The sequence below is a fragment of the Acanthaster planci genome, linkage group LG19, assembly GCF_054643075.1.
Source record: "Acanthaster planci isolate LZ-2023a linkage group LG19, COTS_SCS, whole genome shotgun sequence".
Lineage (NCBI taxonomy): Eukaryota > Metazoa > Echinodermata > Asteroidea > Valvatida > Acanthasteridae > Acanthaster > Acanthaster planci.
In genome coordinates, this window is record NC_141795.1 from 11,523,037 (window position 1) to 11,811,394 (window position 288,358).

Here is a 288,358-nt window from a genome sequence, read left to right on the forward strand (position 1 = left end):
CATTGTTCAAAAATTCAAAATTTTCCTGTATATTTATTTTTCTAACCGCCAAACAAAATACATGTGATAAGCTGAACGAAATCTAAGACTTAAAGGTTTTCATGGTGAAAGAAACTAGATCTATAGTAAAGATTGCGGTAACACCATGTATTTATCTCTTCTTTGAGTATGTGTGGTTCTGAGAAGAACCGAGAAGAACCGGGGAATAACTCGACGTTTCGAACAGTGTACTCTGTCCGTCTTCAGACCTGAAGAGATAAATACATGGTGTTACCGCAATCTTTACTATAGATCTGAACGAAATCAATCAACAGAGGTCGCTCTTAATAGCGTGGTCTGGCTCCGGATTTTTGCCATCGTAAACCCAGACGTTTTTTACTGCATCACCCGTACTTGTAAGAGACGTGCGGTATAGTAGTGCATTGGAGGCGCACACGTACCTAGTCCTGGCTGTTGTGCCCTTCCTCTGAGCTCCTCGTACACGTACATGTAACGTTGAGTGCGGCTGCTGCGGCGTATGCAAGACGTCATTCACATACCAGTCACAAATAAGTTACAGCAAAATAGACACACCCTGGAAGCCATCCGCAAAGACACATTTTGAAATATTCCAAGATACAGCAAAACGATCTGCAGTGAAACTTGACTAGAATCTGCAGCGAGGGAATTTGAAGTGAGCAATGTCGTCCAAGATCGTCTTGAACGGAGAGCTGGCGCCCGGTTCGCCGACTGTGGCTCGGTCAGGTGACATTACCAATGAGAGTTCGTTGGATCGGGAGTGTGAAAACTTAACCAGAAAGGCTGCTGCTGGAGGTACGAAAGTAATGCCATGACCATCTTTCGAGAACTCTAAGTCACTAACTCCGTGATACTCCGTGTGACAGCATGGAGGTACATGTAGGAAAGACCTACATGTACCTCCATGCTCAGAGGGGACAAGGTTTACATGGCGTTGTAATGCTGTGGGGTTTGGGAATCAATATTTTGTGGTGAAATGGTTCACAGTCATAAGAAAGCTATTAAATCAAATTTTTCCTGTCAGCACACCTGCTTAATCTATACCTCCTAAAAAGGGGATAACAAAAGTTTCAGACTGTTGCTTCATTTATGCCGTTCGTGTTTATCAGACTGTGCATGTGTTGAGCCCACCAATGATTGCACTTACTCCGCATCTTGCCTTGACCATTTTCGGTGGCGGGGATAACATCACACATGGCGCAGCAAATGTCGTGCATCTCACCCAACATGCCCAATGTGTGTTTCCGGGTCACAGCAGCAGCTAGGATGGTCCCATGATGAAAACAACACGAGATGTCTGATAAAAATGAACGGCATGAATGTCCATTCATGCCGTTCATGTCAGCAGGTGGAAGCGAGAAAATACTTTGTCTAATGCTCTGAAACTTTTGTTATCCCCTTTTTAGGAGGTATAGATTAACCCTAACCCTCCTCAGTCCTCCAACGGGTGAAGGATTGAGGAGGGTTAGGGTTAAGGAGGTATGCTGACAGGGGAAAATTTTGATTTAATAGCTTCCTTATGACTGTGAACCACTTCACCACAAAAATTTGATTCCAAGACCCTATAGTGTTAAGACGCCATGTAAGAGTATCACAGCGTTAGTGACTTAGAGTTCTCGAAGTACCTTGCCCGTATCAGTCCATACCGGTGTGAATTCATGGACCAGAAAGAGCTCCATACATGTACATATGATACATGGGCGTTCATTACTGTTAGTACCCTGTTTCTATAATATACCCCCAGCACTGTGGGGTCCGACTTCCGCTCCTCTCCCATGAACGTTCATGGGAGAGGAGCGGAAGTCGGACCCCACAGTTCTGGGGGTACCTACATGTACATGTATAATAAAGAAAACAAAGTCCACTTTTTCAAATAACTGATCTTCAGACCCTTGAGGATCCATTCCTGAATCCTAGTACATGTACATGTATCTCTATGCTAGTTTTGGGCTGTTCCACGGTGTCGGACGTACATTTTGGACACTTCAACAGTTTGTATAATTATACTTATAATCCTGAAGCAGATTTTGATTTCGATAAAAGACATCAGCTAGTTGGCACGTTCTTTTAATAACAAAATTCCTCACTCAGAATTATTATCCTTGTAGAAACTGACTCATAACACCATGGTGTCGGACGTACTCAGAGAAAGTTAATTTTTTGCGTTTTCATTTTTGAATCACGAACTCAGTGAAACGCTAGGACCTGAAGAAGTAGTTTTCCTGTGTTTAGTGTTAGCAGACCTTTGTTAATAAACTTCAAGGCAAGACACATTTTTACATGTATCTTGTGACTTTCAGATAAAGCATTTATTATATTAGTATCGGACGTACGTTTTTTGGTGTCAGACGTACACGTCCAAACTGACTTTTCAGAATAGAAGGTCATCGGTTCAAATCCAAGCTTGTCTCATTTTCTACCTTCATGAAGGCTTTAGTAAACTTTCCAAACCAAAAGAAAATGTCAAGCCATACAAAAATCATCAAAAGCAACTAGAAAGGAATTGGATGATGGGGCATTCAATGAAACAGTATGAAGGAAATATTGTCTAGGTGTATTTATGCAAATTTTGCTCATATAAACAAGTCATGTACTGTCAAACATTCAAACTAAAAAAACAGTTTTCTACAGTTTTCAATCCTTTAGAGAAATAAATCAAATTAAAAGACAATTGCACACATGTACCCGTAAGATCTTTTGGTCTCAGAACATGAAATTAAACATTTTTGTATGACAAATGCTGTGTGTGTACTAAGCTGCAAGTTTTAAAGATTTCCAGTGCACACTTCACAGGTTATAGTGCACATGCAAAATCCAAAAAGAAGCTAAATGAGTAGATGTCCTTTTAGATGATGGCAAAAACAAAGGAATGGGCTAGCAATTAGGCTGAGAGATTACCCTTTTCACTGAAATTTAAGACTAATGGCATAATGCTTTTAAAACTACAGTCTTACATTGTATATATCATGATAGATACTGTACATGTACATGTATATACCATGGAAAGCATATACAAGTGGAACACCCCCTTTAATTCCTCAAGCAACACAAAGTGAAACCAATTGATTTTACATGTACCTTGAACAAAGGTATTAAAAAACACACCTTTGTGTAGTCTTTGACAATTCTTCTTTCTTGTGTGGGGCATATGCTCGATAGAGTCTGCTATTGAGTTCTGCATCTTTGGCCAAGACTAATGATTGCCAGGTCCTGGGTCCCCAAACCTCCTGACCAAGCTCTCACTTAGTGTTGGTGGATGAATCGTAGTAATGATATTATATGTGTGTTCAAGTATTGGTTTTGTGTCAGCATTAAAAAACATGAATTGAAACTGTTCAACATTTGAACAATTTAACGTATGATTCAATTTAAACTGAATAACGGACAATATTGAGGCTTTTTAGACATACTGTACATGTACATGTAGTAAGAACTTACTCAGGCCAACATGTACAAATTAATGTACACCCTCTTGTTGGGTCCAGCCGCCTTCTGGTACATATGTACAGTATACGCCACAAGGCTGCATGCTCCCTTGATTCTGAAAGGTGAAAAAGAGTTTATTGTACATGTACATGTATCTAGCCACTACCCCTAGAACAATGCCTAAGTGGTTAATCATTTGTAGAGAAAAAATGCTGAACCCTTTAGTTCTAGTGGTATCCAGCCACCACAATTCTTGAGTTTAAAAAGACCAACAAGTTTCTTAATACCAGTACATGTACATGTATGTATGTATGTAAAAATACAATGCTTTGATGGACTAAAAACTGGATACACCTCTGAGATACATTGTAACACCTAAAATTAATGTACTTTTAACATGAAGATGCTACAGAATCTCACCCTCACTCATACATTCATGGGGGAGGGCATGGCCCCACTTTGCACATTTTCCTTCTTGGGGGAAGCCCACACTGTTCAAATCCCACGTCATCGACATGTACACATTGTTCTGGCAGTGAAAAAGGTGTCATTGTCAACTGATACGGGTACAGATCCCAGCAAAGCAAGGTCATGTAATAACAAATACTAAATACATGTGAACTGAATCTGCTTATATTGAAGAAGGTACATTTCAGAGTACTGATTGTATATTATATTCTTGTCAATATTTTGATCACAGTGCTATACAGCCCTTTCATACATCTTTCACTAAATACATGTACGTAGTTGATCAGTGTCATTTAGTTACATGTATACAATAGACATGTACAGGTATTTGTGTTTGAATTGACAGCAGATCAAGGAAAGCCACAAGAACGATCTAATGGTGTGGTGACACCACCTCTACCTAAAGGATGTGTACCCCTTACACACCAGGTTGCTGGCCACATGTATGGCAAGGGAACGAGCAAAGCAGGTAATGGTAAATTTTCTCCAAATGTAGACAAATTGGCAAAATCAGACTGTTTACTCTAACAGCAAGAAACCACTCAATATGATGATGTATTTAGAAACCTACTGTTAGGGATTCTTCAAAGATGAGATACTGGTAGTGTGTTCAGCCAAGTAAGCAGTCTCATGGATCTTTATGTGTGCTCGTTGAATGCTCTTGTTGTGCCTTCAACTTTTCTTTGGGGCGCTATTGTGATTGTGGAAAGTCTGTAACATAATGCTCTACATACCGAACAGATTTCCACCTGTTGTGGAGATGTAAAATATCGTGTGGCATACACGTACCACTTTCCATAAGTGCTTTTTGTTACAACCTGTCTGTGTACATGTGTTCCTCTTGGGTACATGTTCTTGTACATGTACATGCCTATACATTTACATGTAGATCTCGGGAAGTTTGTGCATTTCTCAGTGACCAACTGATACATGTACATGTATTTTGTTATCAGTCATGTACATTCTGTACAGGTTACATAATTACATTTCCATACTGGTACATGTACTCACTACCTAAACAAAATGTTGACTTAACATTTGACTTGTTTACAGAATATGAAAGTACCTGTGCTTGCACTGAACATTTGCTGATAGGCAATTCCATGGTTACTCACGTTATGTTTTTCATGTACTTTTGAATTTCTTTGGGCTGTAATTATTTTCCAGTAAATGTTCAGTTATTGTTAACTCCATAGTATCCAGGGCATACCTAGGCCCACCTAATAACCAGAGATAACAATATTTATAAAAGCATTAAGCACAATATATAAGGCACACAAAATTGGTTACTCACGTTACATTTTTGGACAAGCATTAAAAAGCCAACAAGCTTTAATCAAAAAGTCCTAATACCAACAAGCTTAGGAAAGTTCTTTTGACTGAATCAAGAACCTTGCTATGGAGCACAAATACTGAAAGTAATACAACTCATTTGGAATCTTTAGCTTTCTAGAAATCCACCAGACATCTGGTTACTCATGTTACGGTTACTCACGTTACAAAGTGCAAAACACATAAAGGCATAAACTTACAAATTAACCTTACAAATTTTGACCTACATGTTTGAAAAACAAAATATCTATTTATTAAATTTTTGTAGAGGCAAAACGAATTTCAAGCATGTTCTTACCCCCAGAATTGTGGGATCCAATGTCTGCCCAGCTACGTTCGTGGGAGAGGGACAGACGTCGGACCCCACAGTTCTTGGGGTAGCATGTTCTGCTGATACACTTTCTTTATAAATCTTAACAATCTAAAATTAAGGGATTAGAGGTCAACAGTTTGCATCTATAGGGAATTTATCTGTACGGAAAGTAAATGTAGATCAGTAACCATGTAGCCAAAGGCTCTGCGCATGATGGAACTAAAACTTCACAGAAAACTTGAAGTGGCCTCAGTTGTTTGCAACTGCAGGTGCATCAAGTTTTGTTACCAGCTTTTCTTGAAGATAGAAGATCTTACCTCTTGGTGTTGGCCACTTGCAGTTGCAGTTTCCAGCTGGATGCATCACTGATGGTATTCATTCTTACTGCCACGGTCAATCACTTCTCCTGGATATACATGTAGCAGCCCTGGATATACATGTAGCACCCTCTAAAACAGTAATTAAAAGACAAAAAAATGTCTTTATCAATTATATTTCTGCCTGGCCATTAACCATGAAACAACCGATACTGATCATCTTCACAAAGCCCAAGTACCAGTATAACTTGCTGAACCCTGTGATATATTGCATACTGTAGAAATACATGTATAGGCCTGCATGCAAATAATCTGATATAAAATTACTTCAACCCTAACCCCCTAGGCTCCTGCACTAGAAAGCATTCTAAACCTCACAAAATCCAACAGGTTCATGTACTTGTCTATGTACTTGTACATGCAGGTTAGTGTACCAAACCTGATAAACTCCAACAGAATGAGCCCGTTGGATTTTGAGTGATATGGTATGGATGGGTCTATGCAGTATAGGATGACTTGCATTGAACAGTAGCAAACCTGACAAAATCAAGCATAGTCCAACAATTGGTACAGCAAGCCAGACACTGCACACAGTGACCCGTGTGTGTCCCAACTCACACAGAATCCAACACCATCTCCCTGGGCCTTTCATCCTAAGTCTCACAAAATTCAACAACAAGTTCCTCAGGTACAGTACCAAATCCTCAAAACCTCACAAAACCTGCTGTTGGAGTATGGCAGGTTTTGGGCAGTTAGGGTTAAAGAAACAATAGATATAAGACAGAAATCTTTCTACATGTACTTGGTCAGTAATAAATGGATTATGAAAGCAATTTCACGAAAACTTATACACTGTACATGTACGTACGATTTGTAAATATTATAAAGAAGGAAGGATAAGTATTCACAAGATCTGCCAAAATTGATAACACAAGCCTCCAAAGATGGTCAACAGTACATGTATGTGCTTTCCTTCCATGTACTCATTTCAGACAGTGCAGTGCATCATGGGTGATGCTATACTGCCTTTTTTGTTTGAAAATGAGAAATTTGCATGTTCTTTGCTTATAAAGCATTTCTGTGTGCTATTTGCATATAAAGCATATTCGTGTGCGAGAGTCTGCTCATATAATCTTCTCTTATACTTACTAAATCGGTTACTCACATTACACCCATGGTTACTCACATCACAACTTCCATCACCTCGCCGCATTGAACAGTGAATAGTCACATCATAAAGAACCCAGTTTTTACATTGGGGATCATCAAGAGAATGATAATTGAAAGTGGCAACTACTGAAACTAAGAAATATATTCACTACCTGGGGAGAAAAAATCATATTTTGGTTACTCATGTTACACTACGTTCATTTAAACATTTAGTCATGACATGCTCATGAAATACATGTAATTCAAGCCACTCCTTTTCTAAAATCTGACTTCTAGTGTCATATGTTTTACAGAAAATGCATAACTGACTAGATCATCCTTTAAATTTCCATAAAATAAAACAAAGAAGTTTCCACTTTGGGAAAACTTTCAGTTAAAAATTAACATTCCACTCAAATGACCATTTCTCCAAAAATTCTGTGACAATTCAGTTATTTTGAGTTGTTCCACAAATTTTGAACTGTATTAATCAATGTTTTATTGATAACACTGGATAATGGCTTTCAAATGTGGATTTGAAAGTTTAGGGCCTTGTCCACTGTATCATGGAATTGCTCTGATGCATAAAGGATACAATTTACATGTACATGTAGTAAAGTTTGTTTTAATTTTGCATCATCTACATACTGTACATGTATGTGCACTACATGCATGCTGGACTTGAAACAGTAAAATGTTTATTGTAAAATATTAAATTTTTTTCCAATATGGAAGAGTTTGCAATTTTCCATATTATATCATGACTGTTGGTCCAGTTGTGTTTTTGTGAGACCCAAATGATGGACAGTGGAATATGGGAATTGAATGTACCATTCCGCAAGGCAAAGTCAAGTGGATTGGAACCTTTAATCTGTCACTGAAGTTATCCTCACCATTATCCTCACCATTGCAGCAATGTGCATCATTCATTTTTCATTTTTTTTGTTTGCATGAAGAGAGCTTAAAAGTTGACTCCTGATGGCGTGCTTCTGGAACCCTTGAACAGAAAAATAATGTGCAAAGATTTGAGAATCTGTGATATTTTTTCATTTAGTTACATGTACTTCCTAAAAAATCCAACTTGGAAAAAGGGCTTTGGAAAATATTTGCTATTGTATCAATTTATCCCCGCATGCACAGGACCAGAGAACTGAACTCTGGGACAGGTGGACACTCGCATTCTAACTTTTGTGTCGATTGGCCTGAGCAGCCGTTTATTGAACTTGACACAGTTCAGGTTGTTCCCGCCCGAAGCTGGTGACGTGGAACTGCAAAAAATACATTGCGCACAATCAAAGTATAGCTACCTAGCAATATATTGAAATAGTTCCCACCCGAAGCTGGTGACGCGGAACTGTAAGTATATCTTTCATTTCGTTTCAAGCAAAGTGTAGCTATTCAGCAATAATTACAGAGCTTGTTCCCTGGTGACGCGGAACAGCAGCACATATCAGCAAAAATACCGGTACTATGGCAATCAGCAAATGTCAGCAATTGTTCCTGCCCGAGCCTGGTGACGCGGAACAGCAACTCATATCGGCAAATACATAGAGCCATCAGCAAAAATGTATGAAAAGCAATTATCATATCAGCATTTGTTTCCGCCCAAAGCACATGGAGCGGTAAATTAATTTTTGAATTTACCTGCGTGTACAAAGCCTTCGATATGCAAAATCAAACAGCAATTACATCTGGCAGAATGCAAAATTACCCAACTTTCATGAAAAAATTAGCAAGGATTTACTCCAGCATGCAATAACTTTGGGCCAACCATCAAACGCTGGGATCGGACAGCAATTTCCACGAGGTGCGGCCCGACTTGGGCTTACACTGGGTTGCTAGAATAATGGGCAACTAATGAGCATTTTCAACAACCGCTTACAGCTATTTATGTCAAACGGCAGAAATTACTGAGTACGAAATGGCTTTTCTTAATTTGGCCCTTCATAATCTAGTGACTCCCCCGACAAAGGAAGGGATCAGGCCTTTCCTTTCGGCACATTCCCATAAGTGTCGTAAATAAGAATACAGTGCCTTTAAACCGAGGTCAATTTGCGGTCCCTGAATGAAATTCACGCCAAATGGGCTTGTTGCTGAATGAAGTCGGCAACATGACTGCCGCCAAATAGACCTCAGGTGGTGGTATTAAGGGGAAATGCAACAGGCAAACAATATGGCACCAGGGCTTGGTAGAAGTTGTCGAGAATGAATGAACAACTATCATCAGTCAAATGAAATTCGTCTACATGAAATAATGCCGCGGACGACCACTGAATCTGGGGGTGCCAAATAACGCCCCCATGAGCGTTTCGAAATAATGTTCAGCGAACGTCGCGTACGCTCGAGGGAACTCTGCTGTAGGGCGTGAGGGTAAGTTTGGCGGGGCAGTAACTCGGAATAAAAAATGACAGTATGCGGCAGTGCTTCTCTTGTCAAATTGATGCACTGCCGTGCTAGAATACTCAGTAAATGTTTGTGTACAAGCCCCAGGTCGTTGGCACTAAACTGCAGGATGATGACGTCAGGTAAGATCGGAACAGGAAATCAGAGAACTGGAACATCTGGTGTTTTCGCCGTCCCATCCAGTTGATATAGGCCAGCCGATTAAGACGCTCTCCCCAGGGCGATGACCCCGCCACCCGAGCACACCAGCACACAGAGCCGTCCCCAATGACCCACACAGTTGGCTTGGCAGGGGCCAATTCTCGCAAGAAAAATGAAAAGAAAATCGGAACAAAATACGAGCAAAGCACTTGAGCTAATTCAATAAGTAGCGTTCAATGGAAAATAGCGAGGGGAATCCGAATGTAACGTCGGTAAGCCCCAGACTTCCAACGCTCCAAAATTTTAACATCATCCTCAGACACACCTGCCATAGCTGCAGACGTACATGTAGCTGCCCCTATGCGAAAAAAAGAGAGGTAAATCTGGCGTCGTAAAGCCCTATAAACTCAAGGGCACGACGGAGTGCCGCGACAAACTGGTAACACGTGACAGGACGCCCATCGAAATTTGACAGAAACGGGCCACGGGGGGATGTGGAACAGGCAAGATACATGTAGGACAAAGTCGCCCAGACAGGGCACTTAATGTTTTGCCGGCTATGCGCTGCTGGGATGGAAACTACATAACCATGGCCATATTGATCTGTTTTCGAGTGACGTAGGATAAGTTCGACCCTTAAAGGGAAGTCTTTGACGGTAACATCATACCAACACAACGGACTAGAAGATTGGTGGGATTGGGCAGTAAATTCCCCAATGCGAAGGAACCCCAAGAAACACTAGTAAGAAAGCCACTCGGAAAAGCCAAGCCTCGAAATTACTCGAGCAAACGGCCTGCAAGGCTGGGACCATACGACATAAAATATCATAAGTGATAGGGCGCCGTTTGTCGTGACGACTACTACGCCCACGACGTCCCTCCAGTAAACGTTTGACCAGAAAATGCTTAGTTAAATCAGGATAACTCATTAACTGCAAATTGGAGGAAACCCCCGAGACGTAAGAGGTAATCGTTGTGGGGGCATACCCAGATACCGACAAAAATGCAGTAAATCTATCTGAAGCAGGGAGGGGGAGTGCGCGGCGTCGAAACCATGGGTTTGACTAAACCATTGAAAAAGATGCCAAGCCCTCTGATAAGACAAGTTCGTGCGGGGGGTCACCGCGTCATGCAAAAGACTCTGGACCTCTAACTGAAGACACTCCACAGGTTGTCGGGCAAGGGGGTCATATCGCGGTCTGCAGCGGGTGCGAGATGACGAAATCTGGTCATCTGAAAACGTGAAAGAGCATCAGCAATGCCATTATCCAGGCGTGACATGTGCTGAGATCGAAACTGAATATTGTATGTGAGACATGTCATCACGAGGCGGCGCACCAAACGCATCATTAAGTGACATTTAGACGTTTGTCCGTTGATGACACTAACTACAGCCTAATTGTCACACCAAAATAGCATACGTTTATTATGCAATGGGACAGCCCACTGCTGGACCGCTAGCACAATGGGAAACAACTTCAAGCAGGCAATTGAAAGGGACTGACTTTTTACATGCTCGGGCCACCTCCCTTGACACCAATGGACAGCAAAGTAAGCCCCAAAACCAATTTCAGCAAAAGCATCAGTGTACATGTGCAATTGATCACTACTGTACCATACCGAATCCAGAAACATTATTGTTCCGCTGAAATGTGACAAAAACTGCTGCCACGCCCGCAAGTCTGCTCGGGCACCTGAAGTGAAGCGAATTTTGTGATGAGGTTTGGAGATACCCCTAGCTTTTTTCTTCCGCGATGGGAACCCCAAATCGCTGACAAACTACTCAGAAAGATTGGAGGGAACGTGCGCACTCGGCATGATTAGCCCCAACGAACAGGAAATCATCCAGATAATGCACAATGTTAGGAGATTCGGCCACGTAACGAGTACAGTACTCAAGGAAAGTACTGAACCGCTTGAACGTAACACAGGATATAGCACAGCCCATAGGCATGCATTCATCAAAATAAAATTGGCCGTTATGGGAAAACCAAGTAAATCGAAATCGCTTGGATGGACGGGAAGTAAATGAAAGGCTGACTTAATATCCGACTTAGCCATCAGGGCACTGTGTAGTAAACCTGCGATCATAGTTATCGCCTTATCAAAACTTGTGTATGAAACGGTGGTGTCTGCGGGATCAATGAAATCATTCACCGATTTGCCGATAGGGGACGACAAATTATGGATTAACCGAAATTCACCCGGAGTCTGTTTGGGCACCAGGCCCATAGGTGAACAACAGAAATGAGGAAGAGGCTTGGACAAAAATGGGCCAGCAACGCGACCCAAAGCAACTTCACGATCAATTTTTGACTGTAGAATGTTGGGATGTTTGCGAGCAAATGCAGAATTACGAGCAGAGGTACTAACCCTGGGACCTGAATAGCCTACCTGGAAACCGCGCAAAAAACCTTCTTGCAAAATGTGGGAGTCCTGAGTATTAGGGTAAGCCCGTAAAAAAGGGAGCATACTACTTAGTTTTACCGGGGCTGATGCCAGCTGCTGGCACCCGTGCTAAGACGCTAGACTGTGAGTTTCCTCGACAACGGGTTGCGGTGTGGCCAAATGCCCTGCAGGTGGAGCAGCGATGAGCGAAGCGACACAAGGGGCGATTGCACTGACTTCGGTTGAAGTCGATACATGTAGGTTGACCAACCCCGGTGACTGGGCGCCGACCAGGCTCGAAATCGGACCAGGGGTTGGTGGCAGTGGAGGGGGCACGCTCGCGTTGCTGGTATGGACGAAAAATATGCTGGTGCGAAACGGGCGCACCAAGCAGCACCAGCCAAAGTTCAGCATCAATAGTTGCCCAAGAGCGCGACGGCATACGCGCCTGGCGCAATCGAAACTGGATGTCGTACTCGCGCCAACCATACCCCACATGTCGAAATGCTGCAGATCGAATAGTGTCTGCGTACTTCAATAACGAACGAGTGTGGGTGGGATGTCGCAACAAATACACAGATGCAAAAACTAGAAACGCTGACGTCCACTCCTCGATAGACGTTATACGCAGAGCCTGCTTATGGGGATGAATCTGTCAAAGTGGGGACTCATTGGACCCGATTGTAAAAAGTGTCTCGTCAAAGGAATTATCCAAGCCCGTGCCGCACGACGACTTCAACAAGGTTCCGAATTCTACGTACTCCCCTCTCCAAATTTTGTCTTTTAGATGTTGAGGAATCGCGGCCCCGATATCGTCACAGGCACTAGTTAATGCCATATTCGAATCGGAAGAGGAGGTAATTGACAATGTGCTTGGAGCTGAAGTTCCTGACACCATGGGCGTGAAACGGGAAGGTTGCGGGGCTAATTCAAAAGGAATAGCAACAGGGGACCTACCCGGCTCCAAACATTGCTCGGAACTCCCTCCAGGCCGACTGATGCTAGTGGGTGCTGGCGTTGCATGGGTAGCCTCAACACTCGCACTATCTGGAATCATTCCAACCGTAGCCAACGGTATAATAGTGGTATCCGGACCGGGCGATGCAAGCTGCGGTGCACTAGACCCTGCAAGGGCCGCGCCCACCGACGCATCTTGATGGGAAGACTTGCGAGGCCGCCCCCCAGCATGCTTCGCTCCATCTGTCGGCATAGAAGGAGCCCGCTGCTTGGAATTGGCTTTTGCAAAACAGACAGATTTTCTCTTTTCCAACCAAACACCACGGCTGCTCAAGCAAAAGTGACCGGGAGTATCTCTCCAGTGCTACTAACATTTTTAAGGTCACGCCAGTAACTAATTCGAGGCATTAAATCACCGTGCCAGCAACCGCAAGTGAACACTACTGACCCACTTCGTGACAAGAGCCTCCAATGTCCCGCGATGATGAATTATTTGAAGCTGCAATTTATTTTGCCTCAAATTGATTATAGAAACTGAAAAATTACCTGACCTGAAAAAGAAATATCCAGCCAAAAATTGGACTCATCACTTTCCAAAATCTAAAATACATGAAGAATACTCCAGTGCGGTGATCTCGTATGCAGATGAACATTTACGGTTTCAAATTTTATGGTAGTCGGTTGGTAAAAGCCAAATTAAAAACAGATCAAAATATTTTACAAACTGTTTTGATTCATTAGGTAATAAACTGAATAATCGAATTTTACAAAAGATTCCAATATTTTATTTAACTTTTGCTGACAACAACTGCATTACTGTACCGTACATGTATATCAAACCAACTGAACATGGAACCCATCGATTATGGGTAGGTAAATCTTTGCAACATTTTACAAACTCGTTTTCTCGTAAGCATGCTGAGTGAAAACAAATATGCATGAACAAGAATGTAGGTATGATATTGCCGGACCCGAAAGGTCTTTTAATAAAATTGGTATTTTACCCATCATCAGGTGACCTTTCCTAAATATTAGTTGAGGAAGACAAAGGTAAAATTCCAACATGAGTGTTTCATGGGTTGGTTGCTGTTAGGAATTACAGTGTACATGTATTCTTCTAAAAATTCTCAAACATGATAGGAAGGCCCAATGTGAAATCCCCACACATTATGGGCAGACTACAACACAGGTTCCAGAAGCTTGCTGCGTGACCTTTCACCAGTGCTTTCTGGCTTTATTACCGTAAATAAAGGTATTTATAGAAAATGTAGGTCAGTGCCAAATATCCCAATATTCGATCGAATATCGAATATTCGAATATTATATTTTCTGAATTTGAATATGCGAAATTCATGATAATGAAGGGGGGGTTTTTTGTTGTAAAGGAGAAAAATTGCACTGTGGAGGTTTGTTTCAAGCTGATTCAAATGAAAAGTGGCAGAAATCTTACAACGATTCAAAAAGTAAATTATTCATTAAAAAATATCAAAGGACAAGAACTATTGTTCCCCTCTAATTTTTTTCAAATCGTGGCTGGAGATACTCCTAGGCATGAGAAGCTATTATAGTGATTATAAAGTACAATTGTGTGCATTATTGCAACTGATTTTGTAATGTTCATCAACAATCTGCTGGTTTGTACAAATGAACATTCAGATATTTGATCGAATTGAAGGTTGAACATTCAAATAGTGAATCATTCGTATTTATTCAGCTCTAGAAAAATGTGTCATGTACAAGTACATGTGTACTGGTTTACTTTTTAGTATTTTAACAAAAACTTAAAAGTATGAAAACTGTACGGTTGGTTTAAGTTTCTTGTCCCGTAACGTGGAACTGGTTCTAGACATGTACATGTACAGGTACATGTACAGGTATGGTGTAGTATTTGGGTACTATTTGGTACCCGTACTCTCAGCTCTATTTACAAGTTGTTACCATTTGTGCATATTTCATTTGAGTAGTTGTCATAGAACAGTGTGGCCTACTGGTATTTCAGACATGGCCCTGTGTATCACCATTTGGAAAAACCAAACTCTATACCAGTGTATACAGTATAATGAAGGTTTTCATCATCCATCGGTAACACAACGATAACCCATGAATTTTTGAGAAACCTTTTAAGGACTTTAATCCAAGCATACTCCAAATGGATTACATTTTTTCTCTGGGTAATTAATCCAAAGGCTGCTGTGTTGATTACTCAGCCAATTACTTGTAGTGACTCCCAGGATCATGAAGACATACAGATAAATAAAATTATGCCAAAACATTCTAGCCAGACAGTGTTTGTCTTTTGGCTGAGAATTTATCAGAGACATGAATTCAGTTCAGTGTTGCTTTAATAGGGTTAGACTGAAGGGTGTGTTTGTGTGTGTATTAAGGAGGGAGAGAGCTTTTGTGATAAGTCTCACCACAGTGCGCTTTGTCAATATTTTTGTGTAATTAAGCATGCTATTTCAAGTTGTCCCTGTAACTACAGGGCAAGTATGGTAAACTGGATTCTCACTCCGTGCTATAAGTTGTTTCCAGGAAAGTTTGTACACGTACAAGTAGTCCACATGCATGACATAATTCCCCATTCTTTTCAATCCCCTTGGAATCCATGGAAAAATGTTTGAAGTAACGGTACATGTACATGTACATGTAGAGTATGCACTGTACATGCACCGGTATGTACAGTACATGTATAATATGTACTTAAATGTATTAAATTAACGAACAAATAATGCAGTGCTTTTAAAAACATTTTTAAAAATGGATTTAAATAAGCCTGATATGAAATTTGAAATATCATGATTTCCATAAAAATCTATGTGTTTATGTGTAAAGGTTTTTATACATGTACTGTACATGCACCATAGACGTGCATGATACAGTAGGTTTTGAAGAAGTACATATATATACACGTACACGGCATGTTCTTCATAAAATGGACACAAATGCAACTCTAGATGTCATTTTCCAAAACTTCTTAAAGAGTGATTTTGATCATGTAAAATACAAATTAACACCTTCAGATTTATAAAAATGATTATTTGGAGTAATTAGGCATACTGTGTACATTTGGTGGACATTTGGTTGGTTACCAGTGCAAATCAAATGGAGTTGAATTCATTTAAAGTTTTACGTCATAAAGTTTTCACCAGAGGACTTGATTTCAAAACGTCTCTCAACAACAAGGAGAAATCAAATGGAGTTGAATTCCTTTAAAGTTTTACATCATAATGTTTTCACCAGAGGACTTGATTTCAAAACTTCTCTCAACAACAAGGAGAATTCAGTATATTTTTCAACTGATGGTATTTTAACCATTTCCTGCCAGGGATTCCGGATCTGGACACGTATGCCTTATATACTGGTACGTGGCCGGGGTCTCCGAAAACGGACAAAGGTAACAAAAGACCGTACTCGGAACAGTGTTGTAGGTCTCAAGACCTTTTTTTGCAGTCTCAGTCTCAGTCTTGCCCTTGCCTTGTCAAAGTCACCGTCTTGGGAGGGCCGGTCTCAGTCTCGAAAGTGCCGGTCTCGGTCTTGGAGGCCATCTTGGAGTCTCCCCCTCGAGTCCAGTTGAGACCATAACAAAATGCGCATCTAGCTACATGTACCACGCATGCACGCGGTTGCAAAAGGCAAAATTACCTCCACTCGAGTCAAATCTTCAACCACTGATATAAATACAACACAGTAATGTTCAGATTTTTTGCAATAAACAATGAAATCGATGCTGGAATGAAGACTAGTCAATGCAGCATGATGCAACCTTGTCCCAAGTTGTTACTTTATTTCCAATCCAGAGTAGCCATGCTGCTTGACACCATGGCGATGAGGTTGTGAGTAGCAGAATTCGCACACTGGACTGGTTCCTGTTTCCTACGTAGTCTCTTGAACGTAGGACCGGGACGGGAACCAGTCTGTGTGTGTACGCTGTGAATTGTGTGCATGTGTGAAAGTGCTTTCATTCTGTCTTGTTTGTGGTACATGTTGTTTTAGTAGTTCAATTAAGGTACATCTTTTTCGGACATTTGTTTTTCAGTATTTTACCTACAAAAAAACAGTCTAAAAATTTTTGTTTTTATTGTTCACATCATTTGGGACACTTCGGTTGAAAATGACCAGACGCGGGTAAAAGTTGAGCAGTATCACTGATAAAAGAACTGAGACATTCTTTAACAAATATTTGACTTATTTGTGTGTGTGATTTATGCTAGTGTTTTCATTTTATTTCTTTTGTACTTAATTGTACTGCCATATGTTTGTCCCTACATGTATTCACCTTTTGGTAAAACTTAAACCTTGGTTTATGGTTGATCTTGGTCTTGGATGTCGTGGTCTCGGTCTCCACCTGCAAAAGTCTCGGTCTCGAAGTCCTGGTCTTGGTCTTGAAGGAGTAGGTCTTGGTCTTGGTCTTGTATGCCTCAGTCTTGGTCTCGGACATCAAGGTCTCGGATACAACACTGACTCCAAACAAAAGACCAGGCTGCTGGGAATTACCAACATTTTTTCACTCTCAAAAGGAGAGATAATCCAGCCTTGTTTTGAAACAGTATACCATGGTTTAGGGCATTCAGAGCAAGTGGATTACCACAGGGGACAGAAGCGCTTCACTACCACAGCGATGAGCCGCACAGCACCGCTGCATGCTCGTCTGGCTCCTATTGAAAAGAGGTCAGCAGCACACTGAGCCAGGTTCGTGAACAAAAGAAAGTTATATAACACCGCACAATCTGGGCTCTTTTTACAAGGCTGCAGGCCTGGCTGAAATACTCTGGCATCAATAGATTTGTTTTTCAGGCTAGAGTGGACACCAGACAGTCCTTCACGTGTTTGTAAGTGTCCAGTAAATGAAGATAGGAATTTTTAAAGAATTTAATTTTGAAAACAGAAAAAAATGATGCATGTAAATATCCCGGCCCAGCATCATCAACATTGATAACTGCCCCCCGCAGGAAGTGGTTAAAGCACCTAAGAAATAACTTTAAAAAATATGAGCCATGGGAAAAAAGAGCACAAAATTGATGAAAAAGGATGAAAAAAGTTTGCCTCTCTTAATTCTCTTTAATACCATTTACAGTCTCTCTCACTATACCAGCATACATGTACCGGTATCTGTCAGGTCTTATACCTTTCAAGTTATCTTTAAGTTTGGCTGCATCAAAAATGTATGAGTACAATATGTTCTCCAAGGCCCAAAATTTTGGCAGGGCGGTCCGCCCTGCTAAACTGCCCATGGAGAACACTGGACAGAATTTTGATGACGTTTGAGAGTGCAGAAAATGCTGTTACATGTAGTGCTTGAAAATTCCATGCGGGATGTTCATTTTGCCACTTATTTTGGAGATATTCCCACTGAAAAATAACATTAAAATTATTAACTCTGGGAATTAGATTTTCATCATGAATCGTATTTTCAGTCTTGGACGTTATTTTTTTTTAACATCATTCAGTATGACCGATTTTCCTTTGAGAAACCTTGGTCCGAAGAGGAATATGCCGGAGCGTTGCCATTCTATGGAGGGGCTCATGAATATCAAAAGAAAAAGAGGGCGCACTATCTGGGTTGATTTTAAAGCTACATGTAAAACAGGCCACGATGCAGCGAAATGTTTCTCTAATGGCACCGCGAGGTAATGATGGAAGCCGCAAAATTGCCATGATCGGTATTTGGAACTGTGGTTTTCAGAAACGTACATGTACTTTAAGAAAATGTGATCGGTCCAGTCATAAAATGATGTTGGTTTCGGGGTGCTTTTTTGCACTATTTTAAAGCTTGTGTTGTACATTGATTTTGATTTTAATCGCTGGATTTTTGCAGTCAATTTTTTGACACTAATGACAGAATCGAATAACGTTTGCGACTGCCAACTTCGGGACCCAACTGATTGTGAAAGGTATTTTTTAATTTCATGAGTATGGTTTTAATATGTTTAAATACATGTATTATCACCTTTCACCACATATAAATCTGTGTAAAATAACCACAGGGATTATCACTCCTCAATAAATTTTATTGGCTAGGATTTCAACAGGTTGTTCACATCCGTCAAAAATGCTAATGTTCAAGACTTTAATTATCTCCAATTAAGTTGAAAGATGGACACAGTCATCATTGTTCCAGATATCAGCCATAACTTCCCTCATTACACCAGACATTGGGAATTAATTTACTGCTGTTCTCTTCAGGAAAAATGAACCCCCAAAGTTGAACGTTATCTAATGGTCCATATTTTGAGGAACCTGGCACATGTACGTGTACATACGGTATACGGTGTATGCACCAGTACCCTTCCATGTAAAGGCAGCTGTTCATACTACCGGTAGTACTGTACATGTACATGTACAATGTATACATAAGATTTACCATAGAACTTGTTATATTTGGCTTTTTCGCAGTTTCGTAGTGTTCTGTTTTCTGTTTTCTCTTTTTCTTCTTCTGCTCAAAAGCCCATTTTTTTTTTCACATTTTTTTGTCACAGCCACTTGAGTGCTTTTGCAACTTTGGATCTTCATCAAACTTATACCAATGAAGAACCCAGATGGTCCAAGAAACATGACATCATGATGACGTCATCAAGTGATTTACATGTATAATTGATTTTTCAATATTTATTTCAGCCCATTCACTTTGTACATGTTTTCTGGGCACTATTTTGGTACCTTAGTTATCATTGATTATCGTCAAAGTTACAGCAAGCACTAACTATAAAACGAAATACATGTATAATACTGAAATATTTACATCGTAATGACATCCAGGGATCTGCCGCTGCCGGTCGGCGCCGGTCGGGCCCGACCGGCACGCAGAATTGCCGACCGCCACAATCTGCCAAATCAACTTTTCCGACCGGCACATATTCCCGATAAGAACCCAAATAAAATAGCATCTTGGTCGAGGGATCGATCGTGAAGATATGAAGATCGTGAAGAAACCGTAAAATTTCTTCGTAAATTTCACTTTGCACTGCCATGCGTATCATCTGCGCACCCACGTACGTGCATATGCAACATATCTGGACCAAATATTAACATGAACCAATAGGAGGCTTTGTTACGCGCAATGCATGTGTACATAGTGCGTAACGAATCTTTCCATTGGTTGGAAGGCCACACATAGGCTTGCATATGCAACGCTCTCAGTGCGCGAAGATCGGAAAACTCCCTCTCCATGATGTACAGCGTTGTTTATCCAGTTCCGCATTTTACCCAGTTCCACAACTTGAAAAGAAAATTTGGCTTAACTTTCAGAAAGACAAAATTGCAAATGACCCCATTCACACTTCGTTTAAACACTTAAAAATCTGGCAGAAAAACAATTTTACATGTACTTGCAAAACTGACAATCGACCGTGACTGTTTTTCGCTGCACCGACCACGGTTAGCAACATTTGGTGCATGTATTTTCTGCTCGATGTTGCATAAAACAATCACTGCGATCGTTTTTTAAACCAGCGATCGCACCGCATTCGTTAATTGTTGTTTATCCCACGATGAAAATATTAACTCCGCAATTTTTTTATTCAAAAGTAACAGCATGATTTTGCCTTTTCCGTAAACGATTTCCATATGGCAAGATACACGCGCTCAGTATACACGTGACACATGGCCAGATGTGTCAGAAAAGCAAATGGCCAATCTACATTATGTTCATGTAGACTTTGAAATGACTGTTCAGAAAATCCCTGCACTCATTTATGAATGTCGTTATCCCATATGCATACTGTACGAACATTCGTACAAAGAAAATAAGGAAAATATTCCGCCAAGATTTTGCATGTTTCGCCTTATTTTCAACACACAAAAAAAAAATGAAAAATGATTTGAATAGCAATGAAAAATTATGGGCATCATAGAGATAGAAATTAATTCAATATTTAAGGGATTTACAGAATAAAATCAATATTTATTTCTACTCTTTTTTTTATTTCAATTGCCCGTCTAAAATTATCACCTCACCCTAGTTGACCAAAATTACAAATTTTCAAATTTTTTTATAAAATTTCAGAAATTTCAGACATGAGATCCCTAATTCTAGGCTGTGTATACACAGCTGAAAACACCCAGAAAGTGCTGTTTCTGGCCATCTGGGGGCTTTTAGATTCCAAAAATTTTCTGGTACGTTCCGCGCCAACCGATGGTGGCGCTCCGCTTAGATAGTCCTGCCGGCACTAAAACCATCCTGGGCAGAACCCTGGACATCATCAAATTATGTATTATTAAATTTTGAATACTTACATATTCCATTAAATTTATAAAAATCCATATATAACATCTATCGTGGCCTCCCGCAACATTCTGTTTGCAGCAAGTGGCAGGATAAAATGTGGTCTTGAATTCATCTCGTGTGGGTCAGATCACGTGATTCTTCCTTCCGGATGAAACCGGAAGTGGTCTTATTTGTTAAAATTGGTAATACATGTTGGTATCAAGTTGTTTTCAATGGTGTTAGTCTGTTGGGGTATAGTATTCTTCAAATCATCTACTGATGACGTCACCTTTCTGTAGATGTCGAGCGCCCTCAAGCGACAGGTTAAAAATTAAAAAAAAAGGAATTTTGAATAGACGTCTGTGGCGGAGTTTGTCCGAATTGCCTGAAAATTGATGTAGATAACCATCTTTTCCCAGTCAACACGTGTGTGAAGTTTGGGGCTGATGCCGTCATCAGACTGGAAGTTTTATTAGGTGTCACAGTGGTATTTTTCGAAGTGTACAGAACTGGATTTCTTTTAGTTTGAGGCTGTTGTACTCATAAAAAGAAAGATTCTGATACCTCACTTGTCTAAAAACTCCATATATTTTTGAAATTACGATTAATTTAATGCTGTGTAATATGCGCCATATTTCTGGGAAAATGCAAAAATGCTTAATTAGCCATATTTGAGAACTCATAAATCAAGAAGTAAAGCACCTACTACCACCAAACTTCAGATTCTACACCATGTCTGGCCATATATTACTGCTATTTAATTTCAGTGTCTCAAAATATTCACTTTTGAAAATATGACCGACCAAAAATTGCCTTGAAGTAAATATTGACTATTGATAATTGATGAATTTGTACAGGAAACGGCCAAAATTGAGTAATTTCAGCATAACTGGAGAACTAAACAGTGTATTGACATCAAACTTGGAGTAGCATCATTTGGAAACATTTGCAAATAATATAATTCTCAGTAGTTTAAAAAAGGTAATAAACAGCTTTTGGGGTCAAAATATAAATTTTCTTTATATATGCTTGGAAATACCAATTAAAAGCTCCATTTTCTTAAACAGTGGGTGAAAGACAGTTTTCAAACAATTCAAACACTTAGTTCAGAAGTATAATGTATTGAAAATAAACTACATGTGAAATTTCAATTGTATTTGCATTAATTTGGTACTAATTAAAGGGGCATTCTATGACAAATATAACACTTTGAACAAATGGTTGAAATATAATGCACAGAGTTTACATATTTATCAGTAGGGTTTTCTGCATTAAAAATCATCAACTTTCACCACTGTAGCATAACCCATTCAGAAATCACTTTATGCATGTATTCTATTTTCAAAGTGGAAGTAATACAAATTCTGAAGTTAAATGTTAATTGCAGACAAGAACTTCACCATGCCTTTAACCACTTCGGACCGGGGCATTTTTCAACGTTGAGGATGCTGGGCTGGCATGACTGTCATTTTTTCCGTTTTCAAAATCCTTCAACAATTCATCATTCCATTTAACAGTCGTTTATAGCCGCACGGAGTAATCTTCAGGCACTACTCTAAGTTGACAGGTGACCTTCACTGACGCCCGAATATTTCAGCCAGGCCTGCAGCCTTGTAAACAGAGCCCAGATTGTGCGGTGTTATACAGCTGTCTTTTGTTCACGAACCTGGCTCAGTGCACTGCTGACCTCTTTTCAATAGGGGCCAGATTAGCATGCAGTGGTGCTGTGTGGCTCATCGCTGCGGTGGTGGAGAGCTTTTGTCCCCGGTGGTAATCGGCTTGCTCTAAATACCCCAAACCCTGGTATACGGTTTCTAAATAATGCTGGATTATCACCACTTTTGAGAGCGAAAAATGCCGGTAATGCCCAGCAGCCTGGTCTTTTGTTCGGAGTACGGTCTTTTGTTACAGGGCCCTGTTTCCTTTGTCCGAGTTCGGAGACCCCGGCCACACATATAAACCATACGGCTCCGATCCCGGAGTCCCCGGCTGGTAGTGGTTAATACGTCATACATCTACATGTACATGTATGTGAACGTCACATGTTTTGAACTACATGTAGGTTCACATGTCAAACGAGCCTGCAAGGTACACAGAATGGTAAGTTTCATGTAACTCCAGAAGATAATCCATTTCAGCTACATGTACATACCAAGCTCTGCCATTGGCCGAAGTAACAATGAAGTCATGTGCAAATACAAACTTACTGTCTATTGTATCAATGTCATTTACCCGAGGCCAACGATGGGCATTTTGAAACCCCCGTACTTAAAAATTTAACAGCTCCCCTCTCTGCTGATATTACGCTTACAACACTCCCAACAAACCAATCATTTTTCGTATGCAACTGCCACCCACTCACCTTGAGCCTTAAACTTGTAAGGATCCTTCTTTCCAACTGACTTTTCTACTTTTTGCTTTTTGGCAGGTACTTCAGAAGAGTCCCTGTGCCCAGTCACATCGTTTGTGTGAGAGCTGCATGCACCTATGCTTACATCTGTGGCTAACCATAGAGCTACAGCTCTATGGGCTAACTCACTTGTCGTCTGAAGCACTGCCTTCAAATCTGACATGAGTGTATCTAGGTCTTTCCAAACACGAGACACTTGTCTACCACACCAAGAACAGTTTTAAGATATCTTATTTCGTCCTTTACAATATCAAGTTTCTCACTATGCTTTGTGGGTTGTGTCAAAACATTCTTAACATCATCTGCTGTAATGCAGGGGCCACCATGCTTTTTCACTTTTGCTACAAGTTTTTGTTTCACTTCGATCTTTGCTGCCTCTTTCTCTTTCATTTGTCTGTTGACATCTTTCATACGCTCCTCTGTTTTTCTCAGCACCTCCTTCTCCGCTTCTCTGTGCTTCTGCCTGTAGTGCATTACACTTTTCTTGTGCAATGCATGGCAACCTCCACTGGTCATCACATGATTTTGAAGACAGCTACTGAGAAACGGTCTTGTTAGTTTTCACCATCTGGATGCCAGAGTGATAATGCAATGAGGCATGTCTACGGCATGACCTTACAATGTTTCATTTTTTCTCTAAGCTCATCATCTGGCTCACTTCCATAAATACCCCCTTCAAGGAAATCCTGCAGTTGTCTCATCGTGACTTCAACAAATCCAGCCATTATCTTTTCCAAAACATTCTTGGTCAAATCGGAAAATGGTGTTTGAAACAAACTTGCATACACAACGTCTTGTTGAACTTGAAACTCCGGAAAAAGACAAACGCCTTCCTGAAGCAACTCTGTTCCATCCCGAGACCATCCCTGAAATTCGTCCAACATGACCTGTATATACTTATCTTGGTCCAAGTAAAGTACCCCACTTTTTAGCATGTTCAAAAACGGGCCCGTGATAATGTAATGAATGATGCCAAGAGCTCTTATGACAGAATGAGTATGTGGGCATTAGCAATCTAATAGGACACTTTCTAACTTCATGTTAAGCGAGCCTTTATACGCCTGTAAAAATGTAGCGATGTGGTCGTGATGAAAATATAAGTCACCAGCACCTTGGAAGAATTTGTTGTATCTGTTCATTCTGAAGCTAGTTATGTAGAATTCCTCGTTCAGCGTTTCTGAGCAGAAGGCATCCCACTGGGTTTTGCAACCATTTTTCTGGTCCCCTTGTGGGCCTAATACATCACATCCTGTTCTGATGGAGCCCCAGCCAACTCTCTTGAAGAGTTAAATCTACTAAACTTAGCACTAACATCCATGTCAAGCCCCTGGCCCATCTCCTGAACAAAATCTTTCTCATGCTTTTTCAAAACACTTTCACATGTGTTTAAAATCCCAAGCAGAAAGTGGGCATTACAAAACAAAAGATGCAACTCAACTGAGTCTTCACCCAGAAGACTGTCCTGGTATGACTGTAACTGGGTATTAACTACTTCCTGCCAGGGATTCCAGATCCGGACACATATGCTTTATATGCGTGGCCGGGGGGGAGGGTCTCTGAACTCGGACAAAGGGAACAGGGCCTTGTAACAAAGAATGTACTTGGAACAAAAGACCAGGCTGCTGGGCATTACCAGCATTTTTCACTCTGAAAAGTGGAGATAGTCCTCCCTTGTTTTGAAACAGTTTACCATGGTTTGGGGCATTTAGAGCGAGTGGATTTACCACTGGGACAAAAGCATTCCACCACCACAGGGACGAGCCACACAGCACCGCTGCATGCTAATCTGGCCCCTATTAAAAAGAGGTCAGCAGCTCACTGAGCCAAGTTTGTGAACAAAAGAATATTATGTAACACCACAAAATCTGGGCTCTCTTTTTACAAGGCTGCAGGCCTGGCTGAAATACTCAGGCGTCAATAGATTTTGTCGTTCAGGTTAGAGCAGACACCAGACATGCTTTCACGTGTTTGTAAGGGTCCAGTAAATGAAGATAGGAATTTTTAAAGAATTTTGAAAACAGAAAAAAAATGATAAATATCCCGCCCCAGCATCATCAACATTGATAAATGCCCCGGCAGGAAGTGGTTAAATGTCTTGTTTAAGCTGGATCTGTCTGAAATTACAGCAAACATATTTTTCATCATGCATTTTTAACACCTCTTCCTCGTCATCATCAGTGACCACTAGGTCACTTAGTTCCTCTATCATAGCAATGACATTGTCAAGAAGTGTAGACGCATCCTCTACAGCAACCGATGAAAACCCCCCTGATATTGTCTGCCCCGTGTTCAAGTTTACCTGTTGTCCTTTTTTTTTTTTGCCATCTCATGAAGTCCCATCCCCATGAAGATCCCACTCGTCAGAATTAACCATACCTTTGGCAACTTGCAGCTTACCTGTACTTAATACATGGGCTCTGTCAACCATATCATTTACAGTTGAAGCAGATGGCACGTTGTCGATGTTGACTTTGTTGAAGAGCCACTTACATGCTTTTTACAAAACACCCCCACACTTTTGTCGTTAGGATATCATACTCACAACAAAGTTCCATGACACATTTCTCTACATTGTCTTTAAATGGTCATCCCATCCCCTCCCCCTCAGTTTTATTTGATTAGACACCAACTTTGCATGTTCCAAGTCTAGCCTTGCACATTCCTCCTTAAGATCCTTCAAGTCTTTTAGCAGTTTATTCATTCCTCTTCTGAGTGACACAATCAGTTTTGTCTGACTGTTCATCTTCCTTTGCAAGCCTTTGATTTTATTTGTCAACCTTTGGACATCCTTTGATTTTGTTTCCATTTCTTTATTTTTTATTTTTTTCTATGTTTGTTTTAAGGTACATCTTTTAGCTGCAGAGGCTCTGATAAACAGCACTTGATCAGTTGATCTTGCATTCGTCAGCATGTCTGTTTTTTCCTTCAACTTTTTTTTTCAATCTTTGTACTTCTGCTTCAGCAGTTTTGATCTTAACGGTTTTGGTGCGCAGATTTTTCTCAAGGTTTTCCAAAAGTTTTTCAGTCAGGTTAATTGTTTCTGATTTTTCTTTGCAGAGATCTTTGAGAATCTTTACTTCCTCTTGAAGGTTGTTGTTTTCTTTTGTTTTAGATTTTAGTGCTGCCTCTTTCTTTTTTTCTTCTTTGACTTTCTGTTTTTTCTTCTGCTTTCTGTGTGCTTTCCACTCTACTTGTCGTGCTGCTTGAGGCACTGGTATTGCATACTCTACTTTTATATGTACTATCATTTATGCTACCATTACATGTACTAGCCTCCACGATAGGCACTTCATTTACTTCTAATACCTCGTTAAGAAATTCACTGACTGTGTTACTTCTTCCTTTGGATTTGTTGAGTTTTGTATACAGGCAGGTCAACTTAGTTTTCTTAAGTTCACTTCTTATTGTCCATTCCTGATACCTATTGGAATACAAATTGTTCACGGCAAAAAATACTTTACTGCCAAAAGTACTCGATAGCTCCAGACAGATTCCTCGAGACAGATACTCCTCACGTTGTACTGGAGGATTGTCGAAGGACAGGCGGGACATGCCAACTGCTTCACACCTTTGACCCGAAAAAACATTCAAGGAAGGGGAAAACTAAATTAAATGCACCCCATAAAAAACCAATATCAAAGTACAATTGATGTACACTGAAGAGAACAATGAAAAACAATTTTAAAGGAAAAAAAATGCACTGACGCATCTATGAAATTGAGATTGACTGCTTGGCTGTAGAAGTTGTGATGGTCAGATGCTTGGAGTTCAAGAACAGAATGGTACAGTTGATTCAAGAAGATGATTACATTTCGCTGAGGGGTAGTTTGGAAAAAGTTTTCCCATCCAAATGACTACATCTTTCCATGATTTCTGATAGCTGATCTTCATGGAATACATCTGAAGAAGTAGCTGATGTATCAATTCTAACTTTGCAAAGTTTGGACGCCACCCATGACCCACTTCTAGAAAAACTGTCTTGAGCACAGCACTAGTTTTATCATCTGTTCAAAACAAGAGTGAAGTTTGATTTAATATAATGACTAAGGTTATGGTAAATCCTCTCTTGATTTTGCTATATTTATAAGTGAAGACAATAAGAAAAACTTACGTGGGAAATAGGAATGAGTGACATTCTGATTTGGGCACAATTTTCTATACTTGATAACAAATATAGCAGAATTGTTCACATGGTATGTAAAAAGTTATTTTATCACAAAACTAGTTAAACATGATGGGTGAGTTCGTCACGGTGCCGCTTTCATGAAAATAACGAGGGAAAATTAGCTTAATGAAATCAAATGTAAGCTTGAGAGGCAATGTAGGAAAATGCGGACATAAGGACGCATCTTTGTTCCGTACAGAGATTTACAGAAGTTCTTCGCAGTCATAGCTCAAGTACATGTATGTACAGTGTACATGTAAACTGCCACAGGTTTAGCCAACTTTACACTGAATTAACTTAAATGCATTTACTCAAGTTTATGTTTATACAATTATTTATTTATTTACATGTAATTTGGATTTGTCCCATTTTTTTAATATGTAAGTCAGTTATGTTATTAGTTGTTTTTTTGTTTTGCTTTCCATGATACCTGTAAGTGGAGGATCTCCGCTCAGGCCTCGAAATAGTACTAGCCCAGTGTACAAATTCCAGCTTAAAATACTCTGGGCTACCTAAACTTTGTTCCCTGGTTGCCTGGTGGGCTAGTGAAAAATTTAGAATAAGCCTACCTGTTAAAACTTGGATCAAAATAAATACATGTATTCAATATAAATCTATATATAAATATCAGAAAGTAAGCAAAAAGTGGCAGTTTTTGCCTAACGTAAGCAACCCAAATGAGGGGAAAGATGGAGCAAAGAGGTGATTTTGTTCCCGACTCCGTTACCAGTGAATCAAGCAATATTTAACTAACATGCATGCCTCTTTATTTATACCATCAGCCTTTTATTTTCTGAAATGTCAAATTCTTTATTAGTGAGCTGATAACAAATTTTGGGTTTTAAAAATTTTTTATATATGGGCTAGTAAATCTCTAAACGGGCTAAAATATCCAGTTAACTACATGTACATGTAGCCTAGTGGGCTAGCCAGGAAAAAAAAGTTAGCGCAAGGCCTGCTGCTGTTGTATATCAGAATAAATAAATAAAAAACTTGGATAAATTTATAACCTGCAATATTCCAGTACATGTACTGTGTGTCAGGAGGTACTGGTACATGTAGTTTCTACTGCTACTGGCTTTCATGTAGGCTTACATGTATTTCTAATTGACTGTGTACTAATTAAAAAGTTGCAGTGTTTATAATGCATGTAACATGCACATGTTTGGAGTGTCATCTGTCTTATCTTCTTTTAGAAAAATTGTACTTTCTTTTCTGTGCCATTTTTCACATGCCTGGCTTTTCGGTGTAAACAAGAAGCATAGGGGATGGGTCTATAAGCAGACATGTGATAGTGTTGATCCAGCCCTTGACCTTCAGTTGACCTGCTTGTGCTATACACACCCTTGTATAATGAACCTTTTGCGAGTTAAATTTGAATAAAATCTGGTACACTGAGTACTTTAAATTCATGTGAACATAACAATTGGAATTCTCCATTCTAAAGCCTCTGTTGCTATGACTCGTGGCAAGCTTTTTCTTAGTTACATAAGAGACGCCTTGCAACAATAGACTGTTCTCAATGGAAAGAAGGGCACAAAGGAACCAGTCCATTCCAGAGATGGTGGTCGCTCAGCAAAAGCTTGCCCCGAATCACGAGGTATAGTAACAGTGTCTTTGGGAAATTCATATTATGTTTATGTGTAATCAGATAACTCAGTGTACCAGATTTTTTTCAAATTTAACTCACAAATGGCTTATTGCTGGCTGTCCAACTCAAAGGCTCCCTCATTCTGAAATTAACTTTAAAAAATAGGGGGTTGGCCTGTGTTTACAATAACCCTGCTACATGTACAGTGTACATGTACATGGAAAACTAATTGTGTGGACGGAATGGACTGTCTGAAGACATCTGCTCACTTCATGTTCAAAGTGTTAAAGTGTTTTGTACCTTTACTTTGTTGAAACACAAAAGCCAGACACGTCATACAAGCCATATACATGCACATGTACATTGTATACCAGCAATACTCTGTACATGTACATGGCTTTACTACATGTACATAATTGTACATGTACCGGTACGTAATTGAACATATACATATATGTACTGATACATTTACCTGATATATTTTTATATCCATGATTGGCATAAATGGCTGATTGCCAGTAAAAAAGGATATGAAAGATACTGTGTGTACAGGTACAGGTACATGTACATACACGTACAGTGCAGACATGTTCATGCGGTTGATGTGTGCACATGTCAGTACATGTACGTACCGGTCCATGCACATGTACATACATGTAATGTACACTAGCACCTCCCATACATGTATAATGCTTTGCCTGTGGCATGTTCTTCATAAAATGAACCAAAGTGCAACTCCACAAGTCATTTGTCAAAACTTCTACAAGAGTGACTTTGATCATGTACATGTACGGTAAATTACAAATTAGCACCTTCTAATTACATGTACGAGTACATGTACATACATGTACATGTAATTAGGCATAAAGTGTACATTTGGTGGACATCTGGTTGGTTACTAGTGCAAATCAAATGGAGTTGAATTTATTTAAATTTTTACGTCAAAGTGTTTGCACCAGAGGACTTGACTTTAAAACTTCTCTCAACACGGAAAATTCAGTACATGTATATTGTTAAACTGATGTATTTTAAAGCACCTAAGAAATAGCTGTAAAATATAACCCATGGGAAAAAAGAGCACAAAATTGACGGAAAATGCTGAGAAAGGATTGGCTCTCTTTACATGCATTCTTTTTCCATTTATAATCACTCTACGTATACCAGCAAATCTGCCAGGTCTTATACCTTTCAACCACCGAAAATAATCTTTATGTTTGGCTGCATCAAAGATGTACAATGAATACAATGTGTTCCTACCAAACGTCATCTTTGATGGAATTTTGATGACATTCGAGAATTTTGATGGAAAGTGCATGATGTTTGGCAATGGCAAAAAAGCTGTCAGATGTTGTGTTTAAAAATTCCATACATGATGCTCATTTTAGAAATATCCCAGCGGAAAATTAAATCAAAATTAACAACTCTGAGCATTAGATTTTCATCATGAATCGTATTTTATGTTTCGGACATCATTTTTTATGAACATCATTCAGTTTGAGGGATTTTCTTTTGAGAAACCCTGGTATAAAGAGAAAAACCCTGGAGTGTTGCCATTCCATGGAGGGGCTCATGAATATCGAATGAAAAAGAGGGTGCACTGTCAGGGTTGATGTCAAAGGCCAAACAGCCCATGATGCTGCAAAATGTGTCCTAACGTCACCGTGAGATATTGACGGAAGCCGCAAACTCACCATGATCTGTATTTTGGACTGCAGTTTTTGGAAACTTTAAGAAAATGTGATTGGTCCAGTCATAAAAGGATGATAGTTTGGGGTGCTTTTTTGCACCTTTTTTAAAGCTTGTGTTGTTCATATACATCGATTTGGATTTTACTCGCTGTTTTTTGCAGTCAATTTTTTGGACAGAATTGAATGATGTTTATGACTGTCGACTGTGGGACCCGATTATTTGTGTGAGATATTTTTTAATTTTGTGATTATGGCTTGAATATGTGTAAATATACATGTAATCGCCTTTCACCACATACTAATCTGTGCAAAATAACTGCGGGGATTACTACATGTACTTCTGATATTTTTTTGAGTTTGAGATTAATTTTGACATTTGAGATTAATCAACTCCGATTAAAGTTGAAAGATGGGCATGCATGGTCATCAGTGTTCCAAATATCAGCCATGACTTTCTTCATTTCATCAGACATTGGAAAATTGGTTAACTGCTGTTCACTTCTTGAAAAATGAACGCCCAAAGTTGAACATTATCTAATGGTCCATTTTTTGAGGAACCTGCCCCAAACGTACATGTACGTACTAGTACTGTACGTTCACGTTCCGTACATGTACCTGTACATGTACATGTGCTACTCACAGTTTCTACTGTGCATGTGGTGCGTGTGGTATTTTCATTTTGTACACAATATATATGCACATGCACACGTACATGTACACACATGTATGTACCAGTACCCACATGTACATGTGTCGTAAGTGTGGAAGCTTATTACAGGTACATAATAATATGAATTGTCGTACATGTACCTCTATCTTGGATACTGTCCATTTATTGGCCCAGAAGGATCACATGACAGGGCGACATTTCAGCATATCACACTCACGGTACCCATGATATGTTTTGTGCATAGGCTACCAGGGAATTTGATCGATGATTGCCCTCATATGACAGACTCGTTCCTGTCCCCGCTGCGTATAAGGTAATGCAGAGACCACTAACCAGACTATATAAATGTACTCACTTGTATCCGCATGAGTTTCACGTTAGAGTTTACACAATTAATGAAAGTGAATGGACAGTGCAATTTGCATAATTTATGTCTGTTATGTTAATTGTACAGTTTTAGTAGTAGGTCCATCGTCTTCTGAAATACAGAGCTTGTTTCTTTTAATAAATTCCTGAAGACAGAAGTATGACAAAACAATTGTTGACCGCTGTGGTGTAGAATATGACGTCTCGAACACCCAAGGGCATGCATAGCCCCCTCAGCTTTGCCTCAGGACGCTACATGTACCGGAGGTACATGTACACGTCAATGTATGTGTGTTCAAGACATCGTCAGGTGTTCAAGACATCACATCCCACACCACAGTGGTCAACAACTGTTAAATGATGGGTCACATGCACAGTGGATGAGAACACCAGTTTAACCCAAAGAGAATAGAGACTACTGGTCAGAGAATATACAGGTAGTATTGTACCTCCAACTTTAACCATCCTCCTTCCACAGAAAGGAAAAGGAGTTACTGTTAACCCCTTGACGGCAGGATATTTTTACCGTGTTCTGCCTGGCTGCTTTTTTTTTTCCAATTTTGCTATTGGCAACCACAGACATGGAGCAACGTCACCAGGCTAAGCCCGGCTCTGTGTAGCTGAGATTCATGCTGGGGTATTTGGATCCAATCTAACATAATAACCAGACACCCAGCACTTGCCTTACCCACGCGACAACACTAACTACCCAATGACGCTCAGCTACAGTGAAGCGTGAGCACCCGCTAAGTTCACAAGGTCTAGGCTTGCCACAGGCGGTCACCATGGCTCGCGTTCCCATTCCCCAGTAGTCCATGCATGCCCAGCATCAATGCCCAGCCCCCACTTGTACAAGATTTTATTTCATCAAATACCCAGTCAATATTACCCGTAAAATTTTCCCATTTTTCATCTTGCGCTAAGCACGCACATAATTTTTGTGCATATTTCTAAGTTATATTTAAACCCCCTTTCTGAATGTACTGATAAATCTAACACAGCCCCCTTCTAACTAAATGTTTCCCATAATTATAAAATAAAGAGACACAAGAAAAACACAAGATTCAAGTTTGATAAACCTTGAAACAGTTCTTGCACTTGAACACCTGCTGTGTCTTGAAAGCGGTGTCAGCGGGGGAAGTTGTCATCAGCCGTCCATTGAATGGATGAAGTCTTGACCTTCTTCTTGGCAGGCCTCACTCCCAAGTGTGGGTTCTGGAGTGCTGTGCACGTGTTCAGAGCCCAGCAGGGTCGTAAGCAATGGCGCGCACACCATATCAATGGCCTGTATTCATCACGCTCTTGGCCCACACAAAGTGTGTTACATAAGCTCTGACAGTGGAGTCAGCGACACTCCATGGAGATAACCCATGGTATTCAATCAAAGACAAAGGGGGTGTTCTGATGAATGAAATCTAATTCACTGGGTATCGTGGGGTTGACCAACTCTCCTAGTTGCCCCAGATTTCCATTCAATGCAAAGCTCCCAGTAACTACATGTGTACACTAAACAAAAGTTGCTGGTGTGGTATGCGGCTACCGCAGACAAACAAGTAAGTTACATGTATATTTGCATATTTCTCTAGTGTAAGGCTCCCAACTGCTTTTTTGTTATAGCAAAGTCAATTGCGCCCTCAACGCCAATTACCATCTGTGGATTTACATGTAGCTGTGAGTAATTCACCTGTGAGTAATTGATCGAGCTCCTCACATTACAGCTAATCTTCCAAGAAAACGGGTACATCTAAATCACTTGCTGGGGATGCGCATTTTGGGCATCTGGCCCCTGGTAAGAATACCCGAATCACCAGTGCTGCGCTTTCCAGGCCTCCAATTCCCTTGTGCCCTTCTGGTGACAATCGATCAAGCCATTCACCGGCTCACGTACTCATACTGGAGACATGCTTTCTGGGCCTATGGCACACTGGGCACAGGTAATAGGGCTGCGCCTTCCAGGGCTCTGGCTAGGGCCCTACACCTGGAGCTGGTAAACCAAGAAGTAAGAGTTCAGACCATGTTGGGTCCAGAACTGCACCTTCTGGACTATTCAGGGGACAACCAGACACACTCTGGCCCCCAGACCCCGGTGTTGGGGATTTTGGTCCTGACTGAGAAAACCTGGATAATTCCTGGTGTAGTGACCCCATTTGGGTGGAAACTGGGTTGTCCCACACTCACCGGGACTGGAAAGAAAACCTGGGTGATTCCTGGTAGACAGATCAGACCCAGTTGGGAACCGGGTCATCCAGTAATCACTGGAGCCAAAGAGAAAACCTGAATGATTCCCAGTGCGAACGCTGCCGAGCGACCCAAACTCGAACCCCAGTGTATGCACAGTGGATCCCGGTTTGGTTTGCTTTATGGGTGTGCTGAGTTCTTACATATTCATCATGATCACAGCGCGTACATAGGCAATTGTGGTTACGGTGCTTAACATACTGCCAACGCATAAACCAGCTGCAAAGAAAACCTTTCAAAAACGTACATTTGTACACTGCTGGCTGACTCCCAATACCAAGATTTTCCAACATTCCTGATTCATTGATGTTGTGTTGACCCAAAGAGCTGTATTATACATGTATATAGCTGTGTGTGTCGACAGGCAGTCATGAAACAGTGACACCATTCACTGCAACTAGTGCAAGAGCTATTTGGCCTTTTCGAGTGCTGTGGTCTGACTTTGATGCTTTTCTTGCAGTCCCAATTACATGTACATGTCAGATGCCATCAGAGACCAAATTATGGCTGACATTACCGACCACACATCAATAAGTCCCCGTCTGCCAGCAGTGAGAGAAATAAAATAGAAGATACTCTTGGGAAAGTGGACACAGCAGCTCGGGCTACGGGTGTCCTGTTTTCTACAGCTGTGGTCCAAGTTTTAGTCTGTTCATGTTAAGGCTAAGTCAATTTGAATCATTCACTATTAGAATATTCAACTCTCAATTCAATCAAATATTTGAATATTCAGTGATACTTACCAGCAGATTGTTGACAAACAAACCATGTACATGTACATGTATACACAAAATCAGTTGCAATAATGCAGACAATTGTACATTATATCACTACAATAGATGCTCACATCTGGGGGTATCTCCAGCCATACATGTAATTTAGCAAGATTTAAGAGATGAATGATACATCCTGCCCTGTTGAAAATTTCTATTCCTTCTAAATTCAGGCATGGGAATCTTTCAGGTTTACCGGAATTCCATTTTTTTCACCTTCAAATTTGTGGTCTTCGAGTTGAGTGTAAAAATGGAATAAAATTTGGGGGGCAAGGTGTATGGGGGTAGATGTTAGTTGACCATGCGGTGCTCAAAACTTCCCTAAAACTTAATGAAATTTGTATGTTGAAACAATTGTATTTACACGATGCTTCGGGACCGTTCAAAATGTACGAGGACCTGATTTGGCGGACTCCCACAAAACCTGAATTCTCTTTGCGTAACCAAAGGAGGGAACCAGTGAAGAGTGCTGTCACGAACTTGCGCTTTGCCATAGCCACTTCACGTGAATGCCCGGTGTCCACAAAAATCTGAGGGCAAACACTTCCATGAAAGAAGAATGAACTACATCACAGGTTTTACAAGGCCAATTAATTAGTAAAACAAAATCAGAGTAATTTTTAAAAAATAAGAAATGTCCTTAAAATTGAGAAGATTTTGCTTCTGTTTGCTCAGCCTTCGACAACCATTTAGTGGTATACTGCACTCGGAGTCTTGATCCCAATGCCTGGGCAACAGATGCACTTTCAGTAAACTGGACAAGCATGCTTGGATATGTATTCCCACTGATGTCTCTCGTTTCAAAGGTCTAGAGTTGAAACATTGCAAGATCATCCTCATTTCCCCATTCTGGCCCCACCAACCTTGGTTTCAGGGTAATCAATCTTTTGATTGACTCACCAATCCTGACGCCACAGAGAAAAAATTTTCTGACTCAACTTCGTTCCAAAACCCTACTGCCGAATTCAGAGATGGTCCACCTGACGTGCTGGGTACTGTCAAGCAAGCCCTCTGAGCAGCAGGTCTTTTGGCACACATTGCAATCCGTTGCTACCCGAAGCCGTAGAGCCTGAACATGTCAGTCATATGATAGCTGACTACATGTATGACATTATTATGAATGGTGCAGGAACAAGTCCATTGATCCATCAGCCACAGTAACTGTAGGGCAGATGAGGGGTTTCCAACTAGCCTATATGTGTAAGGTCACAATACTGGCTAACTTTCATGATGCATAAAATGAACTTTAATTTCTCAGATGATGTAACCATTTTCAAGCAGTGTTTGCTTGAGATTATACATGTACATGTAGTTGTACATGTATTTGAGAGATAAATGAAGATAAATAATTCAGTGTGAATGCGAGTTTATTATTTTTATTCATGTTGAAGCGTAAACTTAGTTCAAAAATGGCACCCAAAAAGGGAACATTGCTTGAACAGAATTTCATCGACTCAAATACTTTACCTAATAAATTTATTTTAACCTTACAAATTTATTTTGTCGTAATGGTCATATCATTTGAATAAAGTAATATTTCAGCCCTTTACCCCAAAAAATGGTAAATTCAGGCTCCTAAATGGCAGCTGAACCTGCATTAACGTTCATTTCACATCGTGTCCACTACATCATACGATGATAAAAGGGCCAGAATCATTATTTACAAGCCTCACCTTTACCTGTTTAAGCCACTTTTATTCAAAATATAAAAGCTCAATAAACATCTTGTAAAATGTCTGCAAGACCCCAATTACCATTGAGGATGAGAAAACATCAACAAATTGATCGCTATAATTTTTGTGTCCACTTTGCAACTAATGTAAAACATCACCATGTTTAACTAGTGATTGGCGCAGTCTGAACTGTTGTCATACACGTGAAATCGTACCCTGTATGGATGACCTAAAAATCACTTGTTTTTAGGCTCGGTCACTTCTTTTGTGATATAAATCATTTTAAGCATTGCATCCACCGTGGTTGATTTCGTGCCACTTTGTAACTAACAGAGAAATTCATTGTCGGTGACAGCTTTCCTTCGAACAATCAAAAGAAATATCCGGGAAAGAGCAGCCAAAAGGTTTGTATCTACTTAAATAGATTTTATTTTCTGTATTTTTTGTGAGAAGAGTTCAGATGGCATTTTAAAAGGGAAGATTTTAATAGATAATCAATGGGGGATTTGTGGTCTTTGCAGCGAACTGTTGTTGCCCATATTTAATGAACGGAAGAAAAATAATAAACATCTCAAGTCCCTCTTAAAAATGCAAAACGACATATAATTTACACTTTTTTTAGTTAAAGTCCAACAGAAAAATAAAAAACTTCAAGAATAGCCTTGCTAATTTTTCTTAATCATCAGTGTTTTATGTTAGTTACCCGTGATACTTTGCAAATGATTTTAGTGTCCACAGTTACGAACGTAAGAAACACTTGAAAATTTTGTAAAATATGCAAAAATCAGCAAAGAACATACATGTAGGTTTATGTCCGAGTTAAATATGTCAGAGTGTTGGACAGATTTCTCCATGGTTGAGTTTTTGTGCAATTTTGTGCAATTTTTGTTGCAATTGCAATTTGTAGGCTGAAGTTTCGGGGCTTTTTTCATGTTGGTTTCAGCAGACAGCCATTCTAAACGTTCTTTGTAACAAACGGAAGAATATTTTTTACAGTGATTGAAAATGTCAAATCCTGTTGTTTTTCACGTTGGCATTCCAAGAAGTGGCCATATGTGAGGATATTACTAGTTGACAGGGCTAAACTGCATTTTCGAAATTGGTTTTTTGTAAGTTTGTATAACGTTAGTGATAGTGGACAACTTCACCCCGACTGAATACTGGTGCTTTCGACTTCGCCCCGTTCGTATTAAATTTGTCCCATTTGTTATCTAATGGTATGGGAGTGAGTTCGCAGTGAATTAAAATTGAATGCAATGAAGTCGTAGTGGGTTTAAGTTAAATATTACATGATGTAGGCAAGTGATGCTTACACAGACAGGGGAACTTGGCTTTATGGAACCCCTGGGGACCCTGTTAGTGTTATTTTTTTTTTTTTTTTAGGTTTCTCAAAAAGAAAAAGCTACTGTTGTAGGCCATACATGCTGATGATGTTGGCACACATGTACTACATGTATTTTTAGGCAAGGAGACATTCTCGCCATGGCGCCCGCATAATACCGGTAAGTCAGCACACTCCGTGATAAGTCTTCTTGTGTTTACGTTTTGTTTTTTACATAGTAGTGTTTTACCTCTTTCTTTTTGTTTGGTTGTATTTTCTTAAAAAGTTTGCTTTTTTCATTTTAAACATTTTGTTTATAATTGACAGTGACACCTTGTATCTAAACTGTACAAACATAGAATGGACAATTTGCAACTTTTTAATTGGTGGATTTATGGGTTGAATACATTTTGAATGTCTTCTTTGGTCTTGGTAATTTATACAACAGGTACAGAGTACAGAATGACTGATGCACATCGCTATAATCTTCGAGTGAAGAGGAAGTTGGATGAACAGCTTGAGATAGCAGAGGAGGAACCTCCAAAAATAGCAAGTCTCATGCTGAATACCAAAGAGAGTACCGACAGCGTATCAAACAGAACCATAAACTCTATAAATTGCATCGAGCATCTGAAAACTTGAGGGTCAAAGGGTATCTTTCAAATTTAATAGAGGAGAAAAAAGCTCAATACTGCGAGAAAACCTGACTTTGTGTACAAAAGTTTCGAAGCAAATGGAGAAGACAGAAACAGAATCAAAGAGCAAAGCAAACAGCACAGGCAAAATGGAGGACCAGTGAAAAACGCAGGGCAAAGTATGCCAAAAGGAAGGAAAGGATGTCCTCCACCAAAGGAACATCACCATTAACACACTCATCAGAGGCACGGCAGACGTCAGTCTCTAGTGGTATTTTTTGCAAGGCTATGTACCATGCCAAGCAAGCAATGCCAAAAAACTGTAGACAGTATGCAGAAGTGTTGACAAGATTGACTCACAAAGCAACTCCAAGAAAAAACAGCAACTAAAAGGGAAAGGAATTAATGCTAGTCCAAAGTCAAGAAGGTTTCTGCAGTTTGCCAAAGAGTCACGTGGGAACAACAAAGACAACAGTGTTGGGTTTCAACAAATAAAGAAGCACGTCAGCCTTGCATGGGAAATGGGTGTTAGCAGCGGCCCTGTCCGTGAAGCGGAAATACAGCCATGGATACAGGCGGCATCTGAGAAAACATCTTGGACTTGGATACTCTCTAACCAAATGTGCTGCTAGGGTTGATGATGTCCGTCAATTGGACACAAGGAAAAGGAGGAGTGATGCCCTCCCAACAGGTGTAGTTGCTAGGGTCATTGAATTTTATGGAAGAGGAGACATCTCAAGAGATCTGCTTGATGCACGGAGTGCAAAGAAAGATGTAGGAAGTGTTAAGAGTAGGAAGGTTATGGGCATAAGTGCGTATGACAAATTCAACAGAGAAAACCCAGACATATGCATTGGGAAACCAAGTTTAAGCAACTAAGACCCAACCATATTCTGACAATGGTTGGGTCTTAGTTGCTGCATAAAAGTGTGCAGTGGCCATGTTAATACTGATAACCAATCTCAACCACTCCTTGTTTAAAAAGACCAATTCATTGCAGCAATCTTTTTGGAATAATCCTGGGGAACCACCACCCCCCCTCCATTAGCAAAGGGATAAAATCAATCGATTATTCCTAAACCTTGCTTGCACAGACCGGTTTCTCTTATTTTCTTGGCCATAAAAAAACACTTTCTGTAACCTTGGGAAACAGTCTGGAGAAAACAAAATTCATGGTGGCGGCCGTACTCCACTCCACCAGACTTAGACGTACATGTAGAGTTGTATGACTACACCTCTTCCCTATACACAAACATGCAGTTTGCACAGACACAGAAAAGAAAAACTGACATTGTTATCCCTGGTATGCACGTTAAGCCATTAAGGGAGTTGGAGACGAAACCGTTAATAAACACAGTTACAAGCGAGCTTTGGTGTCGCCAAGCACTACATATGAGTACTGTGCCTCTACATGTTGACAGGCGTTACCCACCCATTATTGGGGTCTTGCAGGAAACCAGTACATGTACATGTATATGTATTGACTTCCCAGTTAAATGTATGTATAACACTGAAGAAAAACTTCACACACAATACTATGCAGGAGCTCCACTATGCACATACATTTGTATCACCCACAGTGCATTAAAAATGACTTTGACCAAAATTTTCTCTTCCTGCTGATCACACTATACACATCGGCGAACAGAGCTATCGGCTACATAGCTGTACGTACAAATCAAACAGTAAGAAAAAAGTAGCCCTTGTCAGCTAATGACCAATCGTCTGTCCCCTCCCTATTATAAACTGTAATTTAATTTTCTTGGAATAATCCTGTATAGTCTGAAGATCAATATATTATTCATTGAACTTTGCATACACAAACCGGTTTTCCTTGCTATTTTCCTATCCACCGAAACGCACGAAACAAACAATCTGGAAACAAACAGAATTCATGGTGGCTGCAAAACTCTGCTCCAACCAACATGACCAACTGAACCCTCAGAGGTGGAACAGTGTGTATACAGATGCGCACATATATAAAATTGTGCACCGTTCGTATCGATGTAATTTCATTGACCTTCGTCATCACTCCTCCTCCACTGATGTTCCTTCATCGCTCTCTCTCCCTCTCTCTTTGGTCATCACTGTTTTATCATCGTTCTTTTTCATATTTTTAGGACTTCTAGTGTGGTGTTCAGGGGATCATTCTGAAATGCATTACAGGGTGGGTTCCCCCTCAAATCTTCTAGATTAACTGGACTAGTATGGAACATTCTAAGCAAGCACATTGTATCATTTTGCTTGGAAAGTTCTTAGCGAGCACAATCTTCAAAAGTGAGATGGGAATATTATGGTACAAGAGGGAAAATGGACAAATACCCCAGCTTGATATTACAGGTATTAACTTGATTTATTTCCCAATGCTATGTCACACCTTTGTAGTGTGGAAAGACATGTGTAACACAGTTCGGTTTCAATCTACATATCTAGACCTGCCAAAATGAATGGATCAGTGGATGTACATTGTACATCTTTGCATATGTACATGTACACGTACTTGTGTAGATGTACTGTACTTCCATACATCTTACATGTAAATGTTCGGGATTTAATCTTAATTTTGCTGTGGAGCTATAGATACATATATGTACATGTACCCGGGTATACTGGGTAGCGCCATAATCTCTCTAAACTAGTACGTTTTAATTGAAACTTAACCCTATGAAAATGACTGGGAAAATTATGAAAAAATTCACATTCACTGGCGAATTTGCCACTTGTGAAAAAGGTGTGAAAAATTTTTCTAACTGAAAAATATTTCCACTGGTGTAAAAAGGTGTGAATATTTTTCTTTAAAAATCAGGCAATTTTAGTAGGAGAACCCCTGTTCACCTTTTTTGCACAGAGGCTCTTCACTTTCTAGTTGTCATTCCCCCTGTTTTTTCAGGTCTTCTTCAGGATGGTATGGGAACTGTCCTCAAACCAGGCCAAAATGCTTGCAGAGGCAAGAGGGAATTAGCCTTTTACCAGAATGTCACCAGACCAGACCAGTCCAATCCGCTGTATACCAGCTTGAGGCCATTGGTACCTGGCTTCTATGGCACCTTTGTATCACCTGAAGATCCATCGTGTATCCTTTACCTTTGCTAAAATTTTATTAATCTACATGTGTAGGCTAGGTCAGTGCTGCTGTTTAGATAATATGCCTGTGTGCATGCTATTCTTTTGTATCATTTGATATTCTTTGCAAGTTTGACAGGGTTCTTTCAAGTTTATCAAGGAGAATAGTGGTTCAGCAAATGTGGACCCTTTAACCACTTGCTGCCGGGTGGATTTTTCTTGAGTAAGACAAGATGCCGGGTCCTTTTCAAGATTTTCTGTTTTCAAAATTCTTCAAAAATTCATCATTTCATTTCATGGCCGTTTTACCCACATGAAGTACTCTTTGGGACTACTCTTTAGCTGACAGGTAACCTTCATTGACTCCTGAATATTTCAGCCAGGCCTGCAGCTTTGGAAAAAGAGCCCAGATTGTGCGGTGTTACGTAAAATTCTTTTGTTCCCGAAACCGGCACAGTGCACTGCTAACCTCTTTTCAATAGGGGCCAGATTAGCGTGCAGCGGTGCTGTGTGGCTCATTGCTGCAGTGGTGGAGAGCTTTTGTCCCTGGTGGTAATCCGCTCGCTCTAAATTCCCCAAACCGTGGTATACTGTTGCAAAACAAGGCTGGATTATCTCCACTATTGAGAGCAAAAAATTGTCAGTAATGCCCAGCAGCTCAGTCTTTTGTGCTGAGCATAGTCTTTTGTTACAAGGCCCAACTCTTTTTGCCCCAGTTCCGGGTCGCCCGGCAGGAAGTGGTTAACTTAAAGTGTTCCTGCAGTATTTTTGAAGCAGTTCTTTTTAATGCATTTGCTCGTGTCCAGATCATTCAGAGCCTTTGGGTTTGTGCTAATTCAAGCTTGAATATTCATGAGCAAAGGTGTGATGTCATTTATTGGTACATGTATCCTTTAGACACATGTCCCCAAAAGAATCCAGGAAGTGGAGGAACATGCCAGCCATTTCTGGAAATATTGTACTTGTATCTTGAAAAAGAGCAATTTTCCCCCTTTTTTTTAACCCCTTCACATATATTTTGACCACGACTGCTGGGCTGAGGCATGCCATGAATGGAGGGCTTTGTCCATCAGCAGGCCCCATTGAACCAGCAGCTGCATGGTGAATAGACTGTATATGTGGTATGCACTAATCCTCACACAGTGGTGTGGTAGCAGCAGTCCTCTGTAGCGAAGGTTTTTTTAAAAAAAAACTGAATGAGATACTTTTAACTGGCCTACTGATGGAAGAAGTATTGTCAATACTCTACTATATTTCTGTGATTCTTCCTAAAAATACTCCAGTGTCAAGTGGGTAGTTGGGATTTCATAGGGGATCAGATTAATTCCATAATAAAATAGTAGGGGAAACGAGTACTGTTTACATTTCTTTCAGTGTAAATTTTTGTTGCATTCATGTACATGTATGCTAATGATTGTGTGTATCGCTGCAGTTGGTGTACTGTGCCTGCTCATTTTTTCTTTCAAACAGTATAAAGAGAGAGTGACAGAAAAATGGAAGTGTTGAACTTTGTTTTTCCTATCGTCTGATTTGGTTTTGCTTTTCGTATCATTCTTGCATGTAGACATTCATGTACATGTACTCATCGTAGTCCTTCAGTTCTAGTACCTTTTACAGGTACTATTTCACCGGAACCAGAGAGAATTTAAAGATTTATCTTTTTAAGCGGCTTAGAGGGAACTCCGCTGCTTAGAATTGTAAAAGTACTTTGTGAGTACTTTATTTACTAATACTGATAAAAGTTGTTCTTTACCCACATGCATGTACATGTATCTAGAGAAATACTAACAGTAGATAGCAAATGAAGTCAGTGTTAGAACTTACAAAAGAAAAACTCTTTAGACATTGGATACATATATGTGTACATGTAAACGTGATGCTTTATTAAGCTGTTGGATGGAATTACTTGAAAAATGCTCAAAGAGTGTTGTCCAAAATGTTTCCATGAAAAGCTTAGATCATTTAATATTGTGAATGTCCAGTACCTTCTTTTGGCAAGATTTTCTGCTGAATATCCGTACATGCAGCTTTATCTCCACCAATAAATTGAAATGGTGTGTGCAAAGTACTCAACTCTCACTCTGCCTTGATCTGCTTTCCTGTGGAGCTACAAAACATGATACAAGTATGAATTCTTTCAAAGTTTCTAAATGAATGATACAATGTACTGCCAGGGAAGGGGAGGAGATGATGGGAAGGTGATAGATTCTCAGTATACAACAAATTCCACTCAGTTCTATCCCTGAAAAGTGGACCTTGACTCATCAACACCAGTGGTATACCTGAAAATAAAGGATGTCACTGCACGGTTTCGCAAGCCTTGTGTCATGGATGTGAAGATTGGATGCAAGAGCTATGAAGATGGCGTCTCACTGAGGAAGGTAGAACTTGCCAAGGAGAAATACCCCAACCTGGAGAAGATTGGCTTCCAGATTCTTGGCATGAGGGTAAGAAATGGCCTCACTTTTTATACCTCAGGATTCTGTCTCTCGTTAAGTCTTCACTTAAATGCTGTTACATATAAACTTTTCATGATAAGCAGCTGTATATATCAGAGACTACATTGAGAGGTGATTCTGAAGTTCATTTGTGTGTGAAGACTGCTCTACGGCAAAGCAATCAAATTGAATTTTATTACATTCCTTATTTGTTTTCTGGTCTGAAAATGACACTGTTCATGAGAGCCTGCTCGGAGGTAACATTCATTTTAACACCTTACCCACAGATTCTGTTTCTTGATTCTATACCTTGATTGGCCAAGAGCTAGTCACATGACACTTGTTTTTGCTCTCTCTCTTTTCATAGCAACGTATACGTACGGTATGCATGACCTCAGGTATTGTGTGTTTATGCAGTCTGCGGCGTTCACATACCCCAGCCCAGTCTACATATGCAAATTTCCCATGTGCCTATTACAATTCGCTGAAAAGACTCGATTGTGCATACTGCAGTTTTTCTATTTTTGTAAGGCATGTTATGTTATGGCTGTGGTCCTCTAACTCAAGGATACAAATGGCCACTTCGAACAAAGTACAATGTAACAAGGCTCATGATTCATTTCCTAGGGAATATTTGCTTCTTTTTGCATGTGGGCCGGCCTTACTTTCGTCCCTCCAAGTCCACATTTGACCGTGACGACGGATGCGGCGCTGGACGGAGGGGGAGCCTCTCTCCACTCCGTGCCTCCGAGGTCTAGGGGACTGCCTCTCGAGGCAAACATATCAATGTGTTAAAACTCCAAGCGGTGTTAAACGTTCTTTGTCACTTCCGACAGCACTGAGTGGGTTGTTCTGCTCGAGTCCAGAGCGATGCCTCAACGACAGTGACGTACATCAATTGTCATGGTGGCACTCGCCCTCCTCAACTCCTGTGCCCTTGCGTCAGGGGATCAGCCTTCAAGCTGTCCACATAGCGGAAACCAGCAACAGCACAGCAGACGCACTCTCTCGGGTACTGTCCAACTGACAGAGAGGACTCTTTATCCACATGTTGTCAGCCAGATTTTCGCGGAGATTGAGCATCCTCAATTCGATCTGTTTGCTCTCACTGACAATGCCCAGCTTCCAATGATCTTCTTCAGGTTCCCTCACCCACGGGTGTGGGCAACAGATTCTCTTCAGATCGACTGGTCAGGCCCTCTGGCGTACATCTTCCCTCCAATCTCCCTCATCCCATGGGTCCTATCCAAGATAGTACGGAGCTATGTCGGATCCTCCTCATCGCCCCGTTCTGGACTCGTCAACTGTGGTTTCAAAGGCGGATGAGACTCCTGGTACGACTGCTGCTGGTCCTTCTGGTCAGAGAGGACATTGTCTGTCAGTCCAAGTCAGAGATCCTTTACCCACCACCGAAGCCTAATGGGCCTAATCCCTCATAAAAAGTGTACGCTTGCCTGTCAGTCAATCTTAAGTGCATGGCTAAGTTTAGATTTCAATGAGTTGAAAGTTTCTTACGAAGTGGATACTCATTAAACTCTGATGAGTTAGATCCAGGCAACCGTGTGGTGCAAAACCTGTTATGCAGCATTGTTAGAAATAATCCAAAACATCAAATTCTCGAATGACCAATAAATCTGTGAGTCCAAAAACGAAACTTGTGCCCGTTCTTGTGCATTTTGTAAGATAGATTTCGGGGTGCCCTGCTTGTGTTTGTGTAGGCACACAACCACAGCACACGTACATGTACGCGTTTGTCGGAACATGCACTTATACTTTTATAGTCCTGGCAGTTCAGGCTTGTGCATTCGTTTTGCTTTTCGTGTCTTTGATTACATTTTGACTGAAAGGCCCCTATCTTAGGTCTGCAGTGGCCTGAGGGGATGAAGGGAACAGGAAACTTTCCACGTACGTTGCGTTGTTTTCCCCCAAAGTTTTCTCAAACACTTTCTCCAGTGAATGCTGTTTTCAAGTTGATATTATTACCATTTTTCGACAGGCTTTTTTCACTCTCATAATCATTTTTACACTTGCAAACGTGTACCGGGTGTCATGAACGATGATCCCCCATTGCAGTATACAATTGTGACTTGTATCTTGTCAGATATAATTTTTAAGCAAATTTCAATAGTCCCTGGCCAGTCGGTCACAACATATTCCTATCACAAGTATCAGCCCTGGCAGTGGTACAGCCTGACAAACACTCGGAAGAAATAAAATGGCATTCAAGACCTTGTTAATTCGGAAAACACTGAAATATTTTGCCAAGATTTGCAGCTTTGAAGAATGGACGGTTTTGTTTATTAAACACCAATGTACACTAATGTTCCAGTGTAATGTTTACGCATATTAATGAAAGAAACAATGTGAATTAAGTGCAATGGTGTTGTATGTGTACATTGTTTGAAAACATCTTTGGTTGGAAAGGATCAAGTAGACCAAAGCATCGTTTTTCCTCCTAATTTCTGTAAACTTGAATGTGGGACCTTTGTGGTCCAGTATGTGATGATCCAATGGATGCTTACGACATCTTATGTCAAGTTTCGTGGAATTAGAGCAACTGGTCTGGACTTTGGGGCCAAAAAACCAAATTTGCAATTGCAGCTGTTGGAAAGGACCAAGTGGACCAAAGCATCATTTTTCCTCCTAATATTTGTAAACTTAAATGTGGGATGTTTGTGGTCCAGTATGCGACCCAATGAGTGCTTACGACATTTTACATAAAGTTGGGTCTCTTTTCAAGATCCTGAGAAATTTTTCAAGCAGTGGCAGCACATGTGAAATTTGGCAAAAATTCCTCTGCGCATTCGATGAATCACAGTGACATGTACATGTACTATGTAAAAGATTTTGGCCATGTCCGAATCACTTGGCTATGGTATGAAATGACACACCGATCTATGCTGGCAGTCAGGGCTTACAGCTGTGTGATTTGGACATTGCGCGCGGCACACAAACTGTATCTACATCCACCATGACATCCTGACTGCTACTGCATGTCCATTCATGGACAGTCTAATCGCTGATTTTCCCAATAACCATGTGACCACAGAAAGTGACACGTCATTAGAAAACCCAACTGAAAATAGATCTGATACATCACGCTGCACGCAATGGGCAAAAAGACTGGATTTGCTAAACGAAGACAGACATACAATTTAAGCGGCTGATTTTATTTAACGGTAGAAAGAGAAATTTAGGTAACAAAATACTACATGTAGTATCTCAGTGTTAATTATTGTGACCCAAACTACACAACGAGATTAAACAAAATGTGCAAAAGTAATCACCTCAGGAAAGCCACGCAGGAGCGGCTCACCATGGTGAGCACGTGCTCCCGCGATAGCACTGCAAGGATAGTGGGTGTGTCTGCACTCTTTGATTGCAAAAAACATCTACTGGTAGGCCACGCCGCCCGCCGGCCACCTAGCGTAGCGGCCTTGCGATGCGGATTGTATACGTTGATTTTTACAGAATCTGATTTTTCTAAGGTAAAGGGCGCTGTAACCAGAATCATTTTAAATGCTTTATATGGTTCTCTGAGCCAAAAAACGTGAGCATTATATCCCAAAAAGCATTGTAAATGGGAGCACTATAACCACATCAAAAGTAAACAGTGAATGGGCATGCAGTTTGGATCAGACAGTCTACCAATGGTAAAAAAAGGATCGGTCGATCACATAGATGTAAGCGATTGAGGTCTAGTTTGAAGGCAAGAGATTTGCTGCAGTGGCAGTGCTGATCGATGTGCTAAATTTTACAGAACAAACATTTTATTTTTAATTACCACTTCACTCATGATATATAAAACAGTTATTCACCAAGAGTGGTCGTTACTTTGGGTACCATATACTCTGAGGAAGTATCGACATTCTTTATTGAAGTACATCGGTGCATGCTGGTTGCATGGGCTGATGAGGCCGTCAGTCACACTAATCCCGCCATCAATTAGACTGTTAATCTGTGGGTTTTAGCACCCCCACAGGTGGGAAGCTGGATAGGCCAAACATTATGAATAACAATAGAGTGCCTCACCTCCTGGAAGCTCATGTAAAAACACTGTGAAACTACAATGAGCTAGTCCCCCGCCAAGCAGGCTCATTTTGCACCATGAAAAGGGGCTTACTTTGCCATGTAAGAAAGTTTCATGGTGAATTAGGTGTAAACTATATTTTTATGGTGTTGAAATTCATAGTAAAAACCACAAGCGTACTCAGGTGGGACTCGAACGCATGACCTCCTGCTGACTAGTGCAGACGTCTCCCCGGCGCAAATCCGTCTTTGAAATGATGTCTCTTTATTAGCGGCATAGGCTGCGGTTGATAATCGGCCAGCATGAGTACATCAATACCAGTAACCCTTCTAGTGCTACACGCATGCGCTCTGTCCATTTTGGGGGTCCTCTTATTGAACGAACTTAACCAATGCGTGTGTGGATGAGTGTATGTTTTCTGTACCATAACTGTATCACGTACATGTATGTACTGCACTTTTGAGTTGTGATGTGATATGCAAGTGGCTTGCCATCCCCACTTCATCCTTAGGGGCAAATGATCAATTATTGAATCTGCAGCCTGTGAGGAGAATAATTGAGAATGAATTTGCTGGGATCGACCATGGAGGTAGAAATAAACCAGGGTAAATTAAAGTCATTGAATTAGTGCAAGGAATCATCATGTACATGTACGTAGGCAAAACACATGTACGTGTAAGTCAGCAAAATGACGACTTAAGCACAAGTCGGCATTTGCGTAAGTCTTCATAATTTCTTGAGTCCCGAGAGTGCCGACTTAGCCAGAGTTTACTGTATCGGTTTTCACTCGGGCCTCCAGGTTACTGCCATCTGCAACTACTTGACGGCCTTGCCGGATGTCCACTCAGGCTTCAGCGATGGCTCGACTCTTTCCAACAATGCTGCTATCCTATTTCTCCTTCAAGAGATGTTTGTCGGGCATCCTCACATCAAACGTGTTGTCTTATCCTGGGACCTTGGAAGCTTTCCTCAAGTTCTTACCAGTCTCCCTTTTTCGAACCACTGGCTGATGTGTCTGACCTGCATCTCAGCATCAGGCTGGTGCTCCTCCTCACGGTTGTTACATCGAGACAAGGTAGCGAGCTACATGCCCTGCCAATTGCCGATGGTCACATCCGCTGGGAAACACGTAGAGCCAATGATTTTCCGCGATTGCGGAAAACAGACGGAATTCGCAGAATCAACACTTTGAAAAAGAATCCACTGCTTGAAACAGAACTTGTAAAATTCCCTCTAAGAAAGACTTAAAAAGTGAAGAAAACTTTCTCAAAGTACTAAAAAAAAATGTGTACCAAACCCTTTTCAAATGCTTGCTTTTAAGCCCTTCACAGCAGGAGTATTTTGACCACAACTGCTGGGCTGTGGTATGCCCTGAATGGAGGGCTTTGTCCAGCAGCAGGCCCTATTGAACCAGCAGCTGCATGGTGAACAGACTGTACATGTATGTGTGGTATGCACTAATCCTCACACAATGGTCCGGTAGTAGCAGTCCTCCACAGTGAACCGGTTAATGAACGAATTGCACTGGAAACATGCTAAAATGCACCACTCCACCCCATGATTAGGTCATCTGTGCTATATGGAGGGCATGAGCCCCATGCATGCAGCGGCAGCCAGCCCAGCGCAGTGGCGTGGTATGGTACATTGTGTATACACACACAGGCCGTTCACACGTTAGCAATGAAATCAAGGCGCAAACAAGTTCTTACACATATGACTCTTGCACATGTTGGGAATTTAGTCTGTAAATTGGCATCGACGTCTTTAGACAAGGCTAGTACCGCATGGCGAAATGATGAAACTGTGGCAGCCAAACGGAGGAGTAATTACATATTTCTTGAATGAAACGTAACCTAGTTAGGTTAGTGTACCATAGCTGAATGGGCCCTCGGAAGTGCTCAATAAAGAGTGAAGTTTTTAGTCACAATCATACATTTTAAGGCTCAGATTTAATGTTAACTTTCTGAATTTTTGTCGCACTACTGCCAAATAAAATGGCGAGTCGGTGTCCAACATTAACATGTTGTGATCAGTGACTGTTACATGCAAGCACTACTCTGTAACTTCACTGTACGTGTACATTTTACATGCATGTAATCTGATTTCATACATGAGTGGCACATGAATTGTCCATTGATTAATCGTAGTAAGTTTTGACAATCGCGCACCAGTGGGAAAACAAGGGTTGGGGTGTGCTGTATTTATTGTCTGGATTTTTTTTTAATTTTCACTACATGAAATATAAAAAAGTTGGAACCATTGCAGAGTATTTCCAAACAATATTGTTGTTATTTTTGTTTCTTTTCTGTCTTTTTGTTTGGGGGGGCACGATGTGGTTGGACAAATGGTTTCCGTGCATAGTTTAAAACTTGCTCTCCTATTTCATGCTTACGAAGGTATAAAACAGAATTTGAAATTCTGAAGCAGAATTCGGGATTTGGCAAAACGGAAAATACCCATTTTTGAAACGGAAAATCATTGGCTATACACATGGGGTTCATCTTGTCTCAACCATCGGGTTCCTGACAAAAAAACCAGACGCCTACCTTCTGGTCTCCTGACATATTCGTTCCCGACATACTTCCGGGAGACGACTCTGACAAGAGATGGTGTCCGGTTCGGACTCTCAAGTGATATCTTGCCAGGACCAAGCAGCGCCGAAAATATGATTCCCCAGCTCTTCGTCACCACAAGGAAACCCTTTTTACCCGCTGTCGAAGGTCACTATTGCCCGATGGACGGTCTCGGCCATTATCTTGGAAAGCTTAGACTGTCCAGTACAACATGATGAGATGACCATTTTCCCGTCAGGACCCATGACGTTTGGGCCGCTTCTGCATCCTCATCATACTTCAGAGGAGTTCCTCTAGCTGAAATCTGTCAGTCGGCTTGCTGAAAAGTTCCCTCCACTTTCACGGAGTGCTACCAGAAAGATGTTCTGCAGAGCAAAACAGTCCATGGCACAGTGACAATGTCCAGCACTGTTCCGGTCCAGACGGTGGATACTTCAACCTAGGGGTTTCTTCTGGTGAGTGCTCGCTCTGGCGATGCCCACCTTATGTTTCTATAAGTAACTACGCTCCCATCGCCGACCCACCTCTGGGGTATGGTGCCACTCTGCATATGTATAGAGAGACTCCTCCCCCACATTAAGCGTGGGTCAGGTTTCCTAGTGATACTTACCCCTGCCCAGCCGCTCCCGCCCATCCTTCCCCACTTTGGCTCCGGTGGTTTTCACCGCTTCAAAAAGGACGAACATGGTGGCAGGATTGCATTGCATTGTGGAGGGTCAAAGGGCAGCATGCATAATCAAGTCTCTTCAGCGAATTGTAATAGGCACATGGGAAATTTGCATACGTAGGCTGGGCAGGGGTAAGTATCACTAAGAGACCCGTTCCACATTTAATGTGGGGGAGGATACTGGTGTGTGTGTTGCACATGGCACACATTCTGAAGTGCTAGCACTTTAGAGTTGGGTTTAACATTTTGTGTAGAGGTAAATTGGAAAAGTGCAAATTTTCAACAAATTTCTTGTTCAAATAGGCCAACCTATTATGCATTTACAACCTCAAATTGATAATTTCTAAATCTAAATCAAGCAGAATTTGTGGGGGAGGTGGTGTCTGATAAATATTGAGTTCTCTTTCTTATGGTGTGGTAAATTTATACCGGTAGCATCCCTCACAGACTTGAGGATAACTGCAGCAGGCTAGTTTACTAAGCCCACATGGCGGCCAGTCAGAGCCACTGGTTAGAAACAGCTCTGAATGTTAATCAGTAGATAACTCTTAGCAGACTCTTACATGTGGGGACACCTGCAGATTGGTCACAGTCCAAGGAACAGCAGACAAAAGGCTTGCATGATTAATCCACCTTTTGCTGTAACAGCCACAGACAATGAAAAATTCCTACCACTTGATTTGTCACAGTACACGTACTGTACGCATATATGTAGGGGTCAATTGACTGATTTTGACTAATTTGTCAAGAATGCACCTTTACATACATGTAGGAGGTGTAATGATTATATCTGTAACAGTTGCATAATTTTGTGATTACATGATATATTTTTATTTCGGAATTAGTAATGAAAAATTGTATCCCCTGTTAATTGTCCTCAGGTTTACCATCCAGCCACAGATGAGTTTGAATGCCGGGATAAATTCTACGGTCGTAGTTTACAAGGAGACAATGTCATTGAAGGTTAGTATTAAACTAAGCTGCATAAGAACATTGATAAATGGCAATGTTTACTTCAGGAAGAATCATTACATAAAATAAAAATTGAAATCATTAGTGTCTCATAGAAAAAGGAAATTTGGAAATGTAGAGTTGTTATCTTGGGTAAATTGAGTACTGTTAGGGATCATCCAGGAGCAGACTTGGACTTTTTTCATGATTCACTTTTTCTGAAAAATGATACATAATATACATGTACATGTGACCTGTTGGTGCTAATTGCATTGTGAATCTGTACTGTTGTAGCTGTGTAGTTGTTCAGATGACATAATAGAGCCTGAAAGTTGACCCCTGATGGCATGCTTCTGGAACCCTTGGATAGGAAAAATAACGTGTAAAGATTTTAGAATTTGTAGTATTTTTTTGTTCATTTTCTTCTTTACAAATCCAACTTGGAAAAAGGGCTTTGAAAAATATTTGCTAGTATATCAATTTATAGCAATTGAAAATTACCTGATATAAAAGAGAAATATCCTGCCAAAAACTGGCCCATCACTCCCGAAAATCTAAAATACATGCAAAACAGTACAATGTGGCAGTGTCCTACGCAGATGAACATTTACGGTTTGAAATTTATGGTAGTCTGTGGGTAAAAGCCAAAATAAAAACAGATCAAACCATTTTACATACTTTCATAATTTATAAGGTAATAAATATAAAGCAATATCACTTTTACAAAAGATTCTTGTATTTTATCTAACCTTTGCTGACAACAACTGCATGATGTCAACTTAACAGAATCTGGAACCCATCGACTGCGGGTAGGTAAATCTTTGCAAGGCTGTACAATCTCGTTTTCAAGAAAGCATGGCGAGTGAAAACAAATGTGCATGAACATGGAGACCTAGGTACAATATCGCTGGACGTGAAAGGTCGGTAATAAAATTCGTTTTCTACCCATCTCCTGGTAACTTTTCCAAAATATTACTTGAGGAAGACCAAGGTAAAATTACAAGATGAGTGTTTCATGGGGTATTTCAGTAAGGAATTTTTTTCCAAAAAATTATTGAACGTGACAGGACGGCCAAATGTGAAATTCCCATAGGCAGACTGAGCAAGGGTTCCAGAAGCTTGCTGTGTGACTTTTATTTTCAGGCTCTATTGCTATTCATGGGGGGGAACTTGGACTGTTAGGTGCCCTTTCCTAAACTGTCATTCTGTCATGCAGATCCTGACCAAAGGTGCATGATACATCCTGTGGTTGTGAACAAAGTTAGCCTGAAATACATTTATGAATCAAGTATTTTGAGTCCTTCAAGTAGAGTTGTAGACTCAAGTCACTTGACTTAAATGTACATGTAGACTTGAGTTGGACTCGAGTCACTACTTTTGTGACTCGACACGTAACTATCAGTTTTTGACTTGTGACATGACTTGGACTTGGAAAAAAGACTTGTGACATCCAATCTGGTAGGCCAAAAATCTCCATGTAAAATGCTGTGTTTAGGTGGTTGTACATGTACAGTAACATAGCTTCAAGACACGCTAATAGATTATTTTTATAACAACTACCTATATTCAGATATCTGTTGGGCATCATGTAAATTTCCAGTCTACTGTCTGCAACCTACATGTACGCATATGCATTATTTCCTAATCCATTACTTCCATTTGCAAAATCCTCAATCACCAGCATTGCGCAGTCACTCTTTCGACTCCCACGAAGGCGGCCGCCATGTTCTTTCTCTTTTTCTTGGCGCCATTACTATCGGACGTGTTTATGTCCGGCTTTGAAAATTTCGAGAGTTTTTCCTTCGCTCCTTTTGGTTTCGGTGTTATTTCTCAATCACTTTGTTTGTCTGTCCATTCTCATTCTTGTGAACGGTAAGACGGTTCCTTTTCCCCCTGTATTTATTTGTATTTTTGCTGCTCCTTTCAGCCTTGCGCTAGGTGACAGGCTGTTTTTTGTTTTACCTAGTTTTTGTTAACCTTCTTCCAGACTTCGCCTAGGTGGCACTGTTTATTCTTGTATACATTTCTTGATTCAGAATAAAATTCTTTTTTTGTTTGTCTATTTATTCTGCTTGTTATTTCTTGTTTGTATTTACATATTGATCACCAGCAGTGGGCACTCACTCTTTCGACTCCCACGAAGGCGGCCGCCATGTTTTGCCTACAGTTGTGGCTTCATGTACATTTTGCTTATCCTTAAAAAAAAAAAGAATATCTTGAAAGCGGTTGTCTCGTTATTCTGAGATTCTTTGTTCTTATTTCAGCTGGTTTTTGCTGAATTTTTTGGCGTTTTTCTTTGGCTTTGCTCTCCTTTTTTGTGCATTAGATTAAGGTCTAGAGAGGGAAATTCTCAGAGTTGTGCTTCTAACCCCACTCCAAGTACAGCATTTGCCTGTTCGCGGGCCCGGGATCGCTTGGTTGGTAAGAACAGTTGTGTGGTGGTTTCGGTCCTTGCCAACGTAGGAAATACATGTAGGACAGTGCGTAGTTTTACTGTTTCCTTCCTTTCGGTGGGTTCGGGGTACTACACCCACATTGCAAGTTGGTTCCTCCAGTTACTTCGTGACTCACAGCAGTCTGTCAGCCGGTCCCCACGTTCGGGATGATACATCTGGTCGATTAGCTGCACGCCCACGGGCCCCGTCCACGCACCCCCTAGGAAGCGGGCCGTCTTCTAGCTCCCAGCAACCTACCGGCCCATCTACGCCCCACTACTGGCCGTCTCGGGCATGGCGGAGTCTGCCCACGGGAGTGCTATTGGGTGACTCGTAGCCGTATCAGCTTTTGAGCTGCCACAAGCTCAGCTTGCTGTCCAGTCCGCCAACGCCATACTGCAGGGTTCCGCAAGCGTTCGTGGCATTGGTTGGTTTTCCCTGCTATCATACCGCTTGCCTGCGGGCTTACTCCACATCTCTGCCCACTCAGTCCATCCGCCGGGCCTTCAGGCTGGAGCTAATCTGACCCTGCCCACTGCTAATCTATATTTCAGAACTTTTGTGACACGGGGCCCTCTCAACCCACGATGGATGATAGCCGTACAGTGGGTTTTGCCTCCGGCCCTGAGTTTTCCTCATATATTTCTGGTTCTAGTCAATCTCCAGATGACGATGAGCCACTTTTGGTGAGCAAGAAATGACTCAAGTTCTGGGGCTGCCTACACATGCACCGTCTGACGACGGGGGCGCCCTACATTTAAGTGTCGTCTACCGGGAGAGTCCTCATCTTCCCCCCTCTTCCCAGAGTTTCCCTCCTCTAATGCGCCGTCCTGCTGGGCCTCCTAGGCATGCTCATCAACCGTTGTAACCTGCTTGGGAACAGACACGCTATGTACGTTCCGCGCTCTCCCGTTGGGGCTTTCCACCGCACAGAGAGCGTTCACCAGAGTGGTGCAAGCGGTGCGGGCTTATCTTCGTTGTTCCAATGTCCTCATGTTTCAGTACCTGGACAACTGGTTAATCCTAGGTCGATCAAGAGTGAAGGCTATTTCGATCACTGCTACGGTTTGCGCTCTTACAACTCGTCTGCCACCGTATCAGATTTCCGGCCAATGGGAACCAGCCATGCAGGACTCTCACATAAATGTTCTCCAGCTGCATGCAATCTTCAATGCTCTATGTCACTTCCTGCCGCTCCTGACAAACAAGACAGTTCTAGTTCAATCAGACAATGCTACATCTGTCACCAACATCAATCGTCAAGGGGACACTTGCTTGCCTACCCTTTGCTTGCTGGCCGGGGATGTACTTCAGTGATCCATTCGTCACTCTGTCCTGGTACTTGCTGAGCACATTCCCGGGTTACAGAACAATCTGGCCGATGCTCTCTCCCAGGGCAAGGTTTGTCCAACAGAATGGACTCCTCAACCAGAGGTGGTTCGTGTTCTTTTTCAAGCAACTGACAGACTGCTCGTGAACTTTTTTGCCTCTCATCTGAATGCTCAACTCCCAACATTCTGTACTCAATTTCTGCATCCCCAGGCTGGGCGACCAACACTCTATGCATCTCATGGGAAGGTCTCCTAGCCTATGCCTTTCCCCCATTTCGTTGATCCCAAGAGTCCTGTCAAATATAAAGAAAGAGCATTGGTGAATTCTTCTTATCGCTCCTTTCTGGCCGAGGCAGCCATAGTTTCCCCGCATCGTGAGGCTGTTAGTCGACATTCCCCTGTTGGTCCCTCAATGCCACGACCTGCTTTTCCAACCCGGCTCTTGCCATTTGGATCCTCTTCACCTACACCTAACGTGTTGGATTTTGTCCAACGATCCTTTCAGCAGGCTGTCAGAGGCAGACAGCTGTCAACGAGAAAGATCGATGACAGCCGCATTTGACGTTTCAACTCCGGGTGTTGACAACATTCTGCATATCCGACCGAAGCAACTCTTTCCCTTGTAACAGAGTTCTTCTTGCATCTCTTCCAGTCTGGCCTCCTTGTTTCAGCAATCAGGCTCTACCATTCGGCTTTGGCAGCTATCCACGGTAGGTTTACTGATGGATCCTCTATCTCTAACAACACTGCGATCCATCATCTTCTTCAGGGCATGTTTATTGAACGTCCCTCAACCCGACAACTCGTTCCTTCATGGAATCTGGGGGATGTCCTTTGACTTTTGGCTAGCCCCCCTTTTGAACCGGTAGGACAAGCTACCCTACTTCATTTGGGTATGAAGCTGGCCTTCCTTTTAGCCATCGTCACTGTTCGTCGAGGCTGCGAGATTAAAGCACTGTCCATTGCTGATGGCCATATTCGATGGTAGCCTCTAGGGGTCGTCTAATTCCAGAGATTGGCTTTCTTACCAAGAACCAAACACCCTCATTTTAGCCACTGGACATCTTCATCCCATCCATCCGGTCGTTAGCCTCATCTACCTCTGACAAACTCTGGTGTCCTGTCTGGACACTCAAATGGTATCTCTACCGAACTAAGGACATCCGAGGGCAAGTAACTCAATTACTCATTACATCTAAGTCTCACCGTGCAGCCTCCAGAGACACTATTGCCAGGTGGGTGGTCTGTGCTATTAAGTTTGCGAATTCAGACTGGCCCACTGCTTCTTATGATCAACATCGATGCCATATACGTGCTCACAATGTTCGGGCCGTCTCCTCCTCATGGGCTTATTTCAAAGGCGTCCCGATTTCAGACATTTGTACAGCCGCTTGTTGGAAATTCCACTCAACATTTACCTCATTTATCTCAGTGATGTTTTGCAGGGGGATCATTCTCATGGACTGGCCATGCTCAAGACGGAATCTCAGTAGCTCCAGTTATGGCTGTCCCTCCCCCTGCAAGTGGATGCACTCAAGACGATTACATGATGAATGGTGGGATGTTCTTTGTGCTTAGCTCTTGCAGTCCTTTACTAATCTGTCATTTTTGTTCATTGCAGGCTGTACGTGACTCCTCCTGGGGTTCAGGGTTGTCGGTGCACGCTCGCCTTCCCGCTCTCCTCTGGTTCGGTGTAACTCTGCATATGTATTGGTAATCTGCGTAGGTTGCAGGGAGTAGACTCTCCCCCCATCTAGAGTGGGACTAGTCAACTACTGCATACGTACCAGATTACCAATCTCCTTCCCTCCTCCCCTCGTGACCTTGGCGCACTTTGCGCGTTGAAAAAGAGGAAGAACATGGCTGCCACCTTCGCGGGAGTCGAGAGAGTGAGGGTGCACTGCTGCTGATCGAGAATTTAGCAAATGGAAGTAATGGACCGGGAAATAATGCATACGTATTGGTAATCTGGTAGGTAGTTAGTAGTAGACTCATCCCACTCTAGGTGGGGGGAGAGTTTGGAGAGAAATTGGCCAAATTTGTGAGTATTAAAGTGAGCCTAGATATCATACATGTACTTCGTGACCATGCTATGTGCAACAATGTCTGACAATGTGCAACATGGCAAAATTGAAAATGGCCCACATTTTTTGGTTATCTGCGCTCATCACAAGTTTTTGGCTACTGCCCCAGACTATAGAAGGTTATTTTTGAGTGCTCAAGTCAAACCATTTTAAAAAAAGTTAAACATGATGTTGGCTGATGTTTCGGTTTGAAAACGTTGTTCATGATCGTCAGATCAGGCATGTTGACAAGTTGATTATTCGCATACATGTACCTTCTGCTGATCATCACTCAAGTGATATGAATATTGCATATCCTATCATTTTTACCGTAGTCTGTTGCCACTCCTGGTCAAACAAAATATCCAAACCCTTCCTGTGTGGTTTGTGTCGCGGATTGTGGAATAACTACATGTATGGAAAGTCTTGTAACCAAAATTTTAGGCTGTAGCTTGAATCACACATACATGTAGTGCAACTTCAGTTGTTCTTGGACAAAATTGACTTATTACTTGACTTGACCTGACCTGTGATCAAATGACTTGTGACTTGACTTATAACTGGACAAAATGACCTGTGACTTGGCTGAGACTTGCAAAAATTTACTTGTTACCACCTCTGCCTTCCAGGGTATAGGGTTTGATATTAGTTTTCTGTTTACATGCTCATTAAGTGGGCCCTGTGCACAAGACAAATACATTCACCTTAATTATGAATTTGAGATCAATTAAGGTGTTAAAATCATGTACAGTACATGAATGGAATCTAATATTCAGACTTAATACCCTTTGAACTGGCGGTGTTAAAGCATAAATATTTCTTCTGGTACTAAAAACTTTTGACCCTCAAATATCGCCTTCTTACTTTTTGCCTGTAATGTCAGCAGATTCCTCAAAAATAAGTGTTTGGAGTATACATGTTTTTGTTCGTCATTATGTAGTATTTGATTAACTCAGGGCACGCTGTTTAGACCCTTTGCCATGATTCACTGCACTCTGCACTGTTTTGTTTGGTATTCAGAACCATTTAACGATGTTTAATATTAGCCAGTGAAAGTGGCTTCAACTAAAGGGCCTTAAAGGATGATAAGTTTGCTGTTGAGAACAACAGTTGGCATCATTGCTACGTGTTTAGTGGGTGTTGCTATCTAGACTTTTTCTTTTGCCTTTTTCATAGGCTTTGCTAGGTATCTGAATGTTGTGGATGATGTTAGGATTGATGTTGTGCCAGAGTTCTTGAAGCAAATACGGCGAATTGAGCGTTGGTTCACCAACCAGAAGCAGCTCCACTTCTATTCCAGTTCTCTGCTGTTTGTCTACGAGGGTGCTGTGACTCCTGCCTCTGCTCAGTCTGTGGTAGAAACCCCCACAGCCCAAGAAAATGATGGTATCAGCAGCAGCCCACCAAACTTCGTGAGTTATTCCCAGCTTAAAAGAGTGAGTCCAAAATCCAAGCAGTCCGCATCTGCACCAGAAGGTCTTCCTTCCAATTCTAGTGCTTTTCTTGAGCAGGAAGAACACCTTCCAGTAGAGAATGGATTCATCAATCGGCTGCCAACCTACCAGGAGTCTATAGCTGCCAAGTTTGGGGGCAGGGGTGGTGCAGGCCTAGTAGAAGGGGGACTCAGTAATGGTGTTGAGTGGGGAGACAACAATGGAGTTCAAACAGAGCCCCGACTACTTGACATAAATGGTAGGCTTACAGTGTCTCAGATGAGAGAAAGGCAGGGGAGTTTGAGTCAATCAAACTCACAATTTGATTTGCCATCACCCCTCAAACAGGAGGAGGAGCTGCCATTGAAAGCTAACACAGACACTCTACCGTCAGAAGAAGCAGCCAGTGCAGCCACCAATCAGATAGAAGAGGAAAAAGAGTCTGAAAGTAAATTGGCTCTTGTAAAAATGATTGATTTCACCCACGTAGTTGAGGCTGACAGAACTGATGAAAATTACTTGTTTGGTCTGAAAAATGTCATTCGCTATTTTGAAATGCTTCAAAATGTGTACGGTAATAAGTAGGCACATCAGAGCAATCCCATTTTTCTTCCTAAAGTACTTGACTAATCACCTTGGAGCATGTTTTGCACATCAGAAGGGCAACTACATGAACATGTAACTCTCCATTCGAAGTATTTGGAAACTTTCTATTTGTAAGTGCCTGTTTCCTTACACATCATGAGGCCAATGTATTTGTTTATTTATAGCTTAATCATTATTTACAGTAAGGTTGTACATGTATGTTTACAAACTCTGTGCTTGAACAAGAGAAGGGCTTTCTGTTATCTAGTAACAGTGTCCTCCTGCATGCATTTACATGTTTGTGTACGTTTTCTTGAGCCCACCAGATGCACGGTAGCAGTATTGTTAGAGTTTCAACCAGCCTCTTTTTTGTTTCCATTGAAGGGGTATCTTTGCTTGGAGCCAGTTACATGTACGTTGTGGTAACATAGAATCATTATGAAATATTTCGGCAATTTATTTGTGTGAGTAAACAAGAACAAGGGTGTGAGAATTCAGCTTTTCAGCTGATTTCAGCTTTTTTTTAGATGTTGACCCTGAATTTCAGTTTTTTGCACACCTGGTCTGTACGAAAGTTTAGGAACTTTTTATGCTTCTGCTTTTTGCTAGCCATTTTCATCTTTACATGGAATTTTAAGTGGCCACTCACATCCCTGCAAAAGTAACTGTTGTTCACTGTTTGGAGAAATGCATGTGGTTTCTTTACATTGTGGAAACTTACGTGGGTTAATTTCTTCAACAAAATTCCAACAAAAATAGTTTTGGTGTTTTTCAGATTTTTTCTTGTATAATTTATTTTAATATTATGCTGATTGCATGAAAGTTTTGGAGGGGTGGTCTTGGCAGAGGGCATGCATATGAAGACCTGCCACTAGTCATAGTTTGCATGCCCACAGGGTACCTATGAAACTCAGAGAAATCTACATTTTCTCTGCTTTTATGAAAAACCACACACACAAAATATGTGTTTTCAGTCTTCAAGAAAATCCAATTACTCTCACCACAGATGAAACAGGTGTGAGATTTCTCCATGTTTAAATTTCTACCAGTTTTGAAATTAGTAAAAAAAGGTGAGTCTTTTAGACACGTGCCCAAAGTTACAGTCAAGCAACCAAGCCAAAGGCAGATTTGTCTGGGTACATGGTAGCACTGCCAGCAATGTTGGTTTTAGTTTCATTGAGCTCCATGGCACTGCATACAATGGTTGCTCCCTACATCACAGCTTGCACAGGGGAAATGGTTCACGCATATAACCAATGCAACCACATTAGTGTAGACTTCGCTGTATCACAGATCTGTAACATGCAGCATATAATCTGATGTTATAAAGCTTCATGTACCGGTACATGTAAGTCATCAACAGAATAAGATGTGTGTCAGTGTGTCAAAGTGTCAAAGCAGTCTTAATTTGGTAGGCTAACGCCACTTTTCCCCCTAATGTGGGGTGGTACATGTAGAAGCATGTGGTGCATGTGGTGCATGCATGCATGCTGTGTGTGATAGAAGCATGCATGGTGGAGCATGCATGATTCACTGGTTCCAGCCACTAGCAATAGTGCAAACAATATGGAAGCGCCAGGAGCCAGTGATCCACACAATGGCATGAAGCTCTTTCCAAACTTTGACAGCCTGAACATCACAAATAATTAAGATTGCTGATTTACTGGTTCGCCTTTCAAAAATTCCAATTTAAATTTCCTTGGAGCACTGTAGCAAACTACGGTAGTTAACTTTTAGGACTTAATATATCGAGTGTTGTCTTTGGAAAAGCCCTGTAAATGTTTGCTTTGTGAACAAACTTGAATGTACTTGAACAATGCATCACTTCACTTGTTATCAGTGCATCTTCCTGTTTTCAGTTTTCTGTCTCATGTCTGATGCAGAAAGATTCTGATTCTTTAAGGTTTCTTCATGAAAGCACGCACATACATTTAAGGAGTGGTTTGTGTGTATAAGGGTGCAGTGGTATTTATGGGCATGTTGGCCATGAAAGTAGCATTTCCTTGCCTTTTTCTCTCAAGATGCATTTCTCTGTGCAGTCTGATTGATATTGATGCCTTGCAGATCTTTGCTTCTTTTAAGTCAAGATGAATTTGAAAGCCTTCTCTGTCTTTGAAAAATTGACTTTCTTAATGTGTCCATTTGGCAGAATGTTAGGGTGGCAACTACAAAGAAGCTCATTTTAACACTTTCCAAATCCAAACCTTTTTTTCCTGAGTGGCTTTTCCAGAGTGGCCTATTCATCTTGATGGTTTTTCTCAAGTTTTGCCCTTGCATGCCATTTGTTAGTTCAATATCAAGGTTGGCATAACATTTTAATTTTTAAGGTAAAATGTATTTTGAGAAGTTGGACTATTTTGATATTAGATGCTATAATGTTACTTTATTTGATGGTCAGTAAGTTTAATCATGTTGTCTTCTTCGGGGAATTTTAATGGTACAGGTATTTGTCTTGCTTTTTCCTTGTTTTCATTTACATTAAAGTTATTGAAGACTATTGTATGTAAATCAAGTGAGATAACTTTGTTTCATGGAACTTATGCCAATTTTGTTCATTTGTCACATTTGTATAATAATATCAAATTAATATTTACATGTATGTATTCATTACATGTATGCCCCCACATGCTAGTAAATGGCAAAATATAAGCAGTACTTTGTCTTTCAGATAACACAAGTAAAATATAATTGACCATTTGTAACATAAAAACTGACAGTGTACATGTATGCCTTCTCCTGATCATGAAAATGAGCCTGTTAGAAGGCAACCTTGTGAAGTGTACCGGTACATTTGTCCCCTTTCTTGCATGTTCTCATGATTTGTGGTATTTCCTAGCATGAAACAACACCAAAAATGTAGAATGGCTTTGATGCTGAAGATATACAGTACCAGTAGGCTTATAATACATGTACCTGTACATGTAACACAGATTGTCCTCTGACTCAAAGTAGACAGTAACTTGAGTAATGGCAGGTTGGGTCACTCTGTGTACACTTTCAATGCCAAACACCTCCCAGAACCACATTCTTACAGTCCACAATATCTGAATGTTGGATTTAAAGCTGAAAGTTGCAGTTGCTGAAATATATAAAAAGTTGCAACAAAGCGCAGAATTAAATCTCTCATCGCCTCTGCTGAAATTCACCCTACATTGTAGCTCTGCAGGTTTCATTCTTGTTTTCTCACAATTTGATGAAAATACGAAACAAAAGCTGTTTAGTGCCAGCTTTTTCAGCTGGCTACTGCAAGACCATAGGGTTAGTCGGTGCCAATCTCTGGTGCATGTTTCTCCACTGGACTTATGTCAAGCACTTGTTCTCTTCTTGTTTTCCTTCTTTTTCTTTACATTCATACCCTCTGCTGGAATCCAAGGAAAGAAACTGAGAGTGCTTGAGCACTCATCCAAGTCAGGATAGATCCTTGAACTAATAAATGTAAAATTACATTTAGTTGAAACTTATTTAGAAAAGTAGTTTTTCCGCCTTATTAAATACAAATTTGTTCGCTCTGTGCTGAGAAATTGTGTCAAACTCTTCTGATTCACCATATTGGCAAGGTTGCTGAATGAATATCAAAATGAACCACCTTTGGTGTGTAGTTGGTTTCTTGGAGACATGACCAATTTCATTTCTTTTGCCTAGTTTGGTGAGCCATTTGGACTATAATGACATAGCCCTTATCCCGCAAAATCTGACCCACTTTGATTGAAGGTGACCTAAAAGTGACCAGGTTTACAAGAAATTTCTGATTTCACATGCCTACAAGGCCAATGATACAAGCTTTCTTTTGGTAAAGGTTAAACCTCAATCCTATGTGTCTCTTATTTGCATGTTCTTGAGTTTGAAGGAAAGGAGGGAATTTTCATAGGGAACATGGCTTTGAAGGAATTGCCCATCTTTATAAAACCATAGTGCCTGGAAATCAAATGTTCAATTTATCCCTTTAGCTTATTTATTTCATTCATTAAAATGTAGATTTAATCAGAAGATTAAGATGACATTGACAGTGTTGACAAAGAATTCTTCTCAGACATGTTTAAATACCCTCATCACAATGGATGCACTGAAGGAAACGCAGACCCTGAACCAAATCTGGGAAGGCAAAAAATTCTGTAACCTTTCATGGCCCAGTGAGGTTTTAAGTTACCCTTTGGGTCTTTTTGCAAATAGAGTGAAATAGACCCCAAAACTGGTTTTCTCTCATATTTAAAAGAAATGCTGTTGCTCTGTTTTAAGGGAACTATGGCCCTAGTTGGCTCACTTCTGTGTCCACCCTGTGTTAATGTACGGCATGTCATGGGTCGCCTTTGACTACAGCTGTTCACATGAACCAAAGAAGTACACATCCCACATTTATAAACCAATGATACATGTACCTGGCTAATAATGATGTCAGTTATTGTTTTGCTATACATGTATACAATATACCGGTATCACTTAAGTGAGATACCATACAGAACTGTCTTGCGGTAAAAGAATGCACATCACTGGAATTACGTGCATGTTTCAAGGAAACTGTACCTAGAGTGCCGACTGTGTATCTTGAGATGCTTTGTATACAGTAGTATTTATGTACTTGCCCCATTAAATGAACAGTTTCACACCCCCCCCCCGTTGGAGCAAGTTGACTACATGTATTTTGAATAAAATACTAAGTATCCAGTACATTCTGGCACTATTTTTGTAAAGAGAGTTTATTAATAAATAGTACTTTTAGCAGTGACTGCAGGTAGAGTGTAGTTCAATTCTCAGAAAATTCTCAAAAAAATTGAAGGCCCCCATAGCACATACTTGTCGGTGCATGTTTCACAAAGATTTCTTGACATGCAGGTGTAGGTATTCATAAACATAAGAGATGAATTCAGTTAAAAAGTAATGTTGAGGCTTGGCATCCATGTGCAGAGCTTAGGGATAGAGGAAGTTATAAAACTTACATGTACAAGAGATAATTGCTTAAAAAATATAAGGACTCTGTTTTACAATAATTACATGTATATGTACAACTGACCAAAGTTTGTGAATTGTTAAATTAAGGGTGTGGCCATATGGAGCTTAACCTAAGGGTTGGGGAATACTTACAGGTGAAGTTAGTATAAAAGGTGAATTTAAATGTAAGCATTCAACAGGGGAATATGCTTTACCCTCTGAATTCAATGTCCTGTGTGTGTGTGTCTCGTGTTTTGTAGCATTTGTAAATGTATTTATACTGCAAGCCCAAAAAGTCTGACACATGGTATACAGTGTTAACACACTGTACACTAACAGTGTAACACACCCAATGTAATCAGGTACACCTTGAGAAAGTGTAAAAGTCAGTTGTCCAAAATTGTACATTCTTCAAACAAATGTACATAACCTTGTTTTCAGTTGTATACATGTACATTTTTCATCATCTGGATCAAATTGAGAAAAAGAAGAAAAGACTGAGGTGAAGTTGTAAGTGATATGTGCACGCACCAGAAATGTTTTAGGACAAGTAATATTTTCTTGTTCTGAAGCTGAAGAGGGGAAATCAAATCACAGACTTTGAAATACTGTTGTCATATCTTCTGTCCACACAGGAAGCTGTAATTAGTCTATGCTAAAACATTTTTTTAATTCTGAAATGCGACTGTGAGAACATGAGAAAGGTCAAATCTTTGTATTTCAGTTTTTTCTTATCCCTGTATTTGTATAAAACGTACATGTAACTCACAAAGGGACGCAATTATATATTTAATACTGCGATATTTTTGTAGAATGTGGATCATGAGAACTAATGGAATATTTCAAGTAATGAATAAAAACAGCTGATTTGATACAATTTTTCATTTTGTAACTGCTTTTTATTTCTCAAACAGGAGGCCTTAAAAGCCGGGGGTTGGGAGAATCTGCCTTCCCCTTCATTTTTTTCAATACCCTGGTAATAAAATACTTTTTTCAGGAGCTGAGCCTTCGATAGCTTTTACAGTGAGCTTTTAGAGTAATGCTTTGCAGTCATTTTGAGACCAATTTTGTGAAAAATGAACAGTTCTTGTGCAGCGTGCATTTTTCAGAGACAGGTCAGCCAAATAATGTTTACTTTTCCACGTGTGGTGCAGGCCGGCTGACATGCATGTAGCCTTAAATGACTGACTGAACAAGGTGTCTGATCGAGTTCTAACTTCACTTTGTGGTAATTGTGAGGAATGTCCTTGCATGTATGCCAAATTTTTAAAAAATTGAGCTTGACACAGCTGAGTTCTTGGGGTGGGTGGAATTCCCCCTCCCCCAGTTCTTTGAGCGTTAAAGTAGAATTTGAAATGTCTGTATCTGCTAGTGGTCCAGCAGTTTGTGTAAATCTACATTTTGATTGTATCTTTCAGTTCCAAACCCTGTTGTCTTTTTTACTATATATGTGTCTGAGAAACATACAAACCCACGCTCAGTGCCATGTTAATGAACAGTAATTGTCCAGTAGATTAACACTATGGATATCTTGGAGTTGACAGGTTGTGGGCTCAGACTTTTCCTTGTTATGTATTATACATGTTCAGGCCAGTTTGCAATGGACAGTGGTTGTCAGACCTTGAGATTTTTTTTATCCATCATGGTAGTTGAGAACACAGTTAACCTCAAGCCTGCTTCTTAGTCTTACAGGGGCTTGATCCTGCCTGGGAGGATCCTAATTTCCCAGGTGGTTACAGTGTTTTGATCTTCCACTTGAACCTGAGATTTAAATTTGGTAAATTTTTAACCACCCTGAAGCCTTGAACAACTGTTTCTGCTTGCTCCAAGGCAGGTAACTGAACTTCACAGAAAAATCATTATGTTCATCATGAATAACATGAAACAAAGTTTCACACAATAGATTCCTTTAATCATCACCCCTCGACATTTATTTTACATGTATATAGAAAGCTGACCAGCGTCACCTGACTTCCAAACTCAAGAGCCCAATAGATCAGTGTACTAGTAAGGGATATATGTAGACATGTACATATTCCTTGATACATTCACGTACACTCATTTCTAGAAAAAGCTAAACTGTGCTCAGAGATTAGCTGATGTAGACTACTCAAAAAAGTTAAGGACCACTTTTTATTCTGTGTATACTTTTTAATGAGTCACTTTACTGTTGAAAATGTGCATTTGATGTTTTAAAACATTTAAAAATGTTTTTTATTCCAATGAGAACACCATCTAAAACTGTTATTAAACTATTTTTGTGACATCAGTCTATTTTGAATCTGTAGATTTTTTTTTACCAATGTACACTTTTCTGTAGATTATTTCCTAGTTCTATAATAGCTATACAAAATACAAAATTACACCTCTTCCAATCCGGGAAGTGTTTCACGAGAATTTTCAGCTTTATAAATGCCACTTTTGACAGCAGAATTCTGAAAATGTTCTTTAAAAATAATTTTAAGAAACATTCAATTGCAATTATGAACTTCAGCACGTAAATGGACTTTTTTGCATTCACAAAAATTCTGAAATTACAAAACTGTCACATTACAATTTAATATTATCAACATTATCCCAAAAAATGCCTGCAAGGTAGTATTTCTATTTAAGGTATAGCTCTCAACATCTTTAAAAATAGTTGTTTTGTTTTAATGGCGCTTTCAGCAATTCGGGCTATTTACGCCAATAACTGTACGTTTATTCATACACTTTATTCATCAGCATTACATTACGGAGTTAGGAAGATGGTCCAGCTGTAGAGGCAGGAGGAAACCGGAGTACCCGGAGAAAACCTGTGAGAGCAAGTATGGACTGGAAAGCAAATGCACTTAAAGCCTGGGCCAAGCCGTGACTCGAACCCGAGCCTCATTGGTGCAAAGCGAGGAAAGAATCGCTACACTCACGCACCCACCCGCTCCCCCTTAAAATTAGTAAGCCGGGACAGTAGCCACAATTTTGTCAGACCTCGTAACAGTATGGAATTCCATATCTGCCGTCGTGCGTCGCGCGTCGCCCGTCGCGCGTCGCCCGTGTTTTTTTTGGTCATGATTGCGCAGTGGTATTTTTAACTTTTACCCTTTTCGGCACATTTTTACAGTATGTAAATTAGAATAACACTGTGGATAAGTTGGCCGGAACAATTTTTGCTGAAAATGTTTTTCCCCAAAAAACACTTGGTTGAATTCTCAGAGAGGCGATATTTTCTTGTCAAGGGGCAGGGGTAGTCTAGCATTATTGGAATTAATTATATGACTAGTATATGCTTTGCAGGTGGAATTTGTACTTGCCTTATTCGGAAAAGATCTTTAGAAGTGAATGGAATCATCACATTGTCATTTGTTAAACAACGGCTTTTGCATGTCCTATGCAACCCATTTGATGGGCGACGAACGACGCACGACGGGCGACGCACGACGGAAAATGGCATGTTTGGAACTGGTAAATGGCAGAATTGGGACACAACAAAAAGCAAAATGCGACGGACGACGGGAGATATGGAATTCCATATAACAGTCACAGTATGGAAACTTTGGACACGCCCACTACAGTAGAACTCATGTCCGGAAGGCAATGTGGGGCGTGGCCAGGCCGAGAGGGAGAATATATGGAGAGTCGGCGAATTAGGGCAGTCGAAGGGTGGATACTGGATTGAATGGCGTGATCATCGGTCAGAGATGGGGGGGGGGGGTCCGGAGATCCCGGTTGATTGTTACACGCCTGATGCGTGCCTCCGATGACGAAGTTTCAGACATCAGAGGGCTCGATGGGTCTGCAGGTAGGGCGATGACATTGGCACAGGCATTAATGAACAGAAGACCTATGGACGGAATAAAACACACATGGTAGGCTGATCGTATCGCGTTTTATTCACCAGGATAGCTCCATAAAAAGGTGAAGCGGCGCCCGGAGAGCAGATTTCTCTATTTCCCATCTTGCTGGCCCCTAGCACGGGAGTCCCGGGTGCTAGCCGGCGGATTGATGCGTAGTGTAGCGATAGGCCTATTAGCGAAATAATGTTCAAGCCGCGGTCAGGGTTTAGTATGCATGACCTAGACTCACAATCACCAGGGGCCACACGAGCAAATGACATAAGGCGGCCCTGTAGAGTGATCATGTAGTTCCTGCACGCCTGGATGCCCCAAAAACTAGACAGATCACGGCAATGGAAATAGAACCCGGTTAAGTTGAAGAATTATTATTATTTTTACTTTTGAATGAATTTAGTAAGCGCAAATTCAATTTAAAAAAATACATGTGTAAACGGGCGCCGTGGAGATTGACTCAATGCAGCTGGCTAAGGTGGACAGCGTCTCCGAGAGAGTCGACCGCCGTCATCGAACCCGATGAAGAAATATCTTGCCTAGGTGTAGAGCGGGATTTCTTGCATTTACGCTTTTATGCGCGGTGGTCCGGTCATAGAACCCAAAAGAAGAGCCTAAGAGCCCGGAACATCAGCAGCGTCTGGAATGGAGGTCGTGATAGGTCGAAGCGCGCTGAGCCGCCGGAGAGCTGAGACGGAAACCCCCCAGTCAGATAGCCCTAGCCGGTAGCCAGAAGCCGTAGTGATGAGTGGCGTTCGAGAACTACGGCGATGATGCAGTTCTGTAGCCCGAAAAGTGGTCGGTAAAGAGCCCACATAAGTAGGTGGCTTCTCTGAATTGGCCGCCCTCGAAAACAACGGGCTGTTGGCCCAAGGCGTTCTAACTTCCAAGTCACGCCTGAGCGAACAGCTGAGAAGTTCATCTGACAGCCTTAGTCCATAGCGTGTGGCGGTCGTTGTAGCTTGCCCGGTCTCTGGGAGGCTGGGGCCGTCCTGGTGTGTAGACTGGTGAGCCATACAATGAATATACGTCTTCCACGGTAGGCACTGGTAGTAAGGAGACTTCCAGAGGGATGCAGAGCACGGGAACTGGGGGTGAATATCAAATGCCCAGACCCGGCTAACGGGGGAATAAGTTTGCTCGTCCCAACTGCAATGCCAACGGATAGAGCACCACGATCCGGGACATGATCCGGGTCCCGCTGGGGGAACGGATCTGGCTGGACAACAGAGACCACTTCAGCCTCCGGGAACATCCCTTGTGAGCTTGCTGTGGCTTGAAGTCCAACTTGCGGGCGAGAGAGGTGAAGGTCTCCGAGACGGACTGGAGGGTTGTCATCCACGGGGGTGGATAAGGATCAGAGCGGCGTTTCTTCTTAGCCTTGGACGAGGAAGAAGAAGCCGACAAAATGCCTTGGCCTTGCGCTCCTTAGCCTTCACCGGTACGGGGGAGCCGGAGGCCGGGACGGCTGGAGGAAGGACTGGGCGGGAGTCCCTGAGTGGTCGGCCATCTCCTACAAGGAGCGCCCCAGGTCAGGATCGGTGGCCTCATGACCGGAGTCCATCGGCAGGCTAGAGCTGCGGATGGGGTGTGGCGGACGGAAGCCCCGGTGGCGTAGCTCAGTCCAGAAGGGGCATCATAGTCTGAAGCAATGGGAGGCTGAGCGACATGCTGAATCGCCGACTCGCCCGTGGCAGAAGCGGCGGAGCGTGGCAAACCCGCTGTGCAACCCGTTGCCCGCTTGGAGGGAACTGACTGGCCCGACTTCCGAGCGGGTGCCGTCCGGCGAGCAGGAGCCAGTGAGGGACCCAGGGCAGACGGCGGACCGTCGCCCTGCGAGTCCCGCTGGGCCATCGGTCAGTAGGTTCGTCCGGGGTTACGGTAGGGAGCAATGCCTGGAACTTGCGGCATGGAGAGAGAAACAGCTCATTACTCCCTGACAATCATGATCAAGGGTACGTGTAAAATTGTTGCGGCATAACACGCTCAACCCGATCTATAGGCGTGTGAAATGGGCGCCGAAGACCAAGGGTAGTGCAGCAGCCTAGCACGCTCGGCCCGGTGGGTAGGTGAATGGAGTAGTCATCAGTGATCAAGGGCGTTTTTACGGTACCGCTCACTCAGCCCGATCAACTCCAGTAGTGGTCATCAGCAATCAGGGTATTGTTGCGGTATAGCACGCTCAACCCCGGCCTATGCACTGCACTGGGTCTCTACTCGTGCAGGCGCTAATCAGATAACCCAAAATCGCACCACAAAGGAGCGGGGTAGCCCACCAAGCCCCGCTCCGCGGCCAGACCCATATAGCGTTGAGCCATTATTAATCGAACGCACGCACCACACAGAGAACAAAGGGCTGCCCAGCCCTGTTCAACGGCCATACCTAACACAACGCATCACGGTAGGTCACACCCAAACCTTAGCCCAGGTGGACTCCCTGACCGTACTACGTATCGAGGGAGTCCAGGATATTAAAGGGTGCAAAATCGGGCGAGAAATTTTGTCCTTATCTCCACGGCTTGTGGGTTCAGAAATTCGACACATCACCACCAAAGACAAAAACGGGAAAATAAAGTCGGACGTACAGTGTGCGCGTGCAACTATTCGGCGTGCGAGATTTTGAGCTGCGTACATGTAAATTGGAAATTTGGCACGAGTGAGAATCAACTAAAAAAAGACAAGGAAAACTGGGTTCAAAGACAAATCGCAACCTAAGTTTTTATTTCGATTCCCAAGGATATAAGAAAATGGATTAACAGAGACGCAGACTAAATTTTAGGAACCTTCAGATCATTCACCAAACTGGAGATTGCTAAATGAAATTGACGAGCGGAAAAATGCGAAAAGGAAATGGATCACTCGGACAAAACCCCCCCAAAAACAACGAAAAAGCAAACAAATAAAAAACCAAAAAGGACCAAAAACCGAAAAAAAAAACAAAAAAAAACCAACAACCAAAAAAAAAGCCAAGAAAAGAAACCCAACACAGCACCAAAAGAGGATCACTTTAGTGCGCAGTCTGACTAGAATCCAATATAGCGGGACAGACAAACTTTCTGGGCTAGTACGTTATACGGAGAGAAAGTCCACTGATGGATGCCCGTTTGCTGAACGAAGAATTTCGCACACAGGCGGTGGGTAAACTGATAAGACTCTCTTCGTTTCAGCCAGTGGCTCTGCAAATGCCCTTGGGGCTCAGCTCCCAAAGTACCTGGCAATGTTTATATTTTAGGGGAAACTACATGTACTTACAACTAAGAACCTACCACTGTACAACCTAAATGGGAGAAATCTTTGCCTGCAACATACACTCACCTCGAAACTGCATGTTCCTTGACTAGAACCAGCGAAACTGAAGCCTAACCGAATCCACTGGTTTCGAAAACGCTCACACAAAGCACGTAACGTACAGCGTGGTTCTCAGCCACGAGTAACATTAATCTCCATGCTGAGTACACACAACATCGGGCCGGAGGCGAAGCTGTGGTGGGCGTTGGTGACGGTTGGCCTAATTATCAGCACGAAAACCGAGTCTACTACGGCCAGTACGGGAAAGTTAAATTCATGATTTGTACAAATCTTGGCTTTTTTTGAGCATGTATTATGTGTTAACAAGTGGACTTAAAATAGACAAAAGGTGTCCACAAATGTCGGAAAATAAGCATGTGCATTCTTGAGGACACAGTTCAGCATGCTACCTCGTGCACGCCACCTTTGCGGCTGCCATTTTTGAGGGATTGAAGTCTCAAACCCATTCTTAATTTCTAAAAAGGGGGCATTTTTGCCTGACTGGGTAAGTCACTTATTGCCATAATGATCATTTTCAATAGTAGCAACTGTCAGAAACAGAACAGGTCCAGGAAACTCACACTTAAAGGGGATAATTTATTGAAATAATTGTTCTGTTTATGTACCGATATGCGGCCTAGGCCTCATCATATTCTATATCAGTGGTAAAAGTAATGGGATCCATTACAGGGAATTTGGTGCATACTTAACCATGTTTTATCCGTATTTTTGTAAAGTATCAGGATATAGTGTACTACACTTTTCCACTCAAATTGGGAGCCTCTGTTTGAGTCATTCTCTTCAGATAAGTATATGTGTATGATTTACCACACTGAAGCCTTGGGTTGTGTGCTCTCTCCGATCCCTTACTTATTTAATCTCATTAGCACACTGACTCCAACCCAGTTGGTCACTTCAAGTTATTTAAAAGTGTTTATAAGGTCAAAGTTAATAGTGTTTACTGTTTATTTTATTACCAGCATAAGTGATGCAGACAACTTTATAAACCGTACACCATCAACAATTGCTGTTCCTGCCAATTGTAACTGCTGTTCACTAGATGTTGGTGCTGAGTCTAGCCTGTGTTATTAGACCTGGAGCTTGCATACACCTTGAAGTGAATGCTGTCCAGTGTGCTGTTTCTGTAATTGTTTTTATCTTTACGGCCAGCAGTAAGATACGCCCTCTGTCTACACCAACAGAAGTAATTGATCGCAAGTGCCTAACAGGACTTGTTATAGAGTCAGTCTGTACCAAATAATGCCCAACCTTGCGCCGGTAGTTCTACAAATTTTGGTCCTTCGAGCCGGATTATTTGGATGACCTGACTGTCTCAGTCTTTTGCTGTTGGTATCAGTTGATTTAGCAGTCCTGTCTGTACCTTACCGTACGGACTCACTGCAGTCATGGACAGTGACTCTGCTGTTGTCACCACCTTGCAGCAGCCCCACAATCTGTCCCAACTCCAGACCTCTGTCAGCAGCTCACAGGATATCTCCCGCCAGGCTGCCCTTCCTCACTTTGCACGACCTATGGATTCTAGGAGGCCACCTTCATTATTCAGGAGCTCGAGGTCTGTCACGTCTCGTTCCCCATCAGAACTGGCATGGTGGTTGGCGGAGCAGCAGTCACGTCAGTGGCTTCTGGAGCTTGCAAGGGCAGCGGAAAATGAGCGAGCGCGGATTCAACGAGAAGCCATTGAGCGAGAAGCACGCCAGCGAATAGCCAACCTTGAGGATCAGGAGCATGTGAGGTAGATACATTTTGAGCTGAAGAAGGCGAAAAGCCAGGTGGAATCAGAATTGCTCCTGCAAGAACTTCAGGAGATGCAAGATATAGATCTTCGGCAGAGAGATGCTGAACTCCTTGAGAGTGAGCAGAAAAGCCGAACACTGGACTAGGTCAACGGCAGTTCAATTTCTGTTCCTAACCATTCTAGCCCCATTGTTTTCACTGCAAGTGAACCTGTAACAGTAAATATGAGTTTCCATGGAGCAGTTCAATCACATTGGGGTTCTGTTGCTACTGTGGGGGGTAAAGTCACGTGTTCCGCTGAGACAAATCCCTCAAGGGCTATGCCTAGATTGCTTTCAGCCTGCTATACCTTTGCTATGGTGTTCCATATGTTATGGTGTTCCATATGTGCCATCCGGCGTCGCATTTTTCGACAGGCGTCGCTTTTTTCAGCCGGTGTCGCATTTTTCAGCCGGCGTCGCATTTTTCAATTAACCAGCGTCGCATTTTTTGACGGGCGTCGCATTTTTCGATGAAAAATTTTAACTTTGACCTCCACACAGCCCATTTGAAGCCAGTTATTGGACGGAGAGAACCCCCATCTTTGTGTTGGTCATTGTTTAATCGGAATCTCAGAAATTCTTTACAGACTTCTAGGGGGCATGTGTTAGGTAACAATAGTCTGGAGTGTGTATACGGATTAGACAGGTAACGGGGGTACCCCTCCGTCCCATAGCCTGTAGCCTCCGACCTGAGTAGAAATGTATACGTTGCCACAACCACAACATGCTTTCAACAATGACGGCAATGACACTATCCTACAACGAGATCGATTGGTCCGTCATTACTCTGAATTAGGCTACAGCTACGACGAGGTTCCTTCAATTTTGGTCCTTCAACATCGTATAACCATCAGGTATTGGCCTACTTTATTTGTATATGCTGTCATGGATGACGTCAGTGTTGGCCTATAGCTGTAGTATTTGTGTACATTTACATGTACTAGACTTTGAACGGTCAGTATCGCTATCCTCCGGCCCATGCGTGGAAATAACACTTGTGCATTGTTTTACAGAGATGGATATGTTTTTATTCCTTGTGCTGTCAGCCTGAGAACGCTGCACCGAATTCTCCGCAAATTGAATCTTAGGAGAAGAAGTCCTGACGACTTGACACTGACAGTGACACTTCTCAAACCCAAATCCACATGCAGTCCTCAAGACCTTGGGAAGTCATTTCGTTGAGTGATAAACAGAAGCCCCCGCTCCAAATAAAGAGAGATGAATGATCTCAAACCCATGACCAGACGGCCTCCACCAGGGGGAATGCCTGAACCACGGACCATTGCCTGAACAACTTCCAATGTGTGAAACACCTTTCTACTACTGTAATGAAAAAAAATAAAATCAGTCTTGGCTTCCTCTGGACAGATTTTAATGGTTCAAAAAGTGTTTTCGGAAAACTTTTCGTGATTTTGTATTGCTGACAACTTCTTTCAACCAAGAAAAAGTAAAATTTCTCTAACTTAAAGTTATGGTGCGTGACATTTCTTCGCCAAGAGTAGTTACATTTTAAATTATAGACCGTACTGCGATAAACGCTCCCTCGGGAAGCATGTCTGCAAGATGGCAAATACCATACAAACCAGAGTGAACAATAGGCCTACTATACTGGGTTTGATTTTTGTGGCAACTTACTATTTCATCTGTACGGGGACATTTTCACACATAAAGCTTGCAGAAGTGAGAAACCAAATTGAGCGAGGTGAACTTTCACGAGTAATCGCGTTCATTAAAGGGCTGTTGATTTATTTCCATACAGTTAATCGACGCATACATGCTAATTTATCGGTTCCATAATCATTAAAAATATGAACGCACACTTTTAGCATCAACGTCAACAACGTCAGGTCCGGCAGGACCAAGGTTGACCATTGATGATTAATGGCTTATTCACTTTGAAAGGCGACGCAAGTCGAAAAATGCGACGCCCTTCAAAAAAATGCGACACCCGTCGAAAAATGCGACGCCCATCGAAAAATGCGACGCCCGTCGAAAAATGCGACGCCTGTTGAAAAATGCGACGCCCGTCGAAAAATGCGACGCCTGTTGAAAAATGCGACGCACGTTGAAAAATGCGACGCCCGTCGAAAAATGCGACTGGCACATATGGAACACCATACTTTGCTTGCCAGCCAACGTCCGTGTCAGAGCTGCGCACATCAAAACCCGCATTTCTGTTCAGTGATGAAGGGGCAGCGAACTTTAATGTTACACCAGTGCCCATGGCACTTAATCCATTGTCACTGCCTTTCACTCCTTCTGTCTTAATTACCTCATTTTCTCCACAGCCTATGCCTGTAGCAGATGGAAGAACGCAGAGTGCCCAGCCTTTGATGGTCTCGTCACCTGCTGATCAATCTCAGATAACAGGAGGTGTGAAAGTCCTCGGAGACAAGGCCAAGCCAACAGGTATCAATCTGCCAAGGTCACATGAACACTCACAGCAGGAGCAGTCTGGTTACAAACCAGCTAATCCCAACCTGAATGATTCAAGTGATGCTGGCACCTCATCTGATGATGATTCCCATTGTACTTGCAAGATAAACAAGAGTAGCAGCAACGTGTCTTTTCCCCAAGCCCCTGGAGGTGTTCCTGCACCACCTATATATGGGTATGGCATGCTTAGGGACAGCTTTAATACCCAAACTTCACTATCCCTAAGTTTGACGAGGAGCACAATATTAAACAATATGTAACATTCAGATCACTATGGGACGGCATAATGAATAATACCGAGTGTGGCATGGGTTGCCAGCAGCTACCAAGTTTGCTTATTTGAGAAGTCACCTAGGTGGGCGTCCGTTGGCCATGGCAGATAGAAATCTTGTTTTGGGGAATGATGCCTACTGAAGCAATTTGATAAAGTTTTTGGGGAACCTGGAAGAGTTGTACAGGGCTTGCTGAATCAACCGGAAACACATTCTCAACTCTCATACAATGACTGGGCAGGACTGCGAGATTTCTCTGATGAGGTAGCCACAATGATTGAGACTTCCAAGAAATTGCGCTTTTGAGGTGGAACTGAGGCACCACAAGTATGCCGTTGAACTGGCCAAGAAACTTCCAGAGCGACTTCATACAGATTTCTGTTCTAAGATGTGGAAACAGGACCGTGGCCTCACATATACCGTGGAGCATCTCAGCAAATGGTTGGAGAAGAAGAGTGGTCCCGTTGGGTTAATTCTTCTAGAAAGGTCAAGGGTCAAGTCAAACAAGGGTTCAGGCCAGAAACAGTACCATGACAGTAAGCGGCACCCAAGGGGCCTGCAACTCGTACTTCACCACCAGCGAAGACATATGTAGCAAAGACTCCTTCACCGAAACCTGAGGGAGCTAATGCATTGAGTGCCAAGCTTGCTGCACAAAAATCGGTAGAAGTTGGAGAAGCTGATACGGGTCAGCAAACTGGGCGGCCAAGAGGGCAACTTGTCTGTTCTGCCAGGTCAGTGAGCGAGGTCATTATCCGGACACGTGTGACAAATTCCTGAATGGTTTCGCCGATCCTGCCAATAATGCTTTTGTGAGAAATCTGCATGAATCAGCAAAACGCATTACTGGGCGTAAAACAGTCAAAAAAGATGTTGTCACGGCTGATATTATAAGAGCATTGTGTGACGAGTTTAAAGATAACGGGGATCTTGCGGTAATTAGAAACATATGTATGATTACTACAGCATTCGCAGGCTTTCTAAGATATGATGAGCTGAGCTCCATACGTTGTACAGATATTCATATCAATCAGAATTTTTCCAAAATTCAGATTAGTAAAAGTAAAACTGATCAATATCGTAGTGGAATTGAGGTCGTCATAGCTAAAGGTACCACATCGGCATGTTCATACAACATGTTAAATAAATACATGTTGGCAGCAAGTGTAGATACAAAAACATCAGGTTACTTGTTCAAACCGATTCAGATCTAAAGGTATCTGTAAATTAATTTACAAGGACAAGAAGCAGAGCTACACAAGAGCAAGACAGTGCATTTTGAATATGTTGGTTTCAGTAGCGCCTGGTTTGAATTTAGGCTTACATTCGCTAAGATGGGGGGGGGGAAACGACGGAAGCAGCTATTAACCAAATCAGTGAGCTTTGTCTAAAGCATCATGGACGCTGGAAGAGTGATTTAAGCAAAGACGGATACATTGCAGACTCACTGAAGAAGCGGCTGCAAGTGACCCGAGTATTGGGTTTATAAATTATGTAGTTCAAGTTTCATTTCAATGGAGGTACGGGAAGAGTGGAGGGTTTACGTGTAGTAAAAAGTTATAACTTGAATTTTTGAAAAAGGTTTGATTTCGTCATCCCTTACTTTGGTATTTTCGATAGCTATTGTTGTACTACGCTATCGACAAATTGAATAGAGAGATTTTACTGTGCATATCAGCATCGATACCGAGGCTCTCTGTGTTGAACTTTGTCGCGCGCACCCGCGGAGTCGACACAGTATATGCAGTATCCGGTTCGTAAGTGTGATGCCACTTTAGTTTAAACCACGCCCACTGCACATGCAGATACACAACCATCGCAGGTACGTTAGTTCGCGGTAAATTGCCGTTGTTTTTTGTTTGATTTGACGTGTGGAGTCATCCTGAAAGACTCTTCCACAAAAATTTGCAGCCTGAAAAATCTCAATTTAACATAATTTATGTATTTTGTGTCTTGACTCCTTACTTTCAATCGTCTGATCGTATTTAGATTTGAAGCTGACACATACAGCCTCGTTTTCAAACGCTGAAGTGCGCAGATCGACGCTAAAAGCGTCGTATTGGGAACGTCGAAATTTTAACTCTATCTAGACGTCAGACGATGACCACACACTGACGTCAACTTAATGTGTAATTTTTTACTCTATTCAGACGTCAGATGATGACACACACTGATGTCCATTTAAGGTCAGAATTTTAATCAACACTTGAGTCAGGGCGCTGTCTCGGCTGCCTGGTTTGTTCTGAATTTGCTCTGTGTTTATGTCTTTTTAATACGTTTAAATCTTTTTAATCGTTTTACATCAGTCTACATTTTGTACTGATAACAATTGCCCTTGGGTGTGGGGTATTGGGTGTGTTTTTTGATGCTACCTTGTTATCAGTAATTCGTGATTGTTAGCTTTTAAATATTTGGGTGTTGAGTTGTTTTGTTATGAATCTAACATGGCGACCAGAGGAGTAGGCCTGTGTGTGACTGTCTTGTGGGTACTTCTGCTACTGCTGGTGAGTACATGTTGTGGTACATGAAACCATGAGTTTGAATGGGATGGGGGCTGGGGGATTCACCAGATGCTCAGTATTCAGCAGGTTGATCACACCCCTGAAGAAGAGGTTGATACATCTGAGCAGGATGACCCTGTTGTTGTCACCATATGGGGAAAGGGCCCTAGAGATGGGATACCCCAACTGGTGTCAGTCCCCTGCAGAGCATAGATGGCACTGACAGTATTGATGAAACCTCCATTGATTCCCCTCTGAGAGCTGATGCTGACCCCTTCATTCCCCATTCATCGCCCGGCAGCCCTCAGGGATTCACTCCGTTGTCCCACGAGGTTGGTGATGTTCCATAAGAGATATTTGCAGCTCACCCTCCTTCATGTGGGACTGAGCACGAAATAAGGACAGACAGTGATACTGAGGTTTGTTCCGACACTGGAGGTCATCACGATGATAGTCCATCAATTGTGGAATTTGCTCCTGAAGTGGTATTTGAGGAACACAGAGACAGTGTTGATGATGAAACTGTGAGGTAGGACCACCTTCGATGGGAGGTTCCGAGCCTTGTCCAGTTGTGGCTGGAGGAGGTAATGATGAGGTTTGTGTCCACAGTGCTGGAGATATCTATGTGCCAGAACCGAGTGATGCATTAAATGTTGGTGCTGAGGTGGTGGTAGTTCAGATACCAGGGAGGGCAATGAGCCACAGATTCAAACCATACCTGTTGGTCCTAGTAGGCCGACTGAGTTGGGTTCTCAAGTAGCACATGAAGCTGGTGGAAGGAGTTAGGGTGTTGTGACACGTCCCTCCAGGGACCAAAGACCTCCTAAGCATTTCACGTACGAGGTGTTTGGCCAACCAGCATGCCGTAAGCTGAATGTTAATGCATTAGAACAATGGCTACCGGACTTCTGTAAACCATTATTCCTGCCCACAGAGAGAAGCTGCATCGGGGCGATCCAGTAGGTTTAGGAGGGGGGGAGATGTAGCCCAATGCAAAATGGTATAGCACCCTCTTGTGATGAGCGGGACAGCACGCCTTTCGCTGTCTCGCTTGCTTGATGCCATGTTCTTCATGTGATTTTATCTTGTTACGTCAAATTTTTGCCAATCTAAAGCTAATTTATTCTTGTTCCGGTTAAGCCTGTGGCTCTCAGGTAAGCTTAAAAGCATACCCAGTACTTATTAGGGTGACATAAACCGTGATACGTATCGTATTTGGGAATAGAAAATAATCATAGAATAACCGTGCATTTCAGTGAGGTTATAGTCATGTGTGCAGTTGGTGACCTCTTACATGTATTTCATGTACCAGTTGCATTTATGAACCTTTCATGTAACATTTCATAAATCAGTAGTATTGTTGATTGTTTCATACTTACTCTAAACAGAAGTGAGGGTAACTAAATGCTTCATTTGTATGACATAACAGGGGGATTTAGGTTTTCCGTGTTAAGATTTCTCCATAATTTTGTGATTAAAATTGGGTCATGTTATGTATTACCTGACATGAAGTTTTGTGCCAGGTCCCTATGACTTACACGTGTATGGGGGTATCAGGGCTACATCAATGATGTGCAGACACGGCTAATAAGTGCGTATTCATACAATATTATGCCTGTTCACAGAAATACATTTGATTCAGCAGAATGTTATAGTGCTGAATAGTTGGAGGGTTCGTTTATTCATTGTACTCTCCACCTTCTCTGTTTCCACCCTCTCAGATTGTGATTGCAAGGGTTGTTGACCCACATTGTTTGCGAAGAACAATATTATGGTGAAGTGTGGAATTCCCACAAGACATCACATCAGGACTGGTGGCAGTCAAGTTGAACTGTAGCTGATATGAGTGGGAGGCCACTCCAGATAGGCCATTGACCTCTGCCCTTAGACCTGAACTGTTGTCTGCAGGAACCACAGGCCAGGCTGTGCAGTTCAATCAGTATGGACCGGATCTACAGTGCGGTACCTGATTTCAGACGAGGAACCACCAGGCAAATTGCACGGATCCTCGAAGTGGGACTTGCTGTACCACCTGAATCGACGAGGGACTGTGTTATGAGAACTGAACTGTGGATTCCCAAGCCTCCCTAGTGTTTGGACACTGACTGTTATCAGAGTCAGAGCTGTAGCTCAACCGGTTGAAGAGTTTTCTTCTGCGCGCATTTTTTTATTTGAGATCTCAAAGAAATACTGGCCATATCCTTTAATTGTCAAGGCTGTTATTGTTATAGTTCACTAAAGATTAAAACATTTTCTAGTGGTAATTTAAACTAGGTGAATCTAGTTGGTGATTTCATGTTATAGTGTAACCACTGAACACACAAGGGTCCAACGGCTTACAATAACACATGTAAAAGTAACTTCGCAGGAACTAGCTTGTTATACTCCTTGCCCCTTGGGAACATGGCATCAAGAGTTTGGAAGCCAAACAATTTTTCAACTGTTTTTTTTTATTCAGAGGTACATGTTATATTTTCATCCCAACAATGTAGAGTATTACGATATTTATTTCATTTTATAATTGAAGCACGAACCACATCATAGAATTTAAAATATGAATGTAATACTTTTGAACTAAAATCCCTTCAAAACATTTTTCCATTCATACAAAGAGTCTGAAAGAGATAAATACACATCCATGTGGAATGGCTTATTGCCTGATGCATTTTGACACACTTTTTCTCTTGCCCTCTATAGTTTTATGCGTCTATGCATGTTGTCTTCCCCCGATCACAAGGATCCCTTGTGCATGACAGTGGTTGCAAATCTTGGAGGGTTGGGCAACACCAACACAATGATTATTTCATATCGTTTCCTTGAACACCATTTTTGATAAATGGTAATTGTTACGTATTGAGTACAACAAACATTAACCAATAATCTAATGACAATAAAAAAAATGTATGAACACCACGAGGAAAATACATGTAAACTAAACACCTATAAAGCAACTACTAAAAGCAACTAAAATTGGAAAGATCTCCAAGTAAATAAATATTTATTTCTAACAACAAAAACTAAGAAATTCCAGAAAAATTTATTATTATTATAAAACTTTATAAAGGATTCGTTCCCAGCAGGTTGGAATATTGATGTACTTTGGATTCCTCATAATATAGACTTAAATTTGAATCCAAACACAATTTCCATGCGATTTTGGGACAATCCAAGGGTATGTGTTATTTTCTCCATTCTTTTTCTGAAAATGTGTACAATTTTCAGTTCACTTTGATACAACACTGAGCAAATGTGCCATTACTTGAATCCAATATATGAAACTTCACATTATGCTGTGTGTTGAAGTGGAAGATAACCCCACCCGTTGCCTACTACTTACAAGCACTCACTGCTTGCCTGCTTAGTGATCCAAAATACAGTTAGGAAAATTAGGAAAGGGAATGGTACGTGTACCATACCACACTACCCTTGATTTGATTGGTTGCTTTATTTCTGCAAACAACTACAACCGATGGGTTACTCATACCATGGAGCTATTAAACACACGGAGTTAGAAAAAGTGCCCACACATCGTAATCTGATTAACCGCTCTCGTCAGCTCCATAGACAAATTGCAGTTACATGTACCAGCCATAGTGTTGATGACCCTAGACATTCCTTGTACACAGTGATCATCACCGTCGGCTTGCTGGTAACCCACAGACTCCCCGTGTTTTGCTCCTGCCTACTGGAGTAAATAACTGGTGGAACAGATATACATGCACAAAGAAGATGCGTAATTCTCTACAATAGCACTTCTTTCTGAATTCTGAATCAGCGGTGATCATTTGGTAAAAATCATACTTTCCAAAGTCAGTTATGAAGTTTTGCGGTTCCCACTGTAGAGAACATATACCCAAAACGTGAACTGCAATATTTTAATCATAATTTGAAATCCTAGTGGTTCCTAGGGTTAAAACGTTGAAACATACCGCACGAATGTGTTTGCAAGGTTTCATGCCGAGACAGTTGGGGACAATGACAGAAAGGACAACAAATCGTCCTTGTTTTTTAATTTTCCTCTGGACTAGTTACATTCTTTCACTTTTCTCATGTATTTTTGGAGAATTTGTGATTGTCATTAATTTTATTTATTGTTAAGAGAGACATTTTGGAGATATAAAGACGTAACCAGTCTTTCATTATCATTGGAATTTCAGAACAATCACTAAAATTATCAAAATTTTAAGTCTCCAATGACAGTGGTTTCCGTCTCGATGGCAGCCATGTTGAACATGTGGAAGTTTACGAACAGGCAAGCACGGTACCTGCAATCCTTTGCAAGCGCAACCCCCAGCATTCCTTATAGCCAACACACGGCAAGTAGTTTGATTTGTCCTTGCAGTGCTGGCAGTGGCCATCACTGATCCTTTGATCTCTGTATGTGCTCACTTGTGTTTAATAAGCTCCATGGTCAAACTGTCACAGGTATTTGAATAATGTAAAACGCACAGGGTAAATCAAATCCTAAAACCGCTTCTTGAAGGGTCCATTCCTCACAAGATCTACCTCCTGTGTCCCCTTCCCCCACTCCGTCTTCCACCTGCCCCACCTCGTCGACCACTTCTGCTTCCACCCCCATTTCTCCTGCCATCACCTCTACCCCCTCCTCTCCTATCCCTACCTCCCCCACCCCATCGCCTTGTCCCTCCTCCACCCCCAAAGCGGCTACTTCCACGTGCCCCTCCTGAAGGGATAATGTCAGGCAACTCAGTTGCACAAGTCAGGGAGCAGTCTGGTGAATTTTGCCATTGTTTCTGTGGAAGTGGGAATAGATTTAACAAATCACCATTAAGTTCTCTTTTAGCTGTTGAGATTTTTGGGGGTACAATCTTTAACATAATCTGCTATCGTATTGTGAACCAAAATGTGGGAGGGAACACTTCATGTCTGTGCATGCATTGTACAGAAGAAACATTTACAGAAACACTAGGCTAAAATGGCAAGAAATATGGCTTAGACAAGAGACTACTGTTAACAACATGATACTCTTAAAGGAAAAATTTTATTAAGAATTGCCGCCTTTTTCACCAGGTAAACACTTCTGAACAAGATGCAATATTCAAGCCTTAGAAGCACATAGACCCTTCAAAGCTAAGATGATTTGATGTACATTTCAACCACATACCAGCAGTCTGTTCTCCAAGTTTTGTGGGATGTCCAGTGCTGCTGACATCATGTCCTTACAGACACGCACCTCTCGGATAGCTGACTTGATGTCTTTGGACAGCTGAAACCCTAAAGCCTGTATAGCATCCTGGGTAGAGTACATCTTGTAATTGGTCTTCAGGAGGTAGGTTATTTGGCCCTGGAAATGCAAATGTATCATTGCACTTCAGTGTACAAACTCAAGCAACTTTATTTTAGATGTACAAGTATATTGTACATTTCAAGAAACTTCTACATGGGTCATTCCATGAAGTTGGGGAACACCTGCTTAGTAGCCTGCGGTCTGAAGACTTTGGAGCAAATCACATGTCTACTCAAATAATTAGCCAGTTAAATTTACATCATACAAAGAACACATAAAGAGGTATATTGTTGAATCATTTTGTTCATATCTGTGGCAACATTTTTTGCATACTTCATTATGGTATTATTATTTAAACATAGAAAATGGAAAAGGTGGTCAAAAATTGTATAGTCTTTATGGTAATACGTTTAGTTCCACATATCCCTCAAGAATTAATGGTACAGTGATTCCGCACTGTAAGGAACCTTGCTAGCGTACACGTGGTGCGTGCAGGCTGGCAGGCCATGGTTTCCCTGTTAGTGCCCTATGCTGGAACAGGATTTGGCAACATTCCAGCTGGGAAATTGTAAATAAAGGTGCCAAATTTTTGCACTGTTTTCCAGAAATATAATATAATCAGGGATAAACATGGTAAAAGTCGACACAAATATTGCCATCCATGCAGCCGTATATGGCCACAAAGACTGCATTTCGTCCTCACACGACCATGCCGACCAAATACGGGAAAATGTTCAGCCCGACCGCATGGTACCTGGTCTGGAAAATTCTCCCAAAATGAGTTCATGTACCTACCCTGACATTCATTCTTGTGGTAGATTCCCTTCTTTATTGTTTAATTTTTGTTGGGATACTTGCCAAATTTTAGAACATAACAAATGAATCTTCGTAACATATTGTAACTCGGAGAAATTTTCACTGCGCACTGAAACTCTTGTGTGGTTTCTGTGTTACATTCACAATCTGCTGCATGTGGCATAATACCCGAGTATTTCGTTGTGCACCTAAGTTATTGCAAAAGAATTACTAGTTATGAGAAACAGAGTCAATAATGTGTCAAAAGTTGTGGGGAAAACGACACATAAGTGAATTTGAAATTTAAGCTCTTCTGTCACACTTTGTATCCAACTTCATGGAATGACCTCCATAGAGAAATAAATAATGCTCAGGACATCTCCATGCAAACTAAAACTTGGCAGGGAACCAATAATGAGCAACATGCATCTCATGCCTTTGTAAATGGCAAAGTGACAGCGCTAGGTGGAACTTTTGGGCTGAATACATTTGTAAGCTCAGCAGTTGTGTGTTAGTTTGGTTAACAGCTGTTGAAATTCTTGAGCACCCACACACCTGTTGGGCAGTGATCAAGGATCGTGTCTTGAGCTCTGTGGCTCCTGACATGTATGCTAGAGCTGTGGCTAAGGCTTCCTCGGCTGAGGTCTCTTCTAGAAGTTCCCTTGCTGCCAGTCTGAAGTAATCTGCTATAGTTGCTGGGACTGCCCCAAGTGATCTTCATAAAAAATAATCAAACGAACATTACAATGTGCCGCCTGAAATACATATAATATAAAGATATCTGATCATCAACCATCAACCCATTCAAACCGCTTTTTTCACCTCAATATTTTGAACATAAGGCTTCATGAAGTGGTTCATGAACACAGCCATTTGTCAGAATTGACAAATAGATTTGAAAGTGGATCTGAAAATGTTAAATAGCCACTGAGAGAAGAAACACGCCAAAGAGTCATCAACCACTGAATCACTGCTACCGGTATTCTATGGTAAAGCGGCAACTGCACAGTATGATCTCTCAACACTTCCTCTACGAAAGCCGTGAAAACATTCAAAATTTTCGGGTACTGGTTGACATTTTACAGCATACACCCAAAATATGAGCACTTCTAGTTGTGCTTTGAATGTCTACAATAATGGATAACTGCTAAGTAAACAGTTAGCATTGATTCAGCAGATGTCTGCCTAATCTGTTCATACCCCCCTCCAGTGTGAACTGGTTAATAAGCTATTAAAATAAAGATGGTCCTGAGCTTACTTTGCAGCCTCTGCAGAACTAGCTTTGATAATGTCCTCAGGCTGTGGAGGGGCTGTCTTGGTAAACCTCATGCCCTGTTAATTAAGACAAACCTCATTGTTCAATGGTTACTCTCACGATAGTTGGTTTCCTCTTATCCATTACATCATATCCGAGGTGCTTGTGAGGGTATATCTGTCCCAAAAAATCTCCTCAAAGGTAATGCAGCTGATTGAGTGGGTAGCTTTCTTTCAAGGGTTCACTGCATTCTGCCATGATCAATGTAAGCAATTTGCTTTCAAAAGTAAACATATAGCCAGGGCAACCGAGCAAAGTAATTTCACGATGAGGAATTGACAAACAATATATAACCTGCCTCAGCTGACTGGAATGAGGTGGCCGGTGTCAATAAGGAGCAAACATTGCTGGGACAGTGCATTAAAAATAAAGTTGAAATCCAATCAGTAACTAAGCCTACTGGAACATATGCACAGTTAATTGAGGGAGCTCTTTCATTGGTAGAAAAACAACATTCAGCCTGTTATTTAAATTAATGGTGAGAACACAATGAAAGTGTCTCCTGAGTGGTGTTTATGCATATTTTCTCTCCAAAGAAATCACATAGAATACAGGTAGGTGACTAGTAACACATTTTGAGTTCACACAATTGGTAATGAATTGGTGAACTGGACTCACTGCCTGGTTTTCCACACGTCTGATGTCATGTTCTTCCTGTGGCTTATAGAAACACACACAGATACCTGAGCGTCCTGCCCGGCCTGTGCGCCCTGAACGATGGATGTAAGAATCAACATCCTGGAAACAAAAATTACTGTTCAATGGCTACATTAACATCTCAACACTGAACATGCAAGTGGCCTAGATTTTCTTGCAAGTGTTTTTATAAACCTCTGTGTTATAATTACTGTCAGTTCTCTGTACTGCTAATCTAAGACTGGTGCATGATACTGTTAAGAATATTCTTGCTATTTGTGTTCATGCAAATGATGTCATCTTGGGCAAAAACCCTGTGTTACAGGAATACTTAGGGAACGTTTCATAATTACAGAAGGTGGTATTTACTGCGGTACCGCTGTATTTTTGCGGTACCAGCATTAAGCCCTTTCGGGTAACTAGTGCGGTGCCGCTAAAAAAACCGCCGTACCGCAGTAAATACTGCCTTCAACAATTATGAAACGCTCCCTTACATGTAACTACATTATCTTGATAATATGATGCCAATGAAAGAAATTGAGGCCAATTTCTTGAATGTTTTACCCTTGGCGGTGAGCACTGAATGACTAGATCCACCTCAGGGATGTCAAGGCCTCGAGCTGCAACATCTGTTGTAACAAGACACTGAAACTTGCCCTCACGGAATCCCTGAAAAGGACAAGTGTATACATCTAGATAAAGCTCAGTGGGTGGAACACTGGACAAGTAGTTGTGAGTCTTTAGCTCAAATCTTTTTTGCTCAACAATCTGAGAGGTTGCACAATGGAGCTGAACAGCTCAGCTGACAGAGCAGCAGATTGGTGGACCATAAGTTTCAGTTTTGAATCCAGTTCAAACATCAGTATGGGGCAGTGCTTCTATACACTGAAGCAAGACCCAAAGACCAGAGGTTCAGACACTGGTTTTTCACTAGCAATCTGGATGGACATTAAAGCGGTCCCAGATATCTCCTGTTCAAACACATATCATGGAAGAAATCGCAATGTTCACTAAAGTGTTCCATTACAAAAACTACATCAAATCCTTTGACAATCATATGAGAACTGAAACGACAAACGGCCACACTTCTTGTCAGGAATTAGACATACCTTCAATGTAATTTCTCGCTGCTGCTGTTGGATGTCACCATGCAGAACCTGAGCGTCAATCTTCATGGCAGGGTTCATTGACAGCTCATTGGCTTCCACTTTGGTCTCACAAAAGATCATGCTACGTCCATTCAGCCCACTGTAGACACGAATCACATCATTGATCAAGCTGGGGCGGTCACTGTAGTTGCAACGGATAGCCAAATGCTGAAAAAGGGAAAAATTAATCTACAATATATTTCAATCAATAATAAGGTTGTTTCTTAATTTGGGCCACGGCTAAATCTACTGCCAGCATCTGTCTACCGGTACTTAATTTACAACTGGCAAATGCAATGGAATTGGCAGTAGACACAAGGTTGGCAAAATGCCTTACCATGTTGGTGTATAAAGACTAGGAATACTTGTGCAACTGACATTAGAAACTCCAGCAATTCCAATTAAAACTAACAAAATAACTAAATTGTTCAACATAGTCCAGAAAACCAAACCCAATGATACAACTAACAAGGTCTGCCTGTCCAGCACATTTCTTTAAAAAAGTGTGTTCCTGGATCCTCCCTCCCCAAAAAACCCTGTCACAGTTTGACAAAGTACAGAAAGTCTTTGACAATTAAAAATCCTCTCTGATATTATGAAATTCAATGGCAGGTTTGGGGAAGATTCTTCAGTCCTGAGGAACATTTGCAGCACAGCCGCAATTACTTCATTCAGGACTGCGTGCCCCTTAAGAGCTTCATGACAAAGAAGTGTCATTGGTTCCCGAGGATGATTTTGGAGGATTCGAGATAGCCCGATGCAAAAATACATGTACTTTGCAGTTACAGCTAATAGCAAGTTTTGACAGATCTTACCTTGACATTCTTGGCAGTCTTCACTGATTGTGTCCCTACCAGGTCATGCTTCCTCAGTTCTTGCTTCATGTACTTTCTAGCAGTGTTGTGCACCCAGGACGGAACAGTGGCTGAGAATAGCAAGGTCTGGGGGTTGGTAGGGTGTTCCTCCTCACTGGCTGAAGAGGCCCTGTCAATAGGATCTTCGGGACAAGGGGAACATTTATTCATGAATATAGAAGCACTGGAGCAAACAAGGGTCAATTTTAACACACTGCTGCAGACCATTTTGGTCTTGTCTTAGTTTGAGCATAAATGCTCATTGTGAATAACCCACCTCTGACACTGTATACAGCTGATAGAATCTCTTCTACTGATTCGGCAAAGCCCATGTCTAGCATGCGGTCCACCTCATCAAGCACCACATGCTTTAGCCGTGTCAGGTCCAGTGTTCGCTTGCGCACATAGTCCAGGACACGTCCGGGTGTGCCCACCAGCACATCAATGCCCTTGCGAAGGGCTGACTCTTGGGGCCAGTAGGCCACACCCCCATAAATGCAGCAGGTGGTCAGGGAGGGGCTGATGGCCTCAAACTCCTCACACACCTTCCAAGAGGAAATGAAAAGAAATTTTGACTAGAGCAAAAAGGAACTTGGACAGATCTGAATAACGGCTCGACTTAAATGTTCTAGGTTTTTTATTAATTTAATTCAATTTCCCATATTACTTAAGGTATACATGTATGTTCAGACAAGGTGCCACATAGTGGTTAATTCGAAAAGATTAAGTTACCCGTGATTGAACGCTCTAATCCATCTACGGTGGAGAAAGTTACGTCACTAAGTTGGCGCAATTTGGACACCCAACAATTGATGCAGACGCATAGAAGTCCAAGGGGTTTGGGTTTAGACAAATCCTTACAGGGGTAACACTTCTTCAGACTATTTTAAAAACAACTTTACTTGCAGACTTGACTCATTAGCTTTGCGCCAAAAGTTGTTGCTCAATTTTCTCTGTGTTTTATAGTTCCATGCTGTATCAATGTACCATATTTTGACTTTGACACTGAAGTTTACCATATGATATGCATGGTCTGCAAAGACGTGCCATTTTGAGTAAGCATGTGCTCAAGTACTAGAGGCTGTATTCGATAGGCAACCTCTCTGCCGGTTATGTGCGTTGAGTCGATGCATGGAGGAAGGAAAGGGCTCACAGCTGTGCACAGGGTAATCACTTGCACTGTTCGTTCAGCCATTTCAGTGCTACACTTTGCCTGCATATTGCATGTACATGTACAGATGTATTCTGATGCTTCATTTTTTCCTGCCAGCGCGCTTTTCGTAATTTTGGAACTTTCACAAGGTCTGGAGGTGCATGGGCATTGCATTACCGCTGGGCGATTATATCGATTAATCATGATTAGTTCCTCCTACTCGTTTCACTACTCGTGGATTTGCAACTGATCAATTAATCGCGCCAGTATGATTACATGTAGTAACTGTAGAATTATTAGTACCGGTTAAGTTAGACACACTACCTCACTGTACATGATCATGATCTAGGGCACACTTGCTTTATTTCGGCAGTCTCCACTGACAAGCTTGTGGTCGACTGGGCCGACGGCTAGGCCTGTGCCGGGTACCCGCCCGTCGATTTCAAGACCCGGTTCCATTTTTCCGGGCCGGGTACCCGTAAAAAAGTAAATAAATTAGGAACAAACATTCATGCACAAAATGTCTGTGAAATTTCTTACTGAAGGACAGACTTCATGGAAAACCATCAATTTTGTTACCCACTCCGCCCATTGTACCGCAAGTCGTTTTCCTACATGTAGTTCCAGAATTTCCTGGTTCACAAGAGCGAAAAAACCACTAAAATTCACGGGCGATAGGTCACTCGCTACTTGTGATTTTAAATATTTCTTTAAATTGAATAGTCGTATAAACCTTTGCATCTAATGTCTGCTTAATCAAAATGACTTTTTCAGAGTTTCCGTTTTTGTTAATTTACCGAAAACTGCAAGCTTTTCCCCCACTCTCGGATCGCGCGGCGTTACCACGCAAAGTCGTTGCGAACTCAACTACACGGGCGCAGTAGAAATGTATGTGAAGTAATGGGTTCGTCAACTGTGCCACGCGGGGAGGGTAACGTTGATAGCTCACAGTACAGTTGAAAAGTCGAGTCAAACCTTACGCAATTTCTACCTTTTTAATTCATTGGAATTCTTATTTTTCATCTAATTTTCTCAAAATTAAAAGATTCTCTATTAGAAAAGCAACTTTTTACAATGGCTTTGGCTGAAAATGGATTTTTCGTATGGTTACTTTTTAGTTGTGAAGACGTTTTTGTCTCGATCCTAAACTGATCCAGAACTAGGAAAGGTGTCACCATCACTTTCGTTGATCGATCCTGTGAGTCCAAATATAAAAGCTTAGATTTTGAAAAAAAAAAATTGAAGTATATCCAAAACACAAAGTTGACTTCTGACCATATTTCACTCGAATTTGAGGATTTTTTAGCTGCAGTCTTACTGAAAAATTTTCGCGATCCGGAACTAGGAAAAATGACTGTACCAAACCTATATGGACAAGAGACCGAAGGAGTTTTGTCTTATGAGGGGGGAGCGCTGTTGATGTACACTTGCATGACTGTATTTGTAACTATCAAACCCTGTCGGCCTAAATGACTTTTGTGCGGAGTAAGTAGTGCTTACTGTTTGAATTAAGAATATTTTTGTCAAATAAAACAATATGAATGAAAATTACTTTATGTCTGGATTGACGACAAAGCGAGAGCGGACTGTGTAATATTCCAGCGGTACTGGGACTCCACACGGCGTGCGGTAAGTAGTAGTGATCACGCACAAATTGTGCTGTTGATCGGCCTCTTTTTATAATCAAAGCACTAAATGTGCGCTACAAACCCAAAGAGTCAGAAAACCAGTTTAGTTAAGTTTTATACCAAGAAATATTCCGTTTCAAAATTATTTTTAAATTAAAGCAACTTGAATTTCCTCAGTTATTCAGCGGAACTGTGGATGAGGAATTGACCCAAAAAGCAGGAATGATGTTTTCTGTATGTACTAAAGCATTTCAAATCCAAGTATTTTTTCATTTGAAAAAAAGGAAATGTTGACAGGTGCAAGTCATAATACAGTAGAGTCGGCCAATCAAATGTCACTTATCAAAGTACTTATACATTAAAATCTCGACAACTGAACCTCAGGGGAATGGAGTTATCCTGAAAAAGTATTTATAAAACTAAACTACTTCATCGTGGTACGTACCTTCGAGTAGCAAAACTTTTGTATCGCTTAGTCATTTAACAACGTGAAGCTCTGCTATTTTTTTCACTTGGGCTTCCTTATGTGTGGTCACATGACCTTTCTTTTTACGGTCACATGGCTGCTGCAGTGTCAGCGATTGGACTGCACGAAGAGGACTACAATTGGGCCCGCGTTGCAATCAGGTTAATTTCAGCGTCTTGAAAGCCAGGATTACACAGTTGCAGCTACGTTGGTTTATGCAACGTGCTGGTCCTCATCAGAAAAGAAATGAACTTGCGATGACTCCTAACCCTATATGGACTTCAGATATACTTTCAATGCCGTTGGAAGCATTTTGGTGGCAGTTTTTTGAATCAGAAACTTCAAAATAAGTGGATGTAATGGTGTGGGCATTGTTCGAGTTACAGTGGTATTTTTGTTCATAAACTTTAAGCCTTTTAACCTGTGACGTACATAGCACTGATCTGGTCCGCACGTGACACGACCAGCACTCACCATTTGTGCATGCCACATGCGTTCCGAGTGTACGTGGTCATGTAGCATCCATGACATTTCCTTTGAGCGTTTGCAGGTGCGTATATCATGTAGGTGGTTTGCAGCTCTGTTCTCTTTTCTGACGTTCCCCGTGAAGATTTGTTTTTCTGTTTCATACACCCACAAAAAATATGCAAACTGAAGGTAACAATTTCGTTTGATAAAAAGATGGGAGAGATTAACTCCGACGTTTAGAACAATGTTCAGCTTGCTTCCTATGTACCAAAAAGAACCGTGTTTCGGGCACATGATCCACCGGGTCGCGCGCAATGCCATTTGTTATTAGGCGATCTCTTTTCCGGGTACCCGATGTTAATAAAAAACGGGTATCCGGTTCTAAATATACCTGCAAATGCACACCCCTACCGATGGCAGTTCAGTTTAACCAACTTTAGCCTTTCCTACTATTAACCTTAGTCCCAAAATGTAGCAAGAGTTGCCAACTGCAAGTATCCAAGGCTTCTGTGTCATGTTGAAAGGAAGTAAACTACCCGTAGTTCATGGGTTCATAAATTCATTCCAAACAATCTGGATGTTTCAAATTACGCACAGATCTATTTTTTGAGGCTAGTTATTTTGTGTCTTGGAGTTTTGAACTTTGTGACTGAAACAAGTAAATGTAGAACAGCCTTGCTGGCCCATCACAAAAAATTTGGAAGTTCCTCTGTTTCATAATTTTTTTCCATACTTAGTGAAGGGTTTGTAGAATAATTAGCTTGGTGGGTCTGATGAGTAATGCCTGAACCGTCATACTTCATGTTCAATGAATTAAGCAATTTTTCTTTGTGTGAAATTCTAATTTTCAGTATTGTTGACCTTATTTTGTGTAATTTAGAATTATTGCTCCATTCTATCCACTGTAATGGGATTGAACTCAAAACACTTGTGAAAAAACACATTTTACACAAATGAGAACTTCCCAAGGTAATGGTCGAATGTGATCACTTTTTGCACTGGCAGACCTCAAAAGTTCAGACAGAATGCCCTTTAATACAGATGGGCACCGAAACCCAACCACGATGACTGCAAGTATGACAACATGCAGTCATCAAACGATTGAACATTTCAAAGAGATTTCCATTTTTCTTTCCTGTGTATGTGTCTTTCTGCTTTCATATCTTCATTCCGATATAACTACTCATATTTTCAGTCAAGTGAAGTGCTTCTTCTGTCGGACAATCACTGAGCTCACGCTGTGGCGGCTAGCCTATGTAGGCACTCGTGACCATGAGCCGTAACGCCAACGATCATGAATCACTGCGCTTTACAATGTCGGACATTTAAAAAAAATCAGTGTTTGCACTGAACCTTTTACATATTATTTTGGACAGATATCTGGGACCTACAATAATCACTTCCTGCCGGGGACTCCGGAATTGGAGACGTATGGTTTATATGCGTGGCCAGGGTCTCCGAACTCGGACAAAGGAAACAGGGCCCTGTAACAAAAGACCGTACTCCAAACAAAAGACCAGACTGCTGGGCATTACCGACATGTTTCACTCTCAAAAGTGGTGATAATTCAGCCTTGTTTTGAAACCGTATACCAGGGTTTGGGGCATTGAGAGAAAGCGGATTACCATCGGGGACAAAAGCGCTCCACCACCGCAGCGATGAGCCACACAGCACCGCTGCACGCTAATCTGGCCCCTATTGAAAAGAGGTCAGCAGTGCATTGAGCCAGGTTTGTGAACAAAAGAAAGTTACATAACATCACACAATCTGGGCTCTTTTTACAACGCTGCAAGCCTGGCTGAAGTGCTCACGCGTCAATGAAGGTCACCTGTCAACTTAGAGTAGTGCCTAAAGATTACTTTGTGCGGCTATAAACGACCGTTAAATGAAATGATGAATTTTTCAAGGATTTTGAAAACTGAAAAAATGATAGTCATGCCGGCCCAGCATCATCAACATTGAAAAATGCCCCGGCATGAAGTGGTTAAAGGGGATGGGCCATATAGGGTTAAATTGATGTTATATGATAGTTTTCAACCGTCTTCTATACAATAAGTTGGATTAACCCCTTTTTATGTCATTAAATCAGCAAAATTTGACATTTTCTGTGTGCTTTTTTCAGTCTCCACCTGGGTTCTTTGCAGAAAGTTACTGACATCAGTCAACGAGGGCTGCAGACAAATCCTGGCAAAAATGTGACATCATTGGACGGACTCAACTTTCCAGACAAGAATGTATAGTTCCAGCGAGAAAGTTGATTGGTCCACGCAAAAATAACATTCTCTGCTCCAGTGCATAGTCGGGTACGTGTCAAGTCAACTACATTTGGTCTTGTTTCCTATGCCCTTCTCTTAATAGCAAACAGCAAACTTGATGCCTCACGTTGCTTTTATTTTACATCGCATCGTACACATGTAATAATTTTCTACAGTGAATTGTGAATTGTGAATTTCAAAAGAATGCCGATAAACTGTGTCGTCGGTGGCTGTTGTCGCAATCAAAACAATTCCCCGGACAGCAATTTTTGTAGATTCCAAAGTGACTTTTCACACCAGAGTTTGTGGGTTAGATTTGCGGATAACACACAATCAGATATTTATGAGGACTCAAAATACATGTGCATGTTTATGTACCGGTACACATACTGGTCAGTACTGACACTGTACATCCACACATGTACTACGCATACGATGTAAAATGGAACTATATTGCACTGGCGCACGTGGACTATATTCCAGTGCAAATAATGCTGCATGGTCGTCTCGTGACGCGTCTATGCCAACAAAGATACTGATGCCAAGCAAGTGACTTGCAGTGCACGGTGAAAAAATTGTTGGAATGAAACACCAACTTTGACAAAGTACATGTAGGCTAGCCTATAACCAAAGACAAAAACTACTTCTACTATACAGATATCGAACAGATATCGAATGGTAAGACAATAACGTCTTTTCAGAGAGACAAATTTTTATAACGGTGCAGGAAAGAATCATGACCAGTCAGTGTTTTGTTGTTGATCCTCCGAGTCGCCGCCATGCCCGGGGCCAACAGCCTTGAGTGGCAAAATCTCTTCCCGAGTGTATTCTCGTTTGAATTGACGAGGCAATATTTCTTGTGCCTCATCAACTCCTTCAATGTCGCTTTCTTCGTCAAAGGAATAAGACAAACTTGACAAATGATCGCTGCCATAATCAGAAAAAGCATCAAAGCTGGAATTATTGCCATTTTCAAGAGTCTGACATTATTGCACACGGTAACACTACTACATGACCTGCATGTCGACACATCGTTGCGTAACAGTGAACAGTCGCCGGATAAAGGACTCTGTCCTATGACGTCACAATTCTTGGGAATTTCTTCAGACAATTTTCTGTACCCGACAGCTGTTGTTTAGCTTTTGCTCTGAGAGGGGAGTGGTGCCTGCTTGTTTGGCTCTTCAATTTGCACTTCCACTTTTTTATTTTGAACTCCCGCTTTCCCAATCCTACCTAAAACCCTGAGGAATTTCCCCCAAAATGTGTCCCTTGTTGACCAGAATGAATTTAACACCAAAGCCTTCTCAAATTGATCAGATATCATCCAAGAGATTTGTGTGATTACAAAAATGCAGGAAATTTCCAGGGTGAAATAAAGGTAAACATGCTCTTTAAGGCACGTTGAGAAAGATTTGATGGACACCCCACACAGAAATCACATGCAACAAAATTAAAGGCCCGCATTTTCCTTTTCGATATAATAAAATTCTGTGCTCCTGCACTGTAAATATTAATTAACCTTCAACTGTATCCAGCAAAACAATCTGAAGACCACTGAAAAGTCTATCAACTCCATGCACACAAATCTCCGCTAAAAGTGACTGAGAATGAGAGATCTGATGAATGCAATAATGCCAGTGCTGGCAGGTAACTTGACAATGTTGCGAGTCAAGTGTAGCTGCGATGAATTTTTCTTGGATATAATTCTTCTGCAATCTTTTACACTTCTTCAATGTACATGTATATAAACTATTTAGATATCTTTTTTAGGTTAAATATATTGTGAAAAAACTCTTAAAACAATTATCCATACTTTCGTGGACAACTGTGACCGTTGTTGCTGTGATGTCATGTGGGGAAGACAGGGTTCAGTGCATAGGTTTTCTACTCAAATTGTGAACCCAGAATTTACTTACTGAAAATATTTCTGAGAAAGGGTTGATTGCTTTCCTATTGCTGTGTACTTTAACCACTTCCAGCCGGGGGCTCCGGTACCAGAGCCATAGGACTTATATTCGGGGCCGAGGACTCCGAAATTGGAATTTTATTACAAAAAAGAAAAAAGTTGCTGGGCGTTTCTTAAAATGTTTGGGGCTGTCAGTTAAAAAGTTTAGGCCATCATTGGCCGTAAATAAATTGGTCCAAGGCAATAATGGGTTGCTTGGGCCGGTGAATTGTGACTTTATTTTATAGCCGGGGTGACCGAACTTATTTTATAGCCGGGGTGACCGAACTTATAAAAGCCTGGAATAAAAGTACGAGCTGCTGAGAGCTGCCGGGCACTGCCAATCAATCCCTGTATTCTTTCAGCGCAGAGCGCTGCAATGAGCGGAGGTAATCCGTGTATTGTTTGTGCAGAGTGCATTTGTTCGCGCTGCCGGGCGCTCGTAGGGGATTATCGCTGCACTGCACCGAAGACAAAGCGCGGGCTGTGCTGGCTCATTATGCACCTGCGCCCCATGAATGACCTGGCCCGGGCGCTGCTGGCCCTTGCCACGTTGACTGACAGGGCACGGCCCTCGCTGCTTGAGAATAAAAATGCCGTGCAGTGGCTACATGTGTTCATATTGGGTATCGTGTTATTTAGAGCACAGACAACATGGCTGAAGTTATATCCGGAGAGTCCAGTTCTTCCAGTGAAAGCGAGTTTTATCTGAGTTCAGACGAAGGTTCTTCGTCTTTTTCATCACCGCCGTCACCTGCTCAAGTACAGTCAAGTACAGGAATTGACAGTGATGTAACCTTGGCGGTATATGCTAAGCGCAAGAGACAGTCCCGTATACAGACCGCCACGTCGACCAGCAGCAGTGCTGCACCGTTCTGGTGGACAGATGAAGACAGTACACCGCTGAAGTACGGCTTCGCCTGCATCGCAGCTCGACCTGCAGTGAACCCTTTGAACTGTTTTTTGACGACGTTCTCTACAACAAGATAGTGCAAGAGAGCAACCGGTATGCCATGCAGAGGCCCGCTACGACATCTGCACACATGCGATCATGGACTGATCTGAACACTAGAGAACTGAAGGCCTTTCTGGGCCTTTGCATAATGACGGTCATTGCAAAGCACCCCACCCTTCATAGCTTCTGGTCCACCAACCCACTACTGAAGATGAGCCTATTCCCGTCCGTCATGCCCCGAGATCGCTTCCTTGCCATCCTGCAGTCCCTGCACTTCAACGATAACACCGCCATGCCAGATGACTGCACCGACCACCTCTTCAAAGTGCGCCCAGTCGTTGACCATCTTGCTCAGAAGTTTGCCACTGTCTACGTTCCTCAACGGGACATATCTGTCGACGACTCCCTGCTGAAGTTTTACGGGCGTCTCTGCTTCGCTACCTACAACCCCAGAAAGAGGGCCCGCTTCGGCATCAAGATGTACAAGTTGTGCCAGAGCACCGGGAGTGCTGCTGGGTACTGCTACAACTTCAAAATCTACACCGGCCAAAGTAAAGGAGACCTCCCAGCAACTACACAATTGGTGATGGACCTGGTGAACGACCTAACTGGTAAGGGCTACAACCTTGCCCTCGACCGGGCCTTCAGCAGTCCCGATTTGTTTCGACGACTTCACAACCAGAAGTTCAACGTCATCGGCACCGTCGTGGGGAACAGAAAAGGGATGCCGAAAGACCTGCAGTCTGTCAAGCTGAAGAGGGGCGAAACAGCATCCCGGCCGGTCGGCCGACCTGGGTGTCTGCGGTTCTCTCCTGGCCATGGTGTGGCGAGACAAGCGCATCATCCGTATGCTCTCCACCATGCATACGGCAGACATCCGTGGCACCGGCAAGCAAGACAGGACAGGGCAGGAAAAGCAAAAACCGACCTGTGTCATCGAGTGCAACGCCCTAATGGGGGCGTTGACAAGAGCGGCCAACTAGCGGCAAATCACCGAGCAACTCGTAAGTCCCTCAAGTGGTACAGGAAGCTTTTTCTTCTACCTGCTCGACTTGACGCTGGTGAACAGCTATGCCGTGTACCTGGCCGTTGGTCGCCGCCTCTCCTTCCTCGACTACCGCTTGAGTCTTGCCCATGAGCTGCTGTTCAATGGGCCCTTGCCCGAGTACCGCCCTCAGCACGATACTCCACCATTCACCAACTCCCGCTTTGTCGGCCGACACTTCCCCGTGGACTTTGAGAGGACCAGCTATGGTGACTTCCGCTACCGGCGGTGTGTCCTCTGCACTTCCCATGGTCTGCGAAAGAAGACACACTTCGAGTGCGACACGTGCCACCAGCCCCTGTGTGTCACCCCCTACTTCAAGGAGTACCATACTGTCCACTAATTGACACTTTGAATATTTATTTTCATGGACATTTTCATTGACATTATATTTTGTGTTTTTCATGTGTGTTTTGACTTGATGCCCCACTTATCTAGTGTAAAACAATATGTCATTTACTGGTGGTTTTAGGAGTTGTCATAGTTTCAACCTTTAAAAAAAAATGACAAAAAAGACAAAGTTTCTGGAAAGTACTGCTTTGAGGATGTTGTATTTTCTTCTCTTGAAAAAGTGGCACATTTCCTTGTAATCGTTTTACTAGGTGGTCATGTTTTCAGCCTTTGAAAAAAATGACAAAAAAGACAAAGTTTCTGGAAAGTACTGCTTTGAGGATGTTGTATTTTCATCTCTTGAAAAAGTGGCACATTTCCTTGTAATGGTTTTACTAGGTCATGTTTTCAACCTTTGAAAAAAATGACAAAAAAAGACAAAGTTTCTGGAAAGTACTTTTTATTCCTTGCACCGGTGTTTGCTTTTTATTTGATTAGAAAGAGTGGAAATTTATTTTACTACTTTTATGAGTTCAACTATTTCAATGAGAAACGAAAAGAAAACACAAGAGAAATGACAAGAAGAAAATAAGAGAAAAAGAAGTTCTCTCCAAATATTTGTCTGTGTGTGTATTTCTATGTGTACTTTATTTTATTGGTTTCTAAATTTTACTTGAAATTGTTTGGGAAATAAAGTTTAGGAAGGGACATAACTTACTCTATGGGAGGGAAAATGAACAAGTTGGGAGATAAAATATGAGAGTGGTTTGGGGGGGATATAAGTTTGGTAGATGGGAAAATATATAACAGAAAAAAACCCCATAGCTTCAAAAAATAGCGAAAGTTACATGCAGCAGCGCCATGAAAAAGCCACACTTTTAGACCCCTTTTTTAACAGCATGAATTCATTTGTCCGTCATTGCCCGCACTCATTGAACAGTTGACAAAGCCCAGTGCACGTGGGCACAGCTTCCAATTCACTCACCGCATATTACACGCTGAGGTCTTGACCATCAATCGCTCCGCATAGCAACACGGCAGCATAGCAGCGCACTGGGCCAAGGCCCGGAACAAACGAGCCCTTATGCAACACACACTATGGGGGCTCTATACAGAGCGGGCGGCGTGGCCGCGAAACCGAAGGGTCAACGGAAGTTGCTTGTGAGGGCTAGACTCGCCACGGGACAACCATTTTATGGGGTTTGGGCATTCAGAAAAAAAGATATGAATTTTTTAAGATTTTTGAAAAACGAAAATATGAAAAAACCGCCCGGCAGCGCATGCAACGGATAAAAAAAGCCCCCGGCAGCAAGTGGTTAATAGACAAAATTACTCATCAAAAATGTCGAAGAAAAGAAAAATCAGGCCAGCACAACCTTTAAAAATGCAAGAGTTTTTTGTGTACCAATCATAATAACATTGAGATTTTCCCTGGTATGACATCACAGATTTGCTCACAAATACGCACATTCTCATTAGCACAAAAAAATGACAAGACAACAAAACACCCTTTTAAACAGAGAAAGAAAAAAAATGAGGTGAAATGAGACACAAGGATGCAGTTTGAGGTTTGCATTGAAAAACTTCCTTTGCAGACACGTGTACCTTGAAAGTTCAGAAATGTCAATATAAAAGTTCAATGTCAAAGGAAAACCCCCATCATACTTCATCTTAATGTGTAGCGGGAATGCCAACACTGAAAACTCTATCAGTTTCTTTACCTGCTTGGCTAGTTCTCTTGTGGGAGCGAGTGCCATCACGGTAGGTGGACGTCCACTCTTGCGGGGTATGTCCTTCAATTTTTCCACCAAGGGCAGAGCAAAGGATAGTGTCTTGCCCGTACCAGTTCCTGTAATAAAGCAGAGCTTGAATATAATCTGCATCCTAACAAAGTAAGCATTTTCCATTCTTTGTATTCTACATTTTCAAGGGGTATGTAAAGTAACTCCATGTACAGTAACAGTGGATGAATCCTACTTTCTAATTGTGAATAATCTTCAGGGTTGGAGTCAAAGTAAATTGGAAAATTGCAAGAACCACTGTCGTGTCGCAGTGCAGCATTTATTTATGAGTCTAACCTAACAAGCAAAACATCATCTTAATTTCCCTTGTCAACATTACTATATGATGCTAACATCTTGTGTTCCTGAACGCTCACACGGAGAGTGTTGACTTGAGTGGTTTGTTATAGCAAATTGAAAGTTAGCAACTCATGACTACAGTGAGTAATTTTGTGAGCAAAGGTCAAGGACGCTTCACCTCTTTCAAAGCCTAATTTTCAACGTAACTAAGTAAATAACGTAACTAAGTAAATACTTACTTGCTTGCGCTATGACATCGTATCCATCATACACGTCATTAAATGTCTTGGCTTGTATAGGGAATAGGTATATAATCTTACGTGCTGCAAAGAAACAGATCAGACATTTACATTTTGAATATCAAGCAACCACTGGTTATGCACAACAACAAAACCAGAAATTTTTACAATAAAGCAATGTGTATACCCTTGATACCGTTGTATCAGGGAAAAAGAAAACAAAGAGCATGGTTGTCTGCATGCACCATTATGGTACCAATTCAATGGAGTTTTTCAACACAGCCCCCTACTTACCGTAGCAGAAACACTTGATTCACACGAAACAGGTTACCAGCCAAAATGCCAATACACTTAACAATTGCTGCCCACTGTGTAAGGGTCCACGGTGTTTTGTACACCTCGGGGGAGATGGCACTTGAGGTGTAGCCAAGGGTCCCATTTGCCCAGAGGGAGTACAAACCCTATGGACTCCATCACTGCAGGCAACAGTTGTTTTGTTATACCATGATCATAGATACCACTGAAACAGTTTTATCTGTGTTACATACATGTACTATATATATGCCTTTACAAGGATCGCCAAGACTGTCACTGCCTACCTACGACGGCACGACATTGTGATTTTTCAATACCTTGATGACTGGTTGATCGTCGGTCGCTCCCCCAACGAGGCCCGAGCCTGCACCTTTCTCACCCTCGATGTCACGACTCACCGGGGGTTCCTCGTCAACCACGAAAAGTTCGCCTTTGACCCAGCACAGCGGCTGACCTACCTTGGGGCGATCCTCGACCTTCACAGAGGAATCGTGGCCCCGACACCAGAACGCATCTTCAACCTACAACAATGCGTCCTTCAGTATTTGCGATCAGAGGCACCTCCGGCGCTAGCCTTGCTCCGTCTTCTTGGACGAATGGCCAGTTTGGTAGAGTTCACCCCATGGTGTCGACTGCAGATGCGGCCACTTCAACTACATCTCCTGTTTCGGTACCGTCCCAAGAGCGACCCGATATCTACCTCAGTCCCTCTCCCAACAGAGGTTCGCAATCACCTCCGGTGGTGGATCATCAACAAGCACCTGCTGATCGGTCATCCTTTCACTCTCTCCAGACCGAACATCCCAATGGCAACGGACATGTTGCTATTCGGAAGGGGGACCTCCCTCACTCCATTTTACACATCCGGGTTTGGGATGCTTCCTTCCGCAACAAACACATCAACTTGCTGGAACTTCAGGCAGTATTCAATGCCCTTCGCCACTTCCAGCAGCACTTGGCAGGTCTCTCAGTTTGAATCCAGAGCGACAATTCCACAGTGGTGGCGTACATCAACCACCGAGGCGGTACTTGCTCCCCCAAGCTTTGTGTCCTTACATAGCAGATCTTCATGAGGGCAATTGATCATGGAACCTCTCTGCAGGCCGCTCCCGAGGCACTGTCCGTCCGACAGAGTGGACTCTTCATCCGAGCGTGGTCAGGCAGATCTTCGCGGAGATCGAATGTCCCCATGTCGATCTCTTCGCATCGGCCAACAATACTCATCTTTCGACGTTCTGCTCCAGGTTTCCTCACCCATGAGCCTGGAGGACGGACACTCTACAAGTGTACTGGTCTGCATTCTGGCGTATGCCTTTCCCCCGATCTCCCTCATCCCAAGAGACCATCCTAAGAGACAAGAGACCTGCCGAATTCTCCTCATTGCCCCATTCTGGCCTTGCCAGCTGTGGTTCCTGAGACTGTTAAGACTCCTGGTTCGTTGACCACAGATCCTTCTGCCCAGGGAGGACATTCTTTGTCAGCCCAGGTCAGGAATCATCCATCCAGGTCCAGGCGATCTTTACTTGACGTGTTGGACTATGTCCAATGATCATTCAGAGCATCAGGCCTTTCTGCAGACGCTGCGTCCATGGTGGCACGGGCTGATGACCATCCAGACGCAAAATTTACAACAGTCAACTACAACATTTTAATAGATGGTTTAACGGCCACAATGTTTATCCAACCGAAGCTTCTGTAAGCTCTATTGCGGACTTTTTCATGTATTTCTTTCACTCAGGCCTCCAGATTGCCACCATCAGCAACTACTGGTCGGCCCTGGCAGCTGTCTATTCTGGGTTCAGTGACGGGTCAACGATTTCTGATAATGCCACCATCCACCATCTCCTTCGGGGAATGTTTGTCGAGCGTCCTCACGTCAAATGCCTCGTTCTGTCTTGGGACCTTAAGAGCGTCTTGCATGTTCTCCCTGATGCATCTGACCTCCATCTCAGCATCAAACTGGCGTTCCTCCTGGCCGTTGTTACCTCCAGACGCGGCAGTGAACTGCATGCTCTGTCAACTGCTGAAGGTCACATTCGCTGGGAAACGCACAGAGTTTACCTTATCCCAGCCATTGAGTTCCCGACAAAGAACCAGATGCCTACTTTCCTGCCTCCAGACATATTTCTCCCTGATATAACCTCTCTTTTGGGAGATGACTCTGACAAGAAATGGTGTCCAGTTTGTACTCTTTAGTGATACCTCGCCAGGACCAAGCATCGTCGTAAACCTGGTTCCAGACTCTTCCTCACTACCACAAAGCCCTTTCATCCAGCGGCGAAAGACACTATTGCTTGGTGGACAGCCTCGGCCATTATCTTCGCGGACCAAGACTGGCCAACTCAGCATGACGAGAAGACTCGTTCTCTTATCAGAGCCAACAATGTTCGTGCTGCCTCCGCATCCTGGTCGTACTTCAGAGGCATTTCCTTGGCAGATATACTGTATGCCTGGTGGCTTGCGGGAAATCCCCCTCCACCTTCACCGAGTGCTACCTGAAGGATGTTCCGCCGAGCGAGACGGCTCAGCAACCTTGCACTCGGTGATTGGGACAGCATCAAGCGCTGTCCCACACCTAACAATGAACTCTTCTTTGCAGATGAGTTTTTCTCTGGTGAGTGTTCGCTTGGGGGACGCCCGTCTATGTTCTTTAGTAAGTACTCTCCCGTCGCTGACCCTCCTCCAGGGTACGGTGCCACTGTGCATACGTAGGCTGGACAGGGGTATGTGAACGCAGGAGACTCCTCCCCCACATTAGTGTGGGTCGGGTCCCCCAGTGATACTTACCCCTGTCCAGCCGCTCCCACCCATCCTTCCCCACTTTGGCTCTGGGAGTTTCTCCACTTCAAAAAGAAGGACAAACATGTTGGCAAGACCGCAGTGCATTGTGGAGGGTCAAGGGGCAGCATGCATAATCAAGTCTTTTCAGCGAATTATAATAGGCACATGGGAAATTTGCATATGTACATGTAGGAGACCCAACCCACAATAATGTGGGGAGGAATTTTTCAGACTACTCTCATAGAATAATTGCACAGGGTGTAAAGCAGCATATCCATACGTGGAACAGGTTAAACACACTCAGGTGTGTTTAACCACTGGTGTTCATCATGTGCCGTTGTTTTTAGGCAACTATTATACTTATATTTTAAGGTACTTTATGCCTACTTAGCTCACTGAAAAAAAAAATTTCTGGTCCTAGCCTAAGAACCCACTGTCAGTTCTGATTATTTTAGGACATAATTTTTGCAGACCATTGTTGAAGACCATTGTTGTTTTTTTATATGGACATTCAGTGTTTCACGCAATTATATTGTTAAAAAACTGCTACACAAAATTAGGCAATTGCTATACCAAAAAAATGCTGCATCACAGTTTTTACTATGCAAACATTTTAAGGAAATTGAACACTGGTGTTATTCATCATTTTTTGCAGCAAGGCACTCAATTTTAAAGGATACATGCAAGCTTATGGCATATCCCGTGATCAATTCACGACCAGTAAAAATTCCCCATCTTTGATCATGGTATGACAACTCCCATTGGTGATTGTCAGCAAGTGGCTCAAGTCTCTAAAAAACACCTTGGAAAGATGCACCATCACGTTTAATTGTGATGTCACGCTGACAATAAGACCAGTGTCATGGACTCCTTGTTTTGCTTCAATGAGCTACATGTAATACAATGTTCCTAGTTGACCAGAACCACCACCAAAAAACATATGGTAACACACGTAAACCTTCCATGTATTATGTACCTCTGAGAAGCTGTACTGTCTTAGGTGATATCCTGAAGTTTTCAAATGCACCCTCCTTCTCCTCTGGTGACAACTGAGTGGAACAAGCACACAGAATACAAGTTACAGTATAAAGGAATATGCTTTGTTTTGGATAGAAAGTCCGAGTTACAGATGAACAATCAAATGGACTGGGCACTCAGTGATTTACCGGGTGTATGTTGCTCCCCTGTCACACTTGGCATGTATCCAATACTGTAGGTCATTTTCTTATTACAGTACAAGTATGACAATAATATTACTCAGTTACCTTAAGTCATTCAAAAACAAACACTCTGTATGAAAACATTTTGTTTAAAGTAATAAAATAAAACATAATTGATAATGTTGTTTGATAACAGTTTTGGCCCTGTACAAGTATCTGTGCTCATCAGCACATCATATCATACTTGGGAAGCAACTTTTATGAAGGTGGCTGAAGATTCTAATGATGACAAAAGGCTTCTTGGTGTGTTTATTCTTCTTTTCATAGCTTTTAATGAACTGCCCAAATTGTCAATTGTCAATTGTGATTTGTTAGTTTGACCTTAATAAAAGGCTAACCAGGTAAAATGCTACAAAAAGTCCCATTCAGATGGCCACTGTTGTGTAAAACAGTTTACATTTTGATCACATACAGTACATTGGTCAGGCAGGGACATTACATGTACATGTATCTGACACCTGAGGGCACTGTTCAAACACTAATGAGTGCACCACGCAAATAGGCCAGGAATATGACCTGTTGAGCTCATTAATAAAAGTTACACACTCAAATTAATTTCCGGTTGGCCCGGAATCAGGGCTTCCAATTCTGAGCAATGTGGATGCATTTTGGTTTGAAAGTGGCATTATTCATACATGATTTAGTAGTTTTGCAGAGGGATGCATTTTCTAAATGGCTACTTTCCCAGACAGCGGAATTTCCTTCATTTTAGGGATGATCTGCTTTGGATTCATGAGAATTTCTCAAAAAAGTCATTGGTAGACCCACTAAAAATTGAAAGGAACATGAAACAGGCATGCAACTCTTCAATTTGAAAAAAAAGAGGAAAATATTCTTACATACAAAACTGCATGCCCGCAGCACGAAGCCAATTCCACGTGGGGTCCGGGCCTGACTTAAGGCCCCCTGAAAATTTTGAATTTCACATGCTCTGTGGTGCATACTATGCAGTTTTTGGCCCCAGGTGAAGTGAAATTTGAGTGAAAGATATAAAGCTTTTTTGGCACACATGTACTTTACATTAAAAAATACACAAAATGCTTCTTATTTGTGATTCTTTTTGAACTTTTTTTATGAGAAGTACATTCTGTGAAATAAACCTGTGACATAAAATTGATATTCCCGCCTGTCTAATGGTTTTTTTTTTTTTTGGATGTTTTCACCCTTTCCATGTGATTTAATCTGGCTCTCTTGGCAACCTTTGCTGCAACCTCTAGTGCTCTCTTTTTGGACATTGGGGTCTTGGAATGTTGAAGTGGGTGCTGTGCAGTGGCTCTTTGATCTGCAAGATGTCCATGGGATTCTGCTCTTACTTTCCTCATATTGGCAACAAGAGATTTGTTCACTGATTCATGAAGAAAGTCACTCTTCAAAAACTGTGCAAGAGATGGTTTGTGGCTTGCTAAAATGGAGTATTTAATTGTTTACACTGCACTGAATGTTTCCACTTGCAGCCTTGAAGACTTTGCTTGCATGACATTGCTCATCAAACTGAAGGAGCTTTCCACCTGTGGGCCACTAATCCTTCTTTTTGGAAGTCATTTTGAGCTTTGACGCGTGGGTGATCGATAATCACGATGCACGTTGACAACAGCGTTTTTTCAACGTTTGCAGCCGGCTGCAGAAGCGGCATAGTATCCATATAACGACGTATTCATTAACATCAGGAAAAAATGCGGCACCGGACTATTGGCTTGTCGTCGACAGAGGGCGCTTGTACGTACAGTGCTGAGTCTGTGTCCTGCACTTTTTAGTCCATTTTATGCATGCACAAAACAAGGGGCCAGACGAGGTTCTTGTGCTTATTATAGTGTACCGAAAAGTGGAGCTCCGTGCGCGCTATGCTGGCGCGGTCAGAGCCGCAGTGTACATAGAAGCAAGCCCAAAACATGTTTTTCATATTCGTCAATGGACATATGGCAAAACACATTGTCATTCATTTGGAAGGACTCAAGCCATGTATATTTTGGGGTCAAAAACGTGTGCTTATTTGTTGAAAAATGTACATTAAGTGATCTACCGTGAGTGCACCAGCAAAAATCGCACTTAGCAAACCACTGAAAAGTATCCAAAAATAACATCAAAGACATTAGAAAAGAAAATACATATGGGAACAGGAAAGCGAAATATCAGAGAGAGGCTTCTTTTTGATATCATTCTGGGTTTTGAAGCATGAACCTTACATGTTGTCTACATGTACATGTACCAGTAAGCACCGCATGAGTTTGTGTGATCAGTTACATAGGTATTGTGTGTGGTGGCAATCGAGGTACAAAGTTCACACGATTTATTCTCTCAACGGTGACTGTGATGGCAAAAACTAATCCCATTACCGGTAACGTGTAAACTACCATTTTAAGGGAGTACACTGGTTTTGTGTTGTTAGTAGGCCTACATCCTGTTAAGGTTACGTTTCAGTTATTGTAAAAACATCGGATCGGACATCGGCCGATGTTCTGATTAAAACACTGGACATCAGATCGACAGGTAAACCTACATATACATCAGTTGATGAGTGAGAAAGCTATCAAAAGGCATTTTGGTATTACCCACAGTAAAACAGAACTGGCTATTATCACCTTTTTAGTTTGTTATTTTTCTAAACTGGCTGATAAACTTTTTGAGTTGCGCCAAAAAAAAATAACTGTGGGGTCAGTCATTCAGTCAGGAAACTGGAAACAGTAGTATTTTTGTTTTAACCTTGTTTGGTCAGAAGTGATCCCCTTTTGAGATATTGAGAAGACATGTCGCTTCGTAGGTTTAAAACAGTCAAGGAAATTTTCCCAGATTGTTAGTAATCCTCATATGGATGCATGGAAGAATAAAATCAATAAGATGTTAGCAAGCCCTTATGGTATTTTTTTCCACAATTTTTGGTCCAATCCAAATGCGATTACAGTGTTAAAGGGCAGTAGTCCCCTTTGGTGACTGTAGAGCAGCAATTCCTTGTAAATCCTTATAACCCTTAAAAACCTCCTAGTGGATTAAGAAGTGTGGTGAATGTGTTAAGGTAAAAGTTACATGTGGTACAAATAGTCTTCCATTATTTCAAATGTGAACTTAGAGCTACATGTACATTGTACAGTACCTCAGGGGCATTTTGGACTGTGATTGATGTGTCATCCTCTTCTGAATGATCATCCTTGGATTTCTTCAGAGTGACTGAGCTGTTGCCACCTTCATCACTGCCAGCGTCTAGTTTTCGCTTCTTACAGGTAGTTTTCTTTTTCTTTTTCTCTTCCTTCACTTTTTCCTGGATAGGAGAGGCATGTCCATTGACCACAGCTACTGTAGTCTTTTCAGGTGTCGGCTTCTCTTCCTGGAATGTAAAATTTGCACAGTGCCTACTTGAACTACAAATGCTAACAATGTATCATGTAAACAAATATTCCTGAAAGGGAAAACGAGAAAGATAGGGCCTGGGTAGGGTCCAAGTTACTCAGACTAATTGTGATGATAAAATCATGTTGTCATCCACTATTGAGCCACATGAAAAAAATATTGGTTAGCGCCCTTTTTTTAAAAAAGGGGTGGGAGGGCACGTTTTTTGTTTTTTGTTCAGTTCAACATATTGGACATCTTTGATGGATTGGAAAATATTAAATAAAGAGCAGTTTCCTTAATGAAATGATTTTATCTTCTTTACAAAAAGGGTGTCACACTGGCAAGTCATTCATCACAAAAGGAGATAGGGGTTGTACACCCAGGCGAAATTAGGAGGGTTTTCTCAGAGAGGGTTACGTTACTGTAGCTCTGTGAAGTGGAATCAGTATCTGATGGGAATGACAGCCGCTACTGAGTACTGATCCAGCATGCAGCAGAGGTTAAGGCTGCATCTGAATTACCTGCTGTGGTTGCCGCCTCCCTGGCTGCTCTATTTTCCACAGGTTTATGCACACGGCTGCAACCTCAGCACTTGCTAATGGTTTGGTGAATCTCAACCTCATTCCCATGGGCTCGATGTTGCTGTGCCATGGAGTTGACGTTAAGGGGGATTTCTTAGGGGCGGGCAAGGGCGATCACCAACTACTTTTTTCATGTGGCCATACAAAGTACACGTACATGTACCGTACCAGTACATGTAGGTAACATCAGGATAAATTTAGCATGCTGTTGTAATGCCTACCTTTTCTGTGTCCTTAATCGGGTGCATTAGACAGTTTGAGGACTGAATTGGTGGTGAATTTGGAGGATTTTGATTCAGGGTACGAGCTATTTTTAGTGAAATGAATTGACATGATTAATGGAAGCAAAAGTATATGGAAGGTACTTGGACTCTACCGGTACCTATCACATCTAAGTGTTAAAAACAGGTCATTTGCAGAATCCAAGTTATTCGGACTATCCCAAGTCAGGGCCCAGTATCGACAGGGAGGATATACATGTACATGTACACCGTAAAGAGCACTCTTATAGGTCTATTCAGGAGGAGGACCTACAGTACAGCTCAGAATTTTAGCTGACACGCTAACACGATCAGTGAACCCAACACACTGTTCAATACACGCTTTACGGACCTCATTATCTCGGCAGGGCTTGTGACCACAGACCGCAAAGGTGACCGACAACGCGTAGTGAACCACTGCACACGCAGGGCTGTCATTCCAGCTTCGTGTATACGTGTACATGTACATGAACAATGTACACTGCATGGCAGTGCATGCACTGAATAAGTGAAACCACGTATGTGTACGTGTAGCGCCTGGCTGGCAAGATGGCTGTCTTTAAGTATCGAAATATAAATCACTATCACAGCATTTTCTTTTGGTTTTGGATCGCGAAAGTTTTTCAGTCAGATTATATCAGGAAAATGTCCAATTTAAGTGACACTGGCCACTAGTCCACTGTGGTGTTTAGCTACATGTACTACAAAACTTTTTCCCAAATGTACATGTAAGCTTTGAATTTTAAACTCACAGGATCGACTGGAGTGACGACAACACTTTTCTTGCTGGTTCTAATGCTAGATCGGTTTTAAGCAATTCCCAATTGCGCGAGGACTTTTTCACAAATACACAGTAACCACGAAAGAAATCCAGTCCCCAGCCAGAACTATTATAACAAGCTGATTTTACAATAAAGCATTTTTTATGGAAATTTAGTTAATGTATCAGATTTTCAGTAAATTAAAAAAACACCCACTGAATGTAAATTTTAACTTGACTTTTTCATTTGCTGCGATGCCACATGTGCCCAACCGTCGACCATGCCGTGACCATACAGTGACCAAGCAATCACAAAACTACAACCACCCCAGCGCTTTCATCCCAACCACCAATCATACATGTAAATCGAAACAAGTGTATTGCATATTCATTCTGATACAGCGTCAACAAATGCAAAGCTACAGCCCTTACATGTCACACGACATGCATATTTATGAGGTTCACATGGGCACTACTTTGTCCGTTGTGTTTAGCCGGTGCATGCACGTCGCTAGCACAGACCCGACTTCCTTTCATTTCGGTACGATCTTTGCTGTTCAGTTTGGTCCTAATATTGTCACAGCCAGAGCAATTTTTTAGGTAGCTTTTCCAGCTTAACCCTAACAGTACCGGGCGTTGTTGGGCTTAGAGTACTCAGTACTACAAAATACTACGTAACACTTTGAGCCTGAAGGACCTAGCACTACAAATTACTATTTCTGGCTAAGTTTATTCCGTTGTTACTTGCACAAAGAACAATGTAATCATGCATTCATAGTACCACAGCACTGTATGGTACCGGTACATTGTCTTCTCTATTGTATTTTATGGCTTCAGAGAATAATAATGTCATGTCCTCTTACAAACCACAGGGCTGAGTACTACATTTTACTACTAAGTAGTCCTTTGTAGCATTCGGGACTGTTAGGGTTAAAGGTGGAAAACTGATGGGAAAAATCCCCACCTTACATCGAATTTATATTCACGCAATTTTGAACACACTGAGCTCGAGTGTGTATGCTAAGATTGCTGGAATGGGGGCCGTCTTGACTAAAATTTGGCTAGCAGACCAGCGAGGCCAAACCCACTTATATTTTGTGGATTTCTTACAAAATAGTTTTCTCTAATTTAGGAAATGTTTTGTCATAAAAACTGCTAGTTACATGTATAATCATCTCGGTTGGAAAATTGATATCACGCTCGAATATTTTGGGTGCCTGATTCAGAAGTTTTGGGAGCAATTCAGACATAAACCAAACGTGTTGCTTGCATGGCACTTTCATCGATCCTGAATGGACAAACAAAATGCTTTTTCTTCGAAAATGATTTTGTGATGCTTGCTATAAACAAGGTAAACTACGGACAACATTTCCATGGAATTTGAAAATAACCTGAGCTGCAGTCAAACTGAATACTTTTCCTTGTGGGAAACTAGGAAAATGACTGCTTCGGTCAACAAAGGCCTGGCTGTTCTGGGGTTTTCATGTAGCGTGTGCATGTTTATACTTGACAGATCAGATTTAACTGTGATGAACTCCTTTCGTGTCTGTTTGACTCGATATACGCTGAAACGCTAAGCGTGTTTGCATGTCGGCTAAAATTCTGAACTGTACTGTACACTAAATTTGCACAAGAATCAAAATTGCACTGAACAGTTAAGCAGTATGATATCCAAAACAAAAGCACTGCCCATGCTGACAAGGCAGACAGGAATGAATGATTTACACACCGCTGTATATACATGTACCCCCAACGCCCACTCCGCTCCTACGATCCCCACAGAAAGTGAGCCTTTTTCGCCATGGGCTATGCATGACGTTTAACACGGCACAAACAGGGATTCCATTCTAGTTGTGTACCCATAGAAATGCTGCTTCATTTCTCCCAAGAGTTTTATGTGAAATAGCTTACCTTTGTTTTTGAGTACCAAGAAAGAAGAGGGCCCAAACCGTGCCGTTTTCCAAATAAAGGTGCAAATATTTCCTAATCAGTGTCTGAGAGTCATGCGGTTCACATGTGTACACTTTATGAAGACAAGCCGCAACCAAATGACTGACTCCGGCTGCGATTGATACAGAAGACATGGAAATTGGCTGCAGCCACTTTCTGTATGAGTGTGTGTAATTCTTAACTGCGCTGGTTGAAATGGCAGTTTGGCTGCAGCGCGCTGGGGGTTACACTGACCAATCACAGGGCTCCCCATTACTTATGCCCAAATTGAAGAAGACAAGCAACAGCCGCTGGGTACCAGTGCAGGTGAGTGCACCGTCGCTTATGCAGTGTTAACACTTCCTGTTGAGTAGCTTTGTGCACTCAAAGCACATAAATTAACACTTTTAATTCTGTTAAGGCAGCGATCTCTGTGCTGGCGCAGGACATGCAACAGAAAGTCAATGCTCTTGGAATAACTGCACAGAGAGAGTTGGACTGAAGATCAGCCAAGAGAAGACAAAGGTCCTGCGAATTAACAATAGACAAGAGGCTCCCATCAAGATCAGCGGAGAGCCCATAGGAGATGTTAGTGAGTTCGTCTACCTCGGCAGTAAGATCAGTCAATCCAGAGGTACAGACAAGGACTTCAAAACAAGGCTCAAGATCGCATCATCAAAAGGCTAAATAATTTTTAAATGATTAAAATATTTCTGTGCAAAGTAAATTTATGAAAGTTGAAATCTTTGACACATTATTGAATAAAAACATAAATTTTCTTTGAAAAAAATAAAGATTATATTAAAACTGGATTCTTTAAAGAAATCTACATGTACGTTCTTTTATTTGGTGAATGAGGGTGCATTCTCCATTGTTTTTATCACAGCTAAATTTTTTTCAGCTAGGAAAATTCTCCGATGAATATCATGATTTTGGAGACATTCCGACCTCAAATTGCACATGACGCAATAAACAGTGTGTTGAAGAGTTAAAGAACTCCATGGTTTGGAGCAAATGCTGGTTGTTTCATGAAAATATGAGACTTTGGGCTGATTTGTTTTCATTGGAGATAAAAAAGGTCAAGGTCACGCCACTGCTACCATGCCCAGCCAAGTGTCTTGAATGCCTGGAAGCTGACACCCAAGGGAAGAAAGCCGACACTGGCCCCAGTCACAAAAACTCCTGTGTGGCCACAGTGTGTGGTGGGCTGCCATTGAGTCGAGCATGGGCCTCCATCAAATGTCCCTAAGGGTGCAGACCACTAATTCAAGTGAGAATTTCTGACCAGCTCATTAGCATTAAAAGTGCCCCCACAGTATCTTTTGAAAAAAGAGATTGTTTGGCCCCCAAAATGGTGAGATTGTGTAAATCGTCGCCAGGATCAACTCCCTGGGTCTTTGAGCTTTCATATGAGGGCAGAAGGGCTGAAAACTACGGTTGAAAAATGGTCCTAAGTGCCCGAGAAAGTTGAGGGTTGCCACTTGAAAAATGGCTGCAATCAGACTTCGGAAAAATCACTTTTTGGGGGTGATTTTGTTTTGTGGGAATAATTAAAAATGTAATTGGTTAACCCACAAAAAATTGAAAAGAAATTGAAAGATAAGTGACCAGACAAGAATTTCATTTGTGTTTCAGAAATCTCAGGGATGTTGGCGTGCATGCTATTGGGCCCTGAACGGTGCTGATTTTACACTGTTTTCAATGGGGCTTGAATTAGTGGACTGGACCCTATATTTCAAAATGGCGGCGTCCATGCAGTAGTGGCGGCTGGGTTTAAAATTTATCCCTCTTGTTTACGTTGGTCCTGGCAGTGGTGGAGAGACCACAACAAGCCATGAATAACAGTTTTATGGGTTATGAGACATCAGAAATACTGGATTGTCGGACACAATAAATATCCAGGTAATCACATGAGAATTATATATGTACATGTGGAACATGTCACTTTGTAATTGTTTGTTTGTCGGATTCAAGAAATTCTTTGATTAGGATGGACTGAATGAAACCTAGAAAAGCTGGATTTCAACCCTAACAGAGCGTAACCCTAGCGGATGCCAACCCTAATGAAGGCTAACCCTAACAGAGGCCAACTGTGGGGGGGGGTCCGGTTCAATTTTAGATGGTCAAGCACAGCCTGGGCACCGACTGGCCAAGCCCTGGATATGCACAGGTGACTCAAATTTATCGAGACACTCTGCATGGTGATTTGTTCTACTCTTGTGTTGTAAGTGCCCTATTTTGGGCTCAGGTTTTCAACTCTTGGGCTGGAGCCTGTCAACTGGAGTAATATCTAGGGTGAGCTTTCATGTCAAAGCATGGCCAAAGTTTTACGTCTTTCGTGCACTTGGCCGCTACAGTTGGCAGTGTCTAGCCTGGGTAACCCTCCCCATTATTTGTAGCAACAGGTAGTTGAAGCTGCTCATGTGAAAAGTGTAATTTTCAGCTGCTTACTGCACATTGTATTTGCACTAGTTAGTGTATATAGGCAGTCTGCAGTAGTTTGTGCACATTTGCTATAGGCTGACCTTGAGCATTTTCTCTCCATATACAGCCATTAGACAATTTTTTTTCATTTTTTCTCTGGAATTGAGGTTTTTGATGCATTCTCAACCATTCAGTGTTGTTTGGTGTGAAAAACTGAAAAATGGGTGTATATAAAGGGTGCAGACCACTAATTCAAGTGAGAATTTCTGACCAGCTCATTAGCATTAAAAGTGCCCCCACAGTATCTTTTGAAAAAAGAGATTGTTTGGCCCCCAAAATGGTGAGATTGTGTAAATCGTCGCCAGGATCAACTCCCTGGGTCTTTGAGCTTTCATATGAGGGCAGAAGGGCTGAAAACTACGGTTGAAAAATGGTCCTAAGTGCCCGAGAAAGTTGAGGGTTGCCACTTGAAAAATGGCTGCAATCAGACTTCGGAAAAATCACTTTTTGGGGGGTGAAACTAATCCCTACATCTGGATCCCTCTCAACACCATATAAGCTCCACTCCCAGTTAGAATCCTGCAGTCTCCTGAAGACGGACAGAGTACACTGTTCGAAACGTCGAGTTATTCCCCGGTTCTTCTCAGAACCACACATACTCAAAGAAGAGATAAATACATGGTGTTACCGCAATCTTTACTATAGATCTAGTTTCTTTCACCATGAAAACCTTTAAGTCTTATTCTCATTTGTTTTGAATTGAATTGATTCCGACACATGAAACAATAAGTAAATCTTTAAATAAGGAGAAACGTGCCAACCAGTATTTGTCACATCCTTTTGATTGAGTGTTCTTGTTTTTGTATCTTTTCCAGTTAGACAATAACAGATGCCGAGATGCCTGAGTGAATGATTTGGACCTTCAAGGATGCTTCTGAAAGAATTCAAGCTTTGTGCAAAATGGGATCAAGCACTTTGTGATGAAGGACATTTTTATTAAGCTGAAAAGTTTTATCTAATTTTTTAAAGTTATTACCAATCAATGTTTGACTAGAAAATAGTGAACATTTAGATATCCACATTCCCAACATGTGCTATCAAGTTATTTTGCATGCAGTGGCGTTGCTGAAGTGAGAACATAAAAGTTGAAAAAAATGATGGTGTTTCAAAAAGGAATTTAATAGCAGCATCCACTGAGAACCCCCAAGTCACAATTTCTGTAACAAAACTCAGACAAACATGATAAAGTGTCATTATTTGTCTTTATGCAAATTTTTATGGTTTAAGTCCGCTTTGAGCCTTCTTGACTGCAGTTGAGCAACAAGCCTTAAAAATGACCCTAAACACAAGAAAACTTGACCCATTTTAGAAAGTGCTCTAATTTTTAAAAATGAGATGTGTAAATTCTTTACTGATTCATTATCAATAAATCATCAAAAGACTCAATTTAGCTTCTGCCTAAGCTTCCTCATTATCTTTGGAAATAAAGTCTGCTGGTTTCTAACAATCATCATGAAGTTACAGCAGATCAAAACATTATTTTATAAATTGTTCTTTATTTAATTTCCAAGATGTTTCTTTTTTCATGGGCAACTGCAGCTGCATTTATGCGGAGGCACAGTTAGAGTTTTGAAAAGGACAAAAAAAAACAGGGAAAAAGACAACTGAAATGCTTAATAAAATCAGAATAGGCACTTAGGAATGATACTGAATCTTGAACGGTTAGTTCCAATTAAGTACTTCATGTTTTGAAGCCTCCAAATAAATGAGATATTGGCTTATCACGAAAGGGGTGAAACATACGTGAATGTGCCTATTCTACAATGCACAGGTAAGTCCATATTCAATTGCACGTGAACTTAACAGAGATCGACCAAACTTTCCAAGCAAAAAAACTTAGCTCGTTAGTGACAACAATGAAAAATTACATCAACTGGTAACAAAGTCTGAAAAAAAAATCCAGTTTATGAATACCAACATTGTCGTTCGAAGTTCGTTTTTTTTTTGCGCGGAAACAGTCTACATGTACATGTACATGTGTTTACATAGTGACATCACAATCGTGGACGAATCATAGCTTCTCGCCTGGTCTCAGGTTACAAAAATCCAATTACTTATGCGCATGTTCAAACATACATGTAATTACCACGCACGCCATTAAATACATGTACGATTGTGGTTCAGGACCATGCACTTGAGTTTTTTGGTTGAAAATACACTTTACTTAATAACATTTTATCCAGGACATTATCTTGTGTGCCGAAGTAAATATACATGTAAATGTAATCTTGACATGTGTTTTTAAAATCTTACACAATACAGCAAATATGGTAATTCCGTTCAAAACAACACATGTCCATCAATGCCTAAAGCTCATCAGTTCCTTTCGAATACAACTCGAAAGTTGCCTTTGCGGAATCCTCTAGTGGCATTTTATTCATTTTGCTATGATTAGACCAGGTTATTTGCCGTTCGTAATATTGCTGCCCAGAATGGAGAGCTCACGTGCATTGAGTACACGAAGCCCGCTGCCTGTCTGCAGCTAGGCCCCAAGCTCAATAGGAAGTGTTCACTGTGCGACAGTGCGCTTACATGCACTGGTACCGAATGACTGTTGCTTGTCTTCCTTCAATTTGGGCATAAATAATGAGGAGCCCTGTGATTGGTCAGTGTGACCCCCAACGTGCTGTAGCCAACCGCCATTTCAACCAGCGTGGCTAAGAATTACACACACATGTACGGAAAGTGGCTGCAGCCAATTTCCACGTCTTGTGTAACAATCACAGCCGTAGTCAACCATTTGGTCGCAGCTTGTCTTCATGAAATGTACACATGTGAACCGCATGACTCTCAAACACTGATCAGGAAATATTTGCACTTTTTTTTTAAAACGGCATGGTTTGGGCCCTTTTCTTTCTTGGTACTCAAAACAAAGAATCTGGGTCATTTCGTACCTGTGAAAACTCATACATGTACCCAGGTCAACTCATACCCCAGTCAACTCGTACCCTAGTCAACTCGTACCCTTGCATGCATTCCGTGCGCTACCAATGTCATGCAATATCACAACCGAACATCCAAACTGACCAGTTTCGTTCAGTTCTGTTCAAAAGTTCAATGTTCGACGATTTTTGGTTCGGTTTGGCAATTTGGCTGCAGCACTATTCTAACGTACAGCATATGAGATGACCTTGGTACGAGTTGACTTGGGCTGGAGTTTTGGGGTACAAGTTGACCTGAGTACAAGTTATCCTGGGTACGAGTTGACCTGATTCCAAAATAAACAATGACAAAGGTGTGTAAGCTATTTTACATTAAACTCTTGGAAGGAAATGAAGCAGCATTTCTATGGGTACACAACTAGAATGGAATCCCTGTTTGTGCCCTGTTAAACGTTATGCATAGCCTGTGATGAGAAAGGCTCACTTTCTGTGGGGTTTTGGGGAGCAGAGCGGACCCCACAGTACTGGGGGTACCCCACATGTATACAAGTAAGTGGGGCATAGTGGTCATGGTAGTAGTACTGTACTTATACCAGGCACGAAATGGGACAGAGGGGTACCCCCAACAAGTCCAATCCCATAGATACACACTCCAGCCTATCATTGTTACTTAAAACATCCCCCTAGATGTCTGAAAAGAATTCCTGAGATTACCAGTATAACAATGACCAACACAAAGGCAGAGGGTTCTCTCTGTCCCATTTCTAGCCCATACTATAGTTTGCTTCATATGACTACTCACCTTATGCTTCTTTCTCTTAGTTTTGGTCTTCTTCTTTTCGGCATCGGATCCAACTGCTTGTACAATGAGGTTGTCCATTCTGGGAGCAGCACACGGCATTTACTGTCTGACGATGAAACATATGAACCTAAAGTAAAGCTTAACGCAAAAAAGTTCAACTTTAAAGTTGAACGTTACACATTTTATCTGACAATAGGCCTACATGTACTTTGATGTAGCTGATGATGAACAGGCTCGGTACATACAGCGATAGCTCTGCGAATTATGTCACCACGTGCATGATGCATATGACGAGTGCAGTATACGTACGTGCGCGGTGTTGGTGTGGAAAAGGTCGGCGGAGACAAGACCAAGTACGTTCAAAATCAACGGAAATCGTCTGGCTTCCTACACTTCCAAGATATTTCGCAATTCAGACCCAGCGCCGCCAGCGTTTGCCCTTGTTCATGCAACCGCTTCGCTAGCATGTTCCAGCCTAGTCTGGTTCCCTGCTAGAGATTCCCTGACGACCCTTGATATACCATGATTCGTCGGGTAGTCAGAATCACCGGTTCTGGTATCCAGACTAGTTCTAGCTTAGCCCCCCCCCCCACTGGGGGCCACTATAGGGTGCACCACTACAAATAAATTCCCATAGACAGCAGTGATAAATCCCCATACTTCACAAATATTTTAAAAATACTCACAACTCTCACAGGTGTTCAGGCTGCACAGAAAAATGATGTTCCCCATGTCCTCTTTCATTTTCTTTTCAATTTTCGGGGGGTTGACCAATGAATTTTTGAGAAATTTTCACCAGAAGCAGACCACGCCTAAAATGCAGAAAATGTCCCTGTCCAGAAAAGTAGCCATTTTGAAAAACCCTCCCTCAGCAAAATGGCTCAAATAGTGCCACTTTCAAACCCGATTGCATCCAAATTGCTCAGAACTGGAAGCCCTGAGTCCGGCCCGGAGGTCCAGTCTCATATTTCTTCAATTCCTCAGTTCCGTGGCTCTCAGGACCCTCTAATATAGAATATTTTGACTGTATAACTCTTATTTATGAGCTCGGCGGACATATTTCTGGCCTAATTACCAGGGTGCACCCACCAAGTGGGGCCCGGCCCTGAAGTGCTGGGAAACGGCGAGGTTCTGAGTGTGTGGAGAATTCTTCAAGCCGCCCCCTTCCACAAGAAGGTCTCTTGTTTACACACATATGCACATCTGTTTGGAGAAGACTCTTGCTAACTTGCCAACACTCATTTATGCAGACTCCTTTATCTATCCGATACATTTCTCTTGCATATCTTTTCTCTTTCCTTTGTGCTTTTTTTTTTTTTTACAGAATATGATTACCCAAACCATGGAGGTAGAATCAACAGCCTACGAGTGACGCTGACTATACTGCTATACTACGCAGGGCACTAGTCGGCCATATGTGCCATTAACCCAAACACCCTAGGGTGTATGTAAAATCGTATTAGAATTTGAACATTTGGGAGTGTTAGGGTTAATCTAAACGACAACAACAATGGGGCAGCGCGGACATCCGGGATTCTCGCAAAATGCAGCTACTCAGTACGCCGGTGAAAACAGCGACATTGGCGATGTACGTACGCACGCACAAGCCAGTCCGAGGATCGGCTTATACAATCTTTCCTTGATCGGTACGTACGCGTGCGCTCGTTGCAGTTGTTTTCATTGGTGCGGTGTGGCTGTTACCCGTATTTTTGTGAAACTCCCGGATGTCCGCACTGCCCCACAGACTGCCCACAGCCTGGAGCTAGTTCCAGCCGTAAGAAGTATATATTTTGACAGTTCTAGACCAGCATTTTCCTCCTATACCTACCCGACTAAAAAAGTGAATCCCCAAAATAAAAAGGGAAATCCCTAAAATAAAAAGGGAAATCCCCAAAATAAATCAACTCAACCACCTCCCCTGAGTACCTACCCGACCCCCCTCAACCAACTGAAAAAACTCACACCAACCGCGTCACACATCAACTCACAACCCAACATCTTGTTGCGCATCAATTCCCTTGCTTTACTTGTGGTTGCTCGGATGAATAGATGTATTAATACCAATAAATGATATTTTAATTATAAAGTCTATTAATACCACAAGAATATTAGTGACATGTTATTTTTGCAAAAACATAAGTGAATGTGTGTTAATGTGACAGACGCTTGTGATTCTAACCGTTGTTTAGATTCTATTCATATCGGTTGATGTAATGCGTGTGTAAGTTGCAAATATTGCAATGACTGTGAAAACTGTGAAGACTGTGCAGATTGTTTTAATTGCAAAAAATGCAGTAATTGTTAAAAATCTCGTAATTGTTTTAACTGTAAAACTCGCATCGGATGTGAAAGCAACAAAGATTGTACAAACTGCATCGCGTGCGAAGACTGTAAAAATGTGAAACCTACGATGACTGGGAAAGCAGTAACAGTTGTAAAAGATGCAAAGATTGCATAAAATGTTATGATTGTAGACAATGTCCTGGTTGTGATAATTCTAATAATTGTGAGCGCTGTGAAAACTGCATCAAATGTAAATTATTTCATCATTAATCAAATGTATCGATTGCAAAGCTGCAACGATAGTTTTTGTTGTATCAACTGCCATGATTTATGTGGTGAATCTTATTTAGCATTTGTATATGACGACAATAGCGGCTATGGTTGCTCCAAGAGGATGAGATTTAGCACACCAGACGACCCCCTATCCCAAAACTGACTTGGATCCAGAAGCAAGAAAACTAGGCTTAATAACTGAATATAACGAAGATGTAGAAATAACCGTGGGAACTTATTATGTTTAAACAACTAAGTAATTATTAAAACAATGGACGTTTATTATGCATAAAACCTCCCCCAGAAGCATACAGGAAAATCGAAGAAGACACACGCCCTCACATCGATAAAAGAATAGAAAACAGACGTGTATAATGTCACGATTGTTTTAGAATGTTGTCCCCTTATTCAGACTTTGAAGTGGTAGAACGTAGGTGGGAAATATAACCAGTGTTTTGTTTACAAAAAGCCCAAATCTAAAACGAGCAAAATATTTAAAGAATTAGACATTCAATTGACTACCGAACAAGTGGGTCACGAAGAACACAAATTAAACCGAGTTTTAGCAGGTAAGATTTCCAGAGGCAAATCACTCAGGACGTTGGTGGCATGTATTATCAAGACGTAACGAAAGAAACTATATAGATAAAGTAAAAGACTTGTTTCAAGTCTCGGAGAAACACTTCAACGATGCCGTCAATAAATTGAGAACCGGTTAGATTTTAAAAACCGGTTTATATAAAAAAGGGAACGCATTTTTTTTTATTTTGCCAAAAGTGAGCAGACGTTTGAATTAGAAAATGCCATCAATAATTTAAAAGGCGACAAGGCCGTACAAAAAAAGTAAGCTTTCACCCCGGATACTTCAACATTACAAAATCTACCGAAATCGAATGGCAAACTCAAGTCGAAGGAAGTCCTGCTTTGGGTACACCCGAAGGACGTAGGCGTGAAGAGTGAGAAATACCCGATGCATCATCACCAAGCCCAGCAAATACGAGACCTTGTAGGCAAGATATTGATACAAGTATTAAAGAAATATTTGAACTTACGGTACCATTCTCAGAATTAGAAGCAGATAGTTCAGTTTTGTTTTTTGACGTGATAAGAGATTACCTCCGAGCATATGAGGCAGGAAATCTAAATGAATATAGCGCCTCATGAACCAAAAAACAAATGACCTCAACGAGCAAAAAGCAAACTTGCAAAGATTATATCTAAAAGAAGGATTTATTAGAAATCTAGCAAAAAGCAATAGAACATCTTTTGCTTGTAAATCAAGAAAAAAAGATATCTATCAAGAAGCCCGCCGTATCGCCTTAGAATTCACTCGCGAGGGATTTTTAGGTGACGACAACGAAGAAAGAACGATAACTGAGAACATTAGGGCTGCACAAACTGAACCCAGAGACGCCCTGTTTGTTATTGGTTCTGATTCAAACGCCCCGGTCATGCGACAGTTGCTCAAGAGAGAAACCCCCGGTGATTTTTTGCAAGGTGGAGAACGCGGTAGTGTAATTATTCCTCCGGGGTTTTATAACGTAGATTGGTTTGATTTTATTTTAAACGCTATTCCGGGTGTGAGTTTTAAAGTTCATGAGAAGTCAAACTTGGTGTTTGTCAAATATGTACCCTACGCTAGAATTACTAGACAGATCATCAAAAGCCACTGAAACGTTAGCCGTAGCAACTAAAGTCTACCGCCTTCAAAAGATCGAAGACATCCGCGGACAAATCTTACGAGAACGCGATGCCAGAGAAACTTCTTACAAAAAGATCAAACGGCTATCAACCGCATTAAATTATGTGGAATACGGAGTCGAAGCAATAGGAGTTACATCTGCCGCCAATGGTGAATTTGGTGCTTACGCGTTGTTAAAACACACAAGTCGGAGGTTGACTCACAAACCAAAATCACGATCAAATTAAAACACCATTGACGAATACGTCTCACATTATATTTGATCGAAGACGGTGACGTGTCTCAAGAAGAATTTGTTTTGATTTTGTCCGAAATTGGAAAATTTAACGGGATGAAGGAAAAGATTCGCGCAAACACAACGACTAAATTACAAGAAAACAAAATGAAAAGCAAAGCAGAATTTGACTGCCAAGTGCAAGCCAAAGCGGAAATGTTGGCCAATGAAAGGGCAGCAGTTAAAAAAAAGACCTTATGTAAAAACTTGGCGAATAACTATGTCCAAGTCTGTCTAGTACTAGGAATCACCGCCTGCCTATGAACCAAGGAAACCCACCCCGCCTCCTTTTTAAAAACCGGTTTATTATAAAACAAATAGAAGCCAAGTTTTGTCAATTATCGATAGTAGTTATTAAAGACTATTACTTTTCTGCCGTGTTTTCCGATTTAATCTCGGCTTATAAGTACCGAGAGTGAAAACAGTCGAAGTGGTCGTCAGATGGTCGACAGACCCCATATCATTTTGTCAAAACCAATTTAATTACGCGGTCTATTGTGCGAGAACAGCATGTGGGGTAGTATTTGACCTATTATCCGATCCGAATCCGTATGTGTCTGCGTTGTTTAATTTTCACGTGTATTACACAGTGAGAAAAATCTTCTACGACCGCGTCATATCTATACCGACGGCAATATATTCAACGCATTGCATAACAACTACGACCATCGGAAATTCTGTCGATTGTTTAACATAGATTCAAGTAAGTCGTTTAAACAAACGAGGGACACCTTATCAAACGGGTTGGGAACCGCTTACTATTAGTATTACGATTTACATCTTACCTCCGGCAAGTACGCGGGGTCTACCTACATGGGCTTCGGGTGGGCTAAACTGACAGCAATTGGTCGTCGCCCCTCCACATGGTCCCCAAGAAGCAACCTGGTGATTGGCGGCCATGTGGAGACTACCGAGCCCTGAACTCATCCACAGTGCCAGACCGTTATCCTGTGCCCAACATACAGGACTTTACCAGCTCACTCCATGGCACAACGATATTCTCAAAAATCGATCTCGTCTGCGCATATCACCAAATACCAATGGCACCAGAAGATATCGCGAAAACTGCCATCATTACACCGTTTGGACTTTTTGAATTTATTCGAATGCCGTTCGGATTGCGCAACGCTGCCCAGACATTCCAGCGATTCATCGATGAAGTCACACGCGGACTTGATTTTTGTTATGCTTACATTGATGATCTTTTGATCGCCAGTGCCGACGCCGAACAACATGCTCAACATCTTCGTCTTCTGTTTAGCCGCCTCAATGAGTATGGAGTGGTCATCAATCCGGCCAAATGTTGCCTTGGTACGGAATCGCTTGAGTTCCTTGGACATCGAGTTGATGCTCGAAGGGTGCAACCACTTGAAACAAAGGTCAGTGCCATCCGCGATTTTCCGCAGCTAACTACTTTGACCAAACTGCGCGAATTTCTCGGACTAGTTAACTTCTACCGCCGCTTCATTCCTCATTGTTCTCAAGTTCTCCAGCCACTCACCGATCTGCTCACTAATGCAGGAAAGAAATCGGCACCGTTGCCTTGAAGTGACACTGCTACGGCTGCATTTCAAGCGATCAGAACTGCCCTCACTAATGCCATTCTCCTCGCTCATCCAAAGCCAGACGCGCCTCTGTGCGTCATGTCAGATGCTTCGGATGTCGCTGTTGGAGCTGTTCTCCAACAACGAGTGGACAACGCATGGCAACCACTCGCATTTTTCTCCAAGAGACTTCAACCCGCCGAGACACGTTATAGCACATTCGGTCGCGAACTGTTAGCCATTTACCTCGCCATCTAACATTTTCGGCACTCGCTTGAGGGTCGACATTTTCACGTGCTTACAGACCACAAGCCGCTCACATATGCTCTCAGCTCCTCATCTGGCCGACACCCCCCTCGCGAAAGTCGCCACCTCGACTTCATACCACAATTTACCTGTGATATCAGACATGTGAAAGGTGGAGATAACCTCGCAGCCGACGCACTATCGCGTGTTGAACTTAACACTCTTCGCTTGGAACAATCTTCTCTCATCGATTTCCGCGAAATGGTAGAGTTGCAGACAAACACTGCGGAACTGGCACTACTTCAAACATTATCGTCATCCTCCCTCAAATTCCACGCAGTTCCTCTCCATTCTTGCGACACAGCATTAATTTGTGACATTTCGACTGGACATCCACGTCCGTTCGTGCCAGTAGAGTTGCGTCGCACAGTATTTGACGCACTGCACTCCCTGTCACACCCAGGCATTCGCGCCACGCAACGCCTACTCACAGATCGATATGTTTGGCCATCTATCAACCGAGATTTCAGACAGTGGGCCCGATCATGTATTCAATGCCAACGTGCAAAGGTTAGTCGTCATACCTTTGCCCCCCCTCTCTCAATTTCCTGCCCCGGACTGTCGCTTTTCACATGTCCACATCGATCTGGTAGGACCATTACCACCATCCAGTGGAAATACATACATGCTCACATGTATTGATCGTTTCACACGTTGGCCGGAGACATCACCGCTGACACAGTCGCTCGTGCTTTTGTCACACACTGGGTTGCCTCATTCGGCGTTCCAGCAACTCTCACCACTGACCGTGGTGCACAGTTCGACTCTGCACTCTTTCGTGCCCTGAACAACCTACTTGGCACTCAGTGTATACGTACCACTGCTTACCACCCCATTGCCAATGGCCTAGTGGAACGTTTCCACAGGCAACTCAAATCATCACTCAAGTCACAAGTTCACACAACCAATTGGACAGAGACATTACCACTCGTCCTGCTGGGGATTCGAACCGCCGTCAAGGCAGCCTTCGGCCACAGCATGGCTGAGCGTGTCTATGGAACCACTCTTCGCTTGCCCGGAGAATTTTTCGATACTACCACAGATGCCGTGGACCTCGACCCCACGGCCTACGTTCATCGTCTACAACGCTCCATGCAAAGTTTTCAACCACCCCCTGGCCGTTCCCAACAACAGACTAACATTCATGTTCCCCCAGACTTGCATAAGTGCACCCATGTTTTTGTCCGCCGTGACGCGGTACGCAAACCTCTCCAACCCCCCTACGATGGCCCGTTCAAAATTCTCAGTCGTTCAGACAAACATTTTGTCATCGAACTAGGACATCGGAAGGACACTATTAGCATTGACCGCCTCAAATGTGCACATCTAGACATTGCCAAAGAAACAATTACTGTTCCGCCCAAGCCTAACCAACCTGCCCCAGCACTCGCACCTAATATCGCTCTCGATAATAATCACAATTCCTCTTTGTGGGCACTCCCTCCAAGCGTACCCACACGCTCCGGCCGTACCGTCCATTGGCCAAAACGTTATGTTACATTCGTTCGTTCCTAATTTTTTGTTACTTTCTCAAGTCATTGTACTTTCCTTTTCATTATGTAGTCACTCACTGGAAGGGGGCTCCTGTAGCGTTTTTTCCCCCTTGTAAAAATAAGAACACTTGCATCTACAGTAGACTCCATGTACATTTTTTCCAGCAGTAGATTAGGAGCCTTTAACTTTTGACCCTGTAATGTCAAGCCTTACTCCTACACAAGGACCCACTTTTATTGCTTTGGCCTTCTTACCACATTCCTCTGGCAGACTTCTGGTCTAGGATTTATTACTTTATAATTAGATTTTAGTTAGATTTACCCTTGCTCTTCCGGCCTGTGTTCCCAACCCTATTTTCACCACTTGGTCATTTTTAGCCAGTCTCATCACAACCACTCTCCAAGCAACATCCCTATGCGCAGTACTCCCACTCTCTCTTGTACAAGCTGTAAAATAGTTTGGAATAAAAGTTCCTTTCTCAAAAGTTAGTACCTGTTGTCAACATTGTTCCTTTTTATACAACACTACCAAAAAAAAAAAAAACACCTAAAGGCTCGGGTCACGCGCGCACGTACACCGTGACATGGATCGAACAGTCTGACTCAGTTAAATTAGCCTGGTGGGACTTTATCCCGAAAAAGAGTAAACTTACAGACGTAGGCGTCACAAAAGTAAACGAATCGGTTAAATCCTATGTATACTCGTTACTAGGCGCGCAGGCACTAACTAAGACAAGCGTAATGGCACCGGACTAGACGCTCCACAGCAGTTTATAACTTTCGTGGAATCTTTGATAAATTCGGAGCCCGACCTCGAACAGAGTATCGACCAAATTCAAGATTCGTTGCACGTAAGCTAAGACGCCCTTAAGTTTCGTGGTTGCACCCGGTTTGTATCTCGTACTGTCGGACATGGACCTACGTGTTGGTACATCAAATTCTGAAAGATACAACAACAACCTTCAAATCGCGACAGCCGGCATGCAGACGGGTTACATTCCAAATTTAAATTCTAGCGCAGTGCCCCCGCCATAGCCGGAAACGAAGAAGTTACAGAAACAGAAATTTTGCCAGAGCTGGAACCTACTCCAAAGATAAAGCCAATTCAAGTAAAAGAACCTCAAGAAAAGAAACCATTAGACGCTTACAACGAAGAGAAATTATATTTAACTTTGGGAGCTATTGCAGTATAGCCGGAATTGGCGTTATGTTGTACAACGTATTAATTTAGACCTAAACCAAAAAATAAAAGGCATTAAAAAATTCCTTTTCTCGATTTCGAGAAAGAGAATTATTGTTTACCTAAGTTTAAATTCTTATAAACTGACTTACATCTTTTGCACTTAAGTCAAAATCAAAACGCCCACGCCTACAAACAACGTTTGTCAGACCCACTTTTTCAATATTTTTGATAAATTCTGTAATTGCCGTTTGATCAAATCTGTAATCCCTTTTTTAGACGGAGGTTCAGGTTTAGGCGCTTGTGTAGGTTTAGGCCCCGGTTCAGGGGTAACACTAGACGTACCAGCTGTTCTCACAGCGGCCACAATACTCGATACTATGGTACTGATAGCTAAACTAAAAGCCGATCTTTTCGCGTAAAGTTAAATCGCCGTCCATTATCGCATTGATCGTTTCTTTGATGCGATTGATCTGGGAACGAATCTGATCGGTGTTTCTTTTGATGACTTCTAACCGGCCACGTCGTTCCACTTCTAAATCATCCAACTGTTGTTGAAGTTCCTCTCGTTCTGCATCAGTCGCCGCTTCCCCTAATTTGCTCTTGACTTGTTAAATCTTTTCGTCCAGCTCGCCCAATTTGCCCTGGTTCAATATCAGGTCTTCCTTAACCGTCTGTAAAGATTGGTCCAATGCGGCAAGTTCTCGGTAGTTTAACCCTTCGGTTTGGGCTTCTTGATCATGAGTGACCTCTTCTACGATGTCACTGACTTGATCTGATATTTGGGGGAGTTCTTGCATCTCGATTTTTTCAGGGTGAAGTTGTGAAAGTTTATTGTGCACTTCTTTTGCCTCTTGTTTTGTTTTACCGGTAACGTAATCTTTTAAACCTAAAACGCGTTTTACAGACAAATAAACCTATTGTTACCTCGTTCTCAAGTCAATAGAACTCTTTTGCATTCAAACTTGGAATATAAACGGTCTTTACTATCGAGATTAAAAATGTTTGGATCCCTAACTAACGCTTCATACCGGTTTCTTTTCTAATCGTGTCGTAAAAGTCATTCATTTTATCCTCGACTAACACCATTCTCAAATCTGACGTGTCTACTCCTTTGCCTTCTACAAACGTTGATTCTTCTCGCGTTGTTTAAATTGTATTATCCCATTCTAGGTCTTATTGGGCTTGGTCTTGTTCTTCTCTTAGTTCGTCAAGAGGTATATCTTCTGGGTCAAATCCTCCTTCTGCCTTGTTACTTTACTTTTTCAACTGAAGTTACCTGGTATGACACCTTGACCCACAAGCCAACCCTGTGTAGCCAATGCACTACTGGCAATAGCGGTCATTTTGGCTGCCTCTTCAACCGATAGTTTATTTAGATCGGGTGGTTAAATTTTTAGTAGTCGAATACTAAGCATGGCATACCCCATTTAAATTGCTGAAACCACTGCATCGTGATATACCGTGCTTGTGTTACTCATGTTTTAATATATACGGTTTTTAAAATTACTCCATGTCTAAAACTTCTAGTGCGGGAGCTTTCACCTAAGGTTGCATGGGCGCTTTTACCTCGGAGGGTTTCTTTTTAAAAAACAACGCTAGTGCTACTCCTCCGATTACAAGTCAGCCTGTAATCAAAGTTCTGTTTTCCGCAAAACATAACGTACTTTCAGATTTTACGTCGGGTTCGGATTCACTTACTTTCATCCCAGTGAGTTGCTGTTTCATCTTCTTGTTATGTTCCACCAGGCATTTGCCTGGTCGACTCTTTTGGGGTTTTTACTCTTGGTCACCGTCTCCACCTGGGTTTTGACTGGGCTCGGTGCTGGTAATTGTTGTTCTCCTTGTAAGATGTGTTCCCCTTTTTTGTTTACTAGTCCCTTTAAAATTTTACTCTTTATTGTTTTCTTTCTTTTGTATGATACACCCCCAACTACTTTTGTTTTTGCTGTTGGAGTTTCAACTTGGTTTAGCCCACTACACCTGTGCGTACTATAGACAGTTAGATCCCCTTCTTGAAAGTGGAGTGACCCTGGATGGGGTGGTGCGCTGGTCTAAGTGGTGAGGTCCAGCATGCTTCAGTGCTGTACCATCCACTACCTATGCCAACCACTTTGTCTGTGTTCTCTCCTTTTTCAGGTAGGGAAATTTCTCTCTTTTTGATATCATTTAGAGGTTTGATGAATCCCAATGATAGATTTGATTGTTAAGAATCTTTTGTTTAAAATTTGGATTTTCTGTTGGGTTTTGTGAGTCGAGTTTATTGTTTTATTGTCAGTTGTTGCACATGCTCTGCTCAACTATTTTTGTTTTGCTTGTAGGTAACACGCAGGTCACTCTTGACCAAAATCTGACAATATTCTGGTCCAGAGAGTGCATTTACGTCTGGATTTTTCATTGAAACCATATGATATTTTGCCTTGACAGCCCCAGTTTCACGCAGATTATAATGTATGGATTACTTTTATACTAGTTTTCTTGATTGTTACTTTTTAATAGTCTGAGTATCATCGAGCTATCATTTCATGGCATTGATTATGGTTAGTGCTACCCCCCTTTTGCCTGACTGAACAAGAGGCAAGCGCCAGGCTAGGCAGAGTCTGGACTATTAATTTTGGGAAGTTGGAATCCCAACAGTGTTTAGAGCCGAGAGTCTTATGTTTTTATCTATCAGGGTTTTGTTTGGATTCGTGAACAGAGTTGGTGCCACTAACAGGGCACTGTCCAGAAGGTTTTTTATCATTCTGGGTTGTAGAGTAGCTTCATCTTTAATTAGACTTGCAAGGTCCTTGCTAGACTTTACTGACAGATGAAGTTCATATTTTTTTGCGTATGAGAGTTTATACATATACTTTTGTTTTACTTTTTTCACTCTATGCTTTTTTAAATTTTGTAGTAATGATTCTTAGACTAAGTTCTTTTGTTGATGGGGATTAGTTTTTGAACATGCTTCAGTGTTGTACCATCCACTACCTATTCCAACCACTTTGTCTGTGTTCTGTCCTTTTCAGCCTGTCAGCAATCAAGGGTCACAAGCCCCCTACCCCCTTACACTTGTCAGAAGTCGGATTGTTGGCACCTACATCATGGAAGGAGAGAATGTGGTTTATGGTGGAGCTGCACCGGCACCCGCAGCCCACCACATCAGCTTTGTGCCAATTGACCTTAAGGTCAATGTCTTTGCTGGGTTGAAGCAGAGCGTCAATGATACTACCGTTGAGGATTGGGTTTTAAGATTTGCGATCTCAGACCTGGAACACACCGATTGGCCAGCAGTCCTTAGTGATGATCAGGTATTTGGGTGGGGAGGCAAAATGAAAGGTGCTGGTCATGCCGGAGGAGGAGCGACGTCGGGCAGACGACATTTTTGCTCGACTCCTTTACACCTATGGAGACAAGGTACCCGCTGCGACGCTCCTGCAGATGTTTCACAGCAGGAGACAGAAGCCTAAGGAGACACTGAGGGAGTTCTTCCTGGCATTACAGGAAATCCTTGGGAGGCTGAGACAACGAAATCCAGAAGTTGTCAACTGGCCCGATCAACTCCTCAGGGACCGATTTGTCACCGGTTTAGACAACGCCGAGGTCCAGCGCATTCTGAAGATAGAACTCCGCAGGAGACCAGACATGTCCTTCAGGGACGTTACCAGCAAGACCCTTCAATTGGCTGCTGACAGAGGAGAAGATGCCGAGGTGAAGGCTGCCAGTGTCCCCTCAGTCACTCCGGCCCGTTCCCCGATGCAGATCCCCCAGGACCCCTCTCAGATGCAGATCTTCCAGGCCACCCTTGAGAGGACTGTCCAGCAGCAGCGGGAGATGGCAGAGATGATAGCAGCCATGAGGTTGGAGTTAAACCAGGTTCGTTCCAACTCCTCATCTGCCAATGTAAGGAAACTCCCGAGACGGCAACCAAGATGGGACGACCAAGGAAACCCGATCTGCTTGAGATGTTACAAGCCGGCGCACATGGCGAAGGAGTGTGACACCGAGCAACGACTGGCTCCGTTAAACTAGAATGTTCCAGTGTCTGGGGCCAGACACTGGAATACTTTGGTAAAGCCGTCGGGGACTGCCTCTAAATCGATGTTGTTCTGGGAGGTCAGGAGGTCACCTGTCTTCTGGACACTGGGTCCCAGGTTTCTACACTACCATACGAGGTCTTCAGGGAATACTTCCAGACTAACATCGAGGAGAGTAGCCTTGCAAACCCTTACATCCGTTTAATAGCCGCCAATGGCCTGCAGATCCCATACCAAGGTGTGGTAGAGCTAGATGTGTACTTTATGGGCTGTCAGATTGAGCAGGCTGCCTGCTTCATTCTAAAACCAACTGAGACCCCAACCAGACCCATTCTTGGTATGAACGTGCTGCAGAGCTGTCAAGATTTGCTTTTCAAGGGGTCAGCGTCTTTCCTCTCAAAGACGGTGCACACAGAGCCTTGGTCCCGGAGCTCCAGGCCACCATCCAATATCGTCCGTGCAGCCAACCAGCGTCCCGTAGTTATACCTGCCGGCACAGAAATGGTCATCCCTGGGCGATGCCACCCCTCTTATGTGCATGAGAGTGCAGTCCTGACTGAGCCAACCCCTGCAAAGTTCCTACCCAAACATCTCATGATTGCCAAGAGTGTCTGTACAACCGCAAAGGACCTTGTTCCTGTTCGAGTAGCCAATCCTAATCAAGTAATGCCTTGAAGCAAAAGCCATTTTGCTCAACATGCATGTGTTGCCTGTCTTTGCCTTCTTCCTATATTTTATATCTTGATAAGAACTGCAGTCATCAATATAAACAATGTATTGATCCCATCAAACTCTTTTTGATATAGTTCCAACGCTTCATTTAAGTCGAGTTTTTCTTCGTCTTAGTAGCATAGGTATACACCGTCGTCTGTGTACAACCACAGCCGGTCCAAATAAGTCTTATTTTTAAACAAGGTTGGGCAAATGATCACGGTGGCTTCATATGCAAGCCTATTATCACTTTCCAATAGGTCTAGCACCCACTGGGTTTTACCGCTACCGGTTTTCCCTACTATAGGAGTGCGATGCGGTTTCTTTTACTTGCTCATTTTATCTTAAACGCGATTTCATACACCAAACTTTTGAAATTTCCGTCCGCAATTGTCAACTGCGCATCCACCACCAAAAACATGTACATGAACAACAGACCTGCAGTTTTGGTTTCCCGTTTCATTTGAATCGAAATATCATATCACCACCACCACCACTCAACGGCCGACCATACCCGTGGGCCGCATTGTCGTCTGAACTTTTAAAGTCGAGCCAAAGGCCGTGTTTATCTTTCAGGTAACTGGCCATGTCCACACCGGTCAAGTTTAGGTCTTTCACAACTGCTCGACCCGATTCAGTGTCTGAAGCACCAAAGAATTTACTAATTTCATTCTAATGTTGATACTCTAACAGCCCTTGCGAGTACAGCCGATTGGATTTACCCTCGACGGTTACGCTGGTTTTCATGACGTGTGGGTTGTAAAATCTTTGCGGGTTCTTTACAGTGGGATCTTTGAATGAAACCAAAACGACTTTCAAGCTTTTAATCGTTTGATCAATATTGATATACGTCGAATAGGTAGTACACGTTGCCCTTGTGCTTTTGCTGCAAACTTTGTGCCAAGTCGCATTTGGTAACGACTTCGTATTCCAAAGTCAGGTCTGAAATGGCATATTCTGCGGCCGTGTCTGTCGACTTGACCACTTTGTCATGCCTCTTAAAAGTCAACTGGTACGTCAACGGTTCTTTAAAACTCGATGGATAAAAAGGGCCGTGTTTGGTCAATAGCGGCACGTCCTACAGAATCGCATACCTGTTTTAAAAAGTGTCGGCGATGGCTTTGTAATTGTCTTTACTGTCATTTGAAGCTTCCTTTTTGTCGGCTGATCCCAAGCGCAACTTGGCAACATTTTCTCTTGCCACCCCAAAATAAACCATATTTTTACTCTGTGTCGTGGGTAGCCTGTTGTCCTTAAAGTTATGATAAACGTCAGCGTCTCGGTAGCAGACGATTTTGTTTCCCTGTAAACTGTAGTTGAGTTCTGAAATTAGGTTACGCGCAACATTGTTGTAAACGGTTCAATTGTCGTCCGATGCTCCGTCTAGATCCAACTTGAAAGCCAATTTGGCGGTACCAGGTACCGTAACGTCGTCTACACCCAACGCCGGAAACTTGACGTTTAGCGTGTGACCTGTGGCAATAGAGCTCAGATTGTGCTTAATGGTGACTTCTGGTCGTTCGCCTTTGGTAGCCCAAGGTACTTTGAGCCGGCGACTCGGATTCAATTTCTTTGTGTATTGACTTGTCGTATTTTATTATAGACTGTTTTATAATTTTAAACGGTCGGTTTATTTCAAAATCTTAAACATGAAAGAAAACGCAATCAACGACAAACCTACGGCAAAAAACATGTCTTCGTATTTGATCAATTGATCTCTCTTGTAAACCGTTTCTGATCGCATTTCTGCTAACACGTTTTGGACCTCTAAAAGCATGTCAGAGTTGTGATCCACGTCGGCTCGCATGTCGCCCAGCATGCCCTCGATGTTGCTTTCGTCGGCTCGAATTTCTGTTAGCTCGTCTAAAATTTCTCTGTCCATTTTAAAATATATAAAACAAAATGGCAAGTGCATTGATGATGGTAGGAGGAGCTATAGTCAAAGCGTTGGCTTTCACTGGTTCCATCTTTTTATTCAGTAGTTTGAGTCGAAACCGAATCGACGAGGAGCGCAAACGACACGATCTTGCTTTGGAACAATTGGCGCAAGCTAAGCAAACCTGGGAAGAAAATTGCGTGCATATATTAGATTTTCTAAACGAACACATGAGGGAAGAACGCGCGAGTCGGACGAATTTACCGACGTAGAAGAGACGTTACGAGAGTACTCATAACTTACGGGTAAACACGTGATGCCCTTACCGCAAGAGCACAAGTTGTCGGACTTTTATGAACCTTCGGAAGATCAGCAAGTTCTCGAATTGGTGTGGATTCTCGGGGGAACTGTGTTGGTCGGTTTTTTGGCGTATCGATATAGTTCATTTTATTTTAAAATGGACAAATTTGCACGAAAAGACGGGGGCAGACAAGACAATAATTCGAACCTGGCTAAAGAAACAAACCATCTCGCGAATGTATCTACCTGCCGCTTGATACGTACTGTAACGCCAGTTACACAGTTTAAAGGTTCTAATCACTGCGATTTCGGGCGATTTCTTCCGTTTTTATTATACTTTCTGTGATTTATTTCTGTACGATACAACATCATCATCACCCATAGTGACCCGCGGAGTTTAAATTGAGAACAAAATTTGTGGTAAAATTTGTTGAGTTTTCAACCCATTTAAAGTTTGAAAACGGTAAACACTGACTCATGGACCATCTATGAAGATTGTTTGCGTCTAGATACAACAAATAACTTGTGGGCTCGTTTGGGTTACAAACGTTTGCGTAACGTTTACACCGACACTCGAGATGCCTCCTCGTTTGGCTTTTTCAAAAAAAGAGGTGCATGTCGATGTATGTTGATAATTCAAGTTCAAATCGACTGTGTTTTAACAACGCGCCCCCCAAAAAGTCCCAGCGACGTATAATAATTGGGGTGATCGAGGCTTTAATTTTCATAGCACGTATTTCTAGAATTTTGAAACACGTCTGCTAAAAGCAAAGTGTTTGTTTTAATGTACAGGTCGTGATAATCGCCCAAGTGTTGACATCTAAACGTGTCCCACACTTGTTGCGCGTGGTGATATTCGGTGTCAGTAACGCTTGCCCGTTTGAGCGTGCTATAAAACACGCGTTGCGGCGGAAGTTGCGTTTCGTTAAACTTTTCAAACGAGTCCATGTACTCGTATAGATAAATGCCTTTTTGTGACAATAGAACTTCATGATTGCGTTTTGCAATGTGTTGGAGTTTTTCTTTTGGACACGCTTTGGCGATGCTGTCAAACGACGATGCAATAAAATGAAACGAGTCTATAAATCGAAGTTGACCGAGACTAAACGAAACGTATTTTTCGCTTTTTTAGGAATACACGTAACCGAGTCTGTGTAATCATTGCCTTTAAACGTAGACGCTCCTTGCATAATGAGATGCGCGTTATAATTTTCCAAGTTATGAAATATCACCGGGACTGCCGGTACCACTTGAGTTGTAAATTGCAATAGCTGTGGGCCGCGCCTCTGAAGACACCCGTAACGTGACAGTGATCTCTGACTTTGGGATTTTTGCAAAACGTTTATTATATTTTAGACATCGATCGTCACCACTCACTTTGCTCGGATCGTTACACCAACATTCGTATTTGTTGTAACTAATGCGTTTTTCACATATCCAACACGTTCTAGCTTTTTGGTATTTCCGTTCTTCTTCGGGTGTGAGTTTAAGCGGTTCGGGGTTTGCAAAAATGTCGTTAATTTTTCGACTTGTCCAATGAGATTTTGAACAAATACTTGGCCTGCATTTGGTCCTTGATAAAGTTTTTCAGCAGTTTTACGATTGTCACATCGTATAACCGCATAATAAGAACTGCAAGGGGTGAGTTTTTGCGGACGGGACCTGTAGTTGCTTTTCTCCAAAATTGATCCAAAATCTGCATAAATCACAAATGGCATTTTTTGTTTATGTCTAAAATTTCTAAAATCTAGAATGGGAACTTCTTGGTATAACCCTGCTTTTGGTATTTCAACAAAAAAGCGGGACTTCCTTCACCTTTACAGTCTTTGAAGTGTCTGACAAGGTCATCTTGCTTATAAAAGTGTGTATTGCACCGATCGCACAGATATTTTTACCTTGATGATTGTTAACTTGTGGTCCCAAAAGTCTCAATTTGTCTTTGATCCAACAATAGTGACTTTTAACTACGTGTGTTGTAGCTTGTAAGCTTGCCGTAACAGATTCAGTTTCTTCCGTGATGTATAATAGGTCTATGTTAGGTAATTTGTGTGACCCGTCGAGTGCAAAAGTCTTTTGAATGCTGTAAAATAAAAAATTCTCCTTCTTTTTTTTGTTTTGATTTTGTTTTGGTTTAATAGCTTCGCTCGATTCGCTTCACTCGCTTTGCTCGTCTATGCAAGCAGCCGCTCGAGATCCGTTTTTTTCCCTTCTGGTTCGGGGTATTCGTATCCAAACACGTTGATGGTGATGTTTTGTTTTTTGATGCGTGATATCTGCGACAACAGTGTGGGAAAGCCGATACCCGTAAAATCAAAGCCGTCGTCATCGGTAAAGTTGTTGTTCTGTCTTCGTGTATCTCAAAGTCTGCTTTATCTTTGAGTCTTTGTAAGACGTATAGAGTATATTTTTCAAGTGCCGCCCTCAGACACCACCGTGTACATTGTTGATCGTCATTTTTTATGTTAACGACGGCTTTTTTGGCTTTAACAAATTTATCGAGTTCAATATAACTGCTTCCACCAATGTCACCATACCTAACAATCTTGATGTAAAATGTGTTTATTTCGTCAACAATGTAACCCGAACCTTTATTGACAAAACGCTCAATTTGTTCGATAAAGTTGTTTCTGTGCTAAATCATAATTTGGTTTAACGATCCGTGTCTCGTTACAATAGTGTACGCCGTATTAAATGCGTGTTGTAAACTTTTGTTTCGGTCGTTATCGGGTCCATGTTCCAGATTAAAAAAGTCTTCACCATTGCCGACTGAACTTTAATTTGATGACGCGAACCGATTTCTTTCCATGCCGATATGATTTTGTCGCAAATTGGTTTGCTGTAACAGATGTAAAATGTCATTACGTCTGCAATAATTTGATCCGGTTTTAATTCAAAATTGACACTATTGTTTTTAAATCTTCTTGTTTTCGTCGACGCTATCAAATTTGCCATAATCCAAATAAGACTTGATCGCGCGTATGTAATCAAGTCTTGTGATCTGTCCGTTGCGTCCTGTGGCCGTGACCTTTAAATGTTGTGTTTCAACGAGTCGTTTGAGGTGTTCTTTTTACGTCTCGTGATGTTTGTGTAATCTTTGAGGTGATCTTGAATCTCTTTGACATAGTTTTTTTTTTTTTTTAAATGTCGACTTTTCTGGGTGGTGGTAAATCTACTTTGAAATGTATTGCTTGAGACTGTCCAGCGAACACGATCGCAACATGTACGGTATCAAAATTTTGGTCATCTATATTCTCTCTACTTTATTATACATGTATGGTGTTAAAATTTTATTCATTTTTTATTTTACTTTATTATATACTTTTTATTTAAGATATTTTCACTTTTCCGTACTAATATGTATGGAAAAGCAATTTTTAAAGTTTCCTTAAGTAAGTTAACGTAGTAATTCATCTTCTTCGTCACTGTCGCTGTCAAAATTTTTGTTTTGAAATAAAGCTTTCTTCTTCTTTTTCTAAATGGGTCCATGCTACTTCATATCTAACGCTAGCTCCATAAGGCCTTGCACCATGCGACCCATAATAAATGTCATCGACACTAATAAACGATTTGATAAGACATTTTACATTTGATATTGTTCTAAATTAATCACTTGATCAAATTCTCATTTATCTACCATCATGGGAGTAAGAATTTCAGTGTCTCCACCCTTAATTTTTTGTAGGTAATTTGACATACATGCGCTTCTGAATGGATTTTATCGTGTCCTCTATCATTTTTTTGCTTGCTTTGTATGCATTTAATGTAACGCGTGGAATTGTAGTTTGATATTTTTGGTTTGTGTCTCAGTAAATTTGTACATTTGATTATTAATCTCATCTAAAACGTTTAATTTTTCGTTCAAGTAATAACATATTTGATAGCCTTTAATATCCGATGGCTTTTGCAAGCTTCCAAATTTATAGGTGGGTTAAATACCATAAGATATTGTTTTGGGCATCGTAATTATAAGGTTATATTTTTGCGTTATTGTATCGATAAAATATAATTGAATTAAAAATTATTTCTCATTACAGGCTCTTCCGTAACGAGATCATTTCATCAAAATTTTGATTGAGCGATTTGGGACAATCTGTTACAATATACCTCTTGTTTACCATCGTTTCTAATAAAGTACCGTTTGTTTAAGGCAATTGCACATTAAAAATATTTCGCTTAAATTCGTGTATACATTGATAACAGTTGGACTTACATTTTCCATGATCACGAAACAGAGCTTTGTGACAAACGTCACGTTAGTTTTGTATTATCGTGTGGACAAACGGGGCGACACTCTGGACATTTATATCTGTCTTCTCTGTGTTCACACTTTTGCCACTTGTTGATTTTTTCTTTACAACCATTGCAATATTTAACATCATTCTTTGTTTTTATTATCTGTTTCAATTCAGTAATTGGTTTACATTGATGACATCGTTGGCAACATTTGGTTCCTTGAGTCACTAACATTCTTGTGGTATTAATAGACTTTATTTTTTAAATGTCATTTTTTAAAGTGGTATTAATACATATATTCATCCCAGCAACCACAAGTAAAGCGAGGGAATTGATGCGCAACAAGATTTTGGGTTGTGAGTTGATGCGTGACGCGGTTGGTGTGAGATTTTTGATGGGTTGAGGGGGGTCGGGTACCTAGGGGAGTTGGTTGAGTTAATTTTTTGGGGGGGTTTCCTTTCTTTTGGGGGGATTACCCATTTTATTTTGGGGGTTTCACTTGTTTTAGTCGGGTAAGTATAGGAGGAAAATGCTGGTCTAGAACTGTCAAAATATGTACTACTCCGTGGGCCACCGTGAGTACTCGCTCCAAAAATAGGTAGTGCTATCTGACTTATATGGTGGCCCACAACTGTCACGGCAAAAGCAAAAGCGCCGCAGCAAGTGCAAATTCATATATCGGGAAGGGGCATAATCCTACATGTAAACTCTAAGTGTTAAGTTCGGTGGAGGGGAGTTAGGCCACAACCATGAATTTTGTTATTATTTTTTTCTAGACTGTTTTCTTAAAAGAAGTGTTTCTATGGCTAAGAAAATTGTAAGGGAAACCGGTCTACGCAAATAAAGTTCGAGGAATAATCGGACGATATTATCCTTTTGTTAACAAGAGGGGTTTTATTATTCCAAGAAGACTGCTGCCGTGCTTCCGAAATTTATAAAAGGGAAGGGGTGAGATTTGTCATCAGCATCAACACGACCTCTCCCCAGTCTTCTTTTACTGTATGGTTTTGTAAAGCTTCATGGACGAGGTCTGTTCGCTGACTACTCCCGCGTATACGCAATATGGCTCACTCTTCGGTGGGATAGGTTTTTGCGACCAGCTTGGAGAGAAATTTCGGTCGATGTCAGTTTTACATTGGTGGTGATACATGCATAAAATTATGTGCATGAGCTTCTTAGAATGTATAAGTAACATTTTCTTAGATTTAAAAGTACTGTACGGTACTTACATGTAACTAGGAAGTCAATACTGATCTCATGCAAGGCCACAATAATGGGTGGGTAACACTTGTCAACACATTGCCAGTGGGCCCATGATTACGGTTTTTAGTAGAGAGTGGGAGTTTTAAAACTCCGTATCTGGAGCTCGGCGACGAAAGGGCTCGTTTGTCTGTATTTGCAGTTTTTGTTTTTAATTCATTTCATGATTTGCTCTATGATTCCAGCTTTTCCCCTCTATTTCACGTTATGATATTGTGGCAAGCAAGTGCTGTTTTCACCACACTGTGTGCACATAGTTTTAAAACTCCGTATCTGGAGCTCGGCGACGAAAGGGCTCGTTTGTCTGTATTTGCAGTTTTTGTTTTTAATTCATTTCATGATTTGCTCTATGATTCCAGCTTTTCCACGCTATTTCACGTTATGATATTGTGGCAAGCAAGTGCTGTTTTCACCACACTGTGTGCACATAGTAGTAGTCCATATCTACGACCAAATCGGCCTTTTAGGTGGTACATGCATGTATCAGGGCCGGACCCAGAAATTGTCCTGGGGGCGATATTAGGCCCATCAGATTTTTTAAATGTTAGTTATAAAGACGTGTTCGCAGGATTCCATCCTTGATACTAACGTTTCCTGTTTGTGTGTCCGAGTATGTAGGCCAGGATCGACATTCATTCCCACCGGAACCAAGCCAGTGTGATTTGCTTTTGCAGTGGCACTTTTGCTTTTGCCGAGGCGCTTTTGCAGTGGCGCTTTTGCTTTTCAGTGCAATGGCACTTTTGCTTTTGCCGAGGCGCTTTTGCTTTTGCAGTGGCGCTTTTGCTTTTCAGTGCAGTGGCACTTTTGCTTTTGCCGAGGAGCTTTTGCTTTTGCAGTGGCGCTTTTGCTTTTCAGTGCAGTGGCACTTTTGCTTTTGCCGAGGCGCTTTTGCTTTTGCAGTGGCGCTTTTGCTTTTCAGTTCAGTGGCACTTTTGCTTTTGCAGTGGCACTTTTGCTTTTGAAGTGGCGCTTTTGCTTTTGCAGTTGTGCTTTTGCTTTTGCAGTGGCGTTTTTGCTTTTGCAGTGGTGCTTTTGCTTTTGCAGTGGCGCTTTTGCTTTTGCAGTGGCGCTTTTGTTTTGTTTTGTTTTGTTTTTGTCGTGGCACTTTTGCTTTTGCCGTGGCACTTTTCCTTTTGCCGCGTCGCTGTTGCTTTGGCCGCGGCAGTTTGCTTTTGCCGTGACAGTTGTGAGCCACTGTAGACTTACGATAGGGCTGACAACTTCAAAGTCGGGAACAGAGGGTCAAAACTAGGGCACTACCCGAAATAGAAAGAGGCCGAGTTTTCGAAAAGACGTTGTTGTGCGAGTAACCTACCGCCGTAATAGGGGTGCTATCACCTACGTGCAGGAACTGCCAGCAGCAAAACGTCTTGGGAACCTTGTCATATTATTGGCTTCGAAAGTACACATGTATTGGCGCTTGTGAAAAAAAATCCACTTGTCTGTAGGTATCTAGGGAGGCAACTTGCCCCATCATGTGCCACTGCCCGAAATTCTTTCGCTAATTTGCCCCTTAAACACAACTTGATCGATCGATGTCATATTAGTTCTCTCTGTTGACTGCAGTCATCTGGGTGATCTCACACATAATTACAGACCGTCTGGCATTTGGACTGAATGGAAGAAATCATGTCACAGGGCAAAGACTGTTCCCTCAGCATTGCTGGATTATGTGGGCTCTCTAAGCACTCTTTATTGATGCAGTAAAAAGGAGTTACGTTGATCCCAAAACATCCCCGACTTCCTCGAAGTGTGTAAGTCGCAAAATAACTGCCCTTTGGTTCAACTGAAAATCAGAGCGAATCCAATGCGACAAGGCTGGCGTTTAAACATAGCCTCAGTCCTGTTGAAATTATCACAGACATATGAACCCGTAGACCACCAGATCGGCGTAAGAGTAAAAATTGTGCACAAATCATTTACCCCTCGGTAGAGGGGATTTACGCACAGTTGAAGAATTCACGCAGTAACATTCTACGAAGGCATTTTTTCGATGATGACAAAATCCTTTTTTTAGAACTTGGCCCGTGTAGATTCAAAACAATGCAGTTGCAAAATTTGAAAAAAAAAACCAAAACAGCAGTACCAGTGAGCCAAACCGTGAACTTATTTTGGGACCACAGCGTGTGTGAGACATTTCTTCGAAAAACATTAATGTGGTACCCAGGTCATGCTTTGGTCACACATATTTTGCAGTAAAAGGGACTCGTAAATTACATTCTCCTAATTCTTTCTGAACAGATCCGATGGAAACCCTCTCAGGCAGGCTGTAATTGCATTTGAGGGGGGGGGGAGGTCCTATTTGGGGGCGTGGCTCGTATTGAGGTGAGGGGGCACTTTGCACGTTTTTTGAACTCATAAATGACATTTTCACGCTTTTTTCTGATGACAACACAAGCTAACGGATGGCAAAAGGCACCACAGGATGTGTTTTTGGTCATTCTGTTTTTTTTCCTGCCAAACTGCTCTCACATGTCTCAACAGGTCACAAGATGGTCTCAGCTTAGTGCTGCCAGGCCCGCCCGGCCTGATAATAACAAGGTCAGACCATGGGCAATAATAAAATATCTGTTGTGGCGTCAGTAATACAGCTCCAGACACGCTGATGATCCCAAACAGTATCTCATTGGTCTAAATTCACTGGCCCGATTCATTAGTGCAATAGGGGAGGGGTATTTTCTTCACAACCGTGTGCAGTGGCGACTGTGTATGCAAACACATGCTAAGATATTGGACAGGGGATGTTTCAGGCTGGCTTCAGTGACTGCCTAGAGTGATCCCAAGATTGAACCCCCCCTCCAAAAGTAGCGGCACGAGGATTCAGGAGAAGTCACGGGGACTCGGCTTAGAAAGCATTAGAAAAACAATCAGATCACGTGATTTGTGACCAAAGGCTGTCCCGCCTCTTATACGGAAGAGTGTATTAAGTGCGTTACGCACAGGGAGCAATGAACGAGCTGCCATCCATCTTTTATGCTGTTGCCTATCCGGTTGCCTATCCGGTTCGTAAGTATGACGTCACTTCAGTTTAAACCACGCCCACTGCACACGTGCACTGCACACAGGGTTACATGCATTGATTGCCATTGAAGTGGAACCATAGAACTGGAAGTTAACGCCCAACTTCAGCGATCATCCAATGGGAGCCTGCAAATCGTGGCGCGTCTGCCTTTGTGACGAAGTCACTTACGAACTGGGTACTTGTTAAAATCGACAAGAATATAAGATTAAATCAGTGCTCTGAAATATATGATTGCCGAAGTTTCAGTAACTGAGTACCTTCTTCAGGGCAAGCAGAATGAACGCGGAAAAATCCACGTTCATTCCCCCTGGATGCAGCGTTCCAAGTTCGAAAATGACGCTCCTCCAGTTCCTTACTCTGTACATCGGATGACGCTTTCCGCAGAATGCAGACGCTCACGTTACCGAGGGAATGTGGCGGCGCGCAAAAGTGCTGCGCAACAGTGAGACCAGGTGTTTGTTGGTGCACTCCGCGCAAGTGTTCTGCGAAGCGGTCACCAAGGCGACGCTTGGTCTCTCCGAAGTACAGTTTACCACAGCGACGACATGTAATGCAATAAACCACGTTACTACTAATGCATGTATGATCCCCGCGTATTCTGTAGCTACCGCAGGGGCCGACGACCGACAAGCTGTTACCTATGTAGGGGCAGGTGTTACATCTGGGGCACTGACAAGGGGAATTGCTGCCTGCTTTTGACGGTGAGACGGAATCCAACCGCGAACGTACAACCATGCCCTCGACAGAACGATCTCTCCTAAACGCGCAAATCGGGGGTTCAGCGAAAATGGAAGCTGTGGCCGCCTCATTACCGAGTGTACGAAAATGTTAGAGAAGAACATTACGTACCAGGATGTTCCGAGGGTGGTATGTGAGTACGAGGGGGACGCGATCACGTTGCTTGGCCCCGGTTGGTTTCAGAGCCGTTTCGCGCGAGATTAAAGATACGGCGTTGAAGGCAGCGTCTGTGATAGCCGGAGGGTAACCGCACTGATGAAAGAAATCTAGCATTTCCTTCCTACGCGCAGAGAACTCAGCATCGTTACTACAAATCCTACGCAGTCGAAGAAACTGAGAGTAGGGGATGGAGTTCTTACACTTGAGGGGTGAGACGATTGGTATTGCAGGTAGCTGTGGGAATCTGTGGGTTCGTATATAATGCATGGTTGTGCCAAATTTCCGCGCACAGATCTGGACGCGCACGTCGAGGAAGGTAACAGAGTGTTGTGACATGTAGGGAAGCGTGTTTTGGGGGCACCATAGCTTATTTGGCACGCCGCCCAGCCCGTTAGAAATGTATAACAAATTCCGGCGACGGAAGTGCGGTGGGCGTACAAGTAATAATTATAATGCTTTCCAATGTGGGCACCACAGAGTATCTTAAGATTAACCTGTTACCATGAAAACTAGCTTTTTGCATTGTAATAGCTGATTTGCAGTCTTTTCACCTTCGCAATCTATGATTCCATCGTATGTGACCCGACTTGGAGGTTAGTGGGGTCATAGCAGACGCGGAATGAGTGATTTTGGAGTGAAAATTCAACGTCTTGATTGTAAAAGTTTCACGTGAAGCGTGTACATGTGATATTGTTCACTACACATTGCACTTAGCCTGTCTGTGTAACGACTAGTAAGATTTACACTAGGATTTCGATCTTCACTCCACACACTATTCATTATTAAGTGCTGTCTGGAAGGCCAAGTCCACTGTCACACACTTGCCTGGCATTCAGGGTAATTTTAGGGATTTGGGGAATTATAGGAATTTTAGGAATAAAGGATTTGAATTGTAATTAACTAGATATTTGACCCCCCAAAGTTGACATGTAAATAAAACTCTGCATAATTGAGACAGTTACATGTGGACTCTTCCTGCCCGTCTTCCTTCGCCTTGGCGTCCTTAAACTAATAAATTAAGTGGACCTCCTTAATAGATGGCCTGTCATTACAGACACATCAGATACAAATCTGGTGCACAGTGCGCATGTGCAGTGCCGGGTGAAAAGCATCCGCAAATGCTGAGAAATTCTCAACGTCATCACGCGTACCAGTGATACCAAGTAGTGGGGGGGACTATTGGGTACACTTTGACCTTGTAATATGAAAAGGTCACGTATGATAAATATGAATGAGGATAGGGTGAAACCTTGAGTACAATTTGACCTTGGGTAGGGGTATAACAATGGAGTAGGGGTAGAAATACGGTACGAATTGACCTTGACTGTAGAGGGAGAATATGAACATAGTGGGTTAAAAACTTTGGGTACAATTTGACCTTGCTGATAATAAAAATAGTGGATGAGTCATACAGTGTGTGATGGTATACGGACTGGCCCGCCAGGCAATCCTAAGGGGTAATAAGGAGTAGGAAGCGATAATCCCTATACAATAGACAGCTCGTGCCGCCGGTTAATGAGAGAGATAATCTTTAGATAATAGACTGTATGTAGTGGCTGAGCTGTGTCGGCGGACTATTGTATTAATGATTACATTGTGTACGTTGGAAGTGAGCGTTGGTCTGACTTAACCTTTGGACACTAAGGAAGAGAGGGCGCCCACATGCTAGCGGTCTTTGGGTTTGGCTTACTATGGCTACCGAGATTCGATCGATACGGGAAGAAGACTCTATTGTCCCTAGCTGAATTTTTAATCCTTTGAACTAGAGTGTTTTACGTCTCGTTACCCTGTACATGTATACGTTTCACAAATTCAGTCAGAGCGGAGCATTACTGTTGTTCGTTATTGCGGAACCTAAATGTAAAATACAGCATTATATAAAATTAAGAGTTCTGGGGTGGCATGACGTCAGTTGGGATTTTTAATACGTAGCAAAGGGGTAAATTTATTCGTCGTGCTGTGGAATATTGTGCAGAAGTTCCGGCCAATATCCGACCTGAAAATTATCATTCGATAGTCATACCGATAAGTATAACACAAAACAAATTCAATGGACTTCACATATTGGTTTCTGGTAGGTTTGTACTGGTACCGTTTTATTTCCCGTTGTTCATCATTGATTTTTTACAATAATTATCTTAGTAATTTTAAGAATTACTACAAAGGTGATTACCGGAAGTTTGTTAACTTTGAAATCAGAGTTATTAGATGTATTCATTATTTTTGGAACAATTTGTCTCTACAGACTGTTATCTTTTAGGCATGCTCCTCTTCGTCATGAAACAGTCCGGCAAATTTTTCAGCATGTTTAGGCAAAACTCTATTCAAGGCTTTGTTGACGTCCATGCCTTTATCAAGTTTTCATCGAGATCATCCACAATGTCCTGGTGAGTTTCATTTTCCCTCAAATATAGGTAACTTGACAGGAACTCCTTATAGTTGTTGAAAAAGTCTTGTTTGACGGGCCAGAGGGTCTTTCTGTTTGCCTTCTGCCTGGCTTGGTCTTCATCCATGCCTTCGTTGGCGGACTTGTCATATTTTTCATCCCTCATCTCCCTATGTGTTTCTCTAGCTTCAGCCATCCAATCTTGGTAGGCGGCATTGTCTTCCAAATCTGAACTGTCTTCATCCGAGGTTTCGTCATCGACCTCCTCAACAGAATCCGAGTTTTCGTCAGCTTCATTCATGTCTGATTCCTCCTCACCATGGATATTTTCCATGTGCCTCTCTAGATTAAACTTCCGTATTTACTACTTCTGATTTGCATATTACACTATGTTCATATTCTCCCTCTACAGTCAGGGTCAATTCGTACCGTATTTCTACCCCTACTCCATTGTTATACCCCTACCCAAGGTCAAATTGTACTCAAGGTTTCACCCCTATCCTCATTCATATTTATCATACGTGACCTTTTCATATTTCAAGGTCAAAGTGTACCCAATAGGCCCCCCCACTACTATAGCACCAACTATATCATCAATGTATCGCCGGTACATTAACGGCTGCACGCCCTGATACCGAGTGAGCATCTGCTCCTCGATGTGGCAACAAACAGACAGGCATAACTTGGTCCCATCCGCGTGCCCAAAGCCTCAGCACTAGTCTGAATGCAGTGCTCACCGTTGAACGCGAAGTTCTTCATCGTGAGCACCAACTCAGCCACGGAGCAGAGTGCTGGTAGGAGGATCCCGAGTCTGGCGGAGACCTGGATAGTGTTTAAGGGCAGCCAAACCACCCGCGTGGGGAATGGATGTGTAAAGCGATTTCACATCCATGGTGAAAAGAAAGTTTGATGTACCCGGGAATTCAAATTCATCGAACAGACGTACAGCGTGATTAGCATCCTTGACTTGACGTAGCTGGGGAGCGTTTTGACAACGGGTGTTAGAATGGTGTCAAGGAGGCGCAAGACTGGCGCGGCGATCTACGCGTTTATGTCTGCGTTCATGTAATTTTGAAAAGCGCTCTCTATATTTATTTACCTCTCTTAAAGCCATATGACCCTCTGGGAACTTAAATACGAATTTTCGGGCGTCCCCCGCCCCTAGTCACGTGCGAATGCTTGAATGTGTCCTTGAAGAACAATCCGACGTGCGTTGTGTTTCCCTCGATGCGGTTCCAATCCCATGGAAACCAGGGTCTTCCATTTTGCATCCTTCAGCTCCCTATGATTGTCCGTCCATTCCTCCTTTCTTTTTATTTCAGGTTTAAGTTCTTTATACACGCTGATTCCATTACCTGCCTGAGCATCGTGTCACTAGGGCACTTGTTAAATATTTTTTGCCTCAACTTCTTGACCGAGCAGTCTGGGAAAGAAGTCATGAAGGAGGTAACCGATCTGGTGAACATAATACACCCAAGCATCCAAGTAACTTTTGATGTACCGGGAAACTACGTGGATGAAAGGATGGCGGTCCTGGATCTGACGGTCAGGCTGGGAGAAGTAAGGAAAGGACGGTGCTAGTAAATGGCTAATACTCCACAGTCACTACATGAAACCGATGGCCAGCAAGTAAGTAATTCACAGAACAGTGCTGTGAACCAAAAGAGAAGGATGGATATTCTGGTCAACGATCTAACCAAGGTCATGAGGAATATCTCAGTGGACTATGGGCAGGAAGAAAGAACCAGGCATATACAGCATTACATGGACAGAATGCTGTTCAGTGGCTACACGGAGGAGGAGCAAATGGAAGTCTACTGGCGGGCAAGGAAAATAATGAAGAACAGGAGAAACAACACGGAGACGGTTCCTTTCTACTGATTGAAAACATGGCGAGCAAAGGAGAGAGCTGAGCTGGACAAAAAGAAGAAAGAACACCAATGGTTCGCTAAGAAAGGCAGGTTCGAGGCCATCGTGTTTGTTAAAGCGACGCCGAGAGGTGCTCTGGCCAAAAAGGACCCGGAAAACGGTGAGACAAGCTGGCCTTAAGATAAAGATTGTGGAAAAAGCAGGGAGTAGAGTAAAGGACATCCTGATGAGGTCAAATCCATTCCGAGGGGACAAGTGCTCATATGACGAGTGCAGCGGAAAAGGACAGTGCAACCAGAGGGAGGTGATATACCAGTTAACATGCAAAGGATGTTGTCACAAGTCAATGATATTTTACGCCAAGTGTTTGATTAATTTGAAGACACAAACTGTATGTTGCCAAGTTGGCCAAATTTCCTTATATGCCCCTTTTATGCAAAGTAAGGTAGGGTCCTGTATGTTCACACCTGCATGGGTACACACCAGGCATGGGGACCTGAATAGTGCTTTTTAGTGCCTGCTCACTGAGGCGTTGTCCAGCAGTAATAGCCTTAAATACTGGGGTGTGGTTCTGTGTGTCACACACTGACAGGCCTGTGGTGCGATAGCACAAGTTTGAGCGATAGCTTTCAAGCCAAAATTGTATTAGCTTTCGACCTTGTTAATGTGGATTGAAAATCCAGTGTTGGCGGTAGCCGTAAGTGGGGAGAGTGATTTGCTGCCCCAAATTTTCAGGAGAAAAGTTTAAAGAGGAAGGGCAGGCTGTGACAATTTTCAGTGTGCTGTAAGACCTCAGGAGCCAGTATATACTGTAAGTGTTCTTTTTAATTATTTTCTAATATGTAGCCATTATGGTTTGTCGAGTATATGTAAGTGCTATTACTTTATATAGCTGTGACAATGGGGCGTTCAAAAGCCAATTTTAGTGACCGATGGTCAAATGGTGCACAAATGTTTGCCGTAAGATGTACATGTGTATTAGCAAACATGGATATGATTATTCAACATTTCAGGGCTCCTTATTACGGAGTCGGAGCTCCCGTTAGTGGACCTCATTGAGTACCGAGACACGATCAAGCCAGGTCCTGCATTGGCTGGATAGGAACAGCAAGTCTGCCGCAGGGGGACACGGCTACCTACCTGCCTGTTGGTCTGCTAAGTCCAGCCCTGACTCACCTGCGTCATCCTCGAAGGATCGGCTGAGAGTCATGTAACAGCGGCGCATCGGACAATTGACCAACTCTCCCTGTGAATTGTCCGAATTTGGGCTAGTGGTAACTGTTAACCAGCCCACCAGCCTTCTAGTTTCTATGAAACCCATTTTGTTTTTAAACTGTTGATTTTCTGCATTTTGCTCCCCTTGTATATTGTTTTTGTGGGTTGTATAATTATAAATAAATTAGTTTTCATTGAATTTTGAAGTCAAATTATCTGCTTGAGTGTACTGCATAATTTACCGTGCACACATTGCGTGCCAGAGGGTAGGGGGACCCGGGCTTGTGACAGATGTGAAGAGAGATACATTGGGGAAACGACTAGGTCACTTGGTGAGAGGGTTGAGGAACACGTGAGGGGGAAGTCATCGGCATTGCACGAACACATGCAAAAGAAACATGAGGGGCAGTCTCAAGAAGTTGAGGTAAAAATATTGAACAAGTGCCCCCGGCTCATCGAGGGAAACACAACGCACGTCGGATTATTCTTCAAGGACACATACAAGCATTCGCACCCGACGAGGGGTGGGAGACGCCAGAAAATTCGTATTTAAGTAAGTTCCCACAGGGTGATATGGCTTTAAAAGAGGTAAATAAGTTGTCCGGAGAATCCCTGTACAAGGTCAGGAACATCGTAAAGTGTATCGCCCTCTATGTTGATTTCTTAAAAGCGCGTGCGCGGTACATGTACGTACCTTGCCTCCTACAGCCAATTACGGGTGCATTCCACCTTAATGGTTGTATTTCTGCGCCCGAGTTCATTAATATTTTGTGATCCCATAATCAGGAGGCATCATAGAAATATTTCTATAAATCCCGAATTTGGGACTGATAGTTTCCAGTTCGGGTATTTCTTTCACAAAAAGCCCCAAATTGCGGGCCTATTTTTGGATAGAGGCGGGCGGCTACATTCAGAAATGAGCAGAACCTTACATTTGGTTCGATCCTGCTGTGACTAAAGCCCTGAATGGTGGTTTTGGCAGAGCATGCAAGCAACTAAGCGGGTGTGTGCTAGGCCCTCGTACGTTGGGTCGTTAGCGTGGCTAGTTCCTAACCCCTAGTGGTGCGTGTGACCTTGAGGGGCTTGGTACAGGTAGGCTTAGGTGGTGCGGTAAGAGTTCCTTATGGGTTCAGTGTCCCAATTCAAGGAAAATTCTCCGCCAGGCCGAGGCGCACAAAAAGTACCCCCAGAGATTGTTTCGAAAAGAGGGGTCTGTTTGGGCCAGGAAATAGTGGAATTGTGTCAGTATGGCCCAGGATCATCTCTGTAGATTCAGGGGCACTCATCTGGGGGCAAAGCAGACAAAAGTGGGATTGAAAATTAGTCAGAAGAGCCCCAGGAAGGTGAGGGATGTCATTTGAAAAATGGCCGCTGGGAGGGCTTGGCAACATTCACTCTTTGGGGGGTGAGTTTGTTTTGGGCGGATAATTAAAAAATTCATTGGTTAACCTACTAAAAATTGAAAATCAAATGAAGTCTGAAGGACCAAACAACACATTGATTTTTGTTCGAGAGGCCTCAGGGACTTCAGTTGCCTGCCATGGGGCTCCAAACTTGGTTGATTTTACACTATTGGAGCTTGAATTAGTTCAGTGCACCCTTATGGGAGCTTTTGGTGGATTATAGCATCGCACAGCGCGAGTTGTGGGTGGCGTATTAACCCTGAGATAGCCCTATTGACTTTTTCAGGTCCTGGTGGCACTAGATGCACACGAGTAATTGTGGGGCTCACTGCTCCGGGCAAAATCAAGTCGCACAGGCTTCCCATTAAGAGAGCCCGCTTATGGTGTATTGTGTGAATGATTGAAGTGGCTTTGATAAATAAACCAAATACCATTTTTTTGTTGTACATAAATCAGGCGTCCAAGGGGCGTTATTCTGAGTCACAGGCCGTCTTATTTTGTGAGTCACGTGTTGTTTTAGTTACTTCGCAAGGCACCGGGCCAATCCGGTGCCCAACAGCCCTGGCAACGGCCGTTGTCAGACCGGGACAGTATACATGTACATGTAATTCCATCCTAGCGTCACACTCGGGGCTGTAGTGGCTCTCTTTTACAATCTGTCTCTTTTCTGTCTCCACCACGGCCCAACTTCAAGGCAAGTCTTAAATGCCTGAAATCCAAACTGCAGGATTGTCACGAACTTTGAATCCAAATATCTTCCGAAATGAGAATGACTCGACAGTTTTACTTACACTGGCGTAATCCTCAGAGTTTGGACTTTTATACGAGCAACCTAAAGCTTCCCGAACCATAGTATATTTTCCGATGTATGGCACCTTAAAAAACCTGGCCTGTAGTATTGAATGCTGACCGTGGGCGGCGCCAGTTTGAAAAACGAAGGCAGCACCCGACGGGTGCCGTAGATGCGTAATTCATGTTGTCACAGTATTGCGCGTACTTTGCTAGTGTACAGTACGCCCACAGCACATATGTGAGCATAGCACAGTGACTTTATATTAATGTTATTTAAATTTAATTTCACTGGTACCCTGTTCGTCTATCACGCAAGGTGAAGGGGAAGCAACTTTGTATGGTGCAACCTATAACTATGGAATTCCATATCTGCCCTCGCCCGTCGTCCGTCACCTTTTGCTTGCTTTTTGTTGTGTCCCAATTCTGCCATTTACCAGTTCGTTCCAAACATATGGTGTTCTATTCCCGCCAAATTAGCGTCGCGTCGTGCCATCGCCCCGACGGCACGACGCGACGGCACGACGCGACGCTACGACGGCTCCGTCGCGTCCTGCCGTCGCCCACTGCTCAATAAATTTTACACTGCGTTTAATGCATTTCCCTTTTTGTATGTTACCGTCGCGTCGTGGCGTCGTGCCGTCGCGTCGTGGCGTCGTGCTGTCGCGTCTTGCCGTCGCGTCGTGCCGTCGATCTGTCGCATCGTGCCGTCGGCCCGTCACGTCGCGTCTTTTCACCGTCGCGTCGTGTTTTTTTCACCGTCGCGTCGTACCCTCGCCGCCATACTGATGACGTAAAAAACAAAGTTCATATGTCTGGTAGAACAAAGAATTGTAAGTTTACCTCTAAACATGTCAAAAACAGGTCACAGACCTCATCTGTTGGATTGTTACGACGGCGATTACACCTGTGTAATATTCTCTGCACTGTTCTTGAGCTACAAATTGAAAGAAGTAAATTTTTAATAAATACTCTAAACAATTATATATGTATGACTACAAATTATAAAAAAGGTAAGCTGTAAATGGGTTGCTTGAATTTTGAAAAGATAGTGCAGCAGAGCCCTTTGAAACCCCGTATTATAACACAGCTTGCTCTCAGATAATTTTCTATGTGCATTGTCTTCATGCACAGATGGATGAAGCCGTTGCTTGTTCTTGCTTTTGTTATTGTTTTTTCTTATTTTTTGTTGAGTCGTGTTTTTATTGATGTATATAATAAACACACTTTTGTGGTTTAAATAAATTTCATAGGACCTGTTACTCTATACTGATCTATTTTCCCCACCCCCTGCACAAGTACCATTTACACAAGGCCATGTGTTCATCCTTCCATAGTGAATTGAAATGATATTGTAATTGAGGCTTCAACATGAAACTGACACTTTGACCTCAATGTTACAGATTCCATTTACCTACCTGCAAATGATGCCATGGCGGACAGAGAGAATACACTGTATCTCATCTTGTCTGTAGCCTGCGTCAAAATAATGGGAAACCAGTTCATCTCATAGTCAATAATGATTAAGTCAGAAATGGTCACAAGTACGCACTGAAAGGTGATCACAGTATTTAATTTGAAATAAATATGGGACTACACTTTTTATTTATTTCAAAGAAATTAATATTGAACATCTCTGAAAGAGTGTTGCCTGAATAGTTTCACGTAGGTAAGTAAAATAGGCCTAATTCACTAATGTCGGGCTTTAGCGTTTAGCTTTGCATTATGTGATTTTCGCAACAGTAGAGGCCAAGCCTAGTAATGTTAATCCTAATGCCCATGAAAAAGCCCCGGATAAACATAATGGAAGCTAGTTGTGTCATTACGGTAATTATTTTATAAACTGGCATTTAAAAAGCTAAACATTGTGAAAAGGATATTATTGATGAGAAGAGGCAATTGAGAATCGAGCAATGTGTAAATCCCCGATATCTTGCATCGTTCAATTAACAAGCTCACTATCGACATCCGCCCTTTATTGACAATCCCAGAATGCAAAACTGCTAGCAGCACAAACGAGACGGCACGACGCAACGGCACGACGGTAAGACGCGACGGTACGACGCAACGGCACGACAGCACGACGCGACGGCACGACGCGACGGCACGACGCGACGGTACGACACGACGGTACGACGCAACGGCACGACAGCACGACACGACGGTACAACGGCACGACGCAACGGCACGACAGCACGACGCGACGGCACGACGCGACGGTACGACACGACGGTACGACGCAACGGCACGACAGCACGACGCGACGGCCTAATCCACAATGTAAAAAAACATGCAATGGCACGCGACGGCACGACGCGACGCCATGACGGCAAAACGCGACGCCACGAGGGCACGATACGACGGCACGACGCGCCGGCACGATGCGACATTAACAAGAAATAGCACGAAATTAGCTCAGCATGAACTCAATAAGAAAGGAGGCGACGGCACGACGCGACGGCACGACGTTGTGCCGTCGCGTCGTGGCGTCGGAGCAACGGTACGACGCGACGCCAAAATGGCGGGAATAGAACACCATACAAACGTGCCATTTTCCGTCGCCCGTCGTGCATCGTCCGTCGTCTGTCCTGCGTCGTGCGTCACCCGTCGGGCGTCTTCCATCAAATGGGTTGCATAGGACCTGCAAAAGACAATGTGATGATTCCATTCACTTCTAAGGATCTTTTCCCAATAAGGCAAGTACAAATCCCACCTGTAATACTAGTCCCTTAATTAATGCCAATAATGCTAGACTACCCCTGCCCCTTGACCAGAAAATATTGCCTTTTTGAGAATTCAACCAAGTGTTTTTTAGGGAAAAAACATTTTTAGCAAAAATGTTCTGGCCAACTTATCCACAGTCTAATTCTAATTTGCATCCATTAAAATGTGCCGACTTGTTTTCATCAAAATCCAGAAAGAAATCTGCCAACCGATACAGGCATTCCATTTTGCCCCCTCAATTTCACCTTGAAATACAGAAATACCAGACAGTGCTGTGGATAACAAACTGTTTATTAAATGTATTGTTAGGGGGCAATTACCACTTGGTTTAAGTTTCAGAAAATGTGACGCGTTGGTTTTTGTGTATGTGTATGCCATGGTGGATAGACCAATGAGAACAGGTTGTCCAGCATATCAGCATTGTTTATGGGGCTAACAAGTAACGTTAATGTTTACAAGACTTCTGTGAGCCTACCTGCAAGTCAAGTCATGTCTAATTTGGAGTATACAGCAGATTTCATCATGGGTGTACCCGCCCTCAAAATAATGTTGAATCAGTTCGTCTCGAATGAAAACTATTAATTCCGTTCTGTGGGATATCGTGCAGGGACAGACTGAAATAATACATAGGCTATTGATAAAGTCAGGCCGTTAACGAGTAAAGTTACGTCTAGAGTAACTAAGTTATCGAGAAAAACAATCTACCCTAACAAAAATCTGTTTTGTTAATTTATTCATGTAACAAAAAATGGTATTTTTTATATACACAATACTTTACCAATGGCAAGATATTATTTCTTCTTTCAAGTGGAGTTCGGCGAAACTGCAAAAACGAATACATCTTTTAGTTCTATTGCTAAAATTGGAGTCAGGCATGGTGGATCAAAGGACATGTACCTGTGAAACGATCAAGGGTCAAAAATAAAAACTACGGAGACGGGCGACGTACGACGGACAACGCACGACGGGCGACGGACGACGCACGACGGGCAACGCACGACGGGCAACGCACGACGGACGACGCACGACGGGCGACGCACGACGGGTGACGGACGACGGCAGATATGGAATTCCATATGTAACAGAGCGCCTGTCAGATGCCTTAATATCCGACGCAAGAAGCGCTGCTTCCGTTTTTTAAAATGGCGCCGCCCGTGGTCAGCATACATGTATAAATATCACAGGCCCAGTTTTCAAGTCGCCATACATCGGAAAATTTACGGCTTTGGAAAGCTTTAGGGTGCTAATGTAAAAGTCCAATCTCTGAGGAATACGCCGGTGTAAGTAAAATTGTTGAGTCACTCTTATTTCGGAAGATATTAGGATTCAAAGTTCGTGACAATCCTGGAGTTTGGATTTCCGGTATTTAAGACATGCCTTGAAGTAGGGTTGTGGTGGCGACACTTTAAAAGGGAAAGATTGTAAAAGTGAGCCACCACAGTCCTATGTGTGAGGCTAACGTTCATCCCAACGGACTCGCCCCTCAGGGACTTTCAAGTACGTGCAGTCCGTCCATCACGCCTCGAGGAGGAGGGCGCCCCCGCCTTCTTCGGAGGGGAGTGACGTCCACATGCACATGGACACACACCCATGCGTGAACATGCACATGGAAATTATGCGTCGGAACCGGTGTACAAACGTTTTCATGTGGTACGCATGTATGTGTAAAACTGGGGGTATATACCGTAATTTCAACATTTCCTGGTAATATTATAATGACATATAGTCCTTGGTTTCAATAATAAACTTCATGTTAACTTAGTGTACTTTTGTGTTCATCTTTTATTCCCAAGCCACTGAATTCTTATGCTCGCAAGGCCGTAAGATTATGGGGATAAATGGAATCGGTGCTGAGTTAGGTCGATCTTCAAACGCATCTGGTCGGGAAGAGAAAAAAATATAGCAGAAAACCATCAGCAAATCTAAAACCTTCACACCTTTCTCCACCACAGCCCACTTTGGAAAACTTCAGAAAAAGTCTTTGTTTCGAGCCTTCACAAATCACATCAAAACGTAAACAAACTACCACTTACTAAAAGAACTTTTTACAAAAACCACTTGTTTTGACAACTCTGACACTATTTCTAAGTATATTTTCACAAAACACGTTAGGACTTATATTATCATGAAAATAATTTTGGACAGATAGTTTTGTTTCCCAAAGATTGAAATGAGACATAAATTTCATGAAATGAAGCAGCTGCGTTACCTTGCACGAATTCTCATGTCCCCGGTTTTACGCATGCAAATGCCCTGACATGCGCCGATAATAATTTCCCTCCGAAGCATACGTAAAGTGCAGTCTTCCAAGGGATGCCAGCAAAATTAAAACTGATTTGTTGAGAAAAAAGAAAGGCAGATTCTCAGCGTTTTGTTGCCGATGAGGCTTCTGTAGAAGCGAACAGAATGATTGACAGCTGTAACATACCTCGTTCAAAGGAAAAATTCAGTGGACATTTTAGCTCATCTTGTTTTCAGTACATACTGTTTGTGTTAAAACAGTACAAACAATATCTACCGGTTCATACTTCTGTTTTATTACTGTGACAAGAAGGTGGTAGTTTTTTCATTTTTAAAGTCCTTTCCATCAGTACATTTTAGAGGGCACTTTTTCCCTTGTCAGACAAGGCATTACTCGTCAAAATGTAGTACCAATTTGTCCTTTAAAATTAACGCAACCGTAAAGCTTTGAAGAACATTGGCCAATGACATTGTCCAAACAAGGCTACTCAACTCGACAAACCAGGAAAAAGTGGAACCTAGAAGAAACTGTAGGTATGAGTGATTGTTTGTACACAGAGCTACGGAGTCAATACTGTCTTGCCTTAGTTCATATCACGCTTTAGTCATGAATGTGTAAATTTCATCAGCACCAATACCAAAATGTTTAAATTTCTCCCTTTAACTGCCACTAAGGAAATTGAACGTCACGTAACATTACAAGACAGCTTTCCTACAAGTATTCAAGTCACTTTTCCTGTATCATTTCTCCTTTTAAAGTTTGAGGGCATAGTATAATTCCTCTTACTACTAACATTCTGCTGTGATTCTTGTAAACCTGTTTATAAGCCCAACTTTCACTCCAGTGAAGTTAGCAGGTAGTACATGTAATCCAAGCATGCATGCATGCATTTTCCATTTATATCTATATTCTTAGCCGAAGTCTGTGTTATCAGAATTTCACTTCTTATTGGCCAGAAAAAAATAGATTCCTTTAACTACTTTCCATGCTCCCGTGTGTTGCCCATTGTAATTTATATGAACTGAAATCCTAAGGGAGATGAATGAATTCCAAATGGGCCAAACTTATCAAAATAAAAGAGAAATGGTGTTATAACGTAATGAAAAAGAAAGTGGAAGACATTATCGATCTTTTGGTGTTTTTTTGCACTCATATACTGTTTCAAAATTGAGAGCCCAAATATAACAGACAGTCTCCAGAGAGAGTCGCGTGTTTCTTTTCTTTGTTTGTACCTTTCCGGGAACAATGGGATTTTTCCCGAAGCGGTTACGTGCAGTCACACTCTTGTTGCTGGTCGTGCGTACTGCACTGCCGTGACCCGTCTCGCGCCTGCTCTACACGCGCCTGTGGTTGGCACCATGGGGAGAGCCTGCCATTCGGTGTTTAGGATCACTCGCGTTGAATATTTAACGTCAGATTCTGAGAACATAACTAACTAAATTGTTTTCCCAATCGGGTGTAAGGAGAGACGGGGATTGCGCGAAAATCCTCACCTCCTAGATCGTGATAGATAGGTGGTTGACAGGAAATGATTCGTGACAGCACTTGATAAAAAATCACGGGAAGGTCCCACGCGCTGTTGAGAAACACGGACCAACTGAAGTTATTCCCTGCTTGGTTTGTGTGACAGTTTGGTAGTTTATTGTGCACTAAATAAAATTATGCTGCAAGTAAAAGGGGATTTTCCAAATACAAATACGGCTAGTTGTGTTGCTAGGTCGAAACCTAAAATGCGAAATATAAGCACAGGGCCTACAGTGTATATTTAAATTTTGTTTCGATTTTGATTTCTTATGACTTGCATATATCCTCCTCACCCCGTGATGCCCTCATGGCTGCAATAAGATATCAGTAACAGCTAGCGAGTGAAATTAAATAATAACTGAACAATTGTTCCATTGTGTTTCAACTCCTAATGCGCCACTTTCTTCAGTTTCTACTCCCTGTATTTTTTTAAATAATTAAACACCACACCCTGAAAAATGAAAATACATTGCACTGGTTGATTGAAAGATTTACCAAAAATAAACAAGGCACCTTGGAATCATGTGAGGAACTGTTACATGTTATCATTGCACTTCATGACAAATGGCAGCATTTGATTTACCATGTCTCTGCCTGTGGGTCATCTTTTTGGGCAGTTGACTGTTCAGCAGCATTGAAAGGGTCCGAGCGTTTTTATTTTTCTTTTTCCAGAACACTTTTGTGCGACTTGATAGTCCTCTTCAACGTATGAAAAATATCTGACGTTATGCTTTACTGAAAAATTGAGAATGTTGTTGATAATACCATTGTTTTAGGATAAATACTTTTCATTTTAAGGGGTTTCCCATTCAAACTGTGAACCAAAATTTGTTCATTAATAAAAAAATCTTAGATGGAGTTGCTTGTTGACTTATTCTCATGTACTAACACAACACAGAATCATAAAAGGATAATAATGTCGACAGCAAAACACATCAAATTGAGTTTCCTACCAAATATGCATCACAATGTTATTCATGAATATGGATAGCCATTAGCCTAAAAAAACTAAAAAAGGCACCAAAGTACTCTTTAAATTGACGATTGAAAATAAAAACGAGATGCGATATCCGATGGATTTATTACAAATTGCATTGAATAAACCCATTAATTTCCGCCCAATCTTCTCATCCCCAACTGTCTTCACAATTATGTAGGAATTAGAATGCAATTTGGCAGAAACTTGATATCCTCCGAGTCGTAGTTTTGTTCACTGTTAATGAGGGACCTCAGTTACTCTCGCATGTCCGTGACGGGTAAGGCTCTCTCCCTCCCTCACCCCGTAAGATCTCATATCATCAAAACTCTGACGGGCACTCAAATTATCAAGAGCAAATTGCAACAGCTTCTTGCAGACATATACCACAATAAGGATGTAAGAGACTTCTTGGCATTGTATAATTTCACAAAATGCGACTTTATTCATCCAAATCATCCGTTCACTTCCTTGCCTGAGAAAAACCCACAGCATAATATCAGTCAATTAGTCAGATAAACATTCAAATGTATACTAACGGAAGTACCGTATCATTGTCATTACAGGTTTCCCCAAACAGTTTAAAATAAAGAATGGATTGGCACGGTACTCATTTCAAAATGAATTGTTTCAAAAAACTGTTTATCATAAAAGGTAACATTTTGACAATACAACAGTCACAACTACACCTAAAAACTGCAAGAAAATTTTTAAAAAATATAATCTTGAAATTGAAAATGATCATCCAAAGACGATTACATAATTTCACCAAAACGGCTAACAAAATTAACCTCAATCAAAGTCGACAGTTCTCCATCGTGGACCAATACCTCAATTTCATTGCCTAGACGTAACGGCGAAGTCCAATTTATGCGTACCATAGGGGTGAAATCAAACTATTCCGACCCGCAGGGTCTACTTGAAATCAAACAATGCAAACTTTCACATTGTTATCTTAAAATCAAAGCAACAGTTTTTTTTTTAACAGAAAACGATTCTGTCATTATTTTGACTGCTTAAATTTTCTACACACACAAAAGAAATCTAGTATTCTGTCAACCCATTATTTATGAGAGATAATAAATTGTCACAAAAAATCAAACGAAATCCCGACGAAGACCAAAGCATGGAAAATGTAGCAAAAGTTTTATTTACAAAATGGGAAGGGAAAATGGGAGCTTTAAAACTTTCTTACATTTGAAAGGACTTTACTTCTCTTATATACAGATAGTCTATTTACAGTGTTCTTTATCGGACTTCCAATGACAATTTTTCATGAGTAGATATTCGTTAAAGTGGGTATGGTTGTTTCTCTTAATAACTGTACATCTAGTAACTTTCATAGCCAACAAATAATATTTTGGACGCACTCTGTGCCACATTATATAAGAATATCGAAAAATACATCTAAATACGTCATGACCCCAAATTTTATTTCGAACAAGAATAGTGGCCATGAAAGAAGACAAAGGGACAAAATTCAGTTTGTGTTTATGGCCCTTCTACACGTCCTACATGACTTTCGAATGAAAACATTCAAATCACAACAAATCAGAACTGCTCAAAGTATTCCAGTTAAGTGGGAAACGACTAGTTCTAATATTTTTCATGACAGCATGGTGCGGACGCTGTTTCAAAGCGCGTTGCTTCTTATAAGGATATAAGATTCACATACGACTTAAATTTGTATGTAAACATCGTTTCAGTGTTCAGTGCGGGTTTTATTTATTTGGCATTATTTACAATTAGGAATCGGCATAAGAAGACATGGCACCAATTGCAGAGATCATTTTAAAGAACAGAAGAGGCAATATTCAATCAATGCCGACATAAAGCGTGAAATCTCCCCCAAACAAACACAATACCAAAGTTACCACTTAGTACAAACTGGTTTCAACTCGTCTAAATGAAGACACAGAAAAAATTTGCATGTTAATTCGCCAGACTAATATACTCAACAATTTCAAAGCCATTCTATCCATACAGGATCACTGCATGAGATATTACTAAAGCATCCAATATAAACCAATATGCAGACATAAGTGCCGTAAATGTACAAGCAACAGGGACCACCTCGGTTTTTACATTCCCTAGACAGAGATACACATCCACATGTTATATTTTATTCCCAAGAGTCCATGCAGGGTCGTGCTCACTGTGGCTAATGTAGAATTCAGGGCCGAGTTTCTTTGATTAAACAAGAACAAACACTGCAGAAACCAAATTCAGTCTAGAACCAGCATAAATGGGTGCACGTGATGCCATAAAATCTAACGCCATATGGAAAAAAAGCACAAGAAGCGAACAAGATCACATCAGACAGCCAACGTGCTTCAGACTCTTCATGCAACCATCACACAGATCGGCCAGCCGAAACTATTGTTATTTCAATGCCCAAACAATGCACATTAGAACATTTAGCTGGTGTACAAAGCAGGCATTGGAAGCATCAACATCTTAATGCAAGTTGTATCGGTGGTTCATCGTTTCATTGTTCCGCAGAGCAAGAGTGCTGTCAGATCAAACATCAAGCAGACGACACGCGAGAGACCGAGCTCACATAACGTAGAAGCAGGTGCCTGAACTTGTCTCGGTTATTCTGTTCCCTGCTGAGAAATAAATGAAAAAAGTAACCCATTGTGGTTGAGAAAACAAATAGTCATGGGCAAAGCATGCCAGACTGACTCTAATGTAAAAAAAGACCAAAACGGGAACTATCAGATTATGGTTTGTGGTAGCAGCCAGAACAAAATAAATTTCTTTCGAAGGAGTTATGCAAGGTATACAAGAAACAGTCATAGAGGCAACAAGTGGTTCTCCACTCAAGACTCTTTAACCAAAACAGGCTCAAAGCCAAAACGCCTATTAATGTATACTGCCATATATAGTTGGTTTTCGACTGATTCCATGGATACAGCTAGAATTGCCCATCAATATTGTTTGCCCAGCAGTTACCAAGTTCCTTGGAATAGGGCGGAGTCAAGGGAAATACGTTTAATTTGCTTAATGTATTGAATACCTTCAGTGAGATCACGATAAACCTCTGGTTTCATGTATTCACAGGATGCCCTTGATTCCACTTTGAAGGCGTGGCTTGAGTTCTGGTACGAATTGTAATCAGGAGGGGGTGGTCTCATCGACAATTCTGCGTCATGAAAAAACATATCTTCTATTCAGAATCTTAAAAATATATCGAGTTTGTCCATGTGCAATAATTATAATGGGATACTGGAATCTGCGTACAAATGTTGCCAGTAACCTGACCATTATCCCAGCATTGATAGTTACCTGAAAGACATTTCCTGTGAAGATTTTGAAATAAAAATTTCGTCCATATTTTACTTCTCTTTAGCATTTGCACTACATCAGCAGGGAGCTAACCACTAGCGACTCTCTTAGAGCCAAAATTTATGTACGTTTTAGCATGTCCTCTAACATTCATGATCATCACAAAAGTGAGGCAGCAGGGGAAGATATAATTTCAAATCTTTTGCTGGTGAATCATCCTTTTGCTGTTGTCAAAACAAGCACTTGGGACGTAAATAGCTGAGAATTATCATTAGATAGTTAATATTAGCGCCTGTACAATAATGGGTGAAAAACGAAAGTGGAAAGCCCGACTAAAAATAGAGTTATAAAAACGAAGACGAGTTGCCCATCCATCCTAGCTAGATGCCCGGTGTTGCTACAGGTTCTCGTTGGAATATATGACCATTTGAGTGGATACAAATCGAATTTAAAAGAGGAATTCGAGAGCTAATTGAACTATGCGAACAGCATGTGCGTACCACTTGTCGAAGGTATCATGCGCTCGTCGCTTAGAAAGTGCTTGTTGTCCAGTGTGCTTGTCTGCCAATAGGATGACGAGTTACTGTTATTGTTGCCATCGAACGGTGATGTCCGAGTTGGACTGTTCATTGGGCTGTTCTTGGTCATGTCGTCCACAATCTGCCGGTGAGATATAAACCGTCAGTTAGTGATGCAAATTACACAGCAGTGACTGTGCAACAACCAATGGCGTACTCTGAGGCTGGAGGACTAGGAAACAGCCAATCAAGTCAACGAGCTGCCGCAAGTTCAAGTGTCAGTTAAAACGGAAGTGACCAATTACTGTCCAGAATTTGAGGAGTGGGGAGTGACGCAAGTGGATATTGGAACACCTCCAAAAATATATTAATTTTTCGGTTAGAAGGCATAATTTTAGAGCCGAGTCCCCAACTGTGCATGCAATCTCCGAAAAGACCTCCATCTACGTTATTTCAAATTAATACTAATTTAAATTTTACGCCGAAAAGCGAAAGCTAAGAATATTTGTCTTTGTCAGCCGTTTAGAATCATCGTCATCTCCAAAACGCACTCCATATAAGAGCAAGAATAACTTTCGCACTACCATAAGGGGCGATCGCGACAACTTCTGTCCGTGAAATTCAATTTCTAGTACCCCTAAAAAGTTCCTTTTGTCTGAATGAGGGGTTTGACAAGCCTCTCTATATTTGGTCAATATTTCTGGACGGCTAATTCCCAAGGGAACTGATGACAATTTGCTGAATAGCCTTATTTTTCTTTGACGTTGCGTCTAGACAGATGATAAAAAGTTGCCATAACCGTCAATAGAGGGCGCCGTTTTGTGCTGCATACGCAACCAAAGTTCAGCCAGGTCATTCCAAAAGTAAAGGATAATTAGTTCAATTTACTCTAGTATGATTTACTTTCCATATTTATACCACCTATTGTGATTATATCAAACATAGTAAATCCGTGTGAAAATTTTGCACTAAAAATCGTACGTTATTCCGACACAGTTTCCGAAAGGATGATCAATTAACTTCAATTTCTCCACATTATTTCATTTAATATTGTGATTAAAATCACACGCAAAGATGAAAGGTCGTTACACATTTTTTTCTTTTATATTTCTAAGTCTGTTCGTGATAGCACGATAATGAATCATATTTACTGTGTGCTCTGTGGAAAACTCAATGTGTTTGGGAATTTTGTTGTAGACTAATTAATAATGAAAATATTACAACTTTGTGCCTCCCATGGGGAACAGACAACAAAGAGCTCACTAAGATATTTCACCGTAAGAAATACTGAGTCTTACATCGACAATTTCCTCGTCTGAAGGGATGCTACTGCAATTGCTTTCTGTTATGAGAAACAAAAAACAAAGAAAGATCTATGAACGACAGGATATAACATCTGTGAGACTGCGCAGACGAACGTTGCAGCAAAAGCTGTTTAATTTTTGTCTTCCAAACCCTGTAGCACGTCAAGATTTTTTGTTATTCCGTACATCAAATAACAATGTATGTCCAATGAAAAGACGGAACAAAAACTTTCATTTTGTTCTGATAAAAATTCGAGTATGTGCCAAAAAGACACTTTCATTTGTAATCTATTAGTACTGTCTAAAAACAGCTCCGGCTTGAAAAAACTAAACATTAAGGCTGCATAGTTAAGACTAAATAACGCAAAAGTTTAGTGAGTCGCATAAGAAAGGACCCTCCAATTCGGAAATACTCTGAAAGAATTTGGTTTTGAAAATTGATATATCTAAGTGGTATAAAAGACTGTCACCTCCCTATCATGAAATTCGCGGTTGAAGTCGATTCAGCACTTTCAAACGAAGACCTGTGAGCCAACTCAAACACGGGTTGCGTGCAATACACGAGCTTAGTTCTGTGCAATAGTCAATGAGCACAGGTTTTTCAAAGTACAGCGAAAGGCAAACACAAGGAAATGACGACTCATTTTTTAACAACCAGAAGGAAACCACCATGGGGAATAAAAGCACACTGATTAATTCCTGTTGCAAATTTTAAAACAACACGTGAACGGGACGAGATAACGGCATCACTCTCCAAACATCTATTTAAAAAGACCTGTGTGAAACACTTTCACTCGATCAAAATTAAACACGAAACTAGCGATCACGGAGGACAACTCAGTTTCAGATTCAATGACGTCAACATCGAAAGGTACTGCAGTACACAAAGGAAATAATGGGTCCAAGCAGCGACAAACTAACTGTGTGCATCAGGAAAAGAGCATGAAATCTTTTTCTTGGAAGGCATACTATTCATCTTTTAATTAATCGATGATATTACTTTCTCAGTTGAATCATATGCCTTTGTTTAAATGAAATTTTTGTTGAGGTTTATGATGTAATTTTTTTTACAACTGCGGAAATGTCTAAAAATTGCAGTTAAGAGAAAGAGAGAAAGAAGAGAAAACTCTTTCGAGACATACCTGCATCATGCAGCTGTTCCTGGTAACCGTCGGCGCTAACGATTTCGCCAGTCCTTTGCCTCCCTTCGGCAATGTACTCCATCAGTTCACTACCCCGGGAACCAACGGCCGACTCGTGCCTCCGTGAGCTGCTGATTGCGTAGAGCGACGGGTACATCCCCCGCCCATGGTGGGGGTAAGCGGGCGGAGACGAGACCGGCACCTCAGATGGGTGGGCTGAGCTGAGGTTGAGCGGGTCGTTAGTGCTCTGGTTTGAGGACGGTGGAGTTGGATATAGGGACAAGTCGTGCCTTATTGGTGAATGGCGGTTGGTGTAAGTGATAGTGGGGCCCCATTGTTCTGAAACGATCGCGAACAAACCACCAAAAATTATAAGTCACTGAGAGCATATTATCTTACCAGACTCAACATATCCATTTCATTTCGACATTGTACTCTGCACATTACCTAACTAAGGTGTTCAAACAAGACAATACTCTCCGTCCATACACAACGTACACTGGAATTGGTGAAAATGTTACTGTTGCAATAAGTGACAGTAATACATCTCCGAAGACATTTCAAATTACAATGAACTATAAGCGTCATGTTTTGCCATGGATTCCATTCGGTGCCAAGCCGCATCCGGACAAAAAAAATTGACAAAAATAAAAGATCCCTCGGCCAGCCAGCTCATGTTGCTTTGCTCCATCCTTTTCATTATTACAGCTCACAAACACTGAAATTCGTTTCCCATGATTGTTAAACTCCATTTCCTCATTCACTAGTCACCTTCAAATAGATTCCTGAAGGGATCGTGGGAACGAGAAAAATCTGGACCAGAAAAAAACAATGTTAAAGCAAGGTCCGTGGTGAAGGATACTTTCGTTTTTAACCGGTAAACTACGACTGTATGTTTTGTTTGGAAGGATACACGGGGTATGCCAGAGAGACAAATTCTTTTTATTTGTTCCCTTAGCTGTATAACTTCCTCTATTTGTTTGCCTATGAGAACAAAATTCCTTCTTTGATGAAATTTCCAATGGGATACATCAAATTGAGGTTGTTAAAGTTCTAGAACACAAGTCTTTTTTAGACACACTGGAGGAGAAGTCAATAAAAACAAAAACTAGGCGAAGCTAAGAGACATCATAATGGCCATTAAAGCTCACTACAAGAAATTCATCAAAACAATTCGAATGCGTATTTGCCTCACCTGTTGTCCGCTGTGATTGGCTGATGTCATTCCGAATGGGCTCGTCCCAGAAAGATGCAGGGTAACCATGTAACCGACTGTGAAGAAGGCTATTTACATACTGTTCTGGGGAAAGGCTTCCCGCTGACACACTTTCACTTGACTTTGGAAACATCTGATACGAAAAGACACGTTAATTCAAATTGAGAGTGTTGACTTTTTATTTCCTAATCGTCACATTTCGCAGCTTCTGCCCAAACCATACTTTATATTATTATATAAAAATACAAATATTATATGAATTATATTTATTTGTAAACAGTGCAGTAAACCGTGGGAAATGCAACCACAGTTATGCGTTTATCTGTATCCCTATGATCTTGTCATTAAAACTATAACTCAGTGAATACAGTTTCTTTGATCAGAGACATCTTTTAAAGGTACCGTAGAATGTAATCGGCCACATATCTCTTTAGAACTGTAAAACAAGATGAAAATTAAACCTTAAAACACTTGCTAACGCCAGTAACAGTCCAAAGAATGTCCAAGAAGGAACTTTCGCCGATTATTATGATCATTTATCGATTACTCTTTCATGGAGCTTTCTGGTTGACATCAAACACAGATTTATGTGCGCTAAAAACTGGTTATTTAATCAATTAACAAACGTCAAATAGTTTTACCTGTGATGACGACGGTTGCGGTCTGTGTCTCTCTGTAGGCCTCGCTACTCGACTCTTTTGCAGCCGACCCGATTTTTTCTGTGACGTTTTTCCGTCAGAAGCTGTTATATAATCGCACACAAAATATATTTAAACTTTTAGGCCTGCGGGAATCCAATTCATTTTTTCCATTCTTTTTTCCACACTCTAAAAACTCTCGGGTCAGATTGACCCAGCATTGGGTTCTATTCGGCGTGACCCTTTTACTGGTAAAAAAATGACCCCCTTTCAGTTCGTATTTGACCCTCTCTGGGTCATAATATGACACAGAAAGAGGTCACGCCAAATGGGACCCTGCTCAATGACCCGGGAGTTTTTAGAGTGCAGGGAAGGTCTATCAGATATGTTAGCTGCTGCATGGTCTGACTGAATATTTTCCTGTCTTTTTTGCGGATGAATATATGAGTTTGTGGCGACATGGCGAAGGAACACGAAAGAAGGGGGGTAAAAATATCTGACTGCAAAGCTTTCTTTCATCCAAACGGTCACATATTGAGCAGGTTTCAATGATTAACGAAGAAATCCGACTTACGAGTTCTGGTTCTCCTGGCCTTTTTCGGGATCAGTTTATAAATTTTGAAAGCGTCATTCCCTTTACTCTTGCCCTGACCCTTCACCTCCAAGATGTCGGGAAGGGAATTGATCGCACATCGGAAGTTGGCCTTCCAGATCTTGGGGTTTGCCTTCGGAGTGTTGGAAATTGGATCATATTTTTCTGCGAAATGTGAGAGAAATTACAACTGATTAGAAACACGAACGACAGAGACATACATCAGTTAAACTTCTAATGAATCTATTGAATATAATTTAAACATGTAAAAGATTGAATATTGACCTAATTCTCTTCACCACGTTCTAAACAATGATTATTCGGTGACAAACACCAAATTGCGCAAAAAGTTCAATTGCCCCACATTCCTGTGGTTTGTCATATACTGAGCTTGTTGCGGTTGGAAGTGCCGAATCTGCGCGGTCCCTTCTCTTTGTGGGACGTGTATGATTAATGCAAGAAAAATTGATATTTAGGGATCACAGTGTGAGATAGCTATCCACGCGTGGGTAACTTGCTTGAGGGTTCCTGTGCTGACTTGCTCGTCCTTGGCTGTGAAATTGTTTCAACGTACAGCCACGACAGTAAGTTGGGTAAGTTGGTTGTAGTTCGGTCTGATAAAAAGGTCCCAGCGAAAACGACAATGAATGACAACTTTTTATCGGTAATACATTGCTAATAATTTTTGATTAGAATAACAATTTGAATCGAATTACTTTTGAGAATTCGTTCATTAATTTAATTGAACCTTGTGAATACACCGGTGCTGCAGTCACAGCGATTGCGTTTCCCTGAAAATGGGATTTCCCTTGTATTTCTTTTTCTTTTTTTCAACAGGAATGTTGCAGAGTCTCCAGCGAGCAGGGTTTATTCCGACACTGAATGAGAACGTTCATCGAGTAGGCCCTAAGCGGAAAAGTATGTCGACCGGCACACGTGCCACTGTTCATTGCGCAATCCGGCTTGCTCTGTTAAGATTTTACTGTGGGAATCCCTAGCATTCTACGCTTGGCATATGGGATCAATTGTCCTACCCAAGTCACGAGCTTCAACTCAACCATGCGCGCAAGTACCCCCAGAACTATGGGGTCCGACGTCCACTCCGCTCCCACAGTTCTTGGGGTAGCACACAAGCCCTTTAATTTTTTTTTCAAACATTAAATTTCCCTCTGGGAGATTCCAGTTGAGGTTTACACTGTTTTTCTTGTATTAAGAAATTAATTATTACTTCACTTAATTAAGGACTCATAGTCAGTACAGTCAGTAATCAGCACTGTAATGCAGATTTTGGGCAAGTATATTACGCTATGGAAGCCTTTACGCATGGCAAAATTATTTGCCTTTTTGAAAGCGAACAGAAATCGGTTGACGGTTCTATGCTCGATCTTTTCTTGGTTGTAAACGAAGGCGTGGAATAAGCTCGACTATATAAAAAACCTCACTTAAAAGCACGTCCATTACTGAAGCAAATTGTTCCGACCATAATTGGACGTAGCAAATATCAGGGAAAAGGGTTCAGATAAAGACCAAAGAACCAAAGTTTAATGAACCCTTCATGGTAGCAGTGCTATTCTAGCCTATAGCATAAGATGGTGCGAAAAGAAAGCCATATACATAGCGGATAGCGAAAGCTCTTCTACCACGTAAGCCGTTCAAACAGAAGGGAAAGAACTGACGGGGGATCTCCGCGTTGAGCCATCGGCCCAATTCTCAACCCGACCTCACTGACCTCCAGCGAGTCACGAGTCAACGACGTAACGCCCGCTGCCTTTAGAAAATCAGGAGCGCGCGCCGTAAATCTACACCGTCCACCCACGCAAAATGCCAAGTATCTTTTCTTTCGCAAAACAGCCGAAAGGTCCTTGATCATTGTGTGCAATGTGTGCAGCAGCGGAGTTCTTACAATAAATGCACATATTTTTCCACCCAATTTGCTCCGGGGCGATTTGTGACGCCGTGGGGATGCCGCTTGCCATTACGCAATTCGAGGGTAAGGATTCTGTGTTGAATGAATGACAGCGCTCTAAGTTCTAAGTTAGGCTTGCACATGAATTTAATGCACATGTACACACACATAACAACTGTCGAATACATCCTACAGAGCTGTATAGGATGTTGTGCAATTGGCTCTTGATGCCCAGAAACGTGGAAAAATAAGATAAATATGGAACGTTTTCATAAATCTCTTTATCAAGTAAGGTGCATTGTCTCGGGATTAAACTTTAGGTGGTTCCGTCTACACAGTACAGCAGCGGGATCGCCAGAAGGACGAGCAAACATTCTGAAATTAGTACCAACATTCTCAGAACGGGTAAAAATCGTAAAAGCATCAGTTATTTTCGGTCCTGTGTAGGCGCCCCTCCAACCTCTCCGGCGATGATCGGCCACAGATACTATAGCAGCCAGAGCAAAAATCATGATAATGGGGTAAAAAATGAACTTTTCAGCGATCAAGGTCTCCGTTAAAACACAATCAACACAGCTGGCTCTCTCCTGTCTGTTGAGGTTTGTCATTGCGCACACGCAATGTAGAGTACATGTTAACGGTACACGTGTGCACAAGATAGGGACAGACCGCGTGTTTCAATTTTCCCACATATTCAATTACGAGCCTGATCCACGTCTGAGACAAACAGTTAACAGGAGAATGGAGCAAATTAGGTCATTCTAATAATTTCCAGAACTCCTTCTATGCTGCTACTTAATGGGCATATGGATTTCATTTAAAAGGTCATGAAAACCGTTTCATAGTGTGATGAAGCCTGTTCGGGAGTTACGTGTTCCAAAGGTAATGTATGAGAATATCCTCAATAGTTTGGATCGCTCTGATAAATAATTTGTACGGTTTTATTTTTTTAAACTTGTGTTTGCATAATTTCAGCTTAAAAAATTTCGGAATTTCTGTCCAGATGTATGACAGTAAGCAATTTGATTCTTTAAGTGTCCATTGTCAGACATGACGTTTGTTTTTCATTTTTATGTATATTTTTGGTCAAATATTTCTGTGTTAACGTAACTCATCGAGGAACTCTTTGATCTTTCTCTTTCCTTTTTGCAGCATCATAGACAACGTCTTGCGTAGTAAAGTGAACTCTATATCTGCAATGCATTTGGTCTGCGCGTGGGCTAGGGAATCCCATCGCGCAATCAAGCGTAACTTGTGACTCGGTACTCTAAAGAAAAATGCCCACCCACGCAAAATAACCCCAGGCAACAAGCATGCCAACAGAACAGACCCTGGAAAATGACTCGGCATAATAATAAACTTCACTGGTGAATCATGCAACTTTGTTTCAGAGTCAAATAGTAAAGTGGGAAAGCCCCATTCATAAACGGGTACCTTTAAAGTCAAATCACAATGTATGGTTTATTTCCTATCACACGGATACAGGTTGAACTATTTTTGTTGAATCATTGAAATCATGATCACGAAGCCTTGTGAGCAGTTAATTCTGGAAAACTACCAAATCAAAGGAAGAGATTACCGTTCGCAACATGATGCCTTAATCATGTGTTTTGACGGAGTTTGGGAAATTGAAAACACGCTGATACTGTTTACAAGTCCACTTCCAAGAAGTTTTCATGAGTTCCGATTTGAATTTCTGCTGTCATCGACCACTCATTTTATTTCAATAATTAAAAGGAATTTATCATTTCCCTTTACTTTTTATGCTAAAATTAATTGCGCTACACCCGTGGCATTTTATCACAACGCAAAACGGCATGATGACATTCTACGTACACCAGTTCAGATGTTAAGCAGCCTCTTTCTTCAAAATAATTATCCAAAGCGGGTGCGTGCTGGAGATGTGCTGGCAGGTCGTGGAGTTTCGGCATTATCTCACAAAACGACGAAAATGATGTCCTGTAACTTCTCACTGTACATGTATAGGCCTATGGAGTGATCATTTCGCAATGACGACTTAGGCCGGGCTCCGACTTCCTTCACAACAAAAACTCGCGCCCACTCCTCGCTGAAAGTTTCATCACAAGTTATTAATGTAGTTCCATCATTGAGGTAAAACAGACAACCATAATCCAAAAAGAATTCATAAAAAGTTGGATAGAAACAGCTTGGCGGCCCAACCCCACTGCTGCTTGTGTTCTCACACAAACTTCTTGGGACGCAGGAATGTTGTGCTTGCACTCGGTACGAGAACGGGGCACAAACAAAGTTGTTTGTTTGCTCGCAGCTTCGACTCGTGACTTTGAGTCAGCCCTTTGCATAGCTAACTTAACAACTCTATCAAAAACATACCACCTGGGTTTACCGTGTGCCGCTTGGAAACCCCTTGCTCTATGACCTGTATTACACCCACGCACCCGCTGAATCATCGTGAATATTCAATAGTTTTGTCAAAGGAATCATCAGTAAGCATATTGTCAGCTGTTTGGTGTTGCAAGGGGACTTGAAATGCACTTTTTTGCACCGGCGTATGAAACCAAAGTGTAAAACTGAATTTCAGACAGAATTTTCAAATAATTTGGAAATTGGACCTGTTGCTGTGGTAGAAGAAGAAAGAAGCTGCAATTTAACGGGTTTCCTTCCACTAACATAGTGAAACAAACAATTGGAAATTGATGCACAACGCGTGCATTTCCTTTGGCTTTTAAGTTGACCCAATTTACAAAGATCGTGCCACGAGAATTATGCCTAACAGAACGGAAGTTTTACTAATTACAACATTGAGAAAAAGATCTTATATGTATAGTAAGTTTCAAACAAACAAACAAACAAACATGCACCCCTACAACCCACCCAACTAACAAACAAAACCTCTCCAGTACCTTTCAACTATAATGACAATTGTATAGACAACAATTAAAAGAATGGTCTTCACATCTGAATTACACTTTAAAATCAACAGAGTCATCAGCAATTTTACATGAATGTGCACTATCGTTTCTTTGCTGACTTTACGCGGCTCTGTTTCGACATGCCAGCCTCTGCCAGCAAGGTAATCTCATTACACCGTGACAGCCCTTGCCAAGTACAAGGTGGGCCGATGTCTGATTTTCCCGCCAATTTGATCCCGCTGTTTTCGACATTCTTTATTTCCCTCGGGGACTTCATTTTCTAATGCTGCGAGACTTTCCAAGAGATTTCAACATAACAGATGATTAATTTCTTCCATGACAATTCACTGATTTCAGGGTTTGCATCAGTGGCGCATGGGGGGGGGGGCAAGTTGGCCCCCCGGGACATGTTGCCATATTTTTTGTAGGAATTGAACGCGCTAACACTTTCGAAATTGTACCGTATGTATTACCTTTTTGAAGGGGTAGTGACAAACTTTACGCGTTAAAACTTGAATCGTCATGTTTAGCACACGCACACACACCCACCCCATCCAGGCAAACTGGATATGCTACTGGCTTGCATATGACCCCCTCCGCATTTTGCCAGGCTAACATGCGGGATAAATTCGGGGCTAATGCCATTACAGATTACAACTCCGTTCAACTGATTATCAACCTGACAACTGCGTGGCCTGCTGGAGGTATGGAGCTCAGAGATGAAAGTGCATATCATAAAGTGATTTGAATCCGCGTTTTCTTAGAATGGGCGAGTGCCGTTGGTTGAAAGAAAATTTTTTCCTCTGTGGACAGTTACTGACATCTGCTAAACGATGTTTTGTTCCGATATTAAGGTCAAAGATAATAAGCCTTTTGCGATTTAACTTTGACCCAAATTTGGTACACTGAGTGCTTTAAATTCACGTGAACAGAACAACTTGAATTCTCCTTACTAAAACCACTGTTACTATACCTCGTGATTCGGGGGAAGTTTTTGCTTAGTTACATAAGAGACGCCTTGCAACAATACACTGTTATCAGTGGATAAGAAGGGCACAAAGGAACCAGCCCATTCCAGAGATGGTGGTCGCTATGAGAAAGCTTGCTCCGAATCACGAGGTATAGCAACAGTGTCTTTAGTCTGGGGAATTTAAATCGTAATGTTTTGTGCAGTCAGAAACTCAGTGCACCAGATTTTATTCAAATTTAACTCGCAAATGGCTTATTGACAGTGAACGTTGAATTGGGAATGCATGGACTTTCTGGGACGTACGGCAGCGCTCAATCCCCTGTCTGGCATTTTCTTGCACGATGTACGGTTTTCCCAGTTTGGCTGCAAAAGCTGCAAAATTACAAATGAGTGCGTAAACGCTGACATTAAATTCAACAGTGCATGAAAAAGAGATGACTGATTGTTGACGCACAGTAAATGCCAACTATCTGGGAAATGACATTGCCAAAACATTTTCAAAAATACGAGCTTCGTATTATTTTATTTTGTTTTGTCTTGTGGGAAATAATCTCCGATATAGTCACAGTGTATAGGCGAGTTCATACAATAAAATTTTACAGCATTTCCGTGTAAGATACAGTTTTAAATTAAAAGATGTTAATAACAACCTTGATTGTGAAAAGTATCTCGTATGTTGCCCCATAATAAACGACTGGTTAAAACACAAAAACTTACACGAAAAAAAGAGCGTTACCCAATACTATCGCGACTAATCAGATTTCGTGACGGTGAAGGAAACTGCAGTTTTTTTGCCAACTTTCGACCCATAAGGCAGTTGTGAAATTATGGACCAAATTTCCTCGTTTTGAACCGGGCCGAATTCGGTCGTGGTTCCTTGTTTCGAGGCTTGTCCCTTCCTTGTTGTGAAGATTCATTCCCACGCTAAGAATAAGACAATTTCGTAACACGTTATTTGATTTTCAATTTCAATATTTTCATTAAAAAATACTATACAGTACACACCGTGCACAAAAGGCAGGTGATTTGCTAAGTAATTGCCGTTTCCTTTGTTTTGCAATAAGGAAAAGTACGTTAGCTTAACTTAAAATGGAATAAAATAACCTTTCTTTCGTTCGAAAATAAGAGACGGTCGTGACAGGGAATGGATTTTCAGAAGAAGTACATGTAACTCCAAGAACAGTTGGTCTTTTTATAATTACTTACAAATGACATAGTTTTCGTTCAACATGGCATGGCAGAATTGATTTTACAATTCGTCTTTGATTTCATTCAAAAGTGTAAGTCACTAACGTCTACAGTCAAGAGAGTTGTCTTAAGAAACAGATTTTATTTTCTCCTTCCTATCAAACTCCTTCCCAGTAATATATTTGTTCAAATATCTCAAATCAGAGATCTTCCTCATTAAAAAAAATCCGTTCCCCCACTTCCACACCACCATAAATAGACTCGTTTCAATATCCCACACGATTTCAAATGAAATTCACCAATTAAAAAAGATTTGTAAATTATTTAATCCAAAACTTTATTTATGGTGTTTTTCTTCTTCCCAAAGGCTCCACTCAACCAGAGATACAACAGCCACATGTTTATTTGATTAATATCGATCTGATTTTTATCGCTTGCTATTTTCCCGCCCTTGTCGAAGAACGCGCCTAAAAATTACAGCTAATTTGCTCGGTTTTATTTGCCTATTTGTTCTACTCCCTAGTGCCAAAGTTAACTATCGATTTCTTGGGTTGTCTGGAGCGAGCTGGAGGCTGGCTTGCGCCATGTGTTGCTCTGGCAATGTGCGACTGCCCAAATGTATGTCGGTTTGGTTTTTTTTATTTTATTTTACTTTCATTTTGTTTTTCAGAAGCAGGGTTCACATTAAACTAGAGAATCTCTATTTCATTTTATTGACTTAGGATGTGCTTTGGGCTAAAAATCGGCTGTCAATTGGTGACTTATTCGTTAACGTCGATAAACCGGGGGCTGCTCAACCTCATATTCCCTCAGACACGTCCCAAATCAATCCATAATTAACCTCATTTTGATCACGGAAATTTAGTTCGAGTTAATTGCAGGAACAAGTTTGTTACTGGAACGAGGATGCAGGCATTTCTTTGCCTTGAATTCGGTTTCTTAAAATGCAAACGATTTTCAGATTTCTGTCTCAGCAACTACACAATCAAGAATTTTTAATGGGCGCACTTTTAAACAACATAATGAAGTATCGTAATTACATCCATTACCACTTCAGATAAGTCATTATGATCAAAATTCATGGCTGTACAATTTGTTTGAATTAAAATACACACAGCAACTACAAAAAACTTAAGATGTTACAGGTCTTTAAAAGTTGATAGATCCAAAGATTGAATGAAAATCCAATTTTATAAAGCATATAAAAATGATTTATTTTTTTCCTTTCGTTTGTATGAATCGGCGCCATTTATTACTGTATGAACCTACATCCTACAGAAACATTACCTAGATTTAATTAAGCACTTATTTTAACTGTGAACACTCCAGTTATCAGACTGCACAAACTGGGTAAAACATATTACGCATTTGCATATACCCGTAAGTTTATTTTCATTCAAAGAAAAATGCAAACATCTTAATGGATAAAAAGAGAACTGGCATTCTGAACCGTTTGGAAGTAATACGAAAACTTTTGAAATACCTCGTAACATACACAGGAAAGGGGAAACGAGAGTTCGTGGATGGGGGTGAAAAAACATCTAGATCTCGAGGTTCTCGAGGAAGGCAAAAAAGAGGGGAGCTTTGATGGAGATTGAGGAGGTCGAAAGGTGAAGTAGTTCAATTTTATACTTTCCTATCTTGCATCTCTGTTGCATTACACTGGACCAATGTTTTAATGTATTAAAGTAGATTTTTTATCAAAGTTTTCAAATGAAGGGGAATTGATTTCGTTAAAAAGCCTCACTAAAATTCTACATTTCACTCAGATAATTAGCCGCAGTTAGGTTGAGGTAACTTTGACTTTTCGTGTCACATGTGACTTTGTAAAGGAGTGTGAACGCTAAAATTGGATATTCGGCAATGTGCTTGGTAAAAATGTTCAAGATGAAGCAGCGATAGAGGGAGGAAGGTGACTTACTGGTATGAATGGCCCATGCGCGGAAGAGAGAGGCGTCCTTGTCGCACGTCCACCCGTGCCTCGCTGCGTGCTTCCAGGGAATCTTCACTAGTCTCTCCTCCTTATCCAACCACTCTAATCCTGGTATCGTCTTCTCCTCGATGTTTCGGATGAGCCAGGGCCGGAGCCGCATCCTCTCCGCCGGCCTGGATGGAGAAAGACTTGCTGCGTGGACCGTGTCGCCACCGCTGGTGGTAACGGGGAAGCTGGCGTGACTGGACGGCGAGGGAGTGGTCATCAGTACCGGCATGCTTCGGTTAGGTTTCCGAAAGGTTCTGTTGGAAACACAAAAGGATCCTCATTGTTAGTTACCGGTTGAAATACGGTGGACATAATTAGTATCTTTGGAATAACAAAGGCAAAGCTTCAATGTTTTGTGATCCTTCTTTCTGCCAGGTACCTTCATAGCTTTACATTTTCATCGATCGATCGATTCCATTTCTAATTTTTATGTTCGCTTATGTCATTCTAACAATAACATGCCGAGTAGTACCCGAGTACACAAGCCTTAAGTCTACTTCCTCGTCAATGGAATCTTTCTCATTCATTCACACAATAGAAACATTTCGTGGAAAGTCCATAAAAATTACACGTTCAGCCAAACTCTATAAAACATTCAGTCTATGATGTAAAGCAAAACATTTGCAGATAAAGTCATTACGGGAATCGAAGTCTAAAGGAATAACTCAAATTACACACAATGGACCCTCTTATGTTTTTCTGCTGTGACTGACGGCGAAACGACATGTTGCAGCAGCATTCAACGTAGCGTCGTGCAAGGCAGTGTATAAAACATGTAAACTTAAAATATCATTCCAATTTAAACTGGGACAATGACTAAGGACAATTTGTAAATATATACATCTTCAACATTGTGATAGTCACATATAGTACAGTTGAAAGATGCATATTAGTCATAAGTGTGAACTGAAGTACATGTATAATGACTGAAATTATACCATTATACATGTATATCCAGTATTGTGAAAGAACAAACTCTTGTGTGATTTTATGACATTTCATTCTTTCTATATAATCTCATGGGGCATACTTGCCGACAAATTATAACAGACTTGTTAGTGATACAGCCTGTGGTAGTAATTTATCCCACTATATTGGGGCCTATTCCGCTATTTCATGGTTTCTCTATTTCTTAAAACCGAAATAGAATGAAATTCAGTCGCAAATAGGAGCTGAAAAGACAAATTTAATAGCCTCTCACGGTCAACATTTAGATGTAGGTTGGTTTGAAGTTTCCACGTTCAGCGTCACATTCTCTTGGGCTGAGTGTACCGTTCAATTGCGAAATTTGCTGAGTGGTGCACCTATACTTACATATGCTCACGACCAATGACGACGGACCGTGGTCGCCGCCATGTTTTTTTATATTCTTTTATGTTTACAGGCCAAATGATTCAAGATCGACAGGAAAACTTGGCATGAAATTGTTTGGCTTCATTAACCATCCTTTACACCTCACTTTAGGAGAATGTCTGAGCTAAATGCTAAACGAGACATAAACGGAAAATGTTCAACAGCGACAGTGCATCATAGTTGCACAGTTAGGTTCTGAACTTAATTACAAGCTTACGTTCTGCTGTAGCAACTTTGCAAGTTGAACCATTAGACTAGATCTTTGACCGTTGTATGCAATTCAGTTGGCCAACAAAGGGGTTAATCTTCGTTTAAAAACGCAGATCCCAAATTGCTTTGTAGCAAATGATGTGACATGAAAAAGCGGCTTTTCCAGCTTAAATACTTAATGTAATACTTTTTACGCTACATACTTAAAACTCTACATGACTTTCATATACTTCAAAGTGTGAAGACTCATGTGCTAGAGATAAATGTTTGGAAAGGATGAAACCACAAAGTCAAGTCGACCTCAGAGGCCGTGTAACCAAACAATACTATCCCTCTCTCGCACAAACATACAAAAATTACAATCACAATAAAAAAGAAAGTAGTACGTACTCTGTTAGCACACTCATGTGCCGTATGGAAAAGCCTCTCGCTTGGATACCTTCCCTCAAACCACCAGAGAAGCCGATGGATTGAAGTTCAACGAGCCTCTCAAAGTGAAAGATGCGATTGAGCAATAGTAAATCCACACTGTACTACAAAAGCAGCAAGGCCAGGAACCTTCTCTTGGCTGGTGCGAGTGGCGTAGAGTCATAACAGCATATCTGATTAGTTTGACGTTATTGGCGGTCAGCCAATAAGATGGTTGCGTCTCTCAGCGTGTGCTAACTAGTGACTTCACGGACCAATGGGTGATACCATGCAAACTTTATGAATGGATGGTTGACTTGACAGGATGATGCGTGAAAATTGTGGCCCTAAACACGGCTTCCCACACCAAGGTATGTGGAAATTGATCCAACCTCTCTATGGAAGTTTAAACCGCAATGGAAGTGAAATTGAAAGAATTGTTCACCATAAGTTTATTACGGTTCCACTGAATGGCAGACATATACCGAGTCGTCATTTTCATAGAGTATAGTCTTGATGCCACCCACGCTCGCAAATAGAGGTTCTAGCCACCAGTGATGCTTGACGTGCCCACGTGACTCATACAACCTTGCAAATGGTGTCTTTTGAAGTCATGTGACCTCATAGCTGAAATACGCGTGTTTTATTTTATCAGAGAGGCACAAGCGACTTACACTTGTGCTTTTAAATGTCTCAGCCTATATCAAACGGTATTGTTAATAGTCCTGCGTATTTATGTACATGTACACTGTAAAAATTTGGTCAAACAGTGTCGAGCATTTGTTATTTGCCCAACCTTGGTTAAAGTTACCACATTGTTGGTTAATTTCCATCACTGTTGGTCAAACATTGACCAACGATTGGGAAGAATTTGCCTAAGGTTGGGAAGTTAATATTTACACCAACATTGGGCAAAATATCAACCCAAATGTGACCAACCTTTTTACAGTGTATTATGTACAAATAAAAGGGCATGTGCATGTACAATGAAGTATAAAAACTTAGTCCATGGTGCTTTGGTATGAAAGATATGTCTACTGTACGTCGAAACTAGATGTCAATAAGGTACCAAATGAAAATAAAGAAGAGAGAAATATTTATTCAGACAAGTGGAGAATTCATTCGCAGAAATCAAAACAAAATCCGCCATTTTCCACACCACCAAATTTACAAGAAACCCAGATTAAATCAGAAGACAAAGGAACCTGTGCCAGTAAAGCCGTCACCTTCACTGGGTCCCTGGGCTTTCGCGGTAAACCACTCCTGCACAGACTGGTAAAAGCAGGAAGTACTTCGTTTGAAGGAAACTCAGTATGAAACCTTGGTCTTTTTTATTCACTGCCCCTTAAAAACACAGCCTTTCAACATTTTATTTTGGAGAGATGTTTCCAAAGAATGTCACAGAAGGCCTAGGTCCTACTTGTACCAGGCATTTCCCAGAACATGTTAAAGAGACATCCATATGCACACGGCTGCAATGGTATTAACATAAAGCTACAAAGATCCTGTTATAGACCTATGCCTTTAATATTAGAGGACAATCTGAATTTCTTTTACTGAGCCATTTTCCCTTTTTCTCACAAAAACAACCATGTAACAACTCCTTGGAATAAGCCAATCCGCTGGGATACCTTCATCTGCGAGAAATCCACCTATTATAACCGAGCTTATCCATTCTTGTAGTGGGTTACACTCCACGTACCCCGACAAGGACTTAACACCTATAAGATGGAATATCACATGATATTGTCTTGAACTGTTGAAGATCAAGCAGAGAGTCAGTCAAGAACAATCTCGTGTTGGGCTTTATCCATTTGTGCTATTGCCAATGAGTGCGAAGCCCCAGACCTCGCCACGAGTGAACCCAAACGGTATTTCCACAAACCAACGGCCAAAAAGCAAACTTGCAGTCGGTGGGAGATCAACTAGTTTGGAGAAAAAACAATTCCCTGGACGATTTACAAATGAGGAAGTTCGTGTACAAATGGCAAAAACAAAGCGGTCTCTGTCCGGGAAGCCGCCAGGGATTGTACATTTCATCGACTTATCCTAAACACCTCTGCACCGTATTTTCCAGAGTGATGATTTTGGGAAGGATTATTGCATAATTCTGACGTAATTTTGGCGTAGAGGGCCATGGAATCAGTAATCACTTTATTGCCAGTTCAGACGCGTTATGCTTTCTTCATTAATGCGTAATTTTCAGTCTTGCAGAAACTTGATGCATGTGACTGGTGAAGCACTAACCAAATTTTGACAAGCAAGTTCTATTGCGCAACCTAGTTCTGAGGTAGGATACATTTACACCCACGCACTAACAACACACGTGACTCGATTGCTCCGACCTAACTTTGCACAAGAATGAAGTACGAAGTCCACGTATAAAACAAAAACAAACAAAAACAAAAAACACACAAAAACAATGCTTTTACGAACTTGACATTTTACCTAGCTTAAACGAGTGTGTAAAATCAGTTAAATTCAAAAACCGACGAGAGTAATCCTTCCCATGCACAACACACTTGACTGTGCATGTGTGCGGATTACCCATTACAAACCAAACATCATCCGTCAAACTAGTTATTTAAACTACAGTGTATATAAAACTAAGCTAGAACTGACAACTGAGAAAATGAAAGTCAGTCTTGGGCAAACAAAATGCGGTTAGGTACATTATTGTTGTGGCCACTGTATAGAATTGAAGAAATTTCCACTCACCTCCAGAAGATAAAGAAGGGGAGAGATTCCAACTGTCGGACAAGCCCTAACAACTTCACGGGGATGACTCACTTGGCCATTGCAGCAAAGAGTCGGAATCCCCGCTTATATATCTGCCTGTATGTATGGCGCTTGTCACTTGAGCAGCTAAAGCCCGCCCAGTGCAAATTTCCCCGCTCTAAAAATACCCTCGCCCATTGATAAGATCTGCTACGTAGCACGACCTTCAACTTAATGTACTAAATATTCATACCAGGCGGAAATATACTGAGCGTTGATTGGTCAATTGGAGGGCCCACACCATATATGGAAAGCGGGCGGCATTTCTGGCGTGTTACTTCCGGAGCGCCGGAAGAGATTTTTATGAATGAATGCTGCCGTGAATAGGCCACGTGCTCGTGACGACACAATTGCACTGGATAATAGGGGTGCGTTGTGAATAATGTAGCCTGAACATTTACAACTGCAGAGGGATGTATCAAGTTACCCAATCGTAGTGTGGCGCTCAAAGGAAATACACAAAGAAGGGTCTTTAGCCTATTGGAAGGAGTTTCCAGACAAAGCAAGATTTTCTTCGAGGAATTTTAATCTGTCTGCTATAGTTCAGTATACCTTGGTATTTATTCCAAGACTACGTTGCTATTTTCGGTACACATAAACGAGTTTCCTTGGAATTGGAAAAATAACAGTCAGGAAATTTGAAAATTTGCAAAGAAGTGCCGAACACGATATCTTGAAATACTTAAATCCGTAAATAAGCAACTGCCTGAAAAAATACTGACAAAGGACCTGTAATGTTTATTTGAGTCCTTCAGTTTACACGTGTGCCAAATCCTTCGAAGAGAATCAGCTACATAATAGTGTGGCAAGAAACTAAAGAGATAAAACTGATTCGCTTGCACCACCCACCTTGTTCCTGGCTATTAAGAATAAGGTTAAAGTGTATGTCATTGTGAGTCCAATTTTGTATTTGCTGCTACCGAATCACTTTTTCGTTTCGTTTTTTTTTTTTATTTTATTTTTATTTTTATTTCTATTTTTTATTTAGTTTTCGCCGCAGTGAAATAATTTGCTCATTTCTTTTTTACAACGGTTTTACTCAATAGATGGCAAGTAACTTGTTCCCCAAATTCTGATTGTCCGAGAAGCCATTTTTATGCCACCAACTGAAACCTCGTCCTGAAAGTTTCTGAAAAACATTATATCGATATTCTGTGTCCTTTTTTTTTTTACTCTATACAGTTTTTATTCCCTCGTTTTCCACATTGGCTTTTCCCCTGAGAATGAAGCACACATGGAACTCCTCCATGTTGTTTTCCAGATCATTTACCGAGTGGAAACTCTGATATGAAATGTTTATCAGATTCACTGTCATTGTGATCTTAGAACATCTATAGTCAGAACCCAGCGAGAATAAAAGTTAACAACCTTCAAGTTGTGCCGACTGGCTGTCCTGTTCAACTGGCAGCGTTGCTGGTTGCCCGGATTTTGCCAGACTAGCTGCTGTGTGTACTGTGTTGACTTCACACTATTGACTGAATACACACGCCGCAAGCTAAAAACTTCCGTTTGGCTATCGGACGCTCAAAAACCGTGTGCCGTGCCAATGAAGTCTGATAAGTTCACCAAATCGGTAATTGATATATAGCCACTCATACTCCAAGTAATAAATTTCCACAGTGCCCTTAAAAGGGCCTCGCCTAAGCCAATGATTCAGCCAAACCTCGAACAAGAATATTAAAAAAATCACCCATTGCTTCAACATTTGAGCCATCAGCGTTAAATGTGTAAGATGTTACCAAACGAACAGGTGAAATATTTTTTTCATAGAACACGCACACGCAAATATATAAAATAAATCTACTCACCTAGAAACAACGTTTTGGCTTTATATTATCGTTAGAAACAACTTCAAGCTATAATAGGCTATATTTTACAGAATCGAAACTTGAAATAACGAAAGAATCCACTAAATATGGGTTGACTAAAATCACACAAGACGTGTAACGAGCGCTACTCCGGCCAGATACTCCACTTTTTTGCTGATGTCAACTATAATTTAGCAAGATGACTTTGCAATTAATGTGAGCAAAACTTTTTCTTATTGTTGAGAAGGAGTTGTCTTCATTTAGCACTAAAAGTGTGATATTTATCAAGCTAGTATAGGTGTCTGTTACAGTTTCTAAACACTTGTCGGATTCTTACGCGAGCCCTTTTAGCCTTCCCTACGTCACCGGTGCAGCGAACAAAACCTATTTATTTGCAGACAGGCGAACTGATAAGGTAACGTTCAATGAGAACTATTTACAATTTGTTGAACTTTGGTTCACGTGTGGTTGCTCAGGGGTTCTTCCGTTGCACGAATCACGTCTTCCCTGTTGACTAGAGGGACATAAACTGTTAAATTTCCTTAGCTATTTTTTATTTGAAGTCTGTTAATCACTTTACAAATGGAACAATTATCATCTGAAAAGATTAGCAAAATCAGCCTGTAATCCAGTCCTTTTTTTAATCGAAATCTGTTTAGTGATGAGGTCGTCTTACACAAATTTAACAAAAATCTACCTTATTTCATCATAGTCCTAAATAATACATTAATGACTGTTATCGAAATAATGGCTACACTATCACATTTGACACGATACCTCAAACGCCATCTTTTAGGTTGAAATTAACGGACGTCAAGATCTTCGTACCTGAGTCAACATCCAGGAAAAAATCCACCTGCAACCATTTTCTTTATTCGTGGATTTGTGTTTAGGCTATGGCTTTTGGTAATGTCTCTCTTCTAACTTCCTTACGTTGGTCAATGCCAAAAACTTTCTGTACAACGACTCTGCAACTACATGTACATGCACAAGTATTAGGTGGTACAAACTTCGGATAATTATACAGGTGACAGAAAAAACACAATACATGTACACAATCACGACTAAAAAGATCCGATAACCTAGTGTACTTCATCACTCAAACGACAGGGGGTGCAGACTACTAATTCAAGTGAGAATTTCTGGCTAACTCATTAGCATTAAAAGTGCCCCCGCAGTATCTTTTGAAAAAGGGGATTGTTTGGCCCCAAAAATGATGAGATTGTTTCCTAGGATCAACCCCCTGGATCTTTAAACTTTCATATGAGAGCAGAATGGCTAAAAACTACGGTTGCAAAATGGTCCTCACTGCCCGAAAATGTTGAGAGTTGCCGCTTGAAAATTGCTGTAATCAGACTTCGGAAAAATCACTTTTCGGGGTGATTTTATTTTGTGGGAATAATTAAAAATGTAATTTGTTAACCCACAAAAAAATTGAGAGATTAGTGCCTAGACAGTAATTTAATTTGTGTTTCAGAAGTCTCAGAGATGTTGGCATGCATGTTATTGGGCCCCGAATGGTGCAGATTTTACATTATTTTCAATGGGGTTTGAATTAGTCGACTGTACCGTAGGAGAGGCAGACGCCTGGTAGCCGTGTCTCACCCCTTCACCCTGTTCAAGTGCCGGTGTTAGCGCACGGCGAATGCTGTCTCTTCAAACCCTTGCATTTCTTCTCAACTCCTTTTCGTGTATAAAGCCACTTGGCCTTTTCTTGAGAGAGATTAATACTGAGAATATCAATTTTGGAAACACTGAATTATAATTGTATGATATAGAGAACACTGGAATTGCTTCTACACCATTACTTAGATAAAGCGCTTACCATTTAAATGTGCGGTTGTTTGGGGTTTTCCAAATTATAGTCAGAGAAATGAGAGAACTTCGTCCACAGCGAAACACATCCTAATTTTTGTGAACGTTTTAGTTACGTACCATATCGTTTACCCATTGTACCTGTTCTTGTGCATAAAGAGATTGGAAAGCAAAATCTTGTTTTCACGAAATCTGAAGACCCGTAGTCTGATCACGTGCATTATTGCCCTGTGCTATCTTTATGAATGACTTCTCGACTTTGGAACCAGCCATCACACTGTTGTTTATTTTTTCATACGACTTCTTTCTCATATTTATTTTACTATATTATTATCTTCCGTTATCACGTGAAGATTTGCTTCGTATAAGGTTTCCGTTCAAGAAACTATAAACTATCATGCCAAATTATGCCATCGTTGACTGGCAGTCCGAACAAGATTCAGGCCTTTTCTTATTTACGGAAATTATTCAATTCATCCAAAGAAACTCGCTAGAAGCGTTAAACTACTGTGGTTCTAAACTCTGAAGGCGGGGGTCTTTCGTGAATCGATAAACGATTTGTTTTGCAAACTTTAGTTTGTAAGGATGTCAATGGTTCGTGAGATTCAGAAGTTTGAAGTGTTTGTCGTTGCTCAGATCTGTTGACGTCATAGGCTATTCCAGGCTAGACTTTGCGGCCCGTTCAGCTGTCAGAGCAAGATATCGTTGAAATTTGGACATCCACGTGGGTTTCTTCTTTTGGGGCCTCTATTACAGTGAATCCTTGTTTAACAGGACAAAATTGATGACAACCAGAATGAAATCCGTATGATTTTAAAATTTCGTAGGTCTAACGTCAGTACGTATACGTCCACAGAAACAACAAATAAGTATTATGTAGAAGTTACTTGTCCGAAGTCGTTTGTTGTTTGCTTTAGTATTTCCATGATTAACCTTCTTTTCTTTCCAGACATGGAATTTGAGCGACAGAAAATCTGATCTTCAGCTTTCATTTCATCCGTCTTGTTTTGTGTAAGCAAAGAAATATGTCCTTCAGCCGACTTTCCTTGCTCGTAGAACCGAAATCATCGTGTTCTCGGGTGAGGCCAATTGCACTCCATAGCCAGAACCAAACTGCACGTCCAAAAAGGCGAATGAGAAATGAAGACAACTGTGGTCGAATTTCTAGTTATTTGTGAAAAATAGAAAGCGGATGACCGATACATTGGTCTTAAAATAAAGAACGTACCAGGTGACCTCTGGGAACTACGTTGGCGCTGCGATACTTTTCTTTACGTTCACTTTTGTGTATTGGGTTCGAATCCTCCTCAGATCATATGGTTTTTCAGTGCCAACCTGATTGCGTGCCTCATCACAGGCCTCGAGACTTTGAAACATTTCTTCAATGTGTTCTCTGCATACAGGTTTCTTCAAGTTCGCGAGCTTTACAATATAACGGGCTCCTTCGTGGCTCTAACATGCAATAGGTCTCATAACCATACCGGAGCAAGCTGTGCAATGTTGTAATCACTCTCTACATGCGTAACCCTTTTTGTGGATCTATGCCCTAGCATGTTGGATTATCAATTAATAATGTGGTCATGATGACAAAGAAAATGTCACCCGAAAGCCATGGATTATTCTTTTTACAAGCTATCCGTGCATAACAGGTCATTTATATCATGGCGATCAGATGCATCCCAGTTGATTCGGCCATCTGGATTCAAGCAAACTGGCTTTATCTGATTCTGAAACGAAATTGAGAACCACTCGCCTCTCTCCGTTTGGGTAAGCCTACAGTCATTATTTGCCGAGCAAATAGTATCGATCCTAGGTGCCAGTGTGAACGTGCGGCGCCATGGCCGCTGGAATGGATTGCAGTATGCAGCGTGCCGGACTATAATGCAGTTGTTCCTGCACGACACGTGTGTGGTAAAGTATTTTGCTCATCGAGCCGGACCCGCCATGACAATTCCAGTTTAAGGAAATCTCCCCAATTACACATGTTCTATAAAATGAACATATGGCTCATCTAATTCCTATTTTCCAGACATAATCCGTGCTATAGTCCATGCAAACCAAATGTTATAATCACAAACAGATATACCATTTTGCGATTACAACAGAAAAGCTACATTGTGTCATTAAGCTGAATAGTGAACTGAAATCATCTTTAACATTTTTTTCACTGGGGGGGTTGTGTCAGTGAATCGCAAATCAGACTGCGACGTCACACTTGGGACTCAAATCACACTTAGGATAATGAAGATTTCACTAGAAATAAAGATGACAATTTTCTGGGCAAATTTTTGCCATGAGTTCCTGATCTTCACTCACTGTGCTCCAATACTCAGAGGAAACGCAATGCATTGTACCCCTTGACGTGAGTAAAGACGCAGTTATTGGATGGTTGGTTTTATTTTGCCACACCCAGGCTTGTGCAACTTTATTTTTCTCAGTCAAATAAGAATGAGAGGCCTGTTCGTACAGAAAGAGTTCTATCCTGTCGTGGTATGAAGGTATTAACTGCTCCGAGTTTGGAGTTTCCAACAACAAGTCGAATCATACGCCTGGTCTCGATCCGGTGAACTGAAGTTCTACAACACACCACAGTGTGGTCTACACGCGAAATGTTCTTGCATGCACATGCATCACGAACCACCGTATCTAAGGTCGGATGTGTGGACGGTCATGGTGATACAAGTATAGGGAACCTCAGCATTCAATGTTGGACTAACTTCACGATCACTAATTAACCTTTTTTACACACATGCTGCAGAAAACTGAGCGCACAGAATGATTCACTTGTAAAGATTTTCTTAGTCAGTGAATAACTGTTTGAAAAACACAGTTATATGTGCACGTTCATGCGTTGTGACAAACCGGATACATAAAATGTACGATACTATTTTAAAAAAAATAGTACTTTATGAGTAAGATAATATATTTTGGACCCAACTCTAAAACATTCTGGGACAAAGCAATATATTTGTCTGATTTTTGTTTGATTCTGGAAGATTAAATCCTTCCATAGCAGAGGCGTGAGAACGCTTGTCTAGGTCCACTTTCAATATTGTTGTGCCCCAAATCGAAAGCCTGGCTTTGGCAATACTCCCTATTTGCATGCGTATAAAAAAGACAGAGTACTCGCTTTCCAGCCTAGGTCCTCCAGTATATTGAAGCAGAGAGATGGTCAATTCATAGACGTTTGTTTTCCCAGTCAAAACTTTCATTTCGTCGAGGCGGTGCCATGCGAATAATGGTCACTTTTTGTTTTAAGCCTTTTTTGTGAAAACAGGTGACGTGCACTGCTGCTTGCCCGGCCTGCTAAAATGCCCTCCTCATTCCCATTGCTGCAGGTGTCCTTAGATTTCCGTTTTTTGTTTTCCATGGTTCCGATGCAAAGTATAAAACAATTAGGCCCGAGAAAAAGTCACGCAAAACACAGCAGTAAAATCATTAATCAGAGAGTCTTTATTGCAGGCGGGTGGCTTTTTTGCCCGATTCGTGTTTTCCTACTTCACAGTTAGGCGGGATGTTTGCGCGCATTGCCAGCACCACGGTGGACTGAGACAATCGGTTGGTCGAACCTTTGTTCCGGCACATGGCACTCAGATCATTTTTACAGGAATTTTTAATGGGTATAAAGTAATGAGCACCATAAAAATATCATACTAAATGCAGAGGTCTGTAGTAGTGCCTGAGCTGTGTTACAAATACTTCCAGTTTTTGAATCCTGACAAACAGTTGCACTACGAAATGAACAAAGGGGAGTTGACATACTAATACCACTTTGAAAGAGAAGAAAATAAGCAGAAACGATTAAACAATAACAGACAGGTTAATTTGAGATGCCGCGTCAAGGAATCAAAGAACTGAGAAACAAAACCGTAATTTATAGGTTCTTGGGTGTAGGGTCACGATTTATAATATTAAACGTTGAGAGCGCTGCACAACTGAAAATAAAATTCAATAGCTAATACAGTGTGCAGAAAATATATACAAGCTTTGTCATTATGACAAACAAATTTCTGACATCACAAAGACGTCTTTGAAGGCAACACATGCACATACGAACGTTACAAAGCATTCTTTTACAAATAAATACCCACCAGAGTCGGAACCAAAACAGGACAAAGGTTCCCAACCTTTAAAAAGAAATCTTCCTGGAAAACTCACAGGAACCTTTTCAGAAAAGTCAGCCAAACGACCCTGGTACATTTCCGTCTAAACTAACAGGGAAATTCCCTCGGTATAAATGCCCAGAAAGTACAATACACAGACAAGTGACATTACTTTTGACTTTCCGTCAGTGAAATATATGCAAATGTCTTGAATTTGCCCCATGCACTGGAAGATACTTGACAAGTGGGCCATAAAAAGAGGAGTGAAGTAGACGATATCTGATGGGTACTGAACAACGCGGTATCTATTTATATTAATGGACGGCGAATAAAGTTAGATACGAAAAGTGTTGGGGGGGCGCAGTGAGGTGGGATTTTCCATTATGAATGTTTCTAAGAACCGTCACCGGAAGGAGGTTTGCATGCCATCTGGATTGAGACGCATACGAGCGGTACTGATGTTCCTGTGAACATGACACACACATCCTTGGGGAAATCCCAACAGGGGCCCGAGCTCCCATCTAAGCCAAAGAATGAAAAACAGGAAGAAAGTAAGCAAGGAAGGAAGAGGAAATGGTCTAGTTGTCACAAGACAGCAGTTGAAGCAGGTGTGGTTTTAAACTGATTTTCTTTCTTGTTTAATTTGTTCATGGGTTTATTGGGGGTAGTTCCTTGGAATATTCATTGGAAAATTTAAAATCCCACCTTTTATTTGTGTGAGAGGCGAAAAAAATAGATGGAGGGGATAACCCAGCACCCTTGCTCAACCACGCCCAAAAGCAAGTACTGGTAGGATGCCGCAGCCGTGCAAAGCAAAACACTAGTGGTGCTTCCAGGGGGACACTGCTTTGTGTTAAATTTAATCTGACTTTTAATTTATATTTGTGACATTTGAAAGGCACTTTGGTATATTTTCGTTTCTTATGCTAAAGCGAAATTACATATTTATGAGCAAAAGTGTGGTGTCATCCAAAGCAAAAGCATTTATGTTACTTTGTCTACACCAAAATTTGCCAGAACTGTGGATATTTTGCCGTTGTAAATGCTTTTGGTGATTTTTTGCGATTAATTGTTATGTCAAATATAAGCTAATGAACACAATCTGGGTTCGTAATTTGATCAGAGTCTTCCATTGGTATTATAAATGATGAAATGAAAATGACAGTACCCTCATTTGTCAGGAAGAGCATGCATTTTTAACTGACCAAGCAAAGGACTACTAAGGTCTTGGAGCTTCACCCACGTCTACTGGTCAAGTTTGGATCAAGCTGGTGCAATTGCAGCTAAGCCTGATTTTACTTCGATTGTACAAGGGATTGCATTTTTCTGTATAATTCATTTTGTTCATTCACACTTATTAGTTGAATTGCTTTGTACCTCTTTTCAATTCAAGTCTATTTCTTAAGAAATAAGTTTGCGGGTACACCGTGGAATCAATCTTTTTGGCGAGGTGTGTTCTTAAAAAAAGGGTGAGTGTTAACTCGACGTTTCGGCCAGTGCTCTCAGGAGAGTGTGCCGGACCGGAGTGAATAGCTTGGTTATAAAGGTAATCCAGAAGCGGTGGAGCGTGGAAGCTAGCCACTCCAGTCCGACACACTCTCCTGAGGACGGCCAGAGTACACTGGCCGAAACGTTGAGTTAACACTCACCGGTTCTTTTAAGAACCACAACCCGCCCAAAAGAGACTGATTCCATGTTGTACATGCAAACCTATTTCTCATGTCTCTTCCACCATGAAAAACTTGGAATCTTACTTGTATTTCTTAAGTTGCGTTTCTATCCATCTATTTTAAACTTCTTGTGGAGTTCCACAGGGAACAAAGTTGCGCCCTATTTTATTTCTAGCCATGGTTAACGATTTAGCTTGTAATATACCAAATCGCTGGAAGTGTGTTGATGATTTAAATGTTCTTGGGGTTATTATTATTATAAGGATGGAAAATCAAATTTGCAGGGTTATTTAGACTCCATTGCTAATTGGTGTCAGGAGAAGGATATGAAGTTGAATCCTGTATAATGCAAAACCATACAAGTTTCATTTCATCGTAATTTACCACCTCCCCCAATGTAGTTATTGATTACACTCAGCTACAGATGGTTTCTTCAGTTAAACTCCTTAGTATCTCTGTTACAAACACGCTGAAATGGGATGAGCAGGTAGGGAGGAGCATTACAACGTCTTCCAGACGGCTGTTCATATTAAGTATGTTGAAAAAGAACGGTGCGAGCACTGATGATTTAGTGTTGATTTATAAAATGTACATTCACCCATTTCTTGAGTTTGGAGCAGCTGTCTGGTCCTCTTCTATTACTGTGGCACAATCCCATAATATTAAGAGTGTCCAGAGACGAGCATTGAGGATAATAGCTTATCCCAACATTTTTTCATATTCTCAGCTTTTAGAATTGTTTTCTTTGCCAAATCTTGTCTCCAGACGTGATCAATTGATTATACGCCTTGGTAGTGGTATTCTAATTCTACTAGATATCGTCATTTATTGCCCAGTACACATAATGAAGTCTCTGAACGCAGGCTAAGACATTCCCAACTCTCACAAATTCCGCGCTGTCGTACTCAGCGGTACAAAAAGTCAGCAGTGCCATACATGGTTACTTTAATTAATGCATGTCCTGACTTATGTAGTGTTATCTATTTAAATGTTACTATTTCCGTATGATGTATTTTTTATGGTACATGTTGGTATTTTATGGTGTTTTTATGGAGTATATTTATATGTATAGGTATTTAGTCTGTAAATAAACATGTTTAATCCTCGACTATTTGTTTGATGTAAATTTTAATTTTAAATAAACCATCTATGAATGAATGAATGAATGAATGAATGAATGAATGAATGAATGAATGAATGAATGAATGAATGAATGAATGAATGAATGAATGAATGAATGAATGAATGAATGAATGAATGAATGAATGAATGAATGAATGAATGAATGAATGAATGAATGAATGAATGAATGAATGAATGAATGAATGAATGAATGGATGGATGGATGGATGGATGGATGGATGGATGGATGGATGGATGGATGGATGGATGGATGGATGGATGGATGGATGGATGGATGCATGGATGGATGGATGCATGGATGCATGGATGGATGGATGGATGGATGGATGGATGGATGGATGGATGGATGGATGGATGGATGGATGGATGGATGGATGGATGGATGGATGGATGGATGGATGGATGGATGGATGGATGGATGGATGGATGGATGCATGGATGCATGAATGAATGCATGAATGAAAAATGTTGGTGTGTTTTCTTGTATACCATAATGTACTTTGCCTGATTGTATTTTGGACAAACTTTGGCAAAAAGATTATTTAAGGACCAACGTAAGAAGCTGTCTGTTTGGATTCTTTCAAGCAGATTTCCTTGCAAAACAATTTATCAGACCGGCACAGGTCTTGACCATGACCTCGAGAACCTGTGAAACAGGGATTTCTGACGCACGGTAATAAGAGGACACAAGAGGGCGCTAAGCAAATACCGCCGCGCAGCGTTCAAAACCTCTTTAGCCAAAACATAAACGTACGTTAAATTACGAAGAAAAACGTCACAGGGAATCCCGACATGGTCAAGTCTAAAGCACTTCTAGATCATAATATCTATATCACATATATGTACAATCTAGATAAGCTTCATGGTAACTTAGGGGTTATGCAAGATTTTCAATGTTTTTAAATTTCGATTTTTTTTCAATTTGTTTTTATCCATCCACCCACCCTTAGGGATTAGCAAAAATGTGATTTTGTAAAACTCCCGGTCGATCACCGGTCCGGCGTACTACATGAAATTGCACGCACGTACGTGCAGGCCTACATGTACATAGTACATGTATGTTTTTAGATGTATACTTGCACATGACGAGGCTGATGTATGGAATTCCATATCTGCCGTCGCCCGTCGTACGTCGTCCGTTTTTTTTTGGGGGGGGGTCTCGATTGCGCAGTGGTATTTTTAACTTTGACCCTTGATCGTTTCATGTCCATGTACTTGTTCGATCGATCCCTTGTGCCTGACTCTCATTTTAGCAATAGAACTAGAAGATGTATTCGTTTTTGCAGTTGGGCCGAACTCCACTTGAAAGAAAAAATAACACCCTTTCATTTTTAAAGACTGACATCGGTAAAGTGACGTGTATATGAAATAATGTCATTTTTTGTTACATAAATAAATTAACAAAATAGACTTTTATTAGTCTAGATTGTTTTTCTCGATAACTACACGTAACTTTACTCGTTAAAACGGCCTGACGTTAGCCTGTGTAATATTTCTGTCTGTCCCTGCACGATATCCCACAGAACTGAATGTAAATAATAAATTATTTACAATGCTTGATTTAGTTTTCATAATAGACGAACTGATTCAACATTATTTTGAGGGCGGGTATACCTATGATGAAATCTGCCGTATACTCCAAATTAGGCATGACAAGAGCTGCAGGTGGGCTCACAGAAGTCTTGTAAACATTAACGTTACTTGTTAGCCCCATAATGTTGATATGCTGGACAACCTGTTCTCATTGGTCTATCCACCATGGCATACACACTCACAAAAACCAACGCGTCACATTTTCTGAAACTTAAACAACGTGGTAATTGCCCCCTAACAACACATTAAATAAACAGTTTGTTAATCACAGCACTGTCTAGTATTTCCGGGTTTCAAGGTGAAATTGAGAGGACAAAATGGAATATCTGTATCAGCTGGCAGATTTCTTTCTGGAATTTGATGAAAACAAGTCGGCATATTTTCAAAGTATGCAAATTAGAATAACACTGTGGATATGTTGGCCTGAACATTTTTTGCTGAAAATGTTTTTCCCCCCAAAACACTTGGCTGAATTCTCAGAAAGGCGACATTTTCTTGTCAAGGGGCAAGGGTAGTCTAACATTAGTGGAATTAATTATGGGACTAGTATTGCAGGTGGGATTTGTACTCGCCTTATTGGGAAAAGATCCTTCGAAGTGAATGGAATCATCACATTGTCATTTGTTAAACCCCAGCTTTTGCAGGTCCTATGCAACCCATTTGATGGGCGATGCACGACGGGCGACGGCAGATATGGAATTCCATATATGGGACTAATATTTGCTTTGCAGGTGGGATTTGTGCTTGCCTATTAGGAAAAGATCCTTATTAGTGAATGGAATCATCACATTTTCATATGTTAAACCCCGGCTTTTGCAGGCCCTATGCAACCCATTTGATGGACGACGCATGACGGGCGACGCGTGACGCACGACGGAAAATGGCATGTTTGGAACTGATAAATGGCAGAATTGGGACGCAACAAAAAGCAAAAGGCGACGGACGACGGCAGATATGTAATTCCATACTGATGCCATGTGGCAAAAGCTGTTTCCTTTAGATTTTTGAACTGTAAGCAAGACGTACACACAAACCGTTCATATGGTGATGTTGGTTTTTTTTTTATTGCTAGTTTTATTTTTACCAGTTTGTTCCGTCCCAAAAGTGCGAAGATCAGCCAGAATCTCACATGTCGTTGATTCCATTAAACTGTAGAAATATGCCACGGTCACACGTACGCCGCACAAGCACGTTTGCCACACAGCGAGCCTAGCCGTGTTCCGTGGCTGCTATCCTGTAGTCTTGGATTCAAGTGGGTTGGCGTTCTGGGAAAGCCGATGACCAGCAATCCGTGTTTGTAAACTGACGAGCAACCTTTTTAATAGCTTCATGGAGCAACTGGTGACCTACTTGCGGATATTGACCACTACAAACGTCTGACTAATACAAGTGTACTGAAAAACCCCCTCTTTCCCTGTATTTAAAATCAGGCATTATGCATACGGATCTATGGTGTACTATTTACGACACATGTTTCTCTCTCTCCCTAGCCTCCGTTCAGGCGACACAACGACACGACACTAAGGCACGACGGCTCCCTTGCGTCGTGCCGTCGGGTCGCACCGTCGCCTTCTTGCCATTACTTTTGTACACACACGACGTGTCGTACCGTCGTGCGTCGCGTCATAATTCGTGTTGTGCGTTGCGTCGTGTAGTTGCGTCGCCTGGAGGGAGACTGGGGAGAGAGAAATGAGTGTCGTAAATAGTACACCATAATCTTTTCTTTTCAACTTTTGCAACCACATTGTTTGAATCCCTATGGGCCAGATTAAGTAAATAAAGGGTTTTTACAATAAAAAAATGGCATTATAGAATTGTATGGCTGGAATTCTTTAAGAGTGCGTAAATTCCCTCTACTGATGGGTGAATTTGCCTATAGTTTGTATTTTTAGTCGGGCGCCGCGCAGATCACAAAAAGCCCCTGTAGTTTTGAATAGGACCTAGTGGTCTTCGCGAGTATATCTGGGCGCGTTTAGTGCAATGCAACCTGCTGTACAGACAAGATAGCGGCTCCCACGGACAAACCAAAAGGGGCGCTCTCCTTTTTTTCGTGCTCTTGTATGTATGGGCAGAGAACACGACCATATTTGGAAGGAAGTCGCAAAAACAGTAAAGATTACTGGAAACTATCAGAGGAATGTACACTGTACCATTTTACAGGGGCATACCGACTATTCTCTCCCAATAATGGGATGAGAGTCTGAAATTCCCCAATTATTTAGTTATTCCAACTCACTCAACTGGGGAGCCAGAACCCAGGGATGTCGATGCCGCTGTCCCTGTTGATGCTGTGTCGGTTGAGGCGGATGTGGATGGCCTCCTTGATACGTCTGGCGTACCAATGCTGGTCCTGGTCGACACACTGCACGCCATCCCAGTTAGGTTCATGACCAGCTCCCAAGGTGTGTTCGGCTACCACTGACGAATCCACCCGGGAGAGGCTTTTCCCATACCCAGTGGGCAATTTCGCAAGTGTATCCCCACTGTGAGAGCATGTTCATGTGCAAAGCCTGCATTGGTCGAAGAAAGTCATATTCTGCATTTCGCTTGGCATTTCGGCCAAGGCGACCTTCGATTTCAGTGATAAACAGCTGCCATTAGGATACGGGAGTATCCTAATACGGTAGCTAGTATAGTACCAGGCCTGGAATAGAACCTGAAAGTAAAGTACTATGCGTAATCTTGCAAAATCGGCCGCCACATAGCGCCCTCTGTTGACTGGCAATGTTTACCGCGAGAACACAGATAGGAACGTCTTGGACCCAAGACTAGTAGAACTAGAATGGCAGCTGCTTTTCCTTCCTGCAATATTTGACCACGATACCATTAGTTACCACTCGTCTCGCACGTACGTCACGGGTTATTTAACAAGCGTTTTCGATGTCATGTGTTCCTTCCTCCATGGTTGATGGAGCCTAAAATATCGTGAACAATGTTGCTGTTTTTGTTTTCGGCAGTGGTTTTCGGTATAGCAGGTAAAGAAGAGGGAGACTAAATTACTTGTAGTCATGGTAGTCTGACCGAGTAACTAGGACTCTACATTGCCTCTTTTAATTTAATTAACATTCATGACATTTGGACACAGGCACGGTGGGTTGGGGGGTTCCTTCCTCCATGGTAGGCTCTAGTCATGCTGGTGGCTTTTGCTGAGGGGACAGAAATAATTCCAATTTCCATTATAATTATTAATTCATTTCACTCAAATGGCTCATACCCCAAATAAAAATCCCCCGAATTCACCTCTAAAACTGTCCTTAAAATGTCTAATGTGCCCATCTATGGATTGAGAATCAGAGATTTCAATTAATGATAATATTATTAAGGCCAATATTGTTAAGGCCTACTCACATAAAATTATGGGAAGAAAAGAAAAATTTCTCCTGCAAATTGGAAACACTCTTGTCGACGAGCTCAAAGATGCCATCTATCCTCAAATTGCGATTTGACCTATATTGATGCCTCTTTGAAGACATTGCGTGCCGGCCTAGTAGACTATTTACAGAAAGCAGGATGTGTTGGCACACAAGCCTTGATGACTGTTCACTGAGTGGTGCAAAGTTTGGTAGCTGTGACCATATTGAAACTGTACGCCCAACATTACGCTGCTCAGGAAACAGTTGTCCCCCGCATGAGTGAAATGGATTAATTGAAGCAAAAGCCTATGGAAGGTACTTAGACCCTAGTACTATTGCCTGACGATGTCCAAATATTTAAAAAAAGGCAATTGTACAGAATTTGTAGGGTCCAAGTTAGGGCCTACATCATAGTACATGTACTTGGACTAGCTTTGACCATGGAGGAATTCCTCCATGGTTTGACACATGCCCTGGCACATGCCACCCTGGAAATGCTGGACTGGACCTCTGTGCTTTAGTTGAGTCAGCCCAACTGTAGCACTGAAGTTGGAACTAATGCTAGAGTAGGGGCGTAATAATTATGTTATTGTTATGTCCAAACTGTAGGCCTACTATAATTTGCTACATTTTCAGACCAGCAGCCAATTTCATGAATCTTTATGCATTGGCATAACTTACACCACATTTTATTGCATACATGTATGTTGCACAACAAATTAAGAGTGATTTCATGGAACGTTCACACTGAAATTATGGCATAACCTAAGCACATTTTAGCTTACATGTAGGTGGACTGGTGGTGCAGCATAAGTTGCGCTGAACAAAGAGAAAATGAACAATTTGACTAGCTTTTGAATGTTTGTTTAAGGTTCTTGCTCTCGCATGGTTCAAAGTTACAGCACGTTTCGTGAAAATTGGTTGCTTGAATGAATCGCGTATTCATTAATGCACTGGCAGTCTATGCATGCCACAATTCTTGTGCAATAAACTTGTTTCAGTTCAAAAGGTACCAGGTGCGAAGTACTTACATGTAAATGCAAGAGAACAATTACATGTACATGTATGCCTTGTCATTTCTCTCAGCTGTTTTTTTTTCATATTTCGTTGCAATTTGTTACTTACATGTAGCCCATAAGCACAAAATCCAAAGCCTGTTTTGTCCTGTAGATAATTGACCGAATAATGTTTCTGTGTGTTTTGTCAGATTTTGTACATGTAACTTGTGTATTTTGCAAATGTGTATATAGTACATGTATGTACAAAAATCGACCTGGTGCCTAGCTTTTTTTTCTTGGAGCAAGTGGGTCCTCATTTTCATTTCTCTGTGCAACACTGGTCAGCGTGTGCAGGCACAGGAGTGATTTTGCCCTTGAATCCAGGAAGTGATGTACATATACATGTACATGTAGAAGTCCAGCCAACTAGGACGATTTAGCTATTTTGCACGGCTTTTACAGGTTCTGTGTGTCGTTTTTTTACAAGATTTCAAACAAATTTTGGACAAAGGGTCATCAATATGTCAGTGCAACACCTGTAAGAGGGTTCGAGTTGAATGCAATTTTTGACGACACTGATCCTCAAGTTAAATATCTGTGGAAATGAAAAAGGATGGAGACATATTACGGCCGGCCAGCGAGCAGGTGCCAAAATCCGTGCCAGGAAATTCCAAAAACCTGGACTTGCAACACACATTTCAAGATTACAGATTTTGAAAACGTGATCATTCAGGTGGGAATAGGGCCATTTCACTCTTCAACTTCGATAATGCATTTCCTGTGCGATTATGTTATGCATGAAGAAATGTTGATGCAATCTAGTTTGAGTTACTCAGACAGAACGCAATCCAGACAAGCGGTCAAAATAATCACGTGGAGGAATAGGCCTATGCCCATTTTAGGCAAAATACAATTTTTTTAATGAAAATTATGACTTTTGAATTTGCAGAATACAGTTTTGTGATTCAAGAGGTTGGCAGGGCTGATGTACCGTAGTTACCGTTCACTTAATGCTGTCCAAGATCATCAACCACTATTGTCATGCAAGTTTTTCTGAACTTGGAACTCTTTCTGAGTGGAAATAATCAGGACTAGAAAATGGGGTTTTTCGTCATGATGTGTACGTACGTGTTTTGTTGTCATACTTTGCTCCAATGAACCTCGTCCCATAGGTTGTACATCACGTGGAATCATGGAAAACATGTTTTTGGTCGGTGTGTACTCTGAAATACTGCTCCACTGAGCCCAAAATTTCTCCAGAAGTCTGTGTACTTGAAACAAGATGTCTAGAAAAAGTAATATGGAATTCTTTTTTCCCCCTTTTTAGTGCCCTGCCAACGAAGTCAAAGGGGCTTACTATATCTGACTTGGCTGGAAATAATTTTAGTTTAACACCACACAGTCTTTCATCAGACCACTTCATAAAACAAAATATTTCCTGTTGGCCCAAGAGTTTGGAGCTTTTAGAGATGTGGATGGCAGCTGTGTGTAAAAATTCATGGCTAAATCAATGCAGCTGGCACTTCAGGAAATCTACAGTGGTCACTGGTACGGTCAATGCATGCTGTAGGCAATTCCTGATGTTTTGCATTGAAACAGCACATTTTCTATGAAATTTTAGTACAATTTAAAACCTACATGTACTTCTTTAATTCATGTAGTCATTTGTGGTTCCTTTTTATGAAATTTTAAATCAGTGTCACAACAGTGGCTCCCCTTTCAAAAAATTGTACCATATTTTGTTGATGATGTTAATTGTTGTGAGATTTCGCTTCTGATTCTTACAGTGGAATTCAGCTGAAGTAATCAGCTCCAACCTTGTCTTTGTCCTTTATCGAAACCAATCTGTATAGAAAAAATCGAAATGGTTGAAGGATAGCACCTAGCACATATTTTGCTTGTTGTAGCTACATTTGTACATGAGTGACTAGTGATCCGCCTCAAGCGTAAATTCTCTGCCCTCCAAATATTTTTGGAAATGTCTAATCCCCCATAGCTGTACAGTAGGCTAGACATTCTGTCTCTGTCATCCAGTAGTTTTTCCCATGGCAGAAGTTTTTTGCTGGCATATGCTATAAGAAAGTTATTGCTCTGATCTTCAGATTCCTGCATAAGGACAATGCCAATGTCAAAAGCATCCATTCGTGATATGAAGGGACGATTGACGTCTGGAAGATGTAAGATTGGTTCTGTCATCAGTTTGCTGAATAAGTGTTGTAAGCGATATTCTCAGTCTCTTCCTGTCAGATCTTTTTGGGCTCATTGGATTTCGTCCTGTCAGTGCAGTAGGTACTGGTAGTGCCATAACAGAAGCAAAATTAGGGACAAATTTCCTATAGTAGCCCTCTAATTCAAGAAAGGAGCAGAGCTGGCATTTCGTCTTGGGGCGTGGTACTGACTGTATTTTACTGAGCTTGTCAGGGTGTGGCTCTAATCTTCCATGCCCCACTATGTGCCCAAGGAAGTCAATCTTGTTGAATCCTACGAAACACTTCAATGGTTTTGCGGTAAGGTTGGCTGTTTTGGGTCGTTTCAATAATTCCTTCTCTACCCTCATGGTCCTTCCAAGTATGAACGAGTATGTCATCTATGAAGTTGTGTCTAGATTGCATGCCAAATAACAACTTCCACATGAGTCAGCTAAATGCTACCGGAGCATTCACCAGTCCAAATGGCATCACCCGAAACTGGTATAGATGCGACGGTGTGATGAATGATGTCTTTTTCTTTACATCTGGTTTCAGAGGGATCTGCCAGTTACTGTTGCTCAAGTCTATTTTTGTAAAGTACAGTGTACATCTATGGCAAGGGAAGCAAAGATACCGGTATTTTCTGTGCTTGGTATGGGTTCAGTGTCAAAAAGTTGTCGCCTTTTTTAGTTTACGGAAATCGATAGAGAAATATGCAGAATTGATTCTTGCCATCTTTTTCATAAGTACTATTGGGAAGGCGTATGATGAGTCAGATCGCTCTACAAAAATTCCAACATTGTCTGAACTTCATTTTCAACAGAATCTCACATAGCATGAGGAAGAGGATACAGCCGGCATCAAATACATACTATCTGTGGTCAATTTTATGTCATGAGCCATTAGTGATGTTCTTCCAGGCAGGTCAGTTAATACATCCCTGAAACAACCCATCAACCATCTAACCTCGCCTCCTGTTCACAGTGAAAGTTCTCACAGATCTGAACATCATCCACAGTCTTCTTGGCTGCTAACACAGGTAAAGGAAAATGATGTTTTTTAATTGATCTCCATCATTCCGCTGATCAAAGTCATCTTCCTCTTCAGCAGTTGCTGTGCAGACACTTGCAAAAGTGCAAGCTGTCAGTTGGACGTTTGCATCCACATCAGGGAGTTCCTTAAGGCTGTTGCTCTCCTCATGTCTCTGTGCACAGTGTACTGCTTCAGTAAGTTGGCATTGTACGGGATGTTCTGCTTTTGCTGTTCACATCAATCTTGTGATCATTTTGACTGGGTCTCTCAACAACAGTGAATGGTCCCCTCCATTGTAGCAGTAGCTTCTCAGTAAAAAGGGAATACTTTACTTCCCACCTTGAAACACTTAATGTAACACATGTATGTAACCCAAGGTTTACTTCCAATCAGCAGGAACCAATCTTTAAATCAACTCCTATTGGAATAAGTGACAACTCCAGTCAAAATCTGTGTGCGCGGTTTGCTATTCTGTTTTATTACAATTATTGCTTGGAAGTGATATTCACAGGACTTAACTCAAACATTAATCAAAGGCAATGGCTTGCAATCCTCTTACAAATAGATTTGTGGCACCAATAGAAAGGGGGGAAAAAAGGCCCAGTTCCAAACGAGAGAGGGTCATCTCCTTTAAGCTCTTTCAGAGTAGGCTGAAGTATCCTTGGGGTATTTGTCGCAATCTTGGGGTGCCTTGTGCGTGTACCTGTTGTGTTTTATCCTGCCAGTGTACTACTTGGAAGGGGCTACAGTCTCCTTGTAGTGACCCGGCTTACTCTGGCTACTCCGGACTGGTCCCGTCAGACTGCTTGAAAGGGACAGCCCAAACTTCCTGTAAACTGAGTTGATGGCTCAACTTTTCTGAAATAGAGCCCTAAACAGAGAGTCAACTCTTGTGTAAGCATAACAACACATAAAGGTTTGCAGTAAATAAAAACAAGCTACATGTGAAACACGGTAGAAGCAATGAATGCCAAGTGGCTGTAACACCAGACCTGTTGTGGGTCGGGGTTACAGATACCTGCCTGTTGCTTTTGTTAGTAGTTTTTGCGCCATTTGACATGTATCTTCAAGTCTTTGATGTGGATCAAGGACAAGGTGATTTGTACTCTTCACTTTGTTTTCACCCTTTACGTTTCCTGACCAAAGTTCTTGGAATATTGCCAATGATCCCCTAACTGGTGGTTCATAGAAGAGCTCAAAGGGTGAGAATCCCAGTGACTCTTGAGGTGCCTCTCAGTAGGAGGAGGGCTGAAATATATCAGTCCCAGTCATGTGGTCTTTCTGCACACATTCTCTTCAGCATACACGTAGTCTTGAGTGTGCCATTGAATCTTTCTGCTAGACCTAGACTAGGTTGTCTTCAACTGTCGAATTGACAGGGGACAACTGATCTGCCTCATCACTTCGGAGGTGAACTGTGTTCCCTGATCAGTAAGGACTTCTTGAGGGAAACCGACTCTTTGTGAAAAATCTTGGTGAGTACCTCTGCAACTCCACATGTAGTTGTCTATTGATGGAAGAGGAACTGCTTCTAGATACATGTATCTGGTTGTAAAGTCCACAAGGGTTTAGTATATACCTGTTTTCGTTCTCAGTGATAGGATGAATGGGTCCCACGATGTTCACAGCCACCCTTTGAAATGGAGTTTTAATCAATGGCATTGTACCGAGTGGTGTCCTACTGACTCCACCAGACCGACTCGGTATCATACGTTGGCATACATGGCACAATCGAAAAAATTGGATGATATCTGCCTGGACACCTGGCCGAAAGAAACTGGCAAGTATCTTGTCAGTTGTCTTTTTGCACTGTGGTGACCCCCCAAGGAGACCTTCATATGTGATTTTCATCACGTGTTCCCGGTACTTTGATGGTACAACTAGCTGCTGAAACACATTGCGCTAAATTCCAGGTGATTGAAACTTGCGGTAGAGGAAACCATCTTGATACATAAAGTGGGACATGTGACCGTTTTTGTCTGCCCTATCCAACTTCTTTGAAGCCATCTCTCTTGCTTTCTAAAGTGTTGGATCGATATTTTGACTACTCTTAATGTCATCACACAAGATATCGGGGATACAGGTTGGAGTTCTTAAGAGGTGAAGTGGTATTTCCTCTTTCAACTTCTGTGGGCAAGTTTGGAAAGCTAGAGTTTGTGTGGGCCTACTGGTGTCGTTTAGTATTGAGGCACCTCAAAATGTCCCAAGTAGGATCTGGGTCGTATGGTGCCCGTACGTTAGGTACATGTATATTACCAATTACCAGCTGGTTGTCTCTATCTTGACTTAGTTCAAGATTAATATCATCTACAGACAATATTCAAATTCGTACAAAGTAATCCCCTGGGAACCTAATGACACATACACGTATTTTAATTTCCATCCATATCAGCTGCCTACAACGTTATCAAATACAGCTTCAAATTTTCATATAAAACAGTATCCAAATTTCATGTTTCTGTTGAAGAATATCAGATCCAAATAAGGAACGGTAAGTCACCAGACCACACTGTACAGGTACAGGTAAGTCCAAAAATAAAAAGAAAGCCCCCCAAAATATCAAATTTATTCCAAGTCAGAGCATTTTCACAAAAATGACCATGCATGTACATGTACTTGCAGTCAGGAAAGGCTCCTCATAGCCCAGACATCTGCTGCCTCTTGGCCAAATCCAGCCAAAAATTGTGATTTTAGCAGCTTGAAAAAAAAAATGTGTAGCTACCTGTACATGCATGTAGTAGTGTACAAGCTCTGATTTCTCTGTTTTGCGGGGATTCTCTTTTTCTTCTCACATGACTGTGGCATAATTATGTTAACAAAACAGAATACTATAAACACAATAAAGAACAGATGTTTCTACGGATTCATTTGAATTTATTAAGGAATATTTGTTTCCATGGTTGGTTGATCCCTTCAGTGCATTATAAGGCATAATACATGTACAATGTACCGGTAGGTACATGGATAATTTACAAAGTGTTTAAAAAATCTCATACAAATGTGAAAACATTTATTCATGAATACATTAGACGGTCTCCTTATTGAACAATGTGCATGTATGTCAACATTTGATAATGCCTGCTGAAAAGTGATCATGCCCGCTGCGTAAATCACATACTGCCACATGGATTTAACCACTACCTGCTGGGGACTCCGAAATCGGAGCCGTATGGTTTATATGCGTGGCCGGGGTCTCCGGACTCGGACAAAGGAAACAGGGCCCTGTAACAAAAGACCGTACTCCGAACAAAAGACCAGGCTGCTGGACATTACCGGCATTTTTGGCTCTCAAAAGTGGTGATAATCCAGCGATGTTTTGTAATCATATATCAGGGTTTGGGGCATTGAGAGCAAGCAGATTACCACCGGGGACAAAAGCGTTCCACCACCGCAGCGATGAGCCACACAGCACCGCTGCATGCTAATCTGGCCCCTATTGAAAAGAGGTCAGCAGTGCACTGAGCCAGGTTCGTGAACAAAAGACAGTTGTATAACACCGCACAATCTGGGCTCTGTTTACAAGGCTGCAGGCCTGGCTGAAATACTCGGGCGTCAATGAAGGTCACCTGTCAACTTAGAGTAGTGCCTAAAGATTACTTTGTGCAGCTATAAACGACCGTTAAATGGAGTGATGAATTTTTGAAGGATTTAGAAAACAGGAAAAATGATAGTCATGCAGGCCCAGCATCATCAATGTTGAAAAATGCCCCTGCACGAAGTGGTTAAAACAGTTTAATCGATTCTGATTGATCAAGAGTGTGTGCTCATGGCTCGCCATACACATGCTAATTGGACAATTTGCACAAGGAATAATCCATAAATACCCCAAACCCTGGTATACGGTTTCAAAATAACGCTGGATTATCACCACTTTTGAGAGTGAAAAATGCCGGTCATGCCCAGCAGCCTGGTCTTTTGTTCGGAGTACGGTCTTTTGTTACAGAGCCCTGTTTCCTTTGTCCGAGTTCGGAGACCCCGGCCACACATATAAACCATACGGCTCTGATCCCGGAGTCCCCGGCTGGTAGTGGTTAAGACCGGCCAAGCACATATTTTTTCCCTTGATAATGAATACTTCTAAGAAGAAAGTGCCTCCCACGATTGAAAACTTACAAACTTGCTGTAACTTGGTGGTGTTATCACAGTGTTTCCCTGTTGTACAATGTATGTATACTTTAAACATATCCAAACAGACAAGAACCCCATTTCATTCCTCATTTGAAAAAACAACTATTGTACTTGATGCTACCACTTTTTCATGTTTTGGAATGAAGAAATACTACATCAGTGTGATGGATGTTTAAATGTTTGTGTAATTGTCGTTTTTTGAATTATGTGTACTTACATGAACATCTTTTTGCACAGTTTTTGCTGTAGATGCACCTGGATGCATAGGCAGTACTGAATTGCCCCAACATTCTGCTGGTCTCACTCAGAGTGCCGTCAAGGAGATGTCTTTTACCTCAGGCAGGCAGGATGCATTTGGTTATCACAACATCAGACGTGACACCGCCTTCTTGTATGTTGTCAATAATGCACCAACTGGCATTGCCGTATGGGGACAGTCCCATGAGTGCTATCAGGTACATATATGCCTCATAAGGCCCTTTCACATGAATGATGGAAACACACATCTGCAAATGTAAATGCTGCAACAGTACAATGCAGCACATTAGCGAACATCCCTCATTTTGAAACATTAATACATTTGCAGTATGGCAACATTAAGCTGAGTGTCACACTCTGGCACTGTTTAGAAATTGATAATCTATAGAACACTACTGAGGAGAAAAGAGTGGATTCATTTCAACATTGTGAATTCAATTTGGCACATACACTCAGACTGGTGCAGAAAACTTTGGGTACATACATGTACATGCACATGTACCGTACATGTATGATATGCAGGCAGGAATCTGAAAGGACTTGTCACTTGAAATGCACTGGTATGTGCATGTATGTGGGACCATGGCCTTTCAAAGCTTCTACATGTATTTTTGTTAATCAGGTACAACCCACTCACCTGTTTACAATTGTTCGAATAAAATAAATGAATGCTTTGTCTCTCCATCTTTCTTTTGGCAACCAAACAAGCATCGGCATTTCACCAGCACTGTTAAAGGTATAAACTTAAACTTTGAACATGTATACTGACCTTGATCTGAAGTGGCACATTTACCGGTAGTTTGATGCAAATGCCATCATGACATCATCAGGTGACTAAAATCAACAACTTGATACCTCAGAAGAAACATGTAGGTCTTTATTTTTGTCATGGTGGAAACCAGAAGGGCATTGTACCGGTACATGTAATTTAAAACTTGTATGAGATACAAACTTGCTCTAAATAGTGTTAGTCTCCAGCAAAATAGTATTGTTCAAAACTTGTACTAGTGATGTCATTAAATTCTACAGCAACCTCTAGTGACTGGTTGAAAAATTTCGGAAATTAATTTTCCTTTGACGTCTGTGGCGAAGTTGGCTGTAATTGCTCAAAAATTGACTGTAATTGCTCAAAAGTTTGATGACCTTTACACAAGCAATAAATGTATAACCATGGTCAGAAAATCCCAAACCAATTACATTGTACCATTAGAAAAAGGTTTCTGGTCACAGTTGTGACAACATTCCCCAGATTAGTTTAAGGTTAACAGGAATTGAAAACATTTAGTTCACATAAAGTATTTCAAAATTACAGTAAATTTGTTACCATTTCAGAAATATCGTAAATTTAATGTTTGCCTCATTAATTGTGACCCCCAATGAATAAAAAGATCCTGCATTTCCCCACCCACAAAAAAATTCCTTTTTGGCCGTTCACGCTCCCAGGCTGTTGGATGACGTCATTGCCAGATAGTGTTTGCCTGTGGACCAAGTTACATCAAACACAGCATGGTCTATTGTGAGTGTGGGATACTGCATGTACTGTGCGCTATGTACGTGCATGTGTGTACATGTACATGTCAGCCTTCTGGCGATGACGTCATCCAATCAGCCTGTGAGCGCGAATTGCCAAAAGGGGATTTTTTGTGGGCAGGGAAACACAGGATCTTTGTCTTCATATTGAGGTCACAATTAATTGAGTAAATATTAAATTTGTGATGTTTTTGAAATGGAAACGTTTTTATTGTTATTTTGAAATACTTCATGTGAACTAAATGTTTTCAATTTTTCTTACCCTTTTAAAGCGGTATAATGTATGTGTACCATGTTATCGTTTTAGTATGCACTTACATATATGTACATGTACATACATGTATACCGTTGACTCTCGCTAATACGAGCTCGGGTAAGACGAGACACCGGTTTAGACGAGCATATTTGCCAGTCCTGACTGAATTGTGCACGTTCCTTTGACTGAAAAAATGTGTAATACGAGCTTGGATGATACGAGATTTTGGTTAAGACGAGCATTTTTTGTGCACTGGTCGAGTGCAAATTTATTGTTATCTGTCCATTTAGCACAAGCTTTTTTAAAGGCAACTTGTCAATCAGCCAGTCCATTCAATTTTGAAAGGAGCTTCCATAATTTATGCGTGTACAGTAGAATAGCACTGCAGTTTTCCCTCGCCGAATCAAGCCGTTTGTGTCTGGTGCTGCAAGAGAGATGAATAATGGGCATTTGCTGTTCCCATACCCAACATAGAAATTCTATACCGCCTGAAAACAAGCGAGTGCCGCCAAAAGCACTATGATATTCTATTTAGGACAGTGGCTTTTGATTCCCCCGCCCCCCAAAAATTCCCCAAGACCAAAGTCCCCCCAGGAAACTAATAAAATTTGTGTGCCGTAACCAAACACCCAGCCCAAAAAACTGCCCACCCTCCGTCTAAAAATCATTACCCGCTCCACAGTCCCCACCGTAACATGAAAATATTGCCCCTTCCGATTTTGACATTCATATAAGTTCTCAGTTTAAGAAACCATGGTTTTCAGTCCAAAAATGTTTAAGAAAATAACCTAAAGTTTGGAAGAAAAAAGTGTATCCCTCGCTAATAATTTTTCACCAAGCCCACACACCTTTCCCAATTAAATCTGATATTTGCCCTCTGCTGTCCACAGCACCAATAGCTGGTTTCCTCCCATTTTTATGTGCAACAAGCACAGCTCTGGTGTTGATTACCATGCAACTAAAATGTTAATGTACTGTACTTACGTTACGTGTGTCTCTCCAAATGGACATGAATGGTTGAAATTCCGCTTCCTCCGTTCCTACATTTTATAATTATTTTTTATCACAAGTCTTTAGTCATTAAACTGTATCCCATAAACAAACTTAAACAAAACTACACTGTGTGCCTTTAAACAAAAAGTTATGCATACTTGCACACATGTACGCTTTACCTACGGTCGATTGGTGATACATATGTCGAGCAGGACGGCAGTTTTTGCATAAGACGAGGTCTGGATAATACATGTACGAGCTAATTTTGTAAGTCCCAAGGCCTTCGTATTAACGAGAGTTGACTGTACATATAAATACATTGTATCTTCAACAAATTATACATGTATGTAGGTGTGCAAATGATGTACAAATACATCAAATGTTTTCCCTGTGTGGGGAGTGGAGGAGGAGGGTGGGATTTTAAGAAATTCTAAGCCCATGAAATGCCTGAAATTTTGTGATGCTGTATCTTTGTTGTCTCAGTGTAAACTTCTAAGGCTTGTGGAGGTTTCTGGGAATACAAGCCTGCTGGTACCGGTATATCTGGATACATGGTGGAAATTGACTTTGGCAGTAACTCATGCCAATGAAGACAAAGTCAATGCCAGCACTGTCCTTTGCAAGTACGTAAGTTCCACATTAAAGTTTTTGTTTCGATGCCAAAGAACAGAGTGATGCATGGCACAATACACTACAAAAAGGCATTGTTTCATCTACTATTTCCTAAGCAGCTCGTCCTCCCATGGTGCACTTAAATGTACCTATCCTTCGTGATCTGAAAATACTGTACCCTATTAAACGTTTTATGGGCAGATATCAAAAACATCAACTGGTATTCAAAAAGGCATTCAAGTTGTCAATTCCTTCTCACTCAATGTCCTTCACAATGACTCTCTGAGCTTGTAAACTTGCTGTTCTCCATATTTCACATTGTCAGTGAATGGAGACCAATTGTTTAGAGAACTTTGTGCATGAATGTAATGTCACCTCGGTAAGGGAATCTCATTGATTAGTCTATAGAGCAGGCAGTTTGATGTAAAAACAATTTGATTTGCGTCTGAAATATGCCATTCTTGTCATTAGAATTTAGAAAAAGAAGGCGTACCATTTCTAAGCTACGCATAGTGTGTTATAGTTGAAGCCACTCATGGGTGCGTACATGTAGACCAGAAAATCGGGGTATCTTGGTTACGTGTAGCTGGAAGGATTTTAAATATTTCTCAACTTTTTATCAGTTCCCTTGAGATCTGACAAGATTAAATGCTGCAGTTTTCTAATCACATTCTGTCACTTTAGCCAGTTGACGGAACATTTTGGTGAGAATGGCAACTATTCACTTTTCATCAATGTGAATAAAAGTGCGACCGACAACTCAGATGTATGCCTCATTTTTACGAATAGAGAACCAGACAATGCCAATATACGTAAGTACATGGACATTTTCTGTAATGTTTGGAATATACATGTACACTACTGCTAAGAATTTACCGTGCCTATATTCCTGCACCTGATTGCTGTTGCTCTCAAACTGTGGGAGAGGTCCCGCAGACAAAAACCCTAATCCAGCCTTCCTGGAAATTGAACACAGCCTGGGCATAGTGTAAACCACAACTTCACACCTTCTGTGGGCATCTTGACAACGCTTCTTTGGTCCTCACTACTCATGGCATTTCTCTTTGGAAACAAGACCGATAAAATAGCTCACATGCACTTATGGCAAAACCGCACTTTAACTTTAAGTCCTGTGATTTTGAAACTCAAGCTTAGATATGAATATAAAACAAGTCTCCCTGCCATGATGTACGATACCCGTTATTATCCTATGAATATTTTTTTGTAATTTTATTTTTTCATGATTGCACCAAATTTAAATGATTTTAAAGGACTGCATGAGCTGTAATTGAAGTCAGTGCAGTGTAAACTTGGTGAGGCGTTTTTCTTTTTAATTCATAAGCATCAGTGATGTTACCCTCATTAGGTTGAGCCTTGAATGAATCTTCTGTATCACCTTCATCATGCTCATGACTCAGGATATTGATGAGAACCAGGACTTGCACTCCGTCAGTTGGAGCCCCATGAATTTGGTTTAATTTTTTAGACTGTGTTTATTTTTTCACAAAGAGTGGAATCAGTCATGCAGGAAAGCGAAGCGCATAAGGCTCAATGTACACGCTGTTGTCTTCCGTGATTGCATCAGGTACATTGTACATGAATCTCAGGGGTAAGGAGATTGGGGTCAGTGTGATTTTTAAGCTACTCGGAGTGAAATTAGCATGAAACTAAATTTTGCGTCTTGTTGTAGGGTGTAGGTGTTATAACTTTTGACAAAACTGACGCTATTCTACTTGGGGAGACTAAGCGTTTTGTTTGAATAGTAAGTAAGCAATTTCGGATCATCCACAGTTCGGTACTGTAACGGCAACCGAAACAGGTCCAACCGCCAGTAAGGGGAACTAACTATATTTCTATTAAGTAAAAAAAAAAACTCAGTAAGAATACAAGAAAGGAAATTCAAATTACACCTTCAACAACTGAATTTATTAATTTAACAGGCGCTTTTTCACCTATGATAAAAACACACGGGGAGGGCGAGTTACAAACGAAAACAGTCTGAAACTGTGTAAAATAGTAGCAGATGAAGACCAACTATGGTGAAACACCATGGTCGAGGCATGCCAAAGGATATGGGCACAAGCTAAAACTAAAGAAAAATAAATTAGAACATGCTCACAGAAAGACTGCGCAAACCATCGAACCCTTTCCAGAAAAATTAATTGTAGTGGTGGTGCAAAGTAATAGCAAAAAGATATTTCATTCAACTAAGGATCCTGCAGCAGGAACTAAAATGGAAATAAGGGAACAAAATTACATACCACCATCCACCACCATGCCCAGCCTTAAGTCCACACCTACTAGCCTAACAGGCAGCTTTTATGAGCCTGTAGAGAAAGTTATGTAAGAAATGTTGCACCACTGCTAATAGAAACAAGAAAAGGAATTCTTAAGACTGCAATGAACAAACCAAATTAGCATTACTGAGGAAAACAGATCCCGGCCAGGGCTCCAGGGTCAAATAAAATAACAAAAGATTAATGAACAATAAGGGCCTGCAGTACTGTGGCCAGACCACTAACATTTTAAAGGAACTTACTCCTTAACTTGAAAAAAGGAAAAGACCCAAATTTTGTTACAGTACTGTGTCTGATCTGGCTAATTGTTCTCACAAAGCCGCGGCAGCAAGGAGTCAGAGGGACCTGAGTGAGAGCATTGGGGGAATTGTTCCTGCAGAGCTGCGGCAGCAAACAAAGGGACCTGAATGAGGGTATCGGGCCAATTGTTCCCGAATGGGAGAATGGATTGAACAATTTAGTGCATCGAACACAAGGCTCCAAAATGACGCGCAATATTTTCTTCACTCGTTGCCCAGCGCCCGAACAGGCAGGGTGGGCGATGAGCGAAAATACGGTAGTTCCTTGCCTAGACAAGGGAACCAGATTATTATTATAAATATTCATGGTACATGAATAAGTGATAAGGTGTCCCTTGTTTGACCTATCAATGTTGTGTTTTTTCTGCACTCATTGTCTTCGTCCTTGGATCAACTTGCTCTGCATTTCTTTAGCCTTCAAAACCCACTTAATTATGTTTGCACTGGAGCTAAACTTTTGACCGGGCTCCCCATATATTAAACATTGTGTGCAGGAGCGTGTTCAGCTGCAGCTTAACAATTTGAAAATGAGATTTTTCTCTGTTTTCATTTGTGGACGTGCTGGCGCAGACTGCGTCCTATCGACCATTTCGCCACATACTGGAACCCGTGTGGCCTTCGCTGCAGAACAGTGATACCGGTGCACGTGTTCTGCCGTTCACTCAAGTTGGATCTGTTTCTGTTGGATTGCCTCTTTTTGCATACCTGCGTGAAAAAATTAAAGAGAAAAATAAAACAATAATAAAATGTCAATGAGCAGGGGGTTGATCTTCACCCTACCCTCTGGATCAGCGCCTGTTTCAGTATTTATTCGCTTATTGGCGGCTTTTTTTAACACGCTGTATTATATTTTCATACCCTTTTAATGTATACGCACATGTCATGTCATGTCCACTTTTTAAGACAAATCGCAAATCAGCAGACTTTTCAAGTTACATGTTTTTCGAGGAACCCAAATTGTGTTTGGGTAGGTTCTCAAAGGGCACATTGTTGAAGACTAAACCACAGTTTGTGAATACGTGTTTACATGCACGTGTAGATGTTGGAGTTTTCCTGTTATTATTTTGTGAGGTAAAAAAAATGCATTACATTTGCTGTACTTCTGGCGGCCTTTCTCACAGAGCAGATTTAGTGCTTTTATTTACAAGGACTACCGAAAAAACAAGGCTATTTCATAAATGAAGCGTTGTTCAGAAATGAACGTGATATAAATAAAATACCATGGTCTGTCATAAAAATCAGGCAACACGGCGTTGTGTCACTCATTCTGTTAAGCTTTGCGGGCACTGTGCCTGCAGTTAAGAGTTTCCAGGAAAGGGTGTGGCACTCCCTTTGCCCTTTGTTAATCCCTCCCGCAAATAGGGCAAGTAGGCACGGTAAATTCTTAGCGGTAGTGTAGGCCATGCAGAATACAAGCCGCAGCACACAAACGTCTGCAAATTACAATGTAAGATTGAAAGACGGTGTATTAGCCACAGTGGTTTATAAGCCACACCGCACCTTACGATGTCCAAGCACAAATGTCATTGTGCTGCATGCTGAAACATGACATGTAGTTCATTTATGTTCATGTAAATGGTTTCATTACACATACAATCCTCAAGTGTAAGGAGCTTGTGAACGAGTTTCACTATTAAAAAGACTTTCACAAGTCCTCAAATTACTAATTTTGGCGTGCTGGATGAGTGTCCTGGTTTGGTTGGTCACACAGCTTTTTTTTTTTTGACGGGGTGGGGAAGGGAATGAAAAACGAAATAACTTTTTCCAAGTGGCCAACAAAAGTTACATGGAATTGGGAGGATGAACTAATATGCCGACACCGGTAAACTCGGTGGTTGAGTGGTGAAGACGTCTGCTCTAGTAAGCAGGAATTTGTGGGTTTGAGTCCCACCTGAGTATGCTTTTGGTTTTTTCACAAGCCATCGGGGGCAAACACTGAGAATACAGTGTTCAAAATTCACGTTGTGCAGGGCAAAAATCCAAAATTTATGTGAAGTTAAGTTTGAAAGATTAAAATATGAGGGTTTTTGATGTGAAAGAATTGCTAATGTGCAAATGGATTATGAGCACTTTACTCAGCATCCTCGTTTGTGACCCTTCCTCCTCATCTGTGTTAATTAATAGTGTCTGTGTAAGCTGACCATTATGATGTGGTTTCAGTTTGTAAAGCTTCCAAATTCTAAAGTCAAAAATTCCTCCATGGCCACAGTCACCAATTGACCAGTAAAATACAGTAAATAACGTGGATTTACATACACAACAAAACCAAATAGAAGCACCATACAATTTGTGAGGTGTGAATGGTACTTGCAGTACATTTGCAAGTCTATTCGTATTTCCAACACGTGAGTAGAGTGAACCTTAACAGCTGCCAGTGACAATGACTGCCTGGCTTGGTGCACCACCTTTAACACATGACCCTGGCTGAGGTGCAGCTTTTCATGACTAATTTCGTTCTTCAAATGCTACTGTGTAAGCCCAGAGTATAAGCCGCAGGGATATTTTCCTGTATGAGAATCAATGTACCGGTACTGTATAAGCCGCAGCCAGATACCCTGAGCAAACATACCAGTACATGGTACTGGCATGTTTGCTCAGGGTACCAGTATCTGAGTCATGTGAGTTGGCACACAGCTGGCTGATGGGGCTCATCTTATGCTCATGTAATGTACCGGTACCATATTTATTTTGATGTACCAGTAGTTTCCCATAGGACCTCCATGTACGTACATGTACATGTATATACACATGTACAGTGTGCTTGATTTTACGTCTGCACTGTTGGAATACTGGACGGATCACTGGACGGATATATCTCTGACATGGAGGTTGTTTCATGAAAATCCCTCTTTGTTTCCTGCAGCCATCTACGTTGCAATGGGAATCTATGCATTTCTTGCCCTGATGTACAGCTTGTTCAGTTTTGGCTATAGGTAAGTTCACGTAAGGATGTTTGCTTTCCAGAGTGGTTTCAGGGATACCAGAATCTTAACACTACTTGGGACAAATCTGAATCTTGTTTCTAGAACTAGGTTTATGTCTTTGCTGGTTGCATGTACATTTTGACAATAGACACATGTAAGTTCATAACAGAATTCATCAACCAAGGAAAATGCAAATCTAGGAAAGCATAGTTTGACTCTAACTGCAGGACTTACATGTAGTTTTGATATTTGAAGGTCTTTAACATATCGAGTTGTTAGCGTCTAACTTTAAATTGCATCCCTAGCATGATGTGAATAAATGGCCATGTCCGTCTTCTCAAAGCAAAAAACATTCTTTAAATTCTTGAAAAAATTGACAAATTTTGCCATTCCTGCGAAAGCAACCATGATTTTAGGATCATGAAGCAGAGGCATTCTTCATCTATTATCTGCTTAATTCAACTTTAATAATAAACCATCTACTAAGATGAAAATAATGGCAACTTGTTTTGAAGTTGTAAGAAAACAATAATGCATTCTCTGTGATTTTGTCCATGGCAACCACTCTGCTATAATAGGTATGTTTTCACAATAAACATACATTGTAGCATTGTATTATTACAGAAGATAGCTTGTCAGACATCTGAAAGAGGGCACATAATAGAAAAATGTTAGTTTTTGATTCAAGTGCTTGGTGTTTGTTAGAGTTGTGCACATGTTACATGTATATTTTGTGAAACTGTACACTGTAGAATTGAAAGTTAACCTCAAAAGTGGGAAAATTTTTCACACTTTTTCCCATCCAAGAAAATGAATATTCATTTCAAAAATTGTGAAAAATTTTCCCCTCAGTGGGAAAAATTTTCATACCTTTTTTCCACAGGTGTGAACAATTTTCATAAGTGTGGAAACTTTTCACAGGTTTGAAAACTTTTACACTTACACTTTTACCCAATTGAAAATCAACTTAACCCCAGCCCCAACAAAATTAAGTTTTAAGTATAAAGTTCACAAGTACATGTAGCTGAACAGTTGTCAAGAACATCCCCTAACCACACTAATTTTTTAGTTAAAATTGAGAGGAACAAAGTCAGAAGAGCCACCAAACATGATAGTACTTGTTATTTATTTTGGAAAAGCAATAATAAATACAGTGATTACCATAGACAAAATCTTGGAAGGCAGTCTGTATGTGCCTGTGTATTGCGGCACGTGTGAGGCTACTGCGTGCAGATGCTGTATTGACTGACCGCCATGCACACACGCCTGGCCACTGCCATTTGGAAATCACAGTGCACTTCATTGCTCGGCAGTCATGCATCCACATTCTCAATCTAAATCTCAATCTTTCTGAGCTGTTTCCGAGCCGTTCTTCACAAAAATAATACCTAGTTTCTTGTACATATAGATGTAACAGAAAGGCTCTAAAATTCAACTTGAAAAAGTCAGCTTTTTAGTGGATCAAACGTCCAGAAAACTCCACCTTCTCTCCTTCCTTTGTGGAATTTTTCGTGAGGAGTTCAGGCAACTCAAACCCTATTCATTCATGCAAAAATTGATAAAAAAATGGGGTGGTCCCTGGGGCTAGAAATCAGTTTACTTCATCGTGTCTTCGGGGAGTCAGGCGACCACTTGTTTGTACACAAAATTGATCCATGAGCACAACACGTAAAACCCATTTCAGTCCCAACACGTGTAGGCCCAGGACACAACTACATGTACAACTCACATCTGTTGAGAATGTGTTTGCTCCGTGCCTCTGACATCAACATCGTCCAGAATCTATCCAGCCTAGATGAGCAGGTTTTCGCACCGACATTTTCACACTTTTTTCACATCATTTGTACATCATTTTTGCACAGTTTTCACATTACTTTTGCACACAAATTTTTGCACAGTTTTCACAAATTGTTCGTACGATGCAGTTTTCGCACATTTTTCGCACCATTTTTGCATATTTTTGCACCAGATTCTCTGTGAATTCACAGAAGGTTAAAGTGGCAGTGAAAATGTTCGCATGCAAATTCTTTTCCTTTTTTTGCAGTCGGTTTGCCAGGGTTAACTTTTAATTGCACTGTAGTGTACATATACATGTACATTGTACACTATACAATGTACGTGTATACTGTTTGTACATGTAATGTGCCGGGATTCCGAAAGTACTTTTACTTCAATCCAGTGATCAACATTGTTTGGAATACATGTATGTTGTACATACATTATTTTGACTTAATGTTTTTTATATCTTGCACAACAGGAATGGTGTGTTAAGTACCTTCTTCAATTGGTGCATCACAGAAGGAGTGGTCAATAGCGTAAGTCATTGATTTATTCATTTAAAAGGCATGAAGTAGATGTCACCCAAAAAGCTTGATAGGTTTTTCACACATGTGTTTACATTAATCTCAGGCCCCAAGCAAAAATATTACTTGTACATGTATGTCTCACTTTGAATTGCCAGCCAGCTTCTAAGAAGAAAAACAACTCTTTTCATACTTGTTTTTTCATTTGACAAGAAGACAGCTTGTGAGCTGCTTGTGTAGGAAATGGAGCCTGAAAGTTGACCCCTAATCATAAGGCCCACTTCCGGTACCCTTGGATAGGAAAAAGACTCTGCAAAAATTTCAAGATTTCCATTTTTTTTTTCATTTGTTTACTTCATTATAAATCACCTCAGAAAAGGGCGTTTGTAAATGTTTGCAAGCACATTAGTTGATAGAAACTTAAACAATTTACTGACCTGCCAAAAATTGGCCCTCTCACTTCCAAACTTTTAAAATACATGAAGATCAGTGCAGTTCAGTGAATTTTTCTGCACATGTCACTGATTCTTCTGTATGTTTCAGTAGTGAGCCAAAATTTGCCCTCATTACATTTGATTCAGAGGGTTTATACCATACACATGTTAGTGTTTATTCTCACCTGTTAAGTCACAGCTTAAGGACTGTTCAGTATACATGTACAAGTACATGCATTGCACATCAAACAAATCTCAAAAGTTGGGAGGATCTTCACCTGGATGAGATGAGTTGCTGGCCTACTTTGGTCTTTGATTGCATGTTTTAAGCTTGTTTTCATGTTTTGACAGCTAATGTACATGTGTACATGCACTTCTCAGAATTATGGCCTCTGCGCTGAAACAAGAAAGAGCTTTGTCACCAATCAGCAACATAATTAGTATCTGACACATTGTACGTTTATGTATTCCTGGCGAGTCCCTACATGTACAGTGTATAGGTAGGGCAGGGGTCTTTGTGTATATGCCTAGTTCATGCTGCCATTGATATGAAGTGCCTTTCTTTGTGTCACCAAATGAGGGGAACACATGTACGTCTGTATGGAATCTATACAAGGGTAAAGTAAATTATGCAAAACAAGTGGAGCTAAGTTTAGCCCTTGGGTATTTGTGAAAAGGTTGGAACCAGGGGGCCATCCTACACAGACCTGGGGCCTTTTTGCTGATTTGTTGTTAGTCTCTGTGTTGTAGATAAAGATATCAAGGTGTACTTAGATATTAACAACACATTCAAAGGGCAAAACTTTAAGGACTAAGGAGACTTAATTATTAAATCATGTCGTCATCAGGCTCACTATTGCCAGTCATAATCAAGTCATCTAGGATCATCAGCAGGCCTCAAATTTCGCAACGGCCACGGCCGTCGGTGCCCTCCCATGTGGCCGTGGTGCCTCTGAAAAGATGGCAGTGCCTTTTTTTCTTTTGGCCGTAGTGCCCTACATGTGCATATTGTAACGGCGACCCCTTTGTAGGGGCCACGCCCGCCAGTTGAGAACACAAACTCAAAATCAGTCAACTGAACACAAGTTATTTATTTTGGTCTCCAGAAAAAGTATAAAAAAAGAACATTTTATTTCTTAATTCTCTCTAAAAAAAATAAAAAGGAGTGAGATTAACCAGGCAACATGTACATGTAGGTCCCCATAGCACTCAACAACCTAGCAAACAAAATACAAACTTACATGATGGAAGAGAGACACTGACGGACGGCAGTAACTTATACAAAATAAACAGGCTACAACTAACTTCACACTGTATACAGAAAAAAGACCGTGGCCCGTCAAGCTACAGAGATGTGTCCCCAGCCAGAGTGTTCTGTGGAAATGCCTCACCCAGTGTTGTTGTTGCTGTTTTGGTTTTAATGGCGCTTTCATACACTTTATGAATCAGCATCATATTACGGAGTTAGAAAGAAGATCAGTTTTAGTGGCAGGAGGAAACGAAGTGCCCGAAGAAAACCTGCAAGAGCGAGTATGGACTGGAAACCAAATGCACTTAAAGCCTGGGCCAAGCTGGGACTCGAACCCGGGCCTCATTGGGGGCCTCACCCAGTGGTAGTTGCATGGGCGTTTTATACCCTCCTAGCAAACCATCAGTGGAATGCTGGAAGCAGTCCATTGTACCTTTGTACTTCATCTCAATGGACATGGCCCAGCACCCCCAAAAAGGAATGTGCCAACACAAGGAACGTACCACCAGCTGGGTCTTGACCCAGCGCCAGAGACCTTTTGTTACATTACTCTCTCCACAGAAGAAGGGGCGTCCTCGCTCCTTCATATTACTATATACACATCCTAACAATCATGCACATAAATTTAATGGTAATTTTCCTTGCAGGAATTTTGTATTTAAAAAAAAAGGAACTTATCCAATATTAGACTGCCCCCGTTCAACAAGGTACACGAAAAGCGGCATGGAAAGCGACATACATATCGTTACGCATTCCATTATCGTTCACATTTGACTGGAACACCACGCAGTGAAACCCAAATGCATGGCATGCATGCATATGCAGGGCACGCGTGCACTGTGTGTAAATGGGGATTTCATACACTCGGCCCACCGCGCAACGGCGGCCTGGCTGGCCCGCTCCATGCACACTGCACGATCGCAAGCGTGGCACAAGCGACACCCGCTGGCCTATCCAACGACTTAACATAACAACAGAGCATGCCCAAGCCATGCATTTTAATGTACCATGTAACAATGCTAGTCTAAAACGAAGTGCTTATCAACGTGTAGTCGTTAACAGTATATCAAGAGCTCCACCTTTTTCATGCGCACTGGTCAATTGCTTGGTCTTGGCAGCATTTTAACTAACACCGCAATGTAATGTTTGCAGTTTAGTGCCACGCGCTGTGCGCGATCCAAACTGTACATACACGACATCGGTGGATCGGGACTACCTTGATTCTCACGCACATGTATGTTTTGTGTGCAAAATCACTGGCCTGGCCAGTTTTTGTGGTAGGCAAAATGCCGAGGAAAGAACGGCTGCAGTCAAAACAGGCCGAAGCCTTTCAACACTTGGCTGCTGGTGTGGCACTAATCACGGACATGTTCAGCTATAATGTGTATCCTACTTTTTCTTTTGGCCTGAATGAATATTGATTTTCATGCTATAGGCCTATAAAAAAACATCAGGATGGCAATAATGCCCATAACTTTGGTACGCCAATGGCATTAATGCCCTCACATTTGGCATTACTGCCGTTTATTTCAGCCAGTCCACCAATGCGAAATGGCAGTGCCCTAAAAAAAATGAAGTTCGAGGCCTGCATCAGGTTATCTTGGTCTTCAATCTCTGACTCTGCTCCAGGTAAAGTGATAACTTTCCATTGATTATAATATTTTTCTAGGACCTAGGATCACCACCCTCTCGCCAACCGATTACAACTAATACAAGCGTCAACAAGGACCCTCCCAAACCACGCAGACTCAAATCCCTGGATGCATTCAGAGGGTATGTGGTATCTCTGACCGTTTTGTCATGTTTTTAAAGTCTTTTGTATCGGATGAGATAGTAACCTGCTTGGAGCGGGAACATACAAATTTGTGTGCATTTGACGCGGGGAACGCTTGGGCATGACGTCCATATTATTTTTATAGGCACGCCGCGGTCCACTGGCCGGCACTGCACATGTACGCACAGCAGCCTCCTGCAGCCCGCCGATGTGCAGCGCCGTGCGGCGCTGGTAGAAAACATGCATAACAATGGAACAAATTTTATGACACACACAGACCGCTGCGGTGCGCTGCCACTGATGTGCCTTTTTTAATAGTACGTGCAACAATTTTTTCTGGAATGTATAATCTTCTTGTGCATGCCGAATGTGTGCAGGAAAACTTTGCACTAGGCTGTGAGGGTGCACTTCAACTCTGGGTGGATATCATAATCATCTCCTGAGTAAATTTCCATTTCATTAGTGAGTCATCAATCACATCATTGACTTATATGTATTGTTTTATTCAGAGATGGGACCATTAAATATACCCTGATATTCATAAATATACTCTTGAACTGCCTCGCCTACAGTAGGCATATTGGGGGTTCTCAAGTGTACTCATACTTGAGTACATGTTGGCACTTCTCATCAAAATGTACTCTAGAAAGAATTCCATGTATGATGCCACGTGCAAAAACCCTAGGAGACTGATTGCAAAAATCTGAGTGTTTCTAAGACAATGCTTTGACAGTTGCCCTCCTCAATTTGACTTTCTAAAAAAATTTAATTACTTTTGGATGGCCAATAGGTCACTGCAGGGAAAAATGAGTGGCATCTGTTTATGGAATTTTTTCCTTTACTCCTACTCATACTTTTAAACGATTTCCTTGAGCTTGCTTTTGTTCACTTGCAGAAGTTCTCATACTCCTACGCATAGAAATATGTAAATGACCACAGCACTGACAATCACCTTATGCCTGACTGATTTGTGTGATCATTATTTCGCATTTGTTGAATCATCACTTATGAATGTGTGGCTGCAGTTTCAATTATATTGTGCAATGACAGGGAAAATCTTACTACTTATTTGTTGACTCCCAAAATAGCACCGGCAGTTTTACTCATACTCATGGAAATATGTACATGTATTCCACTGCATGTACCGGTACATTGCTGCAACTAATCACAGGCAATTACATCTACATTATATCATTGAACACATTGGTTTGGTAATCCAATTTTGCTTTAGAAACACATTTGTCCAGCGCTTAGTAAATTGAGTGTGCATAGCAGCTCTGTGTAATGCAGACTTGCATGTCAGCAGCTGATTATTACCATATGAGTCTGCAGTGCATTTCATCAATGAGTGCTGTCAACTGATACTTGAATTACTCTTGCCAAGTGCTTGATTGACAACTGTGGTTTTGATTCTATAGTTAACTATTTGTAACCAGTGGTCCCAGGTTGGTCACATCATAGCCCCATCACATTGTACGAAAGGGAGCTATACAAATGTGAGACTGTGTGTTTGAGGTTTGACTGTTTTCTGTGACCTGCAATTTCATTCAAGGGCACACTCGCTGGACATGTGTTCATCATGAATTTGACATTTCTGTCTGAATATACGTGTATGAACTGATTTTGATGTTAGCAAAATGCTGTTTCTTCCTTTGCTTTTATAGGATTTCCATTGTCATCATGATATTTGTCAATCATGGCGGAGGTGGTTATTGGTTCTTCATCCATGCACGCTGGAATGGTAAGATTTTGTTCTTCAGCAAATTGAAGACTTGATTGATAAATGTTCTTTGTTAGATTTTATTGGAACGCTTTGCCCTGTGGTGCAGGTAGCATATTAGTAGTTGGAGACAGAATTGGAACCTTCAGTCTTAGGGCCTGGAGCCCACAATCTTGATTGTGTCTCTCTTAAATTAATGAAAGACTTGAATTATGCCTTGCCAGTGAAGCCAAAGGGACATTTTGTGTTTGCTTCATCCTACAGTATGTGATCAGGCCTTCACTGCATTAAGAGGATGATTTCTTTAGTTAGGCAAATTAGGACCGAATTAGGACATATTCTGTCCCCACAACATTTTTGATTCCACAGACTGGTGAAATAAAGTGTGTTTGCCCCCACAACTACATGTATGTGTGTGGGTAGGCTGTTCTCCATGAAACGGGACAATTTCAGCTATTAGGAAAGTTGGAACCAAGTTTGGGATAATGCTATTTGGTTCCCTTTATGGCTATATTCAACATTTATAGTCCCCACAACTCAGTATAAATGTGTGTGTTTTTGTCCCTATCCACATGTCTGGCAGTTTTCTCTCTGTAACTTGAGAAGAACTTGACATACATGTACACATGTATAATCAACTTCAAACTCGTATGTGGATTGGTCTTGAGGTAGAGTATAACTATGGTTTGGCGCCATGACACTGATTCTACTGGGTCTCATAACAGGCACAGTGGGCAAATTAAAGGGATACCAGAAATGCTTTCTCCATAGAAAATGACTCTATTTTTTAAGCATCAATGCTTTATAAGCAAGTTTTTCACCAAGATTTGAATTTCGTTACTTTGCACCAGTGAGGCCTGGGTTCGAGTCCTGGCATGGCCCAGGCTTTGAGTGCATTTGGTTTCCAGTCTATTCTCGCTCTTGTAGGTTTTCTTCTGGTACTGTGATTTCCTCTTGCCTCCAAAACTGGACCTTTATCCGAACTTCATAATGTGATGCTGATTAATAAAGGTTATGAATAAATGTATCATTATTGCCACAAATAGCCTTTGTAGCTGAAAGCACCGTTAAAACAAAACAAGAAGAAGAAGAAGATTTGAAGTTTCTCTTCACCTTTCAATAAGTAATAAATTGAAAAGTGGCAATAGGTATCAAGTTGTTTTCAACGGTGCTAGTCTGTTGGGGTGCAGCATTCTTCAAACCATTTGCTGTTGACGTCACATAATTGTCAAGCGCCCTCTAGTGACAGGGTAAAAATTCTGAAAAAGGAAAATTGAATAAATGTCTGTGGTGAAGTTTGTCTAAATTGCCTGGAAATTGATGTGGATGATGATCTTTACCCATTTATTATTAAACGTGAAATTTTTGGTCGATGACATCATCAGACCGGAAGTTATAATAAAAAGTCCTTTTAGTCTTCAAAATTTGCTGAAAAATCAACCATAACAGATTTAGGCTTGAATTATCCCTTAGATGATAGCTCAGACGTTGAAGTCAACTGCATGAAGTGCATAACTGGTGCATGTGAACTTCTTCACACAAATGAAGTGCAAACGACAAAAACCCCCTTACAGCGTTGGCGAACTTGAGAATCCCATTCGAATACTGTGCATTGACTACCGTGTGCGTGGACACGCAATATCTGCCTTACATGTGTACTCTGAGAGCAGATCACATTATATGGAACATCAAAAGGGACAAATGTTTAAAATTTCTAATCTGTGCTCATTCTGCAATAACAATAATGTTTTGTATTATATTTTGTATTGTACATGTCTGGGTTGAAACCTTGCAGATAAATTGGAAGGAAACGTTCCTAAATGGGGATTAACCTCATGTGATGACAATGTCATCAGCAGACGATTTGCGTGACATTGAAGGTGCATCCTTTAAAGTACCGTATCTCCTGAAGTGCATGTTCGATTGGGTTCAAACTTGGCAGGTACTTAATAATGGAAGTGTTATAGACTAAATTGACCTCATACGATGAGGACGTCATCAAATGACATGTCACGTGACATTAAAGGTGCACTATTTGAAACTCTGTATCCCATTGATTTAAAACTTTGCAGATAACAAGGAAAGGAAGTGTTCTGAACAAAAATTTACCTGATGTGATGATGACATCATTAGACAAGGAGTAAAATTAATTGGTCATGGTGGAATAATTACGCCATCAGGCATATGTCAGGTTGTGCAGAGATTGGTTGTTCAAATTAACAAAGGAATGTGAAAAAGCCCTCTGTTCTGTTTGCAAACGGACAGATGACCTCTAGGTTTTTCTTCTTCTGACCCAAACCCCCTTTGTTTTGTACATGGTTTACCTGGCATCGGCTTTTGTTCCTAAACAACTTCGAATCGTTATCAAACTTACATCAATGAAGGACCCTTGTTTTTAGATGTGTCTAGAACAATGACGTAATGATGATGTCATCAAGTGATTTATGATTGATTTTTAAAAATTTAGTTCAGCCCATTGAATATTTAAATATTGTTTTAAATTTTTAAAAATCCATATAAAATCAACTGTGGCCTCTTGCAAGATTCTGTTTACGTCAAGTGGCAGAGTATAATTTGGTCTTTAATTCATCATGTGTTGGTCCCATCACGTGACCCTTCCTTCTGGTTGAAACCAGGAGTGGGCTTATTGTTTAAAAGTGGTGATAACTATTGACTTATTTTCAATGTTGTAAGTCTCTTGGGGTAGAGTACTCCTCAAAATATTTACTGATGATGTTCCGCAATTGTCAAGTGCCCTCTAGCAACGGGTTGAAAATTCTGAAAATGAATTTTGAATTGATGTCTGTGGCAAAGTTTATCAGAATCACCTGAAAATTGATATGGATGATGATCTTTACGCAGTTAACACGTGTGAAATTTTGGGCCGATGATGTCATCAGGCCAGAAGTTATAATAAAAAGTCCTTCAGAAAAAAAAGTCAGTATAAAGTAAACTGTAAGAGTTACAAGCATGAATTGTCCATTAGATGGCAGCTAAACCATTGGATTCAACTGCATGAAGTGCATAAAACTGGTGTACTTCTTCATACAAATGAAACGCCAACAACAAAAACTCCTTACAATATTTGTGTACTTGAAAATCCCATCGTGTACTGAGCATTGGCTACTGCGTGTGTGGACGCATAGTTATCTACCTGTAACATAGGCAGCGCACAGTGCGTAGGGCATGTACCCAGGAGTTGGCAAATTTTCAAGCACTTGGCACTGAGAGCAGATCACATTGTGTGGAACACCAAAAGGGAAAAATGTTTGCAATCTCTAATCTGCGCTCTTTCTGTAATAACAAATAATGTTTTGTATTGTTTTTGTATTGTGTATGTACATATCTGATTGGGTTGAAACCTTGCAGATAGTTAGGAAGGGCAGGTATTTACAAAGGGAAGTGTTATAGATTAAGCTTGACGTCATGTGATGATGATGTCATCAGATGATTGTCACATGACATTACAGGTGCACTGTTCAAAGCACTATATCCCATGAAGTACATGTCCGATTGGGTTGAAACCTTGCAGCATGTGAACAAGTAAGACTCCTTTTTAAGTTTATTAACCTGGGTGTCTTTGACAGTTTGTTTGAAAACTTCAAATGTGAAAAAGCCCTGTTAGGCCGTCAGCTGAACCCCTAAATTCTTTTGTTTCGTTCCAGTAACAGCAGGAATAAATTTTCTGAGCAGAATTGAGCACATAAATCTAGAGATGACAAATGCAAAAGTCCTCGAGAAGTTATCCTGCAGTTTTCTAATAATCTGGGTGGAAAGAGCAAACTATTTTGCCTCGGGGAAGCTGTATGCCTGAAATTTGCCACGTTCAAAAGTTGTTCAGGAATGATGTAATTAGACCACATGATACAAATTGTTCAATCCGAGACTCGAATGCAGGTCGTAGGTCGTGGGTCATGACACAAAGCAGTAAATATGGCGATGTCTGGCAATGCGGATGGCATGTGCCTCAACGTCAACATCGACAAATTTCAGGTGTTTAATGCATGTAGAATCGGTCAAATTTGAAGGTAAAAGCCCTTACAAATGTCCAATGGAGAAAGTTCACTTCATGTGCCAAAGAGTGGCTTGATTTATGCAGCAGAGATTGCGAAATCACTGAACAAACAGAGCGCAAGGGACTACGCGTGATCTGCACAGACTGTGCCTATGGCAAAGCATATGAATTACATAGTTTTTTAAACACCTGAATGCTGCTAGAAAACAGAAGTTACACGATGATTCTCCCTCTGAAGCTTCATCTTCTTCCCGTAAGAAACTCTGGGCTAGATCAAGATTTTCTTCTGGAAGATGACATATCTTGTGTGTTGCCTGTATGTTAACTTGAATGCGTCATGGAGTAAAGTTGAGCTGTTCGTCACTTGACGTGGGAAACGTGTCACAGATAAGCTGTTGCAGGCAGAAATTTCTGATGGAGGTAAGCTGCATTACAATGACATCGCAGTCAGGGAAGGGCGTATTGATTCGAAATTTAATAGTAATTTAGGTCTATCATGCCTATGTTGGTATTTTAGTTTTAGCCCATCATGCCCACCATTGAAGCTGTTTCTAGTAACTTGGACTCAACGAATGGCTCAAAAATGTCTGGAAACAAATAGAATTTAACTAGATAGTTATAAGATTAAGAGCACAAGCAAGATGGTTTAAATTGTATTTCCTTTTATGTTTCTTTTCCAGGAATGCTTTGTCAAGCAGCAGAGAGCAAAAGAGACGAAAATGTTTTGATACACATTTGGGACAAAGATTGTGTTGCTCTGGAGGTTTGATGTCGCACCTCTTGTTACAAATCATACACTCAGATCCTGACAAGGAAAAGCAAGGATCCTGAAGGGTAAGCTGTAGACAATATTTGATTGATGTGCTTTCCTTTTTTTTTTTACTCATTTTGAAAATATCTCCTTTATTTGGGGGGTGCACAAGAAAACTGACCGGTATGGCACCGGTATGATAGGTTGACAATTATTCAAATTGCCCAGTGCTTACAAAATTGACTCTATCAAATATTCACCTTGACAACCAATGACATTGCATGTAGCAAGAGAAGGTGTCGCATTGGCAGTCTTTGATTTCTACTCTCAAGGTAACAATATTTATACATGTACATCAATAATGGAAGGTAAAATGAGCTGTTGAAGGATCATGTGCATGATTTATTTCATAAATTCACTCATTCTTCTGTTCTAGCCAGTAACTCTCAACATTCTCAACAAACTACATTGGTTACCCATCAAATACAGAATTCAGTTCAAGATCCTCCTCACATTCAAGACACTCCACGGCTCTAGTCCCCTTTATCTTGCAAACATGGTGCAACTCCGCTCTGTCAGGCTGGGTCTGAGGTCAACAAATAATACCCTAGTTGTTCCCCGGACTCGGCTGGCCAGTGCCTGAGACAGGGCTTTTTCTACAATTGCACCATGCTTATGGAACTCACTCCCGGATCATCTAAGACAAGAACATGACATCAAGCAATTTCAGCATCATCTCAAAACATTCTTCTTCTCACAAGCTTTTTCACTATGAATGCACAATTGAGTTTTTCATTTTTCCACCTAGACCGGCGCCTCTGAATGCTTTGCAGATATAGTGCGCCTTATAAATGCTTTATTATTATTATTATTATTAACTCTTGTTTTCATCAAATATTAACCCATCTAATTTTAACTATTTCTCCTGATACAGCGACAAGTTGAAATATTGGCTCAAAAGATATTATCCTGAGCTCTGTTCTCACAAAACTTTCTCAAGAAACAAGTGTGAGATTGTCAACTCATCCACATTGTCATCAAGAAGTGTAACCGAATCTCTGGACACTCTGGAGGATGATTTATCAACCAACATGATTGATCTGGAAACTGGCACAGATGCTCCCACCTCTTCATACACTGTTAAAGGACAGAATGACTCTGTGCTTGATGATTTTTGATGGATAGTAATGAGAAGATGCTCCAAGGTTCCAATTCGCAGCCCTCTTCAGTGTTGTCTTTTCAAGAAATCACAAAGCATTTAGATTTTGTAGCTGACCTGTTCATTAGAGTTGTTTCTTATACCTTAGCATTATGGCATTTTATTTGCATGTAAACAAATAGCATGACATGTACGTCTAAATTAAATGCGCTCTTTTGATAATCAATTTAACTAACCAGTGAGATTAACCTTTTGGGGACATTTTTCTAAATGCCTTGTTTCATAATCATATGGCCCAGGTTCAGATGATCACATCAAAATTTAAATTACAGTCATTTGATTTGGAATTGGAAGCCATTTTTAGCACAAAATGACAGGTTCGGGGGGCCTCGGAAACATAAACACGTTATGAGTACATTGAGTGAAGTTCTGTAAATGTATTTCCCCTGCTGTCAGCAATTTAGTACATTTTCATCTCCATTTTGGATATAATTACAATATTGAAGGTTTGACATAATAACAGTTCTCTAATTTTGAAGTTGGAAGTGCCCACACACAGCCTTAGAAGCGGATATTGTCCATTTTTGGCATACAGGAGTATGGCAAACTTTGAGATAGAATTACTGAAAAACCGCAGGATTTTTTTGGGGGAAAACTTTTGACGTAATGTTTGGGATGTACAGAACCTCACATTTATGCATTCAAAAAGTATCCCAGTATTGCTGGAACAAAACTCATTTTTGCAGCCAGTTTCTTAGTCGGCCTAAGTGTTCTGTCCACAAGACAAATGCACAGAGCTCTAGTTTCTTCTTCTTCTCCATGTGCTTCTGCCAAACCCTGTTCACTTTGTACAGGGTTTTTCTGTACTGCACTTTAGTCCCTTTGCAAGTTCTTGACTTCATCAAAGTTGCAGCAAGTAGAGACCCTGTAGCAAAGATGTACTGTGAAGCGTGACGTCATGATGACGTCATCAGCTGATTTTTTATAGAATTTTGAATATTTCATTCCCTGAAGGTTTTAAACACATTTTTCAACTGCCAGAATGGCATGGACTTCGGCTACTCCACCAAATGAAATTTTGTCTAAGCAAAGACCAATACAGCATAGATAGTCCTAGAAGCATTAAGTCACTTTGACAGCATGAAATGATTTATTATTTAATTTTGAAGATATCATTTGTCCCTTTGACTTTGTACACATTTTCAAACCTGTGGACTTTATACATACACAGTTTATGCTTACATGCAGTATATCCATGCGCGATCCGCGGTCCTGTGCGATTGGTCAACCTTAGCGTGGTTGCTCAGTACAGTCTTATTACATGATTTCTAGATAATGTGGCTAGAAGGTTCTGACAAATCGTGTTAAGTATTTAGGGAAATGAACTCCGTGATTTTATGTTGGGTCAACCAGTTGTTCAAAGCAGTACTTGACACAAATTGTCCACTGCATACAGCATATCAACCATATTTTTGCAGTCCTGTCAACACATGGATAGTTTCGATGGGCCCATGTGTTTTGTTGAGACCTTATTGGGACATCCCATTCCTGAAATGGCACAAATTGAATTCTTTTTGGACTTTGCTTGATCAGAGGATTCCAAGGTAGGCTTAATCCCACAAAAGCTGAACTAAAACCAAATTTATGGACCGGAGTTGGAAATTGCGGCCAAGGAGTTGACACCGAATACGGGATAGGCATGATCCCAATTATCGTGAGCATGAGTGTACCAAACAAGCAGACTGTAGTGTGGCAAGCAACTGGGTTTGGAAGCTGGATGAACTGCAGGAACTGGTAGGCAATTAACATTATCAGTTGAAAGTTTTGTCTGCCCTTTCTGTATTCTGTAGCTCTGGATAGTAATGTTAGGGGAAACAGAACTGACTCACACTAGCTCTGAATTTGCATTGACATATTCTGAGTAATTTGAACTCTACAAATGTCCTTTTTCAATGTTTCGACATGGTTGCTCAGACCATGTCCAGCGACCATGTCCAAATGATAAAAAAGATAATTTTTGGGTTCAAGTTGCTCAGACTAGCATTGACAATGGTCAAGTACGTCCTAGTTTTTCAGCACAATCAAAAGATCAACTTGCACGTACATTCATTATACCTGTTCCTGAGTTCATTATTCAATAATTTTAGTATGATAGATTTTATTCAAAGGCAAATCAAATCAGGATGGCCTATGGAGTACAACAAATTTGCACAGGTTTTACGATTGCGCTGCAAAATGAAGTCCCTAAAACACTCACCTTGCATACTGTATTTCTTATGTATGCCCCCCAGGCAGACACCATGTCATTACACGCCTACGGTAAACATCCAAAAATGTATGAAATTTGAATGTAGACCCGTGGTTATTTAATATTGATGTAAGCTGATTATTCTGAATATTTTGATTTCCTTATTTGCATCTTGTGTTTCGGTATCCTTTGTGTTACTGCCTAAGTGAAAGCTAGAGATACATATAAATGTGTTCTCCATGTTAGTTCCAATGATTGGAATTCAACATACCTGCAGTTACAAGTAGATATCAGAAGCACTGCTCCCCAAGATAAATTAAGCTGCTGTACAACCAAGCAAGGAAGTTAACAGGTAATGGTAAAAAGACCTACTGCTGCTTTGACATACAAATTGGCCGCTCTGATTAATGCATTCAAAAAGCAACATTTGTGTCTGTGTGTTTGTGGGGGTGAGTACATCCATGTACCACCATCATAAATGGTTTCCTCATCAACAATTCAACATCCATGTTCCTGATCCCCCTTTTTACATTGCCCACGTACTCCTCTTTAGTGAGAACTCAAGGTTGCTATACATGTACACTTTGTGTCCAAGGTCTGACATCAGCTTTTCCATGCATTAACAGATGGCCTGCAACACTTGCAATAAATGTTTTCCTTTTTGTTCTGATACAGATGTTCATCAGCACAGACACGAAGGCAGTCTTCATACATGTTGGATGTCCCCATTGTCATTAATGGAAATGGAGTTTGAAGCAGGACTGATCCACAGAATGTTGAGAACAGCTTCATCAAAGTACTCGTTACAAGATCTTTAACTGCAACCAGCAGGAAGTGAGATTTACTTGTTTGTGTACACGTACCTACTATAATTTTTGAAAGACAACTGCAGAAATTGTTTAACCTCTTCCAGCCGGGATTCCGGATCTGGACTTGTTTGCTTTATATGTGTGGCCGGGGTCTCTGAACTCGGACAAAGGGAACAGGGCCTTGTAACAAAAGACCGTACTCGGAACAAAAGACCAGGCTGCTGGGAATTACCAACATTTTTTCAGTCTCAAAAGTGGAGATAATCCATCCTTGTTTTGAAACAGTATACCACAGTTTGGGGCATTTAAAGTGAATGGATTACCCCCAGGGACAAAAGTGCCCCAACACCGCAGCGATGAGCCTCACAGCACCACTGCATGCTAATTTGGCCCCTATTGAAAAGAGGTCAGTAGAAAATTATATAACAATGCATAATCTGGGCTCTTTTTACAAGGCTGCAGGCCTGGCTGAATTACTCAGGCATCAATAGATTTTGTCTGTCAGGCTAGAGTGGACACCAGACAGTCCTTCATGAGTGAGTATGTGTCCAGTAAATGAAGATATGAATTTTTAAAGAATTTTTAAAACAGAAAAAAATGATGAATATCCCACCCCAGCATCATCAACATTGATAACTGCCCAGGCAGGAAGTGGTTAAATTGGTTTCAGAAGAATAGTGCAACGTTTTCGGCATTCATAAGATCTGATATTTGAAACTGGTCCCCATGTCATTTGATGTGTCTGGAAATCTTCAGGACAGAAGAGAAGTTAGTGGTTTTTATATGATTACGCGTACGTACACTTCAGAAAAAAGGCCGGAAAAGGCAGGCAGTTTTTTCCTTCATATTTTCAAAACACTCAATGTGCATATTTCATTGTTATTTTCCTGAAAGACAAAAACCATATTATTACTGGTTCAAGGAAATTAACAGGTAATGGTGAAAAAATGTACTGTTGCATTGACATACAGACAACGGCGTGACTAAGGTGGGCATGTGGGGGGTGCGCATGCCCCTATGAAAAATCATTGATCCCCAGTGGCCCCCCCACCAGCATATCCTGAGTGATCATGTTTATGTACATGTATCTGTCCAACATCCAGTCAGCCCCCCCCCACTTTAGTGTGAGGCCCCGCTCTTTTTTTATGTGTATAGGTATCCTTCATACTGCTGCTTAAGTGAAAGCTAGAGATAAATCTGTTCTCCATGATGTTAGTTTCAGTGATTAGAATGCAACATAACTGCGGTTACATGTACATATCAGAAGCATGGCTAGCCAAGATAAAGGAAGCTGTTGGACAACCAAGCAAGAGAAGGTGGTGACAAGGCCTGCTGTTGGATATTGATGCACAAGAGATGGCCAGTTCTGATTAATGTAGTCATAAGCAAAAGGGAGGGGACCCATGCATGTACTAATGCAAATCCCTTACTCATCAACATCCATGTGTCCAGTCTTCCACTGTAATATTCATACTCACATGTAGCCAAGTGATATCAAAAGTGCTGAAAGTTCTGACACCTTTTTTCCATTCATCAACATATGAACTGATGCACAATGAACTATTTGTTTCCTTTATTTAGATTACGCAGAAGACTATTCACCAGCACATGAAGGAAGTCTTTAGACATGTTGGTGTCCGAGGTGTCATCGATGGAACTGCAATTCATACTGAGAATGTTCTACAGAAGGACTTCATCAAAATACCAAGTTTATCTGAAAAAACTGCAACCAATAGGACATAAATTGTACATGTATATGTGTGTATGTCCCTGACATTTCTTTTCAAGATTACTGCAGAAATTATGAATACATACGTTGGAAGCATTATGCAAAGTTTTCAGCATTCACAAGATCCTGATATTTTCAATGTGTTTCTATGTTCTTCTTAAGTATGTCTGGAAATCTTTATGGCAAAAAAACCTTAACTGGTTTTATATAAATTACAATAGTAAAATGCCCTAAAGCACAAACGCAATTTTTCTTTAATATTTTGTAAGAAGTATGAAGTACTTGTATGAAGTACGAGTCCGATTCAGTTGAAACTTGGCACATGGCTAGAAATAGATGTGCTTCAGATGAAAATTGACATCATAAGATGATTTCTTCTTCGTGTGACAGGTCAAGTGACAATCCACGTGACATTAAATGTTTGCAATATATCATCTACATGTATGTGTTCTTGTCATTAATCTTGTAAGGCGTTCATCACTGGTTTCAAATGAAAGCAGCTGTGTTTGTCCACAAACACATTTCTAGTTTAATTGTAATTTCTTTAAGTAATTTCTTTCATTTTCAAGTCTTTGTTTTTTTGTGATATTTCTGTAATAAATTCTTTGTTGTCCGTTTTTTTTTTAAATTTAGAAGTTTGTGTCTTTTGTTTCTATTCAGTTGCTTGCAGCATTTTCCTTCAATGATCCTTGGTTAGTTACATTTAGTTTTTTTTAGTAGTGTGAGTTCCTACAGAACGTGTCATTTTCTAGGTCCTCAAAGATATCCTGAGTGACTTGATTCAGAGTTCAGAGGTTTGCAAAATTTGTTCATTGATTTTGTTTTATCACTTTTCAGGTTTAACTGTTGCAGATTTGGTCTTCCCATGGTAAGTCCTTCTTTGCGTGCAGTAGTCGGTGGGAGCTCAATTCTGTACCAACCATATCTCCCATGTACATGTAATTAGGAATTTTGCTGCCACAAAAGGCAGTGGTTCGGCTTTAGGGTCTGTGTGTGAAAGAGAGGGCACTTCTGCAACATCTCATGTTTAATCTAAAGAAGTATCCACCAATGTTACAATCTATGTATACTTAGAGAAGCATTCCTAAACTCCAGCTCCCGATTCATTTGTGCTAGGAACTTTCCTGCAAGTGTATGCAAGTCCTCAAACAAACTCTTCAGGCATGCAACTTTTCCTGGGATCAGCTGATTTCCTCATTTTTCACTTATCACTTATGCCATTAATAATGAAAAACACTGTACAAAGTCTTGTAAAGATTGGAATTTCCTTGTTTTTTTTTGTCAAAGTCCAAGTTGCATGCCTGACTCCTCTGTACGTGAAACCAATGGCATGCTTGTTAAACTTGAGTTTTCAAATAGCATCTGTTTGGATCCCCTCATGGAGTAATAGTGGCTTAGATATGTACATATGCCTTTTTCAGTGCTGCAAAATCTGTTGAACCCATCAGTGGATTTTGAAAGCTCTTAGGGAAATACATGTACATGTACCTCTCCTTTTTCCATACAGCTGCAATGACATGTATGAACCCATCATCCTTCAGGCAGCATTGCTTGATTAGGGATCACAACAAAATGGTGGACGTGAGCTAGTCATTGAATAACTGGTGCTCGCTGAAGCTATGTCTCGACCTGTGAGCCTTTTAATCCTTGGCCCTTAACAATGGATTCTCTTTCAGTGAGACCTGCCTTGTTGTGGCCAAGTACATCCCAGCCAAAGGATTCTACCCATAGCCCCCTCCAAAAAAAAAAAAAAAAAAAGCTGCCCATTGTGAGATAGCTTTGATGTTTGTGATCATTGTTAATACATGTACTTAGAACCTGGGCAGATAAGTTGTGTTTTGCTTAGCAGGATCAGGCCATAGAGAACTTTGAGAACATGGAGAACTTGTGAGCATTGCCCCAGAATACCTGCTGAATCTGTTGTGAGCATGCTTGTATGGGGTCAGATGCTTTTGACATGGAAGGGCTCTGTGTCGCACAGAGCAGAGTCAAAGAAAAATTCTCAAATTCGTGTCCTGCGGAAGTATTCAGTGAGATCTTGACAGAGTTCTACCTGGTTCACTGTGGGGGAAGTGGGACAGAACTTCAGACCCTTGGAGAGAAGTTAGTGTTCAGCATCAGTTATAGACGAAGAAGAAAGGTTGACCACAGTTTTGGAGGTGGTGGATGGTAAGGGCTGGAGCTTAGGATACCTGAAACATCTATGCCTATGTTGTTGTTTGGCCAAAATGCCACCTATCTTCTTCCTCCTGACATGAAGAACAAACTCAAGATTAGTGAGGCCTCTTTCCATTTCGATGCACAGGTTACTATTCATAGTATCAAGACAGATCTAAGTTCTGAATCGAGATGGGCTATGTCCTGATGGTGGTTCTGAATTGTGATTTGATACTGTTGAGAAAGAATATTGAGTAATTGGATAGAGGCACCATGGAGAACTTGATTCCATCTTTTCTGCAGGTGAGGAGAGAGGGTACCTAAGCATGGGGTGGATGAGAGTTGTAAACCTGTGGGAATAAGACGTGACAAGGCAAAGAACCTGTAATTATCCTGGTGGTGGGTTTAGTGGAGGGCGTTCTCTCTCATTTTATGGAGCTGTTAAAATAAACATGGGGTTGTTCATACCTGTAGAGAGGGAAAGAATAATATCAGTATTATATACAACAGAGAAGATGACAACATTGCAATTACCTGCAGGGAGGGAGAGAATAGTAGTGTCATTAGTAGACGAAACAAAGAAGACGCTGCAATTACCTGTAGAGAGGGGAGAATATATCATTAGGACAAAAAACAGACAAGATGACAATGCTGCAATAAAACCAGGAAACAACAGGAATAAATCCCAAACAAAAAGGACAAACTTACAGGACAGCAAGGAGGATCATCACAAAGGGATATAGTAACAGAGATATGTAATACAAAACTGCTGCAAAGTGCATCCTGACTACAGTTACCTAAAATACAAATAAAAAACTATGGAGGGCCTGATGTTTCGATGCTAGCAGAATCTGTCTCAGAGGTAAATGACAAGTAGACAGGACAAACAATTCAAGAGAAATTGTGAAAGTTACAATGAAAATTTATGATCAAGTTCAGCTCTGTAAACCAGCTAGCGTAGATTTTTTTTATTTTGTAAGGAAATTCATGAAATTGATGAAATACACCTACAGTTTTGTACATTGTATGCCTTACACAATTATATCTTTCATTTTGGGAGAAAAGGGCCTGGCACTCTCAAAAGACGAGATCAAATAAGTTAATCATGCAAGGAAAAGATTACACATTTTGTTTTCTAGCCAATACAAAAACATCATGCCTTTGATTGCTGCCATAAGCCACGAAGAAATGTAGTATACACCAAATGTCAAAGTGCAAGACATGTTGTGAGTGCTGTTGATGAAATTGATTTCCTACACACCGACAGATCATTAGTGTAATGTGCAGGAAGAAAGATTGCACAACCTTTGACTAGTCTTCCGTGTGGCTGTGCTGTACCATACAGATTCTGCTTGACATTCCTTTTCCCTGGCTACTTCATAACCTTTGAAGTTTTGGCTAGACCCAAAGGACTTCCTGATAGTCATTAATTGTGCCGTCCGTGTATAACTTTTTTGACTGGAAGTGTTTCTTTTTACTTATGTTACGCAGGCCAGTACTGATCATGTAACCCCAGCCTTCCCAGAGTCTTCTAAATCAACTTTGCTATAAATGTGCCTTTGGTTTCCTACGCAACATTTGGAGGACTTTAGTGGTTTCCTCCTAACAGACACGACAAAATGGCATGGGGAAATAGGTGCGACAAATGTGCACCTTTATACTTCCCAGTTACATGTACATGTATGTTGTATATTAAAAAACAAACAAAAAACCCTGAATATACAAAGTCTTATGTAATTTGGAATTTCCCTTGTTTGCAGACCTCCAAGTCACATGCTTGGATGTCTATTTTGTGTTCAATCTAAATCATCCAAACTTTTCCTAAGAAAAAGATGGAGGGCAAATAAGGAGGTAAACAAGGGTTCCTGCAATTTCAGGCAAGTTCCCTACGAAAATGCCTCACAGGATGATGTGCATGTAAATGAAATCCACATTACATTCCTCACACTTTCCATGCTTTCACACTGTAGTTCTGTTTCTGTCCTAGGTTTGTATTTATTATGGGCACGTCAATGTCACTGTCCTTCAGTAGCATGATCAGACACAATGTATCTCAATGGACCATTTTGAAGAAGATTATACGACGGAGCCTCATCTTATTTGGCTTAGGCATCATGCTAGATGGTGAGTGTATTCAGGTATTTGTAGCAGTCATCTTGAATAGATTGGCTCATTTTGAGCAATTATGAAACTGTAACATTGCAAGAGGACAGATCATAGTGTTTCCTTTCCCATTAATACACTATATGTGCTCAGAGCACCGGTAGCAGCTAACATGCAGGAAGATGAGAGCCGTAAGTGATCTTAACAACAGTTTTTGTTGGATTGAATTGATGTTTCACAGCATACATGTAGATGTACTCATAATGTACATGTACCGGTATTTCTTTACATACGTGCCATGTTTGAAAAAGACTGGTCATGAGACAGCTAAGACCTAACATACAGGATACAGTATTACTGAATCAGCCAAGTCTCTAGATTGAGGGAAATTGCACGTTTGCTTTCAGAGGATTTGCTTGATGTACCCTACAGTTATTTCAAGAAATACATTAGAGCATTGACATAGTTCAATGTTCGATTTTTTTTTTGAGGGTTGCAAAAGTAACAGTTTATGTTGTGTTATGACAGCATTTTGTGTTTACCTTGCGTCGAGCATGTTTCAACAGTCATTGGCTGTAACACTACTGCGTAAACATGGTAAAGAAGAGAGCATGTTTTGATCAGTACACCATTTTTGTTTCTACAATGTCATGTACATGTACATATGCTTTCTTGCACATGGATTGCAGATGATGCATGCTCTGACTGTATACAAACATAGTGTCTTTGGAAAGGCTTAAAGCATGGTAGCTAACAAGGGGCACCCAACCCATCTTTTTCAATGGTGGGGGATACTGGGTTAGTCTTTGGAAAATTAACCTAATGTCACCTGAATTTTTTCAAAATATTTGCGGTGTTCTTTAATACATGTACATTTGTGTAAATATATCATAATACACAAATGCAGGGGACACAATATACGGATTTGGACTCCTTGGGAAGAAAGTCTCTGATCTTTGACATTGATGAGAAATCAATATAAAATTTGGGAGGGTGAGTGACCTTGGATTAAGGGTCACCCCCATGCTTTACATTAATCAAAATATTACTTTAGTTTTTCTTCATATTGTCGTGTGGGGCCTGATTAGCAAAACTGACTGGTGTGACTTGCTCTGGTGCATACAGACATTCACCTACATGATGTGTGCCATGCACCAGTCTGTACTTGCTTCGATTATGTTTGTGGGCCTGCTTTCCAGTCCCTACACAGTACTGTGGCGGGACAACTGACACCTTTTTGTGGCGGACTAGCAGACTGGCCTGATCGGAGATAGAATTGACCTGGCCTAACCCCACAAATATATTTATTTAACCTTACGCATTAATGAGCGGCTATCCAAACGCAAAGGGGGATATCAGTTAACGAACGGTGGACTATGTCTTAGGGGCTGTTCGTTTGGTGGAAGTTTACCGCTGCTCTGTGATTAAGTTATTGCTTCCGATGTCAATAAAGATTACAATAAATGTCAATAAGTGATACAGGACTGAACTAAATCTCATGGTGACCAGTGATTTTTAAGGCAATTATATGATTGGTTTGTTCAATGTCAGTGCTCAGTTATCCTTTATATACAATAGCAATTAATTATGTACAAAATTACTCACGGGGAGGAAGTCCTACGTGGTCAACTGCACCACGAACGTGATTAATCAACCTTATCCTTAATCTACACCAGGGTAACCCTCACAGTGATCAGGGTAAACCTCACAGCAATCAGGGTAACCCTCACAATAACCAGGGAACCCTCACAGTGATCAGGGTAACCCTCAAAATAACCAGGTAACCCTCAAGTCTAAATAAATAATTAGCTTATAACCGATAAGTCTTGACCACACAAGCAAAAACAATCTTTGCAATTATACAACACAACAGGGTAGACTTATATAACAAAAATCTTTTCATGCCTTACGAAGCAACACAATTCCCAAACTACAAGGTTCAAGGTGAATTAAATAACCCTCACCCACTTCAAGTTATTACGAAATAACACAAGTAAGTTGATTTAGAAGGCAATTATAATAGTCCTCACCAGACTCTAACGGAAGCCTGCACCCAGTAAACCTCAACGAGGAAAGCAAGCTCCCAGACCAGGACCGCAACCAACCGTCGCTATGCCAGCAAGCATGGAACAACGGCACACAATCTTTCTAGTCTAAACTCCGCTAATTCCTCAATTAACTGGTTCACACGGGTTCCCTAACCCTATAATCTACCACTTCTTAAATAAAATCTCCCAATCTTCAAAGAGATCTGATATAATCGGCAGCTCCGGCAACTGAGAACAAGCACCACACTAACCGGTCGCACCAGGTATACTTGAGGTAGATCCCCAACCACCAGCGGTCGTACGTCAGATTGAAGCTCGAAACTCAGAACACAACACAACTCCACAGAGCTCTGGTTAGCACGCTGTTATCTTTTGAAGTCCCGGCAACCCATGCAGCCAGCGCACAGACCTAATTGGTTGCCGTGCGCATATTTAATGCATGATTTAGATGTGCCTGAATTATCAATGACCCAGACTATAAACACAAATCTGCGCAGCTACCCTGTTTCGCCACAGTACCCTATAGAAGTTAACTAGCAACCAGTTTGACAAGCTGTCGTAACATCAGTGGCAGGCCTGTATACATGTACATGATGTATTTCGTTACAGAATCTTATGTATGGTATACACACAACCTACATGTACGTATACACCACTGATTTAACCTTTAGTGGACTGAAAGCCTTTCAACACACATGTACATGTACTTTGAACATGAAGATGTTCCCCATTGCTATTTTGAAGATAACCACAGCTGCTTTGAGAAATCAGCGACTCCAATAGATGCTAAATGGACCCCAAACAACTTGAACAGGTGTTTGTTATGATCCTGGAATGCTCCCGTGGAGTCGGGTGTTTCATTTTGATACATTTCATGAGCAGAAAAAGGAGAAATAACATCCAGCCTTTACATTTTTGAACAACATTGAAATATTCATCAAGGGCATTTAAGTTGTCAATTACAGGGCAGAATTGAAGAATTCATTTTCTAAAGACTGACATTAAAATGTACGGTAACATTACGAGGAGAGCAAAATCAGCATACCTGTGGGTATGTTAATACATATTCTTGCTCTTCATAAATGATGTGAAACAGGTCACTGTAAAAATATGTGCATTTGTAGTTACGTGTTAAACTAAGACATTTAAATTGTACACTGATTTTTACATTGAATTGGTGATTTTAAGCTTAGATAGTATGAGTAAGTTTTGTAGTGCATGATGGACTTGATGTTTTTGTTTATTTCTAAGAAAATCACAAAAAAGTAATTCCCTTCAGCTGTGTTTTTATCTTGTCTTTTAAAGTAGGTGTACACCATTGGTTTTTGTTGTAATTTCACAAGTTTCCTGATTATGGTGTATAATATTCACTGCAACTTACATTCCACTCGCTTGTTTCATGTTTTGAGTCAGTTGCTTTGTGAAAAATAAAAATGCAGAAATTGTACTTTATGTTAACGAAAATCATCGTACTTGGAAATGTACAGCCGCCATATTAGATGATACCATTATGCTCTAGGGTTGATTTAGGATTCACAAAGTTTTTGCATTAAAAAACATACATCCGCCATATTAGATGATACCATTATGCTCTAGGGGTGATTTAGGATTCACAAAGTTTTTGCATTAAAAAACATTTCCTTAAATAAAATTTAACTTCACACTGATCCAATCTATTTTCTACTTTACGCCTAACACTCGGGTATCTATAATTTCAGTTCACAGTGCTTTTGGTGAAAGAATGTCGGTATTGTTTTAGCTGCTTTCGGTTTATCCGTTCATTATAATAATGGAGACTCCCACAACATCTGCAAACACTGCGTAAAAGAAATTGGCGCTTATTAAAAGGATGTGGTGTACAAAGTGAAATTAACCCCGTTACGATGGTCAGCCAATCATCGTAAAAAAGAGAACAAACTTTTTGTTTTCTCGAAAATTACAGCATTCTGGGTGAAAATATTTTACAGTCTGATTGAGACTGTTATGTACTTTCAAGTAAGATCAGGATTATACGGTAGTCCGATTTTTGGGATTTTACCAACGGTGTACACCACCTTCAAAAAGGGGTGACATATTTTGTATTATAGTAATACTTTGAAATGTTAAGCTTTGATGGGTCCCTTGACCAAGCCCACATTTCATTCTTTTCATGATTTTCCATTCATGTGCCTTCCTTTATAATTGTTAATTTATTTTCAAAAGATATCATAAGTGTTTCGTTGTACTGGGAAAAAAGTCACTGTCAAGTGTGTGACAGCAGCGTCATTTTCCAGAAAATGGCCCATTTGCTCATAGAACTCGTAGAAAAGAGCCCATGTTGTGGCTTCACTATACCAAGTCTCTCCTTGGTGACTCATTTTTTGTTCATTGTCTGATTTGCAGGTGGAACAGATCTGAGCACTTTCCGAGTTCCAGGAGTCCTGCAGAGATTTGCAATATCATATCTTGTTGTGGCAAGCCTGCACTTAGTATCTGCCAAACCAAAGGTTGAGGACTACCGTATCACAGTCAGTTTAAGTTCCTTTTCCATGATAACATTCTTAGGGTCTGTTTGATTTGTTTGTTTTTTTCTCGCACCCGATGAATTAGCCTTTACTAGTTTCGTAGTAGTTATATGCTGATCAACCCAATCATGGGCTGGGTACTGCCTTCCTCAATCTTGCAAAGTCCTTCTTAACCTTATGGCTGTATGATGGATCTTACAGCTTTCTGTGAGAAACTCACTTTATTCATATTGCTGCCCATATTAAAAGAAGACTGATCTTTACAGTTTCCTTGACTGAATTTCTTGGCAGGAATGCCTCACATTATACATGTATTATTCTTTTCAGAAGCAGTACCGTCTGATGTTTCGCGATCTGGTTGACTATTGGCATGAATGGCTGGTTATAATATCATTGATGGTCCTATATGTCTGTCTTGTTTTCTTTCTGCCGGTACCAGGATGTCCAACGTAAGCAATGCACAATAGTACAATGTATGTTAGGTCCCCATACTAAAAGGCTTATCCAAAACCCTGTTCTCCAGAGACTCAGTAACAGTGTTGCTGATTATGAATGCCCAACTACAAATAGAGTGCAGCTGGATAAAAACTCAAGGTAGAAAGTTCGCCATATTAAAACATACAATGAAAAGATTGGATGATACTAACAATTTTAAGACAACCAAATCCCAAAATAGCCTCATAATATAATGAAAATTGGTAAAGATAAACTCTCTGTATTATCATACATGTATATAAACCTATGGTTTAATTTTCCTTATCATGAGTGCTTACAATTTCATGTGAGAAAATTAATGTTCACTTGCTCTATGTGTAAGTCTGGCAATCATTGTCGACAGAAATGCCTATCAACATGTCCATATGTTGATGCTTTTCATTGGGAAAATCCCATTCTCATGTTCATCCAGTGCAAGAATGGGGTTTCAAATATGCTCAAAGTGTAATCTCCAAGTATGCATGTGGGTCTTTCTTTTTGAATGGGTTCAAAGTGGGACATACAGGCCAGCAGCTGATTTCATGAAACATACCATAACTTTGAAGCATGCATAAGCTTTGTGCCACAAATTTGTGCCGTAACTGTACAGTATACATGTACGTGTACATGTACTGGCATTCGATTTCACGAAAGCTTGCTCGGTTGCGCCACATATTAATAATATTTTAATATTATGAACCATATGCTGCCAGGTGCTTTTAAAAATGCAGTGCACACATACAGGCAATTTTCAAGATTTTCGGTTTTCAAAATTGTTCAAAATAAACGTTTACATCCACATGAATGATTCTTTGATGGCTACTCTAAGCTGACAGGTAACCTTCATTGACTCCTGAATATTTCAGCTAGGCCTGTTGCCCTGTAAAGAGAGCCCAGAATCGTGAGGTGTTGCCTAATTTCTTTTGTCTCCAGTGAATTTGAGTGGCATCTTTTCAAACGTGGCTTGATTAGCATGCAGCAGTGCACTTTTGTCTGTGGTGCTAATCTGCGGGTGCGCTAAGCTTAAAACAGTGCTATACTGTTTTAAAACTGTGACGGATTACCTTCAAAAACTGCAAGCCGAAAAATGATGGCAATTCCCAGCAGCAGGTCTTTTGTTCCAAGTACAGTCTTTTGTTACACGGACCAGCTCTTTTGTCCCATTTCAGGCACCTGGTCTCTGAGTATAAACCCATGGTGCTGAAAACGGGGTTCCCCGGCAGCAAAAGGTTAAAATGTGGCGCACTTGAGTAACTTTCTGTGAAATTTCTTGGATGAGGACAATAGAGTACCGAAGTGACCACGTCACATGCACAGTATGTGTGTAAAAGGCATTAGTGCGAGAACCAGTGCTTGAACCATGCATGCTTGTATTCCATTCGTTTGTGTGGCATTCACTGGCTGTACATGATGTTACACTTCTGAACTTTATAATGGCTTCACACTGTGTAGGTGGTCTGTTGCCAGACCGGAGTACACTGTACATGTTACCCACCCATGGAAGGGATAGGATGATGGGAAAAGCTTAACTTACAACAGAGCCCGTTGCTGTAGCTAAAAAATCTCACTAGTTCAGAAGTGATTTTTAAAGCTAAAATATTGTGAACCTACGGAGTATTTTCACTCTGACTTTCGAGTGTTTATTGGAAATATTGAATATTTTTTTGAGGGGATATGAGAATTCCCATGAGTGTGAGAGAATGAAAAATAACTTTCAACAGCATGCATCTCATGCTCAATGCACAGAGGTTATTGGTAAAGCTTAATAATAAATGTAATCTTTTTGGGTCTATTTCAGGGGCTACTTTGGCCCGGGGGGACCTCTTGTGGATGGCCACATGAACTTGACCAACTGTACAGGGGGTGCCACAGGCTACATAGACAGGTGGATCCTGGGTGAGAAGCACCTCTACCCACACCCGACATGCAAGAAGGTGTACCACACCACTGTGAATTATGACCCAGAAGGGATCCTTGGTTCAATACCTTCCATATTCATCACGTTTCTTGGACTTCAGGTATATTTTTTATTATTATTATTATGGTTTATTTTATTTGAATTAAAAACAGCCTAAAGGCTGAAAGCATTCAAAATTACAACTGGTAGATTTAGTTAAAGACCAACTCCAACGATTGTACTTTTTCTCATATTTCAATTCAGAAGAGCTAAGTCTAATGAAAATGGCACATACCAAAAGCTCTTGCAATGCATGTTATTGTTTTAATAAAACACAGTTTTTGTAGCCATTTTTCCTGCGAGTCCAGTAAAATGTAAAAAGTGAAATAGGCCTATACCACATAATGATTAAATACAAGGAAAAAATGAATGGAGAAACAATAGGTCAATTGGCACATAAATTTACAAGGCTTAATACGTAAGAGACAGACTATTTTAAAAATCTGGCCAGTGATGGAATGGTAGATTTCTTGTATCGCTCAGTATGACATCTGGGTATGACAAGACAAGGTGCAATAGTGGGCTTGAGTTTACTACCTTGCTTAGGGACGGTGACCATTTAGATCTGGTATGGAAAGGGCCCAACCTTACCCAGTCTGGTATTAAGCCAGGCCGGTATTCACTCTGCCCTAGGCCCTAGTCTGGTACACAGGCCTTTCTGATTGCACATTTTGAAGTCAGCGAGGCGGATCAATTTATTGCCCCTCAGAGAACAGCAAGAGCTGAGCAAAAAAAGACTTTAATACCGGATTAAAGCCTACATGTACTAGCAAGAGTTGGCTGGAAGAGTTGGCTGGAAGAGTTGGCTGGAAGAGTTGGCTGGAAGAGTTGGCTGGAAGTGATTATTCCTGCTGCTGGCTGGAGGTGGATTGGATTGTTTCAACTATTAACTCATGGGCAGTTTGAATATTCCATATCTCGATTCTTTTGAAGTAGTTAAGAAAACGGGAAAACAAAGCATGTTTAACTTCCTTTAGCATGCAGTGCCAGCGTTTGCATCAAGGTGCGATATTTTTCAGGTGTAATGCTGCATGCAATAAGGGCACCCCACCAATGTTCTGGATCGGGCTTGGTCCAGAATTCTTTTAGCAGACTATTATTTTCAGACAAGTACAGTTACCGGTATGTTCTGACTGCCAGGTGGACCATCATATGTAAGTGTCCAAGATTGGCAGTTTTCAGACATGCCTTTGCTCGAAGGATTTACCTTTTTTAACAAAAATAAGAACTAACTTTTTTCAACTCCCATTAAACAAAATGCGGACTCGTACATATACGTCTCTGGAGACAATGGCAGGAATATGTAAATTCCATTTCAGATCCTTTTGAATGGTAATACTAATATGTAATAATTTCAAATGTGACACATTCCTAGTTATTGAGTTAATTGACAGAGTACCCTAGGGTATTTCTCTGTCAAAAACTGTCATAGACTGGTATTCAGAGGGTTTGAGCAAAACATCATTGCCATTGCAGCGAAAGAATAAAGGTAAGTTTGAAGTTTGGGCTCTTTGTCATATTTCATATCTTCAAAGTCAGATCATCCACATATTTTCATTGTCTGCAACAGCTCTTACACACATCGCTGACAAGCATAAGAAAAAGAATTGGACCTAATTTTATTCCCTGAGGGACACTAAAGGTATGTTGATTAAGCTTGACCTGAGAGAAAGCTACAGACTATGGGAACAATCGATAATCTGACACCAAGATTTTTAAGCTTTTGTATCACAATAATGTGGTTAACACACTTGAATGCCTTGGTAAAACCTATTGTGCAAAGTCAACATAGTGACCTGGTTTAACAAGTCAATGAGGTAATGTGTGGTGGAGCAGCCTTTCCTGGTACTGTACTGCTTAGAGTCTATCTTGATAGTGATATCCTGTAGGAGCCATTTTGCTGAAAAGGATTGAAAAATACAGGCAAACACTGGGATAAGTGAAATGGGGCAGAGGTTATCAAAGGATGATTTTTTTTTTATTTTGGTTCTGGGACAACTGTAGCAGTTTTCCATTGATCAGGGAAAATACCATCGGCAAGGCAAAATTGAATAGATGCGTCAAGGGATCTGCCCGTTCAGTTGCAAATTCTTAAATAAGCCAAACGGGTAGTCCATCAGGGTGACCAGCCTTCTTTGAATTAAGACTACTCAGGGCTTTCAAGACTTGGTTATGGTATATTTTGGGAGGTGGAGCTTCAGCAGATAAGTACGATGGCAAACAATGAGGACTGCAATGGAAGTAACCTGTTGCAAATACTTGCAAAATGGTTGTTAATGGCTTCAGCTGTTGCAACTGGACCTACATGTACATGTATCATAGCACAAGGAAAACTAGGCAGTTTTGGTTTCAGGCAGCTTATTTCCTGAATGTATCGATGCTGCAAACTGGGTTGCTTTTCAAAAGTTCAACTGAATTTTTATAAAATGTAGCGTTTGCCTCATTAATAGCATGTCGAGGTTTGTTGTGGAGAGAATGCCACAATACGACAGTGCATTGTTGTCTTTATCAGCATACGCTCTCTGGCATTGAGTAACAAGGCATTTAATAGAGCGAGGCATCGCAAGGTTTATCTCTGAAAAATATGGAAGGGCTACGTAGCACCATGATCAGAATATTGAGGAGAATATAATATCAAATCAGTGCTGTGAAATATGTGATTGCTGAGCTTTCAGTAACTGAGTACCTTCTTCAGGGCACGTGGTGACAATATGGTGTGAACTCATTCAAAAAATATGTCTGCTTGTTTAGAAGTTGATAGCTCATTGAGGGCACTGTTTCAGTCTCAATAAATTTTCAATAACCCAAAAGTTCTGAGGGACAAATCCCCGTAGGGCTGTTAATTGATCTTTGTCTCTGGCCGAGAAAGCTCACCTACAGGCACAACGAGGATGTAGCAATGGTCGCTAGCTCCAAGAGGGAATAACTGTTCAATTTTGTGGCGTGAGCTCAAGTATCAAGCCCAGGACTTCAGGACTTCACTGCCAGTGGTTTACCCAGACCTCATTCAGAGTCATCGGGTTGCCACCATGGAAAACAATGATCATCTACTAAAGTTGAAATGACTGAAAGCTCTACAAATTTCTGTCCTTTTTTAAAATACAATGATAAGTTTTGTTCGATTTCCAAAAATTGAAACGAAATTCACACAAGACATGACAAATCAACTGCCAACTCTTTATAAAGTTCTGTTTTTCAATGAATCTGGGCTAAATACTTTTGCAGGGCAAAACACCTTACAATAAAAACATATTCAAGTACATTCAGACTTCATACAAATTCAACAATATTGACAATATAAAACTTACGGTAATCATGGGGATTATGCACTTAAACTTCACGTGGAAGCCATGTGGAGACTGGTCAGTTCACCAGGGTGTCAGTGGTATCGTAACGTATATTATACTCTCTGGCCCACAGCCTCAGTATCTCAGTTGGGTAACCCTTTACGGTAGCCGTACCCACTTGCCTGTTGGTTCGGGTGGCGACCCAACACAGCCAGCACGTGGCAACTCTCTCTCGTCAAACACACCGATGGATACCCTTATTCATCAAATGCAAGAATTGATCTCACTCAACACTTACACTCAGCTTTTTACGTCCCCAGAAAAATGTGCGTTCATCTGGACTGGCTTTTTCCAATATAACAACAAAAACAAATTTGCATGAAAAGGAACAGTGGTTTGGGTTTACCATGATCATTGTACAAAGGGGTGTGTTTTCCTACTGAACAAAAAGAACAAAAAGATAACCTGAATGTGTTCTGGGTTCACCAAAAATTGGGACCCAGACTCCGTGGCAATTTTGTTACAAAAAGTCATGAAAAATCAACGATGGTGAAGTATAATAGCAGGTTTCATAGATTTTGCACAAAGGGAAAACAAGGAATAATAATGGATGCACGGAGACAGATTTACACGTAGGTTAAAAAATTCCAAGACATAAAAATGGACTAACTTTGACAGTTAGGGATTTTCATTCAGTGGTGATGCTGGGTCATTACATGTAATACAGGTTTCAGTAATACTGGCAGTATCAACATCGTTAGGAGTTAAGTGTGACTTCAAGGTCATCAATCTTGGTTTTTTAGAGATCAGACATTAGTGAGGAACATACGAGGTAGTAATGATGATCTTAACCAAGAGGTTGGTTTGACCAATAGTTGGAAGCTTATAGGAACAAAGTGCTGATGTTCAGGACTGCTAGATGGGTTATACTGGTCATCACGAGTGGTAACTTTGACACGAACGCATCCATAGTGACTGTGGTCAGATTTAGTGAGAGTCCGTATGAAATTTTTTTGCCAAGAGCATAACCAAATGGGTGCATTTGAACATTAGTTGTCTTCCACCACCTCAGTTGCCATGAAATCGGAACACGCTGTTCATTTCAGGGAATGTAGAATATGGAGATGTGAAGAAGTTTGAGCTGATTTTCGAAAGCTAAACAGTTGTTGACAGGAGTTTTTGATTACATTTGGTTGGAATCATCTGTTAGCTTACTGAAAGATTTCTCAGTTCATCCACGGTTGTTAGGACCGGGATTAAGGTGAATGTCGATGAAGACAGTTATGTCAGGTTGGAGTTGATGCTGATTCTTCGGAAGAAGCAGGTAAGTATTACCATGTTTGTTCCACTTTACGAGAGTGGTTTTTATTTTCATTTAATTATTAACCATGTTGATTTGTGGTAAGTACTGCAAAGCCACAAGCATGACAAGTGGGATCCTGTCAATTTGGGATGAATATCATAATTTGCAAAGAGTGTTTGGCCTTGTTCATACACACAACGTACAGAGTTAAAGACTCCGATCACTAGGATCAATAGAATTTCATACCTCAAAGCAGTGGCCATGTTGGATGATAAAAGAAAATCAGTCTTGACTATTTTTAACATCAAACGTCATCCAGTGTTGATAACAGACACAAAACAACTACAAGAAATCTACTAGGATGATCAGCAAGTAGTTAACAAGTTGTGCAGTAACAGATAATAGTGGATGGCAGGTATAAAAAGAGCTATTTGAAGATCACTATTTCATGTATCCTAGAGCTAAAAATGGACACAGTTGACTGCAGATGAACAGCACCTGTAACTATTAGTTTGAATTAACAACCGTTGCAAAAGAGAAATGTAACCACTTTACTGAAGAGAAAAAAAAAATGACATACCTGTACAAGAACATTCTTGTATTCTTTGCTGTTGTTGCAGAATGTTGCCAAGACACTTTTGATATAAGTACATGTATTAAGAGTGCATTGATGCCTTTTATGAAATCCTTAGAATTTAGAAGACACATCAGTTGAATTTGCCAGAAAAATACCCCTATTTAAATTAGAAGTGAATTTTTGATGCATAAATGCATATAGATGTTAACAATGATTTCTTTTTGTTCAGGCTGGAAAAATCTTGCTGCTTCATCAGTATAACAGCAGCAGGATCATACGACTTCTTCTGTGGACTCTAATCACGGTGAGTTTAGCCAGTTGACTCGAGCCATAATAACCGCTGACACCCCCCATCTTTTAAAATCTGGTTTTGGGATATTTGTCAGGATTGGGGAGGGTTATGAATCAAATCATGATGTAATTATTTTACATCGATAGGACGGTAACCCAAAAGCTAGAAACACATAGTTTTGGTTCAGAAGAAATTAATAAGTGAAATTTATGCAAATTAAACCAAAATCCAAAACGAACCATTAACTTCAACAGTTGCCATGTAAAACTTCTGGCGGCTTTTATTATTTTGAAAAATAAATAAGTGGTGTGGTTCCAAATCAGTTGCTTGCTACAGTTATGTAGAGTAGGATACAAGGAGTCTACAGGTATCTTATTGTAATATTGCCGCATTCCAAAGCAGTGTACAATGCCAGTAATTTTAGACCACAAAACCCAGCCCCATTTTGGGCTGCACCCTCTGCACTGAAAAAATTACCCTGCCATATGGAATGAAACCCAAGTTCCTGAAAAGCCAATACAATATTTATACACGTAGGCCTACGTAAACAGAACCAAATGGCAGCACAGGAGCATCCTACAGCTCTGGATGTTCTGGACACTGTGTCCCAGGTGAAATTTCTAACACCCTACATGTAGTTTATATGCCTAAGGAATTAAGTTGTTGCAATAAGCACATAACATGCAGGACCAGCCAATGAAAACTTAGTTTGGTCCTGGCCAAGTAGGCAATAATAGATAATTTCAAATAATAGTGAACTCAACATGGAGATGAAACTCCGGCAAGCCTGTAGTACTGTAAACGGAATATGCCATGGCTTCCTTCGTAGTGGTGAATTAGGGAGGATAGAGAGCAGTTTTTAGTAAAAGATGCAAAGGTAGTTAATGCTCATCGACAATGATGTATCTGCATTCTGGCTGTGATGCACTTTTAGACAGTGCCAGAGGTATTGCATGCTAAAATGCCAATAGTCATGATAGGTCTAAATAAGTTATTTGTAACATGCATTTTTTAATTCTGTGGTCTTCTGGTTAAAACATGCTTAAAGAGCACTTCTGAACAAAAATAACCTCACTGGTCAAAGGGGCATAATACTGCATGTAGATATGTGGTCTTGTCGGTGAAAAAATGTGCTGTCTTGATTTCAAGTAATTTTCGCAAAAATAAATTTAAAAAATAAGTTTGTAAATTTTTAATCTGAATGAAATTGCAGGAAAATGCAACTTTAGGCATATGATGTATTTAAAAACACTTCGTTTGTTCTGGCCTTCATTATCTTGATATGTATTAGATAAAATTTCAATAAACTTTGAATGGAATGAGATCAACATTCAACGTTGAACAATGCACTCTGCATGTTCCAGTCAAAATATTATAACTTGCTTATAACACACCACGATGTCCTACATGTACATGTATTTACTAAAGCATGTTTGAGATACTGTAAATCTAGTAAAATTACAAATTATCATCGTAGCCCTAAATCATCTTGGATTTGGATGGAATTTCCCCCTTTCCAACTAAAGCCTTAAGCTAAAAAAAAAAGAAGTCATGTCTGAATCAGTTGCAAATGCTCTTTTGTTAAATATTCTTGTATTTTCTTCAAATTGTAGGTGTATTTCATATTTTCTTGTAACACTTTATAGCATAGAATTAAGCAATACCAGCTTAATTTTTTAGTCTTCTGCTTTCAACTTACCTGAAACAGTCGCTAAATATGCAAATTCCTTTGCGTCTGATTCAATTTGCTAAAATCTCTGATCAATCGTAGTGCACCCTCTAGTCCCATGATGCACTGCTTACTGCAAGCCTCCAATGCCCCAGCTCACCAGGCCTTGACCGCTTGCTCTAGAACTAGTTCTCCCCTACACAAGAAGCACGAGCATTCTTTGTCTCCTTCTACGGGGTCCAAGTGCAAAAAGTCTCACTCCTCACAGAAGGACAACGCTTCAGCTGACATCATGTCAGCAGTCCGCATGTTCTCAGAGAAGCTCTCTTCTGTAGCCAGCTGCCTAGAGCCCTATTCTGTTCCCCCTGCGCCGGCTCCAGATCCGGACCCTTTGCGTGCGGAAGGTGATCTGCATCTGCATCCGAACCTGCATTCATCGACGATCCGATCTTCCTATGACGGTTTTGTCCCTTCGACTTACCCAGGTTCCAGTGCAGACTACAGCTCACTTCCTGCTACGACCCCTGGCCACTGAACAAGACATGACAACGTTCCCCCTTCCTCCGATCAACTCTAGATGGAACAGGATATGTCCTCTGAAGATGAGGATTTCTCCTCGGCAGCCAGTCTTAACCCTCCTGAGGCACGGCTCTGTCTTCTTCAGAAAGATATGATCCAAATATTAGGCCTGCCTTCTAATCAATCTACAGCTGAGGCCGCTTCACATGCTTCCTTCAAGCGCCACCCTGCTAGGTTGGAGGCATCAACGCCAATTTTCCCGGAACTTCCACTTGACCACTCATGCGTCGAGATGTTTAAAGTTCTCGCCGGTGCCAAACAATGGCATTGATACCCACCCAGAGCATTGACTTATTTCCAGTTTGCTAGTGAGGACTTTGACATCTTCCTCTCCGTCCCTGAGATTCTAACTGAGGCTTAAGATAAACTTTCTTCCGATGCTCACAAGACTACTGGAAAGTTTCCATTTAAAGACAAGGACAAGTGTTTCGCTGGGTCTACTCTTGCTAAACTCCACAAAGCTTCACGACATGGTCTTCGCTGCACAGTGTTTACGGTACTTCTCTCTGAGCATTTGGCCCGAGCGTGTGACAACGATTCACCAGTTACTCTGGACTTGGCAGCAGTTGCATGTCGAGCGCTCGATGAGAATGTCAACTCTATCTTCGAGCAGTTCGTTCGGATCTCCATTTTAGCCACTTCTGCATGCAGACCCAACACCTTAGATGCTATGAACATTCCCTGTGAGGGAACTAAGTCAAGACTTCAAGAACTTCCCCTTTACGGCAAAGACCTTTTTGCAGGGAAGTTCATGGAGATAATGGAGTCAGAAGTTAAGCGCACTGACACAACACATAAACTTAGCTTCCGTGAACCTCGACTCTTCAGACCTCTGCATCAGGGTGATTCTCGTTCCTTTCCCCCCTTTGGTCAACCCAGTTACCAGACAAATCGTGGCCGTCCATCCTCCTCTCGACCCACCAAACCACTCCCGAAGAGCTTCAAGGGAAGAACTACCGAGTCGCGCTACCCCCAGTAGACGTCGCTGACTATTTAGACCTGCCTGCACCTGCTGATCCTGGACCCGTCGGCGGGCAACTTCAACTCTTCGCAGGGTCTTGGGAGAAAGTCACATGGGACAGATGGGTGCTTGGGACCATTTGTTACGGATACATCCTCGAATTCACAAGCACCCCTCCGTCTGTACCTATCCTCCGTCCGACAGAAGCAAACAACAGGCACTAAAGACTCTCCTTTGGAAACATGCTATCCGCCCGGTTCCCAAATTTCAAGCGAACAGGGGCTTCATTTCAACGTTCATCACTCCAAAGAAGGAACTCAACAGCTGGCGACCTACATGTATTATCAACCTCAAACCTCTGAACCGCTTTATCTGCCTGAAGAAATTCGCATGGAAACCCTTCAGACTGTCACCAAATCTCAACAGATTCCATGTTGGGCCTCTTCCATAGACTTGACAGATGCCTACCTTTACATCCTGATTCACCCTGAAAGCTATGAATACCTGTGCGTCCTGTACAACGGGAACCTGTTCGAATTCACAGCTCTCCCCTTTGGCCTCTGTGCTTCACCGAGAGTGTTCTCGAGGGTCGCAAAGATCGTCGCCTCTCATTTTCAAAAGTGGGATGTCCTGCTGTTCCAGTAACTGGATGACTGACTGATCGTTGGCAGACCGTTCAACGAAACAGAGGTTTCTACCCGTCTTACTTGTGCATTCACGAATCACCTGGGCTTCGTTATCAACCACGAGAAGTCCAATCTCACCCTAACATAATACCTGACGTACATGTATCTATTTGCATCTATCGACCGTGAAAGAGGTATAATCTCACCAACGACTGAATGCATTGACAACCTTCTCGACTGAGTGAAAGTCTTTTCTACCGAGCAGTCAGCTCCAGCCCGCGCCTGCCTCCGTCGATGGCCAGCATAGTGGACCTCATTCCCTTGTGCAGGCTCTACATGCATCCACTACAACTTTTAGCTCTCTACAGGCCGAAATAGGACTCGATCATTCTCCAGGTCCCCATCTCGGACTTCATCTGCCACCATCTCTCTCAGAGTTCCCTTCCCTAAGGTGAACCCGGAAATAACTGTAACCTCGGACGCTTCTCATCTGGGCTCGGGAGCCTCCCTACCACTGCTTCAAGCATCCGGAACATGGGACCTCCAGCTCCAAGGGAGTCACATGGATATACTGGAACTTCAGGCCGTATTCAACGCACTGAAAGCTTGCCTTGAGCATCATAGGCAAACGAATCCTCAACCACTCGGACAACTCCACAGTGGTGTCACACATCAATCGCCAGGGAGGCACGCATTCTCCCCACCAGATATTCCTTTGGGCCCAGGATCATGGCATCAACCTCCAGGTGACCCACATTCCTGGTGTCGACAACTCCATAGCAGATGCTCTCTCGGGGAAAAGTATGTCCCACGGAGTGGACTCTGCACACCAGTACAGTTGAACAGATCTTCGCTGAAGTAGAGAAACCGAACATCGATCTTTTTGCCTCAGCAGAGAACACCCAACTGTCAGTGTTCTGCACCAGATTTTACCACCCGCAAGCCTGGGCAACCAACGCTCTTCAAATCAGTTGGGAAGGAATGTTGGGCTATGCTTTCCCTCTAATATCCCTAATACCGGCAGTTTTCTCCAAGATTTAACGGGAACGCTGTCGTGTCCTCATTGCCCCCTTCTGGCCATGCCAGCCATGGTTTCCACGTCTGACCAGACTTCTCGCCCGGGTACTGGTGATCCTTCCCGACAGACCGGATCTGCTACATCAACTGAAGTTTGGCATGCTTCACCCACATCCGACATCACTACACCTGACCTGTTGGCTATTGTCCTTCAGATCAGCAGGACTCTCTGATGAAGCTGACGAAATGGTCTCGACACCAGTCTACACGCAGCATCTATGACTCCAGATAACGACATTTTACTTTGTGGTGTTCGGAGCAAGGTTTTGCTCCGACCGAAGTTTCTGTGACTACTTCAGGCACCTGTTCAAAGCAGATCTACAGGTTTCAACTATCCGTTACTACCAATCAGCCATTGTGGCTATACACAATGGCTTTCCAGATGGTTCGACTGTGTCCGACAATACTGCTCTTAAACAACTACTCCGGGAATGTTTCTTGAGACTAATCCCTTCATGGGACTTGTCAGCTGTTCTCCAACTGCTTGCTGGTCCCCCTTTTGAGCCTCTCAGTGACGCATCGGTGATCAACCTATCAGTAAAATTGGCATTCCTACTAGCAGTTTCTACCTCACGTCATGGCAGTGAGATGAAGGCAATGTCCATCACAGATGGCCATATTTCATGGGAACCCCATGGCATTCATCTCATCCCAACGCTGGGGTTTCTCACCAAGAACCAGTCAGGTTCTTTCCATCGTCCTGACATTTTTGTACCAGACAATACCAAACACACTGGGACTCCCGACGACAAACCATGGTGCCCAGTGCGAACTTATATGGTACTGAGCCAAAACTAGAAAACTCAGAAGTGCAACTTAGCAGCTTTTCATCACTTCAATAAAACCTCACTGAGCTGCAACCAGAGACACTATAGCCAGATGGACAGTTTTGGGTATCAAGTTTACCAACCCAGATTGGCTGAACTCTGTAGACAATAACACACTATGCCTCATCAGTGCTCATGATATCCGAGCAGTTACCACATCATGGGCCTACATGTACTTCAGGGGCATACCGATGGAGGAAATATGCAAGGCAGCATGCTGGAAGACCCCATCTACTTTCACCACATGCTACCTCACCAATGTTCTGCAAAAGGACCCCGCACATGGCAGAGCAGTCCTAACATCGGCCACATCGATGCAGAGGGTTTCGTCATCAAAGCAGCCCACCACTGGAATGACATAACAGCTCCATTATTTAGTGAGTCCGCAATAAAAATTGGACAATTTCATACTCCTGTGGGGCACATGTTATATAGTATGTCGTTTCCGCCCCCCCTTCCAAGGGCTTTGTGCTACTCTGCATATTTAGCGACTGTTTGGGGTAGGTTGAAAGTAGAAGACTCCTCCCCCACAGAAATGTGGGTAAGATCTGCTATTGAATACCTACCCCAAGCAGTCGGCTCCATCCCATCCTTCCCCACTTTTGGCTCGGATGGTTTTCATACCTGAAAAGGATAAACATGGCAGCCATTCCGCTGTGCATCATGGGACTACAGGTTGCACTGCTGTTGATCAGAAGTTTTTATTTTCAAGACGTATTTTTTTGCGTTGGGGAGATGTTAATTATATATAACAGGTTTTGCCCTTACCCAACGTATATTAATAAGCGCTGTATGCTCAGTGCTTGTCCGAGAGCTTGCGAAAAAAACCTCACAAGCTTACTCGGGTGGGACTCGAACCCACGACGTCCTGCTTACTAGTGCAGATGTCTTGCCACTCGACCACCGAGCTTGCCGGGGTTGGCTGGCCGGTCCGAGTCAAATGAAGCAGCGGGTACCGCGAACTATTTTCAAGATGTATTTTTTTTTTTTTTTTTTAGTTTAGAAGTGTTTAGCAAATTGAATCAGACGCAATGATGGAATTTGCACTTTTAATGACTGTTTGAGGTAGGTATTGAATAGCAGACCTCACCCACATTTCTGTTGGGGGGATAATGATAATTAAGCTTGAAAAAAAATGGCATAAATAACATACTTCTATGTCACATCCCAAGAAGATACCAATTGCAGTGAATGTTGAGATTTGTTTTTACACCAACACGACCATATAGCAGTTTGTGTTGAGTGCTCTGAGATACAACATTTTAGTACAAATTGGAAGGTGTGCAAATAAAAAAAGATACATATGTACGTTCTAACATAAATGACATCATATCGATACAATATTTTGAGTGAAATTTGCCTGAAACAATCTTGGAATGATAAAATTGAAAAAGAAAAAAAAAACCAGAAAAACCCAAATTTTCACAAAATTTGGAGTTTTTGCACTGACATGATGATGTATGACCTGCATGGGTACATGTACTTTTATGCTCCACTGCCACTCCTAATTCAAGTTGTTTTCTTGCATCCCAGGGTGGACCTGCTCTCCTCTTGTGTGAGGTTTCCAAAGAAGAAGGCTGGATTCCCATCAGCAAGAATCTCTGGTAAGCAAGCTAGACTTCCGTATCCATTCCACATACAGCCAAACTCTCTGTCAATCTGTCATGCCTGATCTTAATTCCATTGTCAAAACCAGGTGAAATTGAGCACAGCTACAAATAGGAGAACAACAGAGAAAATCACACGGGTGATTTTTATCAATCTTGGAAAGTTGTGATGCAACTATCATTTAAACTTTTTGTATTAGTTTGAAACAAAAATTTCATTAACACATTTTTTCAGTATGAAACCAAGACTTTAAAGGCCTTTTCTTCATAAAATGGAAATTGTACATGGTATTTGTGCTTGTGTTAACTAACATCCAGTTTAAATTTACACAGAAAGAGCATTATTCTTTCATGGACTTGTAGCATTATAAGTATCTATTAGTACTCAGTTGCTTCTTGTGCAGTCCATGCAATTCTCAGTGAGTGGCACGTGGTTTTATTAATCGTGTACATTGTATAGGGTTTGTTGCATTGGATGGTTTCAGTCTGCAGTCGAAAAGATTCTTGCAGCTTAGGGAGCGTCTCAAAAGTCAGAAAGTTGTTGATCCCACTGGAACATTCCATTTGGGAACACTGGTTGTTCCTATCTAGAACACAGCTTGCTCCCAATAGGAACACAAGTTGCTCCTAGCTGTCTTGTAGGAACACTGTTTTGACGTCAGTGTTCCATCTGGGAACATTTGAAATCATTCGGTCAGATCATAAATTCTAATTGGGATGCAAAGCAAACAAAAATAGAAATATCCTTGAAGGAGAAGCACCTGACAGCATAATACATCCATAATGTTAGAGCAAGGTACATTTAGCATACTGGATAGCGTACAATTGGTAGGTAGTCATTTTTATAGAATTTTGCACTTCAGAGTCAGTTCCTGTGCTTTGAATTTTTTGTGTAAATATTGTGTAAAAATGATTGGATAAAGTATTTCTGTTTTGTACAGCATTGGTTTTTTTTCATTTGTGTGTACGTAACGCATGAACATTTTCTGCATTGTGTTTCACAGCAGGCCTACCAGTGCTAACTCACTTAAACCATTTTTAATGTGGGGGAATTTCAAAATACCTGGGCACAACTTCCTGGCAACTGGCAAGTTCCTGTTTTAAATAGCCCTTTCAATTTGAAGTTCATAAACACGATATTGATGAAATACAAATTAGTTTGGTCATTCTCAATGGAAATAAGCTTATCATATCATTCACAAATGCAAACGCAGATTCAATTAGAGAACAGTGGTGTTTCCACAGTGTTCTCTGAGCGTTCCAGTAGGGAACGTTGGTGTGGTGTTTGCTATGGTGCTGAATGCGAAAGCAGTATTAGGTTCAATGCAGTTTTTCTCTTTGGACGTAATCTTTGGAAAGTTCAAAGTATCCCGTCAATGAATAATTGTCAAGTCTGTAAACAAAGAAGCCTGCCGTAATAATAATCTCTCCGTAAATTACATACTATAGCCCAGTGTATCGTGTGCGGCACTTCAGTACCTGTGGTTTGGTTCAAATTTGAAGATTTATTTTTAAAAATGTTTGCAGATGATGTCCCAGATTGATTGAATGTTATGTTACATGGTATCAGGGCAAAAGCCTCGCTCCCGCCATAAACAATGATGTCCTGTAATATGGAAAATACTCCCGCAGGAAGGGCGTAACATAAGTGACTAATTGCAAAAGGGAAAAACAAAACTTGCATGCTCAGCACTTGTTAACAAAATTCTGAATGTTTCAAGCGTTCTGACTTTTGAGAGACACTCCCTAAATGAAGCCAAAGTTTTAAAATAATTTTTAAGCAGTGTTTGAAACATTTCCTCTGCATCTATCACATTAAATTAAAATGTCCATTCTCACCTGTGACCCTAGAACAACAGCCCTGAGCTCTACCAACTGAGTTCCATTATTTTTTGTGATATGCTTTGTATTTGTCTCGGTCTTTAATTTGCTCAGAAAGGGGCACTTGTTTTAAGACCCTGAGTTAATCTGTTTTCAATCTTGATTGAAGCCAACATGTGTTCTGGGTTTGCAGGTCTCTGTCATTTGTCCTAGCCATGGCTGGTACATCGTTTCTACTTTTAACATTCTGCTATGTCACAATTGATATGAAACAGTGGTGGTCTGGTGTCCCGTTCTTCTTTGCTGGTAAGTATCATCTTTAGAAATGGCTCCTGCTGGAAAGTTGATAACATTACCAGTAACTGCTTTGTCCAAATCAGCTGTGTTTGGACTATGATATGTAGTTTACATAAGCATGAATGGCACATCCAGTGGGTAGGCAGTCTGGTGAGAGCCCCTTCCCTTTTTGTAGCCATTTTTCTCTCTCAGTTATGAATTGAAAATACCACCTTTATATTTTATTTTGGGAAGGGTAATGAGGATATTTTATAGATTATGACATTTAGACATTCATTTCAAGAAAATGGCCACCCTCTTGAACCAATGCCTGGTGTGGACACACCATTGATATGCATTTGTGGCCACAATGAAACTGCCATATGACTCCAGCTATGATGTGCCTTTCTGCAGCTACCTAAATTCTAGAGGTTTCTAATGAGTTCCCGAATGAGGTATTTCTGTTGATGGCCATGGACGGCCATGCTTCCTCAGTGGTACAAGTCAAAGCTATAGCCAGAAAGACAAATACCTTTTTCGGGGTATATTTTAAATAACTTTTCTTTTGCAGGCATGAACCCCATCACCCTGTACTGTGGTCATGAAGTTCTGATGGATTATTTCCCATTCTCCTGGACAGCAGTATATGGCAGTCATGCTGAGTTACTGGCCATGAGTCTACTTTGTGCATCCCTCTGGGTAGCCATTGCATACTACATGTACAGAATCAATTTCTTTGTGAAAATCTAAAAATGAGATCCTTGACATTAGGAATACTGATTGAAGGGTACAATAGGAAAAGTGTTAGGAAGTATGGCAGGATTGGCTTTTAAGAGTTCTGTATTTTACAGATAAAGCAGATGGTACTGTCAGTTCATTCAAAGGGACCTTTATGAAAGAGCACACGGAATGAGTTACACATAAAAAAAGTAGTACCTTTGAAATGTATGAAAGTAACAGGGTGCCCTTTTTGAAGCTTCAGTACGTTCCAGTGATGTTTATGGGAAAAAAGTAGTTTCTAACAGCTGTTGCTGTGCACTATACTCCTGGAGTGTCAAAAAACTAGCAGCCAATTTCCACAGAACATGACATAGCCTTTGAGCCATTAGAACTTTATCACTGAGAAAAGTTTATGCAACAAATTTCAGCATTGCTACGCATTGCACATTGTACTTAAGATCAACTTCATAAAAAGTTGTGCAGCTATATAACATTTCAAATAAAAATATCTTTACACAGTCACTGAATTAACTCTGCCTATTATGTAGAATGAGTTTTTGTCTTTTTCATTAGAATCTTGCAGTAAATATGAAAGCTCTCTCAGCTAAATGTGTAGAGTATTTCAGTACCTTCAATTAAAAAACACTGTAATTTCTGTGAAACCTTTATAGCAAACACAAATTAGTAGTCAGTTAATCATTCATTTCTGTTTGTGCAGTGCAAGTTATGCTACCTAATATCTGTCACTGTATGAATTTTTTCTTACCTTTGCTCGTACATATTTTATTTTAAGTGTACCAAGGGTCCTTTGAAGAGGCTGGATTCATCTGGTAAGAATTTCAAACTGACCTTCAGTTGTAAACTTGGTTTCTGCCTGTCCCCTGTTATAAAAAATATATAATTGAGGAAGAATTGTCGACTCACTTTCCTGTGAACTTAGTTTTGGTTCTTCCAGTTTATTTTATATTTTTTCCATGTGCTGAATACCTGCTCTGCTTTATGAATTCAAGAACTAAAATACCCAAAATTGCCTTTTATTTTTATGGGCACGCAAATGCTACTACAAAATACACTTTGTATGGCATTTAACTTGACGTTTAATATCTGCTTAATTAAGTATTGTAAAGAGCATAAATTGCAAAGTAAAATTAGAGAATGCATTCAGATGCACAGATTAACATTTTTATTCCTTTTTAATACTAGTTTAATAAATTAATTTGTATTGCCTGATACTAGAAGAGAGTTGATAAAAATGTATATTTTCATCTGAGGCTGCCATTTTCTATGAGGCAGTGTACATGATAGAGACGGAGAAAAAAGGAAACAAAAATTCAAGGCACTTCACAAACTGCAGTGACTACATGTATTTCTGTTAAAGAGAGGAAAGTTCAAGTTCACAATGTGAAGTATAGTCGCATTACAAGTCGGGAGTCATTTAGTCTATCGGTGGAGTCACAAGTTATTCAAATGACTGTCATAAAGGTTTGCTGTTCAATCTGTTTTACTTATTGGCTAGCTAATTGTTAAGCTGTTAAATAGAACACAACTGTAATGATATCTTCCCATGTTGTTAGTTACTTTGTGGGGAGGTTTTAAGGGAAAGGGTTTTGATTTTTTTTAGGAGGGGTGGGCAGGGGTCTGATTTTTTTTTAGGAGTTGGGTTTTGTCTGCTGTTGTGAACTTACATTTGTCAGAGGCATGCAGTTTGTTAGGTGGGATGAAAACTTAGTTGCCTAAGACAACCCTTTTCTCGGGTTTTAATTATGCAGTTAACTCCTTAAAATCAAATCAAGAAAACTGGACAAGAAAAATGCCCATCAAGATCCTGTGATGATAAACTGTTTCACAATTGTTCGCTGAATATTTATGCTTATCAAAACATTGTGTATTTCTTGTTATTACTACTTTTGTACTGTACTGCTCATGGCATTTCTCGATTGTTGACCGCTGTGATGTGGAATATGACTTTTTGAAACCCCAAATGGCATATTGTATACGTACCTTTTGGATACACATCCTCTACATCAATTGTAATTTGTCAACAAACTTGGCTTTAAATGTGAAATCTAGAAAAGGGGAAAAATGACAGATTTAATTATCAGGGAAAGGAAACTTGTGTCCATCGTTTTTCTTTGGTTCGGCTGATTGAGATTTTAGGTTGGAACAGGAAGTTCGGGGTTAGAATTCACAGTGAGTGCGGGATCACTTCGCGTGGTAAGGACCATTTTTATGTAAACCTGTTATGTCCTGTCTGAAGGGGGACGCCATTTACCGCTTCGCCCATTTGCCACTTTGCCCACGTACCACCTCGCCCATGGCTTTTGCCAAAATGGAAACGGAGAGGAAGACAAAGAAAACCAGCTACTCAACCCGTCCTGAATCCATCCTGAATGTCGGCAGTGATGAGAGATCAAATAGGAATACATGTACTAGGATATTGTTAATTTTGAGACTGTCGTGGTTTTCTGTGATGTTATCATTATTTATTATTTCTGGTAATGACACCTCAAAAGCGCCCCGGACTTTGTAGCTCGCAAGCCTGAAGAAACCTGTAGAGAGGAGACAGTGGAAGTAGGTACTGTTTTAGAGGTGGGAGGAAAACCCCGGAGGAAAACCCCAGAGGAATATTCTGGGTAAAACCCACGGAATCAGGTAAGGACTGAAAATTCAATCCACATGTGGACCAAAGATCGTATAGCGAACCTGGACGCAGAGGTGGAAGGCGAGGAAAGAACCGTGATGCCAACTGGACTACCCCCACCCAGCAAGCCAATGCAAAAAAGCGGGCGCGCGGCCCACGTCCACACTCTATTGGATGGCTGGGTATGGAGCGTCAAAAGTGGACAACCCCATTTTCTGCTAATAGATTTTCGGGATTTTGGACTTAGCGTATATCATTTTCAAAAAACGCAATTTTCCGCTAGCAAAAATTTGGATTTTACTGTAACAACTCTCGTGGCGCGTCAAAAGTAGACAACTAAAAACTTCAAATTCCCACTAGCAAATTTTATCTGATGCTCCCAAAGAGGACAACCCTATTTTCTCATTTTCTGCAAGTATCGTAGATATTTGGGTTTTTTTGAAGTTGCACCACTCCTTTTCATAAAACCCAATTTTCTACCAGCAGAAATTTGGATTTTACTTTGCCGACGGCGGGGTGGTCCAAAAGTGGACAAGTTGAAAACTGAAACGACCGCTGTGCTCCCTACGCTCAGAATGGAACGGTCTTGGGAAGATGGGCAGCCAACATTAACGATAGAGGGTCGATTGTCTGCATCTGACGCGTCGACGGATGGCTTCACTTCGGGAAAAATGTGGGTGATTCCTATTGAGAAACTTGCACATAGGAAAGGAGCCATCCGAAGTCTGACAGTCCTTTATGGTACCGCAAACTTCCAACTTCCCAGCGCACAGTATTTTTCGAATGACGGCGGTGGCTTGCCATCAGGAATTTCCATTTTAAGTAAATGAGCGCATGGTGATATGTCCCCTAAACGATGCTATAGTTAGAAAAAAACCATTGTGTCCAATCCAGTAGAATAATTGAATTTGCTGTGGAATGAAAACAGGTTGTAATCGAAAAAGTCATCTCAAGAGAAGAAGCTAAGTGCTGTTTATTCAATTGAATCAAGAGTTTCAAAACAACTTGAATTTGCTAATATGATTGTGACATCCCACAAAATAATTCCAAAACACGTATTCAGCCAGTAATTCCAATAACAAAAAACGGATAGCCACGAAAAAAAAAATAAATCTTTCAGCCAGTACACCAGTCGTTCACTGATCAGACATCAAAGATTAATTTAATATTTATCATTCAAATCTTTTTTCAAGTCATCAATACATGTGGGCAGTTATAGTGGAGGCCTGGATCATTAATATGAAGAGAAATCATTCAAAGTGACAATGTGAAGAGATATTAACGCAATGAAAACACAAACTTGCAATTAACGGCCCAAAGCAGTCATCAGATACATGTACTGTGAAATGCATGGACGGTGGATTGAATAACAAATATTAGGATATCTGAATATAAAAAAATTGGTTGTTCACTTTTGCCACTCCGAGTAACTTCCACCATAATTTTTGTCAGTCTTGGACATACTATTTTCAATAATTTCTTTTAAAATAATACTTCCATCCGATAAATCCCATTCACATCCTTGACGTGAAGAAGGTCTGATCTTTTTCACAAAATCGGCTAAATGGAAATACAAGTAGCATGAAAAAGGCCGATCACATGTAGCAGGGAAATGATGCCTGATGCCCGTCAACAGACGGCTCCGCACGTTTGCAGTACTACTACTTGTACAAAGGACCGTCACTCTCGCAGCCTCGCAACTTTCGTCCACCTTATTCTTTTCAGGGTCGGGTGATACCAATCTTCCCAAGACCGTTCCATTTCAACGTAGGGAGAAAGTGTCCATCCAGTTTTTAACTTGTCCACTCTTGGACCACCCCACCGTCAGCAAAGTAAAATCCAAATTTCTGCCAGCAGAAAATTGGGTTTTATGAAAAGGGGTGGTGCAACTTAAAAAACCCAAACATTTACGATACTTGCAGAAAATGAGAAAAAAAGGGTGTTCCTCTTTGGGAGCATCAAGTAAAATTGCTTTTAAACCTTTTTTTTGTCTCAAAGCAGGTGAGGGGGTTGAGTTCGAGACCTGCCCGCGCGGATCAACGCCTGCATGTTCTGGGCGAGATGCAACCCGCATGTTCTATGCAGTGCCCGCCATACCGCCCCCACCTTTTGAGGCGTACACGGTACAGTGAATCTGAATCTGAATCATATAGTCGGAAAAGCCTCCATCAGGAAACATCACACCAACTTGAAGGTTTAGTTTGGGGCGTGGACCTAGACGTTTCTTCTGCAGCTTACTTACAAGCATTAAACAATTAAAAAAGTTCAGCTCATGTGATATTTTTCACCAGAATCGATAACAAATAGTCAATTTCAGTTCTCAGCTAGCTGGATTCGGTTTTTGGAGAGTCGATTCTGCAGAACAAAAACATGGCCGAAAGCCAGGGAAACGAAGCTGCGAAGAATGCAGTAGAAACTCAACCAGTGATGAGATCAAACTTGGCAGAAGGCAAAGAAAATGTCCAGCACAGTGGCGGCAGTAAGATAATTGATTTTGAAGAGCAGTCATCAGACATTAAAATCGGCGAAACCTGTCTTGTTCGGAGGACTAATGACACATGGCGTAAGTAACGTCGTTAATAATGTTAGGCTAGTCATGCCAGTCACTACTCCGTAGTACTCGCTAGCCTAGACTAGGCATGTTAGGACAGGTTGGACGTCGTCTAGTCCTAGGAGTAGGACATTGCATTGCGACTAACGTCCAGGGTATAAAAGTCTCCCTAGTCCTACAATGTGAACGTTTTTTCAATGTCCTTTTCTCACATTTTTACCTGGCGAAGACGGCTCAAAATGTCATTCACAAGTGCCTCGTTGCATTTGTACATGTATGTATAGGCCTACAGGTACTAGGCCTATAATGTAGACGATTTTGGGTCATCTCGTACCCAAGTCATCTACCCTGGTTAACTCGTACCAGGGTCAAGTTGTATCCAAGTTAACTCGTACCCAAGTAAACTCGTACCCCTTTCATTAGTCAGTACAAGTGATGGGATTTCAACAAATATTTTTTTTCTCAGAATTAGTTTCAGAATATAAGGCAGCACGAACATACCCTGCGATTGCCGGTGAAAACAACGGTAACTAGTTAGAGATTTCTATCACGAGAAAATTTTTAAAAATATATTTCAAATAATTTTTAAATACTCTATTAAACTTAAAAAAAAAATATACAAATCATTTATTTTTTATTCTTTGCAGGTAAAGCATACATGTATCTCTTTTTGGAAAATGTGGTGGCCCTGAAAAGGGCCGTTTGGTTTGATAGCGGTTGCCCTGAAAAGGGCTGTTTGGTTTGGTTGTCCCACAGTGCAGGACCATTCAGGTGCTTGCAGGTAGAAAGAAGCTCCGACGTCGTCAGTTCCCCAACCTGGTACTGCTGCCAGATCTTGAAAAGCTTCGCCTGCATTGTCTTGAATCACTTTTGCTGGTACTGGTGAAGCTTGGACTCCTTTACCAACCTCATCTGCAGGTGTACCAGCGATGCCTCGGTGTGAAGGAGTTGCACCACAGGGATGTCGGACAACTCGACCGTTTGCCAACTCGACTTCGGACAACTCGACTGTTGAGACAACTCGACCATTGAGACAACTGGGGCATTTGCCAAGTCGTCCGTTGGGACAATTCGACTTTGACAGAGAGACAACTCGACCAGTGAAATTTCTTCACATAATACAGTCATCATCCTAGTCCAAGATCGCAAAATTATTCAGTCAGATTGCAGCTCTACAAAAATCCTCAAATTCCAATGAGATGTGGTCACCGTCCACCTTATGTGATATAGATACCAACCTCAGTTTCAAATTTTAAACTTTTAATTCGGACGTACAGGATCGACAAGAGTGGTGACGCTTTTCCCAGTTCTGGAGGGGTTTCCGAAAAGTAACCACGCAAGCAGCAAATCTATTTTCAGCCAGAACAATTGTAAAAACCTTATATATATTTTCTAATGAAAAATTCCTCAATTTAGTAAACTTGGTTCATAAATGAGAATTCCAATGAATTAAAAAAAATTGGATCTTGTGTAAATTTCGACTCAACTTTTTCAGCTGCACAGCGCAAGTCATCAACTATAACTACTTCGTGCCACACAGGTGACGAACCCATTACGTCACATACATTTCTGCAACGTCCGTATAGCGAGCTGAGTTCGCAAAGTATATTGTGCATGCACTTAATGCGTGATCCAAAACTAGGAAACAGTATGCGTTCAGTTTTTGTCCAGTTTTAATAAAACGCAACTTTGATAGTCATTTTGATTAAACAGACATTAGAAGAAAGAGTTTATATGACTGTTGAGTGTGAAAAAAAGGATTTGGGATCACTCGCAGTGAGTGACATATATCACCCTAGACAACGGACGACTTGTCTCAATGGACGACTTGTCTCAACGGTCGACTTGTCTCTCCCTTTCACGCACGGACGGTCGAGTTGTCTCAACGGTCGAGTTGTTCGAAGTCGAGTTGGCAAACGGTCAAGTTGACCGAATCCCGCACCGCACATTCAGTGTGGAAATTCATAGGGTACAATTTAACTTGGGTACGACTTGACTCAGGTACGAATTAAGCTTTGTACGGCTTGACTCGGGTATGACTTAACTTGGGTGTAAATTTGGGGTACGAGTTGACTCGGGTACGAGTTGACCCGTTACTATGTAGGCGCCTAGGCCTGTCCCGAATTCCATAAATGCTGTGTTGAAATTACTAAACAGGACTAGCTAGGCCTACGCTAGTGGCACATGTAGGGCTGTGCTGGCTTTCTTTCACAATCTGTCTCTTTTCTGTTGCCACCACAGCCCTAGGCCTAGCCTACTTCAAAAATCCAAACTGCAGGATTGTCACAAACTTTAAATCCTAATAGGCCTAGGTCTACCTTCCGAAATGAGAATGACTCGATAATTTTACTGACACCGGCGTATTCCTCAGAGTTTGGACTTTTATATGAGCACCCTAAAGCTTTCGCAAAACGTATATTTTCTGATGTATGGCGTCTTGAAAAGTGGGCCTTGAATGCTGACCATGGGCGGCGCCATTTTAAAAAACGAAAGCAGCGCTTCTTGCGTCGGATTTGAAAGCACCCGACAGGTGCTCTGGTATAGGTTGTATCATACAAAACTGGTTCCCTGTTAAGGAACTGGTGAAATTAAATTTGAATAACATTAATACTGTATGCATGTCACTGTATTATGCTCCACACACGTGCTCACGTCATGCACGTATGTTTCGGAGGGAAATTATTAACTGCACATGTCCTGTTTTTAGGGTCATTTGCATGCGTAATGAGGGCCATGGGAATTCGTGCCAGGTAAACAGCTGCTTCATTTCATGAAATTAACGTCTTATTTTCACTTTTTGGAAAAAAAAATTCCTGCCCAAAATATTTTCATGGTAAGTTAAGGCTTTTTCCGAATGTGTTTTGTGAAAATTAAATTGAAAATAGTTCCAGAGTGGTAAAAACTAGTGATTTTTGTGAAAAGCTCTTTTTGTAAGTAGTAGTTTGTTTACGTTTTGATGCGATTTTTGAAGACGCGAAACAAAGAATTCGAAGTTTTCCTTAAGTTTTCAAAAATGGGCTGTGGTGGAGAAAGATGTGGAGGTTTTAGACTTGCTGACGGTTTTGTGCTAGATTGTTTTTTTCTTCCCCACCGGATGCATTTGCATATCAACCTAACTCAGCACCGATTCCGTTCATCCCGCATAATCTTACGGCTTTGCGAGTGCAAGAATTCAGTGACTCGGAAACAAAAGATGAACTCAAAAGTACAGTAAGTTAACATGGAAGTTCATTATTGAAAGCGAGGTCTATCTGTCCTTACAAAATTGCAAGGAAAATGCTGAAATTTACGGTATATATCCCAGTTTTACTTGTACTATACACATGTGAACCACATGAACATGTACACGGGCTCCAACGGTCAAGAATTTCCATGCACGTGTACACCGCGGTAACAAGTCGCAGTGTACTGTGCATGGTACCTGGCTGGATCGGTTTTTGTGCACGTAAAACACGTATAGATCGCCTTGTGCAGAAGTATCAAATATAACTCATGAAAGTTGAACAAAACATCTAGCTACATGTACATGTACAGTACATAGAACTGATTGTATTGTGTAGTTGAGATTCTGGCCTGTCGTACGTGTATGCAGTGTCTCACTGTTCTGGGAAAACTTCTAAAATTGAGAAATTAGTGGAAAAAAAAAGACCAAATGGTTGATTGAAAATGGAAATAATTTATCATCTTAGCAACCACTTTAAGGGTAAATTTGATATTTATGTAGCATTTCTTGTCATCATTCTGTAGTATTTTTTTTTGGGTTTAAGCCTGTTAGAGCACATACAAAGAATTTTAATGTGATTGTTTGTTACATTTGTGCAAAGTCTTAAAAATGAGAAGGCTCAACAGAGGATTGGCAAGTTGCTAAGGACATTTCCGTATGGTCAAAGTTGTTAATTTCCACACATTGAATGGGGGTGAAACATACATGTGCTTTGGGCATGCTGTACACAAGCAAAGTGCGTGCGCAACTTGTGACTAAGCAATACTGTGATAATATGAATTATACATCTACGGCACCTGTTGGTTGCCTTGACTTCCAGCACAAGAAGCGCTCCTTTCATTTTCAAAATGGCGCCGCCCATGGTCAGCATATAAATATCACAGGCCCAGTTTTCAAGGCCCCATACATCACAAAATGTACGGTTTGGGAAAGCTTTAGGGTGCTCATATAAAAGTCCAAACTCTTAGGAACACGCCAGTGTAAGTAAAATTGTCGAGTCATTCTCAATTCGGAATATACTTGGATTTAAAGTTTGTGAAAATCCTGCAGTTTGGATTTCAGGCATTTAAGACATGCCTTGAAGTAGGGCTGTGGTGGCGACAGATAAGAGACAGATTGTAAAAGAGAGCCACCACAGACCTACGTGTGGGGCTAGGCCTACATCCGCGGACAACATATTTTGCAGGAAATTTTGCACGATTGCAGAATACCCTGCCACTCACCTTACCCACCTCATAGCTGCGGATATGCAGATACGGAGTCACATTTCAACAAGGCCCACTTTGTATCCCCGTATCCATGTAGCCACTCCCCAGGACCCACATTGGACTGTACAAAATTCTTCCACCTTCCCTATTCACTTCCCGTTGCAGGACAGCACAAGGCCCACTTCGTATATAGAAACATTTTATTCTTCCCTGGTGAGTTGTATGTAATTCAAATGAGTGTTTCGTTCTCAAAAATGACTTCAATACTGTACACAATACGTACATGTACCTTGATGCAGCAAAGATAACCTGGAAGTTGAACAACCTCCACTCGACTACTTAGCCATTGGATTTTTAGGGGGTAATTTTGCGTGGCGGGGTATTATGCAATTACTCCTTGTAATAGATCTACATGTCATGCATGTACATGTGCGTTTGTCTAGCACGCGTACTCGCACATGTGTAAAATGTATAGTAACCGACTGCCCCTTACGTATGCGTGGAAAGCCATGGACATGAAGAAGTCGCAGATACATGTAAGGCCATGACTGAATGGGCTTCTAAAGATAAGGCTACGTCTGTTGTCTGCGCCTCTCCACGCATTTCCAATGGAGCAAAGGCCCAGACCTACATGTACATGTAGCTCCAGACAACACAACTGACAAAAGGTGGGCTGAGCTTAGAGGCCATTTCGTGCATGCAAAAATGCGTACTACCAGATGAACTTAGGTCATTCACGAATCGCGACGGTAAGCGTGGAGTTTTGCAGAATATTCTGCAAAATACATTGTCTGTGGGCATATTTACATGTAGTAATATCAACACAGCATACAAGGCACTTGTGAACGACATTTGAGCTGTCTTCACCAAGTAAAAAGGTGAGAAAAAAGGTTGAGGACTTTTTTACCCCGGATGTCAGTCGTAGTGTAATGAAGACAACGTCCAACCTATGCTACGTTTAACATTTTATAGTCATGTTCGTATTAGTCAGTCAGCATTCATTCAACATGTGCAATTTCAACTTCAACATGTTGAAGCATTGTTAGGCCTGACAGTCTCCATGATGAGCTCGACACTCGACTGTTTTCCAACTCGACTCCATGGGACAATTCAACCGTCTGTAAAGACAAGTCGTCTGTTGAGACAAGTGGACTTAGGCCTAGTCTTGGGTGGGTTTATGTTAGCCCCAGACTAGGGGCCAGTCTACTGGACTCCTTCCGTATCCTTGGCCCACAACAGTCAATCCAAGACTCTGCGAAAATGCCTTCTATGAAATCCCTTCTGCCTGTATGGGTCACTCACCCCATCAAACCACCAATTTCCAGTTTGTAGAAGTCCGTGAAATTAGGTTTCAATTTGGTCCATTCATTTACTACAGTGAATAACTTCCAATCGTTGACCGATGCCAACCACAGTCAGGGTCTGGGAACCAGACAGCGTTGAAGACAGTGATCCTACTGCTGTTTTATCAGCGACTTTCTATCACTTGTAATGAAGCCATGTGTATGCGTGAATGCAATGAATGTGTCGAAAACAACAGCCGTGGGGCATTTTCATGGGTGTGCGTTGTCATTGTGCGGAATGGGGATTAGATGAGCAAACGGTGTGCACGCCACGCTATCTTGTGTATTTCATTTCATCATTCATCAATGTTCATTGGCAATGTCATGCTCTGGGGATCTACGTAATAACACTGCCTGGTTCCAGGACCAAACATAATGAGACCCTGACTGTGTTTGGCATCGTCAACGATTGGTTAATCGCTGCAGTAAACGAAAGGCCCAAGTTGAAACCAAAATTTCACAGACGTCTACCCGGTACAAACTGGAAATTGTCCAAAGTAATACATCAGTGGTTTGATGGGTGATTCATACGCACAAAAGAGATTTCATAGAAAACATTTCCGTGGGGTCTCCACTTTTTGGATGGACCGTTGTGGGGCTAAGAATACGGAGGGAGTCCAGTAGAGTGGCCTCCAATCTGGGGCTAGGTTTATGTGTGCGGGCATGGTGGTTGCTACTTCTTGAAGAATACATGTAATCATTATAATCAGTGTAATCATTATATCAGTATCTGTACGGGACAGCCAGAATTTTGGCGATTGTACAGTAGCCAGCAGAAGCAGAAGAAGTGTGACTTGAAGCCCCATGACTTTTTATTAGGCAGTTCACACCAAATTTAACAGAAGCATCAACTTTATTCGTAGTGATCTAATATAAAAGGGTACCAGTAGATTCTATGCAACAAAATGCAATTTGAAATTTCCAAATCGGACATTGCATTGCCAAGTTATAGTCGTTTGAATGACAACAATCAGGGTAAAATTTAGCCAAAGGGTCAAACGTCATATACATGTAGTAGTTTTCTTTGTTTTAAGATGGGCACCAAGAATACAATATCTGGAGCAATAACTGTGACGGTAACTTTGGTGTTCGCTATCTTTCATGGACAGAAATTGGTACATGTAGTGATTAGTCACAGCCCAATAAATTTTGGATATTGTCTCAAGTCTTACATGTGTTATTACCTCATTTGCATAATAATCATAAAATATTGCATAATTATCATTTAATTATGTAAAACTATGCATATATTAAGGAAAAGTTTTAATTTTTATCGTAAAATATTGAAAATTAGATATGTAAATGGTGTGTAATGGCTGATTACTTGCTCAAAATACAAATTAGTCTCAATAATATCTCATTTGCATTAAGCAATTTCCTTACTTTCAATTCAAAACCGTATTCATCATTTTCTTACAAAAATTTTGATGTACATATATGTAATCTTTCCTAAACCCGATCAGCGATCAGACTGATTGAAAAAAGTTGGATAACATCAGTCAATACACATGTATGTATGAACTATGAACATGCTATCCAATTAATCATCTGCAAATATCACTTCATCCACTTTGTCAAATGCATCTATTCCAAAAACTGAGCGATCTAGCTTTAAAACAGAAGTACCGGTACATGTGGCAGGTTCCTCAAAATATGGACCATTAGATAGTGTTCAACTTTTGGGGGTTTATTTTTCCTGAAGAGAACAGCAGTAAATTAATTCCAAATGTCTGATGCACATGTAATGAGGGAAGTCATGGTTGATACAGGTACATGTATCTGGAACAATGATGACTGTGTCCATCTTTCAACTTAATTGGAGTTTATTAATTAAAGTCTTGAACGTGAGCATTTTTGATGGATGTGAACAACCTGTTGAGATCCTAGCCAATAAAATTTACCAAGGAGTTACCAAGGACCGGTTATTTTACACAGATTTAGATAAATATGTGGTGAAAAGTGATGATATTATATACATGCATTAAAACCATTATCATGAAATTAAAAAATACCTTTCACAATTAATTGGGTCCCGAAGTTGGCAGTTTCGAACGCGATTCAATTCTGTCATGAACGTAAAAAATCGACTGCAAAAAAAAACAGCAAGTAAAATCAAAATCAATGTACATGTACAACACAAGCTTTAAAAAAGAGTGCAAAAAAGCACCCCAAACCATCATTTTACGACTGGACCGATCACATTTGACCGCGTTTTTGGCATTCTTGAACGTCATGTATTTTTTGTCAAAATTCTCGAACGTCATCAAAATTCTGTCAAATATGATGTCCGCAATGAATATATTGTACTCATACATTCTTGATGCAGCCAAACTTAAAGAGAATTTTGGTGGTTGAAAGGTATACATGTAAGACGTGATTATTAATGGGAAGAGAATGAAGAGAACCAAACTTTTCTTATTGTCTTCTGTCAAATTTGTGCTCTTTTTTGTGCTTTTTTATAAAAAGTTATTTCTTCGGTGCTTTAGAAATATCAGTTGAAAAATGTACTGAATTGTCCTTGTTGAGAGAAGTTTTGAAATCAAGTCCACTGCTGCAAACACTTTGACGTAAAACTTTAAATGAATTCAACTGATTTGCACTGGTAGCCAACCAAATGTCCCCCAAATATACGTACCGGTATTACATGTATGCCTAATTATTCCCAAATAATCATTTTTATAAATTTGAGTTGCTAATTTGTATTTTACATGATCAAAGTCACTCTTTTAGAAGTTTTGAAGTTGCATTTCAGTCCATTTTATGAAGAACATGCCATGTACATGTACCGTACATGTCAGTTCATGAAACTGGTGCACAGTTATTGGGCATTAGTCTTGAACATTTTTTGATTACGGTGAGCCTCCTATTAAACAAATTTTAAAAACCAGTATGTTGGCATGGTGGGGGTCCAACAGCAAGGAAGGTACATGTACTGTATTCAGAGAAATAGTCGAAAAAACCCTCCAAAATTTTAAAGAGTGAGTGATGTACATGTATTGAAAGTGTAATTTGTATAATTTAAAAAAAAACTTGTGAAATTTCTGCTGCAAAGGAAATATGGTCATGGTGCACAAAACAATTGTGACAAAATACATGTACAGTATGTACATATCCTCATTTGTCATGCTGAGTAAGCCTCTACAGATATGATTTTTATGGAAGGATTCCACAATCTTCTTTTTAAAAAACAAACCAAGAAAACTATTGTTAACTAAATCTAACAAACGTGTTTTTTTCTCTGAGATCTCAAAAAAGTGGAGCGCAGGCTTGCAACTGTACATGCAGATCATTCCACTCCATCACAGGTTTGTTGAAACATTTTTACTGACGAAACAAAGCAGAATCATAACATTTGAAAACAAAATCAACATGCCAAAGGTGATTGAATATTTGTAGTTATCATGTATAAGATTCTGTTTCAGTTTATTTGAATTATGTAGAGAAATAATTCAAAGCAAACAGTAACCCATTCAACCCCCATAACCAGAAAGGTACATGTACCATGTGTACACTCGAACAAGGCGAGAGACTGAACAATACTGAGAATACCACATCGCAAGCGACATTTTTTGACGTGAAATGTATTTGTTTCTCATATTCAACGTATAATGAAGAAAACTTGAATGAAGGAGCCATCGGTTGTTAATGACAAAACATGTAAGTGTACTGTACATGCATGTAAATGACATCCATGTAATTATTAAGTTGGCCTACACAAAGACTTACGAAAGCACAAAGTTTTGACATACATGTACATGTAGCCACACTCATCCTTACACAGCTACATGTATACCTGTGGGGTACATGTATTTCCTTTGTTCTCATGCACAAAACTCCCACACAATACGCAAAAAATTTCAAATCACTCCAATTTAAGCCACATTCACTCTCCTGGGTTGAAATTTCAACCGTATGTCCCTTATATAAAAGACTTCAATTTGCAACGGATTTTTACCCATCTAAAATTTCAGCTTTTTGAGTTATTTCAAAATGTCAGTTTCATGAAATTCTTGTGGGGTACCAGTTTTGGTACCCCACAAGGTGAAAACTGGCCTTGTGGGGTACTTCCCTTTGTTCTGGTACCCCACTAGGCCCCATGTACATGTACCGGTATAAGCGCACGCATGCACACGTGTGTATGGCCAACATGTCCAGTCTTCGTGAACGTGCGTTGTACATACAAGTGGGGCTATATTGTGCGTGGTCATTGAGACCGAACAGCGAGAGCAGTTGCAAACATGCTCTTAGAAAATGCATTTTTGGAAGATACGGTTGTGAAAAAAGCCCCCAAAACACATTAAATACATGTATATAGCCAAAGTTGTAATGAACCCATATACAGTACATTGTTGCATGAAAATTCAATAAAGCTGTGTGATACCCGATAGTTTTAGTGACTTCTTCGATAGTTGTGGCATGAAGATGTTGTTGATCTTCAATGCAACTGAAGCCAAAAATAGCCGGAAACAAGCTCTTTCTAATGATGTTGTTTTCGAAGGAATTTGCCCAATCACATTTCCAAAAATTAAATCCGAATTTTACTGATCGAATTCGGCCAAATTGACTTGGCACCGAAAAGCCGTGCCAACATATAAGGCCAACCGGAAACTCTGTGTGGCCATATGTTTTGTACATGTTGCAGCATGTCAGTGTATTGGAGTTGGGTTACTGGCAACGGAAGTGGCAGTAGTGTGGAACTGCCAATTTTTATGGGTTTTGTATTAAACGCTATAAATAATATCTCATTAACATGCATGCTTGATGGTTTTTGGACGTTCATCTGAGCTGCATACTGTGGCGCATGTCTGTTGACATGAAGACTGGTTCCTGTCCCAGTCCTCCGAATGTACATGTACCAGTATAGAAACGGCAACCACTGCAATGAAGAGCGTTTGCTTGAACAGGGCACTGGGAAGGGCTGAAGGCTTTGCACAGATTTCAATACGATTTAATAATGATTTCCTAGAATTTATCAACATTGCAAAATTGTTTTTTTAACATTGTTTAGTTTGGCATGCGAGTGGAGGTAATAATGATTGCTGGAATTTTATCAGTGTTGTGGTCGAATACTTTCCGAGTACCAACGTTCTCTGCAAAATACTGAACTGGGGAAGAGGAAATAAAGCCAGAGTGCACAGGCATTTGATGGTAAATGTGCAAAGGTACATGTAAAATTACAAATAAATGTTAGACTTCAGACACTCCCAGTTGTGTAAAATTTAAGTTTTAAGGAGAAAAGTACTCAGAAAGTACTCGGCCAAGTACTTTCCGAGTACTTTTGTCCTAAAAAGTTAATTTTAATCAAACAGTGATGGTCTGAAGTCATTATGTTGCTTTGTAACCTTACCTTTATGCATGTACCATCAAATGCTGATGTACTTCAGCTTTGTTCCCTTCTAACTACATGTAGTTAAATATTTGGTAGAAAACTTGGTTCTCGAAAAGTACTTGACTACATGACTTAATTTTATCAATGAAATTGATCACAAAGGTTCAAAAGCCTTTATCATGAAGAGAATAGTACATGTACAATGTACCAATATTTAACAAAGTGGATTTGAAGTGTTTCCAAAAAGAGGTTGGGCAGCACTATATGAAGAAAGTCATGTGAACAGCAAACATGTCAAAGTGCGACAAGTAATACTCTATATGTACCCGGTACATGTACTGGTACTACCAACATGACCAATAGCACTTCAGCAGTGCAGCGCGTGCAGTGACATACATACATGTACACATGTACGTGGTTAGACATACCGGTACAGTAGTCAGCACTGCGGTGCAGCTTTTTCCCCGGTTTGGCTTATATGACAACTTAAAATCTTAATTTGCAGATTTTTGCTTCTTGGGGCTTATACAGTACTCCACATACTGGTAGCCAATATTCCAAAAATTACATGTACATTTTGTGTACATGTACATTTTGCAGGTGCCAGCCATGTTGGCTAAATTGTACTACTAGAAGGTCTGGGTCCATATTATCATTGTAAATATTGTTTACTTGGCGGATAAATGACACAAGTATAATGACATATTAAAAGAATGCTACTACTAAAATATGAAGGGAGGCAAAATGGAAACAAAACGTGACTACGTTACATGTAGACAAAATCCAAGGACTGAGAGAAGCATTATTATATTTTTATTATTTATTATTATTATTTATTTGGCCTTCAACAAGACAATGACAGCAAAAACAAGTGATAAAAGAAGTAAGATGAGTTAAAAGGAAAAAAAAAACAAAAACAAGACATAACCCCAACCAAGTCGGCCCGGAATGACAAAAGTATAATAAAACACTGTGACCCAAGGGCCTGCGAATCCTAACTTGGAGGGAAACACAAGAAGATCTTAAGCGACGATATTACAAGTACAACAAAATAAATAAACATGAAATATAAATATATTACATAAATTCAAACAAAATAAACTAAATAAATTTCTCACATTTATAAATCAAAGCAAAACAAAAAATCGGATAAACAAGCAAGAATGGCATTAGAGAACAGAGCAAATAAAAAAGCAATAAAATGCATAAAAGAGCAAGCATAAAATAAAAAGCAGAAGAGCATCTACATGACCTCTGAATAAAAAGAATACATTTATACAAAAACTAATAAACACAGGGAGAGCAAGAAGAGAGCAAGAGTAATATGCAAGGGGAAAAGCATGAGTCATAGGCTGAAGAGGAGGGGAAAAGGAGTGGGGGTATAGAGCTGCATATTTCAGTACACAGAACTACTTGTGAACAAACCTACCGGGTCTATGGTACATGGACATATGAAATATTGCCTTTGCCAAGGCATGAATCTTAGCGCTAGGTTTTTAAAACATTTTCTTGCAAATATCGAACAAAAGTTTATTGTTTTGTAGCCGAGATCAATTGCTCTCATGCAGTATTTAGGACTATCAATACTTTTGGGTAATTCATTTGAAAGAATGAAAATTATGTCCAACTGTTACTAGTCATCTAATTTAAAAAAATATGAAAGAGAGGAAATGGTGGATACTAGTCAAGATCTGGCAAATTTGTTTTGATCAAATGCATCACTAAATCCAAAATATAAACATACAAATACTGGTACATGTATGTCCCCATTTCAAGAGGCACTGATTCAAAGAATATTTAGAAGTGCATGTAGAACACAGATGAGGTGCTGTAAAATGACATGTACAGTATGTGTGTGAACTACATGTACATGTATCGTGACGTACAGACGTGTACCTGTAAGTTTTACTGCAATACTTGAGAAACTACAATTTTCGTAATTTTTTAAAGTGGGGGGTATGGCAGCTTAGTTACTTGTCTGCAACCTTATATTGCTCCCTATACCCAGACAAGGGGCAGCTACATGTACATGTACATGTAAATAATAGATCTCTGTATACTTGGCTCTACATGTACATGTACACCTGCTGTATACATTTACATGTACATATACTGTGCACGTGTATAGTTATGTGGGACAAAGACTGGATAGACCCATACAATAAGCGCCATATTTGTATGGTTTCCTTTTCTTAAAATGAACAATTTATTGATGCCCAAAATACCAAGTCGTTGTGCACCTGTGTGGCAAGGATTTCACACATGATCCCATTGAGTGCATTGCTGTTCACTATTGTTAATGTTCTTCAAGATCATCATGAATGCTCTTGGGATCTATGTACATGTACATGTACTTATTACATGGAAACCAGAAGTTGACCTTGGTTCTTTTGCCCAGCATGTACTGTACATGTACCGGTGGCTTATTCAACATGCCTGTAATAACTTGTACCGGTATGTACATTTTACATGTGTGTACGTCTGTACGTGATGCTTTCAAAGAGAACTTTTTGGGACCAGTACATGTGCAGTAAAAATCCCATTTTCTCAGGGAAAATGTAATTTTGTGAAAAGTCAATCTACCGGTACATGTACATGTACATATGTGAATCTTTTTTGTGTAAATATAAAAATTACTTATTTATTTCAAGTATACATGTACGTGTGCAGATGGTTATTTCTTTCACATTTTCTTATTAATATGTGACATACATGTTCTTACTCAAGTTTTGATGTACACGCAAATGTACAATTCTTTTGTGACTACAGATAATGCAGAGATTGTGCAGACTCGTAGTAATGAGATGGAAGGAGGTCGTAGGGAGTTCTATGTCCACTACAAAGGCTGTAAGTAAAATTGGTCAGTTAATGTATGTGCATGTATAGTTTGTGTACGTACAGTGTATGTACATGTATATTTGCTACATGTACGTTTGTTTATAAATTGTAAGATGTTAAGTTCTTTGATTTTCTTCTGATTGACGATTCTTAGCTGTGTAGTCCACAGCTTGCCATACGGTATATGCTGTGGAAACCAATATTAAGATGGATTTTGCCCGGTGGGAAATGTGTTTATAATCACCCTCTTGGGTGTAAAATTAAATGGGAGAAAAGTAGTCAGACAAAATGTCCTAGCATAACGAATTTTGTTCTGCCATCGTAAGCTTTTACATTGTAAATGGAAGCCTACATGTACATGTACTTGAAACAAGTTATTAGTACTACCCTACCTGTACATGTATATTCACCTGTACCCTCTTGATTACCAGATAATGCTGTGTAGATTTAAAGCATGAATCTACGGAGTTCATGATCTGCTATTGAAATGCGTGGTGTTGAATCTATTCTGTGACATTAGATGCCCTGATGGATTCACTAACATTTCCATAAAACACCTGCACTGATAAACAACATTTGAACACATTGACTGATAATTTCAAGTGTCTGCATCAGTTGGACATTTTGTCTGAGCACTTCACAATTGGTTGGACAAATACGGTATTGCCGGTGGTCAGAAAATATTCAGTGTCTGACAATAATTTAACACTCTGCCTTGTCTTCTACCAGTAGATCAATAAAGTGCATGTACTGTACATGTACATGTACACGTTTCATCTTACCCCTCTTTATTACCAGGTACCGGTAGATTTTGTTTCTCAGAGGCACCGTATGAGTTTTATTTGTCAGAGAAATTGGGACACACTTGGACCACTTTCATGATTTATCTGTGTGCAGCTTTTATGTTACGTTTGCTTGGAACACAGGAATCATATGTGAACTGATGCCATTTCAATTTGTCAATTGTCATTTCAACTTGTGACCACAGTGAATCGTCGCATGGATGAATGGATTGGCACAGACAAACTCAACATTGTACAGGAACAATCTGATGTCAAAACAGGTGAATCAGCAGTCATCTTTGATGATCAGCCTGACAGAAAGATTACTCGCAATCAGAAGAGAAAGCATGATGAAATCAATCACGTCCAGAAGGTAATACATATCTGTTTTCAATTTACTTTTTAAGGCATTCTGCATCTTGGAGGCTAATGCAAATTCTGTGTCCAACAAATGTGGATTTGCTCTGTCAAAAATCTTAACAAAAACTGCTCCTATTTGTTTCCTGATAGTGTAATACCATGAGTGTCATAGTTGTGTTTACTCACAGTAAGTAAAAAAGTTGACTTGGTGCACATGACATCTCTTTGCATTGATTTATGGCAGGATAAAAGCTGATGAAATAGTTCATCAGAGATGTGGTACTAATGGATTTTTTTGCAGAAGAAATTGTAGTGGATGGTATTTGGTCACATTCATTCACTACATGCCAACTGTAAAGATTTAAAGAGCAAGGCTTAAGGTACTACAGAGTTACAAGTAAGATCCAAACCAGTAGCTCTTCAGTTTTCATACATGTATGTACAGTAGCTGTAATCAGGTCAGTCACTAGTCTGATCACCATCAGACAAGTCAGAGCACTAGATAAATCTCATGGTACATGTTGATCACAATTTTGATACCGCATTCACAAGAAAGATCCCCAGATGGACCACAAATCAATTTAGGAGTAACTAGACCCGTGGGACTTGTCAACTTATCGCCAACAGCAACAGGTATTGGTGGTCACGACTGTCAATTTCCAGATAGTGGATTAGTTGTGATGTGGTGACTAGTCAGACTATGTTATGACTGGTGGTCGGGACTCCTAGCCTGCGGCCCAGGATTATTTACAGATACCTGCACATGCCCAGAACTATACAGTGGAGTACCCAAGCCCAGCAGAGCAGCGTCACGTACATGTACATGTAGGTGCAACACAGCACTTACATGTGTGTGTGCACAATGCCCATGTACATGTAGATGTACGTGTTAAGTTTGTACACCAAGCTTCGTACACCAAGCTTTGCTCAGCTGCTCGCGCACAGTACTTGATAGTTGTGAGCGCCTGCCAATACCTTCTAGGTACCTACCTGCTCCTTCTCGACAGTTGACCAGTCGCAGAAGTTGTGAGGGCCTAGTGCCAGTACCGTTAAAGCTGTGACTAGTCATGTCCACACCAAATTGCACTGACAGTACAGAGAGCAAACAACGTACATGTAGGTGCAAAAACATGATTCCTGCTTGCTTGAAGATATTATTATTCATGAACAGGGCCATGCAGCTGTGCTTCAAGTGCTCTGATTCTTGTGTTTTTATGCATGTCTGTTAAATAAAAAAGGATCTGTGTTGAATACACACACTGTGTCAACGTGATAGAATCTTCTTTATTAGTCACAAATTTTATTTTACAAATCACTGTTTAATTTTGTGATGTGTAATTCTGACTATTCCGTGTAATTCCTCTGCCTTCAAGAGAATGAAAGCCTCCAAGTCTTGCAACATCAGAGCGGCTGAAAAAGAAACGACTGGCACCGAAGAGAGATGCCAAGAGTCATATATGGAACTATTTTGGATATCAAACAGACCCCAATGACGAAAAAGTATTTCTCAGTGATTCCAGGGTTCTTTAACTAATCTGCAACATGCTGCTGACGTTTACGGGAAACACCAGCAGTCTGCGTAATCATTCCCGGGCGATACATCCCCGTGAAAAGGGTGACTTCTCTGAAAGTTCCATCATTTCTGAAAGACCATCCCAAAGTCAGCAATCAAAATTAGACGTAAGTACATACACGTACATTATGAAAATGTGACCCAATTTCTTAAACTATCGTCGAGTTAATGGGCTCTATAAATATTTCTGGTTTGCTGCTTAGGTTTTTGTGAAATGAAATCCAAAAATTAAAAAAGGGACACAAACTTGGAGAACAAGCTTAATTATTTTGGTACTTTTTTCTGTAAACAAAAATTTTTGCCATGCTGTCAATCCTGTCATGCAATTTTCAACCTGAAAGTGACTGTAATACCTGGTACAGTACATGTGTACTATCTTATTCTCTCACTACAATAAATGTCTGCTTGTTGAATTGTTCCAGCTACCCGTAGGTTTTTCTAAGGCATAATAGGAAAAAGTAAAGTGTCCATTTATTATCTTTAGATCTTATTTTGTTTTTTGCCTTTAGACCCTGTTGATGAAAGCAGGCCAGTAGGCGTCTAACAATTTTCAAGCCAAAGAGTTAACCAAGGCTGTGGGGTATCACTTGGCAAGACATACATGTTGGAAGCCGATGTACACTGTGGAAGAGCCCGGTTTCGTGCATATGCTTGAGAAGCTTGACAGTCGGTACACGTTTCCCTGCAGGAAGACCTTTTCTAATGTAATCATTCCTAAGATGTACGAGGACCTGCATGCTTCCACTGCGGTGCCTCTTATTACCAAGGCAATGTCATTCTCCCTCATATTGGACCTCTGGACAGCTGGGAACATGACGCAATTCCTCGGTATAACTATATATGCCATCAACCCATCGTGGGAGCTCAAAACATTCACACTTGAAAATACAGAATGCTCCCACTCCACGATGCCGCATGTATCACTTCAAGCATATTAAAGAAGGTGCTGCAGGAATGGAACCCACGATGCCGCATGTATCACTTCAGGCATATTAAAGAAGGTGCTGCAGGAATGGAACCCACGATGCTGCATGTATCACTTCAAGCATATTAAAGAAGGTGCTGCAGGAATGGAACCCACGATGCCGCATGTATCACTTCAGGCATATTAAAGAAGGTGCTGCAGGAATGGAACCCACGATGCCGCATGTATCACTTCAGGCATATTAAAGAAGGTGCTGCAGGAATGGAACCCACGATGCCGCATGTATCACTTCAGGCATATTAAAGAAGGTGCTGCAGGAATGGAACCCACGATGCCGCATGTATCACTTCAGGCATATTAAAGAAGGTGCTGCAGGAATGGAACCCACGATGCCGCATGTATCACTTCAAGCATATTAAAGAAGGTGCTGCAGGAATGGAACCCACGATGCCGCATGTATCACTTCAAGCATATTAAAGAAGGTGCTGCAGGAATGGAACCCACGATGCTGCATGTATCACTTCAAGCATATTAAAGAAGGTGCTGCAGGAATGGAACCCACGATGCCGCATGTATCACTTCAGGCATATTAAAGAAGGTGCTGCAGGAATGGAACCCACGATGCTGCATGTATCACTTCAAGCATATTAAAGAAGGTGCTGCAGGAATGGAACCCACGATGCTGCATGTATCACTTCAAGCATATTAAAGAAGGTGCTGCAGGAATGGAACTTGGAGCAGGAACAACTAACAACCATAACAACCGACAATGCGTCCAATATATAACAGAGGCCGTTGGGATCTCATCTGGGGACATCTCCCTTGCAGTGGGCATTGCCTAAATCTCATCATCAGGGCAGGACTGAACACCAAGCAAGTCTCACACAACACTTGCCAGATGCACATAACTTGTGCAGTATGTTCACAAAAAGTGCCACAGCAAGTTAAATGCTAACAGAGAAGCAGGGAATGCTTGACCTGATGCCCAAGAACAAACTGGTTCAGTATGTAAAAACCTGGTGGAATTCTACTCTAGACATGTCAGAAGGGACTGTACAAGAGCAGCAGGCCATCTGCAGTTTGCTCCTGGAACTCAAGAGGCATGGACTGATGCCACGACCAGTTCCAAACTATTGAACAGTTGGTGGTCCTCTTGACCCCAATAAAGGAGATGACTGAATTCATCAGTGGGGAGTATGTCACTGTTTCTGGATTACTGCTTTGCATATACCAGCTAGAACAGAGTCTTGTCGGCAAGGCAGATGACATGAAATCAGTTGAAGATGCCAAGCTTACCATGATCGAAAAACTAGGCGAAATTTATGGGTGGCAAAATGTAGCTACACATGCAGGAGAACCTTCAACTGCATGTACATGTATGTAGTTTTCTTGATCCACGCTTCAAACTCCCCATGGTGAAAACTCAACAAATAAGTAGGGTGCTCTGAGATGGCAGGAGAGGATGGTCACACTGATGGTTAAACAGAATCTGAAAAGCCCCGGCCCAAAGCTGCAACAATCACATAAATCTTTGGTGATTGTATAAAGCCTCCAAGCCAGCCACACCCCTAGGTCCTGACGCCTTGACAACAGATGAAATGCGCTAATAGGTTACAGAAACACCCATCAGTTCGGAAGATAATCCTCTTGTCGTGGTGGAAACAGAATGAAACGCGATTTAAGTTTTCAGCAAACTGGATAAGAGGTACGGTATCTTGCCATTGTGGCAACAAGTGTGCCCTCTTATTGGCTGTTTAGCACTGCTGGCATTATTGTCAGTGTGAAGTGTGCATGTTTGAAGCCAAGTAACGTCAGATACTGCACATGTATCTCACTTTCCTCCATGACAATTTGAGATAAAATGTGCACTAAAGATTCAGGAGGACTCATCTGTCAAGACTTTCTCAAAATCAAATATAAAATCAAATTCCCCATGTGTATGCACTTAACATCAGTTTCCATTTTTGAGACATTTAAATTTTTGATAACCAGTAACTGTGTTGGTCTATGGATCAATAAGTCGCTATTGTACACGTGTTCCCTGATCTGAACTTCTGAACATTGGATCAGTCATTTAAGAAGTCAGACAACAGATTTATTGTATTTAATTGTGCATAAATTTAACACATCAAAAATTCAAATATAAGTATACGGTCCCTTAATATGTTATTTATTTATTGTTATCCGAACTTTTCTGAACTGTCTTTGTGCCATTGTTTATGAAGCTGTAAAGGAAGAAAAGAAATTTTGTTGTGACTGTACTTCATTGACTTTGATTGTTTCTCATGTTAAGGCAATCAAAATCTCAGATAATTTTTGGTTGGTTTGCAACCTGAATATTTGAGAGTTGATGCTACATTTCCAAATAAACAGAAAGGTAAGAAAACAATTTGACAAATTGATTTTTCAAAACATATCTTTTGCCAGACAAAGTAAGTTTCCATTTTTTTTACTATTGAGATGATTGCTTTCTCACAGAAATGAAATTGTACACAATGCATTCTGTCGCAGTTTCAAGTCATTATACAGTAGCTTCAAATTCTGTGAGCAAATAATGCCTGTAGCTTTTAGGATTAAGCAACAGTATGTTGACAAGTGTTGAAATGACAAGTTAACCACAGTAGTTTATATGGTCATTCTCAGCAGTGCCATCAGACAGCCTATCTCTCTCAAGTTGTGGCTGAGTACCGGTATATACATTGTACATATACACATACCACAGACTAAACTTCATACTGATTTTCTCAAGCAAACACAGCCTGTTGATGTAAGCAATAAATCCAGCATTTATTTCATACTCCATAATGATAATGGAGGGATCACTTTACTGATAATGAATTTAATGATGCAGGAATAATGGCCATTGGATCTCAAAACAGCCTCATATTTCATTTCAGAAAGTATAAAGCTACATCCAACCAAACAAATACCTAAGTACAGTGTGACACCATCAAAGATCTGCCCCTTGCGATATTGTACAGGCGTGGTCAGTGGTTTTGATTGCAATACTAACAGTCACAACTAGTCGCGACTATTTACTGATAGTGGCCACGACTATTGAAGTTCACTTGTCACCCAGACCAAGGAGTGACAGAATACACAGTGCCAGAGGATTGAAAGGAATGCCCTTGTCACAGTTCATTTGTAGCCTGTGACCTGAGACTGCATTACATGTACTTGTAATCACATCTCAGTGAACTGAAATATTATGTTTTGAAGTGACATTAAGTACATGTACATGTAACGGTACTCATTGCTGTACTGAAGGAAACATCAACTGATTAAGGACAAAGCCAGAAGGTTTTTTTCTGTTACAGCTGCACATACATGTGTGACTTGAGCACGGGTATGTGTTATATTTTGTGTTGACATTTTGCCAACCAGTCATCTTTAAAAACTTGCAGTGATTCTGTTGGACGTTGTTTGTAAGGTTATTATAAACTATAGTAAGGTATTAATGATACCGGTGGATGTCCTCCTTGAGAGGTGCAGAAGGCACTGTATAAAAACAGGGAAAAAGTCAATATGAAATGGACAGAAAAATGAATTACTGAAATACTCCGAATGAAATTTTGTTTAAGACACCTGCACAGTTTATTTCTGAAAATCGTCTTTCTCTGAGAAATCTCATTAAGTTTCTGGGATTGCTTTCTTGTAGAGTTATGCTGAGATGGATCCCACCACGGCAGCCTTGGAGAGAGAACATGAAGCTGTAAGCATTTCTTTGTTCTATCAGTCTATGTAAACTTGTGCAACGTTATGCTTCAGTGATTTTATGAAATGCATGGGTGTCTATCATGGAATGTTAAAAAGTTCTGACATCTAGAAAGGATCATCTTTTTAGCAGTTTAACCACTTTGCATGGTTTGTATTGCTACAGATAACCAAAGTGAAATATGTAGATCGAGTTCAGATTGGCCGTTATGAGATTGACTCGTGGTACTTCTCTCCATTTCCTGAGGACTACGGCAAACAGCCAAGGCTGTGGATTTGTGAATACTGTCTCAAGTACATGAAATACGAAAAAACCTTCAGGAGACACCTGGTGAGTACACTGTGCCCCAGCTTTATCCCAGGGAAATACTAATAGTTTAACACTTGAACACTTTAAGAAAGAAATATGAACATGCAGTATCATTCTTTGTTTCTTTCATCCGCTAGTTGGTTTTGTCTTTGAGAACATTCCATATGAGAACAAGTATGCTGCAGTGTTCCAAGTACACCATACAGTGCAGGTCAGAATTCTAGCTGAAACGCAAACACGCTTAGCATTTCAACGTGGACATGTATTGAATCCAACAGACACGAAAGGAGTTAACTGCAAACATGAAAAATGCTAACCCCTGCATAATAGAGAAGGCTGACACTGTAATCTGATCGCCGAGTATAAACATACACACGTCACACGCAAACCCCAGAGCAGCCACTACTTTGTTTACCGGAGCAGTCATTTTCCTAGTTTCCCTTAACGAAAACTATTCAGTTTGACTGCAGCTTAACTAGTGCTGCAAGTAGGTGCCAAGGTTCGGTTCGGATTCGGTTCGGACATTTTTTGCCAAACTTTGGTTCGGTTCGGGTTCGGACATGTACAGATAATGTACATTGAGACCTCAAGAGCACACTATGAATGAATGTGCCGTATAGTACTTCCATGTGTAAAATACGTTAATACAAGCAATCTCCTCTCCATCCCCATCCACGAGCAACTTCGATTGAACATAATTTTTTTCTAAACTGTTTCTCCCAAGTTTGTTTAAGAGTTAAAATTCCATAAAAAGTTACCGTTGAAGGTGTGACAGTTTCCAACTGTGTTTTGCCGACCAAAAGCAGTTGTGTTTGGACCACGCTTGACTCAACAAAACAATCGTAGGATATGTGAAAACAGAAAAAAAAACCAGCATGCTTAAATGGGAGTTTGCTTCTTTATAGGATACAAGATCAAATTAGATTTGAAACGAATTGTGTTTTGGTTATTTTTTCACGAAACAGATTCTACTGCCAAACAATGGCTTTTGATGTATTCAAAGGAGAACCTTGGTATCCAGTCATCATTCTTTCCCAGGACGGTGCCCACGTGGCAAAAGGGGCGATTTTCCATCAGTCTTTTTCGAACGGATAACGGCATTTTGTTATTCGAGATTTGCAAACAACTTATAGATCTTGCAAAATTCCATTGCAGCATATTCACATTATGACTCTGATCAAACATGATCAACAAAAGGCAAGTTGGGCCGCCGCACGAACCAAATATTGTCGTGCGTTGGAGCACTGCAACGGCGTGGCGCGGCCCGCCTCGCAAAATCAGTTCTCCTTCTGGAGTTGCCTTTGATCGAGCACGAATCCGACTGTGATCAGTATCCGATCGAAATTCGTTTTGCACGGCCATTTATTACATCATGGGCCTATTATGGAACGTTAAGGGCATGGCTATTTGAAATTGGCAAACATAATGCTAAATTTGAATATACATGAGCACAATTAGATGTAG

At 41.1% G+C, this 288,358-nt stretch overlaps 5 protein-coding genes, 2 long non-coding RNA genes and 1 pseudogene across 16 annotated transcripts in view; 5 read left to right on the forward strand and 3 right to left on the reverse strand.

Moving 5' to 3' along the window:
- Window positions 1-410: 410 nt before the first annotated feature.
- Window positions 411-81,928, forward strand: ipmk (inositol polyphosphate multikinase). 4 transcript variants are annotated; one of them, XR_015423381.1, is made up of 7 exons: window positions 411-813; window positions 4,259-4,381; window positions 41,536-41,718; window positions 43,983-44,155; window positions 52,298-52,379; window positions 76,337-76,457; window positions 80,979-81,928. XR_015423381.1 is itself a non-coding variant. In XM_087130004.1 (6 exons), exons 1-6 carry the CDS (start codon window positions 681-683, stop codon window positions 60,212-60,214), a joined length of 1,536 nt encoding a protein of 511 aa, XP_086986130.1. In that variant the 5' UTR covers window positions 412-680; the 3' UTR covers window positions 60,215-66,017. The 4 variants fall into 4 exon arrangements, 2 of the variants coding, with proteins under 2 accessions (XP_086986130.1, XP_086986131.1); XR_015423382.1 differs by lacking the exons at window positions 76,337-76,457; window positions 80,979-81,928 and adding exons at window positions 57,755-57,846; window positions 59,373-59,497 and having other exon boundaries at window positions 412-813; XM_087130004.1 differs by lacking the exons at window positions 76,337-76,457; window positions 80,979-81,928 and adding an exon at window positions 59,373-66,017 and having other exon boundaries at window positions 412-813.
- On the reverse strand, window positions 12,041-13,012 carry LOC147796043 (uncharacterized; annotated as a pseudogene).
- Window positions 81,690-143,980, reverse strand: LOC110987549 (nucleolar RNA helicase 2-like). 5 transcript variants are annotated; one of them, XM_087130002.1, is made up of 15 exons: window positions 143,890-143,980; window positions 119,157-119,262; window positions 109,223-109,453; window positions 105,891-105,963; window positions 101,819-101,902; window positions 101,220-101,347; window positions 89,531-89,798; window positions 89,215-89,396; window positions 88,361-88,567; window positions 87,816-87,920; window positions 87,234-87,353; window positions 86,559-86,632; window positions 85,856-86,015; window positions 84,383-84,562; window positions 81,690-84,011 (listed from the first exon to the last, which is right to left on the reverse strand). In XM_087130002.1, the coding sequence occupies exons 2-15, from the start codon at window positions 119,253-119,255 to the stop codon at window positions 83,760-83,762; spliced, it is 2,163 nt and encodes a 720-aa protein (XP_086986128.1). In that variant the 5' UTR covers window positions 119,256-119,262; window positions 143,890-143,980; the 3' UTR covers window positions 81,690-83,759. The 5 variants fall into 5 exon arrangements, with proteins under 5 accessions (XP_086986128.1, XP_086986126.1, XP_086986127.1 ...); XM_087130000.1 differs by lacking the exon at window positions 143,890-143,980 and adding an exon at window positions 119,359-119,490; XM_087130001.1 differs by lacking the exon at window positions 143,890-143,980 and adding an exon at window positions 119,365-119,471.
- On the forward strand, window positions 108,439-121,332 carry LOC147796044 (uncharacterized). The gene is made up of 3 exons (XR_015423383.1): window positions 108,439-108,621; window positions 109,220-109,349; window positions 120,481-121,332. It is a non-coding gene; the product is annotated as an uncharacterized LOC147796044 (long non-coding RNA).
- Window positions 143,981-160,074: 16,094 nt separating the features above from the next.
- LOC110987526 (uncharacterized) lies at window positions 160,075-182,137 on the reverse strand. Of its 3 annotated transcripts, none has more exons than XM_022250317.2 (10): window positions 181,981-182,137; window positions 177,232-177,545; window positions 168,338-168,520; window positions 167,767-167,867; window positions 167,105-167,258; window positions 165,910-166,248; window positions 164,762-164,805; window positions 163,446-163,605; window positions 162,677-162,802; window positions 160,075-162,266 (listed from the first exon to the last, which is right to left on the reverse strand). In XM_022250317.2, exons 2-10 carry the CDS (start codon window positions 177,518-177,520, stop codon window positions 162,214-162,216), a joined length of 1,449 nt encoding a protein of 482 aa, XP_022106009.1. In that variant the 5' UTR covers window positions 177,521-177,545; window positions 181,981-182,137; the 3' UTR covers window positions 160,075-162,213. The 3 variants fall into 3 exon arrangements, with proteins under 3 accessions (XP_022106009.1, XP_022106008.1, XP_022106007.1); XM_022250316.2 differs by lacking the exon at window positions 181,981-182,137 and adding an exon at window positions 179,245-179,402 and having other exon boundaries at window positions 160,075-162,263; XM_022250315.2 differs by lacking the exon at window positions 181,981-182,137 and adding an exon at window positions 179,245-179,401.
- Window positions 182,138-196,970: 14,833 nt separating this feature from the next.
- Window positions 196,971-262,209, forward strand: hgsnat (heparan-alpha-glucosaminide N-acetyltransferase). The gene is made up of 17 exons (XM_022250306.2): window positions 196,971-197,147; window positions 206,110-206,327; window positions 209,393-209,532; window positions 210,206-210,333; window positions 214,981-215,050; window positions 217,299-217,356; window positions 220,697-220,800; window positions 222,466-222,542; window positions 234,070-234,100; window positions 237,377-237,513; window positions 241,923-242,047; window positions 242,372-242,493; window positions 244,317-244,536; window positions 249,872-249,946; window positions 257,207-257,277; window positions 259,295-259,407; window positions 259,949-262,209. The coding sequence occupies exons 1-17, from the start codon at window positions 197,105-197,107 to the stop codon at window positions 260,125-260,127; spliced, it is 1,911 nt and encodes a 636-aa protein (XP_022105998.2). The 5' UTR covers window positions 196,971-197,104; the 3' UTR covers window positions 260,128-262,209.
- LOC110987516 (uncharacterized) lies at window positions 229,460-234,069 on the forward strand. The gene is made up of 3 exons (XR_002599294.2): window positions 229,460-231,046; window positions 231,370-231,528; window positions 233,085-234,069. It is a non-coding gene; the product is annotated as an uncharacterized LOC110987516 (long non-coding RNA).
- Window positions 262,210-264,888: 2,679 nt separating the features above from the next.
- The window catches only part of LOC147796045 (histone acetyltransferase KAT8-like), a 44,280-nt gene continuing 20,810 nt past the window's right edge, over window positions 264,889-288,358 (forward strand). The window contains 5 exon segments of the mRNA XM_087129789.1: window positions 264,889-265,301; window positions 279,162-279,239; window positions 280,219-280,385; window positions 286,529-286,582; window positions 286,751-286,915. Coding sequence (XP_086985915.1) covers window positions 265,109-265,301; window positions 279,162-279,239; window positions 280,219-280,385; window positions 286,529-286,582; window positions 286,751-286,915 — 657 coding nt within the window. The 5' untranslated portion in view covers window positions 264,889-265,108.

What these genes read in the sequence shown, in the direction of transcription:
- hgsnat (XM_022250306.2), top strand. Translation starts at nt 197,105, where the DNA reads ATGTTGCTGTTTTTGTTTTCGGCAGTGGTTTTCGGTATAGCAG. An exon ending in AGTCCCATGAGTGCTATCAG is followed by an intron (nt 206,328 to 209,392) that starts GTACATATATGC and finishes TTGTTGTCTCAG; the next exon opens with TGTAAACTTCTAAGGCTTGT. An exon ending in CCGGTACCAGGATGTCCAAC is followed by an intron (nt 242,494 to 244,316) that starts GTAAGCAATGCA and finishes GGTCTATTTCAG; the next exon opens with GGGCTACTTTGGCCCGGGGG.
- LOC110987526 (XM_022250315.2), bottom strand. An exon ending in CGCAACCGTCGTCATCACAG is followed by an intron (nt 167,259 to 167,766) that starts GTAAAACTATTT and finishes TTTTCGTATCAG; the next exon opens with ATGTTTCCAAAGTCAAGTGA. An exon ending in CATGATACCTTCGACAAGTG is followed by an intron (nt 162,803 to 163,445) that starts GTACGCACATGC and finishes TTCATGACGCAG; the next exon opens with AATTGTCGATGAGACCACCC.
- ipmk (XM_087130004.1), top strand. Translation starts at nt 681, where the DNA reads ATGTCGTCCAAGATCGTCTTGAACGGAGAGCTGGCGCCCGGTTCGCCG. An exon ending in TCCAGATTCTTGGCATGAGG is followed by an intron (nt 44,156 to 52,297) that starts GTAAGAAATGGC and finishes AATTGTCCTCAG; the next exon opens with GTTTACCATCCAGCCACAGA. An exon ending in AGGAGACAATGTCATTGAAG is followed by an intron (nt 52,380 to 59,372) that starts GTTAGTATTAAA and finishes CCTTTTTCATAG; the next exon opens with GCTTTGCTAGGTATCTGAAT.
- LOC110987549 (XM_087130002.1), bottom strand. Translation starts at nt 119,255, where the DNA reads ATGCCGTGTGCTGCTCCCAGAATGGACAACCTCATTGTACAAGCAGTT. An exon ending in TTCAGTGCTCACCGCCAAGG is followed by an intron (nt 87,354 to 87,815) that starts GTAAAACATTCA and finishes TTTTGTTTCCAG; the next exon opens with GATGTTGATTCTTACATCCA. An exon ending in GACGTGTGGAAAACCAGGCA is followed by an intron (nt 86,633 to 87,233) that starts GTGAGTCCAGTT and finishes CTTAATTAACAG; the next exon opens with GGCATGAGGTTTACCAAGAC.